General features: G+C 41.5%; 2 protein-coding genes across 2 annotated transcripts; both read left to right on the forward strand.

Annotated features, from left to right (window-relative positions):
* Nucleotides 1-31,188: 31,188 nt before the first annotated feature.
* On the forward strand, nucleotides 31,189-184,436 carry snrnp200 (small nuclear ribonucleoprotein 200 (U5)). Its single transcript, XM_060931753.1, has 45 exons — nucleotides 31,189-31,458; nucleotides 32,205-32,368; nucleotides 32,548-32,719; nucleotides 40,569-40,761; nucleotides 43,369-43,424; nucleotides 48,598-48,693; nucleotides 53,687-53,839; nucleotides 53,985-54,084; nucleotides 54,348-54,484; nucleotides 55,239-55,319; nucleotides 55,440-55,613; nucleotides 58,244-58,381; nucleotides 69,202-69,357; nucleotides 70,422-70,592; nucleotides 70,677-70,870; nucleotides 75,142-75,265; nucleotides 87,766-87,915; nucleotides 92,318-92,428; nucleotides 93,748-93,879; nucleotides 108,449-108,637; nucleotides 116,587-116,784; nucleotides 122,568-122,720; nucleotides 123,669-123,749; nucleotides 123,841-123,924; nucleotides 124,056-124,162; nucleotides 124,295-124,413; nucleotides 124,514-124,668; nucleotides 126,988-127,177; nucleotides 127,259-127,432; nucleotides 132,923-133,083; nucleotides 136,772-136,999; nucleotides 137,195-137,386; nucleotides 140,040-140,218; nucleotides 140,357-140,508; nucleotides 151,249-151,357; nucleotides 151,470-151,578; nucleotides 151,663-151,852; nucleotides 167,641-167,805; nucleotides 168,320-168,441; nucleotides 168,529-168,672; nucleotides 175,818-175,994; nucleotides 176,069-176,229; nucleotides 182,786-182,867; nucleotides 183,737-183,829; nucleotides 183,950-184,436. The coding sequence occupies exons 1-45, from the start codon at nucleotides 31,414-31,416 to the stop codon at nucleotides 184,097-184,099; spliced, it is 6,411 nt and encodes a 2,136-aa protein (XP_060787736.1). The 5' UTR covers nucleotides 31,189-31,413; the 3' UTR covers nucleotides 184,100-184,436.
* Nucleotides 184,437-208,635: 24,199 nt separating this feature from the next.
* On the forward strand, nucleotides 208,636-257,091 carry polb (polymerase (DNA directed), beta). Its single transcript, XM_060931754.1, has 14 exons — nucleotides 208,636-208,855; nucleotides 233,393-233,450; nucleotides 233,595-233,661; nucleotides 233,800-233,874; nucleotides 234,135-234,193; nucleotides 234,268-234,317; nucleotides 234,395-234,446; nucleotides 234,564-234,618; nucleotides 234,717-234,789; nucleotides 234,941-235,011; nucleotides 244,587-244,673; nucleotides 244,750-244,817; nucleotides 253,743-253,882; nucleotides 254,147-257,091. The coding sequence occupies exons 1-14, from the start codon at nucleotides 208,795-208,797 to the stop codon at nucleotides 254,239-254,241; spliced, it is 1,011 nt and encodes a 336-aa protein (XP_060787737.1). The 5' UTR covers nucleotides 208,636-208,794; the 3' UTR covers nucleotides 254,242-257,091.
* The last annotated feature ends 31,267 nt before the right edge of the window (nucleotides 257,092-288,358 follow it).

Genomic DNA, 288,358 nt, shown 5'->3' on the forward strand with positions numbered 1-288,358 from the left:
AACAAAAGTCAACAGGCAAAGGGACGCAGTACAACAGTGACTAACCATAAAACAGCACAAAGACTCAGTAACTAGAGACACAAACTGGGGTAGTATAAATACCCAAAGTAATAGAACACATGACCAGGTTAAACTAGGCAATTAAGAAAATAGGCGGGACAGTTAACAACGAACAGGTGGGGCACAAGGCACATGAAAAACAAAGAAGCACATGGCTGTCAAAACAAACACAACTGACATGGATACAATAGCGGCCTCTAGAGGCCGAGATAGTCACAACGCCTAACAGCCACACAGTACAGCAGGGGTCACCAAACTACGGCCCGCGGGCCAGATCCGGCCCGCCACCCCCCTTTGACCGGCCCCCCAGCCCCTCTGCCCCCCACCACTTGAACCGGCCCTATGAGGCAATCCCCAAAAGTGGTCATGGCCTATTTTTTTAAAATTGCTTTTTGGCAAATAATAACATGTCTGCATCTTGTATTTTGTTGATTTTATCAATTAAAGTTGATATTTAGTTATAAAATGAACTATTCATATTTTCCGAATTTTCGTCATATGCTCGCGATCAAGCAGTGACAGGCAGCGCATGCGCAAAGAACTGTCAGTGTTCAGGACAGCAAAATGGCTAGCAGTCAGCGAAAAGCTGACAGAGAGTGCAGAGTTTTTAAAGAACAGTGGACCACCGATTATTTTTTCGTTCAGCGTAAGGACCGTGCAGTTTATCTTGTATGTAAAGAAAGTGTGTCGGTTTTCAAAGAATATAATCTGCGTCGTCACTATGAAACCCGCCACAAAGCAGGGTTCGAATTATAAATTTGACCCTATGGGGGTCTCTATTTAAAAAAAAAAAAAAGCAATGCATACTCGCTCTCCTGGACCAGCGCACTTTTGCGCACTGCAGTGCACAGCTTTCACACACAGGCGCGCGCATGCACGCACGCACGCGCACACACACACGCGGTGTTGCATGCATATATATTGTTAAACAAATTTTATATATATATATATATATATATATATATATATATATATATATATATATATAATATTGTTAAATAAAGGAAGATCGTTGTGAGATAGAGGACAAGTCTTCTTCGGACTTAACTTCACATTCGATTTCGCAGGCTGCAAATTTCAGTTTGCGCGCATAGTGGTGTGGTGGTGAAGTACAGCCGTACATGTTGCGGTTTAATAACACGTTCAATACAAAGTTATGGCTGCATGGTGATCGGAAATGAAATGAGTTTTGTTTATATTTATATGGTGATATAGGCTATTCAACATATGGTGATATATGACGTATTTGAGAGAGTTGCACAGAAAATTAAGTTTGCTTCTTTCATGGGAGCCTGAGGGAATGGGAGCTCAGCTCCCATTGGCTCCCACGTAATTCGAACTATGCCACAAGGAGTATGCTAGTTTGCGAGGGCAAACAAGAGAAGACAGGATTCGGAGGATGAAATGCAGACTGGCTGCACAACAGAATGTATTCCTTCGCCAAACCCAGATCAACCAGGCTGCTGTCCGAGCTAGCTATAAGGTAGCTCACCTACTAGCTACCCACGGAAAGCCGTTTACTGATGGGGACTTTGTTAAAGTATGCATGCTTGGTGTGGCCGAGGAGGTGTGTCCCGACAAGAAGGATGCGCTCAACGCGGTGAGTCTCTCCGCACCTACTATGACCAGGCGAACCGAAGATTTGGGGGACGACGTGTATGACCAGCTGAATGAGAGAGCGTCAGAATTCGAGTTTTTTGCTTTGGCCATGGAGGAGAGCAATGACGTGCAGGACACAGCACAACTGCTGTGATCTATTGATCTATTGCTCATATTATTATAATTTCACTGTTTTTTAAAATGTATTTATTTTATAGGCCTATTTATTTGACCTTTATTAAGTGCTGCATACAATTATTATTAATAATATCAACAGGCCTACCTACAATTTATAATTTTCCACTCACCTTTGCCAGTGTCAATCACCTCAACTAGGCAGATGTTTCTTACCTTGACAGCTTTGATATTATTTTATTAGAAAATAAATAAATGGAATATCTGTGGTATTTCAAATTAAAACAAAGTGTGAAGACTTGATTACTACTTTTGCAAACCACTAGTAAAGATAAACAAATATGTGCCAGGAATCAAGTGTTGATATAGTAGTATGGATATAGTAGTGGGGATATAGTAGTATGGATATAGTAGTGGGGATATAGTAGTATGGATATAGTAGTGGGGATATAGTAGTATGGATATAGTAGTGGGGATATAGTAGTAGGGATGGCCGTGCCAGGCTAGTAATCTCTACTACACAATGAGGCCTGCTGGTGGTCATATTTGTCTGGGTTATACAATTCTATGTGATATAGCTGACCTGACCCCGGCCCCCATCACAGTCAGGAACGACAATGTGGCCCCCAGAGAAAAAAGTTTGGTGACCCCTGCAGTACAGCTTTTATCAGAGTGAAAACCTGTTGATATGGCTCTGTCCACTGGACCAGATCTAGTGCTCCCTTTTTAGTGATCTCAGTCAACAGGCTGGTGACATCCAAATAGTTAGGCACAAACCTGTGATAATACCCAGCCAGTCTCAGGAACTGTCTCACCTCCTTTTTGGTCTTGGGCCTCAGACAGGTAGCAATCACAATTATCTTATCAATTTGGGGATACAACTGCCCATGACCCAAGTGGAAGCCCAGACACCATACTTCCACCCACCCAGTTGCACACTTCTGTGGGTTTGCCATGAGCCCTGCACATCTCAATGACTTCAAAACAGCCCTCAGATATTGCACGTGCCACTGCCAACTGTTGCTATAAATAATGTCATCTAGATAGGCCATGGTGTGGGTGATATGTGGATGGAGGATTCTGTCAAAATCAAGCCGTGCCAAATTGATTGAGCAGTTCATCAATACAAGGCATTGGATACACTTCAAATTTAGACACCACTTTGACTTTTCTAAAGTCCACACACAAGCAGACTGTCCTGTCAGCTTTCGTTACTAATACCACTGGGCTACTCTAGTTCAGAGATTCTCAAACTGTGGTACGCGTACCACTAGTGGTACGCGGGCTCCATTCTAGTGGTACGCCAAAGAATCACTTAATTAAATATAAATAAAATTTAAAAAATAAAATAAAATAAAACGTGAAATACTATCCATAATATCCGAATGGATGAAAATATCTTATCAACCAATGACAAGAAAATGAAAGGAGATACAAATTAAGTTAATAATTTTAAAAAGTTTGCAAGTGCTTCTGGGTAGCCATACATAGCGTACGTACGCATTCCCGCCGGTTATCCACCATTGGTAGACTAGGCTGTGATGGGAAAAGGTGGAGGTGGCTTTGCTAATTATGACGAGTACGACAAAATTACTGTCGTGGCTTAAATCCGCGAATGGGAGCGTGGATCAGGAGAGACGGAGAACTGAAGAGGACGTGTGTGAGCCGAGCGCAGATGCTAATGACAGTGGCAAAACCAGCCCCAGAACTGCTAGCAAACGGCAGAAACCAGTGAGGAGGAAGTATGATGAAAAATACATAAAACTGGGATTCATTTGGAGCGGGACGGAGGAGCTGCCCAGGCCGCAGTGTGTTGTATGCGGGGATGTTCTGAGCAATGAGTCCATGAAACCATCACATCTCAAACGGCATCTTACAACCAAACACACAGCACTAAAGGACAAACCAATGGATTTTTTTTACGAAAACGTGATGAACTGAAGCAGTCCAAGTCCACCATTCTGTCCTATGGTACACCTGTAGCTAAAGCACAGGAAGCTTCATATCGTGCCAGCCTCCTGATCGCCAGAGCCGGTAAGCCGCACACAATCGGGGAACTGCTGTGTTTGCCATTAGCTAAAGAGATGACACGTATCATGTGTGGAGAGAAAGCTGCCAGAGAGTTAAACTTGGTGCCGCTTTCAAATGACACCGTGTCAAGGAGAATAAACGACATGGCTGACGATGTTAAAAAGACACTGATTGAGCGCATTAAGAACAGTAGATATTTTACCATACAGCTTGATGAGATTATAGATGTTGCAGATTTGGCCAATATATTTGATTCATTATTTAAGTACAGTGTTTTATTTTCCTATATTTAAACACAGTGTTACTGTTCAAAGTACTGTGTGTAATGTTACAGTGGCCAACAATATTAAATATACTTGTTAAATAAAACCTCTGCCTTGTTTTTAATGAATACTTAGGCCTACTACGCTACTGTATTTTAATGTTGGTCATTATGGTGGTACTTGGAGAGCCAAGTATTTTCTGAGGTGGTACTTGGTGAAAAAAGTTTGAGAACCACTGCTCTAGTTGCTGTGGGACTCCATGATTACTCCTATGTTGAGCATGGCCTGAAGCTCATCCAGAACTACCTTTTTCTTGTGCTTGGGTCAGCAATAGGGGTGGCTGTGCACGACCACCCCCTGGGTGGTGTGGGTGTCTTCATGTTGTGTTCTATGAGATGCATATCATCAGAAGAACTTTATCACATATACACTTAAGCACAGTGAAATTCCTCTCTGCATTTAACCCATCTGAAGCAGTGAACACACACATGAGCAATGAGCACACGCACATACCCAGAGCCATGGGCAGCCATGCTACAGCACCTGGGGAGCAGTTCAGAGTTAGGTGCCTTGCTCAAGGACACTTCAGCCCAAGGCCACCCCATGTAAACCTAACCACATGTCTTAACCTTAGGGGAAACCAGAGCACCTAGAGGAAACCCACTCAGACACAGGGAAAACATGCAAACCCCATACAGAAAAGCCCCCGTTGGCCGCTGGGCTCAAACCCAGAACCTTCTTGCTGTGAGGGAACAGTGTGAACCACTACACCACTGTGCCACCCCATCAGGGAGAGGTGAGAACGCATTGGAAAATTTTGCTTGCAACCTCTGTGAGTTGGGATGGTACCCACACAATTCACCCAAGTTTCTCCACAAAAGACTGGGTTGAATTGTGTGGGCATTTTTGGATTTACTTCTGGTCTCAGCTCCTCCCTCTCAGGGACCACTGTCACCAATGCCATGGGGACCACCTCCTTCCATAGTTTATGCAGGTGGTATATGTAAGGTTATCTGCCACAACTTGCCTCTATCCATTTGTTTCACCTCATAGTCGATGTCCCTGACTCACAGTGTGACCTCAAAGGACACTTGCCATTTTGCGAGTAATTTTGAGCTGGACTTGGGTAATAAAATCTCATCTCATCTCATTATCTCTAGCCGCTTTATCCTTCTACAGGGTCGCAGGCAAGCTGGAGCCTATCCCAGCTAACTATGGGCGAAAGGCGGGGTACACCCTGGACAAGTCGCCAGGTCATCACAGGGCTGACACATAGACACAGACAACCATTCACACTCACATTCACACCTACGGTCAATTTAGAGTCACCAGTTAACCTAACCTGCATGTCTTTGGACTGTGGGGGAAACCGGAGCACCCGGAGGAAACCCACGCAGACACGGGGAGAACATGCAAACTCCACACAGAAAGGCCCTTGCCGGCCATGGGGCTCGAACCCGGACCTTCTTGCTGTGAGGCGACAGCGCTAACCACTACACCACCGTGCCACCCGGGTAATAAAATGAGCACATTATTTCCCAGTGTAAATTCATGTAGGCACATGCCCCTATTATAGAGCTGAGATTGACATTCTTGTGCCTGAAGCAAAGTCTCTTTGGTTATGTGATTCAGTGTGTGGAGTTTTTTCTCACAGGTCAAGAACATACCGTATTTTCCGGACTATACGTCGCTCCGGAGTTTAAGTCGCATCAGCCAAAAAATGCATTATGAAGACGAAAAAAACATATATACGTCGCACCGGACTATAAGTCGCACTTTTTTGAAGGGTTATTCTATCCATAGAATCTGTGATTCTATCTGATAAGCGGCGCATGGTTACTGCGCGACTGCATTGTTTATTTAATAAACGAACAGCTGAGCAGTGATAACGCGCCCTTTGCCCTGTAAGTAGCCTAGTCTGATTATTTTAAATATCTACTACTATCTTTAATACTATCACTATCGTTATTACTAATAGCCTATATTATTATTATAACTAATATTAGTAGCCTATTACTGATGCATTAATCAGTTTGCTTTTAGAATATTTTTACCGGTAGGGCTTATTATCGCCCCATGGCTCTTTCATCTGTGTTATTAAAGCTGTAGTCATCATCGAGGAGTGTCATTATTCATTTTTGTCTAATTTTATTTCATCAAATCAGAGGTCAAGTAGGCTATAGGTATATCATCTCCAAAGACAGGTACGGTAGTAAAAACAACCATCTTGTGAAAAAAAAACAACAACAACAACAACCGCTTTTAAATCCCCTACCTAAATCCTTAAAATGAGTCACTTAACTCATGTCTTGTGTGATCTGATCTCCAATGGTGAAATAAACCGGTTGTGATGAGTACAGTCTGTTATTTTAGAAGATAAATGTAATATATAATTTAATATATAGACTAATAAAAATTAATATTTTATAATATAATATCACGACAGGCGGCACGGTGGTGTAGTGGTTAGCGCTGTCGCCTCACAGCAAGAAGGTCCTGGGTTCAAGCCCCGGGGCTGGCGAGGGCCTTTCTGTGTGGAGTTTGCATGTTCTCCGCGTGGGTTTCCTCCGGGTGCTCCGGTTTCTGAGTATTCATCCCCCTTGGTGTTTGTCCTGTTTTGTTGCATTACAAGCTGGAATTAAAAGGGATTTTGGGGTGTTAGCACCATTTGATTTATACAACATGCCTACCACTTTAAAGGCGCAAATCAGGGCAGGGATTTCACGAGGGCCATGGCCCTCGTGCCCTCTCAATTTGGCCTTGTGCCCTTGGAAAAAAATATCTGCCATAAGGCCACAGTGGCCTTGATGCCCTGCGGTTTTGCGGTTTTGTAGTCTGCCTCGTGACTGCCAATAGGCTTTAACATCACCTGCATCTATGGAGAAAAAAATGTCTTTTGATGACATTCTGGATTCTTATTGGGCAACTCATCAGTGGTGGATCGGACTCGAGCCTGGCATGAACCGTTCCAATGTGCTATAATGACACCAATTTATCACCAGCCAACCAGGAGACTTAATCAAACGCATCCCCCGCCCACTTGTGTCCATGTCTGAGATGTTGAATTTTCACAGAAGGAGGGAAGAAGTTGACTGAGGTAAGACTGTGTGATAAATTAACAAACAAATAAGATAGGAATTTCAACATATAGGGCTTAAGTTTGTTACCGTTAAATAAGCATTGCTTGTACAGTAACATTATGTCGTTACAACGTTGACCCACTTTTAACGTGCTGAGTACCGACTGTAGCCAGTAACAAATGCTAATTAGCTTGCTGTCAAGTTTTTCCTTTGTCGAGCTTTAAGCGTAAGGTCATGGATGTTACTACTGCTTGTTCCTGCCGTAATACGATACATGATATGTGCTGTTGTCTGTTCATAGCCACTTTTTTAATCTATGCAGTTAGCATTGTTTTGTTACTAGTATTGTATGTTTCTTTTTGCTGTTTAACCGAAGTGTAACTGCTGCCATCTTGACGAGATCACCATCGCAAGAGATTTTCTCTCATCGTTTTTGGCGTCATTACAACATTAACATTTACTTTTATTCATTTTCATATACATTCTAGTATATGTTCCATTTACAGTCAAACATTTTGATGTACTCCAGGCTCAATTTTGATTAATCAAAAATCTGCATAGTAGTACAGTCTGAAGTTGCTCTTGCACATTTGGTGTCAATTGAACAAAAATTATGGGAGGATATAGGTTTAATAAGTTTTAAAATTTTTGAAGTGAGTGATGGATTGATAAGTTTAGATGTGTTCAATATTTTCTTATCTTCAGACATAATAGTGTAGGAGATGTTTCTTTACCTGCTTGATAGTTTCGACTGAAACTCCAATCTTCCTCAGAAGAGTCATTAGTCCTTAAATTAAATTATTTATAGACGTGAACTTAAAATCATTGTTTTATTTTATGGCCTTGGTGCCCTGGCTTTTGGCCTTCGTGCCCTCAAAAAATTGACAGCACAAAAGGCCAAGTGGCCTTGCCCCTAAAATGACAAAATTCCAGGCCTGGTGCAAATTGTTTTTTGTTTTTTATTGTGACACAAACAATCATTAATATGAAAAAACAGAAATCTGGAGTGTGCATACGTATTCACTCCCCCAAAGTCAATACTTTGTAGAGCCACCTTTTGCTGCAATTATAGCTGCAAGTCTCTTGGGGTATGTCTCTATTAGCTTAGCACATCTAGCCACTGCGATTTTTGCCCATTCCTCAAGGCAAAACTGTTCCAACTCCTTCAAGTTAGATGGGTTGTGTTGAGGTACAGCAATCTACAAGTTATGCCACAGATGCTTAATTGGATTAAAGGAACAGTCCACCGTATTTCCATAATGAAATATGCTCTTATCTGAATTGAGACGAGCTGCTCCGTACCTATCCGAGCTTTGCGCAACCTCCCAGTCAGTCAGACGCAGTCAGACGCGCTGTCACTCCTGTTAGCAATGTAGCTAGGCTCAGTATGGCCAATGGTATTTTTTGGGGCTGTATTTAGATGCGACCAAACTCTTCCGCGTTTTTCCTGTTTACATAGGTTTATATGACCAGTGATATGAAACAAGTTCAGTTACACAAATTGAAATGTAGTGATTTTCTATGCTATGGAAAGTCCGCACTATAATGACAGGCGTACTAACACCTTCTGCGCGCTTCGACAGCACATTGATACGGAGCTCAGATATCAATGCGCTGCCGAAGCGCGCAGAAGGTGTTAGTACGCCTGTCATTATAGTGCGGACTTTCCATAGCATAGAAAATCGCTACGTTTCAATTTGTGTAACTGAACTTGTTTCATATCACTGGTCATATAAACCTATGTAAACAGGAAAAATGCGGAAGAGTTTGGTCGCATCTAACTACAGCCCCAAAAAATACCGTTGGCCATACTGAGCCTAGCTACATTGCTAACAGGAGTAACAGCGCGTCTGACTGCGTCTGACTGACTGGGAGGTCGCGCAAAGCTCGGATAGGTACGGAGCAGCTCGTCTCAATTCAGATAAGAGCATATTTCATTATGGAAATACGGTGGACTGTTCCTTTAAGGCCTGGGCTTTGACTAGGCCAGGGGTTTTCAAAGTGTGGGAGAGTCAGCCCCCCTCGGAGAGCAAATAAACAACAGCGCCCCCCTTACAATTTTTGTTGTTGCTATACTTAATGTTCCATTCATATTTTTAAAAAAATGGTTGTTGTACACGTTTTTATTTTTTTCTTTTTCACATTTTAAACATCTATGCTTTTTAAAACATCTTGTTTTACACATTTTAAACATCTCATAGCATCGTTAGCTAGCACCTCTTGGCAGACAACACACTGTGGCAGTAGAGCATCTTCAGATCCAGTTCATGAAAATCCAAACTTTAAATAATCGTGGTCATACTTCCTTCTTTTTTCAGTCCCCCCAGGATTCCGCGGGCCTTTTTTGTGATTGTTGCGGGCTAAAATGTCTGATGTTGCGGGGGGTTTCCAAAAAATTGCAATGAAAGTTGAGGTGTTTTTTAGGTTTTTGTTGCAATTACATTGCGGGAGGAAGTGAAAGTTGCGAGAAATTGTTGCGATTTTCTCTTTTTGTGATTAAAACTGAGTGATATGTTAAATATTAAGTTATTACTGAAAAACTATTGATTAAAAAAACAAAGACACTGAGAAATGGTCCTATAAACAACTTTACCAATATAAAAGATTACCAGGACTACAAAAATGCAGAAAAATAGGCTTTACTTATCCAAATGCACCTGTTGGTTCAAAAGTTAAAGTGCATAGAACCTCACAGCACAACATGAAGTTATCTTAAAATATAATATAAATGCCTCAGCTTTCATGTAAGAAAAAAAAAACTATTAATACTAGTACTGTGTGCAGGCAGTCTCTCCTGAAGACTAAATTAAACAATAATTATAAACTAATAAAATAAATGGCTCAGGCTTCATAGAAGAAAAAAAACAATTTGAACAGAATCTCACAGTATGATGCTGAAGCTGCCTAAACAATGGAAAATAAAATACCATTTTGGCAAAAATGTTGGCATCCATTAATTTCTTGTATTAAGTAAAAAAAAAATAAAGTGCACACAGTCCTTCACTGTAAACATAACACACTTTCAGTAACAGAATTTAAGCCTATATAAACACTGACTCAGATACTGACTGAGATACCTCGGTTTGAACATAGCCAACTTTCGTAGTATGGGTTAATCGGGAAGTTACGCTGCACGTGATCAAGTTACTCTCGAGGTTACCCTGGTAAGCCAGATCACGTGCAGCGTAACTTCCCGATTAACCCATACTACGAAAGTTGGCTATGTTCAAACCGAGGTATGCTGCCATGGCAATTTACACTGCATGTCAAACCTGCTCGTCTCAGGTTATGTTCTTGGTTAACCCGAGGTTTCCGATTAACCACACCCTTTTTAAACACCACCTCTCCACCGACATTTCCTCTAGAGACAATGCCGGCGTACCTGGATGACCCGTGCGATATCAGAGCGCAGATTAGAGATGGGATTTATAGCTCTTTGATGGGATCCGCATCTTTGTGATCCGTTCTTTGAAAAGAGCCGTTCAAAAGACTGGCTCATTTGGCTTTTTTTAAATATTTATTCAGTTTTAAGAAGACAGCGTCGAAAGAAGCCAGATCCCTCTGCTTAGACAGTGACATCAATATTTCTGGACATACCTTTTATATAAAGCAACCTAGACTTACATTATTGTAACCCCTAAACGCTCATAAATAACCATTAAAAAACAATGAGGGCTTCAATGAATGTCCATGCAGAATGGCTTTTCTGTAAAAAAAAAAAAAGAACCCACTCAAGAACATAGTTATCAAGAACGCAAGAATATTTTATAGAAAAACACTTGTTTTACAAAAATATTTAAGTCTGAGATACAAAATAGATACAACTATATAACACAAGAACTAGTTATCACACAAGAACATTTTAATAGAAAAAAAACAAACTTTCTATATTAAAAATATTGAAATTGTAACAAAAATAGATACAACTAAACAGTCAGATAAATAGATAAAGTTATAACAAGAACACAAGATTATTTTAATAGGAAAAAACAAACTATTAATGCAAAAAATATATTATTATTAGAAAAATAGATACAACTAGACAAACAGATAAATAAATAAAATACACAAAAATAGAACAAACAAAATGATGATAGAATAAATTAAATGAACGTCCGTGCAAAGTAGTTTTCCCACAATATTATCATTAATATCACACAACAACATTATAAACTATATACAAAACAATTTGAACTATTAGGCAAACAGATAAAACTTGAATAAATAAAAGGCAAATGAATGCTTGCTTGCACGCGCACACACACCATTATGAATGATGTTTTTATATTTCATTTTCACCTGTTGCCAGGTGCATTTGGCACTGCTGTTGCCTCTGAAATGTTCACAGGACATACACCAACTTAGTAAAAGGGACTGAACAAAAACAGTCAGCCATCCTAATTCATGTGACTCTGTGCACATATCAGCTTAAGTAGGCTACTCCATGAATTTACCATACCAAATTTTATTCAGGATTCTTCGGACATTAAACAAGCTATATATGACTGGGGCCACGTCAAAGGACCATTTTCTGTGACTTGTGATTGATCATGAAGCTTTCTCTCATCCTATACTTCTGTTCTGGAACATGTAGAAGGGAGAATGTACTTACGCATTTACCCGATCGGCAATTCGTTGCCAACATGCTTGCCGCTTCTTATTGGCAGCCGTTGTGTTAGATTTTGCTCTTAATGTTGTTTTGAACTCCTCGTAGCTTTGCATTATGACAGCGCATTCTTCCTCTGTGAAGTACGGTGACCGTGCCATTGTGAACAGTGGTGATTTGCGCTGATAACCTCCCCTTTAACGTGAATGCGCATTAACCCTGATTAGGTTAAACCAGGTTCAACAAATCAACTTCATAACTGGTGTCATAGTACCGTTTAACCCCAAACAAGATAACCAGGTTTTGTCAACCCCGGTTTAGAGGGGGGAACCCTGGGTTACTTCTGGGTAGGTTGACCTCCGTTCATAGTACAGGGCCCAGTGTTCAATTTATTTTGTGTATAAATACTCCTCTGTTTGTTCCCTAGTCACGGAGTCTTTATGCTATGCTGTCTAGTGCTAGTTTCCTCTGTCCCATGTACCTTGCCTGTGCCCTTGTGTTTTTGATATTTTTTGCTTTCTTTGAACTTTGTACTTTTGGATCTTTGGAGCGTTTTGCATTTTTGCCTTTTCCCCTTTTTTTGGACTTTGAATTGTTGGATTTTTTATTTTTCCCTTTGTCTTCTCAGCGTTGGATTATACTTTTTGGTTTTTTTGCCCTGGATTGTATATAGTGTAAATAAACTGGGTTTTTTTGATACTCTACTTTCGCCTCACGCCTCTGCACTTGAGTCATTCCCCTGGTGGCCTAGTGGGGGTTTGCTGGATCACTACACCAGCGACCCGGATTCGATTCCCAGCAAAACCTTAACAGAAAGACTCCGTCATGACCGACACAGCAGAGACTGCTTCAACTGTCTACCCGGCCAACCTTCAGGGAATTATGGCAGCTTTGACATGCTTTGGAGCGACCATGGACGCTCATGGATGAACGCTCGCAAGCCAACGTGAGGCCCTTGCTCGCCACGAGGTACTGCTTCAGCAAATTGGGAAAACCCTGGCACAGCTGACTCCTCTGTCTGCATCTCCTGATCCTGCTCCAGTGCCTCCCGCCATGCTGTCCCTTTCACCTCGCGAACGCAGCCTTCCTGCACCACAGAGGTATGACGGCAAGCATGGTGAGTGCCGGGAGTTCCTTACCCAGTGCCAACTCACCTTTGAGCTCCAGCCTACCACCTACACTACGGATCGCTGCAAGATTGCCTTTGTGATAACCTTGTTAGCTGGTAAGGCACGAGCTTGGGCAACAGCTATCTGGCAGAGACGGGAACCCGAGTGCTCTGATTTCGAACTGTTTACAGAAGAGATGCTTCGGGTCTTCGATCACGCGGACATCAATACAGATGCAGCCAGAAAGCTCATGTCCATCCGGCAAGGAGGAAGCGTCGCTGACTACGCCATATCGTTCCGGACGCTCGCAGCAGTCAACGGATGGAACGAGGCTGCCCTGGTTTCAGCCTTTCACCATGGTTTGTCTGACCCCATCAAAGACGGCCTGGCCTCTATCGGATGCCCAAGTGACCTCGAAACTCTGATCTCACATGCTATTTGTCTTGACAACAGGATTAGAGAACGCCACCAAGTCCTGAGCCTCCCCGGCCTCACTGCCTCAACATGGAGCCTGTCTACCCCCTCCAGTGACTGTCCAGAGCCCATGCAAGTGGGTCGTACTCATCTCTCTGCATCTGAGAGGGAGCGCAGAAGGAGGGACAAGTGCTGCATCTACTGTGGCAAGCCTGGTCATTTCCGAGCATCATGTCCCGAGCTCTCGGGAAAAGGACCGCCCCGTCCAGCCGAGGGAGGGTTGTGACGGGCCCTACCCTCTCTCCCGAACTCCCTGGCCAAGGAGTCTACATCCCGGTCTCCATCTCCTGGGGTGAGTCCGTCCACTCTTGTCAAGCCTTGTTAGACTCCAGGGCGGCTGGAAACTTTATGGATGTTCACTTCGCCCAAAGTATCAATGTCCCGACTGCTCCTCTTGAAATCCCGCTGTCTGTGTCTGCCCTCGATGGCCAAGCTTTAGGTGACAGAAGAGTCACTCAAGTTACTTCTCCAGTCTTTCTCCAGTCTCAAGCTCATAAAGAAGAAATATCCCTGCACCTTATTCACTCACCAGAGTTCCCGGTGATTCTAGGCCTTCCTTGGCTTACCTGCCACAACCCTCGTATAGACTGGGTAACAAGCCAGGTTGTGGAATGGGGTCCTGCATGCCATGCCTCTTGTCTGCTCTCTAGCTCTCCTGTGTCTCCTACCGAGCCTCCTGATCTCATCGAGTTATCTCAAGTTCCCACAGAGTACTGGGACCTCAAAGAAGTCTTTAGCAAAAGCAGGGCCGCCATTCTTCCTCCGCACCGTGCCTATGACTGTGCCATCGACTTGCTCCCTGGGACTACCCCTCCTCAGGGCAGACTGTTCTCCCTCTCTCAGCCAGAATGCAAGGCCATGGAGGAATACCTCAAGGACGCCCTGGTCTCTGGGTTCATTCGACCCTCCACCTCACCTGCTGGTGCCGGCTTCTTCTTTGTCTGCAAGAAGGATGGGGGGCTCCGACCATGTATTGACTACAGGGGCCTGAACAAGATCACTGTGCGCAACCGCTATCCCCTTCCACTGATGTCCACAGCATTCAACCTGCTCCAAGGTGCCACCATCTTCACCAAGTTGGACCTACGGAACGCATACCACCTCATCCGTATCCGACAGAGAGATGAGTGGAAGACTGCCTTTAACACCCCGTCAGGGCACTACGAGTACCAGGTGATGCCCTTCGGACTCACCAACGCACCAGCTGTTTTTCAGGCCCTAATCAACGACGTCTTGAGGGACATGATTAACCAGTACGTTTTTGTCTACCTTGACGACATCTTGGTATTTGCCAAGACCTTGCAGGAGCACCGCCACCATGTCCACCAGGTTCTCCAGAGGCTGCTACGGAACAATCTGTTTGCGAAGGCCCAGAAATGCGAGTTTCATGTCCCCGAGGTCTCCTTCCTGGGATTTATTGTTCGGACGGGAAAACTCCAAATGGACCCAGCCAAGACCCTGGCCGTCCGGGACTGGCCCACTCCCAAGTCCGTCAAGGAGGTGCAGCGGTTCTTAGGATTCGCTAACTTTTACGGCAAGTTCGTCAGGAACTTCAGTTCCGTAGAAGCACCCATGTCAGATCTCACCAAAGGGACTGGTGGATCTTATGTCTGGTCTCCTCAGGCGGAGAAGGCGTTTAAAGACCTCAAGCACCGCTTCTGCATGGCACCCATTCTGGTCCTCCCTGACACCTCCCAACCATTCATCATGGAGGTGGACGCCTCAGACAGTGGTGTCGGCGTGGTGCTCTCTCAACATTCGGAAGGAAAGTTGCACCCCTGCGCATACTTCTCCCACCGCCTGAGCCCTGTGGAGTCCCGGTACGATTTGGGGGATCGAGAACTGCTAGCGGTCAAACTGGCCCTTGAGGAGTGGAGGCACTGGCTGGAGGGAGCGCAACATCCATTCCTGGTTTGGACGGACCACAAGAACCTGGAGTACCTCCAGCAAGCCAAGAGACTGAACTCACGACAGGCTAGGTAGGCCCTGTTTTTCAGTCGTTTTGACTTCACCCTATCATACCGCCCCGGCTCCAAGAACACCAAACCTGGCGCACTGTCCAGCCTGTTCTCTGCCACTAACAGGGAGAGTGAAGTCGGGCCTATTATCCCTGTGTCCCGGATTGTGGCCCCTGTCCGCTGGGGTGTCGAGGAGGTCGTCCGACGAGCTCAACGCCAGGACCCCGGTCCTGGGACGGGGCCACCGGGCCTCTTGTACATCCCTCATCAAGCCCAGGCCAAGGTTCTCCAGTGGGGTCATTCGTCCCCTCTCACCGCCCACCCAGGAGCTCGGAGGACCCTGGACTTCTTGAAAAGACGCTTCTGGTGGCCAAGCTTGGAGAAGGAGGTGAGGTCATTCGTCCTGTCCTGTGAAGTGTGCACCAGAAGCAAGAATCCACGACAGCATCCCCAGGGCCTCCTGCACCCTCTGCCTATTCCCCAGCGTCCCTGGTCTCATGTGGCGGTCGACTTTATCACGGGCCTTCCAGACTCACAAGGTAACACTGTCATTTTGGTAATAGTCGACAGATTCTCTAAGGCCTGACGCTTCATACCACTGTACAAACTCCCTTCTGCTCTTGAAACAGCCAAACTCATTTCCACTCATGTCTTCCGAGTCTTTGGTCTCCCGCAGGACATCGTCTCAGACCGGGGGCCCCAGTTCTCCTCCCGAGTGTGGCGCGGGTTCTGCAAGCTTATCGGAGCCACTGCCAGCCTCTCCTCTGGGTTCCACCCCCAGTCCAATGGCCAGACGGAGAGGCTCAACCAGGACCTGGAAACCACCCTGCAAGGCCTGGCGATGGATAACCCGACTACATGGAGCACCTGGCTGCCATGGGCAGAGTATGCTCACAACACCCTGCAGTCATCGGCCACCAGGTTATCACAGTTCCAGTGCCAGTTCGGGTTCCAGCCACCTCTGTTTCCGGACCAGGAGGAGGACGCTGGGGTGTCCTCGGTCAGTCAGTACGTGAGACGGTGTTGCAAGACCTGGAACAAGGTCAGGAGGACCCTCATCCAGACTTCCAGGTCCAACCAGATTCAGGCCAACCGCCATAGAAGGCCTGCCCACGTTTTCCGCCCGGGGCAGCGGGTTTGGCTGTCCACCAAGGACCTTCCACTGCGGGTGGAGAACCGCAAGCTTGCTCCTCGCTACATTGGCCCCTTCAAATTTGTGCACAGGGTGAACCCTGTCTCCTACCGGCTCCAGTTACCACGAACTCTTAGGATCAACCCTACATTCCATGTTTCCCTGTTGCGGCCCATACTGTCGTCCACGTATGTCCCTGCCCCTAGGAATCCCCTGCCCCCCCGCATCTTCCAGGGTCAGACTGTGTTCACTGTGCGCCATCTGCTGGACTCCCGCCGGGTCCGTGGCGGGCTTCAATATCTGGTGGACTGGGAGGGCTATGGCCCTGAGGAACGCTGTTGGGTCCCCGCCTGGGATATTTTAGATAAGGAACTTTGTCGGGACTTCCATTCGGCCCATCCGGATTGCCCTGGGAATGTCAGGAGACGCTCCTGGGGAGGGGGGGGGGTCCTGTTAGGACTGGGACTGTTTTGGCCTCTAGAAGCCGCTGTTATTTCCTTTTCTTGTCATGTTTGTTTTGGCCTCTAGAGGCCGCCACTGTTCCTGTGTTTTGTGTTTGTGTTGATTACCTGTTTGTCTTCATTATCGTCACCTGTGTTCAATTTATTTTGTGTATAAATACTCCTCTGTTTGTTCCCTAGTCACGGAGTCTTTATGCTATGCTGTCTAGTGCTAGTTTCCTCTGTCCCATGTACCTTGCCTGTGCCCTTGTGTTTTTCATTTTTTTGCTTTCTTTGAACTTTGTACTTATGGATCTTCTGAGCGTTTTGCATTTTTGCCTTTTCCCCTTTTTTTGGACTTTGAATTGTTGGATTTTTTTATTTTTCCCTTTGTCTTCTCAGCGTTGGATTATACTTTTTGTTTTTTTGCCCTGGATTGTATATAGTGTAAATAAACTGGTTTTTTTGATACTCTACTTTTGCCTCATGCCTCTGCACTTGTGTCATTCCCCTGGTGGCCTAGTGGAGGTTTGCTGGATCACTACACTAACGACCTGGGTTCGATTCCCAGCAAAGCCTTAACATCTTCCAGTACTAGATGCTGTGTCAATCTTGACCATTATATCTAGGTGTGCATAATAGCTAAAAATGACCTGGGTGTGTTAAGTCCTTGATAATGTTGTTAGCTCTCTTACATAAACGGTTAGCATAAGCTGTGTCCAGATTTGGTAGCTTAGTCTCCACAATCCTCTGTGCAGACTTAACTATCTGTTCCAAATTTCTCTGCAGTACAGCTGGTGTACCAAACTGTGGTAGCAGAGCAAGCTCTCTGTTGTGCTCCTGTAGAAGTTCACAAAAGCTGAGAGGGGAATTTGGCTTTTTTAAGCTTTATCAAGAAGAAAAGCCTCTGCTGAGCTTTCTTCACCAGGCAGGAGGTGTTAAGGGTCCACGCCAGATCCTTTGTGAAGGGGAGTCCCAGATATTTGATGTTGTTGACTGTATCCACCTCTTCACCATTTATGTAGAGGGGAGAGGTGTTGTTTTCTTGGTTCTCCTGAAGTCCACAACAACCTCCTTTGCTTTGGTTGTGTTCAGTACCAGGCTACTATCTGAACACCACTGGACCATGTGTTGAACCTCCCCTCTGTAGGGCTTCTCATCATTTTCTGATATCAGTTATATCAGATATAGTGGTGTCATCAGCAAACTTCATGATAGTGTAAGAGGAGTAGATGAGTGTGCAGTCATATGTGAATAGAGTGAAAAGGGCTAGGCTAAGGACACAGCCCTGTGGTACTCCTGTGTTCAGGGTGAGAGTGGATGATGTGTGGTTGCCCACCCTGACGTTTTGCAGTCTGTTAGTGAGTAAGTCCAAAATCCAGGAGCAGAGTGTGGTGGTTAATCCCTGGTTGCTGAGCTTGTTTACCAGTTCATGGGGGACTATTGTATTGAAAGCAGAGCTAAAATCCATAAATAGCATCCTGACGTATGTGTTGGGATGCTCCAGATCAATGGGGATGTTGACCTTGATGTAAGATAGTACAAGCCTCTCAAAGCACTTCATAATAATTGGTGTCAGAGCAACTGGGCAATAGTCATTGAGACACCTGACTACTTGCTTTTTAGGCATGGGGAAAATAGTGGTGGATTTCAGGCATGTGGGGACAACAGCCTGCTGCAGGGACAAGTTAAAGATGTCAGTGAACACCCCTGCTAGTTGGTCAGCACATGGCCTCAGTGTGTGGCCTGGCACCCTGTCTGGTCCTGCTGCTTTGGTGATGTCAACCTTCCTCAGAGTGGATCTCACCTGATGGTGCTGCAAGACAAGTACAGACTCCTCTCTGGATGATATTGTTATTTCAGTTCTTGCTTAGCTGGTGTGGTTATCAAAGCATACGAAGAATGGGTTCAGGTTGTCAGAAAACATAGTGTCATGGCTAGTTAACGAGGTGCTACTTTTGTAGTCCATTATGCCTTTAATACCTTTCCACATGCTGCAGGGGTTGTTGTTTTCAAAGTGGCCCTCAATGCACTGTTAGTATCTGCACTTGGCTTCTTTAATGCCCTTCAGTTCTCACTGGGCATTACTGTAAGCCAGCTTGTCCCCTGACCTGTAGGCAGTGTCCTGTGCACTGAGCAGAGCCCGAACATTCCTGTCAAACCAGGGATTTGGTTTGGGAGCACCTTGATGGTCTTGGTGGTTAAGACAGTATCAGTACAGAAGGCTATGTAAGCTAAAACAGATGAGCTGTATTCCTCCAAGTCTGTATTCTGTGCAAACAACTCCCAGTCTGTATTTTGAAAACAGTTCTGCAGCAATTAAGTGGATTCTTCACTCCAGACTTGGACAGTTTTAACAGCTGGTTGTGTTCTGCAGATTAGAGGTCTGTAAGATGGAATCATTTCCAGTGCAATGTGGTCAGATAGGCCAAGGTTACATTCTTTTGTATACTGTGTATGTGGAAGAAGAGCAATAAAGTTGAGTTGAATTGAGTTGATCTGTCTAGAATGCCTCCCAGACGCCTCCTAGGTGAGGTGTTCTGGGCATGTCCAACTGGGAGGAGTCCCAGGATATGCTGGAGAGATTAAATCTCTCAGCTGACTTGGGAATACCTTGGTGTCCCCCCCCCCCCCAAAAAAAAAAAAGGAAGCACTGGAGGAGGTGGCTAGGGAGAAGGAGGCCTGGACATCTCTGCTGGAACTGCTGCCCCTATGACCTAGACCTGGATGAGCAGCAGAAAATAGATGGATGGATGAATGGATGGATGGATACACAGCAGAGTGTGGAACTCAACAATTATCAAAAACATGTTGACATTTGTAAACAACATTGCTGTCACATGTTATTCAATTTTAACAAGGTGGAGCCTAATTTATTTAAACACCTATAAGACAGGGTTATTACAAAGCCATAGAGAGAGAGTCGCATCAATGCCGTTCACGCCAATGGATCATTTTATTTTTACAGCAATGGTGGATTGTGGAGTCACTCAATAGTTCCTAGAAGATAGCAGAAAATACTAGATGCACAGTAGAGTTGCAGCAGAATAGACTATTTGAGATACACTTTTAAAGGTTAAGATGTTTAAAGAATCAGACCGTATATTATCAGCACATCTGAATCAAATTAACATGTGCATTAAAGCATGTTAGTAGATTATCCCCTACTAAATTAATAGATTTAGGGAACATTAACAAATAACAGATTAGGCTGATAAATATTTTGGCCTTTTTTATTACATAAAATTTAATTTAATCTAATTAGACATTAAATCATGTTACTAGATTTATTGTCACAATTTTCAGTTCATGTAATAATACACACCTCTCTATTCACTGATATCTGTTCCTTGGTTAGAGTTTCAATTATCATTTTTTTTTTTTTTGTTGTTTTTAATTTTTGGAGTATTTAAAATTATATAATTTAAACAAAAACACAAATTAAAAATATAGCTGTAAGTAGTGATGAGGGGGCCAAGCTGCCCAGCAGTGCATAGTTGCCACGGAAACTTAATGTAATTTTGTCAAGAGCATGGTTGTATCCACTCACAACAAGTTTCATGCCATTTGACCACAGATTGTCCAAGATACGAACTCACTTCCTGTTTATAATTTGTTAAACTGATGAATGGTTTTGAAAATTTAAAAAAATCTGTCTGATAACTTTTATGAGTCTTGATCTGAAGATCGTCTGTGCCAAATTTCATGATGAGTGGACAAAATTTATGATGTCAGTAAATCTGCTGAAACTGTCCAAACTACAAACATGGACACCATGGACTACACTCCCAAAAACTCACAGCGCCCTCTGTCTCCAGACTATTGAACTCAGTTGTCACTCATCATTCGAATTAGTCCCCCTGCCTATATAAACCTCTCTCTCACACTACTCTCATGTGAAGTATTGCTCTGCTCTCATCAGTTCATACTAAGCCTTGTTTCTTCTAACTGACTCTCGTTATTCTGACTCTTGCTTCTCTCTTTCCTGTTTATGCTCTTTGTCTTTTCCCCTTTACATTGTTTACCAATCGCCCGACCCTCGCTTGTTCTGCGACTCTGATTCTCGTCTCATGTTTTGGCTCCGTCACTGTTTGCACCTCGTTACTCTTCTGCACATACATCCATATGTGCCTGCCTCATGACAGATGTGAAAACTTAAGCATTTTTAATACAATCCAAAATGATAAATTGAATATTGTGGAAACTGACATCATTAGGTGCATTGAACATGGCTTAAGCCAAGGAATTTAGTGGTACCTCAATTATGAAAATTGGACATAATATTCAAAATTTACATGCATAAATGCACCTCAAAATTTGACCCATTGGTGGTGCTAGAGCACTCTAGCTGCAAACATAAAATTTGGTGAAAATAATTAGGGAACTGTCTCCAATCAGTGTGCTTGTAGCAACTCAGGCTGTAGCAGATGAAGCTGGGAATCTGGAAAACAAAGTGCTCTTGTATGTTCTTTTAGCATGTGAAAGAAGGAGAAGGGAGTGAAGGACTCTTTTGGGGTGATTGGTGAGGAGTGGCAGCCCTGGGCTTGAAGCAGTGCAGAGGAGTGCCTGGAGGGGTGAGTCAGCCAAGCACCGGGTTACAGGCAGGCTGTGAGGTAAGCGGGTTGATCCTCTGAACTGGCGCTGTCCCTTCAGCACCATTTGAGAGGACTTTGTCTTGCCTGGTTGTTGCAGGTGATAGCTGACAGGACCAACCCATTCTGCCTTGGTGAAGGGACCCTGCCAGTGAGTGAGGAACTTGCAATTTGCAGAGGGGAGTAGCAGGAGGACATGATCTCCAGGCTGGAACTCCCAGAGCTGGGCAGGGTGATTGTACACCCTGCTCTGCTCGGCTTGGGCCAGAACCATGTACTGGTGGACAGTGGGGGCAACCTTCTCAATGTGCTCTTGCATCTAACTTACATGTTCAATGGTATTTATGAAGGGGGGATTGTTGTTCTTCCCATACCTCCTTCACCATGTCCAGCAAGCCCTGGGGTCTCCTCCCAAACAGTATCTTAAACAGCATGAAGCCAGTGGAACCTTGAGGGGTCTCACATACTGCAAACAGGACATATAGGAGGAGAAGGTCCCAGTTCCTACCATCCTTATCCACCACACACTGGGCCAGTCCCAACTAAAGAGGAGTGGGACTGAAAGGTCAAGAATCACCCCAATGGTTAAGACCCACACAGCTTGTTCATTGCCAACCCGAACATTGGCAGTGGCTACCTCTTGTGCAACCCCATGCATGCAAGTCACCTTGACTGTACCACTGAGCCTGGGAGCATCAGGCAGGATGGAGGGCTGAGGCAGGGTGATTGTGCTCCCCGAGTCCAGAAGGGCTTACACAGTACATTCCTCCATCTGCACAGGGATGCTTGGAAGCCGGAGGCCCTGTGGTGCATGAACCACACAGCCAGTGAGCCAGGGCTTTTGGGCCATGGCTAGTAAAGGTGGATCGGTAGCAATGGGCATGGAGAGGGTTGCTTGGCCAGTTGGGCCGGGTGCCTTCTGAGCTCTGGGCTGGTTCAGACAGGGGAGTGGTGAGGCTGAGGTGGATGCTGGTCACCTTTTGAAGGCTCAGGTTGGCTGATCTCCAGCATAGCTAGGGTGTACTCAAGGGTCTCAACCAGTTCACTGGGTGTCTGGGAAGCCTTCATCCCGACAGCTATGCATTCAGCAGAGGGAAGAGCCTAAAGAAATCTGTCCAATGCAACCCACTCTGCGACCTGGATGGCAGAATACTGAGGTGGCTGCAGCCACCTCTTTGTCATTCTCAACAGAGAATCTATTTGGCTGTGAGGACTAAGTTTGGTTTGGTAAATCCAGTGATTGAACACTGCAGCAGTTTGGCAAGAAGAGAACCCATACTGGGTGAGGATCTGCTCTTTCAGGAGCAGGTATTCCTCTACCAAGGCTGGGGGAAGCACAAAGTAAGCAAACAGCTTCTACAGCAGGGGTGTCAAACCTGATCCATAAAGGGCCATGTGGCTGCAGGTTTTCATTCCAGCCATGCAGCAGCACACCTGACTTGGCTCATTCAATCAACTGAACTGTCTTCACACAGTCAAATACTTGCAGCCACACCCACCCTTGATTAAAGGGTGGGTGTGTCAGTTGATTGAATAAGCCAAATCAGGGTGCTGCTGCATGGCTGGAATGAAAACCTGCAGCCACACGGCCCTTTATGGATCAGGTTTGACACCCCTGTTCTACAGGCAACAGAGGGGCAGGGCCCAAGCCAATTCCTCTTCTGGCCAACCCTCATGGATGGCCATCTGCTCAAAGGTATACAGGAATGCTTCGATGCTGTCAGCTGGAATTAGTTTTGGCAGCAGATGGAGGGCTTCTTTTCAAGGATCTGGAAGTTGGCTCAGAAAAGGGGAAGCTCTGGCCCTTTATTGTAGGAGATACCACATCAAAAGTTGTCCTAAAATAACTGAATGTGTCATATATGCCTTCTGGTAAACCCCAAAAATCCATATAAACCCTATGTTAACCTGCAGTATACCTAATTTAGTATAGACAGTGCTATAACTATGATTCATCATTACCACATTGGTGTAGTCAGGACTGGGCAATTAATAACCAGGCACAATCTGAGGTTGGTCAAACCAAGATTCACCAAGTTATGTCTGCTTCCTGTTTTGGTGTTGTGTCTTATGCAAATCAGTTTCCCATCTTTATGTCCTCATTTGAGTTCTCTGCTATCCCTTCACAAATCATCATCATATGTCTTACATTTATCCCAACCAAATTTCAATGAAGTCCAATGAACTTTGTAGAAGGTGTTCAAAACAGATTATAAAAATGTGCAAAAAGTGCACAAATTCCAAAATAGCAGACTTCCTGGTGGGTGGAGTTATTCTAATCAAAGTTTAAAAAATATCCAAAATGACAGTCATGCATATGCCAAATTTAATGACTGTCCATGCAACTGTGTCCTGACCATGAAGACCCTTTCATAAGGTTTAGTGTTGTGCCTCAAGCAAATCAGATACCTGCCATTATATCCCCATTTGAGTTATCCAATACTCCTTTGCAGTTTATTGTCACCAATGTCTGAATTTTATTCCAACAAATTTCAAGAAAATCAAGTGAACTCTGTAGGATAAGTTCAAAAGAGTTTATTAAAAATGTGTAAAGGTTTTTTTTTTAATTATTAATTAATCCTGGGTACATATCATTGTTTTGTTTTCTATGGTAGTGGAGGATTAAATCATGTCAGACAAACTTTTAGAAATAAGTATGAGCCCATTTTTACACAAAATATGCCCTATTCTGTCATAGGGACTCAAATGGCACTAAATGCCTGGAATGACCCACTGGCATTTGGAAGTTAGAAACTTGGGATCAATGCCACTGGAGCCATAACAAAGGATTTCAGTAAATGTTATAAGATTGCTGGGGAAAAATTAACGTTTTGACTTTACTGTTTTGCTCCTATTGTGCACCATGACTGCATAATCACAGAAACTTTACAGATTTCACTGAGTGGGAATATACAGAGTCACATTCATGAGATGAAAAGGAAAAAAGTGTATAAATCAAGGCCATGTTTTACTCATTCATTCCCATGATATCTATTCATTCCCTTGTTTTAATAATTCATGGCCACGTTTTAATAATTCGTGGTCAAATTTTACTAATTTGTTCTGAATAGCATAGCCTGCTCTTTATTAATGCATTGCTCTCATTTAAACCACCGAAAAAGTCTGCATCGGATGGTATGATCATTATAAAGCCTGCATAGCCACGATTTAACTGAAATGAGGGAACAACTAAAACTAAAATGCTAATACTTGGAGATCAGGTAGTTTTAATAATTCATTCTCTCATTTCAGTTATATTGTGGCAAAATTTTTCTAATTTGTGCCCATGAATTAACTAAAGTGAGGGAACAAATTAGGAAAATGTGGCCACTAGTGCATCTCGAACAATTAGAATATCATGAAAAAGTTCAATATTTTCCCTCAGTTATTTAAGAAAGTGAACATTTTAATATATTCTACACTCATTACACCTAAACTAAAATGTTTCAAACATTTTTCTATTTTGATAATTATGGCCTACAGTGCAAAAAAAAAAACACCTCAATAATGAGAATATTTCATTTCGAGTTTGAGTAAAACAAGATAAATACCATGTATCGCTTGGGCTAGTTCAGTACACACAACCACAATCATGGAGAAGACTGCTGACTTGAGAGTTGTCCAGAAGACAGTCTTTGACACAAGGAAGGTAAGGCTGATGACTTGACAGTTGTCCAGGTGATGATGATCAACACCCTCCACAAGGAAGTTAAGCCACAGAAGGTCATTGCTGAAAAGGCTGTCTGGAAAAGGTACACAAGCAACAGGGATGAGTGTAGCCTTGAGAGGATTGTCAAGAAAATCAATTCAAGAACTTGGGAGCGCTTCACAAGGAGTGGACTGAGGCTGGTGTCAGTGTATCAAGAGCCACTACATACAGACATCTTCAGGAAAGGGGCTACAACTGTCACATTTTTAATATCAAGCCACTCCTGAACCAGTGATAACATCAGAAGTGTCTTACCTGGGCTAAGGAGAGAAAGAACTGGATGATTGCTCAGTGGTCCAAATTTCTCTTTTCAGATGGAAATAAATTTTGCATTTCATTTGGAAATCAAGGTCCTAGAGTCTGGAGGAAGAGTGGAGAGACACAGAATCCAGGGTGTTTGAAGTCTAGTGTGAAGTTTCTGCAGTCTGTGATGATTTGGGGTGCCATGTCATCTGCTGGTGCTGACAAGCTTTATGGATATGCCAATTTCCTTTACCAGCAAGAATTAGCATCTACCCATAGTGCCATAATTACTGCAAATAGTTTGCTGACCATGATGTTACTGTGCTAGATTGGCCAGCCAACAAGTCTGACCTGAACCCCATGGAGAATCTATGGGTTATTGCCAAGAGGAAGATGAGAAACACCCAACCCAAAAATACAGATGAGCTGAAGGCTGCTATCAAAGCAACCTGGGCTTCAGTAACATATCAGCAGTGCCACAGGCTGATCGTCTCTATGTCACACCACATTGATGCACTAATTAGTGGTAAAGGAACCCCAGCCAAGTATTGTGTATAAATGAACATATTTTTCAGAAGTCAGACATTTCTCTATTGTAAATCTTTTTTTGATTGCTCTTAGGAAATATTCTAATAATTTGAGATACTAGATTTCTGAATTTCATGACCTATCAGCCATAATCATCAAAATTAAAACAAGAAAAGGCTTGAAATATTTCACTTTACGCGTAATGAATATAGAATAAATGAAAGTTTACCTTTTTGAATTAAATTACGAAAAAATGAACTTTCACAACATTTCAATATTTTGAGATGTACTATAATACAGTGGTGTTTGAAAGTTTGTTAACCCTTTAGAATTTTCTATATTTCTGCATAAATATGACCAAAAACAACATCAAATTTTCACATTACCACAGATTCTGCCCGCACACACCCCTGCCCCCCCTTCAGCATCTGACATCATCTCACCCTCACAATCCCCCCCAACACACACACACACCAGTGGCGGCTGGTAGTCTTTCAAACAGGGGAGGCTGGTCGGTTACGATATTTCCAGATTTTAAAAGAAAAAAGAAAAAACACATCAATTTTGCCCATACTCTTGCCTCTGATCTGGCTGATTGTTGGCAGGGTCACAAACTGTGAAATAACAGGTTCTTTTGGCCCATTAGCCTACTGTCCAATATACATGATGGTGGTGTTGGGGGGGGGGGGTATATTTTAACATTTTATATTTTAAAATTGTGGCATGTTTAAAAATTGATCATTATTGAAAGCAGCTCTTTGTCAGGAACCTCAGCAGTAACAGCAGAGTGTTCTGGAATAGGCACAAGCACTGACCTTGGGGAGCCAAACATAGAGCTGGGTGCCACACATTTCATTCAATGACACTTTCCCTATATTTTACTTATTCATCTCATCTCATTATCTCTAGCCGCTTTATCCTTCTACAGGGTCGCAGGCAAGCTGGAGCCTATCCCAGCTGACTACGGGCGAAAGGCGGGGTACATCCTGGCCAGGTCATCACAGGGCTGACACATAGACACAGACAACCATTCACACTCACATTCACACCTATGGTCAATTTAGAGTCACCAGTTAACCTAACCTGCATGTCTTTGGACTGTGGGGGAAACCAGAGCACCCGGAGGAAACCCACGCGGACAACATGCAAACTCCGCACGGAAAGGCCCTCGCCGGCCACGGGGCTCGAACCCGGACCTTCTTGCTGTGAGGCGACAGCGCTAACCACTACACCACTGTGCCACCCCTTATTTTACTTATTTTGACTGAGAAATGTTTTATTGACAATTTTGATAACCCTTCACTTTTAATCCAGGTCTGTTTCCATCAATGAAGAGTTATAACATCAACGAAACTGTCCTCATGTTAAAACTGTTAATATTATAGTCAGGCTGTCTGTTGTTGCCCAAATGAGGATGGGTTCCCTTTTGAGTCTGATTCCTCTCGAGGTTTCTTCCTCATGTCGTCTGAGGAAGTTTTTCCTTGCCACCGTCGCCACAGGCTTGCTCATTGGGGATAGATTAGGGATAAAATTAGCTCATGTTTTAAGTTGTTCAAATTCTGTAAAGCTGCTTTGCGACAATGTTTATTGTTAAAAGCGCTATACAAATAAACTTGACTTGACTTGACTTGTAGTGTGAAATGTTCTCGGCTGTGTTTTTGTTTAAAAATGTTTTCCAAATTGTAGCTGTGTTTAATTCATATCCAGAAAAATATATATTCCAATATAATATACCCAGCATCTCATCTCATCTCATTATCTCTAGCCGCTTTATCCTTCTACAGGGTCGCAGGCAAGCTGGAGCCTATCCCAGCTGACTACGGGCGAAAGGCGGGGTACATCCTGGCCAGGTCATCACAGGGCTGACACATAGACACAGACAACCATTCACACTCACATTCACACCTATGGTCAATTTAGAGTCACCAGTTAACCTAACCTGCATGTCTTTGGACTGTGGGGGAAACCAGAGCACCCGGAGGAAACCCACGCGGACAACATGCAAACTCCGCACGGAAAGGCCCTCGCCGGCCACGGGGCTCGAACCCGGACCTTCTTGCTGTGAGGCGACAGCGCTAACCACTACACCACTGTGCCACCCCTTATTTTACTTATTTTGACTGAGAAATGTTTTATTGACAATTTTGATAACCCTTCACTTTTAATCCAGGTCTGTTTCCATCAATGAAGAGTTTATAACATCAACGAAACTGTCCTCATGTTAAAACTGTTAATATTATAGTCAGGCTGTCTGTTGTTGCCCAAATGAGGATGGGTTCCCTTTTGAGTCTGATTCCTCTCGAGGTTTCTTCCTCATGTCGTCTGAGGAAGTTTTTCCTTGCCACCATCGCCACAGGCTTGCTCATTGGGGATAGATTAGGGATAAAATTAGCTCATGTTTTAAGTTGTTCAAATTCTGTAAAGCTGCTTTGCGACAATGTTTATTGTTAAAAGCACTATACAAATAAACTTGACTTGACTTGACTTGTAGTGTGAAATGTTCTCGGCTGTGTTTTTGTTTAAAAATGTTTTCCAAATTGTAGCTGTGTTTAATTCATATCCAGAAAAATATATATTCCAATATAATATACCCAGCATAAACATTTTAAATAGATTCTATATTTTTGGTCCATCCATGACATATTACTAAAGTAGCCTATTTACTGTTGTTGATGTGGGTCACTTGCTGTTAGCCAATTCACTTTCTCGTACCAGGAGAGCTGAAAGGAACGAGTATTATTCCCTACCTTTTTCACCAAGTCAATTTGAGGCGTTGGTCTACCCTGATCTTTAATTTTGATTTTTTCCTCGAAAGGAAGACTGGCAAATGGCTTCACCAAAATTAAATCAGCAATGCTTGGCATCCGTGTGCAGCTTTCTTGCTAGCTGACTAGCCCCCTCAAGTTCAAGTTCAGTCACTCAAATAAACGAAATTTCTGGAACTAAGATAGCAAACTTGACAACACTATATTTACACTTTATTTACAATGAAAATATATAGAAACTAAAAAAGCTGGTAGAAACCATATGTAATGAATGAAATTGAAATGTAAGCCGATCTCTTACAATACACCACAGCACTTGCGAATCCTCATGGGACTGAACTGAGATTCACCGCTGCCTGTCTATATTTGAAACGAGCTGTCAATCAAAGAAAATATCCGGCCGCTTTCACCAATCACCAGTCTCCTCGCGGAAAGCTTTACCATGTCCCTCCCACTGTGAGGCTGGGAGTCCGTGGGGCGGGCGTTTTTGCAGTATTTGTCCAATAACCGTCTTGCATTTTGATATTGAAAAGCGCATAGCTCCCAAATGCCATTGAAGTCCACTGAGGCTGGGAGTCCGTGGAACTCCGTGGGCGGGCGTTTTCACAGTATTTGTCCAATAATCGTCTTGCATTTTGATATTGAAAAGCGCATAGCTCCCAAATGCCATTGAAGTCCACTGAGGCTGGGCTGCATCGCGTTGTCACGAGGGGGAAAAACTCATGCACACATTAGGCGAACTGGGGAAAGTTATAACGGAATGATTTCGCACTGTAGTTGGGTTGAGCACATATATTTATATGATTCTGGATCTGAAATAGCAATGTTATAAGGTCGGCTATAACATAAGCCTAGCACAAGTCACCCTACACGATGTTGGTCATTTTTAGAGGAGGCTGAGCCTCCCTCGTTGTCTTAGAGCAATCGCCCGTGACACACACATACTCTCAACATTCATTTGCACACTGAACTCAGGGACTGCACATTTCACTTTACCTCGCTCATTTGCACTATTCCGCACTACCTCACCTTAACAGCTATTAGTTTATTGTTTATACTGGTTATTTCATGTTTACCTGCTATACCTCAAGTGCCCTTGACTGTTTATTTTATTTCCTTTTGCTCCAGTTTATATATTTGTGTGTGTGTGTGTGTGTGTATATGAGTGTTTAGTCTATGTCTATTTCTTATCTAGAGTGTTTATACTGTTTATATTGTTTATTTCAATTATTCTATTTTTTATTTATTGCATTGCCTGTTTGCACTGTGGGTCAGAGAGGACAGAAATTTCATCTGTGCTGTATGTCGAGCATGTATAGCATATTTGACAATAAAGTTGACTTGACTTGACTTGAGATGTCCTGACATTTTCCTTTAAAATTTGCTGGTATAATTCAGAATTCATTGTTCCATCAATGATGGCAAGCCGTCCTGGCCCAGATGCAGATACTACCACCACCATGTTTCACAGATGGGATAAGGTTCTTATGCTGGAATGCAGTGTTTTCCTTTCTCCAAACATAATGCTTCTCATCTAAACCAAAAAGTTCTATTTTGGTCTCATTCGTCCACAAAACATTTTTCCAATAGCCTTCTGGCTTGTCCACGTGATCTTTAGCAAACTGCAGATGAGCAGCAATGTTCTTTTTGGAGAGCAGTGGCTTTCTCCTTGCAACCCTGCCATGCACACCATTGTTGTTCAGTGTTCTCCTGATGGTGGACTCATGAATATTAGCCAATGTGCGAGAGGCCTTCAGTTGCTTAGAAGTTACCCTGGGGTCCTTTGTGACCTCGCCGACTATTACACACCTTGATCTTTGTTGGTCGACCACTCCTGGGGAGGGTAACAATGGTCTTGAATTTCCTCCATTTGTACACCATCTGTCTGACTGTGGATTGGTGGAGTCCAAACTCTTTAGAGATGGCTTTGTAACCTTTTCCAGCCTGATCAGTGTCAACAACGCTTTTTCTGAGGTCCTCAGAAATCTCCTTTGTTTGTGCCGTGATGCACTTCCACTAACGTGTTGTGAAGATCAGACTTTGATAGATCCCTGTTCTTTAAATAAAACAGGGTGCCCATTCACACCTGATCGTCATCCCATTGATTGAAAACACTTGACTCTAATTTCACCTTCAAATTAACTGCTAATCCTAGAGGTTCACATACTTTTGCCACTCACAGATATGTAATATTGGTTCATTTTCCTCAATAAATAAATGACCAAGTATAATATTTTTGTCTCGTTTATTTAACTGGGTTCTCTTTATCTACTTTTAGGACTTGTGTGAAAATCTGATGATGTTTTAGCTCATATTAATGCAGAAATATAGAAAATTCTAAAGGGTTCACAAACTTTCAAGCACCACTGTATATATTTTTCTTTTCGTGCCATGAGGGGGCTCCGAGCAGAAATACCTCCAATCCACATGGGGGCGATACTTCACTCATAGTTCAGGAAGTACAAGGAACCTGTATCATATCGAGCCATGTCGTTGTAAATGCGTTGTGCATTTTTGCAACGTTTTTGAGACTCTTATAGAAGCTAAGTCGCTAAAATTCTGAGATTCAATCTAATACATTTAGCGAGTAGCTAGAGTGTTCCATAAAAGAAGCGTTCTTAGCGAAAACTCGCGCTCTGTCTTTTTGTTAGCGAATAGTTTTGGGACGTAGTCAGGATTAAATGAAATCATGGCGGATGTTACAGCGCGTAGCTTGCAGTACGAATATAAAGCGGTAAGTGTGACATTCGTTATTTCTGAATAATTTTTGCTTTTAGTATTACGCTATTCGCTTTATGTACACTACCGTTCAAAAGTCAGGGGTCATTTTGAAATGTCCTTATTTTTGAAAGAAAAGCACTGTTCTTTTCAATGAAGATCACTTTAAACTAATCAGAAATGCACTCTATACATTGCTAATGTGGTAAATGACTATTCTAGCTGCAAATGTCTGGTTTTTGGTGCAATATCTCCATAGGTGTATAGAGGCCCATTTCCAGCAACTCTCACTCCAGTGTTCTAATGGTACAATGTGTTTGCTCATTGCCTCAGAAGGCTAATGGAGGATTAGAAAACCCTTGTACAATCATGTTAGCACAGCTGAAAACAGTTTAGCTCTTTAGAGAAGCTATAAAACTGACCTTCCTTTGAGCAGATTGAGTTTCTGGAGCATCACATTTGTGGGGTCGATTAAATGCTCAAAATGGCCAGAAAAATGTCTTGACTATGTTTTCTATTCATTTTACAACTTATGGTGGTAAATAAAAGTGTGACTTTTCATGGAAAACACAATTGTCTGGGTGACCCCAAACTTTTGAACGGTAGTGCATATTGATTGATGTAGTTAATTTTAAGTTTCTTTCGGTGGAATCTGCTCGAAAGTTAACGCATGTGGTATTTTAGTTGCTTGGTTGTTACAGAATACTTTAGGGAATGTTTAGCAGTTGTGTTTTTTTGCTCAGTATTGTGTTTTCTCTACAGAACTCAAACTTGGTGTTGCAAGCGGATCGCTCCCTGATCGACCGCACACGGAGAGATGAACCCACTGGCGAGGTCTTGTCACTGGTTGGGAAGTTGGAGGGAACAAAAATGGGTGATAAGAGTCAGAGAACAAAACCACAAATGTTGGAAGAAAGGAGGGCAAAGTATGTGTTTTTGTTTCTAGTTCTTACTGTGTTACTCCAAAACCTAACCAATATGTTACACGTCTAATGTCTACTGTTTTCATTAATACTTTTACGCCTGGATCTAGCTAAACTACGTTTCAGTATACTGTACATTAGTGTATATGAGTGGTGACACTTGACTTGTCTGTGTTATCTAGGAGAAGAAAGCGAGATGAGGACAGACATGATATTAATAAAATGAAAGGGTTCACTCTCCTGTCTGAGGGCATTGATGACATGGTGGGTATTGTTTACAAGCCCAAGACCAAAGAGACCAGAGAAACATATGAAATCCTCCTGAGCTTCATCCAGGCTGCACTTGGAGATCAGGTAATAACTAGTGATTAATAGGAAGGGTGGGGTATCATTTTATTTATTTATTCCCCTCCCCTGATACTGGTGCTAAAATTATGCTTTTAAAAGGTGCCTGAACTGATACTTAAAGAGCATATTCTGGACCAATTTATTTATTTAATATGAAAGTATGTCCCTTTACACACTTATCCAGAAGGTTATTTTGCACAAGGCCATCTGTCTACAGCAGAAAAAAAATAAAATAACAAAACGCGTCTGGAAAAATCCCAAGGGAGTCTGGAGCCATATTCGTGACGTCACCTGCAGAAGCGCCAGTAGGCTGCGTGAGCTTTGCACGGTTTCAGTGCACAGCCTGTGTAGACCAAGCGCTCCCATTTCTCTCTCATTGTCCGGTCTTTTGGGAAACGATGAGTACTAATCCCATCAAGATTGGTCTTGCTACACCCTCCTACGATACATCTGTTAACCATTTTAATAATTACGTAATAACGAAGAAATTTGCAGAAAACCGCCAGGTCATTTTCTCATAAACCAGCGCTGGCATAGGATTTAAGGCCAATTTATGCTGACAACGCAGTCCTCACAGACGGTGTCGCAGATAGCATCTGCGTAGCCCCCCACCTTCGCAGACTCTCTGCGCGCACCTCCCAAAAATTGTGACCACCGCAGAAGCCTCGCAGACAAGAGGGCTCTGATTGGTCCACTCTACATCCACTGTACACGCACTTCCGCTTCCCTACTTTCCCAGTTTGCTTTGTTTTCACTACCGCCATTTTTAAAAACACGAGCGAAGATGGAGCAGCACAAAGAGCGGTTGATCAAGGAAGTACGTACATCTATATGACTCCAGTTCTAGTCATTATAAGTAACCGGAGGATAAACACTCCACTAACCACACCCACCAACTAATCCTAGCAATTTCGTGACTTCGCACCCCCTTGCGTTGTAGCGGTGAATAACATCGCGCACGCCTATTACTCCCTGCTCAACGATAAATTACAACTGTCTGCGAAAAGCTGTCTGCGAAAGCCTTGTCGCAAGAGCATGCAGAGGCCTTTAGAGAGGTGTCCCGCACGCGACGTCACGAAAATCAGTGTTTCCCGGGAAATCCAAATGCCAAGTTTTTTCAGAGGCGGACCAATTTGCCTCAAATGGCTTGATTTCAACTGATTTTTTTCTGGTACTGCGCAAGGTAAAAAAAAAAAAAAAAAATTGCACAAAATGTGACCAGATATTTGACCAAAGTTTAATATAAAATGGGAGAATTACATTGATCTTGCTCCTGAATTTACCTGTGATATATACTTTAAGAAACGCACAACATGAAGATTGATGAAACGTTAAGGCTTTTTTTTTTTTTTTAATTTCTAAGGCAAATTTGAACTTCAAATTGAATTAGGCTTAAGGTGTCTACTGGTAGGTGTGTGTTGCTGTCAGAGCAAGCGTAATGTATGAGGGATGGTACATGAGTGATCAGCTATCGGCTCATGTACAACTTGATTTCGTGGAATAGCTGTTATTTATATAAATAAATAAGCATGCTATGTATGATAAGTGAGTGAAATAACTTATAGCCACATTCACTGGATTTTGAGAAACAGCATTTTTATTTTTTGCAAATTTGATAAATAAAAACTATTCAAAACATCTGACGATCATTTCCACTTAGAATGTAAACAAACCAGCAAAATGACAGTAGCAATTTGTGAAAAATGTAGTAATAATAATTCTTGAAAAATAAAGGTGTTCTTACTAGGGCTGTGCGATATATCGAATATACTCGATATATCGCGAAAATTCTGTGTGTGATACATAAAATTATATCGTAACTATCGAGTATTTTATGGTCATCTTCCGACTTGCGTTTGTTTAAAACATTTTCCGGTGGTTTTCTCCCTGTCCCTCAGGCAGTAACGTGAGAGGCTGCCTAAGGGTAAAGAAAACAATAATGTCACGCACTTACCAACCAATCCTGGGCGACATCTCGGTGCTGAAAGGAACTTCCGGGAAGATTTTCTAGTTTTGGTTGTGTTGCCAGATTGGGCGGTTTTAAGTGCATTTTGGCGGGTTTTGAACATATTTTGAGCTGGAAAACGTTAGCAGTATCTGGCAACACTGCCGGCGGGAAGATTTCCTAGTTCCGGTTTACAGCGCTGACTCAGTTCGTGCAATCGCTGGTGTTGCATAGGCTACCGTGTAAGCTCTGTCAATTTCAGTGACAAATTAAAAATGGAAGCGGACGAATTGGTTCCTAAAAGAACTAGTAAGGGGTCAGTCATCTGGCATTTTTTGGATATCGCGAGGAGGACGTGGAACAGCAAATGTCAATTTGTAAAGTGTGAAAAAAAAAAAAAACCTGTCATCACGAAAGGCAGCAGCAGTACAAATATGTTCCATCACCTGAAAACTCACCCGGTACAGTATGAAGAGTCTCCTAAACTCCGAACTACTTGCCCACGAGCTAACCCCCCCCAAGCTAAACAAACGACCATAGCGGCCTCATTCTCCAAAGCCACCCCATATGAGAAAACGAGTCAGAGATGGAGAGCTATAACGGATGCAATCACTAACTTCATTGCCAAAGACATGATCCCAGTTAGTATAGTGGAAAAACCAGGCTTCCAAAAATTACTAAACACACTCGATCCCAAATATGAGTCGCCTGGTCGCAGACATTTTACAGAGAAGGCAATACCGGAATTATACACATCTAAGAGGCAGAGCCAGAAAACATTCAGTTCAAAAGTGTGCAAAGAGAAATTGTTTTGCAGATCTCTCTCTCCTCTCCCTCTCTCTCTCCCTCTCTCTCTCTCTCTCTCTCTCTCTCTCTCTCTCTCTCTATTGTGAATGTTCCAGTGGTTCTCAGTAGTCAGGTTAATAGCTTGGAGATCTATTTTTTAAAATAATTTAATGAAAGAGCACTTTTCTTATTTAGGCTAAATGTCTTTCTCAGTGTTGAGCTTGCACTGATTTGATTTGAGTTCTGAGCAGCTCTGTATTGTGTTGCCCCTTTGTTGCAATTTTCAAGATTGTTTTTGCAGTTTGTGCCACATCTTTGTTGAATAAAAATAGTTTTATTTCAACTCTGTGATTAATCACTAACATGAAAATGTAAAATGTGTTGTTGAAAACCACCTGTAAAGTTAACCAAGAATGTTATTTAATCTGCAGGGATTGTAGTGAAAACAGTAAAGAGTAAAAGTTAGATTTCATGGGGTCCTTTAGAGGAGATTTAAATATATCGAGATATACAGGCTTTCGTCTAAACGGGGTAACGGGGGCGCTGCGCCCTCTTACTCTCGGCGTGCGCCCCCTTACCGACTCCGTGAAAACATCCCAGCAACACTACGTGACTGTGTCTGATCATCAAATACGTTATAATTGCTCCAAAAATATTCCAATCATAGTAGATACACCGCCAGACGGTGCAAAAACAATCCGAATTGGCGTTTTCCAGACTGAGGCGCCATGTTGTTTAGTTGTTTACTTGTTGCGGCTGCTCTCGCGAGATTTGACATGGGTTACATACAAGGTCAGCTGACTTGTAGAGCGAGATTTCTCGAGACTGAATGACCTTTCACCCACTGGCGCGGGAGCTTTTGACAGAAGTAGTTCGCGAGTTGTTTTTGTTGACACTTGGTCATTTAAAGATGTCATCCCGCGGCACGAAGCGGAAGAAACCCAAAGACTGTCCGGGGCAGAAGATGATTACTTCTTTCTTTTTCAATGTTGACAGACAATTTGTTACAATTTCCCTCTCAGATAGCCTCAGAATGTCCCATTGGAGCATTTTTCAAAGGCTTTGCACGGCGGGGGGGGGACAACCGGCACCATCCCCCCCCCCCCGCTTCGCTCCCTCACCATGGTGAGCGCCCTCATACTAAATTTTTCTAGAAAAAACCCTGATATATATCGTATATCATGAAATGGAGAAAATGTATTGGGATATTCATTTTTTCCCATATCGCACAGCCCTAGTTCTTACCATCAGAAACTTTTCCATATTGTGGCGTTTTGTATTTTTCCTGACTTTGTTTTTGAGTAAAGTTTTTATTTCATCCTCGGTTGGTTCAGGAACACATTCGCCATTGTGTTTTTCTCTACTCACGGTATAGACCCCTTGTGTATGACGTCGCACATCACGTGATAATTCCACCTGGGGGTCAAAGAGACGCTGTCTTTCGTGTAAGCAAGGCTTCATCTGTCTTCAATATGGTTCATTTTTATGCTGTTTTTGGTTGTTCAAATCGAGAAGAAGATAAAATGCATTACCGTCTCCCTGCTATCAAGAAAAATGTTAGAGAAGCAAATACTTCAAGAACAACAAAGAAATGAGTGGTTAAAGAGAATACGACGAGGAGCTAAGCCTGAAAACTCCAGAGAAATTTGCGATTGTATTTAAAATGTATTTTTTTAAAAATAGAAGTGAGTATGGAAGAGTTTGCTTAAGAATCTCGTTTTGTATTTTTTTCTGCTCGCATTCAAGTTAGCTTCTTCATGGAAGTCTTTTGATTTTCTTACAGGTGAAGCAGCTTCCTTATTCGACACGGAAAACCCATATCGGTTTCAAACAACTTGGACATTAACTCGGTAACAAAACAAACTCAACAAGGAGTGACGTGTGGTTATATCCTGAAAGAACAGAAAAGATTAAGAGCAGAGAGCACTGAAGCTGTGTGTCTGTTATCCGAGGAACCCAGTCCTATGCAAAATGTCACCATGGAGTCAGGGTGTAGCATGGGTTTCCCCAAAGCGTTTTAGCGTATTGGGCCCGATACGCTTGCTCTGCCTGCTGATACACTTAGTCGCTTTAGTTAAAATCCGATACGCTTAGATTTATACTGATACATTAAAATTTCCGACTGACAAGTAACTAGATACATAGGAGAGCAAATAACAGATCCATTTACAGACTGATTGATATTTGTGTTAAACAAGTGGTCTTTTTCCCCAATGTTTGTGTTGATTCTGTCAAAGTAATATGTCCGCATGGTATGATGTAAACAAACTATAATCTGTTGGCTGTGTCAAGATCACGTGTTCAAACCGTCCAATAAAAATATCGAATGAAAACGTCAAACATCCAGGAAGTTTCCGATTCATTATAAGCGATCTCATTGGCTGCCGATGTTGCCCCCCACCAGATGGACAAAGCCGACTGACTTTAATAAGCGAGGAGAAGACTCACTGGACAATTTGATCCACATCAGCATGGATGACAGCGAGATGGACTATGAGAGGGTTGCCCAACATTGGGCCAAGCAAAAGCCAAGGAAAATTAATCTGCTTTAAAGGAGTAGAAAACTTAATTCATTAGTTTGGGTTTGCAGAAAGATCATGTACTTATAAACACTCTCACGAAGTGAAGTTGTCCAAATGTGTCAAATATAGCATAATTTCAAATAATCATCATAAGCATTTTTGGCAGTATGATGTCACTGGGATCCATTTAACAAAAGAAGGCTCCGGATTATTCTTTTGTTAAAGGCTCACCGTGACATCACGCTGCCAAATATGCTTATCATTATTATTTGAAATTATGCTACATTTGACACTTATTAACACAACCTCTTCATGAATGTGTTTATAAATACATAATCTTTCTGCAAACTTAAGTGTATGAATTAAGTTTTCTTTTCCTTTATATGTTTTAATCTTAATCTAGTCCATTTAATAAAGTGCCAAAATTTAAACTTTAATATGCAGTTGCCTTACTTTTCAGTGCATTTTAGTTACACATATATTATGGTATCAGAAACATTCTAAATCATTACAGTTATAGTAATACAGCAGCTTTATTTTAAGGTGGCAGTTCTGAGGTTCAGATCCCTTTGTGATCAACAGGAGGTCATGATGATCGAGTCTCTTCATTGGATTGCATAAGATGGAGCAAACCACTGTTCATATTTTCATGCACATTTTTGTTACAACACTACTTGATCATAGATAATTAAGTGCAAGATATCCCCATCGATTTTCAAATCTCTCGTATACCCAAGTAATCTATAACAAAACAGTTTAACTTGCATGTTGAACTTTAAGGTGAAATTTCAAATATGTATACATTAATACTATTTAGGTCAGAAATCATTGAAGCACTGTTAAAATCTATCCGATAATCATGTATCTAAAACCTCTGAGACCCTGAAAATGCACCAGAGAGCATCTATTTTCAAAAAATTTTCTGGGGGGGCATGCCCCCGGACCCCCCTAGTTTCGCTTCACACCATTGGCGCTCAATTGTCTGTGTTTTATCATGCCAGAATTTAGGGCTTTAATTTTTTTTTCTGGGGAAAACACTGCTGTAGTCATGACCCTACAGTTTGGGAGTGTTTGATGCACACACAGACTGAACTTTACAACAGCTGCCTGCATGTGAAGTGGAAATAAATCGACTATAGCAGGAAAAAAAAAAACTATTTTGGATAAAATCGTTACTGTCCGTTACACACTTATCAACATGTGACTCTGTTGTGTCTTCTGAATAGAGAATAAATGAAAAGGGAACTGAACATTAACAGTTGATTGAAATTATTACAAGGGTGATTATAGTTGCTATATGACCAACCACAACTGGAATGTGCCGATTCTGTTAGTTTGTAACTACTGTACAAACCACTATTATTTAAAATTAAAGCTTACAATGTTGTTGGAAAGTCTAGAGTAAGATATTTATTTTACAATAACACTTCAGATATTGTTTTAACAATAAGTGTCACTGTATAAATTAGAGAATGCAGATAGCTGTGTAACTAGATGTCCGTGGAGTTGCTGAGACATGCAGGGTCAGGGATACCATTGAGCCCACAGTTCAGGTAGGAGTCCTTTTGAGAGTAAATGCTTTTGGCTTCCTCAACGTTCTGCTCCCAAAAGCTGATGTCCGGGGGGGGGTCTTTACACAAAGGTTTTCTTGCTTGCTTTTGTGGTCCCCCCCCCTCCCCCATTTTATTTATTTTATTTTTTAAATTTTTATTAAATTCAGCTGTTCTTCTGTGTTGGGACTTTTCAGGGAAAAAGAAGGTATGTCCCAACATGTAGCTAACGCTCGGCCACAAATCTGCACCGTCGCACCAGTCATTTTGAGGAATTTTGTATGGATCATAACGGCTAATAAACTCTAAGTTCCACATATCAATTATTCGCTTCTTCCTGACTAAGATTATTCAAATAATCTGGTAGGAGAGCTTTTTTTTAGCTGTAGTTTTCTTCAGGCAACAGACACTGGTCATTTTTGCTTGACTTCAGTATGTGAACAGTATGGAAACAAAGTTTGCTTGTCCCCCAGGCGTAGGGTAGCGATGGTTGCTAAGGTAAATGTGACATCAGTGCAAGGGGTCTATATGAGCTGATAGCCTAGTAGTAGAGTAGCCAATTGGAGCGTGTGATTGCTCATATCCAGTGAATGTAGATTGTGTGTGTATTAACCACTGCATACCAGGAACACCCCTCAAGATTTTGGAGGTGCTCAGACCCAGTCATCTAGCCATCACAGTTTGGCCCCTGTCAAAGTCGCTCAGATCCTTACGTTTGCCCGTTTTTCCTGCTTCCAACACGTCAACTTCAAAAACCGACACTTCTCTTGCCGTCGAATGTATCGTGTATTCCATCCCTTGACAGGCGCCATTGTCATGAGAGAATCCATGTTATTCATGTTACCCGTCAATGGATATATAGATCTCACATACACACACCCCGATTGTATAGGAACTGGCTTTCGGTACCCAACCCTATTTATAGGTCACTTGTTAGATTGTTCTTTTCTTGGCTGAGACAACAGTTCCACAACGTCCTGTGCTTTGCATCATCAGTAATTCAAATTTATAGACACTTTGTACAAATACCCTCAATTCTGTTTCCTACTCAGCCAAGAGACATCCTGTGTGGGGCTGCTGATGAAGTCTTGGCTGTATTAAAAAATGACAAGATGAGAGATAAGGAAAGACGGCGAGAGGTTGAGCAGCTGCTTGGCCCTGCAGATGACACTCGTTACCATGTCCTCGTCAACCTGGGCAAGAAGATCACAGACTATGGAGGAGACAAGGAGCTCCAAAATATGGGTAAGACTGAATTTCTGTCACAGCATGAGAATATTAAGTGCTTATGTCATCCAAATGAGACGCCTGAAATAATCAAATGCATGTCTTTTTTTTAATTAAAAGCAATCTATACACTTGGTGAGACTAGAGTTGTCACAATACTAGAATTTCAAACTTGATACTGATACCCAGGAAAATACTTGATACCATTTTTTATAAAATCAAGTTTAGAACAATACGAAAAATCATTGGCATAACCAAGTTGTCTGTAATACAAAAAAGTAACATAACTCTGTGTGTATAATTAAAAAAAAAAAAAAATCAGGGCTAAAAATTAACGTCAGTGCTTGGTTGCCACTTGGGCCAGTATCCCTGAATTCTTAGTTGCTCAGACCAAAATAAAGTGGCCCTTAAATTTCCTCTAGGCGAACACAAATTTAAAACCATTTCTACTTGAATGACACGCCATGGTGTTTAACATAGGCCCCCAGAAACGGATTAATCAACAACATTGTGTGTAATTGCTGTTTGAATATTGTACATTAAATATTACATTACATTAGTCATTTAGCTGATGTTTTTATTCAAAGCAAGTAACAAGTGCAGGTAGCTAAGAGAATCCAAGAGTGCTGAACTACTAGTGTAAACAAAGCCTACAAATACCATCTGATATCTGGAATGATCAGGGTAATTAAGAAGTTGAAGCTTGAACAAATGCATAGACAAGGAATTATTTACATATGGTATGTTTGTTTCCAAAGTTTGACAGCATTTGCATCTGCATTAAAATAGTTAGCCTATGCTTCTCTGACCAAGCTTTTGCTTCTTCAGCTGAGACTAGAGACATCATGGTACAGTAGGCTGGTAGAGTTCTATTAGACAAGAGCTAGGTGCTGATGGTTATTATGGTGTTTGGCAGATGCTTTTGTCCAAAGCAACTTACTGTGTGTGTGTGTGTGTGTGTGTGTGTATAATATATATAAATGCACAACCCCAATTGTATACATGAAGTTACATGAACATGAAGTTACCTTAAAATATAATATAAATGCCTCAGCTTTCATGTAAAAAAAAAAACTATTAATACTAGTACTGTGTGCAGGCAGTCTCTCCTGAAGACTAAATTAAACAATTATAAACTAATAAAATAAATGGCTCAGGCTTCATAGAAGAAAAAAAAACAATTTGAACAGAATCTCACAGTATGATGCTGAAGCTGCCAAAACAATGGAAAATAAAATACCATTTTGGCAAAAATGTTGGCATCCATTAATTTCTTGTATCAAGTAAAAAAAATAATGTAACGTGCACACAGTCCTTCACTGTAAACATAACACTTCAGTAACAGAATTTAAGCCTATATAAACACTGACTTGCACATGCTGCTTCTCTTGAACGTATACACGGAAGTAAGGCGGAAGGTAGTTTGTTGACGTTACCTCAAGACGACGCCAACGATTGGTCAAATTTGCGGGAAAGTTGCGGTGATTGGATATAATTGCAACACCGCCCTGAATTTGCGGGGATTGGTTGAATTTGCGTTGAAGTTGCAAATCGCAACATTGCGAAATCCTGGAGGGTCTGCCTAGTACAGTGGACACTGGGACAGACAGGCGGGATCACGTTCGTTTTTATTTTTAACCTTTATGAACAAAACATGCTTTTCAGCAGTCTCAAAAATAAACTTGTGTGCAACTGCACAGACGTGATTTCAGCTAGGAGAAGAGATCCTTGCTCTCTGCTCCTCTCCCCTTTTATCGCCTCCTTACTGCACACAGACAGTACATTAATTTACAACAGGCGCTTCCACTTTGCCACTCACCTTCCCTGGCCTCACTCTCCATTCACAAACCAGTGCTTGACCATGCCCCTGCTGCCACAAGGACTTTGGCAATTTTCTTTAAATTTTAGGTTAATTGAAGTGATGTAGTGCGTAGGGATGGATCACGATGTTTGAATAATCATTAAAATATTTAAAAAAAAAAATTTGAGTAGTTCATGTGACTATCCTCTTGTCTTAAATGTTTTCTTGTGCTTTTTTTTATTTATTTATTTTTAATTTTATTTTAACCAGCACCAAGGAATCTGCTAGTAAATAATGCATTATTCCTGGCAGAAGGTGGTGGTAGTGTATCTAAAAGCTGGTTGCCAACAGCTGTTAATCAACAGAAGATGAGCACATTACGAAAAGGTGCCGGTAAAATGCGTGTAGTGCTGAGAGACTAGATACTGCTGTACAAACAGGAGAAACATGCAAAACCAAAAACACAATGTGTCGTGCAAACTCTACTAGGTTAAGCTCTTGCTCTGTGTGTGCACACAAATGATTGAACAGTTCACAGCAAATATCATATGGTATTTTTTTGCTTGAAATGCCCATCCCTAATCGTGGCACAGGGCTTCATAACACGGTCCAGCTCAGCATGAATGAACTTTGTTGCCAGTTGCTTTCATTGAGTTGAGCTAATTTGTTGACTTGGTTTTTGACAGCTGATATTTTTGCTCTGTCTTTGTTAGGTTGTTCACATGAAATATCCTCAGCCACTGCTTAAAATGTTTGAAAGTTTTTTTTTTTTTTTTAATTCTAAGTATCTGAATAAAGCCTTTCATTTTTTCCCCCCAATACAGATGACAACATCGATGAAACGTATGGCGTAAATGTGCAGTTTGAATCTGATGAAGAGGTGAGTTTCTATTTAAAAAAAAAATTAACAAAAGTCGCTAGAAAACATTGGTGAAATACAATCATTTTTCAAATAATTCCCCCCTCCCCCCACAACCACTCATGTACATCTAAGTGCATTATGATGAACATACAAAAAGATGAATGAATTATAAAGTTTGATAATGGCTGTAGTACAGCAATTCTACAGAATAAAAAAAATTTTTTTTATGACTTTATGTAGGGCTGCTCATGTCTGTATATCTGTGTAAGGCTGCCATGTTCATGGATTTTCTGGTCAGAACTTAAGGTTTTCAGAATTTATAATCGGTTTTCCAGGTTTTATAAAAGGTTTGTGGACCCTCCAAGTGTGTGTTTTTATCTTTTCTAGTTTGAAATAAAGCGTAAGAGCAGTCATCTAACTAATGAAGCTTGGGGTGGCAGCATCATGTTCTGTGGCCCTTTTGCAGAAAAAAGGACTGGTGTACTTCAGAAAATGTTATGAGGAAGGAGGGCTGTCTTGACCTACTGTAGCAATACTGCAAGAGATCAGCCAGAAAGTTAAAGCTGTCATAATTTGGTCTTCCATTAAGACAGTAATTCCTATCCCCAAAGCTGTCGTAAAATGGCTTAAAGAGAAGACAAGTATTGGAGTAGCCATCACAAAGCATGACTTGAATCCGGAAGAAAATTTGTATTGACTGATCTGAAAAACCGGGTTCAAGCAAATACGTCCACAGACTGGAGTTACATCAGTTTTGTCTGGAACAGTAAGCCACAATTCTGGTAAAGTGTTGAGAATCTTGGAAGCCTACACCAAGCATCTGATTTGAAGCACAAACAATTAAAAGGCAGCATAGCCAAATCGTAACAAAGGGTCTTCTTTATCAAGCTTTTTATTACATTGTGCGTAAATGTTTGCATGAACCAAACTGAACAATGCCCTGTTAGAAAAGTAGAAAGGCATCCATCCAGGGAAGCCAATGGTCCTCGGCACACTAGAGATACTACAACACACTGCAACTTGAGACACATCGATCGTTTATCAGTCACGTATGCCCCTTTTCCACCAAATCAGTTCCACGGCTGGTTTGGGGCCAGTGCTTAGTTTGGAACTGGGTTTTCTGTTTCCACTGACAAAGAACTGGCTCTGGGGCCAGAAAAAACGGTTCCAGGCTAGCACCAGCTCTTTGCTGGGCCAGAGGAAAGAACTGCTTACGTCAGCGGGGGGGCGGAGTTGTTAAGACCAACAACAATAACAAGACTGCCAAAGCCAACATAACACTGGCTAATGTTAGCTCATAACAAAGGCTTACATAACCGTCTCACATTCAGTGTAAGTAAGAGTCAAAACGTTATTAGGTTATTACCTGTCTCCTAGAACGTAATCGCCATCCACTCAAAACCTGTTGATCAACACAAACATATTGGATCTGCCGTTTTCTGATCCCAATGAAGCACCGTAAAGCCAGAAGCAGCAGCTGTACAAATGCGAAGTCATCCATTATTGTTGCTGCTGCTGCTTCTTCTGTGGTGTTGTTGCTTCGGTGTTCACGCCAAGGTTTATGCAAACGTAGCGATGTAACTGATGTATGTAATGACGTGGCTCCACTTAGCACCCCGAGCTATGGAAAAGCAAACTGGTTCTCAGCTGGCTCGCAAGTTGAACGAGTTGTGAACCAGCACTGGCCCCGAACCAGCCCTGGAACTGATTTGGTGGAAAAGGGGTAATAGTGCACTAATAAACTATTGCACAGCAATAAAAGATGCAACTTCAAACAGGCTTGTACGGCACCCCAGCCAACACTAAATATCCCTAATTATTCTATCCACGTTCACTGGATATGAGCAATTGCATGCTCTGATTGGCTACTCTACTACAAGGCTATCAGCTCGTATACCATGAGTAGAGAAAAACAAAATGGAGGTGCATTTTGCTGAACCAGCGAAGGACGAAATAAGAACTACTCGAAAACGAAACCCCCCAAAATACAAAAAAAGCAGCAAAATATGAATTGAAGGTATTTGATGGTAACTTTTTTTTTTTAATAAAATGTATTTTTAAAATTTGAAGTATAGAAGTCAATTTGGGGCCCCTCTGGTGCAGTCTTGGCATGACAAAGCAGTTCGGAGGAGCTCTTAAAATAAGGTGTTTTAGGTAGTGAATTTCTGAAAAAGGAATCTGTCAACTCAAATCATTTCAAGAAAATTCATTATTTTATAGCACATGCAGGTTTTGTACCTAAAGGTAAATGAGGATTATGCCGCTTTTCCACTACAAACGCGGCTGAGTTGGGCTGAGCCGTGCTGTGCTGAGTTGGGCTGAGTCGAGCTGAGTGGGGCTGTTGGAGTTGCATTTCGACTACAACCGTGCTGAACCGTGCTGGCTGGAAGTGGGTGGACACATTGGGTGGAGTTAGCGAAAGTGGGTGGATGTCACGTGATGTCGTTAGGCGGCGCAAACAGTGACATCAGTGATCTTTTAAGCGGTAGTCTCACGACCCGGATAGTAAACAATAAACATGGAGTCGTTAGTGTTGCTGGTCTTGGTGCTGTGGCTTGTTGTCACCGACAACGCCAACAGATACTGGCAAGAGCGTATAGATGAGGCGAGGCGCATAAGGCTTCAGAAATTCTCGTAATTCGTAATTATTCTTCTTCCAGGTTTACGGTGTTTACAGATCCCAGCGTGCTCGCGGGGCGTGTGGGCATGTGAGGACACGCCTCCTCACCAATCAGTGCACAGGGGAGTGTCTCCTCACGCCTCTAGCCCCACTCGGCTCGGTTTGGCTCGCTTCAGGCCCACTCCAAAACCGTGCGAGTTTTGGGTGCTAAGTAAGGCTGAAGCGAGCTGAGTCGTGCTGCTCTGAGGTAGTCGAAACGCGAGCCGTGTCGGGCTGAAGTGAGCTGAAAAAGGGTAGTGGAAAAGGGCCATTAGATTTCACACACGCCCCAAATGACATTGCACGAAAAGTTCTGCAACTTCCTCAAATGGGAAGTCCTCAAAGCCTGTCTTGGCATAGTTTAGATGAAAAAGGCAGTCCACTATACTGATACCAAGTTGGTTGCGGAGGCCAACCTTTTATTCTGTTGCTACAGCTGAAGACCCTTTCAGCCTCTGCATTACCAACCAGGACAAAGAGATGCAACAAACCATCCCAATTGCCCTACAAAATAGTCATCCTATCACATGCACAGTCATGATTGCAAATTTATAAGTTAAAATTGCTTGTTTGTTTCATCATCATTTTCTCTAATGGAGGCTTTGATCAATTACCTGACCCCATAGTAATGGTAACTATGCTGCCATGGTGGGGGAGCATGCTTGTAGTGCTTCATTTAGCCGTTAGTTGTTATTGATTGGCATGGTAAGGTTTTGCTGCGTTTTTGGACATGCAAATTTTGAACGAAACAGACATCAGGTGGGTTTTTTTTTTAATTTGGCAAAAGTAAATCATTGGGGGGAAAAAACTAGAGATTTCTAAACGTAATGGGGGGGTGGAGACATTCTCTGTAGAACTATATCAAACGGAGAGGTCAAAAACCCTATGGTATGCCCTCTTCTTTTCCACGAATAAAATTTAAGAATAAAAATAATAACTTCAGAACTGGAGCAAGGTGCTCATTCTTGTCCAGTGAAATGAATGAGTGGGACAGCCTAAACTTCACCGCGTTCAATCTGGTTTGGCTGCCAGAGAATCAAGTCCCCACCTTGGTTGAAACAGCCAATTTTCTGAGTGGGTGCCCAGTCTGGATTGTATAAGGGTTGTTTTACAATCAGGGTACGCAAGCTAAAAATCACATTTTAACACTTATTATCTTCAATATCAAAAGGCTTGACTAAATAAACTTGGTTGTTTATTGTAGCCCTGTGATAGCTCTATTTACCATGCAAAAAAAAAATTGGTGATAACGTTATTTTTGGTGAATGTATGGCAATATGTGTCATATTTAGTAAAATTACTCGTGTCATTTAGAAAAAGTGCTTTTTTTGACCACAGGTGGCTCCAAAAGGGATGCACTTAAATCATTCTTTATACCATAAAACAAATATTTGGTTCCATATCATTGGAAACATAGTTAAGTTTTAATGTTGAATGCCAGTAAGTTTTCAGACTATTTTGATCAAATTAGTATGTAATTGTGTCAAAAAAATGTCCTCTCCGAGACAGCTAATTTTTCAATATAAAATAACATATCTAAAATGATTATTTTCATCCTAAAATATGGTCAAGATATTGGGACATAAATATTAGAGACAACTAACACAAAGCTTACAGCCTTCTATTTAAAAGCACTATGGAAGTAGTGGATTCTGAATTGTCAAAAATAAAATTATTACTGCAAACACGAGCCGTTTTGGTTTGTAGCCTCTATTAGATCAGCCCTGCCGATGATGTTCCGCCGTGCTCGTCTCCTCTCTGTTCTAAGCCTCAGCGTTTCCTCGCCCTCTTTCCGAATCACGGATGGAATTCTAAAAGATCAGAACATGCCATGATCATGAGTACTGTTGTGACCATAACCATATACAGCACAAATGGCATAGCTGAAAGAATGCTTAAAGGAGATACGCAGAACCTTTTATTTTTAAATAAATTTGAGTGGATAGCATCTCCATCCTTGACTCTTGTATACTGCATAAATGGGAATAAAAAAATATATATTTTTTTGAGAGTTAAAATTGACCGCAAAGTTGGCATTCGAGCTGCCCCACTGAGCCAGCCAGCCCTGGGTATGAGACGTCACAGCGGTAACTGGTTTTAAAGGAATACTCCGGAGTGAAATGCTTTTTAGGTCTATTTTCGTATTATTGGGAGTGCATACGTCGAGTTGCTACCACAATCGCATCAATCGGATGTGTTTTTGAGAATTTGTTTTTTGTGATTTTAACCGGAAAGCGCTAACACAACAGTGCGCGGGGCATGTCTTTTTGCCGATACAAAACGCTAGTTTTAAAACCATTGCAAAACTCAAAACAACATGACAGTTCTGTGGAAGTGAGTAGAGGGTTCCTACAAAAAACGAAGTGTCCCTAGCTCTGCAAGCGCACGGACAGTGTGCGTAGAAGAGTAAATACAAAGCCAGTGACCTTTCCTGAAGTCGGTCTTCCTCAGACGCCATCTTCATGGGACAGTCGACTTTTACGGAAAATTCATGATTTATTTATTTATTTGTTTTTTAAATGCGTTTTTTAGGAAGGTGACGAGGACCAGTTTGGAGAAGTACGCGATGAAGGCTCTGATGACAGTGAGGGCGAGGAAGCAGATGTGGGATGTACATTGTCTGCTAATGTAAGTATTCAAGCCATCTATAGTCCATTTCATTGAAGTGGATTATATCCATTAGAGAGAAATAACATTTTTGCTTAAAGAAAAAGCAAGGTTTGCTTGTCTGCCAGTGACGTGCTCAAGAGTTCTTTTAGATTTCACCATGAGCATTAATCCCATGAGCCTTAAACTATTTTCAGGGTAGCTTCACTACTTTTAAGTTCTTATCTTGGTCATTATAAGGACTAGTTATGTATCATTCCCCCCCCCGAATAGTCTAATGTATGTAGAACTTCAGTCATTTGATATACTTGCAGTTTTATATTAACCTTTGTCAAGGGGGGGAAAAAATGCTTCTTTGAAAAAAAAAATACTAACACGTTTTTCCATGTTGCTCACTATCAGATGCTGGCTATAGAGATTCTCCCCCCCCCCCCCCCCCCCCCTTTCTCCCTGAAATTGTGTCCGTGAGATTGTCTGTCTGAAATCTGGCAGTATAAGAATCTTGATGGTGGGGTACTCTATGACTTAGCAATTTTCTAAAATATGTCCTTGGTGCTTAACGTGAAAAAGGCAATTTGTTTTATTTGCTGTGATTTCCAAACCGGATTACTCAACAATGCACAGAGGAACAACTAGTATCATTGGAAAGGGTCAGTTCTGCTGTTTAGTTTGATATGCGGTCCATTGTGAAGTGATGGACTTTGTGTTTCATATCTATGCAGTGATGAGTTTGAGTAATTCAGACGAGTAACTGGTGTGGAGATGGATGCAGAATTGTATTCAGATTGTAACTATGATTAAATTTGTTGTAAATTCAAAATTATTTTTCTCATGAAGACTTCATCGTGCTGAATAGCATCACTGGAAAGATCAAGTGTTATTGTTTCATGTGATCTACCTCGCAGCAGTGACAGCATAGTGGACTATATAGGGAGTTTGCCATTTTCTAGCGCTGTCCGAATGTACAGTGAGAATTATTATACCCTATATAGTGGGCTCATAGTATCCTACAATGCCCCGTGAAAAGTAGTGTACAACCGATGGTTGCTAACCAAGCAGTATATAGCATCATGCACTGCAGTCGTGCTGAAAGAAAGTGTGTTGGGGTGAAGAGATGGGAAGAAATGCACTATAAGCGGACATTGAAGTACAATTAAAAATAGTAAGAGAATAGAAGTTAAAATCGAATGACAGATAAAATACAAGAATAAGTTATAGTGCAGAGCAAGGAATTGATTAAAAGCCTCATATTTGATTTAATAAAAGGCAGCAGCAAGGAAGAAAGTATTCAACCTTGATTTAAAACAACTGAAAGATGCAGCAGACACAAAGTATTTTGTATTTATTAATGTGGGAAATGCTCTCAGTATAATGTATTTATCTAAAAAAAATATGCATGTATTTATTACTTTAAAAACCCACCAACTGACTGATCTGGCACGTTTTAATTATGCGGCAGTAATGACATAAATAACGGCGCAGCGGAGTAGTGTCAAAGTGTTTGGGGGTCATTCTCCAATTTTACTATATAGTCCTCTATAGACCCCTTTCACATGACGTCACCACGCCGCGAGATTTTGTTAGGCGCCATATTGGAAGACCAAGTACATGCACTCACACAATATAAAACAAAGTACGAGCGAGAGTAAAGTGACACGATGGGTGATAATTCTGGTTGTGAGTACATTACCAGTTGCAGAAACGGCACGGTATGTGGAGAAACTGGCTGTGATTGATGGGTTTGACCCATATGATAAGACTCAGAAAAAATGATGTGAATCCAAGCACACAGTTTAACGCAAAAGTTCGTTTATATCCCGACCTTGTCAGCTGTCAGATTTATGTTAATGGACCCGGTAAGCTGATAAATATTTATTTTTTTTCTTTACCAAATTCTACCAGAAAACGAGAGCGTCCGAAAGGGAAAACCGAGCCGAGCCGCCTCACGGCTGTAATGCAAATTGCTTTCCTCCTCCGTATACAAGTGCGCTTCCATGGCAGGGAAAAAGAAACTACATTTTGCCGCCTATGTAGTCCCCTATTTAAACAAATAGGAGTCATTCAGGATTCAGCCATGTTTTTGCTCCGTGTTTTTACTCGACCAAAGTTATACAGTATTATGAGCTTTAAATTGCATAAATAAAACCATTTGGTGAAACTTTGAAGAAGAGATTGTACTGGTTTAAAGTTTTTACCGAACGTTTTCATGTCGACTCCAATTAATACACTAGTAGAATCGATGACTAGTTTAGTAGGCCAAAACTTTTTTTCAATTTTTGACTGTACCAGCCTGAAAAAAAACTTGCGACAGTCAAATGGAAAAAAAGCAAGCTGGTCATGTTGTACTGGACTAATCTATGACTGAGTATAGTAAGTGATACTAGTACTGATACAATAAAACAGACGACTGTAATCTGGTAGGCAGCACGATTTATATTATTTCTCCGTGTCAGATACATAAGGAGGACCGGACACCAATTCTGCCATCTGTTTGCTACCCAGACATTGTAAACTATTTGTTGTTTACACCCAGTGCCTACACTGCTGATGACTTGAAAGCCTACAAAGGGCTACAGGCTTACAATTATGTTGTTAGTAGCTTGGTTCGTGATATTACAGCTGTTATTAAGAATAACCTACACATAGTTATGGCCAAGGTAATCTTGTTGATATTTATCTTTTAATAATATATCTTTTCAGTTGAAAAATTAATACTTTTTGTTACTATTAAGGTATCCATAATTTAGGTTAATTTATCCAAATTATACATATGTATTTATGATATATGCCTACACAACAACTATGCTTTATTTATATAATAGGAGGGAGAGCAAGCCCCAAACCATCCTAAATTATTATTATTATTAAATTGTAGAAGTCTGGGAGGCTTGCTCCTCATCCAGTTATCAACTTGAGGCCAATTTAGCATGTTTTAAATCTGAGTTTCTTGCATTTGCTTACCTCAAAGTGTCCGCAGATCATGCACAGACTTATCCATTATATCCACAGTTTTTTGCCAAGTCTCACACAGGTTTCTTTCAAGTCTACTGTTGGGCCAATAAATCATAAATAAAACAGCTCAGATTTGTTTGTTTAAGTCGTTTGCCACTCCACTTTATTCCCGTGGGTTCACATACCGTTGCCGTTATTTCCCCCTAATCACGAGTTTGTTGGTCTTCCAAAATGGCGCAGGGTCTGTTTACTTCCGGTTTCGGGTGACGTCAGTGAAAGGGGTCTATATAGAATTCCCTAGGGTGTAGTGAAAGAGTGATTTCAGACATGGCCCATGTTCAGAGATGTTCCTCATTTTATTCTAAAATCAAAAATGAGTATTCACACACGGGTGTGGTGAGGCATATGAATGGTCAATTCAAACAGAGAAATGAATATATTCTTCTACAATTGGTTAAGGCCCACTTTACACGGGGACGGTCTGAAACAAAAATGCAAAAGTCCGTTTTCGTTCTCACTTTTCCGTGTCTACACGATCATTTTCAAGGAGGAAATCTGCGTCTATATGGTGACGTATAAATGTGTGGAATTCAATTGGATGTGCATGCCAGGCGGCTAGGTGGTGCTGTGAAAGACCTCCGCTATGTCTGCACGCATGCGCAACGTCTTCCGTCTTGTCTGATCTGCACATCTGCGCCGTGAAAACTTTGACTACTCTGGCTATGGTAAGTAAGAAAGTAAGTAAAAAAAGTAAGAGCATACTATACCCGCCTCTGTTCATTAACGGTATATGTGCAGATTCGGTATAGATGTTCGAAGGACTCCTGGACGTTTATTAAAGCTGCCAGAGCAGCTTGAAGGTCCGTTGGATCGATGTAATCAGACATGCTCTTACTTTTTTACTTACTTTCTTACTTCCCGGGCTGGCATGTACAGTATGACATATGTATGACGTAAACGCGTACCCGACGTGAGCAGATCCGAGCAGAGTTTCGCGTATTGGGTAGTTTAGACGGATATGTAACCGGGGCTGTTTTTAACTTGTCCACTCTGGAAGGCGTTTTCAATTTTTTCCATTTTTCAGCCTCGGAAACGCCGTCCCCGTGTAGACGAAAGGCACTTCCGATAAAATATTTAGTCGTTTTTACCCGACAGCGTCCTCGTGTAAACGGGCCCTAAGACTTGGTGGCAAATAATGACGTGTGTAGAAATGGGGAAAGGAGTTCAGTGTGGTGCCAAGTAAGAAGTTGACCTTGGGTGCAGAAGAATACACAGTGAGTGTTGTGTGCTAGTTGGAACATCCTGTGTAATTATCAAAAATGGGTGCATCCCCAAAGATGAATTTTATGAACATCTTAAACTAATAAGTTTAAATTGCCTATTTTTATTACATTTTATAGCGTTTAGTAGATGCCTTTGAGTAATTTACAGAATTGCTTTGTAGTCTGCATCAAAAACACATCCTCATGCTTGTTCACTAGGTCAGGGACTGAATACCATCAAGAAAATTGTGAATACCAGTTTTATATTATTGGCAGTAATTATTTAAAAATAAATAAAATGAGCCAACACAAACGCACGTAAATTAAGACAAGGGAAACTTCATTCAGTTATGCTTTTAAAAAAAAAATTATAAAAGGATTATGGGCTGGTCTGTCTGGCTTGGGGCGATCCAAGCCATAAACAAATGTGGGTAAATCTGCCTCAAATCACCAGATTTTGGAAAATGTTCCTGCTTGACCATTCCAGATTTACTTCATGCTTTCAAAGATTGTCATTGGGCCCAATAAACAGTGTGCAAAATTTCAGCCTTGCATCTTTGTTAGTTTGAGATATTGGGGTATGGCTGAAATGTAAAAATGAGTGCTATAGAAAAAACTTTGAAGTTCCATATGCAATAACTTTTGAACCATTTCGGCTAGATACATGAAGTTTTAGTCTGTGATTATCACACCACAACATGCTTCATAACACCAGTTCAGCTCATTGAAATTTAAATTCATTTGCCAACAGTTTGACCAACAAAATCGATAATCAGTTCTATTGTGTGTTGCCTATCTAGCTTGGAAGTGCAGGAGATGTGATGACAAATAAAAAGAAAGACCTTCATCCAAGAGATATCGATGCGTTTTGGCTTCAGCGACAGCTCAGTCGTTTCTACGATGATGCTATTGTGTCTCAGAAGAAAGCTGATGAAGTTCTGGAAATTCTCAAGGTAAAAAAACCCAAAACCCCACTTTCTTTATCCCCTTGAGGAGTTTTACTTTTCTTGTTGCATAACTCTTAGAATGGATATTCTGGTCCTGAAATTTGTTACTCACCAACCATAATTGCATACCCACATCTTTTTCTGTTTTCAGACTGCCAGTGATGATAGGGAATGTGAAAATCAGTTGGTACTTTTGCTGGGCTTTAACACCTTTGACTTCATCAAGGTCCTACGCCAGCACAGACGCATGAGTAAGGGCTTTGCTGACATGTTATTTTTAAATTGGCCGGGGGGAATTTGAAGTACATGGTTTATTGACCAAACTTGGGGAAGTAAACTCCAAGCAATTGATAACCCTCTGAAAACAAGAGCCCAATGACTGTTTTGCATAGTGCTCTGCTATTCGGAGGGTTTCCACTTGCTTGGAGTTGACTTATCCAGGTTGGTCACTAAACCATGTACTTGGAATACCCATTGTTCTTTTCACAATGCTCCATTTTTCTACCTCTTGCAGTCCTGTTCTGCACCATGTTGGCAAGTGCTCAGAGTGACTTGGAGAAGGAGAGGATTATGAGCAAAATGGAAGCGGATCAGGATTTGTCCAAAGTTCTTTATCAGTTGCAGGAGACTGAAAAAGAAGACATCATTCGAGTGCGCACTTTCACTTCTTTTCATTGTCTAATCACTATTTAAAGCTGCTTGGGTAGGCATGTAATGATTCTCATGATTCAGTTCACAGTATTGGGTTCCTGAATTGATTTTCCCATATTTTTTTTTGAAAAAAAATTTATTTTATTCCCAGAAAAATGCAACATTTTACATATTTTTAACTGAGATTCCTTTTGTTTAAAAAAAACTATTTTTTATTTCCTGAGTAGCCAACAATAATTCCCCACATTTGTAAAGGTTGGAGTAAAATATCATGTATAGCCTGTTAACTAAAATATTCCTTTAATTAAAAATGTACGACGTTAGTAACAAAATAGGCCTTTTATTAATAAAGGCCTTCTCTTTAGCTTTTGGAAGTCTGTACAAAGATGGCTTCAGTCTATTTATACATTGCACAACAGCTCTTTCCCATTTTTAGATCTCGTGTGGGGGGGCTTTTTTTGTGGTATTAGAGCCGTTTACTATATACAGTGTGTATGTATAAAATTTTCATCCATTTGAACCATCATAAATTTGTATCTCGATTCATCATCGCATGATGTATCGTTACATGCCTACTGCTGAGTGTAAGATTTTAGGGTTTGAAAATTAGAAGCCTTTTCTGGCAGAAGGACCATATTTTCTCCCTGGCTAAATGACTGACTTTCTTTTCACACTGACATTTCAGCCTAAATATTTGCACACTTATTAAATGATTGGTAGAAGGAAATGACTACTGCTTTATTTTTCTTTGTAGGAAGAGAGATCACGAAGAGAAAGAGTTAGAAAGTCTCGAGTAGACAGTAATCTGGATTCAATGGACATCGATCATGGACAGGTGGTTTAAAATATTTACCAAACCCTTTATTTTATTCATGTTTTTAATTTGAAGCTAAAATTATTGTATTTTAAAGTTGTTTTGAAGCTGTTGTGTTCTCTGCTATTCCATTTTTTGCAGACAATGTCAGCCCGGCATCTGCTAGATCTAGAGGACCTTGCCTTCACCCAGGGCAGTCATTTTATGGCCAACAAGCGCTGCCAACTGCCCGATGGTTCCTTCCGCAAGCAAAGGAAAGGTTATGAAGAGGTTCATGTACCTGCACTTAAACCTAAGCCCTTCTCTGAAGACGAGGTGCGCTTTTGTTTGTGGTCCTCCCCCAACCCGGTTTATGTTCATAAATCTTTATTTACTTAATTCTAATGGCATCAAACATTTTGAGTCTCTGCTGGTGCATTTAGGAAAGGAGTTGTTATATAGAATATGCAGTGCTATGCAAAAGTCAGATGCCCCACCCCCCCAAAAAAATTTAATTGCTATTCACTAGCCAATGTTAGTTCTTTAGTGGCAAATATGATGAAAAATATACAGTTGATTTAATTCAGTTTTCAGTCAAGCAGCCATGCAGCACTTGCATTATATGTCTTAAAGTTTGTGGACACCTGATCATCACACCCATATTTGGGCCTTCCCTAAACTGGTGCCTGAAAGAGGAAAGTGCTCAGTTGTATAGGATGTATTTTCTTACTGTAGCGTTACACTTTGCCTTGTCTGGAACCAAGAAGCCTATCCCAAACATGTTCCAGCATCACAATGCCCCTGTGCAGAAAGCAAGGTTCATAGACAGGGTTTGCCAAAATTGGAGTGGAAGGAGGAGACTGGCCTGTGAAAAGCCCTCATCTCAACCCTGATGAACACCTATGGGATGAATTGGAATAACGGCTGCACTCCAAGCCTCCTTGCCTGACATGAGTGCCTGACCTAACTACTGCTGTTATGGCTGAATGGACACCTTCCCACAGGCATGCTCCAGAATCTAGTACCCCATTTCTACCTGCACTTAATCATATATTTTCCACTATTATGCTGTAATGGTGTCGCGAGGAAATGGGAACAAAATGGCAAACTCAAACGTTAATCCCCTTGCAACCTAGTAACACGGATGGAAATCTTTTGCCGTGGCTCCAGTGGGAATCGGAACTATTAGATGTTTCTTATGACCAGTTCTGATGTTGCTGGCGGTGATGTAAATCATAGTGATTGTGACGGAACTACTCATACTGCCTCAATGTAAAGAAATTGGTGGCAAGCTCAAAACAACAGCAAAGAAAACAGAGGCAGATATAAGCAAAAATGTTATCCATAACTTTTTTGCTTGAACATGTTCAGAAACTGAGCAAGAACTCTGAGATGTGACACAGCTCAGCTCGTTCCATATTGCTAGCTACTAATGTCTCCGCTTGGGCTTTTCACAGCAGTGGAGTTGTTGCCTCATGAATTGTCTATCTGGTCTCGCATGGTTCACATGTCTCACAGAGGTTCGCGTGCTGTAGTATTCCGTTAAATAGTCAGGTGGGAATACTAGTGCATCTCAAGCAATTAGAATATCATGAAAGTTCAACTTTGTTGTAACTTAATTCAAAAATTCAAATTATTTTTGAAAAAAATCAAATTAATAAAAAAAAAATCTGATTATTCCTGAGATTTAATCCAAAAAAGTTTTACAAGACAGAAATGTACACATTCTGAAAAGTATGTATGTTCCAGAATCTAGTACCCCATTTCAGTGCTCAGTTGTATAGAGCTTGGTACACTCAGTACTTGGTTGGGACTCCTTTAATAGGAGGTGTTATTGAAGCCCAAGATGCTTTGATAGTGGTCTTCAACCCATCTGTTTTTGGGTCTGGTGTTTGCAGTCTTCCTTTTGACAACACCCAGTAGATTCTCCATGCGGTTTAGGTCAGGCAAGTTGGCTGGCCAATCAAGCACACTATTATGGTCAGCAAACTGTTTTGGCACTGTGGGCAGGTGCTAAGTCCTGCTAGAAAAGGAAATTGTCCCCATAAAACTTGTCACCACATGGAAGCATGAAGTGCTCCAAAATCTGGAGATGGCTGCATTGACTTTGGACTTGGTAAAACGCAGTGGACCAACACCAGCAGATGACATGGCACCCTTTCTCTCCTTAGCCCAGGTAAGACACTTCTGATGTAGTCTCTGGTTCAGGAGTGGCTTGTTATGAATGAGACCCTTTCCTGAAGATGTCTGTGCATGGTGACTCTTGATGCCCCGACACCAGCTTCAGTCCACTCCTTGTGAAGCTCTACCAGGAGATTTTGGAGCACTTCATGCTTCCATCTGCTGACAAGTTTTATGGAGATGACTACAATTTCCTTTTCCAGCAGGACTTGGCACCTGCCTACAGTGCCAAAACTACTTTCAAATTGTTTGCTGACCATGATATTACTGTGCTTTGATTTGGCCAGCCAACTTGCTTGACCTGAACCCCACAGAGACTCTATGGGGTATTGTCAAGAGGAAGATGAGAAATACGTGACCCAGCACCAGATGAGCTGATGGCCACTATCAAAGCAACCTGGGCTTCAAGAGCACTGCAGCAGTGCTACAGGCTGATCACCTCCATGCCACGCCATATAGATGCAGTAATTAGTGGTAAAGGAACCCAAGTATGAAGTGTATAAATTAACATGCTTTTCAGAAATTAGATATTCCTGTGTTGTAAACCTTTTTTTTTTTTTTTTTTCTTTTTTTTTTTTTTTTAAATTGATCTTCGGAAATATTCTAAGTTTTGAAATATTGGATTTCTGATGGATTTTTTTTTTTGAGCTATAAGCCATCAAAATTGCCGAAAGTCAAGTGTTTTGCCTTTGTGCTGCTTTTCTACATTGTCTGGCAAGATGTATTACATGCTTGAGTTTTAATTTTTAGTGTGTCCCCCCCCCCCCCCCCCCCTTCTTTTTCAGACTCTAATTGCTATTGAGAAGATGCCAAAGTACTCCCAAGCAGCGTTTGAGGGACTCAAGACCTTGAACCGCATCCAAAGCAAGCTGTTCAAGACCACTATGGAGACTGACGGAAACCTGTTGGTGTGCGCTCCCACTGTAAGATTAATTGTTCAGTCATCATTCCAGATTTTTCATCTAGAGGTTCTTGTTTATGTATAGTTGGGCTTCATATTCTAAACATGCTTCATTTAAACTGCCTCCTTTTATAGCAGTGTGAACAGTAATGAGCACACAATTATTTAAAATTCAACATGTCGCACAGATGCAAACTGCATCAAGTGCAGGGATTTTTGCTCAGCAAAAAACTAAAGTTCTCTAATGTATGTGCTCCACTCTACAAACAGTTCTCTCTGTCATGTGTTAGTTACATAAGAGATGGGGTTTTGTCAGCACTTAATTTTAATTGGCATTTTAAAAAATACCATGGGATTATTTCTTAACGTTTTACACTCGTCGGGAGCTCTGCTTTTAGGCAGTGCGCGCATATATAGATTAAATAAATAACTTGATGCATGACTGTGTGTGATGCATGCAGATGCAGTGGCAATGTGAACGGCATTGTTCATACCTTCACCTGTACATTTGGGAGATTTTAAAAGCAACAGTTTCCAAGTTCAACTGTAAAATGTTTAATTTTGTGCATAGTGATTTTATACACACTGACACTGTTTTTCTTAACTTTCTGCTGCCGTTGTACTTCTTGCTATGGGCTGCATCTCAAATCAAGCCTTTCACCTCACAGTCAAAAGTATTTAATTCTGAAAATCGTATGCAAATTTGGATTTTTCTGTAGGTTTGAAGGTTAAATGAGATGGGTTTGAAGGCTTTTAAAATTCAAACACCTTACTGTAATTGGTAAACAGTGTTTGTATTGAATAATGGTTCAGTGATGCAAAAGTATGTGATTTTAGACAGCACTAGCTTATCAGCGGTATGCGGACATGAGAAATTTGTCAACTTTTATTGCTGAACTATGCTTGTGCTGTCATGTGATAGTGAAAAGACTGAAATAAGATGGACCCTATGAATTTACATGTAGCTTGTATGAATGAGACTCCCAGTAACATTTAAAAATACCCCCCCACACACAGACCAATACTTACTTTTTGACTCTCATCACCCACTGGAACACAAGCTAGGTGTTATGAGAGCCCTACAATACAGGGCTAATAACGTACCCACCAGCACTCAGGCCCAAGAGGAGGAGCACAAACACCTGAGCGAGGCCCTTAAAACCTGTGGTTACTCCAGTTGGACCTTTTGTGAAAACGGCTACATGTTCCAGAAAGAACACCAACACTGTGGATGAGGAGAAGCATAACAAGCACAAGAGCATCGTTATCCCATACGAGTCTGGGGTATCTGAGAAACTCAGAAGGATTTTTGACAAGCACCGCATCCCTGTATTTTTCAAACCTAGTAATACACTCAGACTAGTACACCCCAAAGACCGTACACTACACACCCAGAAAAGCAACCTGGTGTATGCTGTCCAATGCAGTGAGGAATGCTTGGACCTGTACATTGGTGAAACCAAGCAACCACCCAAAAAAAAAAAAAAAAGTATGGCCCAACACAGGAGGGCCAACTCTTCAGGTTAAGACTCTGCTGTCTATCTACATCTAAAGAAGGCACACTCCTTTTGAGTACAGCAATATACACATTTTGGACAGGGAGGTCAGATGGTTTGAAAGAAGAGTAAAGGAAGCCATCTATTGCCCCTTTTCCACCAAAGCAGTTCCAGGGCTGGTTCAGGGCCAGTGCTTAGTTTGGAACCAGGTTTTCTGTTCCAAAGAACTGGCTCTGGGGCCAGAAAAACCGGTTCCAGGCTAGCACCAGCTCTTTGCTGGGCCAGAGGAAAGAACCGCTTACGTCAGCAGAGGGGGGGGCGGAGTTGTTAAGACCGACAACAATAGCAAGACCGCGAAAGGTTGCCATTTTTAAGCGACGAAATGCAGCAGTTGTACAAATGTGAAGTCATCCATTATTGTTGTTGTTGCTTCAATGTTCGCGCCAAGGTTTATGCAAACGCAGCGACGTAACTGATGTATACACAGGGCTTTCCACTAAGGCTCATACTAGCCAGCCATGACAAATAAGTAGCCAGCCGGGGGGGGGTAGTAAACACAAAATAAACTCCTGTGCACGCAGTTCCCAGGATTAAATGTATTTTCCACAGACCATTTATTTGTTCACTTTATTCAAATACAAAGTAAAATGGCAGTAAATCATCTTTCTTTTCTTGCATATTGCATCATGAGGCGTTCCTGGCTTGTAAATCTCTTATTTATGGTGCATGACACATTCACGCAACTGAGCATGCTATGAATTAACGACAACGGTCTGCAGTGGAGGCTACACAAACACTCAGCGAACATTTCTCCATTTGTGTATGAAAATACACTCCAACGACTCAGTTTGGTTTCATTTACAACCAGCGGTGTCTTTTGATGCCAGCACGTAATTGAACGAGAGAAGACTAGTTTACCGGAGACAAAATAAGCGTTATCTCTGCTTCTGTTCCCTCCGATGTCGCCTCCACTGAGTGCGCGCGTGCACCGCATGTCGGGGCCGCGGATGAGTTACTCTCCCTTGATCAACGAAGTCGGCGGGGAATTTGTGGTCATTATCGGTACAAACAGTGCGAATCATAACTTAAATGAGTGCGGTTCAGTTTGACATTGTCAGTCCGTTAGATAAACATTTAATTTTATTAAAATCGAAAATTGATATTTAGAGCCTGTGGGCTACAAAAATACGTCATTAAAGTAGCCGGCTGGACTTAATTGTGTAGTCGGCTGTATGGCCAGCAGCTCGTGCTTGTGGAAAGCCCTGTATACAGCGACGTAATGACGTGGCTCCCCTTAGCACCCCGAGCTATGGAAAAGCAAACTGGTTCTCAGCTGGCTCGCAAGTTGAATGAGTTGTGAACCAGCACCAGCACTGGCCCCGAACCAGCCCTGGAACTGATTTGGTGGAAAAGGGGCATATGTGAAATTGGAAAAACCATCCCTCACCAGAGGAGGTGGTCTGTGACACCACCTGTCTCCCACTTAGGCCACATCCACACGACAACGGCAACGAGATTTTATAAAAAAAAAAATCGCATCCACATGGCAACGGATCAGTAAAATATCAGGTACATATGGCAACGCAATGCTTGCTGAAAACGATGCAATACACATGCCACACCTCTAGGGGCGCTGTAAGAGGGTCCCATCGGAGACACCAGAACAATAGAAGTAGACGCATGCGCATAAACCCCTTCTACCCGGTGTGAAGCACTGTCAGGAACAAATGCTGCTTTTCCACTACAAACGCGGCTGAGTTGGGCTGAGCCGTGCCGTGCTGAGTCGAGCTGAGCGGGGCTGTTGGAGTTGCATTTCGACTACAACCGCGCTGAACCGTGCTGGCTGGAAGTGGGTGGACACATTGGGTGGAGTTAGCGAAAGTGGGTGGACGTCACATGATGTCGTTAGCGGCGCAAACAGTGACATCAGTGATCTTTTAAGCGGTAGTCTCACGACCCGGATAGTAAACAATAAACATGGAGGACATGGAGTCGTTAGTGTTGCTGGTCTTGGTGCTGTGGCTTGTTGTCACCGACAACGCCAACAGATACTGGCAAGAGCGTGTAGATGAGGCGAGGCGCATAAGGCTTCAGAAATTCTCGTAATTCTTCTTCCGGGTTTACGGTGTTTACAGATCCCAGCGTGCTCGCGGGGCGTGTGTGGGCATGTGAGGACACTCCTCCTCACCAGTCAGTGCACAGGGGAGTGTCTCCTCACGCCCCTAGCCCCACTCAGCTCGGTTTGGCTCGCTTCAGCCCCACTCCAAAACCGTGTGAGTTTTGGGTGCTAAGCAGGGCTGAAGTGAGCTGAGTCGTGCTGTTCTGAGGTAGTCAAAACGCGAGCCGTTTCGGGCTGAAGTGAGCTGAAGCGAGCTGAAGTGAGCTGAAAAAGGGTAGTGGAAAAGGGCCAAAACACACAAGAAGAAGAAGATGGCTGCGACTACGCGAGGAAATCGTGCCTTCTGTGTGTACAAATTAGTTTTATTCGTGTGCATAGTTTTATATAACTTAATGTTCTTATTGTGTGTGAACATTTTGAAAAGCATTTTTATATAATTTAGATAACTTTTTATATTGTGTGTGAACATTTTGAAAAGCAGTCTTATCCAATAAAAAAAAGAAATTCAAGAAATGATTCAGTTACTTCTTTATTTAAAAGAAAAGCTGTATACAAAAGTGAATGGAATGCAGTGGTTCATACAAAACAGCGAGAGTGCTGCTTGTTCTAGTCATGTGGTTGTGATGTCATCGTAAACAAATCTGTTCTACTCATCCAGACGACTTCGCAACGGCACCGTTGCCAGATTTTTCCACTCTGGAACCCGTTCTCAAAAAATATCGTTGTGGGGCACCCAAAACGCCAGTGCCGTGTGGACGCCAGGCCGAAACAATAAACAATTTTATCAGGTTCACCTGAATCCGTTGCCGTGTGGACAGGGCCTTAGAATGCTGTCCTTTCATCCCTATCCAGGAGATTTCACACCTTAGCCCATGTTTACATTAGACCGTATCAGCGGATCATCAGATTAACGTTTTTAAAACGATTAGTGTGCACACAGCAACACCAATACATGATTTGCGTGCACACAGCAACACCAATACACGGATACGCTCGGCTCCGCAGGCATCCTGCGCTCCAAATCACTCCGCCCTGAACAGCGAGCGCCCTCTGGAGGGTGCGCACTCCGGCCTTGCGCAGCTCACAGAGCACGCGAGTGAAGTGCACAAGCTGTGATTCGGGACTGAGCTGCTGTGTGTGTGTGATCCCAGCGCATATCACTTACCACTTGCAAGTGGAAGGATGGCAAGCCTAAAGACAATCATAACTACACAATGGGCAATATTTGCATCAGTATTTTCATACTTTTATACTCTTTAATGAAAGGTGATACAAGGCGGAAGTCCGCGCCGTTTTTCAGCAGTCGCGTCACATGACCAACGCCAGCGAATCAGGAAGGTGGATGTCACAGTGACATTGTCCAATGACGGCGCCAGCTAGAGTTCAGCACAGCGTATCCGCGTATCTCAATGTTTACACAGCACCGGAGCTGACACGATCTGGATTGAATACGTGGACCCTGGCGGATTCTCGTTTCCCGGCGTTTTCAGGTGGTTTAATGTAAACGGACAGTGCATCCGCAAAGAAAACGAGACAGATACGGTCTAATGTAAACTTGGCCTTTGTCTCCAAGAACAGTGGTCGTTAACAAATGGCCTCATGTGACTCCAGTAACTCTAAGGACCCTAAATGACTGTTGTTAAAACAGAATGACTCACGAACAAAGTTGACTCGAGACTTTGAGGCTGTCCACACGACAACGGATTCAGGTGAATCTGATAAAATTGTTTATCGTTTCAGCCTGGCGTCCACACGGCACCGGCGTTTTGGGTGCCCCAAAACGAGAACGGGTTCCAGAGTGGAAAAATCTGGCAACGGCGCCGTTGCGAAGTCGTCTGGATGAGTAGAATGGATTTGTTTACGATGACGTCACAACCACATGACTAGAACAAGCAGCACTCTCGCTGTTTTGTATGAACCACTGCATTGTATTCACTTTTGTATACAGCTTTTCTTTTAAATAAAGAAGTAACTGAACCATTTCTTGAATTTCTTTTTTTTTATTGGATAAGACTGTTTTTCAAAATGTTCACACACAATATAAAAAGTTATCTAAATTATATAAAAATGCTTTTCAAAATGTTCACACACAATAAGAACATTAAGTTATATAAAACTATGCACACGAATAAAACTAATTTGTACACACAGAAGGCACGATTTCCTTGCGTAGTCGCAGCCGCCATCTTGTGTGCTTGTTCCTGTGAGTGCTTCACGCCGGGTAGAAGAAGGGGTTTATGTGCATGCATCCTGCTACTTCTATTGTTCTGGTGTCTCCGATGGGACCATCTTATAGCGCATGTAGAGGTGTGGCATGTGTATTGCATCGTTTTCAGCAAGCCTTGCGTTGCCATATGTACCTGATATTTTACTGATCCGTTGCCCATGTGGACGCGATATATATATATATATATATATATATATAATAATTTTTTTTTAAAATAAAATCTTGTTGCTGTTGTGTGGATGTAGCCTTTATCACACCCTGGAGCACTAAAACTATTAAATCGGTGCCCTTGATGATGAATCCACAGAGATTAAATCCCAGGGTACTCACACCAGCTGGTCAGACTAGCCCAGTCTAGTCAGACAAGCTGATGAAGTTAACTGAAGAAGCCTCTTGGATGGGAGGTGAAACATCTTCAAAGACTTAACCAAGTCTCGTTGTGTTGGGTTAAATTTTCTTGAGGTTACTATGACCTGGATGAATGAGAATATTCACAGACATCTTAGTATCAGGTGTAAACAAGCCACAGCTGCTTGATTCTTAAGCCTGCCTGCTCTTCTCTTCCAGGTAAATAATTCACTAAGATCCACAGAAATCTTTGCAGAAATGTAGTGTAGCTTCACCTTCTGCTTTATTTTTAGCGTCATTGTGTAGCATATAAATGCCACAATGAGGCACACTTATTTAAAAACTGATAAATTTGGTAAAATACTTGCAGAACTACGATGTAAACAGAGAATATAAACAGCTGAGTTGCTCCAAGTGAGCACTACTGACGTCCTCGCGTACGTCACCACCACAGGAAGCCCATCTGGCATTTTCAAGAGAATTCATTTTTCTCGAGCACTATTTGGTCTCCGAAAATGCAAGTTTGATTTTTCAAATCTGCGACTACTTTTACTTAAGAAGTTTGGAAATAAATCCACTGGAGGAACCCTTTTAATATAACCATTCATCAATGTTTGTGAAGGCTGTAGTCAACTTAAAAAAAACTACCTTCATTTGTTTCTCTTTTGGCAGTCTGTAAGAGCTCTCATTTCTCAGTGAATCTCTTTGCGGTCTCAATACTGCCCTTTCCCATTTAAGGCTACATCCACACGACAATGGCAACGAGGTTTTTTTATTTATTTATTTTTTTAAATATCGCGTCCACATGGGCAATGGATCAGTAAAATATCAGGTTCATATGGCAACGCTTGCTGAAAACGATGCAATACACATGCCACACCTCTACGTGTGCTGTAAGACGGTCCCATCGGAGACACCAGAACAATAGAAGTAGACGCATGCGCATAAACCCCTTCTTCTGTAGCATCAACCACATAAAGTTTTGATTATTAGTCAGTAGCGTAAAATAGTATCTATTGTCTAAGACACTTATTTATATTTCATATTAAAACGTCTATGTAAATTAATACATAGAAAGCCTGGCCAGGCGCCTTCACTTTAAGAGAAATTCAGGGCGAGCATGAGCCTAGGTTCTTCCCTGTCACTCAGAGCCTAATCTAGGGCGCGTAATACACGTTTATCTGTCTGTCGCACATTCACTTTTTGGGTGCGAGAGTGATATCGCGTATCTATTCATTTTGTCACGCATTTATAAGTAGAGAGCGTGTAGTCGTGTTTTACTGAATCTTGTGCGTATCAATTTGTCAGCACCCGCTAGCAAGCACTGCAGTAAATATAGCGTTGTTTACACACCAATCGGAAAATATCGGAAAGGACCGAAGTATTCCGAATGGTTTATTTAGCAGGTAAAACAGTTTTGTGAACTATTATATCATTGGTCACTGAACCGGAAGACAGTGTATCTCAACCAATCGTGTGAAGTGTTTTAAAAATACCCAAAAGCACATGGCATATCGTTCTGTCTCATCCAAACATAACATTTAGACCCTCCAGGATTTCGCGATTTGCAACATCAACGCAAATTCAACCAATCCCCATGAATTCAGGGCGGTGTTGCAATTCTATCCAATCACCGCAACTTTCCCGGTGACGTCGACAAACTACCTTCCGCCTTACTTCCGTGTATACATTCAAGAGAAGCAGCATGTGCACAGTGTTGCCAGATTGGGTGGTTTTAAGTGCATTTTGGTGGGTTTTGAACATATTTAGGCTGGAAAATGTCAGCAGTATCTGGCAACATTGCATGATGTGCGAGTCAGTGTTTATAGGCTTAAATTCTGTTACTGAAAGTGTTATGTTTACAGTGAAGCACTGTGTGCACTTTTTTTAAACTTAATACAAGAAATTAATGGATGCCAACATTTTTGCCAAAATGGTATTTTATTTTCCATTGTTTAGGCAGCTTCAGCATCATACTGTGAGATTCTGTTCAAATTGTTTTGTTTTTTTTTCTTCTATGAAGCCTGAGCCATTTATTTTATTAGTTTATAATTATTGTTTAATTTAGTCTTCAGGAGAGACTGCCTGCACACAGTACTAGTATTAAGAGTTTTTTTTTTTTTTTTTTCTTGCATGAAAGCTGAGGCATTTATATTATATTTTAAGGTAACTTCATGTTGTGCTGTGAGGTTCTATGCACTTTTAACTTTTGAACCAACAGGTGCATTTGGATAAGTAAAGCCTATTTTTCTGCATTTCTGTAGTCCTGGTAATCTTACACATTCTACATGATTGCTAGTTTTTTTTTTTTTTTTGAGTAATTTGTTTAATTTTTCTTGTTGAAAGTTCAATTTGGTATTATGTTAATGATATTCTAAAAGTAAAGATTCATAAAACTGTTCTGTTTTATAGATGTACTCTTGAAAATATCTACCAATATATTACTTATTTTTCTGTCCCCACTAACTGGAACAAATGAGGGATATTTTTACCCATGTTAATATTTTCTGTCCCCTGTTTCTACAACTAGTGAGGGATCTGTCCCCTATTTTTTCAAATTCCTAGATTAGGCTCTGTCACTGTCACACGTGCACACCTTCTCACTCCCTGTCCTATGGCTATAGTCCCTTTAAATCACGTGCTCGTTTTTTGAATTGAGACGCAGAAAGAGGAATGAACGGGGGTAGATGGGGGGGGGGGGGGAGAGAGAGAGAGAGAGGAATGAACGGGGGTAGATGGAAGCCGGTACGCTAACATTCTGAGATCCTCCAGAATTCTTTAATGGTCTGGAATAAATTGAATGCTACCCGTTGATGGATTACTTTGTTCTTCTACGCCCTTTTTGAGGAATGTATTGTTGGACTTAAACCAACATTTGAAGAGGTGAGGAGCAATTCCAGCGTTATGGACGTGACACTTGAACTCAAAATGGCAACAAATGACCCAGTGCATGTTTTATTGTCTCCCAGTATTTAAACAGGTGTTGCATATTTTAAGGCTGTACCATACTGGAGAAGTGATAGAGCAAGAACAATTCCCATAGTACATCTAGGGCATGCCAGAAAACGCCAATAAAAGATGCGTTATGGACGTGACAGAAAAAGTATCACTTTTCTTGGGTGACTGTACATTTTTATCAAACTCTGTGAAATTGTAAACCTAATGTCGAAATGGAGATATCCATTTGATAGATGGGTCCAAGGTGAATATTAAAAAATCTTTGTTTAAAATATTTTGTATTTCATGCAGAGTTTCGGAAGGAAAAGTCAGCGTTATGGATGCGACGAAATTCCGTTATGGATGTGACGCGTCTGAAATAGACATGGCATATGTTTAGAAAATCAGCAATTTAACCACCATAACCCTTTGAAAAACTCTCTAAATATCAGCTAAAACTATCAAAGTTCTTAAATAATATTTAGGATGGCTATTGTTTTGCTGTTTTGTGGATTTTAGCATACATTTCTGTGGCTTGTGGCAATAATATAGAATTGTACATGATCAAAGTTGATTTTAGCTTGGGTTTTACATTATAAGAAAGAAAGACTGACATATTAAGGCGAAGGGAACAATTCTTGTGACAAATTGGTTCAACTTATTCACATCTGTAAAATACAGGCCTAGGTGATATCTCTGGGAGTGGTTTTGATGTATTACATGTTGCTTTATTTTTGCATGGTGAGGTTGACATTTACATGGAATTGCCCTGAGATCGCTCCTTTTTTTTTTTTCTCCCCTATTTTTGCTGGCGGGATTGTCATGTGGTTGTGACGTCATCGTAAACAAATCCGTTCTACTCATCCAGACGACTTCGCAACGGGGCCGTTGCCAGATTTTTTCACTCTGGAACCCGTTCTCAAAAGATTTCATTTTGGGGCACCCAAAACGCCAGGCCGAAACGATAAACAATTTTATCAGATTCACCTGAATCCGTTGCCGTGTGGACAGGGCCTTAGATCTGCTTTTTGTGTTTGTGGCATTCGAGCAGTTACTTCAGCCTACAGTGACGTCACGTGCATTCCCTCTGCTGTCTAATCAGTGTAGTTACAACTAGGAAAACTAAGATTGTGCAGTTTTAATAATCACAGCTCATATATTTCCTTGATTCAAATCATCAAAATCGCAGATTATTGTTGCACATTTTACATGTCTTGAATTCAGTGGTGATTTGAATACGTGCGCACTAAGGGCAGGTGATATGAATAAAATAGTTCCTGAAGACATTTCCATGATGTATGATATATTGCTCACTAACTGCCAAGAGAGAAATATATTTTTTTTTTATTTGTTGTAAAAATGAATTTTTTAATTGTCCTGAGATACACTAGTGTATTCACAGTGACAGTTTACCATATCAATATTATATTATAGCCCTTTGGCAAACACTACAGAGATTGCTACCTTTTCATCGTTTGGTAGATGTAAGTCACTTTGCTCTAAGGTCTGCTCAATTTCAGTCTTTGAAAAGTACCTGCAAGTACTCTTCAACGCTTAATTTAGGCATTATTAACATTTTACTGAATGATATCTTTTACTTTAAATCCTGATACAGTGGGTGATGTTTGATATGTGGTATTTTATTTAACCAGGGAGCTAATGTTTTTGTTTATTTATGTTTGCTCATCTCTTTTGCCTTTGTATGTGACCCACAGGGAGCTGGCAAAACTAATGTTGCATTGATGGCTATGCTCAGAGAAATTGGCAAGCACATCAACATGGATGGCACCATCAACGTGGATGACTTCAAAATTATCTATATTGCTCCTATGCGATCATTGGTACAGGAAATGGTTGGCAGCTTTGGGAAGGTAGGACTACCAAATGTAGCTTAAGCTGCAATCCCACCCCAAATGGGATTGGCATATTCTAGCAAGGGCCAGATCTTTTATGTAGGTAGTAAGGCCAACCTCAATAGGGAGACCAGCTTTCCTACATGCTCTCATGTAACAGCCATAAGACTTGGCCATTTTTGAGGTGGTTCTATGGGAACTCATGAAAATTGTACACATCAGTGCGACAGTTGCGCTCTGCTGTATTAGGTTTCAGCTATATTGCTGCATTCATATATTGGGTTAATGTCATATTTGCTGTAGTTTTTGGGTATGTCCATATGCCCTGAGTGGCTGTCTGGTGTAGTGCCACCATCTGGCAACAAAGTGCCATTTTTATTGAATCTCTGCTATCTTGCTCTGAGATGGTTCTTCAGATTTGTCAGATCATAGCTTGGTAAAAAAGTACTCTTAATTGTTTATGCGTTAATCTGGTGATATCACCTTGTGGTGGTGGTAATAATCTCTGCTAAAAGTGTACATGCAGCCAAAACTGTAAGGTCTAGACACACCAAAATTGGCAGGTGGGTTTGGAAATATTTGGGCATATAATGCGCAGTGATCTCAAGCTGGTGTTGTAATTTTTTTAAACCAGATTAGAATTTTGCAATCATCTTTTAAAAAAAAAAAAGGTTGACCCTAGAGTGAAAATACTTGTCATTTTGAACCTTTGCTTCATGCGTGTTCTGTTTGTGATTTGTTGACCTGCTCTGAAGTTGGGGCATGAGCATACAGCAAGGGCTGAAGGGAAACACATTCCAAGATACTAGACAGTTTATTTTTTGTTAATCTTAGAGTTGCTGACACGTTTTCGAACAGACATTTAAACCATTAATTTAAAAATGATAGCCAGTGCAATAGTTGGAAACTGTGGGCAATTCCAGATACTACTCTCAGTAATCTAACATCTGATGATAGCCCAGCTGGAGTGGGTTTGCCATTTGAGAATTCCTAATCCTATACCGTCTCATGCCAACATGAAATGAAGTCATATAATGGTATGTATTTGGTATGTAACACGCTGTTCTTTGTTTTTACCATAGCGTTTGGCTAGTTATGGCATCACAGTGTCTGAGTTAACTGGAGATCACCAGCTCTGTAAGGAGGAGATCAATGCTACTCAGATCATTGTGTGCACACCTGAAAAGTGGGATATTATTACCCGTAAGGGAGGAGAACGTACATACACTCAGCTAGTACGCCTCATCATAATTGTAAGTAGATCACGGAACTCCTTCATGTGCATTGAAAGCACACTGGCAGGTTTTATTCCTCTAATTATTTTCTTGTGTCTTTAGGATGAGATCCATTTGCTTCATGATGATCGTGGGCCAGTGCTGGAGTCTCTGATTGCTCGGACTATCCGAAATGTGGAGCTGACTCAAGAGGATGTCCGCCTCATTGGACTCAGTGCCACGCTGCCAAATTATGAGGATGTGGCCACATGCCTTCGTGTAGACCCTGCTAAAGGTCTTTTCTACTTTGACAACAGGTGAGGGAGTGATGTAAATTTTGAAATGTGAAAATAACCCTGTGTATTCACCCAGCTTGAAATCTGTAGTGTTTCAGCCTGAATTGAAATGGAAATGATTTTTGTGATTAATTGATTTGCACAATTTCTAATATTTGAATGTGCGAAATTTTTGCTGTGCCACAAAGGTTAAACAGAAAAGCAAAAGTTTGTGTGTGATATCTCAATCAAATTGGCTGTGTGGGCGTGCCCCCCCTCAATCTTCTTAAAGGGTTACATTTCCATCACTGCAACAGATTTTATTTTTATGTAAGCTTTTTTCCTGGGTTGGAAAGCTAATCCTGGTGTGTATATAGCGCCACCCAGAGACAAGACAAGCTCCACTTGTAAATAGCTGAATATCTGATTTGCATACAAGTAGCCACATAGCTGCCATGTGACTGTTCTCACCTAGGTGCAAAGACTTTTTTTTTTTTTTTAAACGGACACAAATTGAGGAATGTTTGCAACAATCGCCTCAGAAAATATTGGATTGACAAGGCCAATTCTTCTGCTTTTTGCTAAACATTAAGGATGAGATCAAAAGATGAATGAGATGATGGATCAGAATTTCATTTTCTGATATTTACATCGGTGTTAAATAACTTGGAACATCGTACCTTTTGTTTGAACCGGCATTTTTCAAGTTATCAAAATTTGAACAAGTGACTGACGTGTTTCTTGTTGTCCAGGGTTCGCCCTGTTAGATTTGTTTAAATTAATGGATAGCTGTCAACGAATAGCTGTCTATTCTTTGTTTGAGCCCTGGGTTTTGCCTGTGAAGACTGTTTATTCTTTTGTTAAGAATAAACCAACATGAAAACCAGAGGGCTGTTTATGGGAGAAAGCTGACCTTTTGAAGTTGAGAAAAGATGGAAAATCTGTCACAGGCATTGGGCATAGCCCGTACAGCAATTTGGAATGTCCTGAAAAGAAACAAACAACTGGTGCATTAATAAGCAGACATGAAACAAGTCAGCTAAAGAAAATAGCAGCAGCTGATGACAAACACTGTGAGGGCTGTGAAGAAAAACCCAAAAACGGTCCGTGACCTCACCAACCACCTCCACAGGGCAGGGATGTAGGCATCATGGGCAGCTGTTTGGAGAATACTTAAAGTAAAAATAGAGGCCATGCCGCAAGATGCAGACTATTCGTCAGCAGTAGTTAGGCCAGATTTGAATTTGCAACAAAACAGAGTTGAGTCACAAAAGCTCTGGAACCAAGGTTAACCTGTACCCAAGTTATGTAAAGGCCAAAGTGTGGAAAAATAAAGGATGTGCTCATAACCCAAAACATACAAGCTCAGTGGTCAGACATGGTGGGTGATAGTGTCCTGTCCATGGCTTGCGTAGCTGCTTCTGGAACAGGCTTACTAATCTTTATGTAACTCATAATGGTAGCAGCAGAGTGAATGCAGAAGTCTACAGAAAACATTCAGTTTACAGACACACTCATCCAGTCAAATTGGGAGGAACTTCATGTAGTAATCCAAAACATACTTGCAACACAGCAAGGATTTCATCAGGGGACAAAAGTGGATCTTTTAGACTGGCCACCTCAATCAGCAGACCTAAACCAAATTTGAGCATGCATTTTGCTTTCTGAAAAGGAGCCTGAACGGGCAACCCCTCAAAACAGCCAACCGAAATAAGCTGTGATGCAAAATGTCATAAAATAAGGAAGACACAGCGGTGTAGTGATTAGCACTGTTGCCTCCCAGCAAGAAGGTTATGGGTTCGAGCCCAGTGGTTGATGGGGGGCCTTTCTGTGTAGTTTGCATGTTTCTCCCCGTGGGTTTCCTCTGGGTGCTTCAATTATCCCCACAGTCCAAAGACATGCGGTTAGGTTAATTTGGGGCAGCTGAAGTGTGGAAAAATAAAGGATGTGCTCATGACCCAAAACATACAAGCATGGTGGGAGGTAGTGTCCTGTCCATGGCTTGAAGGTTTGGCTGAAGTGCTCTTAAGCAAGGTTCCTAACCCCCACCTCCTTCCTGAGCGCTGTAGCATAGCTGCCTACTGCTCTGGATATGTGTGTGCTCATTGCTCACTTGTGTGTGCATGTGTGTTCACTGCTTCAAGTGGGTTAAATACAGAGGAGGCATTTCACTGTGCTTAAGGCTACGTTTACATTAGACCGTATCTGTCTCGTTTTCTTCGCGAATGCACTGTCCGTTTACATTAAACCACCTGGAAAAGCCGGGAAACGGGAATCCGCCAGCGTCCACGTATTCAATCTAGATCGTATCTGGTCCGGTGCTGTGTAAACATTGAGATACGCGAATACGCTGTGCTGAGCTCTAGCTGGCGTCCTCATTGGACAACGTCACTGTGACATCCACCTTCCTGATTCGCTGGCGTTGGTCATGTGACGCGACTGCTGAAAAACGGCGCGGACTTCCGCCATGTATCACCTTTCATTAAAGAGTATAAAAGTATGAAAATACTGCAAATACTGATGCAGATACTGCCCATTGTGTAGTTATGATTGTCTTTAGGCTTGCCATCCTTCCACTTGCAAGTAGTAAGTGATATGCGCTGGGATCTCACACACAGCGGCTCAGTCCTGAATCGTGGCTTGTGCACTTCGCTCGCGCGCTGTGTGAGCTGCGCAGGGCCGGAGTGCGAACCCTCCAGAGGGCACTCGCTGTTCAGGGCGGAGTGATTTGGAGCGCAGGATGCCTGCGGAGCCGAGCGTATCCGTGTATTGGCGTTGCTGTGTGCACGGCTAACGGTTTTAGTGTAAACGCGAATCGTTTTAAGAACGTTAATCTGATGATCCGCTGATTCGACGTAATGTAAACGTAGTCTAAGTCTATGTGAGTCTACATGTGATTTGATCAACGCTTGTTAAGAATGCAACAATTTGGTGGTGATGGTGGGTCATTAGCAGTTGCAGTTATTGCATGCCAGGGTTATGCATCCAAATATTAAGTATAATTTACTTTAACAATCTTAAAGAAAATCTGATCCAGTCTGCCATTTTACCAAAGGTGCCATTTTCTAAGTTGTTTAGCACATCTAAATATCAAGAAATGAAATTTGAAATTCCAATCTATCAACTATTCATCTTTTGATCACAAGCCCAGTTGTCTTCAGTGTATAGCAAAAACAAAATAATTTGGCCTTGCTGTTCCAGTGCTTTCAGAGGGGACTGTATATTTGAAGTGGAATAAAACTGAGTGGGAGTGATGTTCGCAGTAAAGGGTTGTCTTTAACATGTATAGACGACAGTGTTCCATTGTTGTCCGTTTGCTCTGAGCTTAAAGAAATTCTTCATTTTGGTGGTGCCGAGGTGCTCGACAGAATGAACGGTCAGTCTCCTTTTAGGAATGATGGGCAATGATCTTGACCCAAAATTATCTTTTGTGGTATCGTTCTACCCATTTGGGGACAAATTGTTGTACTGCAGCAGCAGAGAGATATGAATATACTTGCACAAGCTCTTTCATGCTTTCCATCTTGCATATGAAACTGACCCAATGTGGTCTGATAAGTCAACTTTCACCATGCTTCTTGCATATGGAGTTGGATGAAGCCAAAGGATGTCATGGGCTCTGTCTGCTTCCAACACTTAAGTGTGGTGGCGAGTCCATAATAGTATGGTATTTCATGAAGGTTGTTGCGTCCATCAATAAACCGGTCACCTGTCATTGCCTCCCCAATCAGCAGTTTCAAGCTTTTTATAATGCCTGGAGTTTATCTAAAGACACATTCAAGCCATAAGGAACAATGATTTTATCGTCACATGAAAACAACACATTTTGGTCAGAATGTGCAGTGTGCATTTAAATAAAGCCAGATACCTGGTCACCTAGCCAGTTCTATATGAAGGGTAAAGTGGTGATGGCAGCATTATGGTGCGTGATGTGCTGTAGATAAATGTATTGGGATGCTTAAGGATGGAAGGAAAGATGAAGGGATCAAAGCAGAGATTAAGGTTCACCTTTTGACAAAACCATGACCTGAACATTCCTCTGGACTCTCTGGAGAGAGGATAAATTATGCTCCTGGTTCAACTAGACTGTATGCAAGTGGTTTTTCTAGAGAGGAATGGGAGGAGATTCCCAAAGACTTCAAGACCTGTTAAAAAGGTGCTTCAACAAAATTTAGAGTAAATTGTCTATTTGTCAATGAGTAGTGTTTTTTTTTTTTTTTTTTTTTTTTAAATCTATCCATGCATGCATGGGACATAATTAATTCAACCCAATGACAATATCTTTGTCTTTTAATCCCCCCCCCCCCCAACAGTTTCCGTCCTGTGCCACTAGAACAGACATACGTCGGAATCACAGAGAAGAAGGCGATCAAGCGGTTTCAGATCATGAATGAGATTGTCTATGAGAAGATAATGGAACATGCGGGAAAGAATCAGGTAAAGCTAAATCTGAATTACCCAGACGTTTTCATCACTTCAAGTTCACATTTAATTTCAGTCAGTATTACCACAAAGCATGTAGATCATTGATGAGCAAAGAAAAGAACACAAACGAAATGATGGGAAGAAGAAATCTTGAGGTGTCGGACCAAAAAGGGAGCTCATCCTCTTCTGGGTGATGATGGATGGTGGTCATTATAGTGTATAACTGCAGAGGCCAAACAATGCTAAATGTGTTGGCAGCAGCAGCATCATAACATCCCAGTTTACCGTAACTCCCCATGTTCATGAAACCCCTAAATGTGCACCATTGACAAAAGGGGGGACTTTTAAAATGGCTCACTAAATAAATGTCATACGATTTAAAGTGCTAATCTTACAAAAATGACGTCATAAAATCCCGGGTTATTCTGTGTGTGATGTGCTCAAATAGGTTATAAAGTTCACAGATAAATAAAATTGGTTCAAGAAATATTTTTTGCATCTGAATCCTGTTCCAAAAACCACTAAAAGCTGGTCTGCCATTAGATCGCAACAATTTATAGGTCAGCGGCGCTCTGTGAGATGTATGGGCCACTGCCGCTTTTTGTGTCCACACTGATTTTGATATTTTCTGCAATGGCGTGTGTTCTTGATGCTAATTCTTTTAAAAAGACAATGAAAACTACAAGGGGATGGTACACAAGTGCCCTTATACTGTTTATAATTTTAATAATTTTATTTTCAGTGCCTATAGTAGGGAATATTGAGTGCTGTTTTATGCCCCGGTCCTAGCCTAGTAAACTAGACCCACCCGCCTAGCGGCCAAAAATATTTTTGCCTAGCGAGTGGGTCTAGCCTCGCACCATATAAACAAAAACACCCCGGGCATCAAATCGTGCCCGTCAATCACAACGCAAGGTTTTTGTTTGTATTCTTTGGGCGGGCTTTTGCAGGAGTGACGACAAAGCTGCGCGACGCTGGAGAAAGCACAGCAGGAAAGATGGCTACGGGCTAGTGAACAGCGCGCGTTTGACTCCGCTTTGGAATCAGTTTTAGAAGAATTAGACTTGGAGTTTTCGTTGAAACATGAGCAGGAAGAGGCTCTCCGCTCATTCCTTTTCAAGAAGGACGTTTTCGCTGTTTTGCCGACCGGCTATGGCAAAAGTCTGATCTACCAGCTGGCTCCGCTTGTAGCCAAAAGGATGGGGCTAGTTTGTGCAGTACGAAGAATTAATAAACAGCTTTGAAACATTACTTTTTGATTGTTTCTTATTTTCCCGTTATTTTAAATTTAAGGGAAATTATTTCACCAAACACCACTAAATAAAAACTCTCAAACAGTTTAAGCAAACCCTTGAAAAACACTTGGGAAAAAAAGGGTGTATGTGGTACAGACTCCAAACTTGTGGTCATTATCTCCAAACTTCTTAATATCTAGAACCTATTTATTAATTAAGACGCATTTTGAAAAATTATTTATTTCAAGGTCTCCCCCACTGCTTTCTGTCGCTCTGACTACGTCACAGTCACTGTTGCGCTGATTGGTCAGAGCGTTGGCCTATACGCACAGAGACAGTTTGAAAGACAGCGGTTTGTTCCTCCTACCCCCTTCGGAAATGTCTACGGATTGAGGCCAGACTAAATATTCACATTTAGTCTGGCTTGCCAGGCTACCCCGGTCCCACAACACCGATAACCATGACTATACCTGCATTTTGTTCCAGCCTGGAGCAGTCACATCACAAGTATAATCCCGACTATTGGTTGTTGGTTTTCATGGGAAAATGTAGCGGTTGTATGCTGTTTGTGTTGCACACCCAGTGCACTCGGCAGCACACGATGGCGGACAGTGGCAGCAAGGAAGAGCTGCTTTTGATGCTCATTTTGCACAGAAGGCAAAGTTGAAAGAAGAAAAGGAGAATCTGGGTGTGTGAAATCCTGCAGCACATAGAGGATTGCTAATCTCAGACTCCTGGCACTCCTGCATGTAACAGACCCACTCGGACAGTCAGTGGCATGACAGGCACAGCTATACACTGTATATACATAAGACACGTCTGTGTATTTTGCTTTGAGAGTGCTAATAAATGAATCTTTAACACAAAGAGGGAGCGTAAATAATAACTGACACATTTTATTCTGTTTACGATGGGCATTCCCCCAGCAGTTGAAACCGAAAGAGTGAAAGTGATTATCATGCCATTACCTCGTGAATATTCTTTTGTAAGTGGGCACTCGGCACTCCGACTCAGGTGTGAGTAAGGTGACAAGTTTTGTGTTTCTTCTAATTTGGGTAATTTTAAAAAATTTAATATTTGGCAGTAGGCACATAGGAAAGTGTATCAGACATGAGACCTTGCACTGCAAAATCATTTTTACATGATCCACAGATAGGGCAGATTCTACCATAACAGGGGCCAGTTAAGTTCTATCTCCTTAAATTGCTGAATTGATTATTTTGATCATTCTATTAAGTTTTTCTAGTAGCATTTGGGGTCTTGGACATTCACAGTAAATTTTAGGACAGTAGTCCTGGTAACTAATTAATAAAAGCCTGACATGACAGACATGCTAAATGACAATAGAAACACATCGGTTTCTATCATCAAAATCTGACAGACAAACTAATGTCTACCATCATATTCTGACAGACACTCTAGATGACGATAGCAACAAAACTGTTTCTTACATTATTAATCTGACAAATTTAGTAATAATATTAAATACCTCATCACTAGAACCAAATAATAAAATATTGAAATAAAGATAAAATTTTTCAAAATTGAAATATCAACAATAATTGTCAGAGCAGTGACGATAGACACGACTGTGTCACTTTCGCGGGGAAATAACACATTGAAATGGCCTGTCGGCTGAAAGTGGCTCTGATGTATCTCAACTTGCGATAGTTTTCCTCCAGATAAATTTAAATATGAATGCACAAATATTCTCAATGTTTCTATCGTGAAAAATTTCTATCGTCAGGATAGCTGACAGAAAATCTTACCTTGATTTATTTGATGAAATCTAGCTGTCAGAACTCCAAGTCTTGCCCGGAAGTAAATGTCTGCTGTCACAAAAATCATGCACAGTAGAATTTCCTCTTTGCGTCAGTCAACATGTGCGTGGCGAGGGCTTGAATTTTGCTATCGTCAGGTGCATTTGACTGACAGACTGACGATAGCATTTTTTTAAAAATAACTTTGGGCTTCTCTCGTGAACGAAAGTTTTTTTCGCTGTTAATCTATTTCAACTCTATCTGTTGACACCCAAAAATTATAAAGCCTGCTTCCACACGATAACTACCAAAGATCCATAATGGCTGAGTCTATCATCAGGTCATCTGACAGAAATTCACTGACGATAGCAACAGGGATAATGAAAGTGATTTTTAAAATGGGAGTTATGTCTGTCAGATATGTCAAAGAAATAGAACTTTATTCTTTAAAAATCTTTTATTGATATACTCGGTGTATTTTTAAATGACGTGCTGTTTTAGAAGACCAAATACCATATTTTCAGTCTTGAAAATATTACCTCACTGAAAAAAGGACAAGAAAAATTTCTTATTTTGTGGGCAAGTGGTTAATGGATCCAGTTACGGTAGAATCTGCCATAGTATTTGTGGCGGTGTGTGCGCACGCGTGTATGGCTGTGCACTCCAAAATCTTGGTTTGAGATCTGTTTTAATCTTGTGCAGCCCCACACAACACACTTTGGCCCCACACACTTACCAGTCATACCCATTCTACTGCTGATCTTCCTTACATCTTCCTTTTTGGCTGTACCTTTGCACAGCTTGTGCTTTGTCATAAAGCATGGGATTATTTGACATGTCTATAATCAGCTTCTCCATTTATGCAACAAGGATGTACAAAGATGTTCGTGAAAAATTGCACGTGCTCAGACAATGTCACATGTAAATAATTGCCTGATTTGGTCAGATGTTTTATCAGATCAGGTTCAGGTCTGGAAAAATCGGTCCAGAAGCAATCTCACCGATACCCATAGCCCAGGCCTGGGTTTATCATTATCGGTCTGGTGTGACCACCAACCACACAAACTGCAGGGGACCAATTTATTTATAGTTATCGGTATTGTGGGGCTGGGCCTTTAGGCACACCAAATAATTACATTCTTAGGAATGCAATGGTTTTGAAGTCAGATTAAATAAAGGAAATAAAAAATGGCACAAATAAATAAAACTTGTACATGTACCTGTTAAAACGGTTATTGGAGACTCAAGCATAGTTTTAAACATATTCACCCATTTGTTGTGATTGACTGACTTGTATGTGTGTTTCCTTTTCTTTTACTTCATGTTCCAGCCTTTTAATTTTGGACTGCAGAGCTTTATCTGATTTCGGAGTTAGGCAGTTATCACATCTAAATTAGAGGAAAGCGGTGTACTTGAGAGTGGCTGTCTTGTAAAGTCTGGTGTGTGAGTTGCAAAAGTACTTGAATGAGAGTGGAGTTGTAAAAATCTTTTACGGTTGCAGAGATATGGTGATTTTAGTAAAAATTAACGGTGATTGTGCGCTGACACCCCCTCCACCTAACGTAGCACAAAATAAAGTATCTACATGGTCCTAATTGGTACTGTTAGAACCAGAAAAGGCTGTAGTTTTATGACCAACTTAGTTTTGAAGGTTAACCCTAACAAACTCCTGGCTGCTGCATGCTCACTGCCCACAATGCATATGGTGCAATACGTCACCCGCTTCTGCCAGCTCCAGCGCTGGAAGTGAAAGTAAGTGCCGAACACAAGCTCGACACTTACTGTGGGGTGAGCTCTTTGGGATGGCGCTTCTGACTTTTGTTTCCAGATCGTAGGAACTGCTCTGCATACCAGACATCGCTCAAATCCTTCTATGTGAATTTGTCTCACAAATTTATCTTTTTCAAAGTTTATGGAGCAGACACCAAACCATCCTGTCTGTACAAATCAAACCTGTTCATTCTGTAAGTGTCCTGCTGACTTTAGGCTATAGTGGATCAAATTTCCGCTTTTTTAATCTGCTACACTTGAACAGCCTTGAGCAACACACTTCTTAGGAGGCATGCTTTGATTTTAATTTTGTTTTGTAATAAAAATCGTTAAAAACATGCTACACTTTGCAGAGCAGATGAAGCCAGAAATGCCACGAACTTTCAAGTGTTGCACGTATGATGTCACTTCCTTTGAATTAACAACTTGGCAGGAACGTATTCCTGTAATGACGGACTCCGAGCGAAAATTTACCGGCTAAATGGAACATGTTCCCGGTCTTGTATTAAAATACAATTTAGACAGTAAACTATTTAACATGTATAGTTTTATAAAGTACAATTTCCAGGGGTGATGTCATTTTCTTAAGGCTAGCACTTTAATAATTGAGACTCTGCCCCATAGTTTAGGGAAGGATTATAGGAAAAACTTGCTGCCTGGACTGTAGTCTTTATTATTCTAGCTACTTATAAAGAGCCTGCACCTTTTCAATGAAGCAGGTCATAATGGATCTAAGAATTACTTGGGTAATTTGGGGTCCTTTTTTAATAATTTTCAATTCATTGCTTTGTAGGTCATTTATGTAGTGTTTTATATTCAGTGCAAAATATTTTTTGAAACCAATGCAGTGTGGCCAAGTGGTAGTGTGTGCAAACTGGCTGGTTCTGTTGAGCACTGTGACTACTGTATTCTGGACTAAGTGGCGCTTGTTTATGTACTGACTGGGACATACAGACAGCAAGGTGTTAAATGTTGACTGTAGATATAAGAAAAGCACGAGCAAGCATTTTCTGCATCATGTTATGACATTTCTTCAGTTAGCCATGTTTCTGAGATGGAAGAAAAAACTATCTTACTAAAATCGACATGTCCGTTCTCTTTTATTGTGATGTAACTGAAAGGTCATCAAGAGCTACTAAGTAAAGTTTTTACTTCCGCTTGCCTGCGGTCCTCCTAGAAGTGCTTTTGTCTTCATTGAATTAACCCTTAGAACCTGATTGACGCGCATCATGTCCAGATTCAGATCTTGTTTTCTTAGTTGACTTGCTCATGTGGGTGCTATTGGTCTTAAGTGATCAGTCTCATTAAATCAGTCTCATTAATAATGCCATTAATTTTGGTGTTTAATAATAAATAACCAAACAGCTAGATTATGGTATATTCCAAATTATGATCACTACTGATGCAGCAATAATGTATTACTTACTGTATTACATACACACTACAGCCAGTAGCACTCATATACACTTGGGTGAAGGCAATTTGGAGTTCTTTGAGATTGTGACTTCAAGTATATAGTAGCAAACAACGGGCAAACACAGTTTAACAGAATAATTGAATTTATTATAACAATGATATACATTCAGTAAGGTCAGCATATATATATATAAAAAGCATAAACGGTGAGGTAGTACTGTCTGTGTGTGTTTGAGGGATTGGAATCTTATCCAAGGTGGGTGGGTTTGTGTTGGGGGAGGTGAGAATCACCTCGTGGTCTTCTTGAGACAAAGGAATTAACTGTGGTTGCTAATCCACTACACTATAACATTACCAAATTCACTGAAATCTTGATGAGGTCAAAATATGTGTAATAATGAAATTAAAGGATGTTAGTGAGGATAGAGGAGAGCATGCAACAGCTTATCTTTTTGAAACAACGGAGAGCAATGTAGAACACAAGGATCAGTATGCACAATTAAACAGTTTGAGTTTAAATTCACACTACTTCATAAAGCTAATTCCTAAGACTAATTTGCCCAAATGCCAGCCTTACTTCCAGTAATCGATATCTCTATGCGGGATGTGCAGAGATGTCCCGAAGTTTCGCGGAGTTTCACAGAGCTCGTAGAGGCTTCTGTAACAAGCAGAGAATTCTTGATCCGAAGTTTCGTTGTTCGTGAGGAAGAGTCTCTGATCAATAATGTGCACAGCGATTAAGTCAGAAGGAATCCGGTCGCTTCTAACTTTTAATTAACTGCTTGGGCGGCAGTCGTAATGTTACTTATAATAAACAAATAAAACCGGTTGTAACTCAATACGAGTGAGACGGCGCAACTTAAATAATTTTACCGTGGCCAGTGGTAAATACGAAAGCGCGCTGAGTCCATTTTCTTGCAAGGCAGATGTCTTGATCTCGGATGTTCTGATGAGCGGGTGTCTGTCTGTATGACGAAGTCCACAGCGCGAAAGAGCAAGAACGGAAGTTGACTGAGTCACTTATGGCGTCGGGGGGGATGTGACGTAGGTAATCCCGCCCAGGCGTGACGTAGGTCATCGCGGAAGTTAGTTGATGGGATTTGTAGTTCTAGACGGGACGGTGACTGTACCTACACTCAAAGTATTCATCGCAGTGAGGTTCATTGCATATCACATGAAATGGCACAACTTAATCTTTTGAACGAGGCTATTTGCTTGTGTATAATTTTGAGTTTACGTCAAATTTAGTCATAGTTACAATGTAGCTGTGCATCCATTTCCACACCCGTTACTCTTGTATTCATGAACTCATTACATACATATGAAACCCATTATCACAAGAAAGAGTAGAACTGGAGGTTTGTAATGATTCTAGTCACATTTTTATAGTATTTGGACATACTGAAGTAATCACATTTATGGAACAGATCAACCTATTGCAAAGTAATATATTTACTCATTTCTTCACCCGTTTTCACAGTCTTGAGTCTCAGTTTAATGTCACGAAGTTCCCATCACTTCAAAAAGTACCACCTATCAAAATAAAAGGTGGAACTTGCCCTTTCTGATACTAGTTTCTCTAGTAATCTGGTTTTTATTTGCAGCAAAAAAAAACCGATATCCATTTTTCCCCATTAAGCACCAAGCGCATATTTTTGTAAATTGCTCAGTCATAGTCTCCTACTATCGTGGTTCCAATATTTGCCATATTGTAGATAATCTCTCCTTCAAAATTATGAAAAGGTGTGTCTACTGCCAACATTTTATGGCGAGATGCATCTAAAAACACAATTTCATAAGACATGGTCTTTTTTCCTTGATATAAAGGTTAATATTGAATTTTGGAAGATCTGGATAGCCTAGACTGTTCTGATAAATGAGATACAGCATGCATGGCTAGCCCTGATAATGACCAAGATAAGTGCTTAAGTAAAGGTAGTGAAATTACACTGAAAATCGCCTAGGGGTTCCTAGGGTTATGTAGGAGGAAGTTGCTCCACATCCATTGCATATTCCTCAACTTTTAAGTTGGTATCAGTCACCTAGTTTTGACACACAGCAGTGGCGGCTAATCTTTTCAAATAATTGTACCCAGAGATAGCATATGGAGTAGGACAAGTGTTTGCCTGAGAACAAAGCCTTGTGGAACACCAAACTTTTGGACGCATGAAGCTACCATTAAACCTCAAACTATTAATGATCGATCACAAGATCTGTCTGGGGAAAGAGCTTTTCTTTCAACCCAAGTTAAATTTTCTAGTCTGTCTCGAAGGCCAGTCGTTGGCAATTTACTAAACCAGCACTGTCTCAGTACTGTGACGAGCCCTAAATCCTGATTGAAAGATTTCAGGTATGTGATTCCTATGCAAATACGAGCTTAACTGCTCTTTTGACAACCTTTTCAAGGACCTTGGATAAAGGGGTTTGATTTGTCCGAATTTGGCAGCTGACAAGTGTCAGTGTCAGAAATTTAAATCAGTGGTTTGAGAACTGCTAATTTAAATGATTCAAGTACATAGCCAATGCTAAGAGATGAGTTGTTTTTAAATAGTTTAGATTGCATTTAGGAATATTTGGTCAAGAAAGTGATTGTCAGGTCTATTCTACTAAGTGAGAATTTTTAATTAATTTTGAGCTTGGGGAGATTAAAGGCCTGATCCCACAATACCGATAACTATCACTATAATGACAACTATAAATAAATCTAACTTGACGATAAATAAACCCTGCAGTTTGTGGTTGGTGGTCACACCAGACTGTGAACGATACCTACGGCCCAGGCCTGGGTTTATCGGCATCAGTGAGAGTGCTTCTGGAGCAATTTCCTCCATTTTCTGAGCACGTGCCTTTTTTCCCAGGCATGTCTTTACATCCTTGTTGCATCATGAAGTCACGGAATACAGATTCACAGAAAATAAATATTATGCAAAGCATGGATCTTTTATTCGTGGATATGTGATTTTCCATGAAATATCAACAGTAAATTAATAAACTAAACATAAATATAGGTAAGATATTTTAATTACGAACTTCGGCAGTCCAAACATTTTAATTGTTCTAGACTTAATTTTTAGTCCATGATGCAGCCATATTAAAATCTGTGACCACCTTGTATTTTGTATCCTTTATTATATTTCCATGGTCCGTGATCTATCCGTATTTTGTCAACCACCGGAGTATGTGCATGGATTGTTTTGAAGTCCAAGCTGTACATTATGACTCAGAATAATGTGCTACTACTTGGGGGGGGGGGGACTTCCATGACTTCCTAAGTTGCATGCATTTATTTACCTGAGTGGCAGGACCAACTGATAGTCAGGATTATAGTTGCGGTGTGACTGCAATAGACTGGAACTAAATTCAGGCATACAGTAGTTGTAGGTATAATTATCAGCGTTGAGACCAGGCCCTAATTCAGTCAGTTGAATTTAGGATAAGGATTCTCATCTCTCTATTTACTTATAGGTTATTCATAACTCAAGTTTTCTGATGAAATTAATACTCTACTTTTTGATCTTTTCAGTTAAGCCATTAAAAACATTCAGCAGATTTAATTCTATTTGTATTTTCTCTTTTAGATGTGGTTTTACTCCTAGTTAGCTTTGCTACTGTGCTAAATAATGAATTATTTTTTTCTATTAAGATAAACTGGAGAGTTGTGCTGATCTAGCGACAGTAAGTCGTTTGAAAGACCCTCCTTCCGTGCAATTTGGAAAGAAATGTTTAGCTTGACGAGGGCAAATACAGCCTCAATTACATACCGTATAATGGCGCCCAAATTACGGGCTTGTCAAAAGGCCCAAAATAGAACATACGAAAATCGCCCAAATTGCAGACCCTCCAGGATTTCGCGATGTTGCGATTTACAACTTCAACGCAAATTCAACCAATCCCCGCGAATTCAGGGCGGTGTTGCAATTATATCCAGTCACCGCAACGTTCCTGCAAATTTGACCAATCGTTGGCGTCGTCTTGAGGTGACGTCGACAAACTACCTTCCGCCTTACTTCCGTATATACGTTCAAGAGAAGCAGCATGTGTGCAGTGTTGCCGGATTGGGCGGTTTCCCGCCTAATAGGGCGGTTTTAAGTGCATTTTGGCGGGTTTTGAACATATTTTGGGCTGGAAAACGTCAGCAGTATCTGACAACATTGCATGATGTGCGAGTCAGTGTTTATGTAGGCTTAAATTCTGTTAGTGAAAGTGTGTTATGTTTACAGTGAAGGACTGTGTGCACTTTATTTTTTTTACTTAGTACAAGAAATTAATGGATGCCAACATTTTTGCCAAAATGGTATTTTATTTTCCATTGTTTAGGCAGCTTCAGCATCATACTGTGAGATTCTGTTCAAACTGTTTTTTTTTTTTTTTCTTCTATGAAGCCTGAGCCATTTATTTTATTAGTTTATAATTATTGTTTAATTTAGTCTTCAGGAGAGACTGCCTGCACACAGTACTAGTATTAATAGGTTTTTTTTCTTACATGAAAGCTGAGGCATTTATATTATATTTTAAGGTAACTTCATCTTGTGCTGTGAGGTTCTATGCACTTTAACTTTTGAACCAACAGGTGCATTTGGATAAGTAAAGCCTATTTTTCTGCATTTTTTTTTTTTTAGTCCTGGTAAACTTTTATATTGGTAAAGTTGTTTATAGGACCATTTCTCAGTGTCTGTTTTTTTTTTAATCAATAGTTTTTCAGTAATAACTTAATATTTAACATATCACTCAATTTTAATCACTAAAAGAGAAAATCACAACAATTTCTTGCAACTTTCACTTCCTCCCGCAATGTAATCGCAACAAAAACCTAAAAAACACCGCAACTTTCATCGCAGTTTTTTGGAACCCCCCCCCGCAACATCAAACATTTTAGCCCGCAACAATCACAAAAAAGGCCCGCGAAATCCTGGGGGGACTGAAATTAGAAGAAAAAAATCCTGTATCATAAGGGTGGAGAACCCAAAATATTTTTAAATAATTGTTAAATGTCATTTTTTGGCATATATATTTCAATTTGTTGTTCAGTCGCTTCATAACATGAAGTGAACATGAAATGCGTCTACCGATTACCGTAAACCGTGTCTGAGTCTCTGATGTCTGAATGTCGTAAAATATACTTCCTTTGTTTGTTGTGAAATTCTCAACGATTCATTATAACACGTGGCTGTCGGTTTGTGATAATTCTAAGAGTAGTAACTTTAATTGTGTTGTTGAATGACTGTTATACTACTGGACCTATTATTAATATATGTAAAGACGTACTACAAACTATTTTATGGTTATTATATATTGATATCTTGTTTTATTTTAACTGATATATTGTTGAATTGACACATTCTAGCTTTTTCGATATGTATCAATAGCTTAATTTAGAGAGATACATATGTCATATTTTTGATATTTTGATTGTTCTAGATCATTATTGTTTCACTGTTTGAGATTTTAAAGTTATCTGCTGCCCATACTCTTGTGCAAATAGATTGATATTACATATTGTTTCCCATTTTTCATGCATATAAAAAATTCATGAACTATTATCTTTTTTTATTTATTCAGAATGTTGGAGAAAACTTTTGACTTTTTAGATACAACACTACTTTATACTTGCACATGATTATGTAATTTCTATTATTTTTATTGCTCGATATATTTATAATTGGTTAAAAAAAATGCTAAAAATGATACATCAAAAATTTTCGGCACGCTACGCGTGAAAATAGTAAAAAAGAAAACATTATTTGGCTCGCTACACTCGCCATGGTGCCCAAATTAAAAACCTGTCTTTGCCCCTGCTTGATTCCTTTTATGGTCTAATTTTCAAGTGTTCTACCTCAACCCTTGTGGTCATTTATCCTTCTTAAAACTTTAGTTGAAATCGAGTGTATTTGATGGGGGGGAAAAATTGTTGGGACCTGTAGATTGTGCTTGAGATCCGTGGTTCTCAGTATGGGGTCTGGGGATCCCTCTCGGGGTCTATGAAGCACAGCCAGATACACCATGATTTTGAAATGGTGGAAATAACCTGCCATTATTTCAGTTATTTTCCATATAAATGTTAAATGTAATTTAATGACTATTACTACAAATGTGGTCTCTGGGTGTGAAGTTCTCACACATTTAAAAAAAAAAAACTCCAATAAATGGGTAAAATATTATTGTACCCATTTAAATATGACTAATATTTAAACAACTGGATTATGTATGTGAAATATAAATGAGGTGGTTGTCAATTGAAAGGGTTCCTGGCTACAAAAGTTTTAAGAGCCCCTGCTTTTGATCAATTTCAGGTTGGGCCAGCTAACCTGAAAATTTTGCTTTTCCAACTTAGGTCTTGGTGTTTGTCCATTCACGAAAGGAGACAGGGAAGACTGCACGAGCAATCCGGGACATGTGTCTGGAGAAAGACACGTTGGGACTTTTCCTCCGAGAAGGTTCTGCCTCCACTGAGGTCCTAAGAACTGAGGCAGAGCAATGCAAGGTCAGCCTTTACTCTTGCAGTGTACTCATACACCACATAAATCTGTCCATGTACAGCTGCAAACTCTATTTCCAGAAAATTGGGGATACTTTCCAAAATGCAATAAAAACAAAAATCTGATTTTGTTAATTCACATGAACCTTTATTAAACTGACAAAAGTACAAAGAGAACATTTTTCAAGATTTTTACTGACTGACTTCATTTGATATTTACAAAATACAATAAAGTTAGAATTTGATGCCTGCAACACTCAGTTGGGACAGAGGCAAAATAAGACTGAAAAGCTTATTCAAGTAACACCACTTTGGAAGATTCCACAATTGGAAGGTTAATTGGCACCAGGTGAGGGTATTGTGATTGGGCATAGGTGGGTTGCATCCGACGTTACAGCTGCCTCATTAGATATCATGGATGCAAATGGCGTGCCTTTTGGCGGATGCCGCCTTTTTCACGGCTGTCTGGGGGACTTGTGCGAATCGTGCAGATCCGCTGAGGGGTTTTTTTTGGGGGGGGGGGGCGTTGGAGTGTCTGATTATAATTTCATCAAAGTAAATTCTGTATTAAAATTACTAAATAAGCAAATGCTGTTACAGTCCATGAAACATAGGAAGTATAAGTATGAGAAGAAAACAGTAAATCAGAAAGCTGTGCACGTAAAGCCAATTGGCTGCGCGCCATTATCTGTTGCTGGCTGCACTTCACTGCACGCACAAGGATTTCCATCAGTCCAACGTAAGTTACGTAATTGGCTTTACGTGTGCAGCGTTCTGATTTACTGTTTTCTTCTCATACTTGTACTTCCTATGTTTCATGGACTATAACGGCATTTGCTTATTTAGTAATTTTAATGCAGAATTTACTTTGATGAAATTATAATCAGACACCCCCCCCCCCCCCCCCCCCCCCCAAAAAAAAAAAAAAAAAACCTCATCAGATCTGCATGATTCACACAAGTCCCCCAGACAGCCGTGAAAAAGGCGGCATCTGCCAAAAGGCGCGCCGTTTGCATCCATGAGATATGTAAGACAGGAAGTGGTGGTCAGCTAAACTCATTGTTCACAAGCTGTTACTATTGCTGGGGCACCTTCCTACTTGTTAAAATGCCCTACGCTTGCATTTTTTGGGGCTGTTTGAATCAAACAAACCGTGAAACTGAAGTTTCTTTTGGGTTCCCCGTGAAGTGCTGGTAAGGGTGAAGGAGCAAAAGATTTTACCAAAAGATGACAAAGGTGGCTCTTGAACCTTTCATTGTGATGGGAGTGGAGTCAAAGAATGCTAGAGTTTGCAGTGATCACTTTGTGAAAGGTTTGTAAATTCCTCTGATGTATTTCGCTTGAATTTGCAAATAACTTTTCTCACCATTTTCCATTGTTTTGAAGTTCAGGAGACTCTCAAGTCCTCCAATGTGTTTTTATTTCCTGTTTGATCGTGGTTGCCATATTGTAAAATAATGCGCATGTTTTCACTTGATCAGAATGTCTGTCTGAGGAATCTTTACATGGACGATGATGTAGATTGGGCTCCGACACTGAGCTAGACTGATAAGATAATGGAGATGATCCACGTAAACACAAACGCAGAGCTCACAAGTTAACAGCACGAAACTGCTTACCCGGCCATGCAGTTGCTGTGAGCTGTGATAACTTGTCCATCCCATTTCTCCAATACTCAGGACTTTAAAGGGGTTTCTATAGATCTTTGTGAATGATTCAACTGAGAGAGAAGAGCAGGGAGGATTGAGAATCAAGTGGCTGTGTTTGTTTACACCTGGTACTAAAACTTGTAGTGTCCTAGTAAAGATGTGTACACAACCTAAACATGCCTACTTGCCTGGGTAAGTAACCCAGCCGTATATAAAAAGATGTACGCCTCAGTGCTCTTCCAGGTTTTCATCGGTTTGTCTGTGTAGGACGATGTCTGCAGCATCGGGTGGTTTGAGATGTCGGGGAACTCAATAGATATAGATCATTTTCAGCTCATAGGAAAAATCCTTCTTTGATAACATGTAAGGATCTAGCCCATTGCAAAGAGCAACTTTCTGAAGGTATCTTGACCGTGCGTTGGCCTCTAAACTGCAAAAATAGATGCTTTCATAAGCTTTTTGCGTAACGGCGGCCAAATTGGTTTACCTGACCACCACTTCATTCACTGGAAGTAAACTTGGCAAGCAAAAGTCACGTGACTGAATACAACCTATAAAAGGAGCATGCACCAAAGGCTCAGTCTTTGAAAGCAAGGATGGGTTGTGGTTCACTCCTTTCTGCAAAAATTTGAATTGTTAGTCAGTTCAAAAAGAATTTCTGAATGTAAAATTGCAGATAATTTTGGTGTTTCAAAATCTACAGTACATAATATTGTGAAAAGATTCAGGGAGTTTGGAGACATCTCAGTGTGTAAAGGGCATGGTCAGAAACCACTGCTGAACATGTGTAACCTTCGAGCCCTCAGGAGGCATTGCCTGAGAAAAAGCCATGCTAATGTGACAAATATAGCCACATGGGCTTGGGAGTTTTCAGAAAAACGTCTCTTCCCTGGAAGTTCATGCTTATTTCAGCAGGGTAATACCAGACATCGTTCTGCATGGGCTTGGACGGTGTGTGCTTGACTGGCCTACTGCCGATTTAGATCTGTCTCCTATTGAGAATGCATAGTGCATTGTGAAGAGGAGAATCAGACGGGCGACCACGGACTGTTGAGCAGCTGAAGTCTTGTATCAAGCAAGAATGGACAAAAATTCCAATTGCAAAATCATAACAATTAGTATCCTTGGTTCCCATATGATTTAAATGTCATTAAAAGGAAAGGTGATGTAAAACAATGGTAATACACAGCAACCTTGCTGTAACAAACTCTTACTATAAACTTCCACGTATAATGAACTAAGCTTATGCCCCCCACCTTTAATGACAGAGTCGGAGTCTTCAGAAAAAAACATCACTGAGCCATGTGCTCCTCTTCCTACCAGAGACAAACAATAAGTAATCAAATCCAGTCAACAATGTGTTAACACCATAAAACAAAGGCTTAATTAGCCTTGCTTAACTGCCGATCACGAACAGTTATTGAGAACAGCAATCACTGACTTAAAAAAAAAAATCCCTTAAAAGGACTTATTTTGAGCTAAAACCAGTTTTACTTGAGTTTTTACTCCATTAGCATTTGTTGTCATGGCTACTCAAATGTAAGATATTCTCTGTCAAAACATGCAGGTGATGGACTGCAATCGCTGGAAGCGTTTTATTTAAAAATGCGCTGGCAAACGGATCCAAATCAGTGATTAAAAGTCAGTTGAGAAACAGGCAGTGGTCAAGCGAGTCACAGACAGGATATCAAAGGCAGAGACAAAGGATAAAATACAAAACTGAGTTGGAAACCAGAATATCAACACTGTGCTACACAAGGCTTGGTACTGTGAGACACAAGGTACATCGTGTATACTTTGCAAAGTCTGTGTATAGTGAGTTTTATAAATGAGCCCTGTGATTGCGCTCTAATCCGGAACAGGTGCATGGTAATGAGTCCTAATGGCGCTAAACGTGTACGTGAGTCATAGTTTGAGGCACGCAGATGTGATGCAGTCAAAGACACACTGGGCCGTCTAAAGCATGGTCAGAAAGCAATGGATTTGTTTAAAGAATATGGTGTCCCCAAAAAAATCAATTTCAGCTTCTTAAAGAAAGAGTTCAGAGACTTTGTCCATAACTGCAAGCAACATGACTGGCTGAAAAGAAAGCTGCAGCAAGCAAACAGTGAGTGTGACTCATTTTCTTTTACTTCGTAAATGTATAAGTGAATTAAGCATATAAATTAAACACTGTTGATCGTGTTTTACGTAAGCGTGAGTGAGTGGTGTGACAAGTGAGTCCATTTCAGTATTACGAATTTGTCGGTATAATTAACTATTTGGATGTCCCCAAGGAGTTCGTTATAGCAGGTTGCAGTGTAATGTCTCTCCCAACTTTTTTTTTTTTTTTAACTACATAAGTGTGTTGCAGACAGCAAATTCTAACTTTTTTTATATTTACAAAATACAATTAAGTTGGTTAGTAAAACTATTTGTACTTTTGTCAGTTAAGTAAAGGTTCATATAAATTAACAAATCAGATTTTTTTTTTTTTTTTTAAGTTTTTATTGCATTTTGGAAAATATCCCAAATTTTCTGGAAATGGTGGTTAGTGTTTTAACTGCTGATAGGGTGCAGTGTGAGATTTACAGTCTTGAGATGGAACATGATTGATTCAACTCGCGCAGTAATGGACTCCCTCCCAAACATTACAGTACGTTTTTGGTTCAAGCAAAAATGAGTTTTGTAGAAAAACACCTCATAAACATTGCTTACTAGTCTCATGGAAATGCACCTTTTTGATCAATTATGCACCTTTGATCTGATCAATTATGTAGAATCTGGAGCTAAAGGACCTATTGCCATATGGCTTTGCCATCCATCATGCTGGCATGACTAGAGTGGACAGAACATTGGTTGAGGATCTTTTTGCTGATAAACATATACAGGTAAGTGTAGTCAGCAGTTTCTCAGCATTTCTTGGACAGCTTGCACATAACTGGACATGTTTACATGCAGAGATGCTTCCCCAGTCCAATTAAATGCATTCTGGCTGCAGATTCTAAATGAATTGTTTGTACCCTAAACTGGGTGTGCTTTAGACGTTTCTGCTCATTTGTACAAATGTATGTAGCCTGTTCCAGCATTAAGCTGATGCATGCGGGGAACAGAGTTTTTCAACATAGTGGCTTTAATAAAGATACAATGGAATGAGGGGGATGGAACACACCATTTATTTATATTTTTTGTTCTTTTGTTAAATAATATAAATGGAAGAATGAATATTGCCTGTATTTGTGTGCTTAATGGCCTGTCAAGCATGCGCTCTTGTGCCTTGCATTCTTGAAAGGGGCTGCATGATTTGAAATGGCTCCGTACTGATGAAGGAAAATATTCCTTTTAAATTAAATGACTGAATTTGGCTGAATGGGTTTGGGGTTTTTAAGGGATTCAGAATCAGTATTACCATAATAGTAATCACAACAATGGAAGGAGTCGTGCATGTTCAGCTCTTTTTGTGAACTTTATGTACACTACCGTTCAAAGTGACCCCAAACTTTTGAAATTTCCTTATTTTTGAAAGAAAAGCACTGTTCTTTTCAATGAAGATCACTTTAAACTAATCAGAAATGCACTCTATACATTGCTAATGTGGTAAATGACTATTCTAGCTGCAAATGTCTGGTTTTTGGTGCAATATCTCCATAGGTGTATAGAGGCCCATTTCCAGCAACTCTCACTCCAGTGTTCTAATGGTACAATGTGTTTGCTCATTGCCTCAGAAGGCTAATGGATGATTAGAAAACCCTTGTACAATCATGTTAGCACAGCTGAAAACAGTTTAGCTCTTTAGAGAAGCGATAAAACTGACCTTCCTTTGAGCAGATTGAGTTTCTGGAGCATCACATTTGTGGGGTCGATTAAATGCTCAAAATGGCCAGAAAAATGTCTTGACTATATTTTCTATTCATTTTACAACTTATGGTGGGAAATAAGTGTGACTTTTCATGGAAAACACAAAATTGTCTGGGTCACCCCAAACTTTTGAACGGTAGTATATGTATATGCAGGTTTTGATGGTGAAAATATCGGACAAAAATTTTTTTGTCAGATAAATTAATTCAGATTAGCCTCAGTTGGTTTATTGTCTTCTAACCTGAGGTATATGCATGAAGCTGTTGATAGGATAACTGATTTTTAGGCTGCCTGTCAGTGTAGCTAATGATCAAGCATGGAGTACTGTTTATACAAAAAATTCTTATTTCAGGTACTGGTGTCTACAGCTACATTAGCCTGGGGAGTTAATTTGCCAGCACACACGGTCATCATTAAAGGTACACAGGTGTACAGCCCAGAGAAAGGCAGGTGGACGGAGCTAGGAGCTCTGGACATCTTGCAGGTAAGTTATTCAGTGGGCTGACTGCACTCATTCCCTCTGACACATTTCCATTTTGAAATTGTGCTTTTGAGTTTCTTTTAGCACTTTTCATATTGGTCAGTACCATTTATCTTTGTAATGTGGTTAAAATGATTGTCCAACATAATAAATTCTTCATTTAAAGAACAAATGAAAGATAATGAGTACTACTGCACAATGTCTCAAATTCAACAGCTTTAAGTTTTCATAGCTTCCCATTATTATTATTGAAATTACTAAACATACTTTTACATCCGATAACATGGCTAACATTTGTCATGTTAGCGAATGTTATTGTTTTAAATTAAACAGAAAAAACCCACAGTGATGTGCTAAATTGTCTCAGAAAATCACAGTAATGCGGGCACTAGAAACAAGTATCCAGTTTTAACTGACAGCACCCTGTTTGCAATCATCAGACCTCTTCATCCCAGGTGAGACATAAGGCTGCCACTATATGCTTCCATCTTTGCCGGTCCTTAGCAATATGTTGTGCTTCGCCTTGGGTTAGGTTTAACTCCTCCAGCTCCAATATTGTTCTCCATGTTTTTGGACGTCCCTTCTTTCTCTTACCGGCTGGGGTCCACCTTAGAGCAACCTTCGGGATGCGGTGCTGGTCCATTCTCAAGACATGGCCAGGCCAACGAAAACGGCGGCACTTGATTTTATCGACAACACTGCGATGGCTTGTCTTTCTGTACAGATCTTGGTTGGATATTTTTACCAGCCAAAATATACCACACGTTCTTCTCAGGCATTTATTGTGGAACACCTCCAATTTTCTCATGTCACTTTGTACGACTCGCCAACATTTCTGAGCCATATAAGAGCACTGATTTGACATTACTGTTAGTCAAATCTTTGTATGAAGACTGTACGGTTTTGATTTCCAGATAGGATGTAGTCTTGCAAAGGCACTTTGGGCTTTCCTGAAACACGTGACAATGTGTCTGCTGGCTGCATTATCCGTGCTCACGATACTTCCCAAGTACGTTAATTCCTCCACCTTTTCAAGAGGTATGTTTACTATGATGGGTGTATCTGTAGTTGGGTTGATGTACATAGTTCGTGTTTTGGTGATACTGATGTTTAAGCCAGTCTGCTCTGCAAAGCTATGCAGTCTTGGTTTTCTCTTGGAGATGGTTATGGTTGGAGGATAAAGGCTAGATCTTCAAGCTGGGAAAATGTAGTCCACTGGCTACCCCTTGGTTTATCTGCTGTAGTTTTACACGTAATCAAATTGTTGGCAACTAGGAAGAGCATTGGTGAAAGGATACAGCCCTGTCGTACCCCAGATGTTACAGGGAACTATTTGGACAAGCTTCCATCAAGGATAACACTGCATTCAAAATGTTGGTAGAACAACTCTAAGGTGACTGTCTTAGGAGGAACTCTGTAAGACCTTAGGATCTTCCATAAAGTGTCACGATGTAGGTTGTTGAAGGCCTTCTTGAAATCAATGAAGTTGATGTAAAGCAGGCAGTTCCATTCTAGACATTGCTGTATGATGTTCCTAAGAGTGTTCCGAAAAGGCTAGGATCTGGTCCGTACAACCTCTAACTTTCCTAAAGCTGGCTTGCTTTTCCCTCAGCTTGATGTCAATAGCTGAATTAGTTCTGGTGAAAGAGATTCTGCAGAACACTTTAGATGGTACAGATGGCAGAGTGATGCCGTGCCAGTTGTCACAGACCTGAAGGTTTCCTTTCTTCGGGAGTTTTACAATAAGTCCTTTGGACTAGTCATCTGGGATGGTGTCTTTGTCCCAAATGGAAAGGAAGAAGTTTTGTCAGAACCTTTGTTGAGGTTTCAGTGTCTGCCTTCAGCATTTCTGCGTGGATGATGTCAACTCCGCAGGCCTTTCCATTCTTCAAGGCTTTGATGGCACGTCTGACTGTCTTCACTTGGTGGACTGGTGTCAATGTCCAGGACAAAGTCAGCTGCTGGTGGATTTGCAGACTTGCACGGTTTTGGTCTGTTAAGGACTTTGTGGAAATGTTGGACCCAACGCGCTGCGTGCTCACACTGTCGTGAGATTATTCCCATTCTGATCTTTTACTGGGGCAGAATGACTGACTGGTATTCTTGCCACAGAGCTGTTTTAGTGATTTTATAAACAGCACTCAGTTCCCCTCTAGCAGCAGCGCACACACCTTCCACAGAGGACCTCTTGTCACTCCTAGCACTTCTCTTTACTTCACGGTCCTTGAATTTGTAAGCTGTTTTGGCCTTTTGCAGTAACTTTGATTTAGTGCTCATCATCCTGGCCTTCAGGTCTTGCCTCTTTTAATTTTCTGCCATGTTCTTGGTGTCAGCCATTCCTTACGTCATTATGGAAACCAATGCAGCTGCTGGCAATAGTCATTCTATAATTTGGGGTACATCCCATGTTCATTGATGTGAATAAATATTATAACTTCATCTCACGAATAATATTTGCATCCTATGCTTCAGTTAATTTGAAATTTGTCATGATCCGAAATTGACAGATTTTGCCATGTCCCTTTTAAAAACGCATGCTAATTTTGAATTTAATGCCAGTAATGTTTCAAAAAAATTTGGGACAAGGGCTTGTTTGACTGTTGCATCAGCTCTACTTTTAACAACGCACTGTAAATATTTGGGAACAAATATAGAGAAGTCTTCTGGACTTACCCGGAAATCCGGATATTTGACAAAACTCTTGAAAATCTCCGGTTTTCCAAATGGAGAAATTTATTTTTCGGATTTTTCGCGTTCCTAGACGGGGCGTAATACTTCGCATCATCCTTGCATAGACGCAGTCCTTAAATAGCCCAAACATAGTTAATTGATTAAAGACAGGTGTTCTTTGTTAACGGCGTGCGTGCCGGAGCTCGTTAGGCGCGCCCGCCCAAGGCGCGCCTTGAGGTGCACGAGCTGAGGCGCGCAGGACTGACACCATTCTGTGCAAGCGCAACACAATCGCACTAGAAAGCGTGTTCAAGCTGCCAGTGTAGCTGCAGTCTTTTTAGTTGTGAACTACAAGTATTTCCTCTTGTGTTAATAATTTGCCATGTTAAAACAAGCAAAACTTTCCTCCTCCTTTTGATGTGAAGAGAGGTAAGCAATTTTTTATTATTTTTTTCCATCAAAGTTGCATTTTGTGGTTTCGAAGCTAAGTTTTAGTGCCGTTTCTAGAACACATCAAGAAAACGTGGAAGAAACTGCAATAATGGAAGAGCCAGTTTCTAAGCTGCCTAAAACTAGAAATATTAATTTTATTTTTTGTTACATACGTAATATACTCAGGCTGCCAGTCAGTGTGTGACACACACACACGCGCACACCCTGAAAAATCCTAGCTATGCCTCTGATTTATATGAGAAATTTGGTATTCATTGGTGTGTTTAAATTTACAGACAATACGAACTAATGTAAACAATTGGCTTCAACTCGCATAAATCTAAATTGGAAATGTTTAGTTCACTTTAGCTTCTGCAAACGCACAACTCGACTAAAAGATTAATAAACGAGGCTCAATGTCCCCAACCTTGAAACCTGAAAGCTTGAGAAACTCTAACAGACCTTTTACTTTTTAACAGTACTGTTTTGAGATTTTGCTGAGTTTACCTTCAACTGTCTGATTTTTTTTTTTTCAAAGTAATGAACTGTGTAGCCAGGAAAATCACTGCGTTTTCTAAATGCACTCCTGAAAATTACTCATTAACTAGGGGAATTAAATTTGATATTTTTGACATGTTAATCATTAATGTACATGAAAGAAAAAGGCTTAAAAGTTATAACTTGTTTTAGTGAAAATAAGTACTAAAATGCACTAGAATGCAGGGTTTTGCGTGCTATGTTAAAGTTTTTTCGGGGGACGTTGCCCCCCGACCCCCCCCCCCCCCCCCCCCTCCTGAAGTGGAAATGCAGCGATTTCCACTTCAGAATCATTTCTGTTTTTTAACGCAGTGTTGTCTGAGGGCTTGAAGATCACAGGCAGTCATTATTGGTTTTGTCCCTTGTAAAGATTTCTCTGGATTCTCTGAAATTTTTAATGACATTATGTACCATGGATGATGTGATCCCCAAATTCTTTGCAGTTTTACATTGAGGAACGTTATTCTTAAATTGTTGCACTGTTTGCCCACGCAGTCTTTCACAGAGTGACGAACCCCTCCCCATCTTTACTTCTGAGAGACTCAGCCTCCCTGGGATGCTCTTTTTATACCCAGTCATCTTACTGACCTATTGCCAATTAGCCTCACTTTTTGGGGATTAATTCATTTTTAAAATGCGTTACACAACTGTCTTTTGTTGCTCTTGTCCCAACTGGCATTAAATTTAAAATTAGCATATTTTTCAAAAACAAAATTTCTCAGTTTCAACATTTTAGCCTGTTGCATTTGTACTATTTTAAATTAAGTTTAGGGTAACCATGATTTGCAAGCCATCGCATTCCGTTTTTATTCACGTTTGAGTGTCCCAACTTTTTTTGTATGTATAATATAGATGCAAGTGTTTTACTGGGAAATACGCCACTCGTATTTTCACACAAACTACATCCGGATGGCAACCAATGTGTGATGTCCTGTCTTGACAGCCATGCAATATCATAAACCATATTCAACACTCATTCTCCATTGGGTAGAGTGACATAATACACGTAGGATAAGCGATATGCTAACAATGTTGCATGCTGTCAAACCAAATGAATGAAACCCGCAAGAAAGGAATATAGTTTTTTTGTTTTGTTTTTTTTTATCCGTTGAAAAACTGTCCTGTATGTATAATAATGAAATAATATTGGCTGGTTTTGAGTGGTATATCAGATATATTCCATTCAGCTAGCATGATATTGAAGGAGTCAAAAAAAAAGTTCAGTATCATGCTAGCTGAATAGAATATATCTGATGTACCATGAATAAAATCCAGCCAATATTATGATTTATACATGCACACACTTCCAGTTTTACTCTTGTAAACAGAAGGGAACTGTCAGGGCCTTCTCGGTCTTCAGAGAAGGCTCAAACATATCAGCATTTCAAATGTTATATTTAACTTATTTCCTTCTTTAATTGCTTTCATTCCTTAATAATTTCATTATAATAATTCTCTTCTAATTTGTCTTCATTTTCTATCAAATTTGCTTCAGAACTGAAAGGGTTACTCTCCTGAAAACATTAAAATAGTTATCCAGTGAGGGGTGGGCTATTTATTTTATTTATTTATTTAGGTCTTTAGGCAGAGAAGGGTTTAGAGCTGGCTCACTTATTGGTTAGGACTTCATTGGCAGGACAGAAGGCCATGGCAGTGTATTTGTGCAGGAAGTGACTACTGAATTAGCCAGTCAGATTTTTATTTATCGTGGGAGGGACCTAAATTTTATCACACTCGGCCTTCTTGAAGGCCAGCGCAAGCTGAACCTCAACTTGACACCATGAGCGCGGCAGTGAAGTCACCTTCCAACCGGTGTAGTGTTAGTGAATGCTAATAAAGCAGTCAAGCCAGTGCTATCGAGAGCAAGTAGTACAGGCTAACAACTGAGAAACTAAGGCTACATCCACACGACAACGGCAACGAGATGTTATTTAAAAATATATCGCGTCCAAATGGGCAACGATCAGTAAAATATCAGGTCCATATGGCAACGCAACGCTTGCTGAAAACGATGTAATACACATGCCACACCTCTAGGGGCGCTGTAAGACGGTCCCTTCGGAGACACCAGAACAATAGAAGAAGTAAGGACGCATGCGCATAAACTATTATGCGCGAGACTTCATATTAGCCACAAAGTCAGGAAAATCTGTTCGTGAAATTACATTATAATGACCAAATACAATGAAAAGTATTTTTCCAGTCTCACCTGTGAAAGGTAATCCCATGTGATCTCGTTTGGACGGCAAACCTGTTGGTACAGTTAAACGCAGCTAATCTTTATTCTCCGCTTTGACCTATCCAATATGGTGGCGAGGATGACGTATGATTCTACGCGGAAGGCGGCGTCTTTAATGGTCCGGAATAAATTGAATGCTACACGTTGATGGATTAATTTCTCACCTGTGAAAGGTAATCCCATGTGATCTCATTTGGACGGTAAACCTGTTGGTACAGTTAAACGCAGCACATGAATCTTTATTCTCCGCTTTGACCTATCCAATATGGCGGCGAGGATGACGTATGATTCTACGTGGAAGGCGCCGTCTTTAATGGTCCGGAATAAATTGAATGCTACATGTTGATGGATTAATTTGCTCTTCTACGCCCTTTTTGAGGAAGGTATTGTAGGACTTAAACCAACATATGAAGAGGTGAGATCGCTCCTTTTTTTCCCTATTTTTGCTGGCGGGATTGACTCTTCCCTAAGGGCAGAGTCTCTCTCTCTCTCTCTCTCTCTCTCTCTCTCTCACTTTGCACCATTACACAATAAATATTCACAGTGAAAATATTTTGTAAGCGCGTTTCATGAACCAAGTTATAGGATTTGTTGACAACTCGCATCGAGTTCGTTACACTTCTACCCGGCGTGAAGCACTCACAGTCATGTGGTTGTGACGTCATCGTAAACAAATCCGTTCTTCTCATCCAGACGACTTCACAACGGCAACGTTGCCAGATCTTTACACTCTGGAACCCGTTCTCAAAAAGATTGCGTTTTGGGCACCCAAAACGCTGGTGCCGTGTGGACGCCAGGCCTAAACGATAAACAGTTGTATCGGAGTCACCTGAATCCGTTGCCGTGTGGACAGGGCCTAAGATTTCTGTCTCCAGACTCTTCTTCCACACATGCTCGCCACGGTAATTTTCACTCGTACTTAAGTATTTCCCTATGTAATTTGCGCTAGCAGCAGTAGCACAGATTGTTACTCTCACTCAGGATCTTAACTCATAATACTAAGGTTTGATGAAATTAAACATTCTAAATTAGAAAAACATGGCCAAATGTTAGACTAGCATTTGGCCATGTTTTTCTAATTTAGAATCTTTAATTTCATCAAACCTTAGTATATACTAGTGCATCTCAAAAATTTAGAATATTGTGAAAAAGTTCAATATTTTCCATCAGTTATTTAAGAAAGTGAAAATGTTATATATTATAGACTCATTACACATTAAACTAAAATGTTTCAAGCATTTTTCTATTTTAATCAGTATGGCATACAGTACAAAAACATAAAAAAAAAAAAACCCATCTCAGAATATTAGAATATTTTCATTTCGAGTTTGAGTAAAACAGTATGAACACAGTGTATCTCTTGGTCTAGTTCAGTACATACAACCACAATCATGGGGAAGACTGCTGACTTGACTGTTGTCCAGAAGATGATCACTGATGCCCTCCACAAGGAGGGTAAACCACAAAACGTCATTGCTGAAAAGGGTGGCTGGAAAAGGTGCACAAGCAACAGGGATGGCCGCAGTCTTGAGAAGATCGTCAAGAAAAGTTGATTCAAGAACTTGGGAGAGCTTCACAAGGAGTGGACTGAGGCTGGTGTCAGTGTATCAAGACCCATCACGAACAGACATCTTCAAGAAAGGGGATACAACTTTCGCATTCCTAATATCAAGCTACTCCTAAGCCAATGTCAGAAGTGTCTTATCTGGGCTAAGGAGAGAAAGAAATGGACTGTTGCTCAGTGGTCCAAAGTCCTCTTTTCAGATAAAAGTACATTTTGCATTTAATTTGGAAGTCATGGTTCTAGAGTCTGGAGGAAGAGTGGATGGGTACAGAATCCAAGGTGTTTGAAGCCCAGTGTGAAGTTTCCACAGTCTGTGATGATTTGGGGTGCCATGTCATCTGCTGGTGTTGGTCCACTGTATTTTATCAAGTGCAAAGTCAACACAGCCATCTACCAGGAGATTTTAGAGCACTTCATGCTTCCATCTTCTGATTTCCTTTTCCAGCAGGACTTGGCACCTACCCACAGTGCCAAAACTACTACCAAATGGTTTGCTGACCATGATATTACTGTGTTTGATTGGCCAACCAACTTGCCTGACCTGAACCCCATAGAGAATCTATGGGGTATTGTCAAGAGGAAGATGAGAAACACCCGACCCAAAAATACAGATGCGCTGAAGGCCACCATCAAAGCAACCTGGGCTTCAATAACACCTCAGCAGTGCCACAGACTAATCATCTCCATGCCACACCGCATTGATACTGTAATTCATGGTAAAGGAGCCCCAACCAAGTATTGAGTGTATAAATGAATATACTTTTCAGAAGTTGGACATTTCTGTATTGTAAATCCTTTTTTTGATTGATCTTAGGGAATATTCTAATAATTCTGAGATACTGGATTTCTGATTTTCATGAGCTATAAGCCATAATCATCAAAATTAAAACAAAAAAGGCTTTAAATATTTCACTTTACGTGTAATGAATATAGAATATATGAAAGTTTACCTTTTTGAATTAAATTATGAAAAAAAGGAACTTTTTCATGGTATTCTAATTTTTTGAGATGCACTAGTATGTTATTTACCAGCTGGGAGGTAGAGGTCTGCGCGGGTTGGATTTTTCAGTCCCGCCCGTGCCCGCATTGTGCAGTCCCACTCGCGCCCGCAAAGAATTATGATTTTTCAGTCCCGCTCCCAACCGCGCCCACAAAAAATTGATTTTCAGTCCCGCTCCCGCCCGCGCCTGCCATATTTTGTCCCGCTCCCGCCCGCAGATCCCGCATGATGCAAACGTTCGCATTATTTCTCAGGAAAGTTCTTGTCTTGACACAGCGTGATGGTGCCCCGCCCCCTACTTTGAGTGGATTTGAGCATAAATATCTACAGCTCACGTTCACGTTTGTTATTATTTACCTTGTTTCTGAATTCAGCATGTAGTGTCTCTAATAATAATAATTAGTGCTGTCAAGCGATTAAAATATTTAATTGCGAATCGCACATTTTTGTCACATGAGAAACCATTGTAATTCTCTGATCAGCATAAAAAAGTGAATGGCCTTGCTTTGTACCATGAGTGAAGTGCTTTACTGCTTGAGTTAGTCTACAACTCTAATCAGAGAGACAGGTTACACAGTGACGGTAGGCTTGACTCAATGCTATCCCAGAAATCCTTCCTGTAATATGCAAATTTGGCCGCCTCTGATTGGACAGCCAAATTTGCATATTACAGGAAGGATTTCTGGGATAGGATTGAGTCAAGCCTACCGTCACTGTGTAACCTGTTTAAAACACGTTTTTAGTTAGCGGGACTGCAGCTTATCACCGCTCCCGCCCGCGCCTGCATATGTGCACTCCCGCGCCTGCATATGTGCACTTCCGGTCCCGCAGGGCTCTACTGGGAGGTCTGTATCGTGAAATACCGTGACCAAGGTCTTGAAAGTACTGACTGAGGTCCTCTGGGCCGAGGTCAGTATTCAGGGCCGAGGTCACGGTATTTCACCATACGGACCGACCTTAAGCTGGTAAATGATGTATTTTATTTTTTTCTTTACCAAATTCTAACAGGAAACGAGAGCACCCGAAAGGGAAAACCGAGCTGCCATTTTGAATTCTCATTCACGGCTGTAATGCAAACGGCTTCCTCCTCGGTATACAAGTGCACTTCCTTGACAGGAAAAAAAAAACTACATTTTGCCCCCTGTGTAGTCCCCTATTTATACAAAATTGAGTCATTCAGCCATGTTTTTGCTCGGCGTTAGCAACAGTTAGAGGTTTCAGGAGAAAGCTAAAAATGTTTTCTTTTATTTCTTTTTCCTCAGGCTAGTAAAACTTGCTTTCGCTGTGAACACTGTCGTTATTGCTGTCCATGATGTAAAATTAATGCTATTCTCCTGAGAAATACTGGCAAAAATTTGATTTTTGATAATCTTATAAGTGAATCTTATTTTTTAAAAAAAAAAGATAAATGTTGACAAAAAAATGCTACTATGTTTGTTGTGAACGAGCGAGTTGCCAGAGGTCCGTAACTGGGGTCCGTATCGTAGGATATGGACCCGCTCGCCAGCCAATCAGAGCGCAGGATTTGAAGGAAACCGGACCACGAAAAGAGTTGTTTTGAACCATTTTACTCCTGAATGAATTTTCCCCAAATATGAATGACTGACTTTTCTGCACTAAATCTTTTCTCCCTAGAAAATTTAAGCTGACACCTATTAATACAATCTGGTGTAAGAGGTTAGCACGGTTGCCTCACAGCAAGAAGGTTCTGGGTTCGAGCCCAGTGGCCAGCAGGGGCCTTTCTGTGTGGAGTTTGCATGTTCTCCCCATGTCTGTGTGGGTTTTCTCTGCCGCCCCCCCCCCAATTACAGATTTTCTGCCTTTTTTTTTTTTTTTCCTTCATCAGCACCCACTCTCATCCCTGATGTGTTATTTACCAGCTGGGAGATCCGTATCGTGAAATACCGTGACCGAGGTCTTGAAAGTACTGACTGAGGCCCTCTGGGCCGAGGTCACTATTCAAGGCCGAGGTCACGGTATTTCACCATACGGACCGACCTTAAGCTGGTAAAGAATATATTTATTTTTTTCTTTACCAAATTCTAACAGAAAACGAGAGCGCCCGAAAGGGAAAACCGAGCCGCCATTTTGAATCCTCATTCACGGCTGTAATGCAAATTGCTTTCTCCTCAGTATACAAGTGCACTTCCATAGCAGGAAAAAAAATACATTTTGCCGCCTATGTAGTCCCCTATTTATACAAATAGGAGTCATTCAGGATTCAGCCATGTTTTTGCTCGGTGTTAGCAAATTACAGGTTTTTAGCTTTTCTCCTGAAATGTTTTATTTTATTTCTTCTTCCTCAGGGTAGTAAAACTCGCTTTCGCTGTGAACACTGTCGTTATCGCTGTCCATGATGTAAAATTAATGCTATTTTCCTGAGAAATGCTGACAAAAATTTATAAGACTTTTGATAATCTTAGAAATAAATCTTATAAAAAAAAAAGATAAATGTTGACAAAAAAATTCTACTATATTTGTTGTGAACAAGCGAGTCGCCAGAGGTCTATAACCTGGGTCCGTAACTGGGGTCCGTACCGTAGGATATGGACCCGCTCGCCAGCCAATCAGAGCTCAGGATTTGGACCGCGAAAAAAATAATACAAGTTATTTTTGAACCGTTTTATTCCTGAATGGATTTTCCCCAAATATGAATTACTTTTCTGCACTAAATCTAATCTCCCTCAAAAATTTAAGTTGACACCTATTAATACAATCTCTTCTGTATTTTCCCTATTTACTTTAATCTTTCCCTGCACTTGCATACTTATCTTTCATCTGGTTCACTTCTGCCTCAGATGAAGCCAATACCTGCATCCTTGTCTCCATTTAAATTTTTCCCTCTTCTTTTTCACCCGGTCTCTTTCAACTCTCTCATTCTGATTTAAACTTGATCAGAAATGCTCATCCTCTTACACAAACTCGCATTGTGTCCTCTGATGGACACTGTGTTGCCAGGCTTTTAGTCTGTTTTGTCCACTTCAGGGACATCTTTATCCTTGGCTAAAGGATTCTTATTACACACCACATCCACTCAGGTTACCACTGCCCCTCCTGCCTCTTCATCATAAGAGGAATAAATCATGATTGACTGCTTTACTGTTACTCGACAAACCACAAATATTTAATTTGATTCCAAAATCGCATCTGTTTCAGTGATGCTTATTGAACTTTTAAAAGCTGTTTAAATCAAAGCACAAATGAATTTTGCTTCTAAAACACTTTAAATGAACATGTACATACGAAACAAAGCTTAATCACCACCTCTGTCACCCACACAAAACACCAAAGACTGTTCAAAAGCTAAACTTTCACTTCACTTCCACCAGATGGTGCCCTCAAGCACACATTACATAAACCACACCCACAGCAGGGTATAAGAGCACATTTGGACTGTATTAACCAAAGTCCCTTATCTTCAAATCCACACAGTGTACAATCAATTGCGTCCCAAAATAAAGGTTTTAATAATAAGTTTTCTTCACACCGATAAACTCGGAATTGATTCTCCTACAACATTTTAGTTAAAGTGCTAGTCTTATGAAAATGGCATCACCCCTGGCAATTATACCTTTATAAAACTAGACATATTAAATAGTTTACTGTCTAAATAGTATTTTAATACAAGACTGGGAACATGTTCTATTTAGCCAGTAAAGTTTGGCTCTTCGAGTCCGCCATTACATGAGTGCGTTCTTGGTAAGTTATTCTTTATTCATAGGAAGTGATGTGACGCACAATGCTTGAAAGTTTGTGGCATTTCTGGCTTCATCTACTTTGCAAAATGTAGCACTTTTTTTTTTTTAATGATTTTAATTCCAATACAAAATTAAAACCAAAGCATGCCTCCTAAGAGGTGTGTCGTTCAAGGCTGTTAAAGTATAGCCAATTTAAACCAAAAAAAAGTGGGAAAAGCAGAATTTTGATCCACGTAGCCCAAAGTTGGCAGGAATACTTGCGGAATGAATGGGTTTGATTTTGTACGGACAGAGGTAACTTCAAGCCGACAGGACGGTTTGGTGTCTGCTCCATACGTTTTGAAAAAGATACATTTGTGAGATGAATTCACATAAAAGGATTTGAGTGACGTCTTTTTACACAGAGCATTTCCTATGATCTGGAAAAAAAAAGTCAGAAGCACCATCCCAAAGAGCTCACTGCACAGTAAGTGTCAAGCTTGTGTTTAGCCTGTTGCTTGAATTTATTAGTTGTCCTTAGTCAGATCAATAACGTTCTAAGGTAGTTTCTATGTGGTCAAATATAGTACTTAGACAACAGACAATTACTGATCTAAAAGCAAACCAAAACATGCTTACTCTGAGTCACTTCTTCGTCCTTGTCATAAAGTTGTGTAGATATTTACAAAATAAGGCAGTTGTGCATACGTCACGCATGCAGTGCCATTGACCAATAAATTGCTGCGATCTAATGGCGGACGAGCTTTTAGTGAATTTTTTGGAATGGAATTCAGATGGCAAAAAATTTCTTTTTTGAACCAATTTTTATTCTTCATGAACTTACAACCTATTTGAGCATATCGCACACAGAAAACCTGGGATCTTGTGTCATTTTCGCAAGACTAGCACTTTAAACTTCCATGCCTTCGGTCACTCAATACACATGCAAAAACACAGCTCTTCACATGTGCAGCACACAGATGCACCTTTTTCACACATACAGATGCATATTCACACAATTCCTTCTCTCACACAAACTTCTAAGCACTGTCGTTCTATCCCACAATGCTAATATGAAATGAATTGTCCCAAATCACACAATAAGGGGTTTACATAAATCAAACATCGATGCACTTTCACACGTAATTTTGCGCTGAAACGCCTCACTAATCACCACACGCTTGCACTACAGAGAGTACCAACATTCACAAAGCCATTTTCTTTATCTTTGGGATGAGATGGCCAGGTTAAATTCCTTCTTTCAAACCTATGACCTTTATACTGAAATGTGCTAGCGCTTTGCTTTTCAACAAACATGTTCATCACCATAGCAAACTCTAGCTACTCTTAACACCCAGGATCAGAGTTGCTCAAATACACACAGGCGAGAGACACGGCTCGTATGCAGATGAGGTCTCCCACAGCACTTTTATGACTCGCCAGCTCTCTGTAGCCCATAGATACACAATACACACACAACTGGCTAAGAAATGTGAAGCTACAACCTTTTGGTGCTTCCAGAGACTCAGTCTATAGAATCCTGACACATTCTGAAGCTCTAAACTGCAAGCTAGAGACACAATTTCCTCACATTGCGTGATGGAAAGCAGAAACGGGGTGGACAGAAACTGTTTTACAAAGATATGCTCAAGCATCATTTGAAGAACATGGTAATCATTGCCGACACTTGGGAGAGTGATGGTTCTGCATTAGTGATGCTCTGCATTGCATTAATTATGCTCTAGACCAAAATACAAGTAAATGGTGCTACGGGGTACCGCTTTACAATAAAACTACCCTTAACATTTATAAATGGTTTATAGTGTTAACCTATCACTTTATAAATAACTTTGGGAGAGTGATGTTCTAGACTGAAATAAATGGTGCTGCATTGTGAGAAGGTCCATCCTAGCAATTGAAGAACAATGGAGGCTAGAGTATATTAAAGTGCATGATCGCAGATATTCCATGTCCGATGAGGCAGCACACAGATGCGACTGATGCGGACAGCACTGTTGAGCCAACGCAGGCCTTGCAGCCCACGAATGCGCTTGCCAGAAATAAACTCCCAAAAACGGTCAACGTCGAAAACAATGGACTGCCGAAGAAAAGTGAAGAGATGACTTTTTTTTTTTTTTTTAAATGAAAAGGGTTGTTGCACAATCTTTTTAGCTTATTGCTGTTTTTATAGGAATTTTTTTAATTAAGAGAACATTTAATTGCAACCTTTTTGAAGTCATCTTTCCATTACAGTATTTCTTGACTTGTGTCCAAGACCTTTGCATAGTACTTCAGGAGCTCTTGCAGATACTGATTGAAAATTCTGCAATCATTGTGTAGTGAATGAGCCAGAAATATAAAGTGCAGAAATGTTATAACTAATTTGTGTGGTGGGCATGACACACTTTGATGGTGGTTGTTTACCTTGTCCTTTTTTTTTTTTTGTGCTTCAGATGCTGGGACGTGCAGGTCGCCCACAGTACGACTCTAAAGGAGAGGGCATTTTGATCACATCTCATGGAGAGCTGCAGTATTACCTGTCTCTGCTCAACCAGCAGTTGCCTATAGAGAGTCAAATGTTAGGCAAACTCCCAGACATGCTGAATGCTGAGATTGTCCTGGGCAATATCCAGAATGCTAAGGTAAGGCTTCTACCTGCACCATAAATATAATTTTTCATGACAGTTTTTGATAGTGGCAGTCCGGGTTTGAACCTCACAGTCGACGGGGGCCTTTCTGTGTGGAGTTTGCATGTTCTCTCCGTGTCTGCATGGGTTTTCTCCAGGTGCTCTGGTTTCCTCCCACAGTTCAAAGACATGCAGATTAGATAGAAATACCCAGCCACTGGGGTTGCATCAACCAGTGCATACTTGGTGCTGCTCCCAAGTCCAGATACTGTAGATTGGGGAGGGTTGTATCAGGAAGGGCATCCAGTGCAAAAATCTGTGCCAAGTCAATTATGCAGATCATAAATTGGGAAGGATGATCTGCTGTGGCGACTCCTAATGGGAGCAGCTGAAAGAAATAGTTGTTGACAGTGGCACATTTAGTGCTTGTGTTCAGGCTTGAATGGTTTTTTACTTTTGTTTTTAAATGGTCTTTACTCTGTGTATGCGCAACTTGATGTTGAAATTAAGTTTTTGAGCCGTTTTAGTTAAGGCGTGATATTAGGCTTGGGGCGTTTTGATGTTTTCCAACTATTGGAATGGCTAAAACATTGAACAGTTTAAAATGTATGTAATGTCTGCAGCTTAAAGTTGAACAAATATACAGTTGAACTCAATTATTAGCCCCCCTTGTGGAATTGAACATAATTCTTGATTTCTCCATGAAAATGACCATTGACAACAAATGTTTTTATTCTTGAAATAAATGCACTATGAAGACATTGTCCAACAAGTTTCATTACGATATCTTATCACACTGAGTTTCAACCAAAAACAGCAAAAGTGAGATGTTCAAAATTATTAGCCCCCTGACCATTAGTAGTCAATTGTGTACCCTTTTTGACCCACAACTGACAACAACCTCTTGGAATAGTTTTTCACTAGGTTGGCACAGGTCTCCTGAGGAATTTTGGCCCATTCCTCCATTGCAAACTGTTCCAACTGGCCCAAATTGGATGGTTTTCGTGCATGGACGTTCTTTTTCAGCACTTGCCACAGGTTTTCTATTGGATTGAGATCTGGGCTCTGTGCAGGCCACTGTATGACGTTGGTCTTGGTATCCTTGAAGTATTGCTGGACTATTTTAGATGTATGCTTTGGGTCGTTATCTTGCTGGAAGACCCAACGACGACCTAAGCGCAAAGTGAGAGCAGACTTCTGCATGTTTTCCTTCAGTATTTTTAGGTAATCTTCCTTTTTCATGGTGCCATGCACCCGAACCAGACTGCCTGTACCTGAGGCTGCAAAACAGCCCCACAGCATGATGCTGCCACCACCATGTTTAACTGTGGGAACTGTGTTCACAGGGTTGAAGGCCTCTCCCTTTCTTCGCCATACATAGGCAATGTCCATATGCCCAAACAGCTCCAATTTCGTCTCATCTGACCAAAGCACAGACTTCCAAAACTCATCTTTCTTCTTCAAGTACTCACGGGCAAACTTTAGTCGGGCTTTGATGTGACGATGTTTTAGTAAGGGGGTTCTTCTGGGACGATAGCCCCGAAGCCCATTCCGATGAAGAGCCCTCACAACAGTGTGCCTTGACACACAAACTCCAGAAGAGGCCAGGTCAGCAACAATTTCCTTTGCAGATGTACGGGGCTCTTTACGGACATCTCTGACAATTTTTCTTTCCAGAGTTCTTGAGATCTTACACTTGCGTCCACGACCAGGTTTGTTCTTGACCGAATTTGTCTCCTTGTACTTGGCAATGATGCACCGAACTGCAGTTCTGGAGACTGTAAACCTCTTCGAAATGGCAGTGTAGCCTTGGCCCTTGTCATGAGCCTCCACAATCTTTTGTCGGAGTTCAAGACTTATTTCTTTAGTCTTCAGCATTGTGACAAATCGTAATCCTCCTCATTCATTCAAATGCCCTGTTCCTTGGAGTCCTTTTAAACTGTTGAATGGAGCCAATTGACTACAGGTGTTGCTAGGAAGCCAATTGATTGCACAGGTGTTGTTTAAAAGCTGATTGGTTAATTAACTGTGTTTTAAAAGCAAGAATCCACATGGGGGCTAATATTTTTGACCAACTCATTTTTACCATATTTCATATAAAGACAGCCTAAAACTAATTTCATATTCCAAAATGCACCACAAACATCTGAATAGTACTGGTGATTGTTTGTGTATATCAATTTTTATCAATGCTTTAAACATTTGGAGGATATTTGGGAAAATGTTCCAAAATTTAAGGGGGGCTAATAATTTTGAGTTCAACTGTACATTTATACCTTGTATAGGTTTCCTTTTCACTCATTTTGTATCCTGTACAAAGCTTAGTAACCTGCTGTCTGACTTCAGAGCAGAACAACAAAACATCTGTCTCTTTGTATCTAATGGCCCTTTTCCACTACCCTTTTTCAGCTCACTTCAGCCCGACACGGCTCGCGTTTCGACTATCTAAGAACAGCACGACTCAGCTCGCTTCAGCCCCCAAAACTCGCACAGTTTTGGAGTGGGGCTGAAGCGAGCCAAACCGAGCTGAGTGAGGCTAGGGGCGTGAGGAGACACTCCCCTGTGCACTGATTGGTGAGGAGGAGTGTCCTCACACGCCCACACACGCCCCGCGAGCACGCTGGGATCTGTAAACACCGTAAACCCGGAAGAAGGAGAATTACGAATTACGAGAATTATGAAGCCTTATGCGGGGCGGCACGGTGGTGTAGTGGTTAGCGCTGTCGCCTCACGGCAAGAAGGTCCGGGTTCGAGCCCCGTGGCCGGCGAGGGCCTTTCTGTGCGGAGTTTGCATGTTCTCCCCGTGTCCGTGTGGGTTTCCTCCGGGTGCTCCGGTTTCCCCCACAGTCCAAAGACATGCAGGTTAGGTTAACTGGTGACACTAAATTGACCGTAGGTGTGAATGTGAGTGTGAATGGTTGTCTGTGTCAGCCCTGTGATGACCTGGCGACTTGTCCAGGGTGTACCCCGCCTCTCGCCTGTAGTCAGCCGGGATAGGCTCCAGCTTGCCTGCGACCCTGTAGAACAGGATAAAGCGGCTAGAGATGAGATGAGATGAAGCCTTATGCGCCTCGCCTCATCTGTACGCTCTTGCCAGTATCTGTTGGCGTTGTCGGTGACAACAAGCCACAGCACCAAGACCAGCAACACTAACGACTCCATGTCCTCCATGTGTATTGTTTACTATCCGGGTCGTGAGACTACCGCTTAAAACAGGGGTGTCAAACCTGATCCATAAAGGGCCGTGTGGCTGCAGGTTTTCATTCCAGCCATGCAGCAGCACCCTGATTTGGCTTATTCAATCAACTGACACACCCACCCTTTAATCAAGGGTGGGTGTGGCTGCAAGTATTTGACTGTGTGAAGACAGTTCAGTTGATTGAATGAGCCAAGTCAGGTGTGCTGCTGCATGGCTGGAATGAAAACCTGCAGCCACAAGGCCCTTTATGGATCAGGTTTGACACCCCTGGCTTAAAAGGTCACTGATGTCACTGTTTGTGCCGCCTAACGACATCACGTGACGTCCACCCACTTTCGCTAACTCCACCCAATGTGTCCACCCACTTCCAGCCAGCACAGTTCAGCGCGGTTGTAGTCGAAACGCAACTCCAACAGCCCCGCTCAGCCCGACTCAGCCCAACTCAGCACGGCTCAGCCCAACTCAGCCGCGTTGGTAGTGGAAAAGCGGCATTAGTTTCCCTAGTCTGTGCTGCCAAACAGATAAAGCTTTTGAATGGCTTGGCTCAAAACCTGAATGGAGCTGTAAAGTAAGAGAAATTATCAGGATTACTTTACAATACAGCAGTTAACCACAGACCACATGCATGCTTAGTTTTTATATAGGCTTAGGTCTGATTTATACTTCTGCTTAGAAACTACGCCGTATGTATGGCATCAGCACTCGCGCAGGGTGAAGTGAAGTATTTATAGTTGCATGTAAGGTGAGTGTCTCCTCTTGGAGGTGCTGTCGCATGAAACGCCCCAGAATTTTCTGATTTTTGACAAAAGTAGACCAAAAAAAACAGTGCAAGTTCCATGTTTCACTGTAGGTATTATGAACAGAAAATAACATGGGCAAAATGTTTTGAAACAATTTTACTGGGAGAGAAAGAAACCTCCTGTGATTAATTGTAGCCCAAGTGAATTCTCACTGAAACCGTTTGAGAAGTGTTTTATCCCATCTGTATTCAGCAGTATGAACAGCTGGAAGCACTTCATTGTAACTCGTGTTTAAATCCACAATTCTCGGTCACTGACGGAAGCTTGATTTTATTTATTTATTTATTTATTTATTTAGACTTATGGTTTATACCAACAGCACTGTGTTTTATTGTGAGTCTTTTAGAAGAAAGTGTGATCCTGCAAGAATAAACTGCCAATTATAACTAGATTGCATTTCCTCTGCAGAAACTGCTGGAGTGTGCTTGCTCAAATGAAGCCTCATTCTATAAAATACAATGCAAAAAATACCTTATTGAACCCTCCAAATGGCTTTTAAGTCACTACCCCTAAAACATCCATCACAGTGGGCTGCCCCACAAAGAACCTGGGAAAGGGAAACCCCTCTATTCCCCCCCCCAGTGGAACAGTCCATCTGTTTCCCCAAACGAGACACGGAAGAACGTTTTGAATGCTTGGTGAGTGAATTGCTACCGGAGTTGTAATAACAAAAGTTTTAACCAATAAATGAACTTTTTAACAGCAAGTGTGAATTATTTTACTTTTTGAGACTAGACAAATATACAGATGAAGAATGTAGCGACAGCACAGCAGTGATTTTTAAAAATGCCGGCAAATGGCTGCCTGCGCGCTATGTCAGCATCACGGCTCAGCCTGTCACACTCTTTCACATCATTTTGAAGGGAGATTTCAGTGAAATCTCCTCTCCACCCTTTTATATGTTTTTCAATTTAATTCAGAGGTTTTACAGGGTTTAAAACATGGATTTTGGCTGTAAAATCGCAGTTTTAATTTTTTTTCCTGCTGTAACGTCTAGAGTGGGGGAGCTCCTTATGACGTCATCACTCCCATTCATTTCAATGGCACGGAATTTTGCCGAAAAATGGGAATACCAAACGAACGACAAGGGGTAGTGCAACCATTTTAACAAGCACACGTTCCAGATCGGGCCCTATGTTTCAGCGTTGGAACGGTGTCTCTATCTCGAAAGCCCTAGGAGGAGTAGTGGATCCAAAAAACATGTGAAAACGAATAATAATAATAAAACTTAAGAATAATAGTGTGCTTTTGCAAGCACACTAATGATCTACAGCCTCACACTTTATATTAATGCAATATTGTGATGATACAATTCCAACTTTTTGTGGAGTAGTAGTAGCTGGAAATGTGACTCTACCAAATGGACCAACCATAGTTTTTGTGGTCTGCATTGCCACGACACGTAGCTACATTTTTGGGGAGGTGCAGGTCAGGTTACGGCATTGGGTATGACGTAGGGCATGCGGCTACAACGTACCTTATGGCATGGATTTGGCACAGAAATATAAATTGGCCTGTAGTTCATGCTCTTCTTTAAAAAAAAAAAAAAACACCCTGCTTGACTTTTTTTCTATGCTTAATTCAGTGTAACACAAATGAAACAGCTGAGCACAAATTTAATTTTGACCTGAATGAGTATAGATAAAAACCACTGTAATACCTCCCCCCACCCCCAACTCGGCCTACTTAATACTTCAAACACTAAAAGCACATTAGAATAAACATGTTTTGAGCAATAATACTGCTACTAGTACATGTAATTATTGTATTAATTAATAATGTGATTGTACCATCCACTATTAGATAAAATTAAAATAAAATCTAACAATATTCTTTGAAAGTCGAGAGCAAGATATTTTATTTTACAAAAAAATAACACTCCCAGATATTTGTTTTAATAATATGAAGCATCACTGCATAAATGGAGTGCAAATAGCTCTGTACCTAGATGTCCTTGGGGTTGTCGAGACATGGAGGGCTGGGAATATCTTACCATCTAGCCCATAGTTCAGGTAGGAGTTCTTGGAGTAAATGGCTTTGCTTTTGCAACATCCTGTTCCCAAAAGCTGATGTCAGGCAAAAAGTCTTTACACGAAGGTTTTCTTGCTTTTTGCACCCCCTTTATTTATTTGTTTGTTTAAAACTGTCCTTCCGTGTCAGAACTCTTCAGGAAAAAGAAGGTATGTTCCAAAATATAGCTAATGCTAGGCCACAAATCTGCACCGTCACTCCAGTCGTTTCGAGGAATTTTGTACGGCTCATAACTGCTAATAAACTCTTAATTTCCACGTGTATCTATCTTTCACTTCTTTCTGACTAAGATTATCCAAGTAATCTGGTAGTGTAGGTTATTTATTTATTTTAAATAAAAGCTGTAGTTTTCTTTGGGGAATAGATGCCGGACATCTTCGCTTGGCTTCAGTATATGAGCAATATGTAAACAAAGTTTGCTTGTCCCCCAGGCATAGGGTTGTGATGGTTTCTAAGGTAAATGTGATGTCAGTGCAAGGGTGCACTGAAGCATCATGGTTACCAGGACAGCAGCTAAGTGATTGAGGGAGCTTGTGATTGGGGATTTCCCAGGGGTAATTCCAGTCTACCTGAGTGCATCCTGGCAGCAAACTGGCCCAAAACATTGCAAGGTAGAAATCTGACGTGATTTTTCAGTGAGTGTCGGAGCAAAAAAAAAAAAAAAAAAGGCATGTCAGTAAATTTAAAGCATGTCAGGCCCCAACACACAAAAGCACTCTGGGGAGAACACTGCAATGTTTGGCCCTTGAGCATGGCCCCTAACCCCCTCTGTTCCAGGGGTGCTGTATCATCACAGGTCCTGCATTCTGACCCCAACTTCCTAACAAGCTGGGATATGCAAAGAAAAGAATTTCACTGTGCTGTAATGTACATATGAGACAGGCTTTTTCTTGTACGGTTTCAGCAAACAAGATACAGGACCTCTCGCAGACTCTCGGGCAGTGGACTTCCTGTAGTCCTGGAGCATGTCCATTGCTTTTGGAGTCCATGTCCTTACTGTTGTCCTGGATGGTTTAACCCTCTTCAGTTGCTGTCTGCATGTCAGGACCATCTGTATTATGCAGTGATCCGAGTATCCAAGGGGTGCGTGGGGTATGGAGCAATAATGCATGTTTACTGGAATAAAATTAGTCCAGTGTATTACCATGGCACATGTTAGCAGCTGTTTGTAGCTTGGCAGTTCATGTGCGATTACAGGGACAATTAGTCCATATCAAGGACTAATGAGTTTGGTTGAGACTTTTGCTCAGTCAGCAAGTCTTTTGCTTCTTGAACAGGGTCTTGTGAGAGATGTAAACACCTGTGCGGACAACAGAAGAGAATTCTCTCGGGGAATATGGTGTACACGCAATGAAAAACTGATTCCAAGTCACTAGAGTAGTCCTGGTTTGTTTTTACTCCAGCTGATCTTTGAAGAATGGTCAGATAGTTCCCAGTGAATATTCAGTAGTATTTTGCTTATAACGCTTATCCCTGCAGGTTGCACATTTCATATGAAAACAAACTAGGGATGTCACTACTGGCTGATTTTATGCCAATTCGGCATTCCTACTGCTAGCGAATGCCAACAGGAAAAAAAACCCTTAGAGGTATTTAGTTCTTGATGGAGCCCCCCAGTGGATAGTTCCTCTTGGTGACTCCCTAGAACAGTTTGGTCCAAAAGCGCCTATTGCTGTAGTTAAAGTGAGAACAGGAACTAACTTGTATTGTGAACATTTCACAGCATTAAACGGAACTATAAACCAAGCGTCATTTATTAATAAATTAAAAATGGAAATCATTGGGAAAATTGCTTTGGTATAAACGGAATAAAGCAGTTCAGATTATGCTGCTATATGAAAACAATACGTTTCAGTGTGATAATGGTATAACGATTCCAGCGTGTATTATTTCTTAATCGCCCTCTTTCCATTCTTATGTTCTTCCTGTTTCAGGATGCTGTGAACTGGATGGGTTACACTTATCTGTATGTGAGGATGCTGCGTAACCCAACACTCTATGGCATTTCCCATGATCAGCGCAACACCGATCCCCTGCTAGAGATGCGTAGGATGGACCTGGTGCACACTGCTGCCACTGTACTCGAGAAGAGCAATCTGATCAAATATGATAAGAGGACTGGGAGCTTTCAGGTAAATAGTGGGCCCGACTATTGCTATAGCATACTTCATGAGATGGATAAACAGAACTTTATGTTCAGTCATTGTTTATAAAGAAATTCTAAATGTTTTAAAGCTGTACACCAAATAGAGCTAAACGGTATTAAAGGAAGTTACTCATTTTACATCTTTTTGTAGTAAAAATATAATGTTAAAAAGGGCCCTATTATCAGTTTTGTCAGCTTTCCTCTTCCCTGTTCTAGATATTCAATTTCAGTACTTTCATATCTTGGTTTACCTTGATCAGTTTTCCACCTTCTTTTAATTTTAATTAAAAAAAAAAAACTTTTGTCAGTCTGACTGCTGATGTCCGAATAGTTGGACATCTACAATACTAACCTGCGATAGTAGCCAGCCAGCCCCAGGAATTGTCTCCCCCCCCCAATTTAATTATTTTTCTTGGACCTCGGGCAGGCCCCAGTTGCTACATTTCTTGTCAATTTGGGGGCACACCTACCCATGACCCAAGTGGAAGCCCTGATACCACACATCCACCTGCCCAATTGCACGTTGTTTTGGGTTAGCTGTGAGGCCTGTATGCCTCAGCAACTTCAGGGCGGCCCTCTGGTGTTTTTAGGTGCTGCGGCCACTCCTTGCTAAACCAATGATGTCATCTAGGTAGACCGTGGCACCCCATTGTACAACCGGGCCTGACGTTCTTGCACCTGCTGCAAATTCTCCTGGGTTAAGTAACTGGGTGTGTGGAGCTTTGCACACAGGTTGAGAACATTTCATTTTTACTGTTTGAAGGTTCCTTCTCTCAATTTTCCTGCAGCATGTCAAATGTCGTGAGGCTTACGCCCATATAAAAATGTAAATGGGGAGAACCCTGTGGAAGCTTGCAGAACCTCTCGTACTGCAAACAGGGGCTCCAGCCGTTTATCCCAATTACGTGTGTCTTTGCTTACAAAGTTACAAATCAAGTTTTTAAGAGTTTGGTTAAACCGTTCTGCCAAGCAATCTGTCTGTGGGTGATGAGCGCTGGTGTGGACAAATTTCATCCCCAGTAACTCAGTTTGCAAAGTGTATGACACGAATGTAGTGCCTTGGTCAGTCAGGATTTCTTTGGGAATCCCGACTTGGGGGAGAACTTTAAACAGTGCCTCTACCACGTTGCGTGTGTAAATGTTACATGGCGGGACTGCTTTCGGGTATCGTGTTGCATAGTCCTCTAGGACTAAAATAAAGCAATACCTTCATGCAGACCGATCTACTGGCCCCACGAGATCCATACCAATTCTTTCGAAGGGGGCCTCGATCAGGGAAAGAAGACGCAAAGGTGTTTTTGGAGTGGTCGCTGGATTCACCAGCTGGCATTTGTGGCATGCTGCACACCACTGATGGACATCCCTGCGAATCCCTGGCTAATAGAACCAGGCCATTATTTGGGATAATGTCTTATCCTGACCTAGGTGTCCGGCCATATGATTAGTGAACTACATGGAATGAGTTCCCTACGACTACAGTCAAGCCAGAAAGTCTGCACACCCCTTTCACTTTCTCCACGTTTTATTACGTTACAGACTTATTGTATAATAGATTTGAATTCCTTTTTTGTCACAAAATTCTACACAAAATAGTCCATAACGATAAAGTGAAAGTGGGTTTTTAGACATTGGTGCTAATTTATTAAAAATCAAAATGTACAATATGTACACAAGTGTGCACATCCTTTGATATGATACCCAAAAGTGAGCTGAGGTTCATTTTGTTTCCACTGATACTGCTTGAGATGTTTCTACAACTTAATTGGAGTCCAGCTGTGGTAAATTCAATTGATTGGACATGATGGGGATCGCCAACACCTGCCTATATAAGGTCCCACAGTTGACTGTGCATGTCAGAACAAACTCCAAGCCATGGGGTCAAAGGAATTATCTGCAGACCTCAGAAACTGGATTGTGTCAAGGTAGAGATCTGGAGAAGGGTACAGAAAAATTGCTGCAGCTTTACAGGTCCCAAAGAGCACAGTGGCCACCATCATTTGTAAATGGAAGAAGTTTGGAACCACCAAGGATCTTCCTAGACCTGGCCAAACTGAGCAATCGGGGAAGACGGGCCTTGGCCAGGGAGGTGAGCAGGAACCCAAGAGTCACTCTGACAGAGCTCCAGCGTATCCTTGTGGAGATGGGAGAACCTTTCAGAAGATCAACCATCCAGGCAGCACTCCACAAATCAGGCCTTTATGGTAGAGTGGCCAGATGGAAGCCACTCCTAGGTAAAAGGCACACGACAGCCCACTTGGAATTTGCCAAAAGGCACCTAGAGGACTGTCAAACCATGAGAAACAAGATTTTCTGGTCTAATGAAACCAAAATTGAACTTTTTGGCCTGAATACCAAGCGTCATGTCTGGAGGAAACCAGGCACCACTCATCACCTGGCTAATGCCATCCCTACAGTGAAGCATGGCGGTGGCAGCATCATGATGTGGGGATGTTTTTCAGCAGTGGGAACGGGGTGACTAGTCCTGATGGAGGGAAAGATGAATGCAGCTAAGTATACAGAGATCCTTGAAAACCTGCTCCATAGCGCTCTGGACCTCAGACTGGGGCAAAGGTTTACCTTCCAGCATGACAACGACCTGAAGCACACAGCCAAGAGAACGAAGGAGTGGCTTTGGAGAAAGTCTATGAATGTCCTTGAGTGGCCCAGCCAGAGCCCAGACCTGAATCTAATTGAACATCTGTGGAAGGAGCTGAATATGGCTGTGTACCGATGCTCCCCATCCAACCTGATGGCGCTTGCAAGGATCTGCCAAGAGGAATGGGCAAAATGTCCAGAAACAAGTGTGCCAAGCTCGTAGCTTCTTTCCCAAGACGTCTTGAAGCTGTAATTGCTGCCAAAGGTGCATCAACCACGTATTAGACGAAGGGTGTGTACAGATATGTAACCCCTAAATAACCTATTTTTGTCAGTAAAATAAAATTGCATATTTTCTAAAAACCTGTTTTCACTTCGTAGTTATTGGCGATTTGTGTGTAGCTGTTTGAGGCAAAAAATGAACTTGATCTATTGTAGAATAAGTCTGTAACGTAATGAAATGTGGAGAAGGTGAAAGGGGTGTGCAGACTTTCCGGCTTGACTGTATTTTGGATTGAAAACTGGGGTACTTTCTCATGGGGTTGAGTATCCTGTGTCAGTCGGTATAACCTATCTTAAGTAATTGTGAGTACAGGAAGGAGAATGTTGTGTTTGACTGGAGAGTCTGACCATCGATGACTCTCACTTGGTCAAAAGCATGATGCGGAGTCTCGTCTTGCATTTGTTCTAAGGGGAAATCCTCGAGGGAATCCTCAAGAGAGAGGAGGGGTGGGATCCTCACCCCTCTCCGTATTGCTCTGACGCGGTGCTAAGATCGATGGCTCTGAGATGGTTTCCCAAGACAATGCTACACTGGGATAAGACAGACTGGAAAATGAGGCTGAAAAGTCTTTATTTTTAGCACTCACTTTTCAGCTTTAAATTAACTTGCGCATCTATGCATGCACACGCTCTGGTCAGGAGACAGCCACCTCTCTGCTCTCCCTCTCCTGATCAGTGCTTTGCCATCACTGAAGCACACACCCACCAATGAACTGGTGATCACTTTGCCACTCACCTTCCCTGGCCCTGCCCTCCAGTCACAAACTGACCAAGCCCCCGCTGCCACATACTTCAGTTTTTTCTTAAGTCAGCATTTCTTTGTATGGCAGCCATTTTGTTTGTGCTGGCCTTAAAAATAAAACATTCAATGTATTCCTTGTTGGATTGCCTAAAAGACATTTAAAACTTGTATAGATTTAAACATTCTCAGTCTTAATAAACAAGACTGAGATGGTTGTTTGGATGACCCTGATGGCGTTCTTGGCCCTTTGGCTTCGTCCAGTTGATCTTTTGTTTAAAAACTGTGGTGTGATTTTTGATAGTTCCCTAAAATTCAATAAACATATTGGCTCAGTTGTCAAAACTCAACAAACTTCACTGTCCATTTCAGGGGTGATAGCGTTCCGGCGCCGCGCCGGATTTCCAGCGTACCGTGGCTGGGGGGAAAAAAAAAAAAATCTAGTTCGCCCATTGTCCTGTCATTCTGAGGTGCGCAGATAGACAGTAAAGGGAATTCGGAATTCCCTTTACTGTCTATCTGCGCATCTCAGAATGACACAGGACAATGGGCGAACTAGATTTTTATTTTTTTTTCCCCCTAGCCACGGTACGCCGGAAATCCGGCACGGCGCCGGAACGCTATCACCCCTGCCATTTGTCTGTGGGGTGTTTTTGAGCTTTTTAAACGCTAACCTTAAAGTGCATATTCTGGACCAATTTGGTTTTTTTTTTTTTTTTTTTTTTTTTTTTTTTTTTAAATATGAAAGTATGTCCCTTTACACACTCATCCAGAAGGGTAATTTTGCACAAGACCATCTGTCTACAGCAGAAAAAAAATAAAAAGCGTCTGGGAAAAATCCCAAGGGAGTCTGGAGCCAGATTCGTGACGTTACCTGTGGAAGCGCCAGCAGGCTGTGAGAGCTTGCACAGTTTCAGTGCACAGTCTGTGTAGACAAAGCGCTTCCATTTCTCTCTTTGTCCGGTCTTTTGGAAAATGATGAGTACTAATCCTGTCAAGATTGGTGTTGCTACACCCTCCTACGATACATCTGTTAACCATTTTAATAATTACGTGATAACGTTGATGAAATTTGCAGAAAACCACCAGGTTGTTTTCTCATAAACAAACCAGCGCTGACGTAGGATTCAGAGGGAGGCATCCCACATGCGACGTCACAAAAATCAATGTTTCCCAGGAAATCCAAATGTCACGTTTTTTCAGAGGTGGACGAATTCGCCTCAAATGGCTTGATTTCAACTGAATTTTTCTGGTATTGCACAAGTTAAAAAAAAAATTGCACAAAATGCAAAATGTGACAGATATTTGACCAAAGTTTAATATAAAATAGGAGAATTACATTGATCTTGCTCCTGAATTTACCCGTGATATGCACTTTAAGAGCTGTTGGCTAAAGTTTTACACAGGTTTTAAAAACTGACTGTTACCATTGCGGCATAGGTGTTCAACCCATCATCGAGAACGATCAACATACACTTGCATCACTCATGGTTCCTCTTGTGCTGGGAGAGTATCTTCCCTGAAGTCGGAACGAAAAAAAAAGTCCCTTAAAATCGTGTTCTAAGAACTATAATCATTCTTAGTGCGTACATGCAAAAAAGCGGGAACATCCAGCAGTTCTAAAATCTATGAAAAAGTACCTCTACTCCGAAAATGCCTATTGATGTGCATAGGGAATGATGGCTAACTCGTCTGGTCTGATCCCACAGGAGAGTTCCTGTCGCACAAATTTCTGAAAGTTAATGCTAGCTATTATAAATGTGTCAGAACAGTAAATTACAGCTTGGCCTCTTTCAGCAGGATAAAGGGTTCAAGGTGTCCAAATTCCCCAGATCATGATCTGATCGAGCATCTGTAGCATGTGTTGGACAGAAAAGTCCTATTCATGGAGGCCCTACCTTGCAACTTGGATGACTTCTGCTGATAATGTCTTGGTGCCAGATACCACAATAACCTTGTCAAGAGTCCATGCCTTGACGGGTCAGGGGATGCTGTATAGTTTAATAAAATAAATTGCATAGACACAAAAAAAGAACATGCATGTCATTTACTTGATTCTTTTATCCATCTCTGATGGATAATTGATCTGGACTGTCATTCATCTTGTTAACTGTAGGTTACCGAAGCCAACCTTCTCTCCCCCTCTCCAATAGGTGACAGATCTGGGCCGCATTGCCAGTCACTTCTACATCACGCATGATTCCATAATGACTTATAATCAGCTGCTAAAGCCTACACTCAGTGAAATCGAGCTCTTCAGGGTGTTCTCCCTCTCCTCTGAATTCAAGAACATCACTGTGAGAGAGGTAATTTCATCATTCTACTTCCCTCAGCTAGTAAATGTTATTCATTTATTAGTTTATTTAAAATAGAAACAGTAAAATCTCTAGCTTGGTTTCATATTATTAGCGTTCATGAAATCTATCTTGATTGTTTACTGCTTAAAGGATGGGGCCACTCACCTCTAGGTGTTACCAAGTTTCTTTAATAGACATAGATAGCACTGTTTATTTTTGGTCAGTATTATGAATTTTAATTCCATACATCACATTAAAATATTTTGGATTTACTGTCACCAGTTTACAATGTTTGCAATCAGTTTAAACTGGAAAATAAAATGACTTCCCACTACATTACTTCTGTCTCCTACTAAATTTGGGGCTCAGCAACAACTTGCTTTTTGACATTGACTGATGGACCAGATTCCATCTTGGGTTTCCTTCAAAGAGGAAATCAAATTCATCTGCTCTCATGGGCAGCAGATCCCTGAATCTAGTTAATCATCTGTCTTTTTGTGTGGGAGGGCAAAATGTATTGCTTCTATAAGAAATTGTTTTGCATGTTGTACCCAAATTGTGTTAGGAAAGAATAAAAAACAAACAGCGTTATTCCAGGTAGTGCGGCGTGTAAAGAGGAAAAGCTCCTTTTTGCACTATATCTCAAATTCTCTTTTGAAGAATTTGAATTGCTGAGTGTGAATTTGAACTGGACATGGAGCTTAGGAACTTTCAAACACTTACAATTCCTGTGGCCAAGTGAGGTTAAAGAGACACAAAGCTACTGAGTATTCTGCAATGGCACTTAATTCTGAAGCATAGATGAGAACGTGCCAAATATCTGTGTCTACTACTACTGTTTAATATATTAGTTCTGTCTTATCATGGATCTCTACATTCTGAGAAGGCCAAATAAACTGAATAAATTATTCGTTGATTCTATGTAGAAAGTAACATGTTTTGATTTTTGACTGACAGGAGGAAAAACTTGAGCTTCAGAAGCTTCTCGAAAGGGTGCCAATTCCAGTGAAAGAGAGTATTGAGGAGCCCAGTGCTAAGGTGTGTGTGGGTGTGTGTGTGTGTGTGTGTGGGCTGTTTCATACTCATTTGTAATATTGATATTGAGATTTATAATGTGTTGTCCCTTTAGATAAATGTGCTGCTTCAGGCCTATATCTCCCAACTCAAACTGGAGGGCTTTGCTCTAATGGCAGACATGGTTTATGTCACCCAGGCAAGTTTACAATGCAAACCCTTTTTTTTTTTTTTTTTTAAATTCATGGAGCAAACCACCCCATATGCTTTAAAGCTCCTGTTCTCCTGACAGCACTGCAATCCATAATTTTATTTTTGCTCTGTGTTCAGAGTGCAGGTCGGCTGATGAGGGCTATCTTTGAGATTGTTCTGAGCCGAGGTTGGGCCCAACTCACTGACAAGACCATGAACCTTTGTAAAATGATCGACAAAAGGATGCAAGTCATTAGGATTTACTGTTGTTTTTTATTTAAGTGTGCTTTGAGTTTTTGTGTAGTCTGGGTTTATTACATTGCCATTTCATATTGATCATGACATGCATGTCTAAATCTACATATCTTTTGAATTAGGTGGCAGTCTATGTCTCCTCTGCGACAGTTCCGCAAGCTTCCTGAAGAAGTTATCAAGAAAATTGAGAAAAAAAGCTTTCCATTTGAACGACTATATGACCTCAACCACAATGAAGTTGGTTAGTGCCGCATACATGGAGATCTACTTGTAGGCAGCTCAAGAACTTTTTTGCCTTAACCCATGACTTGCTTGCGTTTAAAATATTTTTCCTTCTTCAGGTGAATTGATTCGTATGCCCAAGATAGGGAAAACCATACACAAATATGTGCATCAGTTCCCCAAACTGGATCTGGCAGTGCATCTGCAACCCATCACCCGCTCCACGCTTAAAGTGGAGCTCACGATCACACCAGACTTCCAATGGGATGAAAAGGTCAGTTGGTCTGCCTGGGTTATGATTTATACTCTCCATGATGACACTATCTTGATTATTAATATCTCCTGTCTTGATTATTTTGATCTCAAATGGTAGTTTGTGAGGTGTGGCTTCTTTAAAAAAAATGTTTGTTTTTAGTCAGATGTTAAATACATTTAATAAACTTATACCCTACTCAGCTATAACATCTTAAAACCACTGACAGGTGAAGTAAATAACATCTTGTTACAATGGCACCTGTCAAGGTATGGGATGTAGTAGGCAGCAAGTGGTGAACAGTCGGATCTCGAAGATGTGATGAAAGCAGGAAAAATGGGTAGGCGTAAGGATCTGCGTGACTGACGAGGGCCAAATTGAGATGGGTCCATGGTCAGTGCCAGAGCCAAACCCATCTCCAAAACAGCAAGTTTTGTGGATGGTTCACTGGTTCATACCTTTCAAAAGTGGTCCAAGGAAGGGCAAATGGTGAAGTGGCAACAGGGTCATGAGTGCCAAGGCACATTGATGTGTGTGGGGAGTGAAGGATAACCCATCTGATCCATTCCCACAGAAAAGTAACTGTAGGGCAAACTGCTGAAAAAGTTAATGCTGGTTATGATATATGTCAGAACACAGTCCATCGCAGCTTACTGCATAGCCACAGACCAGTCAGTGTCCATGCTGACCCCTGTCCATCACCGAAAGCGCATACAGTGGGCATGTGAGCACCAGAACTGGACTGTGGCGCAATGAAGCAAGGTGGCCTTGTCTGAATCACGTTTACCATGTGACAACTGGGTGTGTGCACATCACATACCTGGGTGTTTCTTCAAATCCGGGCAATTTTGGCCTTGTTAACTTTTTTAAGAAATTAATACTCTCAAAACACTTAACATTCTTCCTAGTTTCATTAATTTGCCTTGTAACAAAGTATGATAATGGGCACGTTTGCCTGACCTGAGGAATATTATTTTTCTCAAGCGTCAGTCATTTTCATCACATCTCAGTATGTCCATTATTTGAGGGGAGGATGGATGGGGCCATGTATCGTGAGATTTTGGGCAACAACCTCCTTCCCTCAGTAAGAGGTTGGGTTGTGAAGATGGGTTATAGCTGGGCCTTCCAGCATGACAATGACCCGAAACACACAGCCAGGGCAACTAAGGAGTGGCTCCGTCAGAAGCATTTCAAGGTCCTGGAGTGGCCTAGCCAGTCTCCATATCTGAACCCAATAGAAAATCTTTGGAGGGAGCTGAAACTCCGTGTTGCCCAGCGACAGCCCCGAAACCTGAAAGATCTGGAGATGATCTGTATGGAGGAGTGGGCCAAAATCCCCTGCTGCAGTGTGTGCAAACCTGGTCAAGGACTACAGGAAACGTCTGACTTCTGTTTATTTATTGCTGCTGGGGTTGGACTGTCTACAATGGTAATTACGGTAGGCTAGCCTGGTCGTCACCAGTTTTTCATGAATGAGTCCAGAGCATGCTAACGAGTGGTATAACACAGTTTCAGCGCCTCTTTCATTTTACAGGTAGAGGTCAGGTTTGTCCATAAGTCAGGGTTGCAGCTCATGAATACACTCTCTTTTTCAGATGTATAGTGAAGAAATCAACATCGTCACCTTTGTAGGCCTTTCGCTTTGCCCCTTCAGTACTGAAGAGTGACTTAGCCTTGCACCCAAATGGTGTCACACATCGCCCTTCCAACAGGCAACATGGAAGCCTACTGGTGGCATTAGAGTAGCGATACAAAAACGCTCAACTTTTCTCATAAATGGTCAAACATGCCTGAAACTTTTCTTATAGGCTTTCAATATTATAAGCTACCAACCCATGCATGTATTTACTTTACATTTTCTATTCCTTTAAATTATTTACACACCAGTGTAACACTCAAACTTCACCAAAACACATAGTCGCAAACAATTTTGTTTCAACAGACTCAGAAGTCTATTAAATTGTACCAAACAGCAGACTTCTCACCATGCTGGTCATTTTTGGCTGGTTCAGGATGGTCCATGCTGGTTCCTCATTGAGACAGTTCACCGATTCCAAGGAAATCCAGTTGTGTGATGAGTAGTATTAGTAAAATTTTACTTCCCTGGTTCTGTTGGTGCCAATCTTTTTAAAAACAAGGGTCTTTTGCTCATCACTCTTCACTTAGGTACCCACAGATATTCATAGCATCCAGTTGACCATTTTGATAATTGATTACGAAATGAAAATCAGTTTGTTTGCTGCATCAATCAATTCCAATCGTTCCCTTTGAAACTGCTACATTGATCTTAATTGTCAGATTGTTGTGCCCCTAATTATCTTTTGTCTAACACTTTCTCAGATACATGGGTCATCGGAGGCATTTTGGATCTTGGTGGAAGACGTCGACAGTGAAGTGATCCTACACCATGAATATTTCCTGCTCAAGGCAAAGTATGCTCAGGATGAGCACCTGGTCACCTTTTTTGTGCCTGTATTTGAGCCACTGCCTCCACAGTATTTCATTCGAGTCACCTCAGACCGTTGGCTATGTAAGTTAGAAAAGTCTTTAATCCTGAATGTGTAAATGTAAAGACACTTTGACGGTTAACACTTCTTCCTCTCTCATCAAGCATGTGAGACCCAGCTGCCCGTGTCATTCCGCCATCTGATCTTGCCAGAGAAGTATCCACCTCCAACAGAGCTGCTGGACCTACAGCCTCTTCCTGTATCTGCCCTCAGAAATGCTGCCTTTGAGTGTCTCTACCAAAACATGTTTCCTTTCTTCAACCCTATTCAAACCCAAGGTACTCCAACTGTGCCTATGCACACATCTACACATACAATATGATTCATCAAGCTCTTCTTGTGCTCAGATACATGCACACTCCATGTGTATGTAGAAACCCCTAGTGTGATTTGTGGTTAAAGTGGCCATGAAGGACTTCTGTCCCACTTGTCAATCATAATTGAGAGAGATGGGTTTCAGTGCTCACAAGATGCAGATAGATGACGGGAGAAATTGAAAGTAAAATAATCTAAAAGCCAGCTCTAATAATGTATTAGGGTGATGCCTTACTTGAAGATTTGGCGCACACAGTGTCTGTGGGTGCACACGCCATGCACAGTGTTTTTAAAGAGTGCACATTGATAGATTTTGTTTGTCCAGTGCAATTTTAGCTGATCTCTGTTCGAGGGATTTTAACCAAATGAAAAAAAAGATATTGAAGACTGGTTTCTTTCCAAACCAATTATGGGTCTAATAATGATGCGTCTTGAATGCATTCATATTGCTTATGCTACTGTACGTTACATTTACAAATACAGCTGTGGAAAAGACAAAAATAGAGAGTTTTTATAATCGCAGGTAATTGAGGCAATAGAACATGGAGCCCAAAAATGTTGAGGTTTTTTTTTTTTGGGGGGGGGGGGTTGGTTATTTGTTTGTTTAAAAAAAACAGTTCTTAGACTGCTCATGGTAGTTCCAGATGATAAACTTTTTTTTTTTTAATTCCATGCAGCTTTACCTTGTTGTAAAATACAGCTTTTATCAAGTGATGTGTATTCAACATTTGAACACAATCCCCACACTACTCTGAAAATGTAGCTCCCTGTTTATTTTGAATCAACAGACACTATGGGCATTTAAAAACGCCCCAGTCATGCTGCTTTTCATGAGATGGTACATTACCATACTAGGTCATAAGTTCAGCAGTAAACAGGAACTACAAGGTATCATTAGTAATGACCAAAATGAATTAATAAAGCGGGGGGGGGGGGATATTTTTTTCGCGGTCAAAATCCTGCGCTCTGAGCGGGTCCGTATCCTACGGTACGGACCCTGGTTATGGACCTCTGGCGACTCGCTCGTTCACAACAAACAATGTAGCATTTTTTTTGTCAACTTTTTTTTTTTTAAATAAGATTGAGTTATAAGATTATCAAAAATCTTATAAATTTTTGCCAGCATTTTCAGGAAAATAGCATTAATTTTATAGCATGGATAGTGATAACGACAGTGTTCACAGCGAAAGCGAGTTTTACTACCCTGAGGAAGACAAAATAAAAGAAAACATTTCAGGAGAAAGCTAAAAACCTCTAACTTGCTAACGCCAAGCAAAAACATGGCTGAATGACTCCTATTTGTATAAATAGGGGACTACATAGGCGGCAAAATGTAGTTGGTTTTTTGGGGGTTTTTTTTCCTGCCATGGAAGTGCACTTGTATACCAAGGAGGAAGCAATTTGCATTAAAGCCGTGAATGAGGATTCAGAATGGCGGCTCGGCTCGGTTTTCCCTTTTGGGCGCCCTCGTTTTCTGTTAGAATTTGGTAAAGAAAAAAATAAATAATATTTACTAGCTTAAGGTCGGTCCGTATGGTGAAATACCGTGACCTCGGCCTTGAATACTGACCTCGGCCCAGAGGGCCTCAGTCAGTACTTTCAAGACCTCAGTCACAGCATTTCACGATGCGGACCTCCCAGCTGGTAAATAACACACACTTAGTTTTGTGCTTGATGATAAAATATCAATAAATTACGGCGTCCGGATCCTGGAAAAAGGCAGCCTTGCTCCAGGGCTAATCTCACATGATGTCACACGTGGAGCCCCTGTTATCTGGGTCATTTCGGTTCATCTGACTCTGTGCTTGTTTACTTGCTGAAATTGGGTATTGTTGTTGGACTCTTACAAAAATAACGATGGAAAAGTGCTGCGTTGTTTGAATGTTCAAATCCATATACAACAGGGCATTCAGTTCAGGAATTTCCTCGAAATAACACTAATCTAGAGCGACAGTGGGTGAGGTTTGTGCACACGAAGCGGGCAGATTTCGTGTTGCTTACTGATTGATAAATCTGATTCATCAAGTGTTCATCACCAGAACGACCACATGGGAATTATTGGAGCAAAAAAGAAACTCATTTATTTAATAAATGACAGTTGATCTGATATTTGGACAGTTTGTCTCCCCTATTATTGCCCACTTCATATTTTCTTTCAGTAATTACACTGAATAAGTGTACGTTTTAAAGATTATATTTCTGCATTTATTGAGGTACATGTAAATGTTTTCCCTATACAGTGGTGCTTGAAAGTTTGTGAACCCTTTAGAATTTTCTATATTTCTGCATAAATATGACCTAAAGCAGCATGAGATTTTCACACAAGTCCTAAAAGTAGATAAAGAGAACCCAGTTAAACAAATGAGACAAAAATATTATACTTGGTCATTTATTTATTGAGGAAAATGATCCAATATTACATATGTGAGTGGCAAAAGTATGTGAACCTCTAGGATTAGCAGGTAATTTGAAGGTGAAATCAGTCAGGTGTTTTCAATCAATGGCATGACAATCAGGTGTGAGTGGGCACCCTGTTTTATTTAAAGAACAGGGATCTATCAAAGTCTGATCTTCACAACACACTTTAGTGGAAGTGTATCATGGCACAAACAAAGGAGGTTTCTGAGGACCTCAGAAAAAGCATTGTTGGTGCTCATCAGGCTGGAAAAGGTTACAAAACCATCTCTGAAGAGTTTGGACTCCACCAATTCAGTCAGACAGATTGTGTACAAATGGAGGAAATTCAAGACCATTGTTACCCTCCCCAGGAGTGGTCGACCAACAAAGATCACTCCAAGAGCAAGGCATATAATCGTTGGCAAGGTCACAAAGGACCCCAGGGTAACTTCTAGGCAACTGAAGGCCTCTCTCACACTGGCTAATGTTCATGAGTCCACCATCAGGAGAACACTGAACAACAATGGTGTGCATGGCAGGGTTGCAAGGAGAAAGCCACTGCTCTCCAAAAAGAACATTGCTGCTCATCTGCAGTTTGCTAAAGATCACGTGGACAAGCCAGAATGCTATTGGAAAAATGTTTTGTGGACGGATGAGACCAAAATAAAACTTTTTGGTTTAAATGAGAAGCGTTATGTTTGGAGAAAGGAAAACACTGCATTCCAGCATAAGAACCTTATCCCATCTGTGAAACATGGTGGTGGTAATATCATGGTTTGGGCCTGTTTTGCTGCATCTGGGCCAGGACGGCTTGCCATCATTGATAGAACAATGAATTCTGAATTATACCAGCAAATTCTAAAGGAAAATGTCAGGACATCTGTCCATGAACTGAATCTCAAGAGAAGGTGGGTCATGCAGCAAGACAACGACCCTAAGCACACAAGTCGTTCTACCAAAGAATGGTTAAAGAAGAATAAAGTTAGTGTTTTGGAATGGCTGAGTCAAAGTCCTGACCTTAATCCAATTGAAATGTTGTGGAAGGACCTGAAGTGAGCAGTTCATGTGAGGAAACCCACCAACATCCCAGAGTTGAAGCTGTTCTGTACGGAGGAATGGGCTAACATTCCTCCAAGCCGGTGTGCAGGACTGATCAACAGTTACCGCAAACGTTTCGTTGCAGTTATTGCTGCACAAGGGGGTCACACCAGATACTGAAAGCAAAGGTTCACATACTTTTGCCACTCAGATATGTAATATTGGGTCATTTTCCTCAATAAATAAATGACCAAGTATAATATTTTTGTCTCATTTGTTTAACTGGGTTCTCTTTATCTACTTTTAGGACTTGTGTGAAAATCTCATGATGCTTTAGGTCATATTTATGCAGAAATATAGAAAATTCTAAAGGGTTCACAAACTTTCAAGCACCACTGTATGTTGCAGTAGCCAGCTTCGAATAAAAATCCACAAACCAATCTGTTTCCAATTCTTTGGCTGGTGGTGTGCTATCAGCGGTGAGCGGGACGATTATGAACTGGCAGTTTCTCATTTTGGGGGCTCGAAAAAAATAACCATTTACTCCGGCATATCCGTTAATGATCATCTGCCCCTTCATCCAACATACAAGAATCCCAATCGTTATCAGAATTCTCTCCAAAACAGGATTCTATATCAAGACTAGTCTAACCACTGCTGCGCCCATGAACAAAATTGATACCTGGATTGTTACACATGTGCTGTCACACACCCCTTTGGAATCTTCTGGTTCAGTCTTGGCAGATTCCATGAAAATCGGCTGATCTTATTGATTTTCCATCAATTTATGGCTTTTTGGATCAGCTATTGTTCAAAAACATGATCAATCAACATAATTGTTGCTTTGTACAAGGAAAAAAGTGGGGTTTAGGGACATTACACTTCACCTTAAAGTGAATTTAAAGGAGCATTTGGGCTTCCTGCCAAGTTTCAATACTGGCAGCCATTGAATGGTCAACTGCAATGTATGCTGAATGACTGCAGGAGTGTGGGCATTGTTGTCCTTGCCTGCAAATATAACGTTTAAGTATTATGAGCATTATAACTGTCCTATCATGTTCTTCATTAAACAAGTGTTTCTGTCTTCTATGCTTTGTGGTCGTGAGAACTTTCATGTTTGGATTTTAGCCCATGCTTTTGTGTGTGTGTGTGTATGTATGTATTGATAGGCATATCGGACGCTCGCTGCCAGTGCTGTAAAAATTGTGCATGCAAATACTCATCTAAGTTTCCAAATCTGTCATTGCTCAACTCTTGAATATTTTCTGTCATGAATACTATCATTTAAAAAGCTTATCTCTGCTTTCCAAAGAAATTTCTCATTAAGATCTATTCAGTACTTTGGGAGTAACGGCAGGTTGGACAGCGTGCACGCTGTGCTCCCGTGACGTTGGGAAACTGCCGGTGCTTTTTGAGTCACGGGAAAGTGGGAAAGACTGTGGGCACATCTGCACATTGCTTCAAAGTTTGATGTATTGTGCATTCTGAGAAGCTTTGCTTTTCACCATGGTTGTACAGAGTGCTTATTTGAGTTACTATGTCCTTCCTGGCAGTTTAAACCAGTCAGGGATGGGTTTCCCAAAAGCCTCTTAAGGCTAAGAGCATCTTAAATAGGAGCGAGTGTTCATTGTGACACTCGCTCTACCATTTAACAATGATATTTGTGCTATGGTGCTTTTGGGAAACCCATCCTTGGCCATTATCACCAATAAGGCATTTTTCCCCCACAAATCAGTTTTGTTTTTCACACCATTCTGTGTAAACTCAAGACTGGTGTGTTTGATTCCAATGAGATCAGCAGTTTCTGCAATACTCAAACCAGTTCATCTGGTACCAGCAACAATGCCATAGTTAAGTCACTGAAATCACATTTTGATATTTGATGTATGTGAACATTAACTGACAACCTGTATCTGCATGATTGAATGATGGTATAACTGCATAAATGAGCTGGTGTATAGGTGTTTCTATTAAAGCCGACAGTGAGAGTACATGTAGATCTTTTCTTCTCCCCCCAGTGTTTAATGCTGTATACAACAGTGATGATAACGTGTTTGTTGGAGCCCCCACTGGAAGTGGGAAGACAATCTGTGCAGAGTTCGCCATTCTCAGGATGCTGTTGCACAACTCAGAAGGCCGTTGTGTCTACATCACACCCATGGAGTCTCTGGCTGAACAGGTATGCAAACTTCATAAATGTACAGTTATTTCCAAGTGTTACTATACCCTGATCCAAGCTATAATCTAGAAGACATTAAAGTATTAGTATTTAAAATATAGTCAAGGATTGGCGCAGTCAAGCAATGTGTAGTTTAGTGATTGACCATTTGATCAGACCAGTGGATGAAGCATCAGGCATCTTAAGGTAATCAGCCTGCAGTGTGGCTAATTAAGAAAAATGGTCAAGCTCCTCTTTTTGTTGATCTAAGGAATGGCATACTGCTTTCAAATTGCAATGAAATTCCTTAGATAAGCATTCTTTATTGTTCCCAGAAAACAAATGGTAGGGCTAAATATACTTTTTTCTTCTGTTTCCTAGGAGATAAAAACTAGCAGTGTTTGCAATTTTCATAGCTAATGTTGAAAAAAAGATATTTAATCCATGGAAAAGCTATGTGTAACTGAAATGTAACTGAATTTACTCATTTATTGTGGTTATTTATTACTGGTTTTACTTGAATTGTTCCAGGTTCATGTCAATTGGCTCATTTCCCATTTTATTGCTGACAAAGACTGCTTTTTTGGTCTATTGCTGAGTGGTGTTTTAAACTGGTTTTCTCAGATGTATTTGCAGAGCTTTTATGCAAAAATGCACAATAATTGGTAAGTTTGGTTATATAATCTGTGAAACACTGCTGCATATTGTCGGGATGATTTTCCGTTTTAGAAAATTGCCAGTTCCGTTTTGTGATTTTTGCCAATTCTCTTTTTTCTTTTTTTTTTTTTTCCATTTTCTGTAATGAGAGGAAAAATGTTTCCATGTACCAATGAAAACTTAGTTGTTTTTTTTATTCAATTTCTACATAATTTGATCCTGATAGTCTATAATTTGGGGAGTGAGTGAAAGAAGTTGAAGAAATATATTTTTCATGAAGGGACAGATTGACTGAAGGATGAAACAGACATGAAATCTGACGAATTTATTGCACTCATCTTGGATTGGTGAGTCTGAGTATGGCGTTATACACAATGTTTTGATCTTTAGAGAGAAACAACACAAAAGCAGTAACAGAGAAGAGAGATATTAGTCTTTTATTTCATGGGTCTATTCGTGAATGTCAACCACAGATTACATGCCTGTGACTCAGAACTCTCCGAGGTCAATGCAGAGTCATGATGTTTTCTGCGCATTGCCATCTTGGTGTGACCCAGTTCCATAATTATGCTAATTAGTTCAAGCTCCTCGCGTTCAGCTGTTTCTCTGGGGCCATACTGTTTGGCTTCAAGAGGTAGGATATTTGATCCCGAAGTGGAGGAAAGTGACCCTCACCACATCAAAATGATCACATCTTGTCCGCATGATGATCTTGCGGGACATCGGGAAATGCCATGCACAATAAAGTAAAAAATAAAATAAAATTCAGATTTTTGCCGTCAGTACCTTTTTATTAAAAAATAAATAAATAAATAAAAGGAACATGAAGCACATCTCATGAAGTCCATGGAAATCAAATTTTGGTGCTTAAAAAATTGAGAGTCCTTGATTTTAACCAAGTTATGTCTGTATGAACCAGGATATATAATGCATTGCTATAACATTTGATTGTTCAAAACCCCTCTTTTTTTGCTCCACTCCAGAAGCCTATCTGAAACCGTCCTTCCTAAAGATATTCTATTTGCTAAACTCAGGGTTTGTACAAACATCCTGGGGAAAAACATGGAATTTCTAAATCATGTTTTCCAGACCTGGAAAAGTTAAGGAAAATATCAGTTTCACAAGTATTGTAAGTTTTGGAAGTGTCATGGGATTTTTGAAAGTTATTTAGATTTTTAATCAACTTTCTCAGTATAATTTGTTTCTTGCTTGCGCACTAAACGCTTTTGTATGCAGTAACTTGTCTTTTCTCAGCGTATACCTGTCCTCTCACAATTTCCACTTTGCTTTTGTCCGGGTTGATGCCTCATAAGAAAATGCTGGGTAAATGTACATTTAATAATTAATAGAAGTATGAGTCTTGGCTAGTCAGAGATGCAGACCCTGGATGTTCAACATGCAAGTGATGCAGAAAACTGAAAACAGAAAATTGACCTATCCAACTACGTCACTGCAGTTAAGCCAGCCGACCTTCTTGAAACCATGGTTAATCTAGCTATATATAAAATGTAGGGGTGTGGCTTTTAGACACTTGGTGGTAAAAGCTGCATTTCCATGAGCTCAACACAAATATAGCAACTTTCTATAAAATTGTTTTAAATAAATAAGTAGCAAAACAAATAGACAACAGTTGACAGTATGAGGATGTAGGCTAAGTTTTATGTAATCCTTTACATTTTAAAAATGGCAAAATTGATCAAAACGTAAAATAAAGCAATGTGGTGATTTTGCAAATCATTGACACCCTGTATTTAATTGAAAATAGGACAAGGACAACATATCAAATGTTGAAACTGAAATCTTTATTGTGGGGTGTTTTCTGGGTGGGGTATTTTATTTATTTTTGCTTATTTCAACTAGACAGTGCCAAACTGTGTGCTGCACATACTACGACTTGCATGGCTGTGTAGTAAAATTCCGGGTGCTAAATTGGCCTGCCTGCAGTCCGGACCTGTCTCCCATTGAACACATTTGTTGCAAATATGACAAAGGAGACCCTGAATTGTTGAGCAAATAAAGTTGTGTCTCAGGCAAGAATGGGACAACGTTTCGCTTTCAAAACTATTGGTCTCCTCAGTTCCCAAACATTTACAGTGTCATGTTAAACGTTGATGATGCAGCACTGTGCTAATCATGCCCTGTCCCAACTTTTTTGAAACATGTTGCTGGCATAAAATTCAAAATGAGTGTGCAGTTTTCAAAAAGCTGTTAAAAAAACAACAACAAATAAATATATATAAATAAATAAATAAAAATTCATTTGATATGTTGTCTTTGTACTACTTTCATTTGAAAAAAGGTTTTCCATTGTTTGCAAATCTCTCTTTTATTTTTATTCAATGTCCAAATGTTTTTGGAATGGGATTGTGGTGGTGTAAAATGCGTTTAAGTATTGATGGTTCATTTCATAGGGTAAATCAGACACACACACTAATATTTTTGCTCAAGTTTATTGCTGACAAGATATACATTTCAAATATTAAACCCACTGAACTTATCAGTTTGGTGACCTGTGCCCACAATAGAAATGAATTAATTAAAACTTTTAAAGTAAATGCTCTTCAGAGTCACAAGATCTGTCAATATAATTGTGCCAAGCAGTACTTTTTAATCCATTAAAATAAGCTAAACTTTATTCATCCCTTGGTGGGGAAATTTTCACGTTACAGCAGCTCACAAATAGAAAAATATCTCGATATTAGAAATTTCATTTTGCGTTTGAGAACAGTATAAATACTGTGCATCTCTCAGTCTAGTTTAGTACACATTTGCAATCATGGGGAAGACTGCTGACTTGACAGTTGTCCAAAAGACGATCATCAACACCCCTCCACAGAAGGTCAAGTTTACTGTTTTGAATTAATTTATAAAAAAAATGACCTTTTTCACAATATTCCAGTATTTTGAGATGCACTAGTATTTTCAGGGATTCACAGTAACCTGAGGAATGAGGTGCCACTTATGTTTTAATTAAGATGTAGACACTAGAAATGCACACTTTTTCTTATTAACTTCTGAACATTTATTTTCCCTTTCTACTGCTGGTGTGTAGGTATTTGTGGATTGGCACCAGAAGTTTCAAGGTCTTCTGAATAAGAAGGTAGTCATTCTCACTGGAGAGACCAGCACTGACCTTAAGCTACTGGGAAAAGGTGATATCATCATCAGCACCCCAGATAAGTGGGATATTTTGTCCCGCCGATGGAAGCAGAGGAAGAATGTCCAGAATGTCAGCCTCTTCATTGTGGACGAGACTCATCTCATTGGTGGAGAGAATGGGGTAAGGCTGATTACATTAACAAGCCATGTGTGTGTGCGTGCATGTTTCCTAGTTTTGATATCTCTGCATCATTCCTGCTATTTAATGGTGAATGAGTGCTATTTTTAATTAAAGTGATATTTTTAGGAACATCCAAATTGTATTTTAGTTTGAATATAAACATTGTAATTTTAATTCTCTCCACGACTGCTTTAGCCTGTCCTAGAAGTAATCTGCTCAAGAATGAGGTACATCTCCTCTCAGATCGAGCGTCCCATCCGCATTGTGGCACTAAGCTCATCTCTGTCCAACGCGAAAGATGTGGCCCACTGGTTGGGTTGTAGCACCACAGCAACGTTCAACTTCCACCCAAATGTTAGGCCTGTGCCACTGGAGCTTCACATTCAGGTACAGGCCTCAGGATCAAATAAGAATGTTCAAGTGGTGAACATTCACGAGTGAGCAAAGTGAATGAGTGAAAATATTTTCAACACGAGGTGTGTGTGTGTATATAATATGACATAAATGAGTACACCCCCTTTGAAAAGTAACCTTTTAAACAATCTCAGTGAACACAATTTCCAAAATGTTGACAAGACAAAATTTAATGTAACATCTGTTTAAGTTATAACGTGAAAGTAAGGTTAATAATATAACTTGGATTACACATTTTTCAGTTTTACTCAAATTAGGGTGGTGCAAAAATGAGTACACCCCACAACAAAAACTACTACATCTAGTACTTTGTATGGCCTCCATGATTTTTAATGACGGCACCAAGTCTTCTAGGCATGGAATGAACAAGTTGGTGACATTTTGCAACATAAGTCTTTTTTCCATTCTTGAGCAATGACCTCTTTTAGTGACTGGATGCTGGATGGAGAGTGATGCTCAACTCGTCTCTTCAGAATTCCCCATAGGTGTTCGATTGGGTTCAGATCAGGAGACATACTTGGCCACTGAATCACTTTCACCCTGTTCTTCAGAAATCCAACAGTGGTCTTAGATGTGTGTTTAGGATCATTGTCATGTTGGAAAAGTACACGACGACCAAGGGCACGGAGTGATGGTAGCATCTTCTCTTTCAGTATAGAGCAATGCATCTGTGAATTCATGATGCCATCAATGAAATGCAGCTCCCGACACCAGCAGCACTCATGCAGCCCCACATAAGGACACTGCCACCACCATGTTTCACTGTAGGCACCATGCATTTTTCTTTGTATTCCTCACCTTTGCGACGCCATACAGTTTTGAAGCCATCAGTTCCAAAAACATTTATCTTGGTCTCATCACTCCAGAGTATAGAGTCCCAGTAGTCTTCATCTTTGTCAGCATGGGCCCTGGCAAACTCTAGGCGGGCTTTTTTGTGCCTGGGCTTTAGGAGAGGCTTCTTTCGTGGACGGCGTCCATGCATGCCATTCCTCTGCAGTGTATGCCGTATTGTGTCACGGGAAATAGTCACCCCAGTTTGGCTTTCTACTTCTTTAGATAACTGCAGTGAACTTGCATGCCGATTTTCTTCAACCCTTCTCATCAGAAGACGCTCCTGTCGAGGTGTTAACTTCCATGGACGACCTGGACGTCTCTGTGAGATGGTTGCAGTTCCATCTTAAATTTTTGTACCACTTTTGCTACAGTATTCTGACTGATAAGTAAAGCTTTGCTGCTGATCTTGTAGCCTTCACCTTTGTGGTATAAAGACATTTTCTTTCTCAGGTCTTGTCATTTCTCTTCCATGTTGTGCCATTGCTGACGGCATGAAATGGGGAGGGGTTTTCTTTAAGTCACACCCTTTTAAACTGTCTGCTGGACACCTGTGTAATGACTCACCTGTGATTTGTATTCTTGTTAAATTAGACATTTGTAGTCTACAGTTTAGCTTTGCTCCAGAGACTTTCAGTGGGGGTGTACTCATTTTTGCACCACCCTAATTTGAGTAAAACTGAAAAATGTGTAATCCAAGTTATATTATTAACCTTACTTTCACGTTATAAGTTAAACAGATGTTATATTAAATTTTTGTCTTGTCAACATTTTGGAAATTGTGTTCATTGAGATTGTTTAAAATGTTACTTTTCAAAGGGGGTGTACTCATTTACGCTGAGTGTGCGTGTGTATAAAAAAATATATATATAAAATGTGTATGTTTTACTCTATTCGGTGTGTCTTGAAATTAACTCTTGTACTATTTTACTCAGCTCAGAGCTGCAACCAACTCTGTTACACAATTACTCTAATTTTGGTCTAACTCCAAATTTTACTCTCTCAACTCTGAGTAGAGCAAAATTAACTATTTTTGAGGAACATACTTTTAACTCTGGGGAAAAATTGCTCAGTCATTTTTCCTGTGGATGCACTACAGTGCACACATCAACCAATATGCTTATAAGAAATAGAAAAATATTTACACTTGAGTTGATCTTTGGCTAGATTGAGTCAAAGTTCAAAATGACACTACTCATCAGTGTTGCAGTTCTCAAGAGCCAATGAACTGCTGAAAATGAATCGCTGTTCTGAATCATCTGAAGCACCGTCTTGCAAATCCCTGTGGCATCTTGCAACAAGTTTTACCTCCATACAGATTGCCTAAGCTGTGGCTGACATCCTGTTTACGATGGGTGTTCACACTGCGAAAGAGAAACCAGTTGAAACGGAAAGAGTGAAAGTAATTATTCACATGGTAATGGCACGATAGTATTTTATGAATGCATAAGTGGGCGCTCAGCGCTCCAACTCCAGTTTGACTGAGTAAGGTGACAAGTTTGAAGATTTCTGTTTTTTCATCTTGTTGTGTAGCAATTTAAAAATAAATAAATTGCACCTTCAAAGTCGTAGGCATGTTGTGTCAAAGTGCTCACCCCCCAAAAAATCCATTTTAATTCCAGCTTGTAATGTGACAGGACAAACACCAAGGGGGATGAATACTTTTGCAAGACACTGTTATTCTTCTTAACGGTGTTTATCAACATAGCTATTATATTATATTGTTCTCCTAGTAAAACTATTCTTCCTTGTGTCCTATTTCTCTGCACTTACTGGACTTTTTCCCCTCTTTCAGGGTTTCAATGTGAGTCACACACAAACCCGGCTACTGTCTATGGCTAAACCGGTCTACCACACCATCATGAAGCATTCTCCATCCAAACCATCTTTGGTGTTTGTGCCTTCTCGGAGACAGACTCGCCTCACTGCCATTGACATACTAACTTTCTGTGCTGCGGATGTGGTTCCACAAAGGTGCAGTGGCCTAGCCATCGTTTTGCTCATACCTGCCTTCACTTTGATATCTTGTTTGATGCTATGGCTGGTTTTTATTGATGGACCTGGAACATCTCCATTTCTCAGCTTTGATTGATTTTCAGTACTGCTCTGTAGGTTCCTACACTGCTCTGCGAAAGACTTGGCTCCATTCTTGGAGAAGCTGTCTGATGGCGCACTGAAAGAGACGCTTTCTAATGGTGTGGGTTATCTGCACGAAGGGCTGTCAATGACCGAACGTAGGACAGTTGAACAGCTTTTTAACTCTGGTATGAAAAGACTTTTCAACATCATTAAATGAAAATTGCATTCAGAATCCATAATTCAAGAGCAACACTAATTTTATGACTGTGCATCAAAGACATATATTTTAATAATTTTCAAACAGACGACTTTAAACAAAAGTAATGTTCCATGACCAGCATCTTTTACCCAAAAAAAGTTGGGGGTTAGCGTAAGGTCTGGTTTATACTTAATGTATGATTTTGTGTAAGTTCAGGAGCTGTGGCAGCCTGAGTTGCCTTGTTAACAGTACTTGCCTGCATACTTTGCTTACATCTGGGGGATAAGAAGTGATAGAAAAATGTGTGCTCGCAGTCATGATTAATTATTAACTGAAACATGTTAAATGCTCTGATTGCAATATTGCAAGACTCGATTTTTCAGTTTTGTTCAGGAAAACATGAAAGGTAAGCACTGTGTTCTGCACATCTCTCTATCTAGCCATCTCTCCATCTTGCTCGCACTGCAGAGGAAGACTTTTGTGAACTGGCAGTTTCTCGTCTTGGGGGCTCGAAAAGAGAACCATTTACTCCGGAATATCCTTGATCATCTGCCCCTTCATCTGACACATAAGAATGCCAATCACTATCAGAATTCTCTCCAAAGCGTGATTCCAGATTGAGACCGTTCTAACCACTGCTGCGCACATGAAAAAAATTGATACCTGAATTGTTACACGTGTGACGTCACGCACCCCTTCGGGATCTTCCGGTTCAGTCTCGGCAGATTCCATGAAAATCGGCTGATCTTATTGATTTTTCATTAATTTATGGCATTTTGGATCAGCTATGGTTCGAAAACACATGGTCAATCAACATAATGATTTGTTGCTTTGTTCAAGGGGAAAAAAGTGTGGTTTTAGAGGCATTACCTACACTTTAAAAAGGCCAATTTGAGTACTCATTCTTTTAAATGATAACGATCCACTGAGCCCCACCCCTACTCTTCTGCCCAGCGAGTCCGGTAGCACCTGTCCTCAATCTTGGAATTTTTCCCAATATTCATTTGCAAAGGCAATATTCAAACCATGAGTTGAAATACTGAGATGAGGAGGTGACCATTCTAATGAGCTCCCTTTGTGGCATAGAAATGAGAGGAAAAATTTGAATGGCTTGTTGAAGCACATTTTCTGAAATGGGCAGCCCAAAAGAAATGGACTGGGTTGTCTTATTTCAGAGTTTGTGGGTTGGTCGATACTCCAGATATCCAAACATATGTGCACAAACATTGAAAAAGTAACTTTTATAATATGTCCCTTTTAAGGTTCTGCATCAAATGCACACTTACCTAACACTTCGGGGGAGAGCAGGGATACTTGGGACAGTTTTTCTGTAGGGGAGAGCAGGGATACTTGGGACAGTTTGTATACCCATAAATTAATTTCAACCAATCAGGTTTTAGATCTACAAAAGTTCAAAACGTGTCCCATGTTTCCCCACTCTCCCCTACTAACACTGGGTAGGGTTTCCCTTTGTTCTCAAAACATCATGGCATGGATTCCACAAGATGTTGAGAACATCCCTTTGAGATTCTGGTCCACAGTGACATGATTGCATCACACAGTTCCTGTGGATTTTTCAGGTGCACTTTCATGTTGCAATGGTTTTCTATAGGAATCCAATCCGGTGACTGGGAAGGCAAGTGAAGAACTTTGAACTCCTTGTCATATTCATGAGTCCAGGTTGAGATGAATTTTGCATTGTGACATGGTGCATTATCATACTGGAAGTAACCATTAGAAGATGGGTAAATTGTGGCCATGAAGGGATGCACATATTCAGCAACAATACTCAAATATGCTGTGGCATTCAAGTGATTGGTATTAAAATGCCCAAAGTGCCAAAGAAAACATTGCTCACACATTTACTTAACTTTCACCTGCCTGGACTGTTGACACAAGGCAGGTTGGGTCCATGAATTCATGCTGTAGGCATCAAATTCTGACCCTAAAGTGTGTGCCTCAGCAGAAATCAAGATTCATCAAACCAGGCCATATCTTGACGTGTCCAGTTTTGGTGAGCTTCTGCAGCCTCAGCTTTGTGATTTTGACAGACAGAAGTGGAACCTGACATGGTCGTCTGCTTTTGTAGCCCATCTACCTCAAGGTTAAACGTGTTGTTTTTCCTGAGATGCTTTTCTTCTCAGCACAGTTGTACACAGTGGTTGAGTTACTGGAGCCTTTGTCAGCTTGAAACAGTCTGGCCAGTCTCCATTGACCTTTTTCATCAGTCAGGTGTTTCCATCTGCAGAACTGCTGCTCACTGCAGAGGTTTTTGCTATGTTCTGAGGAGAAATCCCAGGAGATCAGTAGGTATAGAAATATTCAACAATCATTCCATGGTCAAAATCACGGAGATCACGTTTTCCCCCCATTCAGATGGTTGATTACTCAAAGCTGCTGGCCCTTAAATGCATGACTTTATGTACTGCACTGCTGCCACACGATTTGGTTAATCAGGTAACTTCATGAATGAGTAGGTGTATAGGTTTTCCTAATAGTGTTTGGTGAGTGACACCATTTATTTGTGAGGTGAATCATTGGTGTATCACTGCTCTACTTGATAGTTGTCTATCGTGCAGTTAAAAATCATGTCTCCATCTGCATGCATCTCACACCAAATCCCGCAGCTCCTAACAAGCTAGCTGGCAGTAGCTTTGCGCCAATTAATGGTGTTAATACTAACTCCATTTCCAGAAAAGTTGGGATATTTTCCAAAATGCAATAAAAACAAAAATCTGTGATTTTAATTCACATGAACATTTATTTAACTGACAAAAGTACAAAGAAAAGATTTTCAATAGTTTTACTGACCAACTTTAATTGTATTTTGTAAATATGAATGAAGTTAGAATTTGATGTCTGAATCGCACAAAAAATTTGGGACGGGGCAAAACAAGACTGAAAGGTTTATAGGATATTCAACACCATTTTGGAAGATTCCACAACAAGCAAGTTTAATTGGTAACATGATTGGGTATAGAGGGAGCATGTACCAAAGGCTTAGTCTTTGCAAGCAAGGATGGGTCATGGCTCACTCCTTTGTACTAAAATTTGAGAGAATTGTTAGTCAGTTCAAAATGAACACTTCTCAACACAAGATTTTAAGTCTTTCAAAATCTATAGTACATAATATTGTGAAAAGATTCAGGAAAGTTGGAGACCTCTCTGTATGTGAAGGGCAGGTTTGGAAACCACTGTTGAAAGCGCATGACCTTTTGAGCCCTTAGGCGACACTGCCTGAGAAACAGTCTTGCTAATGTGGCAAATATAGCCATGTGGGCTCGGGAGTACTTTGGAAAACCGTTGTCACTTAAGAGTCTGCTGCTGCATCCAGAAACGCAACCTGAAACTTTTTGGTCTGTCTGAAATGAATTTGGGTCCAGAGAAGTCAGTGGTGTCCACGTTTCCACTTGTTTTTGGGAAAATCAGACATCGAGTTCTCCGTGCCGAAGGTGAACACAACCATCCAGTTTGTTCTCAGAGAAAGGTGCAAAAGCCAGCATCTGTGATGGTATGGGGGGTGCATCAGTGCTCACAACAAGGGTGAGTTGCATGTGTGAGAAGGTGCCATTGTTATTCTGGGACATGTATTGGGATTTTAGAGAGACATATTGATCAAGGCAACTTCTCTTCCTGGGAAAGTCCATGATTATTTCAGGAGGACAATGCCAGGTCTCATTCTGCATGGGCTAGAACAGCATGGCTTCATAGACTGTGTGTGTACACTTGACCGGCCTGCTGCCAGTCAGAATCTGTCTCCTATTGAGAGTGTATGGTGCATCATGAAGAGGAAACTCAGACAGCGGCGACCATGGATTGTTAAGCAGTCTAAGTCTTGTATCAAGCAAGAATGGACAAAAATCTCAATTGCAAAACCACAACAATTGGTATCCTCAGTTCCCATACAATTAGTGTTGTTAAAAGGAAAGGTGATATAGTACAATGGTAATGTCTCTGTCCCAACTTTTGTGTGCGTGTTTTAGATATCAAATTCTAACTTCATTTATAAAATACAATTTAGTCAGTAAAACTATTGGAAAATCTTTTACTTGTACTTTTGTCAGTTAAATAAAGGTTCATGTGAGTTAACAAATCAGATTTGTATTTATTTATTTTGCATTTTGGAAAATATCCTAACTTTTCTGGAAACGGGGTTAGTAGTTTAATTCCCTTTTTTAGTCGTGTGGTGTTCATGTTGCTGTTTTATGGATCACACATCTTTTTCAGCAGTGAAGCTGCTTTTTTTTTTTTAATTAAATTAAGTAGAATGGTAGTCTAAGCTACATTTTCGTGAGCATTTCTGAAGTTCTAGTCCAGCAAATCTTTCTGCTGGGGTCTAAATAAAACTAAAGGCCAAAGTGTTAATTTAATTTTGTATCAGCACATACTTGTGCTTGTTGATTGCGCATGTCGAAGACCAAGGTGACACGTAGTCACAAAGACTTCTGAATGACAGTGACATCACATGGAGCAATGTAAACACAGCACACCATGCAGTGACCATGCAAGCATGGTGCGTGTGCACACAAGATGAACATTCACACAGTATCAACCCCTGCATTTTCTTATGTGGAGCATGTGGTTTTTTTATTTGGGGTGGGTTTTTTTTGGTCGCCAAACTGGTTTTGGAGCAGTGAAGGCAATGATCACAGGTTATCGTTGATCACAGGTTATCAATGATCACAGGCAGTGATCACAGGTTTCTCACAAACAGACCCCAGGCTGTCAGAGTCGGTACAAGAACATCCAGCACCAAGACAGTGAGCACAGGGACTCCCCAAGGCTGTGTGCTCAGTCCACTCCTGTACACCCTTTTCACCTACGACTGCACCCCCACCCAGAGCAACACTTCCATCATCAAGTTCGCTGACGACACCACTGTCATTGGGCTGATCACCGGCCGAGATGAGCGCGCCTACAGGGAGGAGGTGGCTCAGCTGGTCTCCTGGTGCCAGGAAAATAACCTCTCCTTGAATGCTGAGAAGACCAAGGAGATGATTATTGACCCGAGGAAGAGGAGGAGAGACCAGCATGCCTCGCTGCACATCAACGGGACACAGGTGGAGAGGGTGAAAACATTTAAATTCCTCGGAACTCACATCAGTGAGGATCTCACCTGGTCACACAACACACAGCAGACCATCAAGAAGGCTCAACAGAGACTCCTCTTCCTGAGGAAGCTGAGGAAATTTGGACTGTCCACCAAACTCCTCAGCAACTTCTACAAGTGCACAGTGGAGAGCGTCCTGACAAATTCCATCACTGTGTGGTACGGTAACTGCACAACTCAGGACAGAAAGGCTCTCCAGCGTGTCATTAAAATGGCACAGTTCATCTGTGGAGCTGTCCTCCCCCCACTACAGGACATTTACAACACCCAGGTCCGTAGGTCGCGTTAACCGATAATTGTCCGTCATTGACGGATTTTTTTTTTTTAGCTATGACGGAAAAATCTGAAGGCCGTCGGTCATTTTGACGGATGTTTACCGTTACCATTACCAATAACAATAATAGCCTAATAACAACAATAATAAAACATAATGAAACGCACAATTGAAATGATTGGCAAGTTGTGGCAGAGTTTTCTTACATACAGTATACATAGTCTTCACTGCCGTCACTTTCAATCTGAGCCGACGTTGCGGCAGTCTTGATGTTCAGTGCATAGGCTACTCATGTATACATTGTAGCCACTGCGCAAGGCTGTTCCCCCCCATCGCGCTCCTGACCGCGCTCTGACTTTTCTAACCACTAGCACAGTGAGATGTATTAATGTTTCCCTTCTCTGCAGAAGACACGCCATTTTTGCTATAAAAAAAAAGATGCATTGGGTTGTGTCGTTTCCCTGCCTGTACGTCTTAATGCAATAGCGCTCATTTAGGCTAGTTGTTTTCTTGTTTTTAAAATGAAACAAATGCCGATTTATTGTATTCTTCCCCAGCAAACTTAGGAACATCACTGCTCGAATATCTGCTAAACTATCATTTTAATGAGAGCACGGGTAGACAAACTAACATTTAAACATAACTTCGTTTTATTTAAGACCTTCCGTGTCAGGTTCCAGGCTCCGCCGAGCCGAGACGCGGGGTGCAGCTGCACCATTAGTGCAGAAAGACCGCATGCTGCAGGATTTCCTCCCTATGAAGAGAGTACTAGCAGGGTCGGGAAATCCAACTTTCCAGAGGCTCTTGCCGGCTTCTGATCACTTCCCTGGGAGAAATGTTTCCCGACTTCAGAACTTTGGCTGAAGTGGCGCTGGTTATTCCAGTCTCCAGTGTCGCAGCAGAGCGCGGGTTCAGCCTTCAGAATAAAATTAAAACGTCAATGAGAAGTCGTCTGTCCGAGGCAAAGACGCAAAATTTAATGACAATTGCCTCGGCAGCAGTCTCCATTGACGACTTTGATTATGCACAAGCGAGCTCCCAATTTAAATCCATGCGGGCCAGAAGGAAGGTTTGAGCTCACGCAAACAGGTCAAATTAGATTGTCACTTAAATCGTTGTAGTGGACTGTTCATATTTTAACTGCAATTGTCTTGCTACATTGTAAAATAACATTGTTCATATGCCCGTTAAGGCACAACAGCCGCAATTTTTTTTAGTGAAGGGAAAATGGGTTCACAAGTGACCGAACGTCAGAATCTCTGTTCATCTTTTTGCATCATAAATAAATGATTAAATAATACAAGCTTGTTCTGTGAATTAATTTTTAAATGAAAATGAGTCCATGAAAACACAAGTTATTAAATATATAGCATTTATAGCCTATATACATTGTCATTTAAAAGTTAAAATAAAATGACAGATAATAATGGACAATGACGGAATTTTTACGACCCTGTCCGTCAAAATGACGGACAATGAAAAAGTCTAACGCAACCACTGCCTGGGTCACAAAAGGGCACAGAGCATCATCAGGGACCAAACACACCCACAACAAACTATTCATGCTCCTACCATCTGGCAGATGCTACAGGAGTGTGAAAGCAAGGACTACTAGACTGACACAGTTTTTACCCCCAGGCCATCAGGCTTTTGAACCAAGGGTTATAATCACCATCTACCTCTATATTTCCATCAGGCTTTTGAATCAGGGATTGTAATTACCATCTACCTCTATATTTCCATCAGGCTTTGAGCCACAGATTATATTAGCAATTTTGCACAAGACATTGCACAGTATATCTACCTCTGTTTGCACATTGTTTGCCTCTCCCTTTTTTTTTAATGTTATCTTCATTTTCACTCTACCTTTATATTTTGCATTCCATATGCACTTTATATTTCATATTTTATATATATTTTATTTTGGTAAGCGTAGTTTGGTCGGGCAGTTGCAAAATAAGAATTTCATTACTCAATAATAAACCGCTGTGTCTGTTATTGTGTATATGACAAAAAATCTTGAATCGTTGAAACAAATTAACTGAAAATTCTTTTTACTTGCCTAGCTGTGAAATGGCCAGTGGTCAAGCAAGGCACAAACAGAATGGCGGAGGCAAAGACGAAAGGCAGAGACCAAATACACAAGTCAAAACCAAGAAGGCAATACACAGATACAAGGCTTGGTAACCTGAGACACTGGGTACAGCACACATATTTGGCCAAGTCTGTCTGTTTAGAGAGTCCTTAGCACATGTTGTGAGTGCTTGGGCATGGTTATTTATTTATTTATTTGTGGAAGACTCCCACTTCTGAAGGTCTGGCAGAGCTTTTTAAAGTGAATTTAATGTCCCTAAACCATGCTTTTTTTTCCTTGTCCAAAGCAACAATGATTATCTTGATTGACTGACTATATGTTTTCAAACCATAGCTGATCCAAAAGGTCATTAAATTAATGGAAAATCAATAAGGTCAGCTGATTTTTACGGAACCTGCCGAGACTGAACTGGAAGTCACGCACCCCTTTGGGATAGTCACGTGTAACAATCCAGGTATCAATTTTTTTTTGTGTGCGCAGCAGTGGTTAGATCAGTCTCGATATGGAATCATGTTTTGGAGAGAATTCTGATAGTGATGGGGATTCTTATGTGTCGGATGAAGGGGCAGAAGATTATCAAGGCTGTTCCGGAGTAAATGGTTATCTTTTCGAGACTTCAAGACGAGAAACTGCCAGTGCACTCATTTCACGACAGTCCCACTCATCGCCGATAACACCGCTAGCCAGCCAGAATTGGAAACACAGATTGGTTTCTGGATTTTTATTCTAAGCTGGCCACTGCAAAATATAGGTTGTTTAAAAAAAAATTTGATATTTGAGCTGTAAATATCCCAGAAACTACATGGTCTAGGCAAATGAAACTGAACAGGCTTAATGTTGAGCAACATAAAATTTATTGCTCAAATTTTGAATGAGAAATTTAAAGGTATGTGGATTCCATGAACAATTTCACAAATTTTCAATATGCACGCCACCTGAGATACACAGACAGCCTTCCTCTTTGAACTTTTTGTGCCATGTCCAAATCTGCATTGCAGTTGGTGCATTTTGGAGAATTCTCTCATAAATGCATGCTGCACAGTCTTGTTCGACTGTGTTCGAGCATACTTGAACACACAAAATGCTTTATCTTTTCCAGTGAATGACATTTCTATACCTAAAAAGATAAAAACAAACATTTAAATATAACTTTGACCTGTTTTCACACATGCTGTTAATTTGAGGTCAGTTGAACAAGAATTGGCAAAGTTATTATATTGTGAAATGTTATCGCGTTTTTTGAAACACCCTGTATAGAGAAAATGTTTACATGTACCTCAATAAATGCAGAAATATAATCTTTAAAACGTACACTTCAGCGTAATTACTGAAAGAAAATATGAAATGGGCGATAATGGGGGAATCGACAAACTGTGCAAATGTCAGATCAAATGTCACTTATTAAATTTCTTTTTTGCTCCCATGCGGTCATTCTGGTGGTGATGAACACTTGATGAATCAGATTTATTATTAGTAGGTGACACGAAATCTGCCCGCTTCATTTGCGCAAACTTCACCCACTGTCGCTTTAGATTAGTGTCATTTCTCAGAAATTCATGAACTGAATGTCCTGTTGTATATGGATTTGAACATCCAAACGCAACTCGGTGCTTTCCCATCGTTATTTTTGTAAGATTCCAACAATATCCAATTTCACTAAGTAAACAAGCACAGAGTCCAGTGAACTGAAATGACCCAGATAACCACACGTGACGTCATGCGAGATTAGCCCTGGAGCAAGGCTGCTTTTTTCCGGGATCCAGAAGCCACAATTTATTAATAGTTTTGTGCTTGATATAATAATTTATTATTTTTCCCCTTGCTTTATTAATTCATTTTGGTTGTTACTAATTATGTATTTATTTTAAAGCATTACAATAAGGCATTACATACACTTTAAGGGAGGAAACTCAGCATTTGCTGATGTCTGTGGTTTCCAAACTTCAAGCAGTCCTTGATACAGTATACCAAACATCAGAGCACTATACTTCTCAAAACATGAAATAGCAAACAAGCTAGCAGAGATTTGTACTCGACGCAAACTGTCTTCCTGAAAGCAATATATGTTGAGCAAGAACCAAAACGGCTAGTTTTACTCAGATAATACAGAACTATATAATTGGCTCTTCTCAGTGGAAGAACTCTTGACCTCTGTAAAGAAGTCCAATGATACTGCTGTTGGGCCAGATGAGATTCATTATAAGTTTATAAAACCTCTCCCCCATAGTTTTCTATTTCTTCTTGAAAACTAATGTAGTCTGAACGTCAGGAAACATACCACCCTTCTGGAAAGGAGCAATCATACTTGTACCTAAACAAATACCAGAATGATCCCAACAATTCCCACCCTATAGCTCTGACTCGTTTTCTTTGTAAAACCATAGACATAGTGGTCCATAATTGACTTGTTTGAAACTGACAGCCAAATTAGTAAATTCCATCATTGCTTTAGACAGGGAAGGAATACACTTGAACATCTTGTTAAGTTGGAATCTTATGTAAGTGATGTCTTTATTAAAACAGAACATGTGGTAGCTGTTTTTAATCTAGTAAAATGAGACATTGTAGTATGGTATTGTAAGAAAACATTTCAGCAAACAGAGATCAAAGACTGTATAAAAGACCAGAGCATGCAAAATATCAATTTCAATACTAAAAAGAGTAACAGAAAGGCTGCTTCCCTGAGAAATTGCTGATTTCATGTGTGTATAAATCTGATATGGTAGTACCTCCCCTGCCTTTAAAATGACAATTGGATAAATAATTGGAGAGAAAAGTGGGCAAGTGCCCCCTAAAACTCATTTGGTATACATACTATGTTGCGTTTTCATTATTTCTTCTAGTTTAAAAAATAAATAAAAAGGCTACCACATGTTCTGGTTTTAATAAAGACATTGCTGACATAAGATTCTAGCCTAACATGGTGTTCAAGTGTATTCTTTCCATGTCTAAAGCCATGATGGGATTTGTTAATGTGGTTAAAATCAAATTAAATCAGTCAGATTAAAATGAAAGTTCTCTGTTTTTTCTGCTACCAGAATTTCATACAGAAATGGAGCACCCTGTGTGTTTGGGGTTACATTATTAGAATATGCCATTCACATGGAGTTTCTTCTGTCTAAACTGCAAAATGTGAGACATTGTTCTGGTGTTTTAAGCTGATATTACATTAGGAGTTTTTGGTTATAATATGCCAACTTTGTTTATAAAACTTGGTATTTTTTTTTCTCTCCATCACGTATAAAAGGTGCCATTCAAGTTGTGGTGGCCTCCCGTTCTCTTTGCTGGGGAACTAACATCTCTGCCCACTTGGTCATTGTCATGGACACGCAGTATTACAACGGGAAAATTCACGCGTATGTATCTGACCGTTGAAGTCTGAAAGATCTCAATTTATTTATAAATCTATCATTTATATATCAACTATGAAATTTATGGTTAACTTTTTTTTTTTTGTTGTTGTCTTAGTTATGTGGATTACCCAATCTATGACGTGCTGCAAATGGTGGGAAAGGCCAATCGTCCCCTACAGGATGATGAGGGCTGCTGTGTTATTATGTGCCAGGGCTCTAAGAAGGTATCTCAGAGTTTTCAAGCTATAAACGTTCTTTCCCATTAGTGCCATAATCTTTGCAAACTTTGCCTTTTTCCTCTATATAAGGACTTCTTTAAGAAGTTCCTTTATGAGCCTTTGCCAGTTGAATCTCATTTGGACCACCGTCTTCATGACCACTTCAATGCTGAGATAGTCACCAAGACAGTGGAGAATAAGCAGGATGCCGTAGACTATCTTACCTGGACCTTCCTGTACCGCAGAATGACCCAGAACCCCAACTACTATAATCTTCAAGGTAAGACAGTGCTGTGCTCTCAGGAAGCATAATGGGCAACTTGCCTACAACCCTATTCCAAAAAAAGTTGGGACACTGTCAAATATAACTAAGCACAGAATGTGGTTTGTGAAATCATGGAAACCCTTTTTTTTTAAAAAATAGTCCAAAGACAGCATATCAAGTTGATATAAATTTTTATTTACTTTTTATTTATGTATTGTTACTACTTTCTCATTTTGAAGTTAATGCCAGCAGCATGTTTCAAAAAAGCTGGAACGGGACAACAAAAAAAGTTGTGCAATGCTTAACTGTCTGGAGTCGAGAGCTTTGTCGGCAAAGCTCGACAGGTTTAGAATGAGTAGGTCATGTATTTAGATAAATATCTTCGAGTTTTTCATCATACAAGCATGATGAACATATTGACAACCTTTATACTTTACACTTTCGTATGTGCCCACTGCCAAATATTATAGGTTTTAAATGACCTAAATTAGATGAAATATAAAACTAACTTATTCAGTCACAACAAAATCGGAGCACTGAGCATCCACTTATGCATTCACAAAAGACTATTCACATGGTAATGGTTTGATAATTACTTTCACTCTTTCAGTTTTGATTGGTTTCTCTTTCATGGTGGGAATGCCGACCATAAACAGGATAAAATCCGTCAGACATTCAGGCTATTTGGAGGTAAAACCTGTTTCAAGATGAAACGTGGATTTGACGCACTTGGGATGATTCAGGACAGTGATTTCATTTCATGATTCAGGACTCAATTCAATCTTGAGAACTGATGAAGTGGGCGCCTTTTTTTTTTTTAAACTTCTACTCGATCTAACCAAAGGTCAACTCAAGAAAGTGTAAATATTTCTTCTATTTCTGATGAGTGTCTGATGTGCATATGGTGTAGCGCATGCACAGGAAAAATGACTGAGTAATTTTTCCAGAGTTAAGTATTTTCCTCAAATAGTTAATTTTGCTCTACTTTGAGTTTAGAGAGAATGGGAGCAAAATTATAGTAACTGTGTAACAGAGTTGGTTGTGGCTCTGAACTGAGTAAAATAGTACAAGTTAATTTCAAAACAATGAATAGAGTCAAATACCAAAAAAAAAAGTCAAATACCAGACAAGTGAAGCCGTTGAAAAAAGCAGTTTTAGAACTGTGTTGGAATGTGTGAAAAAGCATTGCCTTATCCATTGTAACTTGACCTGATGGGATTAGGACTTGGCAATGGGAGGGGTAATCACTCTTCATTGAATGGAATGGAAATTTTTACCCTTCTCATTGAATACCCCTCCCACTGCCAACCATTTATCCCAAAATAGTAGGACATAAATTTTTGATGACCAGTTAATTGTCCAAATCAGTGGAGCAGATTTGAAGTTGTTGTGCTTGATATATTCCTAACGTTGAACAGAATTGCCTCAAGTGACCAAAATGGTTCATCGCAATGGGTAAGGTAATGCTTTTTCACACATTCTAACAGTTCAACTACAGTCATGAGATTGATTTTTTATATATATATATATATATATATATATATATATATATATATATATATATATTATACTACACATACACACTACGTAGATATTATTGTAGCTGAACTTGTGCTGAATACAAAAAAGTCAAATGACTTTTGAAAATACTGCTTAGATTTGTTGGAATGGACAAAATCGGAGCATGCTGAAATCATTAGAGTGCCAGAAAATACCCTCAGACCCCAGAGGGTTAAAAAAAACCACTGGGTGGAACATCTCAGAACTAATTAGGTTAATTGGCAACAGGTCAGATACGTGATTTGGACATAAGCGCTTCCCAGAGTGGGCTTCATCACTCTCTGAAAGACTGTGTGGGAAATAGTCCAACAATTTAGTGAAGTCAACTTTGTCAAATATGCTATACATGCTCGACATACAGCACAGATGAAATTTCAGTCCTCTCTGACCCACGGTGCAAACAGGCAATGCAATAAATAAAAATAGAATAATTGAAATAAACAGTATAAACACTCTAGATAGGAACTAGACATAGACTAAACATGTATGTATGTATGTATGTATGTGCAAATACACAGTCAAGGGCACTTGAGGTATAGCAGGTAAACATGAAATAACCAGTATAAACAATAAACTAATAGCTGTTAAGGTGAGGTAGTGTGGAATAGTGCCAATGAGCGAGGTAAAGTGAAATGTGCAGTCCCTGAGTTCAGTGTGTTAATGAACATTGAGAGTATACATGTGTGTGTTGGGGGGGGGACTGTGAGGGTGACATGTTAGATGCTGAAGGGGGGGCAGGGGGGTGTTCGAGCAGAATGTGTGGCAGAGGGGGGAGGAGGGGCAGAACAGGGAGGGAGTTGAGCCTCCTGACTGCCTGGTGAAAGAAACTGGCCTTGAGCCTGCTGGTTTTAGTCCGGAGACTCCGCGGTCTCCTCCCCGACGGCAGCAGACTGAAGAGGCTGTGAGATGGGTGGGTGGGGTCACCTGCAATCCTGATGGCTTTGCGGGTGAGGCGGGAGTTATGAATATCCATTAGAGAATGGAGAGAGACACCAATGATCCTCTCAGCTGCTCTCACGATGCGCTGCAAAGTCTTGCAGCAGGACACAGTGCAGGCACCGTACCACACGGTGATGCAGCTGGTCAGGATGTTCTCGATGGTGCCTCTGTAGAATGTGTACATGATGGGGGCCGGGACTCTTGCTCTCCTCAGTTTGCGGAGGAAGTACAGATGCTGTTGGGATTTTTTGGCCAGTGACGCGGTTTTGTTGCTCCAGGACAGGTCTTCAGAGACGTGCACACCCAGAAACTTGGTGCTGCTCATCCTCTCCACTGCAGCACCGTCGATAGATAGTGGAGCATGCTGGGTGTGCGCGCTCCTGAAATCCACAACAATCTCCTTCGTCTTCTCCACATTCAGGCGGAGATTCTTGTCCTTGCATCACAAGGCCAAGCGGCTCACCTCACTCCTGTAGATTGTCTCATCGCCATTGTGGATAAGACCCACCACAGTCGTGTCATCTGCAAACTTAATGAGATTGGAGCTGGATATTGGTGTGCAGTCGTGAGTCAGCAGACTGAAGAGGAGGGGGCTCAGCACACATCCTTGGGGGGGCCCCCCGTGTTCAATATGATGGTGCTGGAGGAGTTGCTGCCGACCCGTACAGCCTGTGGTCTCCCCGTCAGGAAGTCCAGCAGCCAGTTGCACAGGGAGGTGTTGAGTCCCAGCTGGTCCAGTTTATGAATGAGCTGCTGAGGACTGATTGTGTTGAATGCTGAGCTAAAGTCTATGAACAGCATTCTGACATGTGAGTCTTTTGTCTCCAGGTGGGTGAGAGCTGAGTGGAGGGCAGTGGAAATGGCATCATCGGTCGAACGGTTGGACTGATATGCAAACTGGAAAGGGTCCAGGGTGGGGGGGGAGAGCAGACTTGATATGCCGCATGACTAGCCGCTCGAAGCACTTCATGAGGATGAGAGTGAGTGCGACAGGGCGGTAGTCATTGAAGCAGGAGGGAGACTGCTTCTTCGGGACCAGGATGATGGTGGTGGCTTTGAGGCACATGGGGACAACAGCCTGGCTCAACGAGATGTTGATGTCTGTAAAGACATCTTTAAGCTCCTCGGCACAGTCTCTCAGGACACGACCAGGAATGTTATCAGGACCCGGGGCTTTTCGTGCATTTGTCATCCTGAGAGCTCTCCTCACGCAGTCTGGGGACAGCGTCAACACCTGGTCGCCGGGAGGTGGTGGGGTCTTCTGTGCCGTGGTGCTGTTGTCTGCCTCAAAGCGAGTGAAGTCGTTCAACTGATTCAGCAGAGACATGGAATTGTCACAGGTCTGCGGCGAGCGCTTGTAGTCTGTGATGGTCTGAATCCCCCGCCACAGGTTCCTGGTGTCTCTGCTGTCGTTGAAATAGTCAGCAATGTACTTGGAATATTGTCTCTTGGCCACCCTTATGCCTCGTGACAGGTTGGCCCTAGCTGTCCTCAGGTCCACCTCGTCCCCAGCTCTGAAGGCGGCGTTCCGAGCCCACAGGAGCCTGTGGACTTCCCCTGTCAGCCATGGCTTCTGATTAAGAATAGCATCTAAAATTGCAAAGAATTTGGAGGTCCCATCATCCATGGTAAATAATATCATTAAAAGATTGAGACTCTGGATAAATCTCTGGATTCAAGGGACAAGGCCAAAAACCAATATTGGATACCCGTGACCATTGGGGCCTCAGGCAGCACTACTGATTATGGCTTCTAGCTCATGAAAATGAGATCCTGTATCTCAAATTATTAGAATATTTCCTAAGATCAATCAAAAAAGGATTTACAAGACAGAAATGTCCAACTTCTGAAACATATGTTCATCTGTACATTTCAGTATTTGATTGGGACTCCTTTTCCACAACTTACTGCATCAGTGCAGCATGGCATGGAGGTGATCAGCCTGTGGTGCTGCCAATGTGTTATTTGAAGCCCAGGTTGTTTTGATGGCGGTCTTCAGCTTTTCTGTATTTTTGGGTTGGGTGTTTCTCATCTTTCTCTTGACAGTACCCCATAGATTCTCTATGGGGTTCAGGTTAGGTGAGTTAGCAGGCCAATTAAGCATAGTAATATCATGGTCAGCAGACCATCTGGTCATAGTTTTGGCATTGTGAGCAGGTGTCAAGTCCTGCTGGAAAAGGACATTGGCATCTCCATAAATCTTTTCAGCAGATGGAAGCATGGAGTGTTCAAAAATCTCCTGGTAGATGGCTGCATTGACTTTGGACTTGATAAAACACAGTGAACCAACACCAGCAGATGACATGGCATCCCAAATCATCAGACTGTGAAAACTTCACACTGGATTTCAAACACTTTGTATTCTGTCTCTCCACTCTTCCTCCAGATTCCAGGATGTTGATTTCCAAATGAAATGCAAAATTGGCTTTCTTCTGAAAAGAGGACTTTAGACCACTGAGCAACAGTCCAATTCTTTCTCTCCTTAGCCTAGGTAAAACACTTCTGACAGTCTCTGGTTCAGGAGTGGCTTGATATTAGGAATGCGACAGTTGTAGACCCTTTCCTCAAGATGTCTGTGCTTGGTGGCTCTTGATATAGACTCCATCTTGTGAAGCTCTCCCAAGTTCTTGAATCAACATTTCTTGACAGTCATCTGAAGGCTGTGGTCATCTCTGTTGCTTGTGCACCTTTTGGAGCCAGCCAGACTTTTCAGCAGTCTTCCTCATGATTGCAGTTGTGTATGTTGAACTAGAATGAGAGATGCATGGTATTTATACTGTTTTTACTCAAACTCAATTAAATATTCTCATATTTTGAGGGTTTTATTTTTTGTGTTGTAGGCCATAATTATCAAAATTAAAATGGAAAAATGCTTGAAAAATTTCCCACTCATCCCTCTTTTTGGGTGATATTTTTTTCCCCCAAGCTTGGGTCCTCTACCAGAGGCCTGGGAGTTTGAGGGTCTTGCACAGTATCTTGGCTGTTCCTAGGACTGTGCTTTTCTGGACAGAGATCTTGGATTTTGTTCCTGGGATCTGTTGGAGCCACTCTCCCAGTTGGGGGTGTCACTGCACCGAAGGCTCCTATCACCATGGGGACCACTGTCTTTATTTTCCACATCTTTTCTAGCTCTTCTTTCAGCTCTTGATGCTTCTTGAGCTTCTCACGTCCTTTTTCCTGATGTTATAGTCACTTGGTATTGCCACATCTATCACCACAGCCTTGTTCTCCCGTTTGTCCACCATGACAATGACTGGTTGGTTAGCCATTACCAGTTTGTCTGTCTGTATCTGGAAGTCCCACAGGACCTTTGCTTAGTCATTTTCAACCACCTTCGGAGGTGTGTCCCACTTTGATGTCAGGACTTCCATTCCATACTCGGCACAGATGTTTCTGTACACTGTGCTAGCCACTTGGTTATGGTCAAGTCAACTTTGTCAAATATGCTATACATGCTCGACATACAGCACAGATGAAATTTCAGTCCTCTCTGATCCACGGTGCAAACAGGCAATGCAATAAATAAAAATGGAATAATTGAAAAAACAAACAATATAAACAGTATAAACACTCTAGATAAGAACTAGACATAGACTAAACACTCAAACAATATAAACAGTAAAAACACTCTAGATCTGGTGTTTCATGTACGCTTTTCCTGCTAGCATCTAACACCCTGCTGTTATGTGCTGGATTATCTAGAGGGCATCTTTGCACAGTCTGCATCTGGGGTCCTTCCTCGTGTGGTACACCCCAGCCTCTATCAAGCTTGTGCTTGGAGCCTGTTCTTGTTCAGCTATGATTAGTGCCCCTGTGCTGTCTTCCAGTCCAGCTTTATCCAGCCACTGGTAGGATTTTTCAATATCAATCACTTCTGTCTGCCGGTGGTACATCTCGTGCAGTGGTTTCTTTCCATGATTGTTCCTCTTGCACTTCTTTCTTGGGTTTCTGCTGCCTGAGGTATTCACTAAGCACTTCATTCAGGGCCATCTCCCTGATGTACTTGTGGATTTTTGTTGTTTCATCCTGGATAGTGGCTCTGATGCTCACTAGTTTTCGGCCTCCTTTATTCCTCTTAGCATACAGCCTCAGGATGCTGGACTTGGGGTGAAACCTTCCATGCATTGTCAGGAGTTTTCTTGTCTTGATGTCAGTGGTCCCTGTCTCCTCCACTGGCCAGCTGCTTATGCTAGTAGGGTATCTGATGATGGGCAGGGCGTAGGTGTTGATGGCCCGGACCTTGTCCTTCCCATTCAGCTGACTTCTCAGAACTTGCCTTACCCTTCGTAGGTATTTGGCTGTTGCCGCTTTCCAAGCGACCTCTTCATGGTTGCTATTTGCCTGCAGGATTCCAAGGTACGTGTAGCTATCTTCCACGTCTCCTATTATGCCATCTGGTAGCACTACCCCCTCAGTTCTGACTGCTTTCCCTTTCCTTATCATCCACACTCATGTAGTCTGAATGACCACCTGATGTCGTTGCTGTAGATCTTGGTGGTGTGGATCAGTGAGTCGATGTCTCTCTCAGACCTGGCATACAGCTTGATGTCATCCATGTAGACGGGGTGACAACTGGTTGCTCCATTTCTCAGTCTGTATCCATAGCTGCTCTTGGTTATGATCTGGCCAAGGGGGTTCAGTCCTCTTCAGAACCGCAGCGGGGACAGGGCATCTCCTTGGTATATGCCGCACTTGGTGGTGACCTGTTACTGGCTTGAAGTTGGCCTCGAGGGTCGTTTTAGACAGGCTCATTGAGTTCTTGATGAAGGTTCTGAGAGTCCTGTTGTGTAATACGTGATGGATGGATGGATAGATAGATGGATGGATAGATAGATAGATAGATAGATAGATAGATAGATAGATAGATAGATAGATAGATAGATAGATAAAAAATACACACAAATAAAAAAAAGTGTGTTTTGGAGCAGCATGCTGCTATCAAGACAGTGTCTTTTTCAGGGAAGTCCTTGCTTATTTCAGCAAGACAACACCAAAACACGTTCTGCATGTATTACAATGGCATGGCTCCGTGGTTAAAAAATATATATTTTAAAAAAAATCAAGGTGCTAAACTGGCATGCCTGCAGTCCAGACTGGTCACCCTTTGAAAACATTTGGCACAACATGAAATGCGACAAAGACCCTGCACCCTTCACCAGATGAAATCCTATATCAGGCAAGAATGGGACAACATTAAAGTTTCAAAACTACAGCAATTGGCCTTTTGAGTTTCCAAACATTTGACAGTCTGTTGTTAAAAGAAGAGGTGATGCAATATCATGGTAAACAGATCCCCTGTCCTCCCTTTTTTTGAAACGTCTTGCTGACATGAAATTCAAAATGAGTGTACATTTTTGAAAAAAAACAATAACGTTCCTATTTCAACATTTGATGTCGTCTTTGTACTATTTTCAGTGAAAAATATGGGTTTGCATGACTTGCAAATCATTTGCATTTTGTTTATATTAATTATTTTTACACAGCGTTCCAGCTTTTTTTTTTTTTTTTTGTATAAAGAGGGTTGTATGATAGTGGAATGGTGCTCCATACTTAAGAGAATATGATGATGCATCGACCTGATTTTTGATGGCTTTTGCAACCTTAAGCTGTACGTATGAACGACGTGTGTACCACTGCAGGGTACCTGATCTTAAGTGCAAGGCAACATGTATCAAACTCTTGAGCCTTGGACAATGAAATTTGTATGCATCTTTACATAAGAGAGCGGGGTGGGGGTTTTTTTTTTCCCCTTCTTATCCAACACTTATTTTTTAATTTGCTTTTGAAAAAATAACATGGGATTATTTAACACTGTAGCAACCCTTGTTATAAAGAACAGCAGCAGTGTCTCTCTGCCTGGTGCACATGCATTTTATTCCTCTTGAACAGTCAAACAGCGCATATTAGGATGACTGCAAAGCTTTTTAACATGCTATGCAAAACCTCTAATGGAGGAATATGGTGAATATAAACACAGCAGCGAGCATCTATAGCATAATAAATACAGCTTCCTGGGCCAACAGCACTGCCCCACTGAGCTCTCTATAAAATCTGGAGAGCTCATAGCCTATTCCCCGCTAAAGAAATGAGTGAAGCCATCTGGCTGCTATCTTACCACTTGCATCATATCTGATCAAATTTGCCCTAAGAAAAGTATCTCCTGACTTCCCCCTTTCATTACCTCTTATTTTCTCAACTTTACCCATATTCCTTACGTATCTTTATAGTGCGTCTCTTCACTCCCCCCTGCCAAGTCTCTGATCATTTTTTGAACGGTTCTTTTACTACTATAATTATTTCAGTTTTTCCTCTCATACAGTGCATATTTTCATATATTTCTTCCTTTCTATCTATTTATTATACCAACACAAAGGCTGTACAATACTTCCTTTCTATTTACAACAGTTGTTGAAACAGGATTATTTTCTCATGTTTGCCATTTTCACCTCATTCTCAGTCATGTCTTAACACTATTTACTGGTCACAAGCTGCATAAATAGACAATTATGTGACCAATAAATACTGTTAAGACATGTGAGCATGAAGTGAAAATGGCAAATAACATGAGAAAATCATGTTTCAACGACTGTCCTAAATAGGAAGTATTGTACAGCCTTTGTGTTGGTATAATGATAGATAGAAAGGAAGGAAGAATGAACTATATGAAAGAGACACTGTATAAGAGAGAAACTGAAATAATCTCCCTAGCAATAATTATAGTAGTAAAAGAGCTGTTCCAAAAAAAGTGATCGGGGGGCAGGGCAGGCAGTGAAGGGGAGCGCTATATAAGGAATGTGGGTAAAGTTGAGAAAATAAGAGGAGGTGATGAAGCAGGGGAGTCAGGAGATACTTTTCTTGGGGCAAGTTTGATAGGATATGGCAGTTTAACACTCAAGTCAAATACACGGGATGTGAGTGGCAAGATGGTGGCCAGATGGCTTCACTCTGAGCCTATGCGCTCTCCAGATTTTCTGTAGAGTTCAGTGCTCTGCCTATAGACCCCTTTCACTGACGTCACCCGAAACCGGAAGTAAACAGACCCTGCACCATATTGGAAGACCAACAAACTCGTGATTAGGGGGAAATAACGGCAGCGGTATGTGAACCCACGTGAATAAAGTGGAGTGGCAAACGACTTAAACAAACAAATCTGAGCTGTTTTATTTATGATTTATTGGCCCAACAGTAGACTTGAAAGAAACCTGTGTGAGACTTGGCAAAAAACTGTGGATATAATGGATAAGTCTGTGCATGATCTGTGGACACTTTGAGGTAAGCAAACGCAAGAAATTCAGATTTAAAACATGCTAAATTGGCCCCAAGTTGATAACTGTATGAGGAGCAAGCCTCCCAGACTTCTACAATTTAATAATAATAATAATTTAGGATGGTTTGGGGCTTGCTCGCTGCTGCCAGGTTGGTTGTTGAGTAGCCTGACTGTTTTTTTTTTTTTTTTTTTTTTTTTTTTCTTGCGTGTGGTATCATTGTTGACGCGAGGTTGTTTTTTGAACATGCCAATGCGGACACGATTTCCCCTGATGAGTTATGACTTCAGACGCGATGCGTGTGTGGAGGTGTGGAGTCCGCGTGATATGTGCGTAAGATAGGCTTCTCATGTGTTTGGAGATCCGCGCTCCGAGACAAGCGCAAGGCTTCTCATGTGTTTGGAGATCCGCGCTCCGAGACAAGCGCAAGGCTTCTCATGTGTTTGGAGATCCGCGCTCCGAGACAAGCGCAAGGCTTCTCATGTGTTTGGAGATCCGCGCTCGGAGACAAGCGCAAGGCTTCTCATGTGTTTGGAGATCCGCGCTCGGAGACAAGCGCAGGGCTTCTCATGTGTTTGGAGATCCGCGCTCGGAGACAAGCGCAGGGCTTCTCATCTGTTTGGAGATCCGCGCTCGGAGACAAGCGCAGGGCTTCTCATCTGTTTGGAGATCCGCGCTCGGAGACAAGCGCAGGGCTTTTCATGTGTTTGGAGATCCGCGCTCGGAGACAAGCGCAGGGCTTCTCATCTGTTTGGAGATCCGCGCTCGGAGACAAGCGCAGGGCTTCTCATGTGTTTGGAGATCCGCGCTCCGAGACAAGCGCAGGGCTTCTCATGTGTTTGGAGATCCGCGCTCCGAGACAAGCGCAGGGCTTCTCATGTGTTTGGAGATCCGCGCTCGGAGACAAGCGCAGGGCTTCTCATGTGTTTGGAGATCCGCGCTCCGAGACAAGCGCAAGGCTTCTCATGTGTTTGGAGATCCGCGCTCCGAGACAAGCGCAAGGCTTCTCATGTGTTTGGAGATCCGCGCTCCGAGACAAGCGCAGGGCTTCTCATGTGTTTGGAGATCCGCGCTCCGAGACAAGCGCAGGGCTTCTCGTGTTTGGAGATCCGCGCTCCGAGACAAGCGTAGGGCTTCTCATCTGTTTGGAGATCCGCGCTCGGAGACAAGCGCAGGGCTTCTCATCTGTTTGGAGATCCGCGCTCGGAGACAAGCGCAGGGCTTCTCATGTGTTTGGAGATCCGCGCTCGGAGACAAGCGCAGGGCTTCTCGTGTTTGGAGATCCGCGCTCGGAGACAAGCGCAGGGCTTCTCATGTGTTTGGAGATCCGCGCTCCGAGACAAGCGCAGGGCTTCTCATCTGTTTGGAGATCCGCGCTCCGAGACAAGCGCAGGGCTTCTCATCTGTTTGGAGATCCGCGCTCCGAGACAAGCGCAGGGCTTCTCATGTGTTTGGAGATCCGCGCTCCGAGACAAGCGCAGGGCTTCTCATGTGTTTGGAGATCCGCGCTCCGAGACAAGCGCAGGGCTTCTCATGTGTTTGGAGATCCGCGCTCCGAGACAAGCGCAAGGCTTCTCATGTGTTTGGAGATCCGCGCTCCGAGACAAGCGCAAGGCTTCTCATGTGTTTGGAGATCCGCGCTCCGAGACAAGCGCAGGGCTTCTCATGTGTTTGGAGATCCGCGCTCCGAGACAAGCGCAGGGCTTCTCATGTGTTTGGAGATCCGCGCTCCGAGACAAGCGCAGGGCTTCTCATGTGTTTGGAGATCCGCGCTCGGAGACAAGCGCAGGGCTTCTCATGTGTTTGGAGATCCGCGCTCGGAGACAAGCGCAGGGCTTCTCATGTGTTTGGAGATCCGCGCTCCGAGACAAGCGCAGGGCTTCTCATGTGTTTGGAGATCCGCGCTCCGAGACAAGCGCAGGGCTTCTCATGTGTTTGGAGATCCGCGCTCGGAGACAAGCGCAGGGCTTCTCATGTGTTTGGAGATCCGCGCTCCGAGACAAGCGCAGGGCTTCTCATGTGTTTGGAGATCCGCGCTCGGAGACAAGCGCAGGGCTTCTCATGTGTTTGGAGATCCGCGCTCCGAGACAAGCGCAGGGCTTCTCATGTGTTTGGAGATCCGCGCTCCGAGACAAGCGCAGGGCTTCTCATGTGTTTGGAGATCCGCGCTCCGAGACAAGCGCAGGGCTTCTCATGTGTTTGGAGATCCGCGCTCCGAGACAAGCGCAGGGCTTCTCATGTGTTTGGAGATCCGCGCTCCGAGACAAGCGCAGGGCTTCTCGTGTTTGGAGATCCGCGCTCCGAGACAAGCGCAGGGCTTCTCGTGTTTGGAGATCCGCGCTCCGAGACAAGCGCAGGGCTTCTCGTGTTTGGAGATCCGCGCTCCGAGACAAGCGCAGGGCTTCTCATCTGTTTGGAGATCCGCGCTCCGAGACAAGCGCAGGGCTTCTCGTGTTTGGAGATCCGCGCTCCGAGACAAGCGCAGGGCTTCTCGTGTTTGGAGATCCGCGCTCCGAGACAAGCGCAGGGCTTCTCATGTGTTTGGAGATCCGCGCTCCGAGACAAGCGCAGGGCTTCTCGTGTTTGGAGATCCGCGCTCGGAGACAAGCGCAGGGCTTCTCATCTGTTTGGAGATCCGCGCTCGGAGACAAGCGCAGGGCTTCTCATGTGTTTGGAGATCCGCGCTCGGAGACAAGCGCAGGGCTTCTCGTGTTTGGAGATCCGCGCTCGGAGACAAGCGCAGGGCTTCTCATGTGTTTGGAGATCCGCGCTCCGAGACAAGCGCAGGGCTTCTCATCTGTTTGGAGATCCGCGCTCCGAGACAAGCGCAGGGCTTCTCATCTGTTTGGAGATCCGCGCTCCGAGACAAGCGCAGGGCTTCTCATGTGTTTGGAGATCCGCGCTCCGAGACAAGCGCAGGGCTTCTCATGTGTTTGGAGATCCGCGCTCCGAGACAAGCGCAGGGCTTCTCATGTGTTTGGAGATCCGCGCTCCGAGACAAGCGCAAGGCTTCTCATGTGTTTGGAGATCCGCGCTCCGAGACAAGCGCAAGGCTTCTCATGTGTTTGGAGATCCGCGCTCCGAGACAAGCGCAGGGCTTCTCATGTGTTTGGAGATCCGCGCTCCGAGACAAGCGCAGGGCTTCTCATGTGTTTGGAGATCCGCGCTCCGAGACAAGCGCAGGGCTTCTCATGTGTTTGGAGATCCGCGCTCCGAGACAAGCGCAGGGCTTCTCATGTGTTTGGAGATCCGCGCTCGGAGACAAGCGCAGGGCTTCTCATGTGTTTGGAGATCCGCGCTCCGAGACAAGCGCAGGGCTTCTCATGTGTTTGGAGATCCGCGCTCGGAGACAAGCGCAGGGCTTCTCATGTGTTTGGAGATCCGCGCTCCGAGACAAGCGCAGGGCTTCTCATGTGTTTGGAGATCCGCGCTCCGAGACAAGCGCAGGGCTTCTCATGTGTTTGGAGATCCGCGCTCGGAGACAAGCGCAGGGCTTCTCATGTGTTTGGAGATCCGCGCTCCGAGACAAGCGCAGGGCTTCTCATGTGTTTGGAGATCCGCGCTCGGAGACAAGCGCAGGGCTTCTCATGTGTTTGGAGATCCGCGCTCCGAGACAAGCGCAGGGCTTCTCATGTGTTTGGAGATCCGCGCTCCGAGACAAGCGCAGGGCTTCTCATGTGTTTGGAGATCCGCGCTCCGAGACAAGCGCAGGGCTTCTCATGTGTTTGGAGATCCGCGCTCCGAGACAAGCGCAGGGCTTCTCATGTGTTTGGAGATCCGCGCTCCGAGACAAGCGCAGGGCTTCTCGTGTTTGGAGATCCGCGCTCCGAGACAAGCGCAGGGCTTCTCATGTGTTTGGAGATCCGCGCTCGGAGACAAGCGCAGGGCTTCTCATGTGTTTGGAGATCCGCGCTCGGAGACAAGCGCAGGGCTTCTCATGTGTTTGGAGATCCGCGCTCCGAGACAAGCGCAGGGCTTCTCATGTGTTTGGAGATCCGCGCTCCGAGACAAGCGCAGGGCTTCTCATGTGTTTGGAGATCCGCGCTCCGAGACAAGCGCAGGGCTTCTCATGTGTTTGGAGATCCGCGCTCCGAGACAAGCGCAGGGCTTCTCATGTGTTTGGAGATCCGCGCTCCGAGACAAGCGCAGGGCTTCTCGTGTTTGGAGATCCGCGCTCCGAGACAAGCGCAGGGCTTCTCATGTGTTTGGAGATCCGCGCTCCGAGACAAGCGCAAGGCTTCTCATGTGTTTGGAGATCCGCGCTCCGAGACAAGCGCAAGGCTTCTCATGTGTTTGGAGATCCGCGCTCCGAGACAAGCGCAGGGCTTCTCATGTGTTTGGAGATCCGCGCTCCGAGACAAGCGCAAGGCTTCTCATGTGTTTGGAGATCCGCGCTCCGAGACAAGCGCAAGGCTTCTCATGTGTTTGGAGATCCGCGCTCCGAGACAAGCGCAGGGCTTCTCATGTGTTTGGAGATCCGCGCTCCGAGACAAGCGCAAGGCTTCTCATGTGTTTGGAGATCCGCGCTCCGAGACAAGCGCAGGGCTTCTCATGTGTTTGGAGATCCGCGCTCGGAGACAAGCGCAGGGCTTCTCGTGTGTTTGGAGATCCGCGCTCCGAGACAAGCGCAGGGCTTCTCGTGTTTGGAGATCCGCGCTCCGAGACAAGCGCAGGGCTTCTCGTGTGTTTGGAGATCCGCGCTCCGAGACAAGTGCAAGCGCCCCAAGGGAAAAAAAGGGACCCCCCAAAAATATCGGCATAGTTCGAACACTGAGTGTAGGCACTGGGTGTAAACAACAAATAGTTTACAATGTCTGGGTAGCAAACAGATGGCAGAATTGGTGTCAGGTCCTCCTTATGTTTCCATTCTCCCTTGCCGCGAGTCTTATCATATGGGTCAAACCCATCAATCACAGCCAGTTTCTCCACATACCGTGCCCTTTCTGCAACTGGTAATGTACTCACATAACCAGAATTATCATCCATCGTGTCACTTTACTCTCGCTCTTACTTTTTTTTTTTTTTTTATATTGTGAGTGCATGTACTTGGTCTTCCAATATGGCACCTAACAAAATCTCGCGGCGCGGTGACGTCATGTGAAAGGGGTCTGTATGTAAATAAGCGTGAGACAGCTCTGGCCGCCACTTACAAACACATTTTACACTCATTGGGAGCTCTGGTTTTAGGCCGTGTGTGTTGTGGTTTATATATACAGGTAGTCGTCGACATGCGACTTACGACCGATCGACTTTACAACCGTCTGGTTATGACTGGCAAGTGTTTCCCAGCTGAGCTAGCTGAGCATACGACAGTTTCCGCCCCAGCTCCCGGCAGCGCCTCTCGCCTCGTACGACAGTTTCCGCCCCAGCTCCTGGCAGTGCCTCTTGCTGCGTGCAACAGTTTTCGCCCCAGCTCCAGGCACATGTGCAGTCTCTCTCGCGCACTCCGTCATACAGTTTCCGCCCCAGCTCCTGGTTTATAAAACGAGTAAATGCTCCCGCCAGCCCGAGCGCTGCAACAGCTGATGACGTAGACGACCCACAGCCAAGCACCAGTGATGCCAGCAGTCACTAAATTTTTGTATTTTGCTATGTTTTGCATTTATATTTTGGTATGTTTCAAACTAAAATGTTTTCTATTTTTCACAACTGTATTTTGTATTTTTTGTTTTGCACATATTAAACGAATTGTACTGTACACAGTATAGTAATGTTTATTGTTAAAAGCGCTATACAAATAAACTTGACTTGACTTGACTATAGTATGCAGTGTTTGACTTGAACCAAATAATGAGCCAAGGTAATGAAATAAGAAAATGTTGATAAAATAAGACTAAGATGATTACAATATCATTACACATCACAATATACTTGCGTTCGTTTAACATAGGCCGACTTTCGACCAGATCGGTTTACGACCGGTCAGTCGTAACCAAACACAGTTGTAAGTCGACGACTACCTGTACTGTGTGTGTGTGTTTTGTTTTATTTATTTATTTATTTATTTATTTTTGCTTGCGCATGCCCTTTACATGGCAGGTATGTCTCATCGGCATCTGTCAGACCACCTGTCGGAACTGGTTGAGAACACACTGCAGGATCTGGAGCAGTCCAAGTGCATCAGCATTGAGGATGAGATGGATGTTGCCCCTCTCAATCTGGGCATGATTGCAGCATACTACTACATTAACTATACCACCATTGGTGAGAACTATTAAGATGATATCAAAGTCTGTCTGCTTTCTCCTCTGTCTGAACCATTCGGCCTAGTTTTCAGTCTTATTGTAAGGTTATTTGTGTTGTTAGGGTAGGAATTATGCTTATATTTGGTCACCTGCAAGAAGTTTCCACTAGAGCCGTTCTTTAAATGACACATTTAGGTGCACAATGGCACAAAAGTGTTTTTTGTTTGATGGGATCCTGATGTATGAACTGCCTGAAGCTGGCAATCAGCAATAGAATGGAACTGTGTCCTTATGTTGGCCTTTTAAAGAGCATTGTTGACCCTGTCCAGGATATAGCAGTTGCTGAAGATTAAATAAAATGGCCATTTTGTGGTTTTGTGTTTTGCACAGCTTATATATTGTACTGTTTGACTTGGCAGTTGATAAAATCATGTCATCACCTAATTGGCTGGAGTGTTCATATCAGTGGCTTCAAATCACCTTTTATATTTTCATTTCTTTTCAGAAGTATTAAATTCTCATTGTCTCTCCAGAATTATTCAGCATGTCTCTGAATGCCAAGACCAAAATCCGTGGTCTGATTGAGATCATCTCCAATGCTGCCGAGTACAAGAACATACCAATCAGACACCATGAAGACACCCTGCTCCGTCAGGTCAGTTAAATACACAAATGCAAAAACATTTCAGTAGAGACCATTTGATTTCAGTGTTTTTAATATTTTGTGTATTATTTTTTCTAGCTATCCCAGAAGGTGCCTCACAAACTGAATAACCCCAAGTTTAATGACCCTCACGTAAAGACCAACCTGCTGTTACAAGCCCATTTGTCACGTATGCAGCTGAGTGCTGAGCTTCAGTCCGACACTGAAGAAATCCTTAGCAAGGTGAGCAAAATGGGTACTCAGTCCTTACTATGAGACTTGTATAATGTTTTACTTATATGAAATGCTGAGCTAATGACTGCCAGCCACCAGTCAGATTTCAGCATTTAACAGGGTTAACACTGGCCTATTGATTCAGGTAGTAGGAAGTCACTACTGTTCCATGTAACTTTACTCAGATTGTCTAATGCAGGGTTCTGTTCATGTTTGTGCGCACACAGAAAAATATCTCTTGGAAAATAAGATGTACTGTGAAAATTCTTTTGATTTCTTATGCTCAAACGTACGTAAAACCTACTTTTGCAAACTGGCCCTAGGATTTCTGGCCAATCTTGTAATAAATACTAAAATCTAGAGATGTCTTGATACCACTTTATTTCTGATACTAATATTGCAGCTTTGGCTGTCTTCCAATACCAATATCATTCCAAAACTTTGGTTTACTTTTGGATCAGTAATAACAAGAAGACTGTCAATGATGGCATGGCTCACTCTGACCCTGTCTAGTCCAGAAGGAATGATCTAAAGTGGGTCACCTTGCACAATAAATGTTGCAAGCTGTATACACCTATATACAAACTAATATATAGATGCTATATACACCTTAGGAATACCTACCAATTTGCCAGAAAGAATCCAAAATGGCGAGGAATTGACAGAGAAGGAGCAATTTCTGTTGAACTGCTCATTAAGGCTTAATTAGTCCATAACTTCATTAACAATTGTAATTAAGCAAATCTGGGTTGAAGTTATATGCACCCTAGGTACCCCTACCTTCATGCCAGAAAGAATAAAAATCAGTGAAGAATTGAGAGAGAGAGAAGCAATTTTTGTGAAATGTGGACAATGGAAAGCACATGATGGCATAAGCTTATCAGCCCTGTTGGCTGGATGAGCTTCTGCTGCTGCTAATAATAATAATATATTGAAGCACTTTGTTCATTATGGCCAATTAGCCACCTAAAAACATTTCACTCAAATGGAGAACAAATATTTCACCAGTGTATGTAGTCCACAACAATAGTTGGTTATCAAAGACTGCAACAGTTTATTCAAACACTACCCAAAAAAAAAAGGTAATGCTTTACTTAGTGACCAACATAGTTAAGGTTAAAACAATTTAAACAGCAGAATTCAGCATCAAAAATGTACAAAACTATCCCTTACAGCAGGGGTTCTCAACCTTTTCTGCTTTGAGGCCCACGTAGTCATACTTGTGATGAGTCTGGGCCCATTTAAAAAAAAAAAATCCCAATTATTTTGGCTTATCCATTCTATTAGAATCTAATAATCCATTGTAAAGTGTATTAAATGGATGCAACATCACTCCCTGTTGCAGATGGGAGTCCAGGAATTAAATGGATACAGTTTAAAAACAAGCCGTTTTTAATTGTAGATATTGTATTTAAAACTCTTTTTGGATGTGCCAGGAGCCAACATAAAACCATGCATGCAGGGCATTCTCAGTCAGAAAGGATTAATGATCCAAAAGTGGAGTCTAGTCAATTAACACAAGAACTTATTGGCATGTTTGTGTACAGCAAACAAGCAAGTTATTAAAACCAGGCAGTACGCTCAAAAGTAGATATAGAAACCGTTCAATGGGATAGATCTTTAGATATTAACAAAGAAGGATTTTTCCTATTATTTGGAAAAATCCATTGAGTTCCCCAACATCTCAAACTACCTGGTGCTGCAGACATCGTTCTACATGGACAAACAGATGAAAACCTGGAAGAGCATGAAGGTGTACAACTTTTTATGTGGTTGGGTTAAAGATCTGGAGATCAAGACACTACAAGATAGAGGATGGTAGACGGATCCAAGTGTAGGAAGTGTGGTTTTTTTTTTGTTTGTTTTTTTTTTGTTTTTTTAGCAGGCATAATATAAAAACGAGAGCAAAGCAGAATCATAAAGCAGAGTATTTAAACAGCTTATAAACATGGCTAGAAACAAATGACAGTCACCACCATAATACTTCACAAAGCTTCTCTGAAAACAACGTTCATATCTGCATGTGTTGATTGCGTTTAAATCAGTATCAAGTGTTTCCCTTCACTACTGGGTCCCAAGAGTGCGTACAAAGTGCTCTGTGAGCGCGCGCGGCTCAAGTGAGTGAAGTCGTGACAGTCAAGTGTTCACCTGCTGTGTGACCACAACTTTTAGTTCACATGTATATTGTTGTGCGTCGCCACCAAAATGCCTTATTTTCATCGATAACCCTTTGCAAAGCATCGCGAGCTGGAGGGTGACCGTAGCTTAATGAGGTGGATGTGACGTCAGATGCAACTCAGCAATTGTACTCTACTATGAGTAAAAATGAGCTTCAACTTGGGGGGGAATTCGTGGCACACTAGATGGCGCTTCACCGCGACCCAGTGGTTGAGAAACACTGCCTTTACAGTACAGCTGTGTGCAAGTTGGAGTAGTAAAAACAAAATGGCATTGTAAAACACGTGTACAAAATTCCAAATAAATAACATTAAAACAGTTTAAAATGACCTTACTGACCAAGTTGCTTTCTTTTTAACCATTATTTAAAAAAAAAAAAAACTTTCCCAGGTTTCACAGGTGCTGTTTCTCTGTTATGTTTAGCTCTTGAACGTTTGTTCACTTAACCATGAGGGGCAGATTCTTCTTTAAGGAGATTAGCCTTTCAGCAGTCTCTACCATCAACTTTCTTCTTTCATCAGTAATAATTGAGGCTGTGCGAAAGAGCCTTTCACACACTTCAGTTGTGCAGGGAGCACACAAATTTAGCTGTTATGAACTGTGCAAAGATTGTGGTATGGATGTTGATTGGGTGGAGTTATGTTCAGATAGCGATTTCTAAGGAACCAGAAGTCTAATTGAGATGAAATTTGGTGTGCTGTATCCCTCTGCTAATCTCTAATTGGATATTAATTACAATTGGGTTACTACTTCAATGTGGCTGTCATCAGCCAATCGGCTTTTTGTAGATATTTCATACAATTAATATTGAGCAATCCTCACAAAATTTGGTAAGTTTGTTCATATAGAGACCCTGAACAAATACTGTCTGGTTTTACATCGATTTCTCCACTGGGAGGTAGGTACAATGATGCATGGCAATTTTGGTTTTTCTTTTCCATCCCTGTCTATTCAGTGTGTCCGAGGCCTCCAGCTTGTATTCAGGGAGGTCACTCTGGATGACCTCCGCCCAGGTTTTCCATGGCCTGCCCCTAGGCATCCGTCCCACCACGCCAAGGCTAGTCACCTTGGCAATCCACAAATTGCTGTGTTGCACGTGTCCAAACCATCTTGGGTGTCTGCCTGAAATGGCTGTCTTCAGGTCCGGAATTTCAAGCCACTCAAACAGGGAAGAGGTTGGGATGTCATTGACTCCTCTCACTCTGCAAATCCACCTGACCACTGATTGTTCATTCCTTTGCAATCTACAAAAGTCAGCCTTCGTCAAGGCCCAACACTCGCTGGTATATAGCATTGCGCCTGGCAATAACTAGCCACTGAGGCAGTATTTGGTGAAGATGCTTGGACACCAGCAATCATAGCTTGTGACTATTATTCTTTCACTGTGTGAGTCTATGGGAGTTCCTATAGCCATTTTTGGGGGGAAAAAGTTGATGTTTGGCATGTATTTTAAAGGAAAACAAAACCCAAAACTAAACCTAAAAGATACAGTGGTGCTTGAAAGTTTGTGAACCCTTTAGAATTTTCTGTTTCTGCATAAATATGACCTACAACATCAGATTTTCACACACATCCTAAAAGTAGATACAGAGAACCCAGTTAAACAAATGAGACAAAAATATTATACTTGGTCATTTATTTCTTGAGGAAAATGATCCAATATTACATGTCTGTGAGTGGCAAAAGTATGTGAACTTTGCTTTCAGTATCTGGTGTGACCCCCTTGTGCAGCAGGAACTGCAACTAAATGTTTCCAGTAACTGTTGATCGGTCCTGCACACCGGCTTGGAGGAATTTTAGCCCATTCCTCTGTATAGAACAGCTTCAACTCTGGGATGTTGGTGGGTTTCCTCACATGCTTGCTTCAGGTCCTTCCACAACATTTCGATTGGATTAAGGTCAGGACTTGACTTGGCCATTCCAAAACATTAACTTTATTCTTCTTTAACCATTTTTTGGTAGAACGACTTGTGTGCTTAGGGTCGTTGTCTTGCTGCATGACCCACCTTCTCTTGAGTTTCAGTTCATGGATAGATGTCTTGACAGTTTCCTTTAGAATTCATTGTTCCATCAATGATGGCAAGCTGTCCCGGCTCAGATGCAGCAAAACAGGCCCAAACCATGATGATACCACCACCATGTTTCACAGATGGGATAAGGTTCTTATGCTGGGATAAGGTTCTTATGCTGGAATGCAGTGGTTTTCTTTCTCCAAACATAACGCTTCTCATTTAAACCAAAAAATGCTATTTTGGTCTCATCCGTTCACTAAACATTTTTCCAATAGCCTTCTGGCTTGTTCACGTGATCTTTAGCAAACTGCAGATGAGCAGCAATGTTCTTTTTGGAGAGCAGTGGCTTTCTCCTTGCAACCCTGCCATGCACACCATTGCTGTTCAGTGTTCTCCTGATGGTGGACTCATGAACATTCATATTAGCCAATGTGAGAGAGGCCTTCAGTTGCTTAGAAGTTACCCTGGGGTCCTTTGTGACCTCGCCGACTATTACACGCCTTGCTCTTTGAGTGATCTTTGTTTGGTCGACCACTCCTGGGGAGGGTAACAGTCGTCTTGAATTTCCTCCATTTGTACATAATCTGTCTGACTTTGGATTGGTGGAGTCCAAACTCTTCAGAGATGGTTTTGTAACCTTTTCCAGCCTGATGAGCGTCAACGCTTTTTCTGAGGTCCTCAGAAATCTCCGTTGTTCGTGCCATGATACACTTCCACAAACATGTGTTGTGAAGATCAGACTTTGATAGATCCCTGTTCTTTAAATAAAATAGGGTGCCCATTCACACCTGATTGTCATCCCATTGATTGAAAACACCTGACTCTAATTTCACCTTCAAATGAACTGCTAATCCTAGAGGTTCACATACTTTTGCCACTCACAAATGTAATATTGGATCATTTTCCTCAATAAATAAATGATTATGTTTTTGTCTCATTTGTTTAATTGGGTTCTCTTTATCTACTTTTAGAACTTGTGTGAAATCTGATGATGTTTGAGGTCAAATTGATGCAGAAATATTGGAAATTCTAAAGGGTTCACAAACTTTCAATCACCACTGTAATATATATGCATACAAGACATGTTTGAGTCTTCACTTGTTCATGTTTGTACCCATGTACTGTGTTTTTTGCTTTTAAAATAAAATATCCCTGGTTGTTGACCTCTTCCTCTGTCCGAGGTTCAAGTATTGCACTGAGTATAAATTACTTGAGAGAACCCAAGATTGTGACATGACTTAGATGCCACATGACTTGTCTAGGCTGAGATCTAATAGATGCATTACTTCCAAGTTGTAAGCAACCCTGAAGATGCCAGAGTGTCAAGCATTTGACTGTAAAACAAGCCTGATCATTGAAGCAGTGTGTATACACACCCAGGCTTTGGGAGCAAGTTGCTGCCCATAAACGCTCCATCGCCCAACTATTCAGTGGGATTTGTTTGTGGGTTTTTTTTTTTTTTTTTCAAAAAATAAATTTTTCCTTGTCTTTTTATGTGACCTTGCTTTTGTTTGCTTTTCTCAGTGAATAAAAACAATCTTTTTCGATGGCAAGAATCGCATTCCAATGACAAGACATGGTTTACTGGTATCTGTGTTAGTACTGCGTATGCATTATCTAGCCAAGTCGAATTCACACTTCATAAAAGTGAAGTATGTTGATTTGCATATTTGTTGCTAGTAAAAATCACATTGTTACAGAAAACTTCTGATTTTAGATTTTTAGAAGTTGAAGTCTGTCACTTGCATGACAGCACAGTGAAATTCTTTGTGTATTTAACCCATCTGAAGTAGTGAAGCTGCACACTAGCGCAATGAAGAGCTGCATGTTTATTTTAAATATGAAAAATTAGAAGCCTTTATTTGATTTGTTTCTCTTAGTAACACAGAGCAATGTACTAGTGGTTATGTCACAAGCGAATATCTGGTTTCAGTGCAAATGGCTATGCCCAGGTTAACACTTTTTTTTTTTTTTTTTTTTTTTTTTTTTTAAGCAATATAACTTTTAAAATGGATAAATTGTTCGTTTTATTTTTAATTTAAACATCAGGACACTTGCCGTGGCTGGCAAACAGCATTTAATTTTGGGGTTTTGTTTGCCTTTAACATTTGATCAGGTATTGTCCAAATACTTATCACCAATTCCAGCATAAAACTTGGCATGTTTTCTTGAGACAGCCTAACAAAAATTTGTCATTGCACCACTCGTTGCTTTTAATTTAAAAAAATAGTAAAAATGCTGGGCGGCACGGTGGTGTAGTGGTTAGCGCTGTCGCCTCACAGCAAGAAGGTCCGGGTTCGAGTCCCGTGGCCGGCGAGGGCCTTTCTGTGTGGAGTTTGCATGTTCTCCCCATGTCCGCGTGGGCTTCCTCCGGGTGCTCCAGTTTCCCCCACAGTCCAAAGACATGCAGGTTAGGTTAACTGGTGACTCTAAATTGACCGTGAGTGTGAATGGTTGTCTGTGTCTGTGTCAGCCCTGTGATGACCTGGCGACTTGTCCAGGGTGTACCCCGCCTTTCGTCCGTAGTCAGCTGGGATAGGCTCCAGCTTGCCTGCGACCCTGTAGAAGGATAAAGCGGCTAGAGATGATGAGATGAGTAAAAATGCTTACGCTTCAACTTAAAAAAAAAAAAATTATTTGCCTTCTGAATCCTTGGAGGCAGTGCTACATTAGATCAACACAAACCTTGAAAACTGTTTAGAGCCATGTCCTGAGGGAGGACAAGATATTGGTTTCATTTTTCCACAAGGTGATGCTATGTTGTGCTATGGTCTTTCAGTAACTGTTTGCAGCTATATTTGTTTTGATTAGCTGTTGCAGCCCTAGGTGAGTAACACTGAGGACTGACAGTCAGTCCCTCAAGACAAAATGGTCATGTTATCAGTGCTAAATGTTGTTCATGTCTTAAGATTCCTTAATGTAACATCTTTGTGCTCTCTTGATTTTGCATGTACACCTTTATAGGCAGTGCGTCTCATCCAGGCATGTGTAGATGTGCTCTCCAGCAATGGTTGGCTGAGTCCGGCATTGGCTGCTATGGAACTAGCTCAAATGGTGACACAAGCCATGTGGTCTAAGGATTCTTATCTAAAACAACTGCCACACTTCACAACAGAGCATATCAAGCGCAGTACAGACAAGGTAAGAAGTGGGAAATTTATATTCCATTCCACCCACTTTGGGAAATGTGTATTTATTTATTTTTGTGCACATAGGGTGTGGAGAGCATCTTTGACATCATGGAGATGGAGGATGAGGACCGCATTAATCTTCTACAGCTGTCCGATATTCAGATGGCTGATGTGGCGCGTTTTTGTAACCGTTATCCCAACATTGAGCTCTCATATGAAGTGGCTGACAGAGATGACATCAAGAGGTAAGGATGATCCAAATGTTCCAGGGTGTTCTGCACTGATGCACGGAGCATTAAGCTGAAGCATATGCATCTGCAGGGGGGGGGTCAAATGTCAATAGTACCAATTTTTTCTGGTCAGAAATAAAAATTCTAGACCATGGTTGTTAAATTGCTTTTATAGTGAAGTACAGAATTATTGGTGTCCTTTAAGGCAGCACAGCATACACTGTTTATGGCCAAAAGTTTGTGGATACCTGACCATTAGATGGGCTGGTTTGAGTATTTCAGAAATTGTTGTTCTCCTGGGATATTCACACAACAGTCTCTAGAGTCTACACCAGGGGTCACCAAACTTTTTTTCTCTGGGGGCCACATTGTCGTTCCTGACTGTGATGGGGGGCCGGGGTCGGGTCAGCTATATAACATATTTGTCTGGGTCATACAATTCTATGACCACCAGCAGGCCTCATTGTGTAGTAGAGATTACTAGCCTGGCACAGCCATCCACACTACTATATCCACACTACTATATCAACACTTGATTCCTGGCACATGTTTATCTTTACTAGTGGTTTGCAAGAGTAGTAATCGAGTCTTCACACTTTGTTTTAATTTGAAATACCACAGATATTCCATTTATTTATTTTCTAATAAAAATAACATCAAAGCTGTCAAGGTAAGAAACATCTGCCTAGTTGAGGTGATTGACACTGGCAAAGGTGAGTGGAAAATTATAAATTGTAGGTAGGCCTGTTGATATTATTAATAATATTAATAATAATTGTGTGCAGCACTTAATAAAGGTCAAATAAATAGGCCTATAAAATAAATACATTTAAAAAAAAAAAAAAACAGTGAAATTATAATATGATCAATAGATCACAGCAGTTGTGCTGTGTCCTGCATGTCACTGCTCTCATCCATGGCCAAAGCAAAAAACTCAAATTCTGACGCTCTCTCATTCAGCTGGTCATACACGTTGTCCCCCCCAAATCTTCGGTTCGCCTGGTCACAGTAGGTGCGGAGAGACTCACCGCGTTGAGCGCATCCTTCTTGTCGGGACACACCTCCTCGGCCACAGCAAGCATGCATATTTTAACAAAGTCCCCATCAGTAAACGGCTTTCCATGGGTAGCTAGTAGGTGAGCTACCTTATCGCTAGCTCAGACAGCAGCCTGGTTGATCTGGGTTTGGCGAAGGAATACATTCTGTTGTGCAGCCAGTCCGCATTTCATCCTCTGAATCCTGTCTTCTCTTGTTTGCCCTCGCAAACTAGCATACTCTTTGTGGCAGGTTTCGCAGTGACGACGCAGATTATATTCTTTGAAAACCGACGCGCTTTCTTTACATACAAGACAAACTGCACGGTCCTTACACTGAACGAAAAAATAATCGGTGGTCCACTGTTCTTTAAAAACTCTGCACTCTGTCAACTTTTCGCTTACCGCTAGCCATTTTGCTGTCCTGAACGCTGACAGTTCTCTGTGCATGCGCTGCCGGTCACTGCTTGATCGCGAGCGTATGACGAAAATTCGGAAAATATGAATAGTTCATTAAAATCAACAAAATACAAGATGCAGACATATTATTATTTGCCAAAAAGCAATTTAAAACAATAGGCCATGACCACTTTTGAGGATTGCCTCATAGGGCCGGTTCAAGTGGTGGCGGGCAGAGGGGCTGGGGGAGCCGGTCAAAGGGGGGTGGCGGGCCGGAGTCGGCCTGGGGGCCGTAGTTTGATGACCCCTGGTCTACACAATGGTAGAATTCTCCCCCCCCCTTCATTATGCTGCTGCCAAATGATTGGGTGATTTAGAAAATCGCATGAGTGTGCAGGTTTACAGTTGTCCCTAATAAAGTGGATGGTGAGTTTATTTGTTAGTTTTCTGTAAATTTTACTTTACTGGCAATTCAGCTTGTTCAGTACAAGATTTTGAGGAGGTCCACAAAACTTGGACAACATCCAAACATCATAGTTTACCACAATACTATGCCCATGAATCATATCTGTGCCTTTACTTAAGAGAAAAACTTACGATAGGCTTGAATAAACAAATTTTTCAGCTTAGACTTGGACAATGCCTGTGTCCTGACCACTAATTGGGAGGCTGTTCCCTAAAGGCCAGTTTATACTTTTGTGTCAGTACGACGCACGGGATTAAGTATTAAGGCTCTTGTCATGGACAAGATTAAAGGGTACCTGTATAGCAGTTAAACATGATTTTGATATTGATAGTACAAGCCTTAATAATAATAATAATAATACAGGTGCAGCCACCTGGTGAGGTAGCTTCAGCTTAAAAGTCCAAAAGCATGTCAAGTTTTATTGCACATGGGCAACCAATATGGCATCCAGGATGTGATGTAAATTTGTCAATAACCAGGTACCAGAAGTTAAGTGTGGCTGATGTAAGCATACTTGTTAGCTTGGATTTAGTCAGATGAGGGTGTTATCTTCAAGTCAGTATGGATAGTGGAGAAACCGGATATCTGTATGAATGTCAGAACAAGGACAATCCGCATCTGGGAAATTATTTGAGCAGTGAATCATCAGATGATTCTAATGATGAAATCAGTGGGCTTGTGCAAAGTTGGGAAGGCAGGCCACAGGGTGCAGCCGCTATGTGGTGCTGATGTGGAAAGTGTGCCAAACGGAAAACTGACATTGAATGTGTTTGTTGTAAAGGGCATGAACTTTTATGCAACATAATAGTCATTGAATTGTTTCACGGATAAACCCGGTTTGGAAACGCATGTTGCACACAAGCCTGCATTGAGAATGCCCTATGTACAGGCCATGGTAGCCTGATGTGAGCGGGAGAGCACCAGATGGAGAACTCGCAAATCAGTAAGCAGCCTATTATATACAGAAACTCAGTGTGCACGCATGTTTAAGTATGTGTGTGTCTATACTAGCTCTGTCTCGCTATCTATTTATTTATTGCATGTCAATGCAGGTGTAGACATGCAATGTGCCACAATAATTTATCTAGTCTAAATGAGGCAGCCATGCCCTAAAGGAAGCAGTCTTGGGCCCAAAGGGTTGTTGGTTTGATTCCCTGGACCTACAACTGCTCCCCAGGTGCTGGGTATGTGTGCAGTCATTGTACGTCACTCTGAATAAGAGCATCTGCTAAATGCCTGTAATGTAAATTTAGGCTTGTGACAGCTCGAAGCGGAGTGAGAGTTTATAGCGAAGCACGGCACACTGGAAAACGAAATGTGTATCTTTTATTTACATAAGAGAGGTGGGTTTTTAACTAGTACTTATTTTTAATTTGCTTTTTTTTAAAAATGAGATTACTTACCAACACATTTTATTCTTATCGGGCACTCTCCTTTTAAGCAATACCTAAATATATACGAGTATGCTTTTTATATGCTTTTAGGCGGTGCTTAAATGTTCTAGTGCATCTCAATTAAAATATTGTGAAAAAGTTGAATATTTTCCATCAGTTATTTAAGAAAGTGAAATTTTAATATATTGTAGATTCATTACACTTAAACTAAAATGTTTCAAGCATTTTTCTATTTTAATCTTGCTAATTATGGCCTACGGCGCAAAAAAAAAATCAATATTATAATGTTTCATTTTGAGTTTGAGTAAAACAGTACAAATACCATGCATCTCTCCATCTAGTTCAGTACTTGCAACCACAAGGAGGGTAAGCCACAGAAGGTCGTTGCTGAAAAGGCTGGCTGCAAAAGGTGCACAAGCACCAGAGATAACCGCAGCCTTGAGAGGATTGTCAAAGTCTATTCAAGAACTTGGAAGTGCTTCAGAAGGAGTGGACTGAGGCTGGTGTCAGTGCATCGAGAGCCACCACGCACAGACATCTAAAAGAAAGGGGCTACGACTGTCTCATTCCTAATATCAAGCCATTCCTGAACTAGACACAACATCAGAAGTGTCTTACCTGGGCTAAGGAGAGAAAGAACTGGACTATTACTCAGTGGTCGACTGGTCTCAACACCAGGCATTGCCCGAATGCCTGATTCGTCCGACCAAGACATTCGGGCAGAAATATTTTAGCAAGTTAGGCCCGTTCGGGCACACCTATCGGCTTCTTTAAGCATGAAAATAATTTTCGAGAGAGTCGTCGTCGTCGTCTTTTGGCTGCTTCCGATTAGGGGTCGCCACAGTGGATCTTTCGTCTCCATTGCTCCCTGTCTTCCACATCCTTCTCTACCACACCTGCCACTTTTCATGTCCTCTCTCACCACATCCATGTATCTCCTCTTTTGGCCTTCCTTGTTTTCGTGTGCCTGGCAGCTCCATCCTCAACATTCTCCTTCCAACATGCTCTGCATCTCTTCTCAGGATGTGCCCGTACCATCTCAGTCTCCTCTCTCTTAATTCCCAAGCTCTCCACATGTGCTGTCCCTCTGATGTGCTCGTTCCTTATCCTGTCCAATCTAGTCACTCCCATTGCAAACCTTAACATCCTCAACTCCGCCACCTCCAACTTTGCCTCCTGTCTCTTTGTTAAAGGTACTGTCTCCAATCCATACATCACAGCTGGTCTCACTACTGTCTTATACATCTTACCTTTCACTTTTGCTGGAACTTCCCTATCACAAATGACTCCCGAAATCCTTCTCCAACTGCTCCACCCTGCCTGTACTCTCTTTCTCACCTCACTATCGCAGCCCTCATTTTCCTGCACAGTTGACCCCAGGTACTTGAATTCACCAACTTTCTTTACGTCTACTCCTTGCATCTTCACTACACTCTCATCCCCATTCTCACTGATGCACATGTATTTTGTTTTGCTACTGCTCACCTTCATTCCTCTTTGTTCCAATGCGTACCTCCAGCTCAACCTCCTTTCTACTTTCACCACATCACAATATCATCTGCAAACCATGTTCTATGGTGACTCTTGTTTCACTTTGTCCGTCAAGCTATCAGTCACTATGGCAAACAAGAAAGGACTCAAAGCAGATCCTTGAAGTCCCACCTTCACCTTGAACCATTCAGTTGTTCCAACTGCACACCTCACTGCTGTTTCACTGTTCTCATACATGTCTTGCACCACTCTAATATACTTCTCATTCACTCCACACTCTCATACAATACCATAACTCATCTCTCGGCACTCTATCGTATGCTTTCTCCAGGTCTACAAATACATGATGTAGCTTTCTCTGGCCTTCCCTGTACTTCTCCATTAACATTCTTAAAGCAAAAATTGCATCTGACGTGCTCTTCCTTGGCATAAACCTGTTCTGCTGTTCACAGATTGCTACCTCTTCTCAATCTCGCCTTCAATACCCTTTCCCATAACTTCATGGTGTGGCTTATCAATTTTATCCCACTGTAATTACTGCAGTTCTGTACATCTCCCTTATTCTTGTATACTGGGACCAGTGCACGCGCACTCCATTCATTTGGCATTTTCTCATTCTCTAGGATCTTAAACAATCTCGTTAGGAACTCCACAGCCATCTCACCCAAAGATCTCCAAGCCTCAATTGGGATACCATCTGGTCCAACTGCTTTCCCAGTCTTCATTCTTTTCATGGCTGCTCTCACCTCATCCTTACTAACCAACTCGGCTTCCTGATTTGCTGTTCCATTTGACTTCGATTACCACTCAATGCCTGTCTCATTTCTTCCCTAAACTCCTTCTGATGTTCAACCTCTTTTAGTTTCCACCACTTAATCTTCAGCTGCACTATTTCACACTTCCTCTTTTTCACTTTCAAGCTCATCCTGCACATGACCCTGTGCTACTCTTTCTTCTTGAAGTATGTATTGACTATTGCCAAATTCATTCTCTTTGAAAAATCAACCACCATTTGCCCTTCCACATTATTCTCTTACACCATATCTTTATATTTAGTTACAGCTACAATATGATCAAATTTTTATTCTAATCGTCAAATTTAGTTGGTAAATTTTTCTTTCATAGGAAAAATCCTTTGTGTGTAAGGATTTATCCCATTGAGTGGTTTCTATATCCACTTCTTTTGAGTGTACTTCTTGGTTTTAATAACCTGCTTGTTTGCTGAACACAAACATGGCAACAAGTTTGTGTTAATCGATCAGACTCCACTTTTGGATCATTAATCCCTTCTGAGTGAAAATGCCCTGCATGCATGGTTTGGTTTCTGGCACATCCATACAGTTTTAATTACAATACCTACAATCTAAAAATTTGTTTTTATTGCATTTATTTAAATTCCCATCTGTAACAGGGAGTGGTATTGTGTCCCATTTATACACTTTACCATTAATTATTAGATTCTAATAGAATAGATGAGTCAAAATAATTGGAGATCTTTTTTTAATGGGCCCGACTCTGTACAAGTATGAATAGGTGGGCCTTAAAGCAGAAAAAGTTGAAAGCCCCTGCTCTACAGGGCCCAGATCTTGATGCATTGATTGCATATACAGGTGATTCTAACTCTCCCTGGCATGTTTATCAAACCAAAAATAGCAGTTTAGTGACATGTCTCATGTCCTAACGGTTGTAACCACTATGGTTAAATCATGTCTTGGAGTAGAAATTCATGTTCACCCTTTTGGAAAGTGTGTGTGTGTGTTAATTTTATTTATTTTGTTTGTTTACAGCGGCAGTCCAGTTGTTGTTCAGGTGCAGTTAGAGAGAGAGGAAGAAGTTACAGGACCAGTCATTGCACCGCTGTTTCCACAGGTAAGTAAAATACATATTGCATTTATCATTCAGTTAGCAGTTGAGTGTCTACAGGTTTAGCCTCATCCATGCACCAGTTTCCAGCAGGAAAACAAACTTTTGAACACTGTCACACAGTGAACTTGACTGGATTTAAAAAAAAAAATTAACAGAATCCACGTAGAAAGTTATCCAAGAGTATTATGTGAAGTACACTGCATTGACAATTAAGTAGAGACACTGGAGGCTGCAGTGCTACCTGCTGTGCCATTACAGCGACGGTAATTTACACTGATCAGCCAGAACATTTAAAACCACCTGCCGAGTATTGTGTAGCCCCCCCCGTGCTGCCAAAAAAGCTCTGACCTGTTGAGGCATGGACTGTGTGCGCGCGCACTTTATGTATATTAAATATGCTTTTGGAAAGCTCATCTTTGCTGAGTTGCTTGGATTTTCCCATGGTATTGAGGGCAAAGATGCACTGCCGCTTAAATTCCAGCATGGGTGCACTCCACAATTTACTCCTAATTAGTACACTTGGCCAATCAAGAGCTTCTAAAAATCATTACATCAACTTGTCATCTTCCAGACTATATAGACCGTCAACTTGCTGTATGTAAGTTTTTGAATTAAAGCTGAAATAAATTTATTTTAATTGATTGTTTAAAAAAGTTCTCTGATGTGAGCAAAGTTGAAGCACAAATTGGCTTGCCAAAAGAAATAACATGAAATGTGTGGCACTGTGAAAAATAGAATGTCTTTATCCTCTGTGTATGTACTTTTGGCCTCAGCTGTATTCATAATTGATTTTTTGTGATTGTGCAGCCCTACTTTGTTTCCCTTGTATTTTTATCATGAAAAATAACACACTTTTGTCCCCCCCCCCCCAGAAACGTGAGGAGGGCTGGTGGGTTGTGATTGGAGACCCCAAATCTAACAGTCTCATCTCAATCAAGAGGTTGACTCTTCAACAAAAAGCCAAGGTTTCCTGTTTATTACAATACTCTCTATACACTATATTAATCAAGCAGACTAAAACTGAAGCATTGTAATTTTTTAATCCTGACCATTTATTGTATGTCATTCTCATTTATCTCCATCAGGTGAAACTGGACTTTGTGGCCCCGGTTGTTGGAGTCCATAACTATACGCTGTATTTCATGAGTGATGCTTACATGGGTTGTGACCAGGAGTACAAGTTCAGTGTGGATGTGAAGGAAGCGGACAGTGACAAAGACAGTGACTCAGACTGATCTTAAAATAATATCACTGTTATGAAGTTAGTCTGTTAACGAGGGATCAGTACAACTTGATATTTTTTCACATTGTGTTTTCTGCATTTGACATGTTTCAAGCTGTATTTCATGAAAGGCATAGCTTTTATTAAACTTTCCTATTTTTATTCATAATGTTATTCAGGATACAAAATGATATTGCATTTCATATCAACAGTGATTTTTGCAGAATGAGTAGTACATGTTGACTATGGGTAAGGGATAACATGCTTTAACAGTGTGTACTGTTGATTTGAGCTCAACATATAAAGGCTTGTAACTGAATGTTTCTTAAAATAAAAGGATTTACATGTTAGTTACAACTCTACATATACAGTAATTGGGGAAAATTAAATCTAATACAAATCCAAAAAGCATGTACTATGGCAGTTGGTTTTGGTATGCAGGGGAGTGTCTCATATATTGTTTTCTCAAAGCGACCACAAACTCCACTGATTAAATTTTGAAAAGGTTTTACTGAAGGGACAAAAAAGTGTGGCATTAAAAATTCAAGGTTCTTTCTGCAAGTAATTCCAACCAAAACCTATTACATGCTATTGCTATATATCAAAAATCTGTGCTTGGGTCAGAAAAAAGTATTGGGGAGTATAAGGGTTAAAGGATTAAAAATCATTATTTTGACCCACAATAAAAAAAATTCAAATTTTCTCAAATTTTTCATGTCACAAAGCAGCTTGACAGAAATCCAGATGTAGATTTAGATCCTTAAACTTTTACTTCTGTCCATGTATTGTTTTCTATCTATTCTTCTCATAAAACAAGTTATTTTGCAGAAATCCTTTGTTTTTATGCTGTATTGTACATAGCATTTACCAACTTTTTCATCAAAATAGCACAAGATATTTTCTGATGGGACAGGAAGGATCGATAAATCTGACCATAAATGTGCGAAATGGCTAGAAACCCAGACGAGTTAGGAAAAACTCAATAGATTGCAGTTAATAAGAGTGATTGATTTACCCAGGGACATTGCCCTTCCATTGTCCGTCACATCCCCCCAGATGAATGATTCAAAATGGAAATATTACTCTCACAATGTCATGAGGCCAAGAGAAGTGTAATGTAAAGAGTTCCCATACTTGCAGGAGTTTAAAAATTTCAGTCAAATTTCCAGCAAATGGCATGCTTCCTACTAATTGATATACAAATTTATTGGCTACTATTTAAGGGCCAAGTACCCATGATATGTACTGTAGGCAGTTAATTTTCACACCAAACATACTTCAAGAATGAGAGTGAGAGATTCTATTAAGTTTTGTCTGTCTCATTTGACTGCTTGGTGGCCAAAGATGCCATGTTTCAAGTTGTTTATGAAAGCTGAAAATTTCATCTCAAACCCAAATGTATTGTGGAGAGCAACCTTTCTCAACTCTGGTGCCGCGGCACCCTGGGGTGCCGTCTGGCTTCGTTAGGGGTGCCGTCAAAAAATTATATATTCTAACATTGAAATAAATAAAATGAATTAAAATTCCAAAAAACGATAGTTACACTAATGCAGATCATCGCCGCCTCATGCATCATCAAAGTTTGTCTTACGGCCCCCTTTCCCATGTCACAACATCACTGCCGGGGTCAGCGTATGGTCAGCGTGACTACGTATATTTTATATGGGGGTGCCTTGAGAATTTGCATACTTCTGAAGGATGCCGTGACTGAAAAAAGGTTGAGAAACTCTGGTGTAGAGAAGGGGCAAATGAATTGGCTTTGCTGTTCCAATAATTTTGGTAGGGACCATGTGCTTGTGGTTAAACGAAAGGAAAAACTTTTTGCTACATCTTCCAAATGGCCTATAGGCATGGAGGTATGGTCTAAATGTACATTTGGAGACTTGATGAGCCCAAAATACTATGTTCTGCTGCCATCTACTTGGCTATACTTTTTTTTTTTAAATAAAAGTTTTAAAAGGAATGTGGTCAGTCAAATTTAAAAGAATGTGATGTACTTTTACATAAAAATATTACATTTCATAACATGAAATTTAAATAAAGTTTCTGATTACTGGATCCATCATGAGCATGATCAATGTGTGATAATGTAAACAAATTACATAAATCTCATTCAGATGTTGGCACTGACGGGAACTATTAACTAGAATTAACATGGTTCCAGCTTGTGTGCTAGAATAGTACAGCAGTAATGTGGATGTTTCTGAATGCTAACAACCTGGGCTTGAGCCTTATCTCAGGTGAGGTTGTGGCCAGTTTTATTCAGGGCTTCGAATAAAATATCAAATCATGGTGCATGTACAAAAATGAATCATCAGTGTAACACAATTCACATGGAACCAATGCATGCATTTGAATACAATGAGCTTTGTGTGTGTGTATACACATTAGATTTGAGCTATAACTGGATGTTACTGCATGAGATTAGGTTGCTACTATATCCAGTATATCAATGTATGTTTGTCTTAATTGGACAATTATATATTTAACATTTACCATTTTGGCGAAATGGTTCTTTCAGGTTTTGGCTGAAAGAGAGAAAAAGCTCATGTGGAGATGCTCCCTCGCTTTGTCAAAGTAAATGGAGATTTTAAGTCGATTAGTGTGAAATAAAATGTCAGTATATGTTCAACTTATCTAAAATTAGATAACTACGGTCATAGTAAAAAGAAAGTACACTCTCCTTCAAATAACCTCAGGAGACACAAAAAAACACTTTTTTTTTTTCCCCCATAAAGTAAACCAAGATCCAAAAACCAAGATTCATAAACTAGGTAGGGAAAAATAATTACACCCTATCTAATTCCACAATTATTAAGTTTATTTGTTCCTTCCTTCCTTCCTTCCTTGGGCAACCTTCGGTCTCGAGAGACCATGGATAGTGCCATGGAAGGTCCGTTTCTGTCCAGGACCTCGGTGTTGGGAACTTTGTCCTGCCAGGAGATGTCAAATATGCGCCTAAGACATCGAAGGTGGAAGCTCTCGAGCCGGTTCTCCTGCCTGGTATATGTTGTCCATGATTCACTGCTGTAGAGCAGGGTACTCAGGACACATCCCTGGTACACTTTGAGCTTGGTGTTCTCTGTGAGGCGCTTGTTGTTCCACACCCGCTTGCTCAGCTTGGACAACACAGCAGCAGCCTTGGCGATATGTTTGTCGATTTCCACATCCAGAGAGAGGTTGCTGGAGATGGTCGAGCCCAGGTAGGTGAAACTGTCAGTGGTGTCAAGCTCCCAATCACTGATGTTGATGACTGGAGGGTCGTTGCTGTCTTGACCTATCACCTTTGTCTTCTTGATGCTGATGGTCAGCCCAAACTCATGACAGGCTTTTGCAAAGCGATCGATCAGTCTCTGAAGCTGTTCCTGTGTGTGGGAGGTTAGCACTACATCAGCAAAAAGAAGTTCCTTGATCAGGATGTGTTGGACTTTGGTCTTGGCTTTCAGGCGGGCTAGGTTGAACAGCTTTCCGTCACTTCTTGTGTGTAGATGGACTCCATCCTCTGAGTCGCTAAATGCATATGCCAGCAGCAGGGAGATGATGCTGAACAGAGTTGGAGCAAAGACGCAGCCCTGCTTGAGCAGTTTTGGGGGGCACCCAATCTTGCCTAGCAGCTGGAAGAGGCTGCGCCTGCCCACCAGGTCGAAGGCCTTGGTGAGGTCTATGAAGGCAAAGTACATCTGCTGCTCATGGCACTTCTCCTGTAGCTGGCGGACAGCAAAGATCATGTCCACGGTTGATCTCTCTGCCCTGAATCCACTCTGGGATTCAGGATAGATGCGTTCAGCTAGGGTTTGCAGTCAGGCCAGTACCACTCGGGCAAAAACCTTTCCCACGATGTTCAACAGCGAGTTGCCACAGTAATTGTTGCAGTCGCTATGATCGCCTTTGTTTTTGTACAGGATGACCATCTTGGCATCGCGCATGTCTTGAGGTACCTTGCCTTCCCTCCAGCACTGACACAGGAGCTTGTGGAGTGGCTTCAGCAGCACTGGCTTCCTGCTCTTGATGACTTCAGGGGGGATGGCGTCCCCACCTGGTGCTTTGCCGCTGCTGAGAGCATTGATGGCCTTGCTCAGTTCTTCAACCGTGGGTTCTGCATCCAGCTCCTCTAAGACTGGCAAGTCTTCTATGGCATCCAGGGCTTTCTGGAAGATAGTTTTCTCTGGAGTAGAGCTCCAGGTAGTGTTCAACTCATCTCCCCATCTGCTTTTCCTGGTCCATGATGACTTCCCCAGTCTTGGTCTTCAGCAGGGCAGTCGTCTTTATGGGTATGCCCATGGCTTGTTTGATTCCCTCATACATGCCTCGGACATTGCCAGCTTCCGAGGCAATCTGGATGGAGAAACAGAGGTGCTGCCAGCAATTGTTGGCACACCGGCATGCTGTCTGCTGGGTCTTATTGTGGGTGAATCTTGGTGCCTGCAGGTTTTTCTGGCTGGGGTTGCATTTGTAATCGATCAAAGCAGTCCGCTTGGACTCGATTACAGGCTCCATCTTTGCGATGTTTGCCTCGAACCAGTCAGTGTTCTTCTTATCCTTCTTGCTGTACATTATGGTGGCACTGTAGATGGTACTGCGAAGGGACGCCCAGGTTTCTTCTGCACTGCCAGCTGATGTATGACAGCAGTTCCACAAACTCTTGGTTCTTCTTGGGGTACACCATCTTGCTGGTGTTAATTCTCAGCTGACCTTTTTGTTTGGAGCGGTAAAGCTTCTTGGGCCTGAGCTTCACTCTCGATGAGAGAGTGGTCTGTATCGCAGTCAGCGCTGTGATAGGCTCTGGTGTTAGCGATTTGTTGTTCAAAGAGTCGCACCTGACAATGACCAAGTCCAGCTGGTGCCAATGTTTTGACCGGGGGTGTCTCCAGGATGCCTTGTGGCATGTCTTGTATGGAAGGTGTTTGTAACAGAGATTGTGGAAGCAGCACAGCTCCAGGAGCCTCTACCCATTTTCATTCATCTTCCCGATGCCATGGTGTCCGAGTACAGCTGGCCAAAACTCATGGTCAGCACCAACCCTAGCGTTGAGGTCACCTAGGAGGATCATGTGCTCTTGCATGGGGATACTGCTGATCTTGGTGTCAAGCGACTCGTAGAACTGGTCCTTGACGACCACCGCTGCCTGTAGAGTGGGGGTGTAGGCACAGATAATGGTGACTGGGCCTTGCGTGGTGGACAGGTGTAGGCTGAGTAATCGAGCTGTGCTATCTGTCGAAGGCTCGATCATGGGAAGCAGTGCATTTCTGATGGCAAAGCCTGTCCCATGCTCTCTGGCTTCCTCTGTGCTCTTGCCTTGCCAGAAGGTGGTGTAGTGCTCCTCCTTCAGCATACCACTGTCTTAGGAGTCTGGTCTCCTGCAGGGCTGCTATGTCTACGTTCAGTCTGGAGCAGCTCCATGTTGATCTCTGATGTTGTCCACTACCTCGAGATTGTCTGTCCATCAGTCCTGGACGCATGGTCATTACATTCCAGCTTACTATACGAAGAGTTGGAGGCTTCGTTTTCTTTGTGATGTTTGCCTGGTGCAGGTTTGACAATCCACTTGTCGAGCACTGAGACTAAGCTCCAGGCACCCACTGAAGCAGGTAGACCATGGCAGGTCAGCACCTTACTGGTCGAGGGCTGCTCGACTTGAGGTGGGCGATAGCTGACCAGTGGGATGCGATGGCCCCTCCCACTGACGAAGACAGCCCCTGGCATCTGACTCTACTCCAGTTGAGCTAGGACTTGTAACCAGTAAATGCTGTCTTCCTTGTTGTATTCTCACCACAAGGTGAAACTGGAGTGACCTCTCCAGGGTGCATGCCAGGGCAAAGTGTATGGAGGCCTTGCGCTGCCCAGATAACAGGGTCCCCTTCTCAACCTCATCGACCAAGTCCAAAGGAGTGCAAGGCACTCCGTTTGGGGACGACTTGGTTCCAGAAGCTGCCGGAAGGGTGATCAAGTCAGTGACCAACCACCTGCAGGGCTTCACTCCGTGTTTTTCTGTAGGGGTTAGCTCCCTTAGCCTTGTGCTCTCCTGAGACTAACCCACAAGACAGTGGGGCTATTTGCCCATAGCTGGCTCCAACAGTGTGTTGGGTTTTTTTCGGGGTATGCTCCTCTAGATCCGCCGTGTTCTGCATTGAAACGGGCACCTCAGGTACGATGTAGCTTGAAGCCACACACGGACGGTCTTCACCATGGAGAGGCTTGTGGCCGCTTGACAGTGCCATGTATACAGACATTGTCGCAAAGCAGGTTTACATAAAATTAAAGAAGTTAAATGTGCTAATTTTATTCCTAGCAAATGTATTTGTCCCTGATGAGCAAGCCAGTGGCAAGGAAAAACTTCCTCTGACACCATGAAGCCTCGAGAGGAACCAGACTCAAAAGGGAACCCATTCTCATTTGGGTGGTAACTGATAGCATGATTAAATAACTTGCTTCTATGACTGTCCTACGTAGTCAAAGCACAACTGTGTAAGCAGGAAATTATTATAGTTTTAGCATGAAGTCTATTTTGTTGAAGTTATCAGCTGTTCATTGATGGAGACGAGTGCAAGACTGTTCATGACAACTGTAGTCAAAGTTATCATGGTCGTTAGCAGCTAAGTGTTACTAATGAAATGTGCATGAATAATAATCAAGAATTGTGATTACCTTTTATATAAGGAGAACATTTGGCAGTTTGGTGTTTTGGAGCACTCGTGTCTGTATCATGCTAAGAAGAAATGACAGCCATGGCCTTAGAGAAATAATTTTGCTGTTCTCCAGTCTGAGGAGGGGTGTAAGGCCATCTCCAAACAATTTCAAATTCACCACTCCACAATGAGAAGGGTTGTTAACAAATGGAGAGCCTCCAAGAGAGGTGCTAATCTTCCCAGGAGTGAGTGTCCCAGCAAGCTCTGTCCAAGGTCAGACCGTTTAATGTGCAGAGATATAAAGAAAAACCCAAGAGCTACTTCATGTGACCTGCATGCTTCTGTAAGCACATTAAATATTTATGTTCATGACAACACAACCAGAAAAAGGCTGAACAGATATGGCATTCATGGAAGGGTGGATAGGAAAAAACCTCTTCTCTCCAAAAAGGCAGCATGACTGCAAAATTGCATTTGAACAAACAGGTTCTAGAACAATATCCTTTGGACTGCTCAGAACAAGGTGGAGGTGTTTGGTCATCATGTGCTGTTTGGTTTTCACAACTCAGCACCACACACACACCAACTGTCAAGCATGGTGGTGGAGAGCTGGTGATTTGGACTTGTTTTATAGCCACATGGCCTGGGAGACTTGCACTCCACTTTAAACCAGAATATTCTTGAGAGAAATGTGAATGCACCTGTCCAGCAGTTTTACGTGACTGGCTCACCCTTTCCAAAATCCTCTGTGCTGAGTAGTATACAATATTCCCAAAACAATCCAGTGACCTCCAAGGCCATAAATTTTAAATTGTAATATGACCTTGAAAATAGTTTGTCAAAATATCTATATTTTAAATTCCTTTGATCAATCGATTCCATTATTGTATAGTTATTTTATTGTAATGGACCCAAACCACCCTCTGCTGTCTCATGAGATGACTGCAGGATGACGTGCAACTATGAAGAACACAAAAAATAAGGCATATTTTGTTCAAAACTTCCCCTTATGACACACAAATGAAGAAAACGTTCAATATGGGTTTCAAAGGCATCACTAACAGTGAATTTGTGGAGGTTTTGCTGCACAGAGATAGTGATCACCTGCTTTCAAAACAAAACCAATTAAATGGATTCTGGGAAGGGTGAGTCAGCCCCTTTAAGCTGAGACAAAACTGGGTCATACAACAAGAAAGTGATCCCAGGCACACCAGCAAATTAATATCTGAATGGCTAGAAGGAAATCATCAAGGTGTTGGAATGGCCAAATCAAAGTCAAGACCTCAACACTATTGAGATGCTCTGGTGGGATCTTAAGAATAATAGTAGTAATAATATTAATGCATCTCAAACAATTAGAATATCATTATTTTTTAATATGAGTCCAATATTTCTCATCAGTTATTTAAGCCTTAGGAGGATTGTCAAGAAAAGTTTATTCAAGAACTTGGGAGCACTTCACAAGAAGTGGACGGAGGCTGATCAAAAGCCACCACACACAGGCATCTTCAAGAAAGGGGCTACAATTGTCGCATTCCAAATATCAAGCCATTCCTGAACCAGAGACAAATGTCAGAAGTGTCTTACCTGGGCTAAGGAGAGAAAGAACTGGACTGTTGCTCAGTGGTCCAAAGTCACCTTTTCAGATGAAAGAAACTTTGCATTTCATTTGTAAATCAAGGTCCTAGAGTATGGAGGAAGCTTTAAAGGCACAGAATCCAAGGTGTTTGAAGTCCAGTGTGAGGTTCCCATAGTCTATGGTGATTTGGGGTGCCATGTCATCTGCTGGTGTTGGTTCACTGTGTTGTATCAAGTCCAAAGTCAACACAACCATCTACCAGGAAATTTTAGAGTACTTAATGCTTTCATCTGCTGACGAGCTTTATGGAGATGTTGATTTCCTTTTCCAGCAGGATTTAGCACCTACCCACAATGCCAAAACTACTACCAAATGGTTTGCTGACCATGATATTACTGTGCTTGATTGGCCAGCTAACACCTGAACCCTATAGAGAATCTTTGGGGTATTGTCAAGAGGAAGATGAGAAACACCCAATCCAAAAATAGACGAGCTGAAGGCCACTATCAAAGCATCCTGGACTTCAATCACACCATCAGTGCCAAAGGCTGATTGCCTCCATGCCACGTTGCATTGTTGCAGTAATTTATGGTAAAGGAGCCCCACCCAATTATTGTGTATAAATGAACATACTTTTCAGAAGTTGGACATTTTTGTACTGTAAGTCCTTTTTTGATTGACATTCTAATAATTTGAAATACTGGATTTCTGATTTTCATGAGCTATGAGCCATAATCATCAAAATTAAAACCATAAGAGGCTTTCAATATTTCATTTTACATGTTATGAATATAGAAGATATGAAAGTTTACTTTTTTAAATTAAATTATTAAAAAATTAATTTTCATGATATTCTAATTGTTTGAGATGCACTAGTACATTTAATTTACACTGGCTGACAAAAAAAAAGTGTCACCATTTGGATTTAAATAAGCAAATTCTTAACAGCCTTTGATTGGATAATTACTGCAGTGATTAATATGTTTCTTTTAACCTTAAGTGATTTAGTGAGTAGCTGCTCATTTCTTTAACAACTATGTTGGAAGGTGTATCTTGTGGTTGTTGAAAAGATGTTACTTTGTTTAATCAAGCAAAGAAAACAACTAAGGAGATTGCTGAAATTACTGAAATTGGTTGAAGAACTGTCCAGTGCATTATTATAACTTTCTTTGCAGAAGAAATGTGGTAGGAAAAAAAATCTTGACTGACCAATCAGAGATCACTTAAATGCTTGGTGAAGTCGAATCATAAAATGATCTACAGCAGAACTCATGGCTATGTTTAATAGTGAACTTAAGAGCATTTCCACATGTACAATGCAATGAGAACTCACAGGAATGGGACTAAACAGCTGTGTGGCCATAAGAAAACCAGTTGTTAGGGAGGATAATCGAAGAAAAGGTTTCAATTTGCTATGGAGCATAAAGATTGGACTCTGGAGCAATGGAAAAAGGTCATGTGGTCTGACGAGTCCAGATTTACCCAATGCCTGAATGATGGGCACGACAGGGTCAGAAGGGAAGCATATGAATTGATGCACCCATCATGCATAGTGGCCACTGTACAAGTCTCTGGACGCAGAGGCACTCTGGGGTTGCTTCAATTGGTCAGATCTAGGTTCAACAATGTTATGTGGCAATAAAATGAAGTCAGCTGACTACCTGAAAGTACTGAATGACCAAACCATCAATAGATTTTTTTTTCCTTCCCTGATGGCATGCAAGGGCAGATTTAATCATTTTGGTGCCTAAAGCAAACATAGGGCTGTGGCCCTCCACATCCCTTGTTCTCTCCCTTTTTTCCATTCTTATTATTAGATTAGATTAGATTAGATTAGATTAGATTAGATTAGATTAGATTAGATAAAACTTTATTGATCCCTTTGGGAGGGTTCCCTCAGGGAAATTAAGAATTTTTGCCCAGATATCTGGACTTGCATCTGTAATTTAAAAAATAAAATAAATAAAAAGCACAACAAAACATTCAATTTAACAAATGCACCCACTATAAAATCATATTTTTCTAAACAGTATATGATATAATCTTTATGATAAAACTGTCCATTCATATGGAAAATCTCTCATTGGTTGTCATCATTTACCTTCGTTTTCCAGTAAGTTCTCTGATAGTAGTTTGTTGTCTTCTATCTTGCTACTTAAGTGAGAAGCTAACCCAGAATATAATTGGTTACTTTTGGAGATATATAAATAAAAGACATAATTAAATTTTTTTTACACTCGTTAAGTTTAACTTGCTTTCTCTCCCTCACCAACTCATCTTTAGTAGCCACTGTGAAAAAAATGGATACCTTTTGGTAGTTTTGATTAAAAACCATTTTGCTTTCCTCACTCTCCCCCTCTACCACCTTTACTCATAACTGCTGGGGTAGATTCTTTTCAATTTTAACAGTCTTTACACCATTCCGAGCTGCTTACACATTGGCTACAGACTTACTGAAGTAATTCCACAGATGTGCAGTAAAATCATGGAATAGTCCAATGTAGTGGGGATTCTAATGGCATTTTAGTATATGGATTTTTAGAAAAACACAATTAGCAAAAAGTAAAAAAAGAAAAACATCATAACTATAAATGTATGGAAATTTATGGGGCCCTTATAGCTTGGGGCCCAAGGAAATTGTCAACCTTTGCCTTATGGTAAAGGTCAGCTCTGATGGCATGGACATAAAATTAGGGCTCAAATTGTGAAATAGTGGTTTAGGAGGCATGAGGAATCATTTCCACACATGAATTAGCCACCACAGGGTCCTGACCTGAACCCACATTGTCTTTAGTAGCCACTGTGTGCTGGAGAAAACTTTATGGAATGGCTCGACCCTCCCATCATCAAGACACTATCTCAGTGAAATTAATGCAACTCTGGATGGAAATAAATGTGATGTTGCATAAGGCTGTTGAGACAATGCCACAGCAAATGTGCACCATAATCAAAACTAAAGGCTGTCCAATTAAATATCAGTGTTTAATTTTTCTTTTGACCAGGTCATGTACATAGCATCTTTCTCATAACCAAGGTCACTTTAAGGTTACAAAAAAAAAAAAACCCCGAGACCTCCAAAAGCCATCAGGGTGTAACTCCTGTGGCATAGCTGCTCACAGTCCCACCAGAAGGTATACACAGGTATATCCCACACAGCCTGCACAGGGCCACAAACTGTTTGGGGGCAGCCATGGCCTAAAGGTTAGAGAAGCAGCCTTGGACCCAAAGAGTCTCCAGTTCTCTTTGTGGGGGGAGTGAACAAAGAGCACTTTCCCCTCCCTCTGTATCCATGGCTGAAGTGCCCTTGAGCAAGGCACCTAACCTAACCCCCAACTGCTCTCCAGTCACTGTTGCATAGCTGCCCACTACTCTGGGTATGTGCATGTACTCATCCTCTCACTTTTGTATGCATGCATGTGTTCACTGCTTCAGATTGGTTAAATGCAAAGGAGTCCATTAAATGCATGTATTCTAGTGTACAAATAAATGCTTCTTTGTCTTCAGCCACAATGCCACCAGGCAGCTCGGAATGCCATGTTATAGATGTACAAAGTGAGCATAGAGTGCTGAGCAGCCAGCAACAGGCAGTGAGCAGAAGGACACATGGTGGACCAAGGCCTGGGGAACCCAATGCACAAGATAACTTGAGCTACACCACAACTTGAAACCAGCAAACAAAGGAACAAAATCAGCAAAACATTAGAATAGAAAACAAACATGAAAACATACAAAAGACAGAAAAGGCAAGGCTCCAAGTGAGCTAAACAGTCTGGCTGCAGACTGGAAACACTTGACCAGAGAATACTCCTCCAGGCCTTTGTCCTGGTGATCACCTGCAAATGTCAGTCTGGCTTTTATGCCTGTCTTATCATAGGAGCTCCTTCCTTGCACAATAGCCTTTCTGGCCATATGAGTTGTTTCCACTCAACAGGATTATGAAAACACAAGTTTTGGCCAAAAAAAAAAAAATCATTGAGATAAGATAAGCTTCGCTTCAAGACTAACCAGACATGAAGCTGGTTTTTACCAAAGTATGTATTGCCATATGAGCTCAGTAGAGCTTAGGGTTTGCTTTATTCATGGAACCACGATTGATGTAAATTAACCGGGCTCATTGAAATTAATCTGATTTATCAAGTTAGCTCACTTTGTGAAATACTCCCCCTGTACACCTGCTGATTCATGCAGTTATCCACTCAGCTAATCATATGGCAAAAGCACAGTGCATAAAATTATGCAGATATAGGTCAAGATCTTCAGTTAATGTTCACATTAAACATCAGAATGGAGGGATGAGAATGGAGGAAACTTTACATTGGAAAAAAGCCAGACTACATTTAGGGTCAGTGTCAAAACTATGCCCTTTTTTCATCAATAATTTTGCACAATCATTTTATTCTGGTGGATTTTTCATTTTCCCCCTTCTACCACATTTACTGTACATTTTTTCAAACAACACTTTTTCCCCTCCTAAATACAGCAAGTGGATACAATGCACATCAGCTCTGCCTTAAATATCAACAAACCAAGTTTTGTTAAGACAAAGTTACATTTAACACTCGTCATGGCAGACATTCAGCTTGTTCAGTGTTTCGAGTGCAAGATGTTTAGTCATTCTTCCTCCATCATTAGTTAGCTTTATTTGTGATGGAAATATTAGTTCATGCTCTGAGGGAGAAAATTGCAGCACTAGAGGTGCATAGCCAGAATTTAGACAGAATTAGTGAAAAAGTGAGAGCAGCATAGTTTTTGTAGGGGAAAGTCTGGATGCCTTAGGTGGAGTTAGCTATCCCCCAACTCTGGCATTAGAGCCCTCACAGTGGGTGATGACTTGGCATCACAATCACAGAGCCAGAGCTAACACTAAGGTTTGCCCATGGGAATACCATTACATTAATGGGATTTAGCAGATGCTCTTAGCCAGAGCAACATACAACATACCCAGAGCAGCCTAAGGAGCAGTTGGGGGTTAGGTACCTTGCTCAAGGGCACTTCAGCCATTCCTGCTGGCCCAGGGAATTGAACTGATGACCTTTTAGTCCCAAATCTGCTTCTCTAACCATTAGGCCATAGCAATTCAATCGCAAAAATAACAGAACAGCACATTATTTTATGTTTTAATGCACAAGTTTTATTGTTGTTGTTTTTAAATAAATAAATTTCAAAAAAAAGTTGGGATGGTAAAGCATTGACCACTTTGTAATATTGCCATTCCTTCTAAGAACATCTGAAAGATGTTTAGGGACTGAAGAAACCAAGTGATAAATTGTTTCAGGTATTATTTTGTCTCATTCTTCCTGCAAATAGGTCTTAAGGGAGTCAAACATCTGAGGGATCAGAGATCATGAGTGTTCAACTTAGGCTTGCACCATTCCCCTTTATGCACTGAAATTCCTCCAGATTCCTTGAATGTTTAATGATATTATCCACACTTGATAGTAAAATATGCAAATCATCTTCTTCTTTAGTGTTCTGCCTGATGGCAGATCCGCACTGACAGTTTCAGTTTCTAGGGAAGAATTACAGTAGTGGTTTCCCATTACCTTGTACTGGATTATTATAGAGGTTTTTACCTCTCAACCATTCACACCCATGGACAATTTAGAGTAGCCAGTTAACCTAACTGCATGTCTTTGGTCTGTGGGGGGAAAAGGAAGAAAGAAAAAAACCCCACACACGGCGCACTGTAACTGTATGGCTGGGTAAGAATTTTGTCGCTACCTTCATGCATATGGACTTTGTGAGGAGGAAACAAAAACAGCTGTGGACTTTAGTGCTTCATGACTAAAATAAGTACCATAAAATAATGACACATAGCAAAAGTACTTGAAAACATTAATGACATAGCTGAGAGGGATATACAAACCTTTCAGGAAGTGATCACTGCAAACTTGAGCATGCTTCGACTCGGCTCCCTTTGATTTCAGTGAGAGGTTCAAAAGCCACCTTTCTCGACTTCTTTTTGTGAAATCCTGTGTTCGTTCAGCCTTTATTAGTTCATGGGGAACCCTTAAGAAACTTATCAGTTTCATGGTTTGATCGATTCGACCAACCTAAAACAACGCAAGAGTAACGCATTTTTCATGCGAGCAATGCATCTTCTCCATACAAATGCTTTGTCAACTGAGCTTTGGTAGACCACCAGCTAAAGTTTTGAATAACTAATGAAGCAGATGTGACATCACATGAAACCCAGCAATAGGCCAATATGAAATTCCCCTTTATCTCCAAGATCCTAGAAAAGGCTGTAGCACAGCAATTATGCTCATACCTACAAAGGAATAACATTCATGAAATGTACCAGTCATGATTCAGACCTTATCATAGCACAGAGACAGCACTGGTTAAAATAGTAAATGACCTATTACTGGCCTTTGTTCAAGGGTCGTGTCACTTTGCTTGTGTTGTTTGAACTTAGTGCAGCTTTTGATACCATTGATCATTCTCCTTGATAGACTAGAAAACATTGTTAGAGTTAAAGGAACAGACCTCTCCTAACTCAGGTCTTATTTGACTGATCATCATAAATTTGTTGATGTAAATGGTGACTTTTCTACACATACTAAGGCAAATTTTGGTATTCCATAAGGTTCTGTTTTAGGCCCACTGCTTTTTTTTTCTTTATACAATGATGTATATGCTACCTCCGTGATATTATTTGTAAATATGGTATTGGCTTCAACTGTTATGCTGATAACACACAGTTGAATGTTTCAGCAAAACCAGATGAGAGACAAAGCTAAAAATTTAAGATAAAATTAAAATAAGAAAATTTAGGAATGTGTGAAGGACATTAGACAATGGATGCTTATCCATTTCCTTCTACTTAATTCTGACAAAACAAAAATACTTGTAACTAGGACCACATACAGCTAGGAGTAATCTTTCTAATTACATAGTAACTCTGGATGGCATTGCTGTTTCATCATGTGCAGCAGTAAGAGACTTTGGTGTGACTGACTCCAGTCTTTTATCTGAATTACTAGGATAGCATTCTTTCATCTCAGAAATATTGCAAAAAATGAAATAAAATGCCACAGCACAATGCAGAAGTACTAGTTCATGCTTTTGTTACCTCTAGGTCGGATTATTGACATACCTTACTGTCTGGATGGTCTATTAGGTTCATAAACAAGCTCCAGTTAGTTCACAATGCAGCAGTGAGAGTCCTGACTAAAACCAGAAGATATGATCACATCAACCCCATCTTATCCACAGTGCACTGGCTCCCAATCAAATTTCACATTGATTATAAAATACTGCTACTGACTTATAAATCACTGAATGGTCTCATGCCACAGTACCTGAGTGAAATTGTGGTCTTTTATGACCTGCCACACCTACTGAGATCAAAAGGTGCAGGCTCTGTTGGTACCTCATATAGTGAAGGTTACATCAGGGGGCAGCGTGTTTTCTTACAAAGTCCCACAGTTATGAAACAGTCTTCCAAGTAGTGTTTAGAACTCAAATTGGACACAGTCTCAGTGTTTAAGCCTAAGCTGAAAACATATCTTTTTTTAGTCAAGTCTTTTGTTAATAGCTTTTTTTTAAGGTAAAGGAGTAGATCTGGAGGGTCTTTAGGCATAGAGTGTTTTGGTAAACTGGGGTGTATGGATGCTGTCGCCCTCTACTCTCACATGTTCACTCGGGTTTGTTGACAGTGGAGTGGCTGGCTGCTTTATGTCCCAGGGCTCCCTCATATCTGTATTACCTTTTGGCTCTCCCTTTTAGTTATGCTGTCATAGTTAGTCTTGCCAGAGTCCCTGATTACACTCAGTGCAAAATGTATACAGTACTGTTCTTAACCATTAAGTGACAACAGGCATACCTAACAATCTGTTTTCTCTCTCTCTCCCTCCCTCCCTCTCTCTCTCTGTCTGTCTGTCTGTCGAGTGACATGTTGATCCCAAGATACCAGTGATACTGAACTCTCCTGCTCTTTGGACCTACCTTGTCCATCCTGATGCCATACTTCTGGCTGGAGCCTTGTCACATCACTCCTGTGGAGGATGGCCCCATATGGACAGTTGAAAGACATACTTAGAAGATGGCTGAGGACTACAATTGACCTAAGTTTAGGACTGTGGTTATAATCAACAGTTTTGCACTCAAGTCTCCATCAATGAAAAGCTGATCACTTCAACAAGATAGACTTCATGCTAAAGCAATCATGAATTTCCTGGTTACGCAACTGTACTTTGTGACAACACAGGACACAGTTATAGAAGCAAGTTATTTATAATCATGTTATCACCCAAATGATGATGGGTTCCTCTTAAGGTTTCTTCCTCATGTTGTCTGAGGGAGTTATTCATTGCCACCGTTGCCTCAGGTTGCTCTTCAGGGATAAACTAGACTGCATTTCTGCAGAGAAAATGCAAAGTGTGCTTGCTGAGCTGTAGCAGAACAGCTATCATGCAAGCATGCTAAAAGCTAGCATGCCAACATGCTAATGCCAACATGTTAACAACTAGCATGCTAACAGTTAGCATACTAACATGCTAACAGCATACTAACATGATAAAAGCTAACATGTTAACATGTTAATGCTAACATGCTAATAGATAACATGCTAATACATAACATGCTAACAGCTAGCATTCTAACATGCTAATGATTAACATGTACCTGTACCTGTACCTGTCTTCTTCGCGCCCTAGGTGGCACATAAGGCTTCAGCAGTTTCTCTCCATTTCTTCTTGTCCGCAGCAGTCTCCCTCGCCTCATCCCATGATCTCCATCCGGCCTCAGCTCTTTCTTTCTCAACTGTCCGGCGCCATGTTGTTTTTGGCCTTCCTCTCTTCCTTTTTCCTTCTGGTGCCCAGGTCATAGCCACATTCATGAGATTGTTTCTGTCTTGCCATAAGATGTGTCCAATCATCTTCCACCTCCTCCTCTTTACTTCGTTGCTTAGTGGCCTACAGTTTGCTTGCTTCAGGAGTTCCTCTGTGGATACATGTTCTTCCCAACGTACTTTCATTATTCTTCGAAGACATTTGTTGTTGAAAATGTCTATCATCTTACTATCTCCTTGATTCATTTTCCACGTTTCACAGCCATATACCAGGATCGGCACAACCAGCGTCTTATAGAGCCTAAGTTTAGTTTTCCTTGATATATTGCAGGATCTCCAGATCTTTTTCAGTCTCATGAATGCCCCTCTCGCTTTCAACAAACGGTTCTTCAGGTCTTTCATGCCTCCACCACCTTTACATACTGTCGCTCCTAGGTAATTAAATTCTTTGACATCTTCAATCCTGTCTTGTGTTCCAGTGGTAAAGTGTTCTTGGCTGCTCGGGTTAATTCTCATCATCTTTGTCTTCTGCACATTTATCTTCAATCCCACACGCCTAGCTTCTGCGTCTAACTTGTTTAATTTATATTGCATTTGTTGCTTGGTGGAAGAGAGCAATGCAATATCATCCGCGAAGTCTAGGTCATCCAGCTTTGATGTAAATTTCCATCTTATTCCATTTTCGCCATTCCTGACTGTTCTCCTCATTACCCAGTCAAGTACTATCAAGAACAGGAACCCTGACATATTACAACCTTGCTTTACTCCTGTGGTGACTTCAAACCATTCGCCTGTTTCACCCCCTTCTTCAACTGCACATTGAAAGCCATCATAGAATAACTTTACCATCCTCACCAACTTCTCCGGTATTCCATATTTCTTCATGATTATCCATAAACTCTCTCTGTGTACCGAATCAAAGGCCTTCTCAAAATCTACAAATCCTAAATATAAGGTCGCCTGCCATTCATTCACTTGTTCCAGTATGTTTCGTAGAACAAACACCTGTTCTGTTGTTCCTCTTCCACTTCTATAACCGGCTTGTTCCATTCTCAGTCTTTTGTCTACTCCATTACGTAGTCTGTCGATAATGATCCGACTAAGTATTTTCCCTGCAACAGACAGAAGAGTTATACCCCTGGAGTTCTTGCATTCCTTCAGGTTTCCTTTCTTTGGTAATTTAATTATCAAGCCTTGCTTCCATCTGCTGGGTACCTTCTCGTACTTCCAGATGTTCTTCAATAATTCATGTATTTTCTTTACAGAAAATTCTCCACCTGCCTTCAGTAACTCTGCCGTAATTGAGTCTGTCCCTGGTGCTTTTCCATTCTTCAGTCTTCCCATGGCTGATTTTACTTCTCCCATTGTTGGTTCATTTGTTTTTATCTCTTCTATGATATCAGTGAATTCAAAGCCGTTGTCTTCCTCCTTGGTTATTGGGTTTGTTGGTGCTTCTCTATTAAGAACTTCTTGAAAGTGCTCTGTCCATCTAGCTTTTATATCCTCCTTGCTACTCAGAAGATTTCCCCCTTTGTCTAGGACTGCGCTACTCCTTCTTGATCTCTCATTGCACAGGGTCTTATGGCCCTTTTCCACTACCCTTTTTCAGCTCACTTCAGCTCACTTCAGCCCGACACGGCTCGCGTTTCGACTACCAAAAACCAGCATGACTCAGCTCGCTTCAGCCCTGCTTAGCCCCTAAAACTTGCACCGTTTTGGAGTGGGGCTGAAGCGAGCCGAGTGAGGCTGGGGGCGTGAGCAGACACTCCCCTGTGCACTGATTGGTGAGGAGGAGTGTCCTCACATGCCCACACACACCCCGCAAGCACGCTGGGATCTGTAAACACCGTAAACCCGGAAGGAGAAGAATTACGAATTACGAGAATTTCTGAAGCCTTATGCGCCTCGCCTCATCTATACGCTCTTGCCAGTATCTGTCCGCGTTGTCGGTGACAACAAGCCACAGCACCAAGACCAGCAACACTAACGACTCCATGTCCTCCATGTTTATTGTTTACTATCCGGGTCGTGAGACTACCGCTTAAAAGCTCACTGATGTCACTGTTTGCGCTGCTTAACGACATCACCTGACGTCCACCCACTTTCGCTAACTCCACCCAATGTGTCCACCCACTTCCAGCCAGCACGGTTCAGCGCGGTTGTAGTCGAAATGCAACTCCAACAGCCCCGCTCAGCCCGACTCAGCACGGCACGGCTCAGCCCAACTCAGCCGCGTTTGTAGTGGAAAAGCGGCATTAGTTAGTCTATACAGCGTTCTCATATGTTGGTTCCTTGCAGCGTTCTCTGCCTCTTCTGCAATGCCGTCCATCCATATCCTTTTGTCTTTCCGTATACTCTTCTTCACCTCTGACTTCTTCTCTACATATTTCTTCCTGAGCTGTGTCTTCACTCTTTCTGAGCGTGTTCCTAATAGCTTTTTGTTGATCTCTTCCCTCTCTTCTATGAGCTTCCATGAACGGTCACTTATCCATGTTTTTTTCCTTCTTTTCGGTTTTCCAAGCACGGTCTCAGCAGCTTCAGTATGCGCCTTCATCATGATATTAAACTCTCGCTCTATATCCTCTTCAGCGTGTTTATCTTCCTGCTCTATCTCTTCCTCCTCCAGTGCATCATACCTGTTTTTTAAGGCGATGGTAAAGGCCTTCCTTGTATCTTCATCCTTCAACTTCGCTGTATCATATTTTGCCCTTGCCCTTCCTTTCTCTCTCGGGTTTGTTTTTAACCTCAACTTGACTTCCATGCACAAGAGAAAATGATCGCTTCCTATGTCAGCTGATCTGAAAACCCGCGTGTCCTTCGCAGAATTCCTGAATTTCCTGCTAATGAGTATGTGGTCTATCTGGTTTCTGGTCACTCCATCTGGTGATGTCCATGTTGCTTTGTGTATCGTTTTGTGAGGAAAGAGCGTGCCAGTTATCATTAGCTCATTCATGTCACAGATCTCGCATAATCTTTCGCCATTATTATTCTGTTGCCCCAAGCCATGTTTACCCATCACTCGTTCGTAGTTCTGGTTTTTATCACCAACCTTTGCATTCATGTCCCCAGTCACAACCAGCATATCATGTGTCTTGCATGAACTCAACACATCCTGCAACCTCACATAGAACTCATCCTTTACCTGCTCTTCAGCATCCTCCGGAGGTGCGTACACATGTACTAGCATCAACTTAATGTGATTGGAGTAAAACCTTGCTTGGACAATCCTTTCGCTAATTGGTCTCCAGTCTATTAATGCTCTGCTTGCGCTCTTCGACATTAGTATGCCTACCCCTTGCCTATGAATATTGTCCTCTCTTCCTGAGTAGATTATGGTCTCTCCCTCTTGCAGCTGCAACTTCCCATGTCCAATCCAGTGTGTTTCACTTATACCCATGATGTCAATCTCTCTCTTTGCTATCTCTCTTGTTGCCTGGGCAATATTACCACTCTCATATAGTGTCCTTACATTCTAATTACCAATCTTGGTGATGCTCTTTGGGTGTAGAAGTGGCTCCATCAGTCTGGGGGCTTCCTGCTGGCTTTGACCCCCTTGCGTCATATGTTCTCCATTATTTGGGAAAGTGCCTCCTGCGCACCCAAGATTAAATGAATTGTCTCTGCTTTCAGTTTCCGTAATAAGATCTTTTTTATAGGAGCGGGTTATCAGCCCTCAGCCCAACCCCCAACCTGGAGGACCAGGGGATCATTCTTCGTCTGGTTCCTACCCGTCGACCTGTTCGGTATGGGTGACCCTACTAGGAGTATTAAACTCCAGCCGACATAGCTCTAAGGGTCACTGGAACACACAAGCCACATCACCACTACAAGGTGATGATCCCAGCGATGTGGAATGATTAACATACTATTTGTTAAAATTCTAACACTTTAAGGCTAATATGCTGACAGCTATCATGCTAACAGCTAACAGGCTAACATGCTAATGGCTAGTATGTTAACTTTTAGCATGCTAACATGCTGAGGGTGACATGCTAACAGCTAACAGTTAGCATGCTAACATGCTCAGGCAAACTCGCTAACAGCAAACATGCGAATTCTGCATGCTACCATGCTAATCCTAACATGTTAACAGCTCTCATGATAACATGCTAATGGTGAACATGCTAACAACTCGCGAGCTAACAGCAGGCATGATATCGTAATGGGTAACATGCTAACAGCTAGCATGGTAACACGTGAATGCTTATATGCTAATTGCTATCGTGTGTGCATGTAAGTATTCCTAATAAAGTGGCCATTGAGTTGAAGTTGATTTGCTGTCAAAATCTCAAATGAGCAGATCCTTGCCAAATGCATCACCACCTATGGAGGAAGGGAGGAATGACTCAGTCAAGCTTCCATTGATTAGTGGCAAAATGGAGAAAAAATGGACGGATGAAGGGCAAGACAAAGACGAGTGCGGGTCAGAACCGATATCATGTGTGTGATGGGTGATTTGGCCTGAGGTGCCATGTGAAGTTTGGTGGATGTGTAGTGAAGTGTTACTGAGCAAAACTCCATTCATTTGAATGGGGCCAAAAATCAATGGAAGCCTATGGAGGTAAAAAGAGATGCGTGAAAACCAAGGAAAAGACGAGTGCAGGTCTCAGATGAGGGGATAGATCTGTGCAGGGACTTGGCCTGAGGCATCAAATGAAGTTTCTTGAAGTTTGGTCAGTTGGTTAAAAAAAAAAATTGATGGAGAGTGAAAGTTTTTCTCCTAACACCATTCATTTTCAATGGGGCCAAAAATCAATGCAAGCCTATGGAGGAAAAAGGGATGAGCAAAAAGAAAGGAAAAAATATGAGTGCGGGTCAGAACCGATTGCATGTATGTGTCGGGGGAGTTGGCCTGAAGTATCACATGAGGTTTGGTGCATCTGCGATAGAGCGTGTCCGAGTAGGACGATTCGATTCATGACCCCTATCCATTCTCAATGGGAAAAAAAACAAAAGAAAAATGATAAGAACAAGAGAACGGGCGCATTGATCCAAAAGCTGTATACAAGCACACTACACCACTTCGGGCCAGACGTCTCAGAGTTGGAACGGTGTCTCTATCTCGAACGCCCTAGCAGGAGTAGTGGATCCAAAAAACGTGTCGGAATAAGGCAGAATAAGTCAACTTAAGAAGAACAATAGTGTGCTTGCCTTTGGCTTCTGTGTGCTTGAGCAAGCACACTAATAAATTTATCTCTATCCACATTCACTGGATATGAACAATCACATGCTCTGATTGGCTACTCTACTACTGATTGGCTACAATGTTCACAATTTCCGGTAGGGTGTTTGCCTATTATGTTTAGAGAAATCAGCTTTTTCAATCTCTTACAATGGTTAAACATCATAATTTCACATTACCTGGTTTCTTAGGGAAAGCATCAAGTCAGATATATCATTATATTATCAAATTTCTGAAAGATACTGAAATAGCTAAATGAATATAATTTCCCCATCCCTTATAGAGCCTGCTCCACTGGCACGACACAGATATATACAGATGCTTCTAAAGACGAAACTGGTAAGACAGGAGCAGCAGTATTCATCCCCAGCTACAATATAAGTATTGGGAAAAGGACGTCAGATCACTTGTCAATTTTTTCAGCAGAAATGATGGCTATTATACTGGCCCCGCAGTGGGTGGAGGAGGTGAAGCCTAGTAAAGCAGTTATTTGCTCAGATTCTATGTCTTCCTTAAACAGTATCCAGAGTGGAAAATCTACATGCCGACAAGATCTCTTAGATGAAATTAACCATCTTGTATTTAAGATAAATCAACATAAAACTTTTATTCAGTTCACATGGGTTCCAGCTCATAAGGGGGTTGAGGGTAATGAGAGAGTGGATAAAATGGCCAAAGAGGCCATCAAGGCAAATGAGGTCGAGTTAGAAGTCCCATTAAGCAAGGCAGAAATTAAAGTAATAATTAAAGACAACATCAACAAAATGTGGCAGGAGAGATGGAATACAGAGGAGAAAGGAAGGCATCTATATAATTTACAAAAGGAGGTGGTGTTTAGAAGGGGTGGTGAACTAAAACAACAGGAGGAGGTTTGGTTGATGAGGCTGAGGATAGGACACACAAGTCTAAATAGTGGGTTGTATACAATAGGGAAACATCATTCTGTGGCCTGTGCATACTGTGGAGAAGTAGAAAAGGTTGAGCATGTTCTTATACACTGTACACAGTATTCCAGTGAAAGAGAGAAGATGGGGAGAACATTAAGAAAATCTGTAACTATAGACAACTTATTAAGTCGGCCATTCACACAATCAGCAGTAACAGCTCTAACACAGTATTTAAAGGACACTCAACTAGCAAATTGAATTAATTAATTCTTTTTTTTTGTTTTGTTATAGTCAGTCTGCAATGACTTGTTTATTTGTTTATCCTCGTGAAGGGTTTCACGGGAAGATTTGTTTATCCTCATGAATGGTTTCATGGGAAGATTTGTTTATCTTCATGAATGGTTTCATGGGAAGATTTGTTTATCCTCATGAATGGTTTCATGGGAAGATTTGTTTATCTTCATGAATGGTTTCATGGGAAGATTTGTTTATCCTCATGAATGGTTCCATGGGAAGATTTATTTATCCTCGTGAATGGTTCCATGGGAAGATTTGTTTATCCTCGTGAATGGTTTCATGGGAAGATTTGTTTATCCTCGTGAATGGTTTCATGGGAAGATTTGTTTATCCTCATGACTGGTCGTCACGGGAAGAATTGGTTTATCCTCGTGGAGAATACCACGGGAAGAATTAGTGCGCAGCATATGAGTTATATGTAGGATCAGAATATTGGGGTGTGATACTAGTTGTAATCTCTAGGATCAAAGAGGGGATTGTAAGGTTTATTTCTTTGTAAGGATAAATAATTGTAAGAATTTATTCTTAATAATTGTAAAGGATTTAGTATATGACCCTCTGTCTTGTTTAAAATGACTAAGAAGGCATTCTTCTGTCTCTGGCATTCAAGAAGTGACCTTCTGTCTAAGCTAGACACATTGCTTGAGACGTAATATTGATATCTTTTGGAACACTCTATCAGAACTGTGCTATCTCTGACCTAAGGTTGTGCATAAATGTTGATATCTGTTAGAACGTCTGCTGATATGAAATGTATAACCTTTGATCAATCAAACCTGTATAACCAACTTCCAAAATCCTTATTTCCCTTATAAAATCCTTATAAGATGCAAATTAAAATAATTTACCTAAAATTTGAATGATAATTAACAATGATATATCCCAGTTACTTTTATTCAATATTAATAACAATAAACGTTCAGAATGAATACAAAGCTCCAATGTTTGACAAAAACACAAAGTGTAAATGTTATGCGCTCTTTTATCATCGTGGGAATTGATTATAGCTCATTTTAATCTCAACGATTAATATCCCTTGAGATCACACCTCAGCCCGGTAGATGGCGGTAATACACATCGATTGTTAACCGCCAATAAATCGACAGAAGAAGAAGAAGAGCCTGCTCCACATTCCAGTCCAGTCGGTGGCGGTAATGCCACCAGTTGGTTAGCCAACCGCCATCGAACCTTAACGAAGAAGACGTCATCATCGACGTCTTATTGTTGCGACGAAGTGTGATCGCTTTGTTTTCATTATCCGCTGTATGACTCATTCGTTGGACTTTAATTAAATTAAAACGCCCATAAGAGATTCGTTACTGAAGTATTCATAAATAACAGCGATGAGTAAGCGGAAAGCGCCACAAGAAACTTCAAATGAGGGAATCACGGACTTTCTTATTGGTAAGCTTTGGTTTGCCTTGACAGTTCGAGCAAAAAGTACAGGTAGCTGGGTAGTTTGTTGGACAGTTATAGTATTGTGTGAACGTTGGTAGCCGGCTGTCTGCATTTTAGCGACAGTGGGTTAGGGATTAACAATGAGACCCAGTTATTGCACTCAGGCTATACTGACCTTTGCGAATTCCTCAAATGCAGGAATCTCGACTGCATAATTTCTGATAGTGGGGGACTGCGTTTGCGGTTTCCCCTTTCACATAACTTGGGCGGTACGGTGGTGTAGTGATTTAGCACTGTCGCCTCACAGCAAGAAGGTTCTGGGTTGGAGCCCAGCGGCCGACGGGGGCCTTTGTGTGTGGAATTTGCATGTTCTCCCTGTGTCTGCGTGGGTTTTCTCCGGGTGCTCTGGTTTCCCCCACAGTTGAAATACATGGGGTTAGGTTAACATGGGGCGGTCTCTCAGGCTGAGGTGCCCCGAGCCCCCTGTTAGCATTACCACTGTTCTCTGCGTGTGTTCACTGCTTCAGATGAGTTAATGCAAAGAGGGGTTTCACAACTGTATATGTAATTAATAAAGTTCTTTCTTCCCCCTTTTCTTCTTTTTTTGTGCTTATGCTGGCGATTTGAAGCCATTGAATGAATGCGATTTTGTAGTTTTCTCACGTGCTCTTTTGTAGGAACGATACCCTCGCGAGATTTCGTCACAAATATGGCGGAGTCCTGTCGCTAAAGTGCAGTTGTCCCCTTGCTTGGTAGCAGTATTTAAGTTAGTTGGCTTGGGAAACGATAAATGTGAGATGTTTTGATTGGGTTATCCCAAGATAACAGACTTCTAAGATTTTCAAGCTTTCGCTTTATTTATTTATTTATTTACTTACAATTGATAAAATTATCCCAGCGCAAGGGATAAAATCTGCCTTGGTAAAGTTAATTTGCTGAGCACAAGCTGTTAAAACATTGTCCACAAACAAAAACAAAACGAACAATAGGTTATTTTGAGAGCGCTGATTTGTGAATTGAGAAAATGGAAAGAAATGACCTCAGAACTGTTGGTAATTCATTTCGTTGGGAAAAACAAACAACCCCCAACAAAACACTGAGCAGGGAGCGTTTATAGTCAGCCTTGGGACGCTTTGTGCTGGGTATGTGTCTACTCTGTTTACCTGTGTGTATAAAAATTTTTTTTCAACAGTTATTCCATGAAATCGAGTCATGCATGAGCTGATAGCCAATGAGGTGCATAGCGCCAAGTTGCAGGGTTCCCACTGGCGCTCGTCATTGACATACACAATACATCAGCGATTAAGAGAAAATTACTAGCAGTCATCACAGTGACGAATGTATTTGTCATCTTTTAAATAAATCCCTCGACAAATCTCTCCGTTTGCCGAAATCCAACCACAGTGAAGAGGCAGCAGGAAGCCAGGGTATAAACAGTGAGCATGTGCTTGTGACCAATAAAAATAGTCTACATGTAATGACCACTAAGGTTTTGACCAATCACGATGTGTCTTAATTGGCCCGGTGTGGTGGTGTAATTATCTCTGCATGAACCCAACAACGGCGCAATCTAAGCTGATAAAGTTTCTTGGGTGGGCTCCTTCAAGCACTGAAGATGATTTCAGGGCTGACATAGCCATGGGAGAGGCACAGTCAGAGCCCCTACTGTCCCTGAGCACATCGGACAGTGTCAGTAACACAGGGGTTGGTGTTTAAAAAAAAAAAAGTGAAATTGCCAGGGTTCTACATTAACTTTTGAAACCACTTGTCCTGTCGGGCAAGTTGAAAGGAAATTTACTTGTCCGAATGTGAAGTTGACTTGTCCAAAGAAAAATTTGAGAAAAAAACCCCCAAACTATTTGTAATAAACTAATTTCACCAGAATTACTTTAACACAATCTATCCACTGCAGAAAAAAATTGGACTTCATCAATCATTAACTTATTTATGAGAAATTGAAAACCAGAAAATTAAAATTATATATATTTTAATTTTTAAATTATTAACTTTGAATATATATCCTCCACTGATTAATTGTTGTTTAATTATTCATTGTGGCTCCTGTATGGTATTTAATGGTTGCGATGAAAGTTGCGGTGTTTTTTAGGTTTTTGTTGTGATTACATTGCGGGAGGAAGTGAAAGTTGCGAGAAATTGTTGCGATTTTATCTTTTTGTGATTAAAATTGAGTGATATGTTAAATATTAAGTTATTACTGAAAAACTATTGATTAAAAAAACAAAGACACTGAGAAATGGTCCTATAAACAACTTTTACCGATATAAAAGATTACCAGGACTACAAAAATGCAGAAAAATAGGCTTTACTTATCCAAATGCACCTGTTGGTTCAAAAGTTAAAGTGCATAGAACCTCACAGCACAACATGAAGTTACCTTAAAATATAATATAAATGCCTCAGCTTTCATGTAAGAAAAAAAAACTATTAATATTAGTACTGTGTGCAGGCAGTCTCTCCTGAAGACTAAATTAAACAATTATACACTAATAAAATAAATGGCTCAGGCTTCATAGAAGGGAAAAAAAACAATTTGAACAGAATCTCACATTATGATGCTGAAGCTGCCTAAACAATGGAAAATAAAATACCATTTTGGCAAAAATGTTGGTATCCATTAATTTCTTGTATTAAATAAAAAAAAATGTAAAGTGCACACAGTCTTTCACTGTAAACATAACACACTTTCAGTAACAGAATTTAAGCCTACATAAACACTGACTTGCACATGCTGCTTCTCTTGAACGTATACATGGAAGTAAGGCGGAAAGTAGTTTGTCGACGTCACCTCAAGACGATGCCAACGATTGGTCAAGTTTCCAGGAAAGTTGCAGTGATTGGATATAATTGCAACACCGCCCTGAATTTGATATGTAACCCGAATATCGGCGTATTTTGGCACTTGTTCAATCGGACAAGTAACTGAGACGATGAACTTGTCCGACATAAAGGATCACTTGTCCCGGACAAGCGTTAATGTCAAGCCCTGATTGCTGTCAGCCGGCAAGCGACTGAAGGGAGCAACATTTCAAGGGGTGTGGTGTGTTGCGTTCCCATGGCTAACGTATGATGAAAAATGCAGTGTTTTGTGTTCAGTTTGTAAATTGATGGGGAAAATTGAATTCCTTTACTGTTGGTTGTTCTGTTTCTTCTTGATTCTGTTCAATTGTAAATCGAGTTTTCTGTTGAAGTAAAGGCTACCTCTTTTTAATAATTCCATGCTAAAATAGCCTTAAGTGAGTGCAAACTAAAGAGGTTTATTTTAGCTTGATGGTGCACAGGGTGCCCACAATCAAGTCTTTCTTATTAGAGGCTGGAGTGGAGCCCAGATTTTGTGTGTCGTGAAGAGGCCTGTACAAATATTTGAGTTGTGACAGTTTGGTTGGTATAAACCTGTATTGAGTCCACTTTGACAAGTTGGTTATTAAGAAAAAAATACAGATTACATGAAGGAAAAAAAATGAAGAATACTTCTTTGACTTGATGTTTCAAGCAAAAAATTGGAGCATACTTTTCAGAACCCAGGGGGAACCCTGGAGTTGCTGGTCAGCCATGTCAGGGCTCAACATTAACGCTTGTCCGGGACAAGTGATACTTTATGTCGGACAAGTTCATCATCTCAGTTACTTGTCCGATCAGACAAGTGCCAAAATACGCCGATATTTGGGTTACACATCAAATTTATCAGTTTATTCACATGATTTCCGAAGCATCTCACTCGACATATTGTTTTGATGAATCGCCGGATGTTTTTATTCAGAAAGAGCAATGTGCGCATGCGCAATATTCAGACCCTCCAGGATTTCGCAATGTTGCAATTTGCAACATCAACGCAAATTCAACCAATCCCCGCGAATTCAGGGCGGTGTTGCAATTATATCTAATCACCGCAACTTTCTCGCAAATTTGACCAATTGTTGGTGACGTCGACAAACTACCTTCCGCCTTACTTCCGTGTATACGTTCAAGAGAAGCAGCATGTGCGAGTCAGTGTTTATGTAGGCTTAAATTCTGTTACTGAAAGTGTGTTATGTTTACAGTGAAGGACTGTGCACTTTATTTTTTACTTAATACAAGAAATTAATGGATGCCAACATTTTTGCCAAAATGGTATTTTATTTTCCATTGTTTAGGCAGCTTCAGCATCATAATGTGAGATTCTGTTCAATTTTTTTTTTCTTCTATGAAGCCTGAGCCATTTATTTTATTAGTTTATAATTGTTTAATTTAGTCTTCAGGAGAGACTGCCTGCACACAGTACTAGTATTAATAGTTTTTTTTCTTACATGAAAGCTGAGGCATTTATATAATATTTTAAGGTAACTTCATGTTGTGCTGTGAGGTTCTCTGCACTTTAACTTTTGAACCAACAGGTGCATTTGGATAAGTAAAGCCTATTTTTCTGCATTTTTGTAGTCCTGGTAATCTTTTATATTGGTAAAGTTGTTTATAGGACCATTTCTCAGTGTCTTTGTTTTTTTAATCAATAGTTTTTCAGTAATAACTTAATATTTAACATATCACTCAATTTTAATCACAAAAAGAGAAAATCGCAACAATTTCTCGCAACTTTCACTTCCTCCCGCAATGTAATCGCAACAAAAACCTAAAAAACACCGCAACTTTCATCGCAATTTTTTGGAAAACCCCACCCCCCACCCACAACATCAGACATTTTAGCCTGCAACAATCACAAAAAAGGCCTGCGAAATCCTGGGGGGACTGAATATTCCACTTGCATAGCTGCCAACTACTACGAATAAATCATATTTATTACGATTTGTCATTTTGATTACGAAAATACGAATTTACTACAATAAAATACGATTTTGCCAATTTTCATGGGTCATTTTCAAAGTCTATCACCGGTGGGATTCGTATTTGATAAAACACCGCTTCGTTCCAAGCGGCAGATACTACGCCAAATTTAATTGGCTATTGCTTGTTCTCTCAGCCAATCAATGATGCTATTAGATCATCCATGGCACGCTATCGTCTGGCCTTTGTTCACGAAGTTTCTGAACAAAGCATGGCGTTTCAAGCTTTTGTTATGAAGATGTAGCATAGTACTAATCTCTAAAGAAAGCATAGCTAAGGGGAAGGGCCAGCGCTTCAAGGACTCGTACCGAGAGGAGTTTCCCTTCATTTCTAAGTCAAGTAAGGGCGATCACTACGCGTTTTGTGCTCCATGTCGGCGAGACATTTCTATCAGTCATGGCGGGCGTTCTGATATCGTAACACATGTGAAAACCTACCTTCACAAGGAAAGCACAGACAATATTTCAAAGACTGCAAAACTAACGAAATGGGTGGCCACTTCGAATGAACTGTCAACAATCCGGGCCGAATGTTTGTTCACGTCTTTTTTCATTGAACACAACATTCCCCTAGCCGACATCAACTGTTGACTGAGTAAGCTCTAGTCTATTTCTCTAATGTGTACTTTGTCAAAAGTTATATGTGCCAATTGCATTGTTTGAAGTTTTTGCCTGATTCACTGACTATTTTCATACATTGTTGAAAAGAGCTTTGCAAATTAATGTAAGATGATAGTTTAGTTTGTAGAATAAATTTTGTCAAACTATTTTGTTTTAGTGTGATTTTTCAGGGTAGTTTTGCTAGAAAGCTTTGGCGGGGGGGGCGAAGCCCCCCTGACCCCCCACCAAGACTCAATACCCAACCTTGTATTACTATTTACAATTTTGGAATGTTGGCAGCTATGCACTTGCGAAACCGGCCAATACCGCTTCGTATATTTGAGCTGAAAAGTAAATGGTCGTTTATGATTGGTTTTAATTGTCATACACGTGGACTTGTTGACATTTCTGTTGGCGGGATCATTATTCAACTGTATATTTACGTTGAGTATATGGTAATTTCCAAATCTTTGAATTGTTGATGGTGTTCATTATAAAAATTTAGACATTTAGAAAATGTCCCTCCTGAAGTTCGGCTTCACAAAGAAGTCTAGTGAATCCGAGGCATCTGGTGCTGAAAAGAAGTAGTCTGGCTAACGCGACTTCAAAGCTCTGCGAGCATTTGGTCTGGCAAAGATATTAAGCCCAACCGTTTCCCAAAGTGCGTGGTTGACCCGCCCAGGGGTGATAGCGTTCCGGCGCCGCGCCGGATTTCTGGCGCGCCGTGGCTGGGGGAAAAAAAAAAATCTAGTTCGCCCATTGTCCTGTGTCATTCTGAGATGCGCAGATAGACAGTAAAGGGAATTCCGAATTCCCTTTACTGTCTATCTGCGCATCTCAGAATGACACAGGACAATGGGCGAACTAGATTTTTTTTTTTTTTTTTTCCCCAGCCACGGCGCGCGCTGGAAATCCGGCGCGGTGCGCCGGAACGCTATCACCCCTGCCCGCCTCCCTGAAATGCCTCAGTTTGCTACTGGTCGAAGTCAGAAAAGGCTGTGATGAAGCTTAAACCAATCACATCACTCTTTCCTCTGGCGTATGTGACGCGACGGGGCTAACTGGTAGATTAAACTGTTACCGAAGCCGGTCGGGAGCAAGGCGAAAACGTCCTTCCTTTCAATAAATACCTCCAGGGCTGCTCTTTGCTCCGTTTTCAATGAGAACTTGCTCCATGTTCGTAATGTTTCTAGTGAATGAAGTGCTTCCGGCATAGATTCCGTAAACAATCTATGGCTTCCGGTCGCAGTTCTACTATGTCAGTGCCTTGAACACGCCTCTACGCAGGGCCGTTGGAGATGCTCAAAGTTGATTGGCTCCCGATTTTTCGGGAGCTTGGAAGAGCTGTAGATAGCTTGCCTGGCCAGACTAAGCTCGCAACAGGCCCTCGTGTTGCGTCATGCTTAGGATGGGCGGGCCCAGGCTAGAAAAGAAGAGGAAGCGATCACAGCAGAACTATGAAAGCAAGAGAGAGCGGAAATTTCTCAATTCTTGGAAGGATGAATTTGAATGGGTCCAAGACACCGGAGATGGAATGCAATGTTCTCTGTGCATATCGCATCCTACTTATGCTGATGTCTTGAGCAGCATGTTTAAAGGTACAGCTTCATATAGGCGAGACATTCTAGTGTCTCATGGCAAGAGTACAAGCCACAAGTGTTGTGATACAAATGCAATAAAGATTGTTGGGTTACAAATAGTTGGTTTTTTTTTTCCTTCTTCTTCTCAAATATTTCTTCGGACAAGTCAGCTTCACATTTGGACAAGTAAATTTCCTTTCAACTTGCCCGACAGGACAAGTGGTTTCAAAAGTTAATGTAGAGCCCTGCATGTATGACGAGATTGTGTAGGTAATAAGTTTTTCCACTCAGTCACTGGATTGTGAGAGATGGCACTTTTTATTTTTTGCAAATTCAATAAATAAAAACTTTATACAAAGCATTCAGCAAAATAATTTCCGCTTAGAATGGTAAACAAACTGGAAAAATGACTAGCAATTTGTGAAAAATGCTATAATAATAATTCTTGAAAAAAAGATGTTCTTGCCATCAAATATGTTTATTCTATATTTTGTTGCTTTTTGGGGGGGCGGATTTGTATTTTGGTTCAGCAACACGCTGATAAACCATTTTGTTTATCTCTACTCGTGGTATATGAGCTGATAACCTAGTAGTAGAGTAGCCATTTGGAGCGTGTGATTGCTCATATCCAGTGAATGTGGATTGTGTGTGTGTGAGGGGGAGATATAACGCGCTCAAAATAAACTGCAATGAGGTTTGTATGTTTGCAGTTGGAAGGTGTGTGGGTGAGAGAGGGAGAGGAGTGTTTTGTAAGTGCCTGCCAGAACAAAGCACTGAAAGCAATGTGCACCACCATTTATTTGCATGAGATTCATTTGTCCTTCCCTGGCTGTTAGGAACCCGGGTGGTTCAATTCACATTGAAGGCCAAGTTTACATTAGACCGTATCTGTCTCGTTTTCTTCGCGGATGCACTATCGGTTTACATTAAAACGCCGGGAAACGGGAATCCGCCAGGGTCCACGTATTCAATCCAGATCGTGTCTGATCCGGTGCTGTGTAAACATTGAGAATACGCGGATACACTGTGCTGAGCTCTAGCTGGCATTGTCATTGGACAACGTCACTGTGACATCCACCTTCCTCATTCGCTGGCGTTGGTCATGTGATGCGACTGCTGAAAAACGGCGTGGACTTCCGCCTTGTATCACCTTTCATTAAAGAGTATAAAAGTATGAAAATACTGCAAATGGGCAATTCCAGCGTTATGGACGTGACACTTGAACTCAAAATGGCAACAAATGACCCAGTGCATGTTGTATTGTCTCCCAGTATTTAAACAGGTGTTGCATATTTTAAGGCTGTACCATACTGGAGAAGTGATAGAACAAGAACAATTCCCATAGTACATCTAGGGCATGCCAGAAAATGCCAATAAAAGATGCGTTATGGATGTGACAGAAAAAGTATCACTTTTCTTGGGTGACTGTACATTTTTATCAAACTCTGTGAAATCGTAAACCTAATGTCGAAATGGAGATATCCATTTGATAGAGGGGTCCAAGGTGAATATTAAAAAATCTTTGTTTAAAATATTTTGTATTTCATGCAGAGTTTCGGAAGGAAAAGTCAGCGTTATGGATGTGACGCGTCTGAAATAGACATGGCATATGTTTAGAAAATCAGCAATTTAACCACCATAACCCTTTGAAAAACTCTCTAAATATCAGCTAAAACTATCAAAGTTCTTAAATAATATTTAGGATGGCTATTGTTTTGCTTTTTTGTGGATTTTAGCATACATTTCTGTGGCTTGTGGCAATAATATAGAATTGTACATAATCAAAGTTGGTTTTAGCTTGGGTTTTACATTATAAGAAAGAAAGACTGACAGTGACATATTAGGTTGGTTACAAATTGGTTCAACTTATTCACATCTGTAAAATACAGGCCTAGGTAATATCTCTGGGAGTGGTTTTGATGTATTACATGTTGCTTTATTTTTGCATGGTGAGGTTGACATTTACATGGAATTGCCCAAATACTGATGCAAATACTGCCCATTGTGTTGTTATGATGGTCTTTAGGCTTGCCATCCTTCCACTTGCAAGTGGTAAGTGACTTGCGCACAGCGGCTCAGTCCCGAATCACTGCTCGTGCACTACACTCGCGCGCGCTCTGTGAGCTGCGCAGGGCCGGAGTGCGCACCCTCCAGAGGGCACTCGCTGTTCAGGGTGGAGTGATTTGGAGCGCAGCCGCTGAGGAGGAAGCGATGAGCCGCACTGACACATTTCAACTTGCGTGCCGAATTAGTCATGTGATTAGTGTATCCGTGTATTGGCGTTGCTGTGTGCACGCTAATCGTTTTTAAAAACGTTAATCTGATGAGCCGCTGATACGATCTAATGTAAACCCCACCGAAGTTGACCCTTGTCTGGCCATTTGGTTGAAAGGGGTATTTGTTATTGGGTTTCAGGTTCACAGGGGTTGGCATGACAGCAGGCACAGTGTAATATTGGGCTTTATAAATGTTTGACTTATGTTTAAAAATGATTTGGATTCCAAAATCAGGTTTGTTAATTTTAGCTCAGTGAAAAATATATACAACTGATGGGATATGTAAGAATACTTACTGTCCTTTGGAGAGTTAAAACTCATAAAAGGTGATTTTGTGAAAGTTTTTACAAATCAGTTTGGATAAGAAACAGGTAAATTTAAGTGTGTAACTACTTATTTGGACTTTTACAAATCAGGTTGGTAAATTGCCGGTCATTTAAATACAGGTACTATTGATGGGATAATATCCACCAATGAGTACAGCACTTAAGGCATATCATCTCATCTCATTATCTCTAGCCGCTTTATCCTTCTACAGGGTCGCAGGCAAGCTGGAGCCTATCCCAGCTGACTATGGGCGAAAGGCGGGGTACACCCTGGACAAGTCGCCAGGTCATCACAGGGCTGACACACAGACACAGACAACCATTCACACTCACATTCACACCTACGGTCAATTTAGAGTCACCAGTTAACCTAACCTGCATGTCTTTGGACTGTGGGGGAAACCGGAGCACCCGGAGGAAACCCACGCGGACACGGGGAGAACATGCAAACTCCGCACAGAAAGGCCCTCGCCGGCCACGGGGCTCAAACCCGGACCTTCTTGCTGTGAGGCGACAGCGCTAACCACTACACCACCATGCCGCCCCCACTTAAGGCATTCAAAAGAAAAATTTATGATTTTGTGAAAGTTTTCAGTATGAGTATGGAAAAGGTTGATCTATATTTACAACACGAATCAGGTTTTGTTCATTTGAGGTTATTAATATATTTGTACACTTGATGAGCTACCATGTGCAAGCCTGTAAAAGGTGATTTTTAGTGGGAAAAAAAACAGTATGGGCCTAAAATTGGTAAATTTAAATGTTTAACAACTTTATTTTGACTTGACCTGAAACAGGCCAATCATTTTTGTTTAGGAAATGGCAGTATACACCTATATCCCATTTGTCTTGCATTCATACACATCAGAATAATAATTCAGACTTCAGTGGAAGAAGAAGCCTTTATCACACGTACACTCAAGCACACAGTCAGTGCGTTTACATGCACATCCAAATCGAGCTGCTGTCGGTAATCGAGCTAAGGGTCCCAGCAGGGGTGCCAGAGAAATCCAATCCTACATGCACACAATGAAATCGCGCTATTGTGTGAGGTGCATTGTGCACCCGAGCCACAGGTGGCGCAACACGCCCCATCGTGTTGGTACACTTCCGGTTGTCATGAAGAGCTATTCAAGAGTATAAACAAAGTTATCAGTTCCGTGTTCACAAGAAATTTTACTGGTCTAAATCACTACCATACCTGCAAACTAGTCACCTTTCGGCGAAATTCGCTGTTTTGATCCCAAAATAGGTCACTTGTGTGAATCGTGTAGATCTGAAGAGTTTTTTTTTTGGGGGGGTGCGTGAGGCTACGTTGCCGAACATTTGGTTTCAATGTACTACTACTTCAAAGTACTACTCCTACTTTTCTCCTCACATCCACATTCAGACCATTTCCGCCTTCTTCATACTTCAAACGTCTCTCTGATTGGATGACATTCCAACGAGCCAATAGTCTTACAGAACGCTGGACAGTATCCGCGAATTGTAACTGAATAGAGGTGGGGTGTGTATAGGAGGATGGCAGAGATCATCCAAACGCAATGCAGAACGGGACACTGAGTCTTGAAAACAGCTCACGGAATCATATTTTCTGATTTTTTCCAAAACTCTATATTACATCTGGAGACGGAAACACATTTTTAGTATGCGGAGAAAGCTGTGTTACGAGTAGTGCGATTTAAAGAGGCTTTAGGGTGTTTTTTTTTGGTACCTGTGATTTGGTGGTCTGCGAATCGTGTTTTTATGACGTAAGACGCAAGGGGCGGGGCTGTTACGTTTGAACCGAACGCGCGACACGGAAGATGTTTCTGTGGGCTGAAACAAAACAGAAAAAAAATGTCAAATCAGTTTGAATAAAGTCATTTTTTTGTTGAACATTAAGGATCTATAAACGCGTGTTTTGGGTAAGAGAAATCATTTTTATGTGAAACTATTGGTGGGGTTGTCAAAATTATAACGTAATATGTGTTGATCTCGGTTGTATTCAGAGAACCAGTTGTGCGTGTGTGTGAGAGAGAGAGAGAGTGTGTGTGTGTGAGTGAGAGAGATTCTCTCACTCTCACACACACACTCTCACACACACTCTCACACCATGAATTTGGCAGCACTGAAGGAAAGGAGGGCTGAATTTGGTGTCCAGCCATCTACCAGTGCTGCTGGTAATAGGGCAGAGGTGGTGAAGAAGGATAGCATGGTGCGAAAGAGGCACATGGCAGAGCAGCATAAACATGCCCTTGAACGGCTTGTTCGGGCCAAAAGGTCTAAAAAATGATAAACTGGTCTGCTGAAGAAAGTTTCCAGTGTCACACTTCAAAAATTACTTTTTTAAATTCAAATTTTGGCGGCACGGTGGTGTAGTGGTTAGCGCTGTCGCCTCACAGCAAGAAGGTCCGGGGTCGAGTCCCGGGGCCGGCGAGGGCCTTTCTGTGTGGAGTTTGCATGTTCTCCCCGTGTCCGCGTGGGTTTTCTCCGGGTGCTCCGGTTTCCCCCACAGTCCAAAGACATGCAGGTTAGGTTAACTGGTGACTCTAAATTGACCGTAGGTGTGAATGTGAGTGTGAATGGTTGTCTGTGTCTATGTGTCAGCCCTGTGATGACCTGGCGACTTGTCCAGGGTGTACCCCGCCTTTCGCCCGTAGTCAGCTGGGATAGGCTCCAGCTCGCCTGCGACCCTGTAGAACAGGATAAAGCGGCTAGAGATAATGAGATGAGAGATGAAATTCAAATTTTACTTTTTATACTTTTCCTTCCTTAATGGTAATGTAATGAGGTGTCAGATGCAAAACTGAAAATTGCAAAGCTAAAAATGAATAAATCTTGTCTTTGTTTTAAATGTTTGTCTTTTCCCTTAATTTTCCTTGATCGCGCGCTGTTTTAGGGGGCTGGGGGGTTACCGGTAGTTTGTCACCTTTTTCAACCCTCATGAGTTTGCAGGTATGACTACAAATTGCTCTAATGACAGATTTGATGACATTTCCTGTACATTTTATTTATCTTTTTATGACATCCACCTGCCAAGGGACTACAGGCGGAAATTAGCGCTATAACCTGGTACAGACATCTGTCCTTACCACAAGGATAATGTTTAATTTGTACACTGTCCCTTTTAAAAATAAAATAAACTCTAAACTCTAAGAAGAGTGTTTGTAGTTTGTATGTACGAACAAGTGTTCCTAATAAAGTGGGCGGCTAAGGTGAAGTGTCATGCCGACCGAGGCATTTTTTTTTTTTTCCCCGACCGAGGCTGTTGTGTTTCCCGCTTGTGGTCTCGTCACTCGTCACTTCCGGAAGGGGCAGTGCTGAAGTAAGTAGCTCGAATACGTAGCTCGATAGGGTATAGACCCTTTTCAGTCACGTGACCTTCGTAAATGCGACCGCCATTTTGGACATGTAGTGGACTTCGGCTCGAATCGGTTTGAATGCGAGGAAGGCGACAAACATATAAAAGAAAAAGGAGCGAGATGCAGAAAACTGTATTTACTAGTTTACTGTAATTATGATCTGGCAGCTATTTACACCGGATCCAGTGTAAATAGCTGCCGGAGCCAATGTCCGAGCTTGCCGGAGCGCGCTCCGGCCGGCCGCAAGCGAGCGAGCGCGCTCCGGATCATAATTACAGTAAACTAGAATGGAATGTTAACAGCAATATAATGCCTTTTCTGGCTAATTTTATTCGTCTTGCCTCCAACAAAGTGGTCACTACACAAGCGTTGGTATGCTGCTATCCATCTTCTCCGTCGGTCAGCATCTACCGGGATCCGATAAAATGATAACCCTTGCCTTGTTTGTTGATGGTTAGTACATCCAGGTGCACAACAATATAGTGGCATGATGGAAGTCTTGCTGAAAAACACTTTCTTTGCTGCCGTTCCTCAATGTTGGCTGTGGTAAACTACTGGTAGTACATGTCCAAAATGGCGGCCGCGTTTGTCGTGACGTCACGTGAAAAGGGTCCATACGTGCACTAAGTAGCTCGGCAAAAATCGCATAATCTAGGTCGTGTAGCTCGATTACGAGAAATCAAGTTCGGTTCAATTTCAGCCTAGCTAAGGTGTTTCCATGCCATTTAGAACTTCGATTTCAGTCGAGCAACGGCAGAAATTCGATTTTCTCTATGTGCATGTAAACGCACTGAGTGAAATTCTTCCTCTGCATTTAGTCCATCTGAAGCAGTGAACGTGCACACACAGGTGAGCAATGAGCACATCCAGAGCAGTGGGCAGCTGTACTCCAGCGCCCGGGGAGCAGTTGGTTAGAGTTAAGCCTGGCACATGTGGGCGATTTTTGTGATTTTTCTGTCGCAAGCATATTGCGATTTTTGGACGCAAGTTTCCCCTCTTGTGTGCGTGTTATCTGCGACCAGTGGGCCATTTGGCAGCAGGGTAGATCACAGACAGAAAACATTACTTCCAGTAGCCTTTGAGAGAGGCTACCTGAGGTAGTGTTTGAGGTCAACCAATCAGAGCATGCGCCATAAATAACTCTGCATACTATGTCACACCACCAGAAAACCGAACTTGGAACATCTCAGGTTTGAATTTAAAAAAAATGATAAAATTGCTCCGGTTTCCCCCACAGTCCAAAGACATGCAGGTTAGGTTAACTGGTGACTCTAAATTGACCGTAGGTGTGAATGGTTGTGTGTCTCTGTGTCAGCCCTGTGATGACCTGGCGACTTGTCCAGGGTGTACCCCGCCTTTCGCCCGTAGTCAGCTGGGATAGGCTCCAGCTTGCCTGCGACCCTGTAGAAGGATAAAGCGGCTACAGATAATGAGATGAGATAAAATTGCAAATAAAAATACAAATTTCATCGATTAATTAATTTTTAGTGCTGTCAAAGTTGATGCGTTTATTTTTGACGATTAATTTTAAACATTTAATGCATTAAAAAAAATTAACGCAATTAACGTGGTTTTGTTTACTTCCGGTGGCGGCTGACCCATAACCTTTGGTTACGTGTGCGGGAAAACCGGGCAGAAACAGCTATCCTAACTAAAGGAGAGTCTATGGCGGAAAGATGGATAAGAGCGAACTTTTAGGGGGAAAGTTTCATTTTAAAAAGTTGCCTGACGGCTCGTTGGACAAAACTAAGGCAATTTGCACAGTTTGCAAAGCCGAATTTAATTACCACAGAAGTAACATGTCTTTAGCGCATCACCTCAAAGCAAAACACCCTGCTGAAATTACCTCCACTGGACCTCGCCAGTCTACACTACAGGAGTGTGGCACTCATGGGCGAATAACGAAACCTGTAAGTGAAAAGTTAACCAATTCCTTGGTTACTTGGATAGTTAAAAACTGCCGCCCAGTTAGCACAGTAGAGGATGATGGACTGAGAGAAGTAATTCGTGTTGCATCGGGAGATACCTCTTATAATTTACCCTCGAGATGAACCATCGTGTCAAGAATACACACTTTGTATGAAGATGAGATGGCACAGCAGATGAACATGCTTGCGCAAGCAAAGCACATCGCTCTCACGGGTGACCATTGGACGTCTATCAACAACGATAATTATTTGGGCGTCACAGCGCGTTTCATTGATCAAGACTGGACTCTGCAGTCGTTTGCACTTACTGTGAGTAAAACCGAGGAGCGACGTAAGGCCATCCTTAAAAAAAAAAATCTGTTTCCTGTCCACCGGGTGGGCAAAAAAAATTCAGTTGGGAGGGAGGGATTTATTTTTTATTTTTTTATTTTTTTATTATATATGGATGGATAAGAAATCGCAATGCTGTGTTTGCTTTTTCTTTCAGTACTTTTTTTTTATTACGAAAGCAGACACATTTAATAAAATGACAGTTAAATCAACTGAAACTTGTACAAAAACTTTAAGTTAGCATTTTAAATGCTGACTGCAACATTTGCAAAACTTTTACAAAGGTACTTAAAATGTCCGACACACGGACTTTTTGTAGTTCTAAATCGACCGTTAGGCCTAGTTCGGATGAAATTACACTATTAAAATGATCACTGAATGATTTTGTTTTTCTGAATCTTTACTATTTTGTTGTTCGCTAGATTACCATTTTGTGATTTCACATTTCAGCAAATGTTTGAAAACTCCGGATCTCCTTCCTTCATGGTGGCTGCCATTTTTTTGTGCCGCACGGCGCATGCGCAGAGCTGATTCGACAGGGCTTTCCACAAGCGCCGGCTGCCGGCCACACAATTAAGTCCAGCCGGCTACTTTTAATGACTATTTTTGTAGCCCACAGGCTCTAAATATTAATTTTCAATTTTAATAAAATTAAATGTTTATCTAACGGACTGACAATGTCAAACTGAACCGTTGATCAAGGGAGAGCAACTCATCCGCGCCCCGACATGCGGTGTGCACGCGCACTCAGCTGCGTGAATGTGTCATGCACCGAAAATAAGAGATTTACAAGCCAGGAACGCCTCATGATGCAATACGCAAGAAAAGAAAGAAGATTTACTGCCATTTTACTTTTGTATTTGAGTAAAGTGAATAAATAAATGGTCTGTGGAAAATACATTTAACCCTGGGAACTGCGTGCACAGGAGTTTATTTTGTGTTTACCCCCCCGGCTACTTATTTGTCCTGGCTGGCTAGTATGAGCCTTAGTGGAAAGCCCTGGGAATGCGTAAATGTCAAGTTCGATTTTAGATTTACGAACCCGAAAAAAATGTCGAAAAACCGGCGTTAAAAAAAAAAAATTTCACCCGCACAAACGGCGCTTACCCGGCTGGTGGACCGGAAACGGAACATTTTTTAATAATGGCCTAACGTAAACAAACTGGTCTGCCTCAGTAACTGGCTGAGTGTAAAGAAGGACTAAGTAAATTATGTCTATGGAGTGAAAAATGTTCAATGTTCTGAACTTGCAACAATATCTTTGCTCATTCTTTTTTTTATTTGCACTGTGCATATGTGCACCTTAAGCTATTAAAATGGTTTTTGAATTTAAATATACTTTGTGTTTACATTAATTTGATGATTTTGCATAAATAAATATTTAGTCTTAAGTAGAAAAATGCAATTAATTTATTGATTAATCGTGATTAATTACAGAAATTTGTGCGATTAATAAATTTTTTTAATCGATTGAGAGCCCTAATTTTATGTATTGATTTAACATTATCAAAAGCTGTTGTCTGTAGTATTTCATGTAACAATGTGCTGATGTTCAAATAAAATGTTTGATTATATGTGTTTTTTTTTTTTCTTAATTCAATTTTATAATCATGTACTGTATACATATATGTTTAGCAAGATAGGCTACTGATTTGGGTAGACTTTACAAGTTCTTAAATCCCCCAAAAAAGGAAAAATAAGGCTGTTGCCCTTGTTACAGTAAACTGGCTATACAAAATAACTGTAGGTCTTTTTTTTTTTTTTTAAATTATATTTAAATATACCCTTGATTTATCAAAGTTCGCTCAACATGGCTCCCAGCAGCTTCGAGGAAAAAAACAAAACTTGGATAACTGAATATTTATTATGGATCTAGAAAGAAATATGTTTGCTTATAACGTTTTGGCAGTGTGTAACGACTTCATCATAAACTGTGATCAGTAGTTGGCATTTTCATTTCACATCATATTAGAGGCAACGTCACTTAATTTGGCATTTTTATGTCATGATTTCTTACAGGATGTTTTGCTTCCGAACAATGACGAACAATACCTATGAAAAAAAAAATTCTAATGCCTTTGACAAATGATGTCCAAATTTGACAGATGAAGGACAAATGCTCGGTTTTCCCGCGGTGTGACGTAATGCGCAGAGTTATTTATGGCGCATGCTCCGATTGGTTGACCTCAAACACTATCTCAGGTAGCCTTTCTCAAAGGCTACCTGAGGTAGTGTTTTCTGTCTCTTATCTACCGTGCTGCAGGCAATTTGGGGAGGGGGATGCAAGTCACATGACTACTTTTGTGGGTGGGGATTGGCTTAGCCTTTGGAGGTGATCGTGTCGTTAATGCAAAGACACACGTGGCGATATCTCTGCAACAAGTCAGCAACTGGTGTGGTTTTTTTTTTGGGTCACAGAATATCAAGCATGTTTGATACCTGCGATCTGTCGCAAGCAACGTAAAATCACCATCGCAAATATCCACACACTGATTTTTCTCTTGCCTCAAAAAGTTGCACAACCAAGCGATGGAAAATCGACTGTGTGTGCCGGGCTTTAGGTGCCTTGCTCAAGGGCACTTCAGCCCAACCTTCAGGCCATGGCTGCCCCATGTTAACCTAACTGGATGTCTTTTGGATTGTGGGGGAAACCGGAGCACCCGGAGGAAACCCACGTAGACACGGGGAGAACATGCAAACTCCACACAAAGCCACTAGGCTCGAACCCAGAACCTTCTTGCTGTAAGGCGACAGTGCCAACCACTACACCATCGTGCCACCCATTAATCTTGATGTTTACATTGTTGCAAAAAGTGGTTGCAGCCTGGAGTCCTGATATTGGAAGCAACTGGCAACAATGTATAGTTAGAAAATATATTGATTGTGTGCATGTCGTATTTTCTAACTATACATTGTTGCCAGTTGCTTCCAATACCAGGGCTCCAGACTGCAACCATTTAATTGCATTTTTAAACCATATTTTTGCAACAGTGTATATACATTTTATAACTAAGCGCACCAGAGTGACTTGCAAATATGCGCCCATTGTATATCAAGTGAAACACCAGGAGGGAGCAAGAACTGGTGTGTGCATGTGTGAGCAAGATAGTGATTAGATTAGAGCGAATTGTACATTTCCATGGCAGCAAAAGTTGCTCTGGTGGGGCAAAATTTGTGTGGTGGGTGAATAACCGAACGTGGAGTTGCGTGATGGCATTGCAAGGTGAAAACAAACAGCTGTCAAAAGTAGGGATGGCGAAAGCTAAAAAAAATCTTGACCGACCACCGAGCCTCATTAGCTGGTTAAAGTCGGTTAACCTATGAGTTTAAACAGGGATGCAAACGGCGCGCCTTTTGGCGGATGCCGCCTTTTTCATGGCTGAATCGTGCAGATCCGATTTTTTTTTTTAGGGGGGGCGTTGGAGTGTCTGAATAATTTCATCAGGGTAAATTGTGTATTAAAATGACTAAATAAGCAAATGACGTTACAGTCCATGAAACATAGGAAGTATGAGAAGAAAACAGTAAATCAGAAAGCTGCGCACGTTTTCGTGGAAGCTGCGCAAATGTGCGCAGCTTTCTGATTTACTGTTTTCTTCTAATACTTCCTATGTTTCATGGACTGTAACGTCATTTGCTTATTTAGTAATTTTAATACAGAATTTACTCTGATGAAATTATTCAGACACTCCAACCCCCCCCCCCCCCCCCCCCCCCCCAAAAAAAAAAATCGGATCTGCATGATTCAGCTGTGAAAAAGGCGGCATCCGCCAAAAGGCGCACCGTTTGCATCCCTGTTTAAAATTCTAGAATTGGAATTATTAGAATCTATTCTAAATCTAACCGTGAGCATCCGCACATTCAGTCCCAGTCGCTGCCCTCCACTCACATTACCTTTTCTACAGTGCGGAACATTTAGTCAAATGCGGCACTGATGTCGAGGGGTTTGTATTGGCTGGGCTCACGCTAGCCGCTCGCATGTCCGCAAATTGCGAAGTTTTATTCCAATTTGCGAAAAGAAAATCATCTGTATTCGCATTTTATGCGAAAGTCATTTAAAGTTTAAGCAAAATCCATCAAACAATTGTGATTTCTCAAGATAAACAGCACCTTTCAGGGCCTGAATTTGGGCGCGGGATTGCGGGTATCGCGCATATATATATATATATATATATATATATATATATATATATATATATATATATATATATAAAAATAATTTTTTTTTTTTTAATTCCCGCACCTTTAACGATTCTAATGCCAGAGATTCCCGCACACATTACTGCATTGTCTGACAACTTCAATCTAATAATGGATCAGTGTGAATGCGCGACTACCTTCTGTTCTCAAGGTTACTTGAATTTAACCCTCCTTTTACTGACTGACCCCCCCCCGTAGCCTACTCAGGAAAAAAAACAGCAGACACAGACAGGTCTCTCACACACACACAGCGTGCGCACTCTTCCTCTCTCGGACTTTCGCTGTAAAACACATGGACCGCTGGCTAAAACGTACAAGTGCAGTGGCAGAAGTTTCCCCTGCTAAGAGGAAAACTCCTGAATCCGATGGTGGTAATAGCAGTGTGAGTGATACTGTTGAGAATACTGCTGAGAATACACAGGACAAGACAGCTAACATTAACGTCGACGTTGCAAAGGGGATTCGATCAGAGCATGGCTATAAGAAAAAAGTATTTACAAGGAAAAGCAAAGGACACTGATGCTGACAAAAGGGATGACCACTAGGAGAAAGAGCAGGAAAGACTACATATGTACAAGAATCCTGCACTCAGCAAAGATGAATTGTTCAGTGTTGAGAACAATTTGATTTTTTTTAAATTAAAGATGGCATAATACACAGGAGACAGGGCTATATGGTATAAGAGAATCCTGAGAAGTCAACAAAGACTGTCATGTTAACGTTCTATATGTGGACTGAAACAAAGTTTGTAAATTTATTCAGTGTTAAGAACAGTTTGATAGTGTTATTTTAATTGTAGACATTAAACAGAGGACAGGAATGATCAGATCAGACATGAGAATAGAAAAATTATATAAAAGTTGATAAAAAAAGATGATATAAAAATGTTATAAAAGGAAAAAGCAAAGGTCACTGATTAAAGAGATGGCCACTAAAAGAAGAGACAAATAACACATACATAGTTAAGAGAATCCTGAAAAGTCAGCAGACTGATTTAAGTTAGATTTTAAGTTAGACTTGTTGTGTCAATAAATTCATTCAGTGCTATTAAGAACAGACTTTTTTTTATAATTAAACGAAGCAGTGACACTTAAAGAATAGTGCATGAAGATGAGGAAGAAGCAGCTGTGTAAAGCAAAACTAAGGAGGTTGGAAAATTAGCTTAACTAAAAGGCACACAACCTTCCAAACTCTTCCTAGAGCCTTACTCGCACTGCTAGAAAAAGGCTATTGGTGTTTGATGGCATAACAGTCAGTCAGCAATGTCATGCTGTAAAGGATCTCTTTCATTTTGTGGTGGTTTTCTACCCTCCACCCGAAACTAAACAGTCCATATCTTAGACGGCTGGTGGGAATAATACTTGCATTTATCCACCCTTTGTCTGACAATGCTATCCAAATTTGGAGATATCAGAATGAAAAGTCTACTAAAAAGGATACCTCAAATGGTGACAAAAGGTTACATACTGTAGAGATCTTCAATCTGAGTAGTGGCAGAAGGTAAGACCTAAGCTATTTAAGCCCACAAGTAGCGTTCCCCACAAACTGTATAAATCCCCCCATTTGAGTCACTGAGGGGGGGGAATTCCCCCCCATTCTGAAAAATGAAATTCAGGCCTTGCCTTTCGTGTCCATCTTCGATGTTTTGATTTATAACCAACGCCCCCGAGTTTTGAAGCTTCTTATTGGTTGACCGCAAATTACGTCTTCCAATAGCATCGGACCTTGCATATAAAATGATCAATTTCCGAGTTGCGCTGATAATGTCGCCAATTTTCGCTCATTAGTGAACAAGATTATAGCGAGGTTTGTTTAAAATAAATTATCCGACTTTACGTATGACAAAAACTTATCTAAAAAGTGAGAACATATTAGAATATTCTGTTAGGGATAAAAACACGATATAACCATTCTAAAGACATATTTTCTACATAATATCAACCCTGACAGAACTTTGGAAGAACTCACAGATGAACCAGGATATATCGACCAAGTGTACCTTGTTTTCAGAGCGTTTTGACGCACATGGTTCAAAGTTTTGACTGCAAGTTTCACTTGAGAAATTAATGGTGAATATCATTATATTTGGGTTATGAGATTAATTTATAAGAAACAACCATTGATTTTTAACTCCCTGAGCTCCCTTCATCCTACCCATAAAGACCCCCCCCCCCCCCCCCCCCCCCAAACACACACACACATGGATCCCAATTATACACACACACATACCCACACAGGCCAATCAGCATACTATAGAGGGTGACTAAGGGCTAAAAGGTGCATAGATGGCAAAGAATGCAAAGCACATCACACCAGATGTTAGATATAATTATAATGAAAAATATGGACTCCGTAAACCAGATTAAGCGGGTTAAATTAAACACACACTTTCATTACATATATACAGTTGATGAAATGATCAAAATAAGAGGATTCAAGAATAAATAAGCATGCTATGAACATAAATCAAGAACATGGAAAGACAAAGGCAGGAAACAAGCTTGCAAACACTATTGAAACACCAACAAACTACAATAACAATTCATTTTTCAATATTATGTCAGTGCAAGAAACATTTAGAAGTATAACATATCTTGCTAAAAAAATTACTTTGCTAAAAAGAAAATTGTTCTTTTAGCATTTCTTGCTAAGCGAAATTGCAAATTGCTAAAGAAAAATTTGAGTCTTTAGCACTTTTCGCTAAAACAATTTGGGTCCTAGAGTGAGCACAGATTGGAGCGGAGGACAAATGGCTCCAGCTTAGAGACAGTTTCAGTTGGCCATGATGGCGTTGAAAATAGTCAAGTGCTAGAAGAAGTACATAACATTCAGTGATGGGAATAATGGCGTTAAAATAAAGGCTGTTATAACGCCAGGTAATCTAATTAATTAGCTACAATCGTTATAATGCCGTTACCAATATCAACACGCCATTACTGCATGGTATTGAAGTTGCTCTGAAGCCGTCACCGACTTGGCTCACAGACATAAAAGCTGCGTTTGTCACTTCCCCGCCAGACACCGCTGTCATTTCATTCTCTCCCCTTCCCTCCAAAAGTCGGCATCTGCGCCTTTAGTTTGTGTGGAGAGATATGATCTGCAATAACATGCATTGTTGGCTACAGACCGAAACATTACTTTCAGAATGCACTGGCCAAGGCAGGACTAAACTCGATGTGCCTTCTAATAATAATAAAAAAAAAACAGAATAATTTGTAAGCTAAAAAGCCTGTGTCTACACTTTTCTTTCGCCGAGTGGCAGCTGTCTTCAACTGGGGCGGGAGGGCGGGACATGACTGAATGGGTGTTTCTGATTTGTCAGCTGTCATCCTTACACCGCATGGCATGCCCCAAGCGTTTACAACACAGAATTCCAGGTTCTCCGCTCCAAAATCGGCAGCTTCAAAACGATTGATTTTTTTTTTTTTTTAGCCGACAACCAAAAAATAATTAACCGGTTGATGTTGATTTGGTCAACCATCGGTCAAACGGTCATCAGTTAACATCCCTATTCAAACGCAGAAACTACAGAAAAAGTATCATTCCTCACCACACAGACACATTTACATGGGAGCGACACGAGAGAGACAATCATGAAGCATGAAAGTGCATTACATGTTGATTTTAGTGGAGTGCTTAAATTTTTTGCTGGTGTTCAACATTTTCTGGAAGGAGCACCAGTACTACAGGTGGAAAAAGTCTGGAGCCCTGGATACAACACTATGGTATGAATGGGCCTAATAAACGGTTCACTAAGCTCGTATTTTTTCATCGTTTGACACAAGTTGATTTTGTAGTTGTTTTCACAAATGTAGCTTTACCCAGACTGGAAGAAGGTCCTTGTAGACTGGTGAATTTGTTGGAATATCAGTCATGTTACTCTTTACCGAGAAGAGACGGGCCTGCTTAAAACCCGTCTGTTTCACTTTCATGGACTTGTAAGCAAATGACAGATGTGCAGTTATTTGTGAAAATTTTCACAAATCATGTTGGTTAATTAGAAATGTGTTTTGAGTCCTGGAGATGTCCATTGTTGGGGGGGAGGATGAAATCTATTACCAACAGTTTTGAGGTAATTTCTGACCATTTTCTGAATTCACAAATCAGCACCATCAGAATAAGCAGTTAGTCAAGGGTTTGGGGTTATTCATTCCCATGTGTACAATGCTTTTATCACTTGCAGAATTCTGAATAGCTAACTGCAGACTCACTTGATCAGGCTATAAAATCTTGCAGGTACAGGTTGAGTACTTCAGTTAATCTTCAGATAAAAATCAGAATGAAAAATATGATTGCAGAGACTTCGACCTTGCCATCGTTGGTACCAAATGGACTGATTTGAGTATTTCAGAAACTGCTCATCTGAGGTTTTCAGACAACAGTCTCTACAGTTTACACGGACAGAATAGTGCTAAAAAAATCCACTGAATGGCAGTTCCTCAGGCAGAAATGCCCTGCTCATGAGAGGTAAGAGGAAAATAAGCTTTGAGCTGATAGGACCTTGAGACAGACGGGCTACACAACAGAAGACCACATCAGGTTCCACTGCTGTCAGCCAAGAACAGGGATCTGAAGTTATAGTGGACACAGGCAATTTATAGTATAACCTGGGCAATCGATAAAAACACCGTAAAATGTTGCTTGCTAATATGGATCACTGCATGCTTTTTATAATAGCAAGAGGGTTACCTGTAAAAGACAGACAGCCATATGGCAGCTGAAAAAAAGTACTTTTGAATAATGCAAACACTGAATTTTTCATTTTATTTATGAATGTTTTGATACCATATTTTATTCTATATTTTATGAAGAAAAAAAATGGTACCAAAGAAAATGTTTTAACTAGAGAATAGTCTTTAGAATAGCTGTCTAGTATTCTGTTGATATTGAAATGTACTGCAGTGGTAATTTTATATTTGGTTTCATGAATACAGGATTGATTATGATTTTTAGGCTTTATGTGCTAAAACAATTAAATGTAATTTCCTGGTGTCTGACAGTGTTTCCTTGTTTTCCCATTTTTATTTCAAAATGAAAAACCAATCTATACAGACTGTGTGTTCTAATTTGTTTCTGACCTGCCACTGTCTCCCCCCCCCCCCCCTTTTCCCCCCTCCCCCCTAGAATTGGCCAATTATGAAAAAAATGTAAACAGGGCCATCCATAAGTACAGTGCGTACAGGTAAATCAACAATCATTATTTGGTGCATTTTCAGTGTCAGTTAGTTTTGGCTAAACTATTTGTATATCAGTTTAGGTTACTGGTAACAGGTTACAAGTCTACTTGTGTGAACTTCAGATGTGACCCACATTGTATTCTTTTTAGAAAAGCTGCTTCTGTGATCGCCAAGTACCCACACAAAATCAAAAGTGGCACTGAAGCCAAGAAACTGGTAAGCAGTGTTTCCTTATTATTTATCATTTTAATATGCTCTGTTTTGTTGAAATTAAGAATAAGCACATTGTCACCTGTTGATACAGAAAGTATGATTTGTAGTAAAAAAAAATCTCCTGTGCGAAATCTCCTTTAGGATGGAGTTGGTGCAAAGATTGCTGAGAAAATCGATGAGTATTTAACCACAGGAAAACTCCGCAAACTGGAAAAGGTCTGAAGTTCATCTGTATTTATTTGGCAGACGATTTATCCAAATAGGACTGAGCAGTTGAGTGTTTATGGCCTTGTGCATGAGTCTGAATGTTGAAGTAATGCTTACGCACCTGTAAGGACTATTTGTAATTATCATGCTTGAAATATACACACACATCTTTATAGCTGGCATACATTTGCCACAAATGAGCAGAGCAGTAGGGAGAAAAATCAAACTGCAAGTGTTGTCTTATTGGTGTCTTATTTTACTCCCTGTAGATTCGCAATGATGATACCAGCTCCTCTATCAACTTTTTAACTAGAGTGACTGGAATAGGGTAGGTTCATTTTGATTTACGTAGTATTTTTGTATAATCTACCAGGTCTACTAATTCCTTGATTTTTGTTTTAGCCCAGCTGCTGCTAGGAAATTCTATGATGATGGTGTCAAGACCCTAGATGGTATATCTTCTCTACACTTATTTATTTAATTGTTTACCTCCATGGCCACTTGCTTTTTCATTGGACTGCTTTTTCAGATCTGAAGAAGATTGAACATAAGCTGAACCATCATCAGCAGATTGGCCTAAAGTAAGTTTGTAATTTATGAACTTAAATCAGTAATACAGATTGATCATTTTTGTTTATATATTAGTGCAAGGTAAGTGAATCATTGATTTGTATTTTATGTATGTACTTTTGATAAAGATACTTTGAAGAATTTGAGAAGAGAATTCCCCGCTCAGAAATGGAGAAAATGGAGGTAGTTTATAGAAATAATGTCTCATTATTTCAGCATTTTGATGTTTAAATAAATGATCATATTTTTATCATATTTATATTTATGGATGTTTTTTCCAGGCTTTAATATTACAAGAGTTGGAGCAGCTTGACCCTGAGTACATAGGCACCATCTGTGGCAGCTACAGACGAGGTTAACTAATCTGTAGTTAGAAGTCATTCTGTAGCCCTTACTATACTGTATAATTGCTAGATTCTTTGCATTTCAGCAATATAAAGATTATATCTTCTGCACATACTGTATCTAATAAACACATGGAATATAATCTCTATGGCATCTCCAGGAGCAGAGTCAAGTGGTGATATAGATATACTGCTGACTCACCCAGACTTTACCTCCCAATCCCAAAAACAAGTAAGTACTTAATGCATTAGTAAAAAAAAAAATTTCCCCCCCAACTTTTGAAAGCAAGGTTAATATGTAGTGGTGAAATGATATGAAAAAGATGAGTATGTATTTATCTGTACATCGAGAGTGCATTATGTACAGATTAACGTTTATGGATGGACAACAGTTTTTAAATTTGTGTTTTGCCAGCATTTTAGTCTTTACAGACATGGCTTCCACTAGGGTTTCATCATGAGTCATTGTGCTTTATTCGGAGTTCCTTTTTGCTAAAATTCTATGACATTTTAGAAGTGATTATTTTTTGACCAGGTGTTAAACAGATAGCATGTAATCATTCTGCAGAGCTGGCAACCTTTACATAGTTTGAATGGGAACTCTACATTGAAGTACACTGCAATGAGATCACTCAAAAATGCACTGTAAAACCTAGTGTGTAAGAGTGCAGAGGAAGACTTGGGAGGTGGAATTGTAGTAGAGTTCTGGGCTCATGTTTATTTACATCACACTTTATCAGTGCACTTTTGAAAACAACTCAATTTAAAAAGATGTAAATTCATGCTTTCTGGCATGTGTATGCGCACAAATCTGTGTCTTTGTTTGCATGCGCCACCAGCTATATCGCACTTTCTTGCTCTGGTTATGGCAACCACTGAAAGCACAAAGAAACACGTATACAGTGTCTTGCAAAAGTATTCATCCCCCTTAGTGTTTGTCCTGTTTTGTCGCATGACAAGCTGGAATTAAAATGGATTTTTGGGGGGTCAGCACTATTTGATTTACACAACATGCCTCCCACTTTTAAAAGTGCAAATTTGGGGGGGTGACGCAAACAATAAGATAAGAAAACAGAAGTCTGGAGTGTGCATAGGTATTCACCCCCTTTTGTATGAAGCCCCTAAATAAGAGCTGGTCCAACCAATTAATTTCATAAGTCACATAATTAGTTAAAATCCACCTGTGTGCAATCAAATTGTCACATGATCTGTCACATGATGTCTGTATAAATCAACCTGTTCTGGAGGGACCCTGACTCTCTGCAACACTACAAAGCAAGCAACATGAAAACAAGGAGCATTCCAAACAGGTCAGAGACCGAGTTGTGGAGAAGTATAGATCAGGGTTGGATTATATATAAAAAAAAAAAAAAAAAAAAATCTCAAACTTGGAGTATCCCATGGTGCACCATGAAATCCTTGATTGCAGAATGGAAAGAATATGGCACCACTGCAAACCTGACTAGAAGGCCACCCACCAAAACTCACAGACCGGGCAAGGATGGCATTAATCAGTGTTGCAGCAAAGACACCAAAGATAACGCTGAAAGAGCTGCAAAGATCCACAGCGAAGATGGGAGTATCTGTCCATAGGACCACTTTAAGCTGTACACTCCACAGAGCGGGGCTTTATGGAAGAGTGGCCAGAAAAAAAGCCATTGCTTTAAGAAAAAAAATAAGAAAACGCATTTGGAGTTTGCCCAACAGCATGTGGCAAACTCCCCAAACACATGGCAGAAGCTTCTCTGGTCAGATAATACTAAAATTGAACTTTTTGACTATCATGGGAAACTCCATGTGCGGCTCAAACCCAACACTTCCCATCACCCTGAGAACGCCATTCCTACTGTGAAGCATGGTGGTGGCAGCATCATGCTGTGGGGATGTTTTTCATCTGTGAAAATAAATGGAATGTTTTCAGTTCATTTATGTGAAAAATGTCTGTAGATATGGCTAATGACTTGGTTAGACAAGCATATAGATAACATTAGTGTAAACTCTAACATGTAAAGTGAAATCTAACATTCCAAATTTTAATTTTAAATGATTGTTTTTAAAAACAGTGTTTGCTCTCTTGCATTGGTCAGATATTTAAACAGTATGCTCCAGCTTGTTGAGATAGAAAGTGATTATGTATGTACAGTATGTATGTACATACGTGCGTCCAGTGGTGCTTGAAAGTTTGTGAACCCTTTAGAATTTGTTTCTACATAAATATGACCTAAAACAACATCAGATTTTCACACAAGTCCTAAAAGTAGATAAAGAGAACCCAGTTAAACAAATGAGACAAAAATATTATACTTGGTCATTTATTTATTGAGGAAAATGATCCAATATTACATACATGCTAGTGGCAAAAGTATGTGAACCTTTGCTTTCAGTATCTGGTGTGACCCCCTTGTGCAGCAAGAACTGCAGCTAAATGTTTCCGGTAACTGTTGATCAGTCCTGCACACTGGCTTGGAGGAATTTTAGCCCATTCCTCCATACAAAACATCCCAGAGCTGAAGTTGTTGGTGGGTTTCCTCACATGAACTGCTCGCTTCAGGTCCTTCCGCAACATTTCCATTGGATTATCAAATCAAATCAAGTTTATTTGTATAGCGCTTTTAACAATAAACATTGTCGCAAAGCAGCTTTACAGAATTTGAACGACTTAAAACATGAGCTAATTTTATCCCTAATCTATCCCCAATGAGCAAGCCTGTGGCGACGGTGGCAAGGAAAAACTCCCTCAGACGACATGAGGAAGAAACCTCGAGAGGAACCAGACTCAAAAGGGAACCCATCCTCATTTGGGCAACAACAGACAGCCTGACTATAATATTAACAGGTATAACCCTCAACTGTCCTCATGGGGCCGTCCTTCACAGGAGCGGTGCGATAAAACTCCGACCAGACACAGGGCACCAGGATGGATCAAGCAGGTCCGAGGGGCAGAAGAGGCCAGCATCTCAATCCCAGGATCAACATGTAACTCAGAGGGACAGATTGGGGGGGAGAGAGAGAGAGAAAGAAAACACAGGTTGTTAGGTATGCCCTAAAAATGACAAGTATTAAATCTGTGTGGTAGGCTCGCAGGGACGAGAGTCTTTACATCAGGCATAACACACAACAATGGCATGTTAATATGGTAAAAAATATCATGACCTGCTCTGGCTGGATGCTTGATTGGGTGATGGGAGCACACTCCTCAGCAATGATGAGATGCAGATGGGACCCTTATGGCCCTTTTCCACTACCCTTTTTCAGCTCACTTCAGCTCGCTTCAGCTCACTTCAGCCCGACACGGCTCGTGTTTCGACTACCAAAAACCAGCACGACTCAGCTCGCTTCAGCCCTGCTTAGCCCCTAAAACTCGCACCGTTTTGGAGTGGGGCTGAAGCGAGCCAAACCGTGCCGAGTGAGGCTGGGGGCGTGAGCAGACACTCCCCTGTGCACTGATTGGTGAGGAGGAGTGTCCTCACATGCTCACACACGCCCCGCGAGCGCGCTGTGATCTGTAAACACCGCAAACCCGGAAGAAGAATTACGAATTACGAGAATTTCTGAAGCCTTATGCGCCTCGCCTCATCTATACGCTCTTGCCAGTATCTGTTGGCGTTGTCGGTGACAACAAGCCACAGCACCAAGACCAGCAACACTAATGACTCCATGTCCTCCATGTTTATTGTTTACTATTCGGGTCGTGAGACTACCGCTTAAAAGCTCACTGATGTCACTGTTTGCGCTGCTTAACGACATCACCTGACGTCCACCCACTTTCGCTAACTCCACCCAATGTGTCCACCCACTTCCAGCCAGCACAGTTCAGCGCGGTTGTAGTCGAAATGCAACTCCAACAGCCTCGCTCAGCCCGACTCAGCACGGCATGGCTCAGCCCGACTCAGCCGCGTTTGTAGTGGAAAAGCGGCATTAGGGCTGGCCAAGACAATTCAGTTACATTTCACCGGGTCTGGGACATGCGACAGAATGTCTGACGGCCGATTCCCTGCAGGCTACGATAGCCAGTCGAGGTCTCCACCCTCTCCACCAAAAGATTTCCTGTTGACTCCATGTAACTCAGAGGGACAGATTTGGGGTGGGGGGGAGGGAAAGAAAACAGGTTGTGAGGTATGCCCAATGTCACCTGAATAAGTAGGAGCAGTATCCATATTGCACCGAGTACAAGCAGGGACTCCGCCAACTAACTATGACAGCATAACTAAAAGGAGAGAGCCAGAAGGTAACACAGGCGTGAGGGAGCCCCGGGACATAAAGCAGCCAGCCACTACACTGTCAACAAACTCGAGTGAGCAACCGAGTGGGGACTGACAGCATCCATACATCCCAGTTTACCAAAACACTCTATGTCTGAGGACCCTCCAGATCTACTCCTTTACCTCATAAACACCATTAACAAAAGGCTTGACTAAACATAAATGTTTTCAGCCTAGACTTAAATGCTGAGACTGTGTCTGATTCCCGAACATTACTTGGAAGGCTGGATTAAAGTCAGGACTTTGACTTGGCCATTCCAAAACATTAACTTTATTCTTCTTTAACCATTCTTTGGTAGAATGACTTCTGTGCTTAGGCTCGCTGTCTTGCTGCATGACCCACCTTCTTTTGAGATTCAGTTCATGGACAGATGTCCTGATATTTTCCTTTAGAATTCACTGGTAGAATTCAGAATTCATTGTTCCATCAAAGATGGCAAGCCGTCCTGGCCCAGATGCAGCAAAACAGGCCCAAATCATGATACTACCACCACCATGTTTCACAGATGGGATAAGGTTCTTATGCTGGAATGCAGTGTTTTCCTTTCTTCAAATATAACGCTTCTCATTTAAACCAAAAAGTTCTACTTTGGTCTCATCTGTCTACAAAACATTTTTCCAATAGCCTTCTGGCTTGTCCACGTGATCTTTAGCAAACTGCAGATGAGCAGCAATGTTCTTTTTGGAGAGCAGTGGCTTTCTCCTTGCAACCCTGCCATGCACACCATTGTTGTTCAGTGTTCTCCTGATGGTGGACTCATGAACATTGGCTAATGTTAATGTGAGAGAGGCCTTCAGTTGCTTAGAAGTTACCCTGGGGTCCTTTGTGACCTCGCCGACTGTCACACGCCTTGCTCTTGGAGTGATCTTTGTTGGTCGACCACTCCTGGGGAGGGCAACAATGATCTTGAATTTCCTCCATTTGTACACAGTCTGTCTGACTGTGGTTTGGTGGAGTCCAAACTCTTTACAGATGGTTTTGTAACCTTTTCCAGCCTGATGAGCATCAGCAACGCTTTTTCTGAGGTCCTCAGAAATCTTCTTTGTTCATGCCATGATACACTTCCACAAACATGTGTTGTGAAGATCAGACTTTGATAGATCCCTGTTCTTTAAATAAAACAGGGTGTCCACTCACACCTGATTTGTCATCCCATTGATTGAAAACACCTGACTCTATTTCACCTTCAAATTAACTGCTAATCCAAGAGGTTCACGTACTTTTGCCACTCAGATATGTAATATTGGATCATTTTCCTCAATAAATGACCAAGTATAATATTTTTGTTTCATTTGTGTAACTGGGTTCTCTTTATCTACTTCTAGGACTTGTGTGAAAATCTGATTGTTTTAGGTCATATTTATGCAGAAATATAGAAAATTCTAAAGGGTTCAAAAACTTTCAAGCACCACTGTATGTGTATACACACACCTTTTTTATATATATATATATATATATATATATATATATATATATATATATATATATATATATATATATACACACACACTAGTGCATCTCAAAAAATTAGAATACCAAGAAGGTTCCTTTTTTCATAATTTAATTCAAAAAGGTCAACTTTCATATATTCTATATTCATTACATGTAAAGTGAAATATTAATGCCTTTTTTGTTTTTAATTTTGATGATTATGGCTTATAGCTCATGAAAATCAGAAATCCAGTATCTCAAATTATAAGAATATTCCCCAAGATCAATTAAAAAAAAGGATTTACAATACAGAAATGTCCAACTTCTGAAAAGTATATTCATTTATACACTCAATACTTGGTTGGGGCTCCTTTACCATGAATTACTGTATCAATGTGGTGTGGCATGGAGGTGATCAGTCTGTGGCACTGCTGAGGTGTTATTGAAGCCCAGGTTGCTTTGATAGTGGCCTTCAGCGTATCTGTATTTTTGGGTCAGGTGTTTCTCATCTTCCTCTTGACAATACCCCATAGATTCTCTATGGGGTTCAGGTCAGGCAAGTTGGCTGGCCAATCAAACACGGTAATATCATGGTCAGCAAACCATTTGGTAGTAGTTTTGGCACTGTGGGTAGGTGTGAAGTCCTGCTGGAAAAGGAAATCAGCATCTCCAAAAAGCTCGTCAGCAGATGGAAGCATGAAGTGCTCTAAAATCTCCTGGTAGATGGCTGTGTTGACTTTGGACTTGATAAAGTACAGTGGACCAACACCAGCAGATGACATGGCACCCCAAATCATCAGACTGTGGAAACTTCACACTGGGCTTCAAACACCTTGGATTCTGTGCCTCTCCACTCTTCCTCCAGACTCTAGAACTGTGATTTCCAAATTAAATGCAAAATGTACTTTCATCTGAAAAGAGGACTTTGGACCACTGAGCAACAGTCCATTTCTTTCTCTCCTTAGCCCAGATAAGACACTTCTGACATTCTCTGGCTCAGGAGTAGCTTGATATTAGGAATGTGAAAGTTGTATCCCCTTTCTTGAAGATGTCTGTTCGTGATGGGTCTTGATACACTGACACCAGCCTCAGTCCACTCCTTGTGAAGCTCTCCCAAGTTCTTGAATCAACTTTTCTTGACAATCCTCTCAAGACTGCAGCCATCCCTGTTGCTTGTGCACCTTTTCCAGCCACCCTTTTCAGCAATGACCTTTTGTGGCTTACCCTCCTTGTGGAGGGCATCAGTGATCATCTTCTGGACAACAGTCAAGTCAGCAGTCTTCCCCATGATTGTGGTTGTGTACTGAACTAGACCGAGAGATGCACTGTGTTCATACTGTTTTACTCAAACTCGAAATGAAATATTCTAGTATTTTGAGGTGTTTTTTTTTTTTTTTAAATGTTTTTGTACTGTATGCCATACTGATTAAAATAGAAAAATTCTTGAAACATTTTAGTTTGTGTAACAAGTCTATAATATATAACATTTTTCACTTTCTTAAATAACTGATGGAAAATATTGAACTTTTTCACAATATTCTAATTTTTTGAGATGCACTAGTATGTGTGTATAAAATATATATTTATTCTAAACCAGGTTGATTTTCCTCCCACTTCAATGTAATGGGCTATTTTGTGTAAAATTATGACCTATTCATTGTTCAGTTTAATAGGAACACCTCATTTATGCAGTTATTGGAAAACTGCATATAGGAGCAGGTGTACAGGTATTCCTCTTAAAGTGGACATTGAGTAGATAATATATTATTATATATTACAGATTCTATCCACATTCACTGGATATGAGCAATCACATGCTCTGATTGGCTACTCTACTATTTGGTTGTCAGCTCGTATACTGTGAGTAGAGACAAACAAAATGGTGGCGCATGTTGCTGTACCAACCGAGGAAAAACTAAAAACTACTCCAAAACAAAAACCCCCAAAAATACAAAAAAAGCAACAAAATATGGAATGGAAGTACAACCCTGATTCCAAAAAAGTTGGGACAAAGTACAAATTGTAAATAAAAACGGAATGCAATGATGTGGAAGTTTCAAAATTCCATATTTTATTCAGAATAGAACATAGATGACATATCAAATGTTTAAACTGAGAAAATGTATCATTTAAAGAGAAAAATTAGGTGATTTTAAATTTCATGACAACAACACATCTCAAAGTTGGGACAAGGCCAGGTTTACCACTGTGAGACATCCCCTTTTCTCTTTACAACAGTCTGTAAACGTCTGGGGACTGAGGAGACAAGTTGCTCAAGTTTAGGGATAGGAATGTTAACCCATTCTTGTCTAATGTAGGATTCTAGTTGCTCAACTGTCTTAGGTCTTTTTTGTCGTATCTTCCATTTTATGATGTGCCAAATGTTTTCTATGGGTGAAAGATCTGGACTGCAGGCTGGCCAGTTCAGTACCCGGACCCTTCTTCTACACAGCCATGATGCTGTAATTGATTCAGTATGTGGTTTGGCATTGTCATGTTGGAAAATGCAAGGTCTTCCCTGAAAGAGACGTCGTCTGGATGGGAGCATATGTTGCTCTAGAACCTGGATATACCTTTCAGCATTGATGGTGTCTTTCCAGATGTGTAAGCTGCCCATGCCACACGCACTAATGCAACCCCATACCATCAGAGATGCAGGCTTCTGAACTGAGCGCTGATGATAACTTGGGTCGTCCTTCTCCTCTTTAGTCCGAATGACACGGCGTCCCTGATTTCCATAAAGAACTTCAAATTTTGATTCGTCTGACCGCAGAACAGTTTTCCACTTTGCCACAGTCCATTTTAAATGAGCCTTGGCCCAGAGAAGACGTCTGCGCTTCTGGATCATGTTTAGATACGGCTTCTTCTTTGAACTATAGAGTTTTAGCTGGCAACGGCGGATGGCACGGTGAATTGTGTTCACAGATAATGTTCTCTGGAAATATTCCTGAGCCCATTTTGTGATTTCCAATACAGAGGCATGCCTGTATGTGATGCGGTGCCGTCTAAGGGCCCGAAGATCACGAGCACCCAGTATGGTTTTCCGGCCTTGACCCTTACGCACAGAGATTCTTCCAGATTCTCTGAATCTTTTGATGATATTATGCACTGTAGATGATATGTTCAAACTTTTTTTTTTTCAATTTTACACTGTCAAACTCCTTTCTGATATTGCGCCACTATTTGTCGGCGCAGAATTAGGGGGATTGGTGATCCTCTTCCCATCTTTATTTCTGAGAGCCGCTGCCACTCCAAGATGCTCTTTTTATACCCAGTCATGTTAATGACCTATTGCCAATTGACCTAATGAGTTGCAATTTGGTCCTCCAGCTGTTCCTTTTTTTTTTTTTTACCTTTTAACTTTTCTAGCCTCTTATTGCCCCTGTCCCAACTTTTTTGAGATGTGTTGCTGTCATGAAATTTCAAATGAGCCAATATTTGGCATGAAATTTCAAAATGTCTCACTTTCGACATTTGATATGTTGTCTATGTTCTATTGTGAATACAATATCAGTTTTTGAGATTTGTAAATTATTGCATTCCGTTTTTATTTACAATTTGTACTTTGTCCCAACTTTTTTGGAATCGGGGTTGTATTTGATGGTAAGAGCCTTTTTTTTTTTTTTTTTTTTTTTTTTTTATAAATTAGTTTTTCAAGGATTTGTAATAGCATTTTTCATAAATTGCTACGGTCACTTTGCCGGTTTGTTTACATTCTCAGCGGACTTCTTTTTTTTTTCGGACTTTATACTAAAAGTTTTTATTTTATCAAATTTGCAAAAAATAAAAATGCTCTGTTTTCTCGAAATCCAATGAATGTAGATACAGTTATTCCACTCAGTCTTGTTGTACATGGCTTATAGCCCACTCAGCACTATGCGTCTTGTCAGCTACCAGCTCATGCACGACCAAGTTTTGTGGAATAACTGTTTTTTATTTATATATATATATATATATATATATATATATATATATATATATATATATATAAACAAACAAAGCCCACTTCAGTTACAGCTTGTAACACTGTGAAATGTGGAAAAATTCAAGGAGGTGGTGGGTGGTGTGCTTTGTTTTTGCATCTTTTTTCCACCATATTCTCTTCTCTTCTAGCCCAGGCTACTCCATGCAGTGGTGGAGCACTTTGAGTCTATTGGCTTTGTCACTGATACTTTGTCCAAAGGAGATACAAAGTTTATGGTGAGAGCTGTTCACGTTCTCATTCATGTTTGTCACTCTTTCATTATAATAGAGCTCTGTGCTTTTCTTACATCAGGGTGTATGCCAGCTGCAAAGAGGAGTTGAGGATGAGAAGGAATATGATCATCGCCGTATTGATATCAGGTGCATAATAATCACAAAGGGGTCATTTTGTGCATCAGTTGTCTTTTAACTGAAAAGGTTGTGTCCTCCACCAAGAATTTTTCCTGTTTATCAAAACATAATGAATTAAACATAAAATATGATTCAGTTAAGCCATATTTTTGCTGGTGGAAATCACAACCCAGTGGTGGAAATCAATCTTTTTATTTATTTATTTATTTATTTAAGGGTCGAAGCACCAAAAAGTCAACATAGACCTAATGTGTTCTCTTGGTGGAAATCTCAGGAATAGGAAGCTCTCTGGCTTCAAAAAAAATACAGCTTGGAAAAATGTAAATAATAGTCAAAAAAGAGAGCTGCTTTTGAGAGGCTTTGCACTTTCACCTGGTACTTTTTTATCTATGTCACTTCTGTAATACTGTATACTATCTTATTAACAAAGGTGTCACTATTGGTGGGTTTGCTTGCTATTTAGGTATACTACGCTGCCTGGTCCCCCCCAAAAAATTGCACACACTAATAGGACTCCCTTTTAGTTTTGTTTATGATGTACAGCAACCTTGTGCAACATTACAACATTTATTTCCATCCAGAGTTGCGTTCTTTTTTTTTTTTTGGCTAAGATCTTGTATTGATGACAGGAGAGTCAAGCCACTCAGTACATCCTAATGCCTTTTCCAGCACATTCTAAAGACTTTCAGCGGGGTTAGTCAGGACTCTGTGGTGGCCAATTCATGTGTGAAAATGGTTCCTCACGTTCCCTAAACCACTCTTTCACAATTTGAGGCCAATGAATCCTGGCATTGTCATCCTAAAATATCTGTGCCATCAGGGAAGGAATAACCCCATTGATGGGATAACCTGGTCATTCATGTAATCAGCTGCTTATGTTTTATTGCCACAATGTTGCTGAGTCTAGACCTGATCAACTGAAGCAACCCCAGATCAGAACATTGCCTCCAAAGGCTTGTGCAGTGGCCCCTATACATGTGTGCATCACTTCATGCGCTTCCCTTCTTACCCTGATATGCACATCCTTCTGGAATAGGGTAAATTTGGGCTCATCAAACCACATGACCTTTTCCCATTGCGCCGGAGTTCAATCTTTATGCTCCCTAGCAAATTGAAGTCCTTTCTTCCTATTAGCCTCAATAAAAAGTGATTTTTCTTATGGCAACACATCTGTTTAATCCCAATCCTGTGATTTGTCATCACATGGTGCATGTAGAAATGCTCTTAATTTCATTATTAAACAAATGTGATTTACACTTTTTTATTAAAAAAAATTGATTTCACAAAGCGTTTGTAATCTCTAATCATGGTCAGTCAAGATTTTATTTTTTTTTTCTCAACCACATTTCTTCCAGGGGCGGCACGGTGGTGTAGTGGTTAGCACTGTCGCCTCACAGCAAGAAGGTCCGGGTTCGAGCCCCGTGTGCGGAGCCCCGTGTCCGCCTTTCTGTGCGGAGTTTGCATGTTCTCCCCGTGTCCGCGTGGGTTTCCTCCGGGTGCTCCGGTTTCCCCCACAGTCCAAAGACATGCAGGTTAGGTTAACTGGCGACTCTAAATTGACCGTAGGTGTGAATGTGAGTGTGAATGGTTGTCTGTGTCTATGTGTCAGCCCTGTGATGACCTGGCGACTTGTCCAGGGTGTACCCCGCCTTTCGCCCGTAGTCAGCTGGGATAGGCTCCAGCTTGCCTGCGACCCTGTAGAACAGGATAAAGCGGCTAGAGATAATGAGATGAGACATTTCTTCCATGAAGTCAATGGTTCATCACCTACAGTGGCATGCAAAAGTTTGGGCACCCTTACTGAAAATGTCTGTTACTGTGAATAGTTAAGTGAGCAGAAGATGAACTGATCACCAAAAGGCATAGGTAAAGATGACACATTTCTTTTCAGCGTTTTCTGCAAAATTTGTGTATTTATTTTTGTTTTGTACAATTGGAGAGTGAAAAAAGAAAAGGAACACCATGCGAAAGTTTGGGCACCCCAATACATTTGAGTTCTCAGGTAACTTTTACCAAGGTTCCAGACCTTAATTAGCTTATTGAGCTGTGGCTTGTTCAAATTCTTTGTTAGGAAAGGTCAGATGATGCAGATTTCAAAGCTGTATAAATTCTCTGACTCCTCAAACTTGTCCCTAAAATCAACAGCCATGGGCTCCTCTAAGCAACTCCCTCGCATTCTGAATAATAAAATAATTGATGCTCACAAAGCAGGAGAAGGCTACAAGAACATAGCAAAGTGTTTTCAGGTAGCTGTTTCTTCAGATTGTAATGTTATTAAGAAATGGCAGTTAACAGAAACAGTGGAGATCAAGGTGAGGTCTGGAAGATGAAGAAAACTTTCTGAAAGAACTGCTCATTGGATTGCTAGAAAGGCAAATAAAAACCCCTGTTTGACTGCAAAAGACCTTCAGAAAGATTTAGCATACCCTGGAGTGGTGGTGCACCATTCCACTTTGCAGCGACGCCTGAACAAATATGACCTTCATGGAAGAGTCATCAGAAGAAAACCTTTCCTGCATCCTAGCCACAAAATTCAGCATCTGAAGTTTGCAAATGAACATCTAAATAAGCCTGATGCGTTTTGGAAACAAGTCCTGTGGGCCGATGAAATCAAAATAGAACTTTTTGGCCACAATGTGCAAAGGTATGTTTGGAGAAAAAAGGGTGCCAAATTCCAGGAAGAGAACACCTCTCCAACTCTGAAGCATGGGTGTGGATCGATCATGCTTTGGGGTTGTGTTGCAGCCAGTGGCACAGGGCACATTTCATTGGTCGAGGGAAGCATGGATTCGAATAAATACCAGCAAATTCTGGAAGCAAACATCACATCATCTGTAAAAAAGTTGAAGTTAAAAAGAGAATGGGTCCTACAATAAGACGATGATCCAAAACACACCTCAAAATCTACAATGGAATACCTCAAGAGGCACAAGCTGAAGGTTTTGCCATGGCCCTCACAGTCCCCTAACCTAAACATCATTGAAAATCTGTGGGTAGATCTCAAAAGAGCAGTGCATGCAAGACAGCCCAAGAAACTTGCAGAACTGGAAGCCTTTTGCAAGGACGAATGTGAAAATCCCCCAGGTAAGAACTGAAAGATTATTAGCTGGCTACAAAAAGTGTTTACAAGCTGTGATACTTGCCAAAGGGGATGTTACTAGGTACTAACCATGCAGGGTGCCCAAACTTTTGCTTCAGGCCCTTTTCCTTTTTTGTCATTTTGAAAATGCAAAAGATGAAAATAAAAAAATGTTTTGCTTTAAATATAAAGAGAATGAGTCATCTTTAACTTTATGCCTTTTGGCGATCATTTTATCTTCAACTTGCTTAACTGTTCACAGTAACAGCAATTTTGACCAGGGGTGCCCAAACTTTTGGATACCACTGTATGTTTCCAGATTTTAATAATGCATCGGACCGTTCTTAACCCAATTTCATCAATCTCTCTAGTTTTTTTTTTTTTTTTGCTTGATACAGGCCACTAATTTGACCCTTCTGAAACACAGTAACATCTTTTCCACGACCGAGGGATACATCTTTCAACATGGTGGTTTAAGAAATGAGAAACTACTCACTGCATCAGTTAGGGTTAAAAGAACTGTTGCCAGTTGAAACATATTAATCACTGCAGTAGTTATCCAAACAAAGGTTCTAAAGTATTTGCTTATTTTGGCCTGGCAGTATATTTAGTGTGTATTGTGCAGTCATGAGATAAATGTATGCAGTGGCGCACATTCAACATAATAAAATGATCATTTGCAAGAAGCTTGTAATAGCATTTTTCTGTCCGGTATATTTTACTAACCCCATTTCCAGAAAAGTTGGGGTATTTTCCCAAAATGCTATAAAAACAAAAATCTGTGATTTGTTAATTCATGTGAACCTTTATTTAACCCATAAAAATACAAAGAAAATATTTCTGATAGTTTTACTGACCAACTTTTAAATGTGTTTTGTGACTATAAGCAAAGTTGGAATTTGATGCCTGCAACACACTCAAAGAAATTGGGATGGAGGCATTATTACATAACCTTTCCTTCTAATAACACTTTCATCGTATAGGATCTGAGGATACTAATGGTTAGTTCTGCAATTGGAATATCGGTCCATTCTTGCTTGATGGAAGACTTCAGCTCCTCAATAGTCTGTGGTCGCCGTTGTCTGAGTCTCCTCTTCATGATGCACCATACATTCTCAATGGGAGACAGCTCTGGATGGGCAGCAGGCCAGTCAAGCCCACCCACTCTGTGTCTACAAAGCCATGCTGTTGTAGCCTGTGCAGAGTGAGGCCTGGCATTGTCCTGCTGAACTCAGCATGGACTGCCCAAGAAGAGACACTGCCTTGATGAATAGGTCTCTCTAAAAATCCCAATATATGTCTCTGCATCAGTGGTACCTTTTCACACACACTGGCTTTTGCACCTTTCTCCTCTTCTTCTTTTGTATGAGGCTAAGCAGTTAGACTCCGGTGTTGCAGCCAGCTCACCGTATCGATGTTGGAGTTGGTGAGGTTAAGGGTTGTGTGTTCAGGTGGACCGAGGGTAGGGCACTCATGAATTATGTGGTGGGCAGTCTGGTTGGCGTGTCCACAGACACAGGCTGCTGATGGGCACAGCCCCCAGCAGTGTTGTCATTGAACCAACCGACTCCGGTTTGTAGGTGGTTCAGGGTGACCCATGATCTTTGGGGTAGGTCAGCTCCTGGTGGTAACGTTGTGTTTGGGGAGAGTGCGAATTGGGTGGGGTAGTCTCCTGCCAGGAGGTTCTCCATTTTGTCTATGGTGTTGAAGTTAGTGCCATGTAGGGTTGCTGCATAGTGGGGAACAAGCGTTGGCAGTCCAGTTGAGAGTTCTGGATGAGGTTGTTAAGAGGGTGATTGGTATCTTTCGAAGCCTTGTTGACCAGTCTGTGTGTAAGATGTTCTCTGCAAAGAGCTGCAGGAGCACTGGTAGGAGCTCGGATGGAGTTGGACGCAGGCAGCCTGTGATGATTCTCAGGGTCTCGTTTCATGTTCTATCCAGCTTTCTTGCATGTGCACTGCGACACCAAGCTGGGGCTGCATATTCCGTGGAGCTGTAGACTCTGGCAAGGGCACCTGTGCGGATTGTTGATGAATTGGCCCCCCATGATGACCTTGCCAGGTGGTGAAGGAGGTTGATCCTAGATGGCACTTTAACCCATAGTGATTCGAGGTGTTGCTTGAATGGCATTTGCCTATCTAATTTGACACCAAGGTATGTTGGAGTGACATTGTAGGGTAGGGGTGTCTCATTGAGGTTTGCTGTGAGCTGACGGCAGGCTCCCTTGGTGTTGAGGTGGAAGACTGTGGTGGTGGTTTTTGCTGTGCTCAGCTTCCATCTCCATGATTCAAGATAGATTGCTATGAGTGCCATGTCCTTTGTGAGTGCAGCTTCCACATTTGACCAACTACTGTCTGAAAACAGGAGTATGAGGTCTTCTGTGTATCCATATTGCCTTGATGTCTGGGGTAGGTTGCTAATGTTAAATAGCATGGGGGCCAGTTCTGAGCCTTGAGGAACTCCGTTTCTGAGCCATTGTTGATGACTGGACTGTCCGTCATTTGTCTTTTAAAATGAAGCTGTGGTTGGCAAGGATGTTTGAGATGAACTGTACGAGGTTGCGATCTGGGATAGTCTGGAGGAGTTTCAGGATCAGACCCTGGTGCCACACGGTGTCATAAGCTGCGGTCAGGTCAACTAAGGTGACTCCCACTTTCTGGTGTTTTTCAAACGCCGCTTCTATGTCGTTGGTAAGCTTCACAACCTGGTGTACCATGTTGCATCCACGTTGGGAAGCTGCTTGTTCTTCAGGGAATTGGGGATCAATGATTTGGTTCCAGCCGGGCTAGAAGGAGTCATTCAAGGAGTTTGAAAGCGACACAGAGGAGTGAAATAGGACAGTAATTTGTTTGGTTGTCAGTAGGTTTGTTTGGTTTTGGTAGTGCGACGATGGTTGCCTTATGCCAGATCTTGGGTATGGACTGTTGGACGAGGCAAGTGGAGTAAAAAAAACTTGAAGCCAGTCCAGGCACTTTGGGCACAATGTAGTAGGAACTCTGGTGGGATGTTGTCAAGTCCTTATGCCTTTCCACTCTTAAGTTGATTGATGGCAGCGGAAAGCTCTTCGGCTGTGAAGGGTGTCGACAGGTGACCATCAACTCCCTGGGCTTGCCATAACTTGGTTGTTTCTTGTTTGATGGTGTGGGTATGGTCCTTGTTTGCATTCTTGAAGCAACCATTCGCAAGGAGCTGCTTAGCAATTGAGTTAGCTGTTACTGTGCATTTAGATGGTTTGGGGTTTCTGCCAGTAAGGTGGTTAAAGGTCTTCCAGGCCTGCTTGCTGGAGTGGGTGAAGTCATATTCATTCATATATATATATATATATATATATATATATATATATATATATATATATATATATATAATTTTTTTTTTTTTTGGACAGTCTCTTCCCATCTCCCTTTGCACTTTCTGTCCAGATAGTCTGTGAGGAGTAATGCTGTAGCAGCTGCCTCTTCACCTGATTCAGCATGCAGGAAGTCATCATAGTGTGACTCTCACTCCTCGCCCCATGTAGGGATATAGTGATGATGATGCCCACGTGGGATGGTGCTCTTAGCTGCCTTGGTAAGGAGTTTACAGAGGGCTGAATAGGTGTGGTCCAAGTCAGAGGTTGTAAGTGAAGGTAGACCGTCAATGCCTTTATTAACAAAGTTGGTGAACTGGTCCCATCTAGCTTTACATAAATTTCACCTTTTCACTGGTTTAGTAGGGATTGGTTCAATCGAACTGACTGGAAATATCAATGATGACCTGTGTTGTGATCTGGGAAACGGTTCCCGGATGATCCTGTGGGGTGAGGGACAATTCAGGTTTGCAAAGGCCATGTCTGGGTTTGAGATTGAGTTCCATCTGCCTGAGTGGAAGCTGTCTGGTTGTTTGGGGTCATAGAGGAGTTGCACACCAGAAGCTGAGGCCCAGTCTTCAAGGGCGAGACCATCTGGGTTGGATGAAGTGTATCTTCAGGTAGTACTGTGGCAGTTGAAGTCTCCAGTGTAAAGGCAAGAAGGGTCAAAGGCAGGGATGGTATCTCCCTTGAGCCAAGCTGTAGGGGGCTTGTAGATGTTAATGATGCACACCTTCAACTAGGGTGGCTGCCCATTCCATGTGGTGGTCTGGGGGGGAGGCTGCAATTAGTTTCCATTTTGCAGAGTTCTTGACGAAGGTGGCTATCCCACAGAGATCACTGTGTGTGGCCAAGGTAAATCCTGGGACCTTCAGATGGGAGCTGTTGGTGGTGTGTGTTTCTTGAAGGAGGATTGCTGTAGACAAAAGGAGTGCATGCTCCTTTTGTACCCAATCATGTTATCAATTAACGTGCTTATTGTGGAATCTACCAAAATGCTGTTACTTGAATATCCTAACAACTTTTTCAGTCTTATTTTGCCTCTGTTCCACATTTTTTACGATTTAAAATCAAGCAAAACCCAAAAATAAATGCAGTATGCTGATCATGGCAAGTGCCCTGATGTGCCCTCCACACTTTTTTAAATTAAAATTAAAAGTTAACAGCAATTTATCAACTTTTTTTAAAGTTATGATATTGCTAAAAATAGGCTTACATGCATGCAACCATTTATACTGATAAGATATGCGCCTGTGACGTAACCGTCACACTAGTATGCCATTAACCTTCGTAACATGGAGCCATCAAATAATGGCTTCTAATTCTAAAAAAAAAAAAATCCCAGAGAGCCACCGCTGTCTCTCTCGGTGTGCGCGCATGTTTTCACTGTTTCAGAGGAGTTAAAGGCAGAGAGAGAATTTCACTGTGCTGTAATGTAAATGTGACAAAGGCTTCTAATTCTAAAAATCTAATCCGGCATTTTCTGTAACCATGTGATTTTTATCATTATTAATTTATTCTTTTTTAAATTGGCATATGAATCAACAGACTTCACTATGAACAGTGGCATTTGCCATGGCAACCGAGTAGGCAGCAAAAGGCTCCCAAACACTGGGTACGTTTATGTGCGTGCGTGTTCTCTGACGCCATGAATTGGCTTATTTTTACATCCAAATGCTTGAGACTCGGGCATCTTCAGGGTTGTTCACAACAATTAAAAAAAAAAAAAAAAAGTAACGTGTCTAGTAGATCCACTAGCCTCAGGAAATCGTGTAGTGTGTAAGTGACATCACAATCTCAGATTCTCTCACATAAGCTCGATGTTTGAACCTCGAAGAGAGTAAGATGGCAGCACCCAGGGACATTGTTTTTCTTTTCAAATAAAATCTGTACACTGTATACACTTAAAAATATGAACAAGTGAGCACTTGAACATGTTTTGTATGGATATTATTTGTCGGTATAAAGGAGTTTATTTTTGGGTTTTGTTAATCTTTAAATTTGTTAGTAAAACTTTTGGTTAGTAATTTTTTTCTTTATACTTTTATCAGTTAAAGGTTCACATGAACCAGCCTCACAAATTTTTTTTAATTTATTTATTTTTTCCCATTTTGAAAAATATCCCAACTTTTCTGGAAATGGGCTTTGTACATTTTTCTATTAAAATAAACATTTTCCAACCTGTAACTTTTTAATTTATATCATTCTTAGCTGTTTGAGCAACTGCAGTAGGAAAATGCATTGGAATGTCCTGTGTGTGTGTGTGTGTGTGTATGTATGTATGTATATATGTGTGTGTGTGTGTGTGTGTGTGTGTGTATATATATATATATATATATATATATATATATATATATATATATATATATATATATATATATATATTTTTTTTTAAATATAGTACTTGCTTTGTTTCTTTTTAGTGGTATGTTGCAAGGGTAAATACCATTTTAAAGCTCTATCCCTTTTTATGAATGATGTCCACTCATATAACATTTTACATCTACAGGCTTATTCCTAAGGATCAATATTATTGTGGTGTGCTCTACTTCACTGGGAGTGATATATTTAATAAGAATATGAGAACCCATGCTCTTGAGAAAGGCTTCACCCTTAATGAGTACACTCTTCGTCCCCTAGGAGTCACTGGTAAGAAAATATAAATAAGGAAAGAAATAACTCCTCATTTGCTGTTTGTTTACTCAAAAAAATGGAACGAGAGATTGCAAATGACTACCATGTGAAGACAGGTTTTGTTTTTTGCTTCTCTGAACTGTTCTGATGCTTCCCCTCTTTCAGTTTGACTTTTTTCTCAGCCTAGGCATTTTGAAAGTGATTTGATATTGGATAAACAAACAATTATATTGAAGTGAGCAAATTTGTGAATGTTTTCACCCACATGTTCTGTTGTAGGTGTGCCTGGAGAGCCCTTACTGGTGGACAGTGAGAAGGATATTTTTGACTACATCCATATGCAATACAGAGAGCCAAAAGAACGCAGCGAATGAAAAAACGAGGGGTTTTTCTTTGGGTTTTTTTTGGTAAACTTTTTGATGCTTCAGTAAACTCTTCTGCAGTGACATAATACAAGAAAGTGTCTCTTACCAGTTGTGTACAAAAGCAAGAAAAGTATGAAGTGAGTAGGATGGCGCGCATGTGTGTGTGTGTGTGTGTTTTTTTTTTTTTTTTTTTAATGATATTTTAGACTTAAAAAAAAAAGTTAAACTCATGTTGGCAATAAGTTGATATGTTTAGAAGTTTGTCATTTATTTGGCTTTTCAGTACTGTTTAGGAAAGTAATTTTTTGAAAACCGTTTTAAGTTTCCATTCTTTATTAAGGTGCTTCATTGTGGAGGTACTTTCCAACAAACTTGCTTATCTACATATGTCAACTTTGAGACCACTTGTGAAATGAAATGCAACAAAGTTGTCTACTAATATGGTAGTTGGTTTTTGTATTCATTTAATATTTGTATTGACTTAACTCTTCATGTGATTTAGCAGTGGCCTGCTGGTTTGTGCAACATTTGGATTTGATGATTAAACACCACAACCTTAATTGAATTAAGGCTTAAATCTTGTTGAAAATAGTACTGCAGAAATAGTTTCAGTTAGTATTTTACACCTGACGCTTATTGAAGTATATCAATAATATGGTGATCACATGAGGTGTGATCAAAAAGTTCTAAAATAGTTCACCGGGGACAGTGCATCAAAAGTCGCATGCTTTGTGTTGTTTTCTTGTAACATCATCTCTTGAGATTCAGTTCATGGATGGATGTCCTGACATTTTTCTCGAGAAATATATAATTCAGAATTTTATTCTTCAGTGATGAGATGTCGTGGGCCACATACAGCAAAATAGGCTTAAACTACGATAATGCAACTGGGCTTCAGGCTGTGGATGTTTAGTTGCATTTGTGACCATTTTTGGAGACAGTAAATTTTACACCTGTCTTTTATAGACCTATAAAATTTACTAGCAGTGCAACTAACAAATACAGTGGTGCTTGAACGTTTGTGAACCCTTTAGAATTTTCTATATTTCTGCATAAATATGACCTAAAACATCAGATTTTCACACAAGTCCTAAAAGTAGATAAAGAGAACCCAGTTAAACAAATGAAACAAAAATATTATACTTGGTTTTTTATTTATTGAGGAAAATGATCCAGTATTACATATGTGAGTGGCAAAAGTATGTGAACCTCTTGGATTAGCAGTTAATTGGAAGGGGAAATTAGTCAGGTGTTTTCAATCAGTGGGATGACAATCAGGTGTGAGTGGGCACCCTGTTTTATTTAAAGAACAGGGATCTATCAAAGTCTGATCTTCACAACACGTTAAGGCCAATTTATGCTGACAACCCAGGCGTCGCAGATGGCGTCTGCGTAGCCCCCCCACCTTCGCAGACGCTCTGCGCGCACCTCCCAAAAATTGTGACCACCGCAGAAGCCTCGCAGACAAGAGGGCTCTGATTGGTCCACTCTACATCCGCTGTACACGCACTTCACCTTCCCTACTTTCCCAGTTTGGTTTGTTTTCACGACCGCCATTTTTAAAAACACGAGCGAAGATGGAGCAGCACGAAGAGCGGTTGATCGAGGAAGTACGTACATCTATACGACTCCAGTTCTAGTCATTATAAGTAACCGGAGGATAAACACTCCACTAACCACACCCACCAACTACTCCTAGCGACTTTGCGTCCCCTTGCGTTGTGGCGGTGAATAACATCGCGCACGCCTATTACTCCCCGCTCAACGATAAATTACAACTGTCTGCAAAAAGCTATCTGCGAAAGCCTTGTCGCAAGAGCATGCAGAGGCCCTTAGTGGAAGTGTACTCCACCAATCCACAGTCAGATTGTGTACAAATAGAGGAAATTCAAGACCATTGTTACCCTCCCCAGGAGTGGTCAACCAACAAAGATCACTCCAAGAGCAAGGTGTGTAATAGTCAGCGAAGTCGCAAAGGACCACAGGGTAACTTCTAAGCGACTGAAGGCCTCTTTCACATTGGCTAATGTTAATGCTCATGAGTCCACCATCAGGAGAACACTGAATAACAATGGTGTGCATGGCAGGGTTGCAAGGAGAAAGCCACTGCTCTCCAAAAAGAACATTGTTGCTTGTCTGCAGTTTGCTAAAGATCACATGAACAAGCCAGAAGGCTATTGGGAAAAATGTTTTGTGGATGGATGAGAACAAAATAGAACTTTTTGGTTTAAATGAAAAGCGTTATGTTTGGAGAAAGGAAAAACACTGCATTCCAGCATAAGAACCTTATCCCATCTGTGAAACATGGTGGTGGTAATATCATGGTTTGGGCCTGTTTTGCTGCATCTGGGCCAGGACGGCTTGCCATCGTTGATGGAGCAATGAATTCTGAATTATACCAGCGAATTCTAAAGGAAACTGTCAGGACATCTGTCCATGAACTGAATCTCAAGAGAAGGTGGGTCATGCAGTAAGACAACGACCCTAAGCACACAAGTTGTTTTACCAAAGAATGGTTAAAGAAGAAGAAAGTTAATGTTTTGGAATGGCCAAGTCAAAGTCCTGACCTTAATCCAATTGAAATGTTGTGGAAGGACCTGAAGCAACCAGTTCATGTGAGGAAACCCACCAACATCCCAGAGTTGAAGCTGTTCTGTACGGAGAAATGGGCTAAAATTCCAAGCCAGTGTGCAGGAGTGATCAACAGTTACTGGAAACGTTTAGTTGCAGTTATTGCTGCACAAGGGGATTACACCAGATACTGAAAGCAAAGGTTCACATACTTTTGCCACTCACAGATATGTAATATTGGCTCATTTTCCTCAATAAATAAATGACCAAGTATAATATTTTTGTCTCATTTGTTTAACTGGGTTCTCTTTATCTACTTTTAGGACTTGTGTGAAAATCTGATGTTGTTTTAGGTCCTATTTATGCAGAAATATAGAAAATTCTAAAGGGTTCACAAACTTTCAAGCACCACTGTATCCCCCTTTTTTTTTAAATCATCGTATATCACCTGAGAACCAGTGTGTTTGCACACGTGTGTGTTCAGCAATTCTGTCTTATTTTTGTATAAATTGTATTTTATCATATGCGTGACAATGTAATATTATGTATGACATATTACATGTCCAAAATATTTAATTGAGAAGCACAAGCAAAATTCAGATGGTGAATTCTAAACTCATAGAAATGAGCAGTACATGAGAACGTTCACAAAGTTCAGCATATGTGATATGTTTAGGATGCAGTACTTTAACACTTATGTAGTTCGGGGGAAATTGAGGGAAATGAGTGAGACAGATTTGTGACATCTCAAGGATTTTTATTTACTGTTTTACTTTCCAGTAGCTTCATTTTTGTCTAAACACACATGCAGCACCTGTCTTTCTCTCTGTGTCCTGTTACCGACTTGTTTCGGAATGAACACGAAATGCACGAGTAAATTGCTGGTAATCCATAACACATGACTCATTGTGTTACTGCTGTCTCGTGTGCTTGTTTGTTTGTCGTTATGCATACATTTTTAATAAAATCACTTTAAAATAAATAAGCAAGCAAGCTGTCATAGCTAATAAAAATTCAGTCATGTTTTTGCAATCAAATCCTGTCAATTTGGTGCAAATTCATATGTAATGTGGATAAATGGAGTGAAATTCTCTCTTCCTGTAAAATGCTGTAAAAACTGCAAGGTTTTTAATCGGACCTATATGTATAAGGTCTCGAAAATATAGAAGCCTGTTGAGTTTTTCCATAGAAAGCAGTGGGATCTGGAATCATCTCAAAAAGTTATCACAATTCACATGCGAAAATGATTCATGTTCCACTCGCAATTTGATTCTCAAAATTAGGTAAAGTGACTGACTTCATTTTATTGCCAGATTGCATCAAACATGTGGTAATAGGATTATTCCATGAAATCTTAATTTTTGAGGACCACTCCATCTCAGGGGGGGGGAAAACCCTACCTGCTCACCTTGTTGTGCCCTTATTTTGTGTGTATAATATTTGGCCATCTAATTTCTGCAGCACTAAATGTACAGAAATTGGTTGAGGTACACAACTGTCAAAGTATAACAGGTTTTTCTCTGATGGTGTTTTTCTTATAGGGTGGTTGCATAGACAGACGAATAGATCATTTATTTTTCATGCGGAGTTGCTTATTAAGGCTCACAATGAAGTTTATTTTGATTTTTTTTCACTGAAAAAAATACATTGGTTTAATTTAAAGCAAATGAAGTAGATTGTATAAAATGGAATAAAGTGAATTATGAATGATCAGAATTCATTAAAATAACATAGATATTGAGTGATATTTCAAAGGTTTTTTTTTTACTACCTTATTTATTCATGCATGCATGTCATTCTGAATCACGTATTACTTTTTATCTTGTGTTCTGTTGGTTGTGTATGTCAGTCTATATTCTTCCATCCCTTATCTGTAGCCACTTATCCTGTTCTACAGGGTTGCAGGCAAGCTGGAGCCTATCCCAGCTGACTATGGGCGAGAGGCAGGGTACACCCTGGACAAGTCACCAAGTCATCGCAGGGCTGACACAGAGACAAGCAACCATTCACACCTACGATCAATTTAGAGCCACCAATTAACCTAACCTGCATGTCTTTGGACTGTGGGAGAAACCGGAGCACCCGGAGGAAACCCACGCAGACACAGGCAGAACATGCAACTTCACTTAGACAGGCCCTCGCCGGCTGCTGGCCTCGAACCCAGGACTTTCTTGCTGTGAGGCGACAGTGCTAACCACTACACCACCATGCCGCCTTCAGTCTATATCATTTATTTATTTTTATTTATTTAAATAATGTACGGGAAAGTTTGAGCTCAGCTGTATGAGAACTAAATTTCTTCAAATTGGCAAACAGCCTAAAAGTGGGAAACATTTTGATAAGGGTGAGATACTGAGGCTAGTTTGTCTGATTCATTCCCTGTTGCTGTTTGACTGTAGTATCTTTGTTTGCATGTTTTTGACTTAAAAGCTGAATACCGAGGAGGCCATCCACATCGGATCTGCTTTAATATCAACGGATCTTTTTAATTAAGGTACGTGAATCCTTTTATCATGGCACACCTTCAGCCTGTTCAGTGTGCTGAGTGCAGGATGTTTAGTCATTCTTCCTCTGTCGCTAGCAATTAGCTTTATTTGTGATGAGTGCAGATTAGTTAGCTCTCTGATGGAGAAGATTATAGTGTTAGAAGTGCGTATCCAGGCTTTAGTGAAGGTCAGTGAGGACGAGAACAGTGTAGTTTCTGTAGGGGAAAGTCTGGATGCCCAAGGTGGAGTTAGTAATCCCCCAACTCCGGCATTAGAGCCCTTACAGTGGGGTGAATGGGTGATGACTCGCCGGCATAAGCGTAGAGCCAAAGCCACCGCTGAGGCTCGCCCACGGGAGCACCACTCCTCTCTGCATCACGTGTCGAACAGGTTTGCCCTCCTCAGTGATGCACCCACTGAGAAACCTGAAAGAGCTCTGGTTATAGGGGACTCTATCATACAGCACGTGAAATTAGCTCAGCCTTTAGGGGCACCAGCAGCTTTAGTCAGGAGCCAGGGTGCCAGACATAGCAGGTAATCTTGGGGTCCTAGGCAAGCACAGGTTCTCAAAGATGGTTATCCATGCAGGAGCTAATGATATACGCCTTCGTCAGTCTGAGGTTAGTAAGAGTAACTTTGTAGAGGTGTTTAAATTAGCAAAGGCGATGTCCGATGCTGTAGTATGCTCTGGCCCCATCCCAATGTGGCGTGGTGATGTAGCTTACAGCAGGTTATGGTCGCTGAACTGCTGGTTGTCCAGGTGGTGCTCTGAAAACCGTGTGGGCTTTATAGATAATTGGGCTAAGTTTGAGGGCACTGCTGGCCTGTTAGGGCGGATCGGTATCCATCCCACTCAGGAAGGTGCTGCTCTCATTTCCTGCAGCACAGGTCATAGTCTAAGAACAGGTCTAGTTAACTTCTGACAATGCAGAGCCAAGGCTGGGGAGCAGACGAACAGGCTAAACCGACTGTCTGTTAGCTGCACAGAGTCATCACTCAGGGTCCACTACATCGAGACTGTGTCTGTTCCCCGAGCTCAACAAAAAAGTAGAAATATTCAGAGAGTTTGTTCCAGTATCCTAATCAATATAAAATTATATCATACTGACTCTATAGCTGCTGCCAGCACCTTTGATCCAAAGGTGAGGCTATTAAATATTAGATCTCTTACATCTAAAGTGCTAATGGTTAATGAACTCCATTACTGATCAGGAGTTTAATGTACTTTGTTTAACTGAAACATGGATTAAGCCAAATGAATATATAGCATTAAATGAAGCTAGTCCTCCTGGATACAGTTATATACACCAGCCTCGTCTAACTGGCAGAGGAGGAGGCGTCGTGGTTATTTGATTATCTAGGTGTAACACACAAACCTGGTTATAAATTTAATACATTTGAAGTTCTTCATACTCATATAATGTAGGTAGCCTCGAAAAATAGATTACCCAGTAAATTCCGTTACTTATTATTTACAGGCCCCCAGGGCCATATTCTGAGTTTCTTTCTGAATTTGCAGATTTTATCTAAGATCTGGTTATTTCCTTAGAAAAAGCTTTAGTTGTCTGAGATTTTAATATTCACTTCAATAACCCAGAAGACCCTTTGAAAACAGCGTTTGTGTCCATTTTAGATTCAGGAGGGATTAATCAGAATGTCATAGGACTGACCCATAATGGTGGTCACATCCTCGATATAATACGAACATTCGGGTTAAACGTAGAAAATATAGTCATACTTCCACAGTCTGAAGTTATCTCAGATCATTATCTCCTCTCATTCAAAATATGTCTGAGTAATAATATATGTACCTCACCACACTACTGTATTAAACGTACATTCACGTCAACTACTGCACAGAGCTTTATAAATTATCTCCCAGAGTTATTAACTTTGATTTGGTCACTGTCAGCCCCTGCAGAACTTGATCAGGCAACTGAATGCTTAGTCAACGTTCCGCCATACTTTAGATAATGTAGCTCCTCTTTTTTTTAAAAGATGTTTTTGGGCTTTTTTCACCTTTTATTGGATAGGACAGTGTAGAGACAGGAAATGAGCAGGGGAGGGATTGGGAAATGACCTCGGGTCGGAATCGAACCCGGGTCCCCAGGTTTATGGTATGGCGCCTTATCCACCTGAGCCACGACACCCCTGTAATATAGCTCCTCTTAAATGGAAGATGGTCAGAGACAAAAAATTAGCACCCTGGTGTAATGATGACACTCGCACTTTAAAACAGACCACTCGAAAGTTGGAACGTAAATGGCGTCAAACAAAATTGGTAGTGTTCAAATTAGCGTGGAAGGAGAGCTTCCTGAAGTGTAGAAAGCTCTTAGTGCTGCGAGATCAACATATCTCTCCTCCCTAATAGAAGATAACAAAAATAATCCTAGATCCCTATTTAATACTGTAGCAAAATTTACCAGGAATAAGACCACTATAGACACAAGCACACCTGCAGTATGTAATAGCAACAACTTCATGAATTTTTTTTAATGACAAAATTGAGAATATCCTACAAAAAATTCAAACTACTAATTTAAGGTCAGACAATGTAAGTGACCCTGAAGTTAACAATATAACTAACTATCAGATCAGCAATTAGAATGTTTTACTCCCCTTAGAGAAACTGAATTACTTTCATTAATCTCGGCATCAAAAGCCTCAACTTGTGTACTAGATCCCTTACCTACACGTCTATTCAAACAGATAATACCTGAAGTAATTGAACTGCTTCTAAAAATAATAAATTCTTCTCTTACGATTGGCTACAGTGGTGCTTGAAAGTTTTTGATTGATTGATTACTTTATTCTGAACAATAAAGAAGAAAGATATAAAAATAAAAATTTAAATAAAAAATACAATAATCAAAACATCATCATAAACAAACAGAATAGCGTAGCCACAAGGCAATAACAATGTTCAGAAAGGATTAGGAAGAAGTAATAACTTATCCAATCCTAACCCTCTATACCACCGCTAATCAAATGTCACTTTCCACCATAATAAACTATATATACAAAAGAAAACATACCAACATATCAAAACATACCGACATGGTATAATATCGATCAAATCATATATACAGATACTTATGTTATGCATATAGACACACATACACTACATATATACAGTACATACATATACACATACCTATAACTATACACTAAATACAAGAAGACCAGTCACAGACTTACTCTCAATTTCATCATCACCTATATAGTCTGCCTGTCCTCATTCTCATATATTTTTATTAACATGTTTTTATATAATTTTTTAAACAGTTATGTTGGTGCTATTTTTGAGCTCATTATCCAGACCATTCCACAATTTCACCCCACAGACTGTTATGCACATACTTTTCATAGTTGTTCTAACATTTACTCTCTTAAAATTCATTTCCCCTCTCAGGTTATACCCACCCTGCCTTTCCATAAACGTATTTTGTACCTCACCCGGAAGAAGGTTATGTCTTGCTTTATACATAATTTGTGCAGTCTTGTGTTTAACCAGATCAGTGAATTTCAGAGTGTGTGCTTTTACGAATAATGCGTTTGTATGCTCAAGATATCCCGTATTATTGACAATTCTTATTGCTCTTTTTTGTAATGTGCATAACGGCTGCAGGTTAGATTTGTAGGTATTACCCCATATCTCCACACAGTAGCTCAAATATGGAAGTATGAGTGCATTATACAGAGTATGTAATGATTTATAGTCCAGAATGTGTCTTGATTTCCCCAAAATTGCAGTAATCTTTGCTATTTTTGCTTTAACATGATTAATATGTGGTTTCCAGCAGACTTTATGATCAACAATCACACCCAGAAATTTTATTTCATACACTCTTTCTATGGTTATGTTGTCAATTTTCAATTCAACTTGAGGGTTCGACTTATATTTTCCAAATAACATAATCTTTGTTTTACTCAAATTCAATGACAATTTGTTTACGTTAAACCACCTTTTTAATTTATTCATTTCGGTTGTGATTATTTCCATAAGCTGCTGTGCATTGTCCCCGGCGCAAAAGATGTTTGTATCATCAGCAAATAATATGCATTTCATTATACTTGATACATTACATAAATCATTAATGTACAATATAAACAGTTTAGGACCTAAGACAGACCCTTGCGGTACTCCACATGTTATGGGCAAATACTCAGATGTGTGATCTCCAATTTTTACAAATTGTTGCCTGTTACTTAAGTAGCTCCTCACCCAGTCCAAACCAACCCCTCTGATACCATACCTCTCTAATTTTTTGAATAGAATGTCATGATTTATTGTATCAAATGCTTTCTTTAGATCTATGAAAATTCCCATAACATGTTTTTTATTGTCTATACCATTTGTGATTTTCTCGATAAGTTCCATTAATGCCAGGGTTGTTGATCTGTCTTTCCGGAATCCGTATTGACTGTCAGCTAAAAGTTTATATTTTTCAATGAAATTGTCTAGTTTTGCTGTGAACAGTTTTTCGAGGATCTTGGAGAACTGAGAGAGTAAAGAAACTGGCCTGTAATTTGTGTAATGGTGTCTATCTCCACATTTATATAAAGGTATAACTTTAGCTATTTTCATGTTGTTTGGAAATTTACCAGATTGAAAAGACATATTACATATGTGAGTAAATGGTTCTGCAATTTCTTCAATAACTTTTTTTATTAAACTCATATATCATTCCAGTCAGTGGAGGTTTTACTTTCACTTCTCCTTACAATGTCTATGACCTCTTTTATGCCAACTGCACCAAGGAATATAGATTTAGGATTTCTCTCCCATCGAGCAGCCTCCGCCCCTCCAGGTGTGTCTGTATTTTGAATCTTTTCTGCCAAATCTGATCCCACATTTACAAAGAATCTATTAAAACCATTTACCACTTCCTCCATATTATTTATTAATCTGTCCTTCTCAATATAATAATCAGGGTAGCTTGTGTTTTTGTTTTTAGCTCTATTCCTAATAATACTATTCAGTACATTCCATAGCCCCTTCATATTATTTTTATTACTATCTAATAATTTATTATAATATTCCTTCTTACATGTCCTCATAATGCTAGTTAATTTATTCTTGTATTTTTTATATTTAATTTCTGCCTCCAAAGTTCTTTTTTTTATGAATTGTCTATACAGCGTGTTCTTTTTTTTTACAGGCATTTTTTTAATCCTTTGGTGATCCATGGACCATTTGCTTGTTTTTGTCCATCATTGTATTTCCTTCCAGGACAGGTTTTATCATATAGTGTTTTAAAGATATTTAGGAATCCACTGTATGCTTTGTCAATATCTTCTTCCTCATATACTACTCTCCAGTTCCGTTTAAGTAATTCACTCTTAAGTATCCTTATGTTTTCTTCGGTTCTTATCCGTTTGTATTTCAGCTGATTCATATCCTTAGGTTTCCAGTAATTACAGTGATAGACAATAAATACAGGCAAATGGTCACTGATGTCATTATATAAAAGCCCACTTTCTGTATTATTTTCCATACTGTTTGTAAATATATTATCTATTAATGTGACACAATGAGAAGTAATTCTACTAGGTTTGGTGATTTTTGGGTATAAACCCATACTGTACATTGTATTTATGAAATCTGTCATTTTATGCTTTTTTGGATTTAACAGATCAATATTATAATCCCCACAGATAAACACAGTCTTCTGCACCGAGTTAGAAAACACGTCAGTTTTCAAATATCTCGATACTTGATGCTGGAGTTCTGTACAAACAGCTCACAATTATATTTTTTACTTTTTCCATACAAATTTCCACTGTGATACATTCCAGCAGATTATCAACAGCTGCTGTCATACTCTCCACCACCTTATACTTCAGTCCTTTGTCCACATATATTGCCACACCTCCTCCTCCTCCTCCTCTCTTTTTCACTCTGCTTATATGATTTAGATCATAACCCTCCATCTCAAAGTCCACATCTCTGTCAGTGCTGATCCATGTCTCTGAAATTGCTATGATGTTGAATGGGTTCTTAAACTGTTTCAAATATTCTTTAATATTGTGGAAGTTGGCATATAGGCTTCTGCTATTGAAGTGGATGATTGATATGTTATGCTTTGATTGGAAAGTTGCGTTGTAGTGCTCATCTGTGTAATAACTGCAGCTGTTTTCTATATCATTGAGTAAATTGTTATCCGGATCAATATCATGTTCTATGTCTTGTATTTTATGTTCTGTATATACAAAGTTTTCTAGTCCTAATGTGTGTTTATTATCAGGAGTTGTCATGGCTGTAGTTTAAGGATACCTTGTTGTTGTACGTTTCGTTAATATTTGCTCAGCTCCTCCAGCTCCCGGATGACTAGTACTTTGGCTTGTTCTGGTGTTCCATTTAACTTGATGTATATTTTGCAGTTTGAAGTCCATGTTGATTGTATTTTCTTCTGTTTTCTGAGTAAACGGGCCATTCTGGCAATGTCCGCATTTTTCTTTGTCAGGTGCTCATTGATGTAAACGTCTGATCCCTTCAGCCGTCTTCCCTGTTTCAGCAGTTCGTTTTTGTGTTTTCTGTTTGCAAACCGAACTATTATTGCCGGTTTTGTCTTCTCGTTTCTCCTTGGGAGCGGGTGACAGGCCTCGATGTTCTCCCTGTCTAACTCTACTCCCTTTGAGCGGAGAAACGCCGCCACCTGTTGCTCCACCGATGCCGCGTCCTCCTCGCTCGGCTCCTCTCCGTTCCGCATCGCCACTGCCACGGGCGCAGATAGAGGGGGGGACGGGGGGGATTCGTCCCACCCAGACTTAAATTCACCTCGTTCGGTCCCCCCCACTTATAGGGAGGAAAAAACGTCTATGCTGTCTTTCTTTGCATAAGGCAAACCTCACGGAAAAATCAAAAGACTAATAATTACCATTCGGTTTATTGAGGTGCACAGCAGTACAGACATAGCTGCACCTGCGCAGACTGCACAGGTTGCGAGCTCGAGCTTGGTTGCTATGGTTACAAGTTTGACAGGCATATAGGGGACAGCGCCTCCTAGTTCAGGACCCCAACACGGCATGATGAAGGATGCCAAAAGGCAGAAAACGATTGCATCGTTTTTTCAAAAAAAAAAAAAAAAAAACGACTGTAAGTAAACTGTGCCTTACTTTATCATATCACCTTGCAATTTTTTGATAGTCTGTTCAAAGTAATGTCGTAGTGAAAGTAAAATCGTACGGAGTAGAGATACCTTTCTGGTAGCCTCCTTCTTTCGGTGGCAGCCTGTAGATACAGTGCTCAGAAGGCAGTTTTAATGTTTAATCTGGCGTTCCCTGCCATAATTTCAGCGAGCATATTGTTTGATAAGGAAACTTTGCGAAGAGTTGTTGGCTGACTGCCGCTCACGCAACACACAGGCATAGTTAGAAAGTCAGGATGCACTGGTTTACACTTTATACACACACACACACACACACGTAGCCCAGGCTCTCGCTATGGTTAACAGTTGGAACTTAGCGGTTTTAAAACTAGTTTTGCAGTTTTGCAATTTCTGTGCGTGATGATAATGTGTAAACTTTGGATTTCCATAGGCTATGTTAAAATGTTATCATTGTCCTGGCCTGCAGGTAGTTCCTGGTGATGGCAGTGAGGGAGGTGAAATAACATGTATACACACTACCGTTCAAAAGTTTGGGGTCACCCAGACAATTTTGTGTTTTCCATGAAAAGTCACACTTTTATTTACCACCATAAGTTGTAAAATGAATAGAAAATATAGTCAAGACATTTTTTTCTGGCCATTTTGAGCATCCCACAAATGTGATGCTCCAGAAGCTCAATCTGCTCAAAGGAAGGTCAGTTTTATAGCTTCTCTAAAGAGCTAAACTGTTTTCAGCTGTGCTAACATGATTGTACAAGGGTTTTCTAATCATCCATTAGCCTTCTGAGGCAATGAGCAAACACATTGTACCATTAGAACACTGGAGTGATACTTGCTGGAAATGGGCCTCTATACACCTATGGAGATATTGCACCAAAAACCAGACATTTGCAGCTAGAATAGCCATTTACCACATTAGCAATGTATAGAGTGCATTTCTGATTAGTTTAAAGTGATCTTCATTGAAAAGAACAGTGCTTTTCTTTCAAAAATAAGGACATTTCAAAGTGACCCCAAACTTTTGAACGGTGGTGTGTGTGTGTGTGTGTGTGTATATATATATATATATATATATATATATATATATATATATATACACACACACATATACATACATACATACATACACAAAATGGAATCATTTGCTGACAGCTCAGTCCCCCCCAGTTCAAAAATCCTATCTGCGCCCCTGGCCACTGCCCGTGCATATGAACGAGGTTTCACTTCCAAGCCGGTGATTATGATGTCGTTCATTCTGGTATATTGCTCCAGATCGGCCACCCGGTTCTCCAGCAAGTTAATCCGCTTGTCCTTCTCGGTGATTTTTAGCCTCAAGGCTTTAACTTCCTCCACCAGGCTCATGATGGTTTTCTGCTGTTGTCTAACAGCAGAAACCTCCTCCGTCAACATGTCGAGCGATCTTTTAATATCGTCGACCTCCTCAACCTGTGCTGTATTCTTTTTTGGTGGCATGTCGCGAAGTGCAGGAAGAACAAGCGGGGCGGCAGCAGCGCAACAGGAAAATCTGAAAGTTTGTGAACCCTTTAGAATTTTCTATATTTCTGCATAAATATGACCGAAAACATCATCAGATTTTCACACAAGTCCTAAAAGTAGATAAAGAGAACCCAGTTAAACAAATGAGACAAAAATATTATACTTGGTCATTTATTTATTGAGGAAAATGATCCAATATTACATATCTGTGAGTGGTAAAAGTATGTGAACCTCTAGGATTAGCAGTTAATTTGAAGGTGAAATTAGTCAGGTGTTTTCAATCAATGGGATGACAATCAGGTGTGAGTGGGCACCCTGTTTTATTTAAAGAACAGGGATCTATCAAAGTCTGATCTTCACAACACATGTTTGTGGAAGTGTATCATGGCACGAACAAAGGAGATTTCTGAGGACCTCAGAAAAAGCATTGTTGATGCTCATCAGGCTGGAAAAGGTTACAAAACCATCTCTAAAGAGTTTGGACTCCACCAATCCACAGTCAGACAGATTGTGTACAAGTGGAGGAAATTCAAGACCATTGTTACCCTCGCCAGGTGTGGTCGACCAATAAAGATCACTCCAAGAGCAAGGTGTGTAATAGTCTGCGAGGTCACAAAGGACCCCAGGATAACTTCTAAGCAACTGAAGGCCTCTCTCACATTGGCTAATGTTAATGTTCATGAGTCTGTCATCAGGAGAACACTGAACAACAATGTTGTGCATGGCAGGGTTGCAAAGAGGAAGCCACTGCTCTCCAAAAAGAACATTGCTGCTCGTCTGCAGTTTGCTAAAGATCACGTGGACAAGCCAGAAGGCTATTGGAAAAATGTTTTGTGGACGGATGAGACCAAAATAGAACTTTTTGGTTTAAATGAGAAGCATTATGTTTGGAGAAAGGAAAACACTGCATTCCAGCATAAGAACCTTATCTCATCTGTGAAACATAGTATCATGGTTTGGGCCTGTTTTGCTGCATCTGGGCCAGGATGGCTTGCCCTCATTGATGGAACAATGAATTCTGAATTATACCAGCGAATTCGAAAGGAAAATGTCAGGACATCTGTCCATGAACTGAATCTCAAGAGAAGGTGGGTCATGCAGCAAGACAATGACCCTAAGCACACAAGTCATTCTACCAACGAATGGTTAAAGAAGAATAAAGTTAATGTTTTGGAATGGCCAAGTCAAAGTCCTGACCTTAATCCAATCGAAATGCTGTGGAAGGACCTGAAGCGAGCAGTTCATGTGAGGAAACCCACCAACATCCTAGAGTTGAAGCTGTTCTGTATGGAGGAATGGGCTAAAATTCCTCCAAGCCGGTGTACAGGACTGATCAACAGTTACCGAAAACGTTTAGTTGTAGTTATTGCTGCACAAGGGGGTCACACCAGATACTGAAAGCAAAGGTTCACATACTTTTGCCACTCACAGATATGTAATATTGGATCATTTTCCTCAATAAACAAATGAACAAGTATGATATTTTTGTCTCATTTGTTTAACTGGGTTCTCTTTATCTACTTTTAGGACTTGTGTGAAAATCTGATGATGTTTTAGGTCATATTTATGCAGAAATATAGAAAATTCTAAAGGGTTCACAAACTTTCAAGCATCACTGTATGTACCCAAATCCTTTAAACTAGCAGTTATCAAACCCCTGATGGGGGGGGGGGGAACCTGACCTTGATCCCTGTCAGCTGTCCAATTATTGGCCAATATCAAACCTCGCCTTTATCTCCAAGATCTTTTGAAAAAGCTGTGGCACAACAGTTATGCTTATATTTACATAGGAATAATTTCCATGAAATGTATGAATCGGGATTGAGACCTCATCATAGCACAGGGACAGCTCTGGTTAAAGTAGTAAATGACCTACTGTTGGCGTCTGATCAGGGCTATGTCTCGCTGCTTGTGTTGCTTGACCTTAGTGCAGCATTTGATATCATTGATCATTCCATTCTTCTGGATAGACTATAAAATGTTGAGAGTTAAGGGAACGGCCCTCTCCTGGCTCAGGTCTTATTTAACTGATCGTTATCAGTATGTTGATGTGAATGGTGATTTTTCTGGACATACTGAGGTAAAGTTTGGTGTTCCACAAGGTTCTGTCTTGGGTCCACTGCTTTTTTTCTTTATATATGTTACCTCTGGGTGATATTATTCGTAAACATTGTATTAGTTTCCATGGTTATGCTGATGACACACAGTTGTATGTTTCTGCAAAACCTAATGAGAGACACCAACTTAATAGAATTGAGGAATGTGTAAAGGACATTAGACACTGGATTCTTATTAACTTCCTTCTGCTTAACTCTGACAAGACTGAAGTACTTGTACTTGGACCACATGCAGCTAGAAGTACAGTAAGTTTTCTGATTACACAGTAACTCTGGATGGCCTTTCTGTTTCTTCACATGCAGCAGTAAAAGACCTCAGAGTCATTATTGACCCGTCTTTCATTCGAAACTCACATTGGTAACATTACCCGGATAGCTTTCTTTCATCTCAGAAATATTGCTAAGATAAGAAATTTAATGTCACTACATGATGCAGAAAAACTAGTTCATGCTTTTTGTTACCTCCAGGTTGGATTATTGTAATGCCTTACTGTCTGGATGTTCCAATAAATGCATAAACAAGCTCCAGTTAGTTCAAAATGCAGCAGCAAGAGTCCTTACTAGAACTAGAAAATATGACCATCACCCCTGTCTTATCCACACTGCATTGGCTCCCAATCAAATTTCGTATTGATTATAAAATACTACTATTGACCTTTTAAAGCACTGAATGGTCTCGCGCCACAGTACCTGAGTGAACTTCTGGTCCTCTATGACCCACCACGCCTACTTGGATCAAAAGGTGCAGGCGATCTGCTGGTACCTTGTATAGTGAAGGCTACATCAGGGGGCAGAGCCTTTTATTACAAAGCCCCACAGTTATGGAACAGCCTTCCAAGTAATGTCTGGGAATCAGACAGTCTCAGCATTTTAAGTCTAGGCTGAAAACGTATCTGTTTAGTCAAGCCTTTTGTTAATGGTGTTTATGAGCTAAAGGTGTAGATCTGGAGGGTCCTTAGACATCGAGTGTTTTGGTAAACTGGGATGTATGGATACTGTCAGTCCCCCACTTGTTTGCTCACTCGAGTTTGTTGATGGTGTAGTGGCTGGCTGCTTATGTCCCGTGGCTCCCTCATGCCTGTGTTACCTTCTGGCTCTCCCCTTTTAGTTATGCTGTCATAGTTAGTTTTGCTGGAGTTCCTGCTTGTACTCAGTGCAATATGTATACTGTTCCTACTTATTCAAGTGACATGGGGCATACCTAACAACCTGTGTCCCCCCCCCCCCCCCCCCCCCCAAAAAAAAAAAAAAAAAAATCTGTCCGTCTGAGTTACATGTGTCGGTCCTGGGATCGACATGCTGACCTCTTCAGCTCCTCGGACCTGCCTGATCTATCCTGGTGCCCTGTGTCTGGTTGGAGCCTCATTGCTTCGCTCCTGTGGAGGACGGCCCCATGTGGACAGTTGAAAGTCACACCTGGAGGACGCTCTGGACTCTTACAGTAATGCTTTTATGGCTGAGGACTACAGTTGACTTGCTGACTTTAGGACTGCAGTTGTCATGAACAGTTTTGCACTCAAGTTTCCATCAATGAAGAGCTTATAACATCAACAAAACTGACTTTATGTTAAAACTGTTAATGCTATAGTCATGTTGTCTGTTATTGCCCAAATGAGGATGGGTTCCCTTTTGAGTCTGGTTCCTCTTGAGGTTTCTTCATGTCGTCTGAGGGAGTTTTTCCTTATCCCCGTTGCCACAGGCTTGCTCATTGGGGCATAAATTAGGGATAAAATTAGCTCATGTTTTAAGTTGTTCAAATTCTGTAAAGCTGCTTTGCAACAATGTTTATTGTTAAAAGTGCTATACAAATAAACTTGACTTGGTCGATTAACACAAGAACTTATTAGCATGTTTGTGTAGAGCAAACAAGCAAGTTATTAAAACCAAGAAGTTCACTCAAAAGAAGTGGATATAGAAACCACTTAATTGGATTAGATCCTGTAATGGAAACTTCTAATAAACACTTCAGAACGCTTAGCAGTTGTCTTTTCAGTTATTATAGTAGATCATATAAAACAGAGATATAAAATAGGAAAGGAAAAAGAAGACACCACTTCAGTGATGCTGAGGGTACGCACACTCTGAGTTGTGTTTTAGTGGCCGTTATCTATTATACTCTAAAGGCATTCGCTTACTGCTAGCATCTTCACGTGATTGGCTCGAGATTTTCTATGATGCTTTGTTAAAGCGTGCACCTGGCATGCTCTGGGATGTGCAGGAACTCAGACACCCTGCTTATCACCAGCCAAGGGCACAGAAAGGCGATTACAGCATGTGGAAAAACAACTTTTCTCAGTACACTAGGCCACTTGAGCTCAACACACAGAAACAGAGAATAGGAATGTTCATTCACTAAATTTCCTTCACATTTCTCCCCTTTTTATCCTACAGGATAATAATTGCTAAAAGAAAGAAATGTACACAATTTCAGTGGTAAGAGTTCCCAGAGAGATTCGACTTAACACGTCATTGAGTGTACAGGAATAATGCTAAGGCTGTTTTGTAAGACATAGACATCTTAAATTAATGCTAGCAAGCTATATACATAGATCAGGAAACAATAGAACAGAAAACAACCACAAATGAGTGTTTTAAGCTAGGGCTAATTTCATATCAGCTGTGCTGATGTCATCAAACGGTGGGTTATAGTCTTTGTGTGGGTTTGGAGGCCAGTCATGCAAGTCGTCTGGGTCTATTTTCACCATCTGGTAACCAATATCTGTCAGCTGCTTCTGAAACACAGACATACAACATTGACAGAAAACAGGGAGCAAACATAGCATCACAACACGGGCGATTGCTCTAAGACAACGAGGGAGGCTCAGCCTCCTCTAAAAATGACGAACATCGTGTAGGATGAATTGCACTAGGCTTATGTTATAGTCGACCTTATAACATTGCTATTTCAGATCCAGAATCATAGAAATATATGCGCTCAACCCAACTACAGTGCGAAATCATTCCGTTATAACTTTCCCCAGTTCGCCTAATGTGCGCGTGAGGTTTTTCCCCCTCATGACAGCGCGATGCAGCCCAGCCTCAGTGGACTTCAATGGCATTTGGGAGCTATGCGCTTTTCAATCTCAAAATGCAAGACGATTATTGGACAAATACTGCGAAAACGCCCACCCACCAGACTCCCAGCCTTAGTGGACTTCAGTGGCATTTGGGAGGTATGTGCTTTTCAATATCAAAATGCAAGACGATTATTGGACAAACACTGCGAAAACGCCCGCCCACCGGACTCCCAGCCTCAGTGGACTTCAATGGCATTTGGGAGCTATGCGCTTTTCAATCTCAAAATGCAAGATGATTATTGGACAAATACTGCGAAAACGCCCGCCCACTGGACTCCCAGCCTCAGTGGACTTCAATGGCATTTGGGAGCTATGCGCTTTTCAATATCAAAATGCAAGACAGTTATTGGACAAATACTGCGAAAACGCCTGCCCACCGGACTCCCAGCCTCACAGTGGGAGGGACATGACAGTTTCCGCGAGGAGACTGGTGATTGGTGAAAGCGGCCGGATATTTTCTTTGATTGACAGCTCGTTTCAAATATAGACAGGCAGCGGTGAATCTCAGTTCAGTCCCTTGCGGATTCGCAAGTGCTGTGGTGTATTGTAAGAGATCAGCTTACATTTCGATTTCATTCATTACATACGGTTTCTACCAGCTTTTTTAGTTTCTATATATTTTCATTGTAAATAAAGTGTAAATATAGTGTTGTCAAGTTTGCTATCTTAGTTCCAGAAATTTTGCTTATTTGAGTGACTGAACTTGAGGGGGCTAGTCAGCTAGCAAGAAAGCTGCACACAGATGCCAAGCATTGCTGATTTACAGAATGAACAGATGAACAGAATACAAAAAGCTTTATGATCAGATAGGCATGGCATTATCCTTGTGCAGGAGAGATTTTTTTTTTTCCTTCTTTTTCTTGGAAGAAGCTACTTATCCCAAACAGTTACTATATTACCTACCTGTTCAACAGTGTCATAGGCTGGCATTGCTTTACACTTTATGAATTTACATTTCTAAGTATGTTTTTGGCCAAGTGCTTGTGAATATCTGCTCACAGAGACAGAAAAAGGGAGGAGAACAGAGACAAAGAGGAAGGGAACAAGTAATGTACTAGTGCATCTCAAAAAATTAGAATATTGTGAAAAAGTTAAATATTTTCCATCAGTTATTTAAGAAAGTGAAAATGTTATATATTATAGACTCATTACACAAACTAAAATGTTTCAAGCATTTTTCTATTTTAATCAGTATGGCATACAGTACAAAAAAAAACATCTCAAAATATTAGAATATTTCATTTTGAGTTTGAGTAAAACAGTATGAACACAGTGTATCTCTCGGTCTAGTTCAGTACACACAACCACAATCATGGGGAAGACTGCTGACTTGACTGTTGTCCAGAAGATGATCACTGATGCCCTCCACAAGGAGGGTAAGCCACAAAAGGCCATTGCTGAAAAGGGTGGCTGGAAAAGGTGCACAAGCAACAGGGATGGCTGCAGTCTTGAGAGGATTGTCAAGAAAAGTTGATTCAAGAACTTGGGAGAGCTTCACAAGGAGTGGACTGAGGCTGGTGTCAGTGTATCAAGACCCATCACAAACAGACATCTTCAAGAAAGGGGATACAACTTTCACATTCCTAATATCAAGCTACTCCTGAGCCAGAGATAATGTCAGAAGTGTCTTATCTGGGCTAAGGAGAGAAAGAAATGGACTGTTGCTCAGTGGTCCAAAGTCCTCTTTTCAGATGAAAGTACATTTTGCATTTAATTTGGAAATCACAGTTCTAGAGTCTGGAGGAAGAGTGGAGAGGCACAGAATCCAAGGTGTTTGAAGCCCAGTGTGAAGTTTCCACAGTCTGCGATGATTTGGGGTGCCATGTCATCTGCTGCTGTTGGTCCACTGTATTTTATCAAGTTCAAAGTCAACACAGCCATCTACCAGGAGATTTTGGAGCACTTCATGCTTCCATCTGCTGACGAGCTTTTCAAAGTGTGGGGCGCGCCTCCCCTGGGGGGCGCAACGTGAGGAAACATAAACCAGAATAAGTTACTATTGCAGACATTTAGTGAACTTCAGCTAGCCTTTGCCAGAGACAAAATGGATCGATTTTTAGTACCTAAAGCTACAGTGAGTGAGTGAGGAGACAGAGTCTGGGCCAAGCAAAAAACCAGACCCTCCAGGATTTCGCGATGTTGCGATTTGCAAATTCAACCAATCCCCACGAATTCAGGGTGGTGTTGCAATTATATCCAATCACCGCAACCTTCCCGCAAATTTGACCAATCGTTGGCGTCGTCTTGAGGTGACGTTGACAAACTACCTTCCGCCTTACTTCCGTGTATACGTTCAAGAGAAGCAGCATGCGTGCAGTGTTGCCAGATTGGGCGGTTTTAAGTGCATTTTGGCGGGTTTTGAACATATTTTGGACTGGAAAACGTCAGCAGTATCTGGCAACACTGCATGTGCGAGACAATGTTTATGTAGGCTTAAATTCTATTACTGAAAGTGTGTTATGTTTACAGTGAAGGACTGTGCACTTTACATTATTTTTTTTACTTAATACAAGAAATTAATGGATGCCAACATTTTTGCCAAAATGGTATTTTATTTTCCATTGTTTTAAATTTTACTTAACTTTTATTCTATTTTATTCTGCTTTTTTTATTGAACTTTTATTTCATTTTATTTTATTTCTACTATTGTTTAATTCTTATTATTTTTCTACCCCATTTATTTTATGTAATTTTATTTTCTATTGCTTACTGTTTTGCTTTTACTTCTGTAAAGCACATTGAACTGCCACTGTGTATGAAATGTGCTATATAAATAAACTTGCCTTGCCTTGTTTAGGCAGCTTCAGCATCATACTGTGAGATTCTGTTCAAATTGTTTTTTTTTTTCTTCTATGAAGCCTGAGCCATTTATTTTATTAGTTTATAATTATTGTTTAATTTAGTCTTCAGGAGAGACTGCCTGCACACAGTACTAGTATTAATAGTTTTTTTTCTTAGATGAAAGCTGAGGCATTTATATTATATTTTAAGGTAACTTCATGTTGTGCTGTGAGGTTCTATGCACTTTAACTTTTGAACCAACAGGTGTATTTGGATAAGTAAAGCCTATTTTTCTGCATTTTTGTAGTCCTGGTAATCTTTTATATTGGTAAAGTTGTTTATAGGACCATTTCTCAGTGTCTTTGTTTTTTTTATTAATAGTTTTTCGGTAATAACTTAATATTTAACATATCACTCAATTTTAATCACAAAAAGAGAAAATCGCAACAATTTCTCGCAACTTTCACTTTCTCCTGCAATGTAATCGCAACAAAAACCTAAAAAACACTGCAACTTTCATCGCAATTTTTTGGAAACCCCCCCCGCAACATCAGACATTTTAGCCTGCAACAATCACAAAAAAGACCTGCGGAATCCTAGGGGGACTGAAAAAAGAAGGAAGTATGACCACGATTATTTAAAGTTTGGATTTTCATGGACTGGATCTGAAGATGCTCCACTGCCACAGTGTGTTGTCTGCCAAGAGATGCTAGCTAACGATGCTATGAGATGTTTAAAATGTGTAAAACAAGATGTTTTAAAAAGAAAAGCACAGATGTTTAAAATGTGTAAAAGAAAAAAATAATGTGTACAGCAACCATTTTTTTAAAAATACGAATGGATCATTAAGTATAGCAACAACAAAAATTGTGAGGGGGGGCGCTGTTGTTTATTTGCTCTCTGAGGGGGGGCTGACTCTCCCACACTTTGAAAACCCCTGGTGTAGACAAAAGAGAGGAAAGTACTGGCTTCTAAACTCACAAGTAGATTATGCCCAAGTGGACTTGTAGACATAACCACTGGTAAAATAACAACAAACTGCTGTCCATGGCCTCTATAAGCTAGACTTTATTAAAGTGTGGCTATAAATCATAGCAGTCCTTGACAAGGTTAACTGAACCTTAACTGAACTGTTTTCTGAGTCACTGGAAGCATGTCTCAAAGACCACATTGCTGTGTTTGTATATAGTACTTACAGTGGTGCTTGAAAGTTTGTGAACCCTTTAGAATTTTCTATATCTCTGCATAAATATGACCTAAAACATCAGATTTTCACACAGGTCCTAAAAGTAGATAAAGAGAACCCAGTTAAACAAATGAGACAAAAATATTATACTTGGTCATTTATTTATTGAGGAAAATGATCCAATATTACATATCTGTGAGTGGCAAAAGTATGTGAACCTTTGCTTTCAGTATCTAGTGTGACCCCCTAGTGCACCAATAACTGCAACTAAACATTTCCGGTAACTGTTGATCAGTCCTGCACACCAGCTTGGAGGAATTTTAGCCATTCCTCCATACAGAACAGCTTCAACTCTGGGATGTTGGTGGGTTTCGTTGCATGAACTGCTCACTTCAGGTCCTTCTACAACATTTCGATTGGATTAAGGTCAGGACTTTGACTTGGCCATTCCAAAACATTAACTTTATTCTTCTTTAACCATTCTTTGGAAGAACGACTTGTGTGCTTAGGGTCATTGTCTTGCTGCATGACCCACCTTCTCTTGAGATTCAGTTCATGGACAGATGTCCTGACATTTTCCTTTCGAATTCGCTGGTATAATTCAGAATTCATTGTTCCATCAATGATGGCAAGCCGTCCTGGCCCAGATGCAGCAAAACAGGCCCAAACCATGATACTACCACCACCATGTTTCACAGATGGGATAAGGTTCTTATGCTGGAATGCAGTGTTTTCCTTTCTCCAAACATAATGCTTCTCATCTAAACCAAAAAGTTCTATTTTGGTCTCATCCGTCCACAAAACATTTTTCCAATAGCCTTCTGGCTTGTCCACGTGATCTTTAGCAAACTGCAAATGAGCAGCAATGTTCTTTTTGGAGAACAGCACACCACTGTTGTTCAGTGTTCTCCTGATGGTGGACTCATGACCATTAACATTAGCCAATGTGAGAGAGGTCTTCAGTTGCTTAGAAGTTATCCTGGGGTCCTTTGTGACCTCGCCGACTATTACATGCCTTGCTCTTGGAGTGATCTTTGTTGGTTGACCACTCCTGGGGAGGGTAACAATGGTCTTGAATTTCCTCCATTTGTACACCATCTGTCTGACTGTGGATTGGTGGAGTCCAAACTCTTTAGAAATGGTTTTGTCACCTTTTCCAGCCTGATGAGCATCAACAACACTTTTTCTGAGGTCCTCAGAAATCTCCTTTGTTCGTGCCATGATACACTTCCACAAACATGTGTTGTGAAGATCAGACTTTGATAGATCCCTGTTCTTTACATAAAACAGGGTGCCCACTCTCACCTGATTGTCATCTCATTGATTGAAAACACCTGACTCTAATTTCACCTTCAAGTTAACTGCTAATCCTAGAGGTTCACATACTTTTGCCACTCACAGATATGTCATTTTCCTCAATAAATAAATGACCAAGTATAATATTTTTGTCTCATTTGTTTAACTGGGTTCTCTTTATCCAGTGTTCGAACTATGCCGTTATTTTCGGGGTGTGTGTGTGTGCTTGATTGCGCTTGTCTCAGAGCGCGGATCTCCAAACACATGAGAAGCCTATCTTACGCACATATCACGCAGACTCCACACAGGCATCGCGTCTGAAGTCATAACTCGTCTCGTCTCGTCTTCTTCCGCTTATCCAGGACCGGGTCGCGGAGGCAGCAGTCTAAGCATGGAAGCCCAAACTTCCCTTTCCCCAGACACCTCGGCCAGCTCCTCGGGAAGAACACCGAGGCGTTCCCAGGCCAGCCGAGAGACATAGTCCCTCCAGCGTGTCCTGGGTCTTCCCCGGGGCCTCCTCCCGGGGGGACATGCCTGGAACACCTCCCCAGGGAGGCGTCCAGGAGGCATCCGAAAAAGATGCCCGAGCCACCTCAGCTGGTTCCTCTCGATGTGGAGGAGCAGCGGCTCTACTCCGAGCTCCTCCCGAGTGACTGTGCTTCTCACCCTATCTCTAAGGGAGCGCCCAGCCACCCTGCGAAGGAAACTCATTTCAGCCGCTTGTATCCGCGATCTTGTTCTTTCTGTCATTACCCAAAGCTCATGACCATAGGTGAGAGTCGGAACGTAGATCGACCGGTAAATTGAGAGCTTCGCCTTTTGGCTCAGCTCCTTCACCACGACGGACCGGTAAAGCGACCGCATCACTGCGGAGGCTGCACCGATCCGCCTGTCGATCTCACGCTCCATCCTTCCCTCACTCGTGAACAAGATCCCGAGATACTTAAACTCCTCCACTTGAGGCAGGACTTCTCCACCAACCTGGAGAGGGCAAGCCACCCTTTTCCGGTCGAGAACCATGGCCTCGGACTTGGAGGTGCTGATTCTCATCCCAGCCGCTTCACACTCGACTGCAAACCGCCCCAGTGCATGCTGAAGGTCCTGGTTTGAAGAAGCCAACAGGACAACATCATCCGCAAAAAGCAGAGATGAAATCCTGTGGTTCCCAAACAGGATTCCTTCCGGCCCCTGGCTGCGCCTAGAAATTCTGTCCATAAAAATTATGAACAGAACCGGTGACAAAGGGCAGCCCTGACGGAGTCCAACATGCACTGGGAACAGGTCTGACTTACTGCCGGCAATGCGAACCAGACTCCTGCTCCGTTCGTACAGGGACCGGACAGCCCTTAGCAAAGAGCCCCGAACCCCATACTCCCGAAGCACCCCCCACAGAATACCACGGGGGACACGGTCGAATGCCTTCTCCAGATCCACGAAGCACATGTGGACTGGTTGGGCAAACTCCCATGAACCCTCGAGCACCCTATGAAGGGTATAGAGCTGGTCCAGTGTTCCGCGACCAGGACGAAAACCGCATTGTTCCTCCTGGATCCGAGGTTCGACTATCGGTCGAATTCTCCTCTCCAGTACCCTGGAGTAAACTTTCCCTGGGAGGCTGAGAAGTGTGATTCCCCTATAATTGGAGCACACTCTCCGGTCCCCTTTCTTAAAAAGAGGGACCACCACCCCAGTCTGCCACTCCAGAGGCACTGTCCCCGACCGCCACGCGATGTTGCAGAGGCGTGTCAACCAAGACAGCCCCACAACATCCAGAGACTTGAGATACTCAGGGCGGATCTCATCCACCCCCGGTGCCTTGCCACCGAGGAGCTTGCAAACCACCTCAGTGACTTCGGCTTGGGTAATGGATGAGTCCACCTCTGAGTCATCAGCCTCAGTCTCCTCAGTGGAAGACATGACGGTGGGATTGAGGAGATCCTCAAAGTATTCCTTCCACCGCCCGACAATGTCCCCAGTCGAGGTCAACAGCTCCCCACCCGCACTGTAAACAGTGTTGGCAGAGTACTGCTTCCCCCTCCTGAGGCGCCGGACGGTTTGCCAGAATTTCTTCGAGGCCGACCGATAGTCCTTCTCCATGGCCTCCCCGAACTCCTCCCAGTTCCGAGTTTTTGCCTCCGCAACTGCCCGAGCTGCAGCACGCCTGGCCTGCCGATACCCGTCGGCTGCCTCAGGAGTCCCGGAGGTCAACATGGCCCGATAGGACTCCTTCTTCAGCTTGACGGCATCCCTTACTTCCGGTGTCCACCACCGGGTTCGGGGATTGCCGCCACGACAGGCACCGGAGACCTTGCGGCCACAGCTCCGAACAGCTGCGTCCACAATGGAGGTAGAGAACATGGTCCACTCAGACTCAATGTCCCCCGCCTCCCTCGGAAGCTGGGAAAAGCTCTCCCGGAGGTGGGAGTTAAAGACCTCCCCAACAGAGTGCTCGGCCAGACGTTCCCAGCAGACCCTCACCATACGTTTGGGCCTGCCAGGTCTGTCCAGCTTCCTCCTCCGCCAGCGGATCCAACTCACCACCAGGTGGTGATCAGTTGACAACTCAGCCCCTCTCTTCACCCGAGTGTCCAAGACATAGGGTCGGAGATCAGATGACACGACTACAAAGTCGATCATCGACCTCCGACCTAAGGTGTCCTGGTGCCACGTGCACTTATGGACACCCCTATGCTCGAACATGGTGTTCGTTATGGACAAACTGTGACTAGCACAGAAGTCCAATAACAAAACACCACTCGGGTTCAGATCGGGGAGGCCGTTCCTCCCAACCACGCCCCTCCAGGTGTCACTGTCATCGCCCACGTGAGCATTGAAGTCCCCCAGTAGCACAATGGAGTCCCCAGTCTGAGCACCCCTCAGTACCTCTCCCAGGGACTCCAAGAAGGCCGGATACTCTATACTGCTATTTGGCCCGTAGGCACAAACAACAGCAAGAGCCCTCTCCCCAATCCGAAGGCGCAGAGAGGCGACCCTCTCGTTCACTGGGGTAAACTCCAACACATGGCGGCTGAGCTGGGGAGCTATAAGGAAGCCCACACCAGCCCGCCGCCGCTCACCATGGGCGACTCCAGAGAAGTGGAAAGTCCAGCCCCTCTCGAGGAGCTGGGTTCCAGAGCCCAAGCTGTGCGTGGAGGTGAGCCCGACTATCTCTAGCCGGTACCTCTCAACCTCCCGCACAAGCTCAGGCTCCTTCCCCCCCAGCGAAGTGACATTCCATGTCCCAACAGCCAGCCGCTGTGTCCGGGGGTCAGGTCGTCGAGGCCCCTGCCTTCGACTGCCACCCAATCCACACTGCACCAAACCCCTACTGCTACCTCTGTGGGTGGTGAACCCACAGGAGGTCGGGCCCACGTCGCCTCTTCGGGCTGAGCCCGGCCGGGCCCCATGGGCAAAGGCCCGACCACCAAGCGCTCGCATACGAGCCCCAACCCCGGGCCTGGCTCCAGGGTGGGGCCCCGGCTGCGTCCTACCGGGCGACGTCACGGTCCTAGATTTTTTCTCCATAGGGGTTTTTTGGTGAACTGCTCTTGGTCTGGCCTGTCACCTAGGACCTGTCTGCCTTGGGAAACCCTAACAGGGGCATAATGCCCCCGACAACATAGCTCCTAGGATCATTCAAGCACACAAACCCCTCCACCACAATAAGGTGGCAGTTCTAGGAGGGGTCATAACTCATCAGGGGAAATCGTGTCCGCATTGGCATGTTCAAAAAACAACCTCGTGTCAACAATGATACCACACGCAAAAAAAAAAAAAAACAGTCAGGCTACTCAACACATCTGATCCACAGCAGCACCAAAGCATCACTGGAAATCATGTCAACAACCAATCTTCCATTTCAACGCGCGTCAACAAACAAATGGCACCACAAACATGAACGAATCGGTCAGGCTACCGATTCCAAACCCACAGCAGATGAATAATTAAATGCATCTTACCTTAAAGCAGAATCGACCACAAAGGCCTGGGCTCTTCTTCCTTGGCTGTTGGTCCCGAAACCCATGACGTGGACAGGCGATGACCTGATTTAATCCATGATGTGATGAAGGGTGCTGGGTCAAATCGCTCCAGTGGGGGCCCATTTAGGTGCAGCAATGGTGGTTGCGGACGGTTGTCCACTGTCATCTGCTGAAGAACCGTCTTGCTGCTCCTCAGAATTTTTACTTTTCTTAACAAATCCAAAACTCGAAAGAGTACCTTGTTTTCTTTTCGACATGGCTAACGCTGAAGACTAGCACTCGCATGATCTGAAGATGCACTGAATGATAAACACTTTCTCAACCTACTGCCACACCCACTACAAACATTGTAGCAAAACAACCGTGGGAAAGAGGGGCAACTACAGAAACATGGATAGAAGTTGTGGGAAAATTCTGGGGACACAAACTAGTAGAAAGGAAGTGTGTTGGCACACTTCCTTTCTACTAGTTTGTCCCCCCAACCTGGCAGCAGCAGTCGTTGTCATATCGGTTTATTTTATCTTTGATGTAAACACAACACTTTTTGGATATGCAAATGCTTCCCGTTACACACGATTGCTATGTCAATAAACATCATTTTGCCAATATTTTAGAGACCCCCCAACATTTCCCAAATCATGTTTTCAAGGGATCTCGGATCCCCCGAGTACCCCCGTAGTTCGAACGGTGTCTTTATCTACTTTTAGGACTTGTATGAAAATCTGATGTTTTAGGTCATATTTATGCAGAAATATAGAAAATTCTAAAGGGTTCACAAACTTTCAAGCACCACTGTAGTACTATGTAGTTAACTGGATTTTCATTGTGATAACCTATTTTTGTGTACCTCAAGCAACTGAATATAATTTACTGTGATATTGATGAGCTTAAAAGAAGTCTGACAGTTGGTGAATGCTAACAGTTTTAATAGGTACATTTAAAACACAAGGTTGTAACAACCCTGTGTACCCTCAACTGGCCTTGTGGTATCAGTGCGAAGGCACTAGATGGTGTCATTGGATTAATGCCCTACCTGAGGAATAGTGAATAAAAGGGGCACATCTGTCAAGTCAAGTTTACTTTTATAGTGCTTTTAACAATAGAAATTGTCGCAAAGCAGCTTTACAGGATTGTAGCACTTTGTATGGGTGGGTGGAGCACAGAAGGATGGCAGGCCAGAACTGAGTTCACAAAACTCTTTAATTTTCCCTTTTCAGTGGAATATTAACTCTCCCAGCCACACATGCACGCGCACACACACAAGTCGTCTGGTTGGGGAGAGAGCTCTCTTCCTCTGCTCTCTCTCTCCTTATATAGGGTGTGGTCACTGGGAAGACACACAAACACAGGTTAATTGACATCAGGTGCAGTGATTCTGCCACTTACCTTCCCGTTTTTTCTCGGGATAGTGGAGTCAAGGGGATCTGCCAATAACCCTTTGTCAAATCCAGTGTCGAGTAAAAGTGAGCCGTGCCTAGTCGATCCAGCAACTCATCAATACAAGGCATTGGGTACGCGTCGAATTTAGATACCGCGTTGACTTTTCTATAGTCTACACAGAACCGGACTGACCCCTCGGCCTTGGGCACCAAGACCACCGGGCTGCTCCAGTCATTGTGGGACTCCTCAACGATGCCCATTTCGAGCATAGCCTCGAGTTCTTCCCGAACCACTTTTTTCTTGTGTTCGGGTAACCTGTAAGGGCGGCTGCGCACTACCACCCCCGGGGGTGTCTCGATGTGGTGTTCTATGAGGTCAGTGCGGCCGGGCAGGGCCGAGAACACGTCCGAAAATTCGGTCTGCAACTGGGCAACCTCCGCGAGTTGGGTCGGGGAGAGGTGGTCTCCACAGGGGACCGGAGAGGTATGCAATGTCAATGTTCCCTTTTGAACCTCCGGCCCCAGCTCCGCCTTCTTCGGAACCACCGACACCAACGCCACAGGGACCTCCTCATTCCAGAGTTTGAGCAGATTGAGGTGGTAAATCTGTAGTGCCCTACCCCTGTCTGTTCGCCTCACCTCATAGTCGACGTCCCCGACTCGCCGTGTGACCTCAAAGGGTCCTTGTCACTTGGCGATCAATTGGGAGCTCGATGTGGGCAACAGTACGAGTACTTTATCTCACGGTGCGAACTCCCTAAGGCGCGTACCCCTGTCGTACAGGCGGGTTTGCCGTTCTTGGGCCTGCCGCAAATTCTCCTGGGTTAGGTGTGTGTGAGTGTGTGGAATTTTGCGCGCAGGTCAATAATGTATTGAATTTCATTTTTGCTTTGTGAAGGTCCCTCCTCCCAATTTTCTCGCAGTACATCTAGGATGCCACGCGGCTTACGCCCATATAATAATTCGAACGGGGAGAACCCCATGGAGGCTTGTGGGACCTCTCACACTGCAAACAAGAAGGGTTTGAGCCATTTATCCCAATTACGTGTGTCCTCGCGAACAAATTTTTAAATTATATTCTTGAGCGTGCGATTGAACCGTTCGACTAAACCGTCCGTTTGTGGGTGATAAACGCTGGTGCAGATCGGCTTAATTCCCAATAACCCATATAGTTCGCTCAGTGTGCGTGACATAAACGAGGTGCCTTGATCAGTCAGAATCTCTTTGGGGACTCCGACTCGGGAGATAACGCGGAAGCGCGCCTCCACAATACTGCGTGCTGAGATATTGCAAAGAGGCACTGCTTCCGGGTATCACGTTGCATAGTCCACCAGAACTAAAATAAAGGGGTACCCTCATGTTGACCGATCTAATGGCCCGACGAGATCCATCCCAATTCTTTCGAACGGGGTCTCGATTAATGGGAGAGGGCGCAAAGGCGCTTTTGGAATGGCTGCTGGATTTACTAACTGGCATTCGCGGCATGCCGTACACCACCTACGGACATCGCCACAAATCCCTGGCCAATAGAACCGGGCCGTTACTCAGGCTAGTGTCTTATCCTGCCCTATGTGTCCAGCCATGGGATTAAAGTGAGCCACCTGGAATACTAATTCCCGGCGGCTCTTTGGAATCAAAAGCTGTGTAATCGGCTCCTTAGTCTGAGTGTCCTGCGTCACTCGGTATAATCTATCCCTCATAATGGAGAAATAGGGGAAGGACGGGGTGGTGTTTGGCTGGAGCGTTTGACCATCGATTACTCTCACTTGGTCAAACGCATGCCACAGAGTCTCGTCTCGCGACTGCTCTAACGGGAAATCTGCAAGGGATTCCCTGAGAGAAGGAGGAGGAGCCTGCGGCTCCTCCCTCTGACACAGTGATGACGTAGACGGCTCTGTGACAGCTGATCCCGCCAATGCCATACTGGGACCTCCCCCTGCTGAACTACCGCAGGACCCACTCTTCACTAAATGCCTCATTAACTCCCGAAATCCCAGCCAATCAGTCCCCAAAATTGTCGAGTGGGTAAGGCGAGGATTAACCGCCGCCTTTACACTAAATTTTTCCCCTCGAAAAAGAATGTGGACCAAGACTAAAGGGTAGTTGTGAACATCCTCGTGCACACACAACACCTTCACCAATTGTGCTCCCCCCAATGCCTCGTCTTGCACCAGGCTTTGGTGGATTGAGGTCTGATTACAGCCAGAGTCCACCAACACCTGATATGTATCCCCTTGGACACTCACCGGTACGGGATACGCTCCGGCCCGATCGAGGGCGGCTCCTGGCACGTCAGGGATCCAAACCACCATGCCCACCTCCATTGTCGAGCACTGCTGCTGGAGGTGGCCCAGCTCCCCGCAGCACCAGCAAACCAGCCCGGGCTTTCTGTCTGCACCGGCGCTCTGGGGCTCACTCGTCTGAGGGGGGAAAGAGTGAGACACAGAAGTGGGAAACAGGAGGGCACCGCGGGTGCGGCGGGCTGGCTGGAGTGGAGCCGGCCCCCGCCTCCGCGGTGGGGGAACGGGGCGAGGACGAGACACAGAAGGAGAGGGGGGGAGAGCGAGAGAGAGAGAAGGGAGAAGAGGAGATCTGCTGTTCTGCTGTTGGAACAGCCGCCAAATGGTCCTCCGCCAGCTCGATGGCCTGATCCAGCGACGCCGGGCGATGGCACTGGACCCACTCCGCTGTCCCTTTGGGTAGTCAGGCGATGAACTGTTCCAGTACCACCTGATCAACGATTCCCTTGGCGTCGCGGTTGTCAGCCCTCAGCCACCGCCAGCAGGTGTCCCGGAGTTGCTGGCCAAACGCAAACGGCCGGCCGACTTCCTCCAGGCGCAGAGCACGGAAGCGCTGTCAGTGTTGTTCAGGGGTGCGCCCCACACGCTGGAGGATGGCCCGGCAGAGGTCCGCGTAGACCAGCCAGCTGTTGGCGGGGAGCTGTAGCGTGGCCAGCTGCGCCTCGCCTGTTAGCAGGGGGAGGAGGCGCGCCGCGCGCTGTTCCACCGGCCAGCCCGAGGCCTCTGCTGCCTGCTCAAAGAGTGTGAGAAAGGCCTTGGGGTCATCATGTGGGCCCATCTTTGTTAGGTTCAGGTGGGAAGGGCCCGAGGTGGTGGACCCCGCCGACGTGAGGAGGTGCCGGAATGCCTGTTGATCTTCCTGCTGTGCCAGCACCAGGGCCTTGAACCTTTGCTCTTGCTCCTTCCAGAGGGCAATTAACACCTGGTGCTGGCTCTGCTGGGCCATGGCGAGGGCGTGGATCAGGTCCACGAAGGGGGAGGACTCCATGGGGCTGTTCTTCTCTGTGCTCCGTCCTGGGTTTCAGCACCACTGTAGCACTTCGTATGGGTGGGTGGAGCACAGAAGGACGGCAGGCCAGAACTGAGTTCACAAAACTCTTTAATTTTCCCTTTTCAGTGGAATATTAACTCTCCCAGCCACACATGCACGCGCACACACACAAGTCGTCTGGTTGGGGAGAGAGCTCTTTTCCTCTGCTCTCTCTCTCCTTATATAGGGTGCGGTCACTGGGAAGACACATAAACATGGGTTAATTGACATCAGGTGTAGTGATTTTGCCACTTACCTTCCCTGACTCCGTCCTCCGGTCACAGACCGGCGCTTGACCACGTCCCCGCTGCCGCAAGGATTTTAATGACTTTAAAAATGAACTAATTTTATCCCCAATGAGCAAGCCTGTGGTGAGAGTGGCAAGGGAAAAACTCCCTCAGATGACATGAGGAAGAAACCTCAAGAGGAACCAGACTCAAAAGTGAACCCATCCTCATTTGGGTGATAACAGACAACGTGATGATAACATTTTTAACAGTTTTAGCATGAAGTCCGTTTCACTGATGTTATAACTCTTCATTGATGGAAACCTCTCTCTCTCTCTCTCTCTCTCTCTCTCTCTCTCTCTCTCACTCTTATTCTGCCTGCAACCACACTTGCTTGGGACATGTCATGCTATGCATACTTTTCCAATAGGCCATTTTCCCCTAAATCACAAATACTGATGGTTTTAATCGAAAAAACTTTGTTTATTTTTCCTTAAATGACAACCCTATCACTATCTCCATTTCATGTTATGGTCAGAGGACAGAGCTGGCCATAACAGTGGCCATATTTTCTAACGACCATTTTGGTTGAATACTTTGCTGGAAGGATGGCTTGTTTGTTTGTTTTTGTTTGTTTGTATTTGTTTAGATTTAACATAAATTTTTACTGATCTCATCATTCTTCCTTTACTCTTCCTTTATACTATTTAATTTTGTCTCCTCTCATTATCTCTAGCTGCTTTATCCTGTTCTACAGGGTCACAGGCAAACTGGAGCCTATCCCAGCTGACTACGGGCGAAAGGCGGGGTACACCCTGGACAAGTCGCCAGGTCATCACAGGGCTGACACATAGACACAGACAACCATTCACATTCACACCTATGGTCAATTTAGAGTCACCAGTTAACCTAACCTGCATGTCTTTGGACTGTGGGGGAAACTGGAGCACCCGGAGGAAACCCACGTGGACACGGGGAGAACATGCAAACTCCGCACAGAAAGGCCCTTGCCGGCCATAGGGCTCGAATCCAGACCTTCTTGCTGTGAGGCGACAGCGCTAACCACTACACCACCGTGCCGCCCTAT

Source organism: Neoarius graeffei, chromosome 10 (genome assembly GCF_027579695.1).
Source record: "Neoarius graeffei isolate fNeoGra1 chromosome 10, fNeoGra1.pri, whole genome shotgun sequence".
NCBI lineage: Eukaryota > Metazoa > Chordata > Actinopteri > Siluriformes > Ariidae > Neoarius > Neoarius graeffei.

Excerpts from the sequence above, each read along its gene's own strand:
- snrnp200 (XM_060931753.1), top strand. The coding sequence starts at position 31,414 with ATGGCGGATGTTACAGCGCGTAGCTTGCAGTACGAATATAAAGCG. Across the intron at positions 70,871-75,141 it reads CTTTTCTACTTTGACAACAG|TTTCCGTCCTGTGCCACTAG; the intron begins GTGAGGGAGTGA and ends CCCCCCCAACAG. Across the intron at positions 124,669-126,987 it reads ACTTCCAATGGGATGAAAAG|ATACATGGGTCATCGGAGGC; the intron begins GTCAGTTGGTCT and ends ACACTTTCTCAG.
- polb (XM_060931754.1), top strand. The coding sequence starts at position 208,795 with ATGAGTAAGCGGAAAGCGCCACAAGAAACTTCAAATGAGGGAATCACG. Across the intron at positions 233,451-233,594 it reads CATAAGTACAGTGCGTACAG|AAAAGCTGCTTCTGTGATCG; the intron begins GTAAATCAACAA and ends TATTCTTTTTAG. Across the intron at positions 234,194-234,267 it reads ACTAGAGTGACTGGAATAGG|CCCAGCTGCTGCTAGGAAAT; the intron begins GTAGGTTCATTT and ends TTTTTGTTTTAG.